At 42.2% G+C, this 283,532-nt stretch overlaps 3 protein-coding genes across 16 annotated transcripts; 2 read left to right on the top strand and 1 right to left on the bottom strand.

Annotated features, from left to right (window-relative positions):
• The first annotated feature begins 806 nt into the window (after window positions 1-806).
• On the top strand, window positions 807-11,165 carry ncapg (non-SMC condensin I complex, subunit G). 3 transcript variants are annotated; one of them, XM_048995745.1, is made up of 23 exons: window positions 807-943; window positions 1,329-1,501; window positions 1,891-2,109; window positions 2,218-2,446; window positions 2,670-2,815; window positions 2,906-2,990; window positions 3,525-3,717; window positions 4,249-4,398; window positions 4,592-4,732; window positions 5,344-5,467; window positions 5,555-5,644; window positions 5,916-6,095; window positions 6,683-6,757; window positions 6,868-6,978; window positions 7,203-7,322; window positions 7,434-7,676; window positions 8,495-8,676; window positions 8,771-8,942; window positions 9,116-9,286; window positions 9,411-9,543; window positions 9,757-9,807; window positions 10,177-10,240; window positions 10,674-11,165. In XM_048995745.1, exons 2-23 carry the CDS (start codon window positions 1,394-1,396, stop codon window positions 10,792-10,794), a joined length of 3,108 nt encoding a protein of 1,035 aa, XP_048851702.1. In that variant the 5' UTR covers window positions 807-943; window positions 1,329-1,393; the 3' UTR covers window positions 10,795-11,165. The 3 variants fall into 3 exon arrangements, with proteins under 3 accessions (XP_048851702.1, XP_048851704.1, XP_048851703.1); XM_048995746.1 differs by having other exon boundaries at window positions 865-930; XM_048995747.1 differs by lacking the exon at window positions 6,683-6,757.
• A 607-nt stretch (window positions 11,166-11,772) lies between these two features.
• lcorl (ligand dependent nuclear receptor corepressor-like) lies at window positions 11,773-32,251 on the bottom strand. Of its 9 annotated transcripts, none has more exons than XM_048995729.1 (8): window positions 32,097-32,251; window positions 25,977-26,042; window positions 25,706-25,785; window positions 25,480-25,609; window positions 24,715-24,939; window positions 24,443-24,533; window positions 14,659-19,178; window positions 11,773-14,473 (listed from the first exon to the last, which is right to left on the bottom strand). In XM_048995729.1, the coding sequence occupies exons 1-7, from the start codon at window positions 32,191-32,193 to the stop codon at window positions 14,672-14,674; spliced, it is 5,196 nt and encodes a 1,731-aa protein (XP_048851686.1). In that variant the 5' UTR covers window positions 32,194-32,251; the 3' UTR covers window positions 11,773-14,473; window positions 14,659-14,671. The 9 variants fall into 9 exon arrangements, with proteins under 9 accessions (XP_048851686.1, XP_048851690.1, XP_048851691.1 ...); XM_048995733.1 differs by having other exon boundaries at window positions 24,443-24,530; XM_048995734.1 differs by having other exon boundaries at window positions 32,101-32,241.
• A 125,485-nt stretch (window positions 32,252-157,736) lies between these two features.
• On the top strand, window positions 157,737-278,328 carry slit2 (slit homolog 2 (Drosophila)). Of its 4 annotated transcripts, XM_048995741.1 has the most exons (38): window positions 157,737-157,990; window positions 158,320-159,256; window positions 159,953-160,024; window positions 160,745-160,816; window positions 164,181-164,252; window positions 225,465-225,536; window positions 229,795-229,866; window positions 231,406-231,477; window positions 232,705-232,868; window positions 233,534-233,666; window positions 237,678-237,749; window positions 238,673-238,744; window positions 240,005-240,076; window positions 242,273-242,416; window positions 243,451-243,614; window positions 243,964-243,987; window positions 246,385-246,535; window positions 247,313-247,387; window positions 250,103-250,246; window positions 250,874-251,017; window positions 254,056-254,222; window positions 254,504-254,636; window positions 255,841-255,909; window positions 256,482-256,553; window positions 256,745-256,816; window positions 257,191-257,262; window positions 258,282-258,445; window positions 258,970-259,094; window positions 259,179-259,276; window positions 262,064-262,203; window positions 266,422-266,515; window positions 266,925-267,062; window positions 267,737-267,977; window positions 268,827-268,957; window positions 269,893-270,047; window positions 272,305-272,593; window positions 273,167-273,378; window positions 276,376-278,328. In XM_048995741.1, the coding sequence occupies exons 2-38, from the start codon at window positions 159,084-159,086 to the stop codon at window positions 276,615-276,617; spliced, it is 4,578 nt and encodes a 1,525-aa protein (XP_048851698.1). In that variant the 5' UTR covers window positions 157,737-157,990; window positions 158,320-159,083; the 3' UTR covers window positions 276,618-278,328. The 4 variants fall into 4 exon arrangements, with proteins under 4 accessions (XP_048851698.1, XP_048851697.1, XP_048851701.1 ...); XM_048995740.1 differs by having other exon boundaries at window positions 157,737-159,256; XM_048995744.1 differs by lacking the exon at window positions 256,482-256,553 and having other exon boundaries at window positions 157,737-159,256.
• The last annotated feature ends 5,204 nt before the right edge of the window (window positions 278,329-283,532 follow it).

The raw sequence follows: 283,532 nt of genomic DNA, 5'->3' as shown, positions 1-283,532 counted from the left end.
TTGTGTTAAATCCATCTAAAGATCGAAATTTGTACTGCAAATATAGGGGCCTTTAACGTTTAAACTAATGGTATTGCCGTATTGCTAATAATCTAGTGGTGTTGCTATATCGCTAATGTATAAACCAACAATAGTTGGTTTAGTAAATATAATAAAAGGGGGTTCAAAAAAAGTGAGCTGTTAATAGCATAATACCAGCCCTCACTAAAGTGCCATGTTGCTAAAATACAGGCGTCTCCTTCAGTACATAATGAAATTGGAGTTAAAATTGGAATTGAAATTGTATTATATGAAACTAATTATTTTAATCTCATTTGCCACATTTGATAGTCAATAATAATCCTCCTAGCAGCCCAGTATATGGGGACATGCTTCAGTCAAATGGGAAATGGCAATTGCATTAATGTTTATTTATTTTTATATCAATGTGTTCATTCATTACACTTTCTTAGAAACATTAACAGCTTAGAATTTCCCACTGCACCCACTGAAGCAATTCCATGTTCTATGAAACCTGCCCAACTATGTACCCTTCTTAATAAGGGAATAGCAGCTACGCCACCACTAGGGCTGAATTTCATTCATAAGTTTATTCGTCGTTATCGGTATTTACTTCAGTTAGTTATCATTACTAGCAAATTTACTATGTTGCAATGCAGTTATGCGCGTGGTACACTTTATTTGTTGCAAATAACAAAGATGACAATTTAGTTTGCACCAATAAGGAATGCGTAATTAATAATTCGACAGACATACTTCCTAGTTACAGCCTACACGCTGTCCTTTATTTCATGCATGGAAAGAAAACGAGCGAGAGAAAGCGAGAGCGAGGGGAACTATCGCGAGAGATCTCGCGAGAATACATTTCAAAACTGGCGCCGTTAGTCAAAACACTTTGGGAATACAGACCGTTTGCTTAGTCAACCAGAAGTAAGACTTCTCGGTAAATATTGCACGTTTTTCATCATTCCATCATTAATATTCGGGTTGTAACGTATTGTGGATTTGTAGTATACTTTTATGTTGCATTTTTTTGTTCTAAATTTCATGAAGACGTTGGCCGTTACTTATATACTTGCTGGCTGTGGAGTTGGGTAACCATTCACTAGTACAGTTCATCGTAATATGAATTTCAGTATTTCAGAGTAATACGTTTGGCGTTAAGTTAATTTCGCGTGTACGCATTTAAACATGCAGGTTTACTACTTGATTAACACTGTCCTGTTAACTTAAACCGCTTTTTTTGGCTGTGTCTGTAGTTGTTTCCTCTGATCATATTTGTGACGATGATACGATTTTAATGCGTTGCTCTTTGGTCGTTTAACCAGGCACGGAAACTTTGACAGCATTATCTGTTCGCGACGCGATCCTAACTCCCAGGACGGAGGGGAAGATGACGGCCGATGCGGAACTGGAGATTAAGGAGGCGTTTCTGAGGGCGCAGAAAAGCCACAGTAATAAAGCCAAACTCGTGGTCGCTTTGAAAAACAGATACAACAAGGTGAACCGATCCACTCTGTCATCCAATATATAATAAGGAGGGCTGCCAACTCTCATGCATCTGGTGTGATACGCAAGAAATCTCACGGCAAATCTATATTATTCCATTATACGCCTAAAACTTGCATATATTGCATGTGCGTGAATTGTCTGAAATTAAAAATCTCACGCCAGGCAGCTGACAACGTGACCGACCCTGAATATGGCTACTGGAATTTTACATTGATTATGCTAATATTACTTCTGTCCATCAATTTTCTATACCCGCGTGTTCAATGCATGATCTCAGGGGTCTGGACTTTGTTACGTGTTATTCTCAATCGTCAATTTTCATAAAACGGCGGTTGGGTTTACCCTGACAAAAATGTTAAGCTTTTATTTCCCTTTCAGCTTGAGGACAAAACCCTCTTCCACGAGCAGTTTATTCATTACCTGAAGTATGCCATGATTGTCTACAAAAGAGAACCTGCCGTTGAGAATGTTATTGAATTTGTGGCCAAGTTTGCTACAAGTTTTGAGGTTCCTGTGGACAATGAGGCTGCGGAAGATGATGATGAAGAGGAGGAAGAAAATATTTTTTTAAATTATCTCTTTAATTTTCTGCTGAAGGTATTGAAAGATCTTTATAATGTAAACTTCGCATATTAGATGTAACATTTTATATGCATTTTTAGTACTTTCTTTATAGCTGACAAGGACCTCATACTTGCCTTTCAGTCTCACAGTGCCAGCAGCCATGCAGTGCGCTTTCGTGTTTGTCATCTCATTAACAAACTGCTGGGGAGCATGGCTGAGAATGCCCAGATTGACGACGACCTCTTCGATCGCATACACGAGGCGATGTTGATCCGAGTAACTGACAAATTCCCCAATGTCAGGATCCAGGCTGCTCTGGCCATGGCAAGATTGCAGGAGCCTCAGAATGACGAATGTCCCACTATAAAAGGTAGCTCTGAGCTATTTTAGCTTGCGGCCAGGTGACTGTGCAGTGCAACAATAACAGTCTGATAAACGCACTAAAAGAAGCACCTGTTTGCCCTGTTAGTTGAATCATTGCAATTTGACGCATTTTATAAAGAGCATGTGATTGCTGCAAATGGGAGACGTGTGCCTTTATTTTCGTAGTTTCGATGTGCTGCCTCATCTAAGTGTTTTTTCATTTTTCAAAGCCTACATCATGATTCTTGACAATGACACTAACTCTGAAGTGAGACGGGCGGTGCTGTCTTGCATAGCTCCATGTGCTCAGACCCTTCCCAAAATTATGCGGCGAACCAGAGATGTGAAGGAGGCCGTGAGAAAGCTGGCGTACCAGGTAGTTCTTCCAGATGGCGATCACATGGAGAGATCCCTTTAAAAACCATATGAATGACTGCATCATTATTTCGAAATACCTTTGCCGCAGGTCCTTGCCGAGAAGGTGCACGTAAGAGCACTGTCCATCGCGCAGCGAGTCAATCTCCTGCGACAGGGGCTTAACGATGTCTCAGGTAGAGTTAAAAAATAGTTTTTTTCATTTAGGTTGTGCAAAATACGCTGTATACTTCAAGCATTTTCTTATCTCTCAGTATATCATACGTTAAGCTAGATTGGAATAATTTGCAACAAGGCTGGGTGATATTTCACAATGAAATATTTTTGTGATATTATGAACATTCATATTGTCATCAATATGAGTATAGTGATATATAGCTAGTACATTTGTTTTTTTGCATAATTAAATTATAATGCACTATTTAAAAATGAATTCCATCAAACTATGAGTGTTGGCTTAATTTATCATTATACACACTTTGTGTTTTTATTAACTCCCCCCCCCCCCCTCCAAAAAAAAAAAAAAACGTTTTGACCCAAACCGCAGCTCAAAACTCAAGGTCTGAACCGAGCTGTGGATTTGGAGAATCATTGTACCCCTAGTGGTCACAGAATTTTCACTAGGTGGAATCTGACCCATCATCCTCAGTGGGACGTGGAGAATCGGATGTGACCTGGCTGTGTGTTGTGCTGGTGGTTCCTGTTTGCAGAGGCGGTGAAGGAGGTCGTGCAGAAGATGCTGCTGCCGGCCTGGCTCCGGCTTCTGCAGGGCGACGTGCTGGAGCTGCTGCACAGGCTGGACGTGGAGGACTGCTCCGAGGTGGCTATTTCAGCCCTCAACTGCATCTTCAGTCTGTCGTCACCTGGAGACCTGCTGCAGGACCGCATCAACCTTGACAGCAGGTATTGAGTTAGGTCTACAGCAGTGTTTCCAAATCCAGTCCTCGGGGACTGCCAGACAGTCCACGTTTTTGCTCTCTCCCTGCTCCCGAGCCAAAATGTGGACTGTTTAGCAGGGAGATGGGAGGGAGTAAAAACGTGGAGCGGTTCTGTGGCCTCCAAGGACCGGATTGGGAAACACTGGTCTGCAGTAACTGTTCTTCTGTTTTCTGTAGCTCTTGCTTTGCATTATGAAGATGCCTTCCCGGATCTTGAATGGCTAAGAAATTTGACACTTATTAGTATTTGTTTAAACAAATAATTTATCATTTTTTAATATAATGCATTAATATAAAATATTTTACATGACAATGATTTTTTTTTTCTCCCCAGTCCTTCATTTACAAAGGGTTTGTGTCTAATTGTAGTTTGAGTAGGATATAAATATGTAATAGTTATAATATAAATGCAGGCACGAATTTGGTAAGTTATGCTAATATTCACGCAAGCCTAATTAATTTCTAGTTTTTTGGTTAATTAAACATAATGTTTCAGGAAACTGATGCCAGTGGAAACGCTCACGTGTGAGAATGTTCTGTACTGGAGGGCGCTGTGTGAATTCACCAAGTCTAAAGGAGACGAGGGGGAGGAGATGCTGGAGCAGCTTCTCCCCGAGGCTGCCATCTTCGCAGAATACCTCTATGGGTAAACACTTTCATGTCATCTGCATTTAGTTTATTGAAAAATAGCTAGTAAGCAGCAGTAATATGAGGCACTGGCATCCTTTTTGGAAGTTTTCCAAGCAGGGATCCAAAATGTGGCATGTCTTGTAAATTGACAGTTTCTTGCAGATAGATTTGCTCATGCATGTTAAATTGATAAATCAACATTGTTTCAGGTACTTGAAGAGCATCCCAATGCTAAGTGAAGAAAACAGGGCGGATTTTTCTCAGGTGGAGGTGGTCATGACAAAGGAGTTCATAGGTCAGCAGCTGATCCTCTTAGTGGGCTGCCTGGATACAGCTGAAGAAGGTGGAAGGTGAGATTGTGTGCCCCCCCCCCCCCCGATTTTTGTTTTGGGTATTGAAACAATAATTTTCAGCACTTTATTGTAGAAGTGCATGATTTTATGATATTAACGATTATATCATCTCTGCGATCTGCTTTGAAGGAGAGATCGTTAGTATTGTGCTGCTGTGCACATTCTATCAGTTGCATTATGGCTTATACACATATCTAAAGTTGTTTTGCCAGCCAAATGTGTTTCGACACACCAATAAACTGGTAATGGCAAACAGCAGGTAGTACCTTGGATTTTTTTCCTCTCTCCCTCCTGCGCCCTCATACCCAACATGCAGTGTTGACAAAGTAGCGGGATGGAAGACATGCAGGAATTGATCTCTAAAAAGAGCTGGACGTCAGTAATATGGAACTTGGTTGGATTTTCCCAAATCAGCATGATTACTGTTCAGTAACTTGCAAAATAGTCTTAAAAACCAACATGAAAGAATTGTGATGATGTCGTGAATCGTGATTCCTCCTGAAAATAGTGATATGAAATTTTTGCCATATTGCCCACTAACTTAGGTATATAGTGAAAGTGTAATATAATACTATATAATGACTGCATGACTTGTGATCATGTTCCAGGAAGAGGGTGCTAGCTGTGTTGCAGGAGATGCTTGTCCTACCCAACACCCCCACCTCTCTTGTGTCTTTGCTGGTGGAAAAGCTGGTCACTGTCCTTAACGATGATGAGAAAAGGATACAAGTTGTAAGTTAAATTTTATTTAATCTGGTGACATTTCTTCTAATGGCGAATAAGCTGATTTTTTTTTTTTGTGTGTTTACAAAAAAATAGGTTGCAGAAATAATCTCTGATGTTCGTGAACCAATTATGCCAGTCTGTAGTGCTGTTGATGAAAACGAAATCAGGAGAAGGCAAGTTAGGGTGAGTATCTTGAGTTGCTTGCATTTGATTGCTTCTGGCAATAAGAATATAAAGTAAAACATCCTGCTGTAATTGGTGATGAAAGCATTTTCCTTCAGGATTAATAAATAATTCTGAATTATTATTTTTTTTTAATGATGGTTCTGGTTATAACCATTATTTCATCAGTATCATCGCATGTAGCGAAGTTACAAAATGAACTGTCGCTCACAAACAATGAATGTAAGGCTGAATACATGATTAGTGTGTTTCCCCCCCCCACATCAATTAGCTTGCAGAGGTCAAGGTTAAGATTTTTGAAGCCAAACAGGCACTTGAGGAATGCATTGCTTCTCAAGAATTCAGCCGTGCTTCAGAACTGAAGGATTCAATCACTGAGTTGGAAAACCTGAAGAATCAGCTAATGAAAGAAGCAGAGATGCCCGAGGTGAAAGAAGTTCGCGTAGAGAAGGTAAACCTAACAACACACGGCCTATTTCTGTTCTGTCACTTTAAATTGCTGAGACCATTTATGTATTTCCTGGTGTGTTCCTGCAGGATTCTGAAGTATTCTTGAATACTAATTAAAATTTTAGCCCTCATTAATGCTACAAGAGGAGATCAAAATTCTCAAAAAGACTGGCATGTAACCACAAACCACTTTAACTGATATTTTTAGAATAAGCTTATTCTTTTGGATGCGATTAATTTGAAGTTTATTCTCTCGGATGAGATTAATTTCAGAAGTCTTATGAAAATGTTAGCAGCTAGTTGGAGAAAAAATGTTGTGCCACAGTTTTGTGGTGCAGTCATTCAGCAGCCTTTTAAAATCTCAGTGCACTTTGGAGAATGTGCACAAATGCAGTGCTTTCAGATGAATTGCCGGAGAATTAATCACCTATCGTACACTATTGTTGGAAGGAAATGCTGGCAGTGGCTGTAGCTTTCCTGGTAATGTGCCGTGCTTGGTGTTAAATGAAGGCATTTCCACAACTGCATGGATTTGACACATAAAGCTCAGTCACCTCGTCCCATCTTCAGTGACCTTTTTGCTTGTAGCTTCCGCTTTCAGAACATGAAGTGTGTTCCTCTTTGGCTTTGAGATATGAGCAAGAATCCGAAAGAGATATGAAGGTTACAGTCTTGGAGTTTCTTTAAACGCTACAGATGTTAAAACTGTCTACAGTAGTACACAGCTGAAATGGAAGTCTGGAAATTAACAGTATTATTTTGTCCCTTTTAAGAATGACCCAGAGACCTTGTTGAAATGCCTGACAATGTGTGCTGAGCTGCTGAAGCAGATGTCAATTAAGAAAGGCATTGGACCCACAATGAATGGCATCCTTGAAACCTTGGTATGTCTCTTGCTTTGAGGGATCTCTGTACGTATTCAGACAGCTAAGAATAAAAGATGAAAATCATATATACTGGTTATGTATTTTGAATATATCATAATATTAATGGTGTATTTCAAGTTTTCACTGGTAATGTGCATTTGTCAATAAGTCTGTCTCCCTCGATCCCTTATGAATGGTTGGGCTTAAGCACAAAAAAATGGATCTTAATTTTGCTGTTCTAGATCTTGCCAGGCATTGCCTGTGCCTTTCCTGCAGTGCGCAACATGGCTGTTATCTGCCTGGGCACTTGTGCTCTCCACAGCAAGGATCTTGCAAATCGGCATCTGGTACTTCTGCTGCAGGTATAGCAAAGATATACACACGTGTAAATGAAGAAGGTTTCATGAGATTGGATTTTTTTTTCCCCAGCACTCAGATTGATTTAAAAGAAACATTTGTGATTCATCCCCCAGATCGCGCAGCTGGATGAGCCAAAGATCAGAATAAGTGCCCTGGGAGCTGTAATCGACCAACTGCTGCTCAGTGGCCTGGAGGTAGTCAAGCAAAAGTCCATTTCTACCCCAGCAGATCATTCTGGTTCTGAAGACGGTGATGCCGAAAAAGGAGAAACAGGGGATGATGTGAAAGAACGCGATGACGAGCAAGACACGATCCAGAGCATTCTGCTGATGTTCTCCGAGTTTCTTGACAGCGAGGTATTTCACGTTTCTATGAATTGCCTTTAAGGGTGTAACGGCGACACAAACGTTCACAATTTGGTCCAGCTGCTCCCCCTCCCCCAATCGGGTGTAGCTGGTTCAGCTCTCATTATCTCTAATGTTAACTAAATTCAAATCACTTTATTTATCCCCATGGGATGACTAGAGAAATCGTATTTTATTTCTCAATTGACACTAACACATGTAAATCACAAAATTTATTATTCTATTTATAATTAGGGCAAGCTGTATATTTTGTGAATATTATTACTTGGACTGCAATTGTCTCATACCACTTCGTACATCATTTTCTGTTCGGTATGCAATGAAACGAAGTGAAAAGTATTCAATAAGCAGAATTTATTCACAAGTAGATGCAGATGTTCAAAATGGAAAATATGCTGATTTATGGTGCAGTCGTAATCACCTTTTTTTGGTTTCACAATAAAGTACACTAATGCTGAAGAGTGTAGTTAATAGACCAATACTGTCGACTATTGTACCGTCTCCACAAATATGCAGTCACACTAGATGGGATTTAGACAGGATTTAGTTCATTATGATTATGCCGAGACCCTAAATAGGACAAGCAGGTATGGGAAATGGATGGATAGATCGACGTTTATTTTTCGATTTATTTTACATAGGTTATTTGCAAACTGTAAATATAAATAGGCCTAACAGATGCTTTTATTTAGCACCAAACTGTGAATCCAAACCCACAGTGCATACCGAACTGAATTTTGTGTAATTACTCCCCAACTTTATGTCCCACAGACATGTTGATTTATGTTTATTATTATTATTTAATTAAGATACCAGAGCTGAGAACAGAGGCTGCAGAGGGTCTGGCCAAACTGATGTATTGTGGAAGGCTTTCCAGCACTAAGCTTCTCTCCCGGCTCATTCTCCTGTGGTACAACCCTGTCACCGAGGATGACACCCGTCTTCGCCACTGCCTGGGGGTCTTTTTCCAGCTGTACTCCCGTGAAAGCAGGTAGAGGCTGATCTCTGCACATGAGCTGAATATGCTTGGAAAAGTAATATTAGGTGTGCTGAACTTTAAACGGCTTTTTTTTATTATTCATTAGAGCGCATCAAGAGTGCCTTGAGGAAAGTTTCCTGCCAACTTTGCAGACTCTGTTAAACGCACCTGCCACATCACCCCTAGCTGAAGTGGACATCTCAAATGTAGCCGAACTTTTCATTGAACTGACGAGACCCAGTGCCTTAATTAATCCCAATAGAAGCTCTAATTTTCAAGTGAGTCCCTAGACAGTCTTATTAATGATTTAATAGTGTTCATTTTGACATGCCAAAATGTCTGAGATGTAGATGAATGCTGTTCATTTAAATTATGTGCTGTAGCCGTAGGGACTGAGGTATTGTCAGATTGCTTTGTCTTCATCCCAAGCTGCCCTCCCCTCCCCCTCAAGGATATCTCGGTCCATGACTGCTTGGCAGTTCGTCTCTGCAATGAAATTTTGAAGGACCCCACCGCACCTGAGGGGCGGTTATACGCGAAGTGTCTTACCACTCTGGAACTCGGCACCGAAGACTGCACATCAAAGAAGGACCTGCAACTGCTCCTGGATGAAGTCTGCCAGGTTATTTCTCCGCATTAATGATCTCATTAAAATGTACTTAATGTAGTTTCGACAGGTCAGTTCCATCTGAATTCGGCGTATTTATGCGTTTGATTTACAACTTGTTTCCCATTCCTCTGTATAGAACGTAAAGGACAAAGTATGTCTGAGGGCAATTGAAAAAGTTATATGCCAACTTAATGGAGGATCTAAGGGCAAGACATCAGTGACTCGGGATGAGCTGTCTGCAGTTCACACACCAGATGAAACCAATCAAGGTTATGTCTCATTTCAGTTGTGTGTGTGTGTGTGTGTGTGTGTGTTACTGTCGTGGCAAACTTATTTAGCTAAAAAAAATCTTTTAATTCACCTACTGAGCAAGTCATAATGTCAAAGTATTTTCTCTAGTGTATGTGGAAAGGAAAAAAGTAGCAGTATTTTTCCTTTTGTAAGCTAAGCAAAGGTTTAAACGCTTCATTTGGTCCTTGCAGAGGCTGAAAATTGTGAAGAGGAAACAAAGTCCACTAAACGACCAAAAAGAGGTGTGCATTTTATCGTAGATGTGAGATTTATTTTTTTTTTCTCCCTTGAGCCATTTAGGCTTTGTAGAGGAAAAGGGACAGATTTAAAACTCCAAAAAGTCTCAGACTAAAAAACTGATCCATTCCATGTTCTGCAAAAAGATTTGATACGTTTGTTGAAAGATGATTGTCCTTTTATTTACAGAGCTCTTGTTAGGTTTTATGTGTATTTCATCCACCTTTTGCCAGTTGTAAATAATATTAACCTAATGAAGTTAAGCATAGTACACTTAAACATTTCATATAACAGCTGCTAGAATCCTGTAACCCTGGGTGAAAAGCCATGAGTGTTTACTTTGTAAACAGTGTTTAAAGTTATGTACATTTTAGGACAACGGACGACCACTGCCAAAACGGCAAAGAAAGGAAGTAAAGCAAAGGAGACGTCGGACAGGTTTGGCTGTTCTGCATTTAGTCTTTCTAGTCAAATATTCAGGCTACAATTTAAAAACGTAATGAACGACTGATTGCCCAGCTATAATCAAACTTTAATTTCACCTGATTTTTGGCTTCCAACTTCACCATCATCACGAAATCAAAACGATAGTGATGCTTCCATTTGTCGTTATAAATCCAGTGCAACCTTTTCATTTGCTTCTCACTTGAATTATATTTCAAGTTTAAGTAAATCCACTGTTAGACAAGTTCAATAAATGCATATTTCCAGATTAATCAAGTTAATCTTGATCTCAGTATTGACCAAAATAATCTTAATTCTGATTTTTGCCATAACACTTTGCAGCAGGGCTGCTTGATTATCAGGTGCTGTTTGTGAAGTTATGCTTGCGAAACAGAATAGCTTATTCTTGTGTGCTCTACATTTCCAGTGATGGGGAGAAGACACCAGAGGCAGCTCCTGCCCCCCGGGCATCTCGTCGGGCAAAGATGGCAGCAATGGAAAAAACCAAAATGGACCTAAGCGTTCTGATGAACAGAGAAGCAAATTGATATCTAGAGTGAAAGATGTCATTGTTTTATTCATCCTTCAAGTTTAATAAAGACAATGCTCATTTTAACAGTTCAGTAATGATTTTTGAAAAGCTTATTTTACTAGTTTTGTTTTTATTTACAAGTTTCTATTAAAGGTGTGCATAAGTCATTGAGAATTACATGTGGTAAATTAAATCTGCATTAAAAATATATATATACACATACATATCTCCCCATAAGGTTGCATTAGAATTGGAGAATGAGCACAGCAGCCCAGTTCTGGATTTGAAGGATCGACTCTATATTCAATAACAATGTTCTGTGGAATTATTGCATTGAACCTGTAATCTCATCTTTCCATATATTAAACTGTCCTTGAAATAAACTAATTTCAGTAGTGGCTTGGAATGACTCATTTTAATGTGCAGTATATGGTAATACCAATTTTGTGAAACTTTCCAGACTAATCCTGTGTACAACCGTAGAAAGTTGCATATTTAGACCTAATTTTGTCTTAGTTGAATACAGTAATTTTTTAAAGTCTTGTGTTTTCTTGTTTTCACATTCAAGATCAGACTTCACTGGGTTATGTTTAAGGCAGTGTCTTGGATGCTGTCTATCAACCTAACCTTCACTGGAAGCGGTTGATGAATTTGACATTTAAGTAAAACCCAATGCACATTGAGAATGCAGAGTTTTATTTATACATGTCATGTGTGTTCATTGGACACCATTAAATTTAAAAGGATTCAGGAAACTAGAGGCATAGAACTGTGGTCTCAAATTCAGGATTCTGAATTTAATCAGCATTCTGTGGTAATTCTCTGTCAAACGGCTATAATGTGTGGGAGTACCTTGTGATGGACTGGCATCCCATGAAGTGTAATGTCCTCTGCCTCAAATGTTCTGCACGATATCCCTACATCAGAAAAACCTTGGATCAAAAATAACAATCCAATATTTAGCATTTCAGAATGAACTAGCACTCGACGTGCATTATTGTTAACCATTCAGTCCTTATTTTATTGCACAAGAACTCAGTTCAAAACAGAAGTGTCATGGGACCTTGCCCAGTACATGTTCAGATTATTTAAATCAGATTGCTGTCATTTAGACCACTTAAGGCATAAAGTGATCATGAAACCCTGATGTTCATGTAGCAAAATCAGCAGCTATAAATTCACTTTTCTAATAGCTGTGACCTTACTCTGACAAACTACATTTACCATCTAATTACAAGTTACGTTCAAGATTACGATATAAGTAATAAAACAAAATTAAACTAAAATTTTAAGTCTGATTGTCAATATCTGATAAGATCTACACAAAAATTCACTTGACCTAGAACAGAACCGTTGTGATACACTATTATCTCATCCAGGCTGTTTCCTGCCTTGTGCTCCTCCTCTCATGATTCAAATGGTTGAAATATGAATGGATCGAACAGAACCAGCATGTACCTCGAAGCTGATATCACTTCACCATAAGTGGCAGAATGAAGTTTCTGAAGAATGAAAACATCTTAAACTACTATCACGTTAACATATAAACATACACAGTGCAGTTATTCAAATGCAGTAACATAATTCACTAAGGTTTGACAATGTATGGTTTCACAAGTCGGAATGTTTCATGAAGGTTTATTAAAAAGTGAGAAATGACTTCTGTACCCACTACAATTCAACAGATTAACATCCGATTTATTAAAACTGCAGTTGTGTGTATGCTTCGGTTGGCTACCACAAACAGCAACAGATGTACGTTTGACATTCAGAAAAAGGTAAAAGCAAAAACAGCATCCCTGAGGACAGTTCTCTTGGCATTTGATTCTTTTTAATGTTAATCCAATATAATTTCATTTTAAACTAATTCTTGGAAGTGTTACTGTTGCATGGGCTACGTTTTTACATTAAAGTAATAAAGAACTAGAGCTTAAGTTTTCAAGTCAGTTTGGATGAATATTTTCATTGAACTTATAACAGCCCATGAAAAAACAAAACAAGTCACTGATAAATTGGTGTCCATTAAAATTGTCATTGGATGATTGGATTATATTTAATTGGTGTTACTAAATTCAGAGGCAATCTATTAAACTGATTATGTACAGGGACATAGCAATACCTTGAAAATAACACTGGCAACTGTCCTCCAAGATGAAAATGGGCTGTTCGACCAGAAGCACAACACATATGAATGACAATGTAAAAATTAAGAAAGATATGTAAAATTGTGAAGTCTAAATATAAAGCGAGTTTGAATGAGTTATAGCTGCTTATATTATACCAATAAAGCAATAAAAGTAACTGATTTAAAGATATATTAAATTATTTTCCCTTAATTCCCAGTGCTCTTTCACATCTGGTTCAGTTTTCTTAAAAAAAAAAAATACATTTACAATGAAACATAAAACTTGTGTAGTGTAAAGACAATGACCATTGATTTAAATCGTTTCACACTTTTTTGCTGATTGGCTTGGAAATTTTCATAGCTGCATACAGTATGGATGATCACTTAAAAGTAGTGAACCCATAGGCATACTATGCACAAATGTGGCTTCTGCGAAAGTGTAGCTATTTTTGTCTGAGGTTTTCAGGATGCCTGTGTAATAGAGGTAGGCTTATTATTGAGACGCAGACAACAAATGAAATTACTCTAAACCATAAAGTTATAACACAAAATGAATAACTAACATTTAGAAAAGTTATTGGCATCAAAAAAATATTAAAAGCTTTTAATAAAAATGATACACCATCTGGCTTAAAAAGGTAAACATATTGCACCTATAGAATATCTTGAGACATTAGAAAGGTGGTAGTGAAAGCTATGGTTTCTACTGAAGGATTTGATATAGTGCAACAAAGGTTTTGTTTGTGTCACTTACATTAGTACATTAATGCTCGGAGGCTGGGGAGCTTTGACAGTATTCAAGCAAATTCTTCAAAAACAAAACACGAAAAAACAACACCCCCCCCCCCCCCCCCCCCCAAAAATACCCTCCTCCCCATATAGATGCATATGACAATCATTTACTTAGATGAACCGTTCAATGGTACTGCCAATTTTTTTTTGGGGGAAAACTGCATACCTCAAATAATTTGCAACAACAGAACATATCATGCATATTTCTTTTGGCAGAAGTTAATGCACATTTTAAAAAGGGTTGCCCTAAAATGAATCCTCGATTGGCGTACATAGCATATTACCTAGACAGACTACATTAAAACCTGCAATGTCCAAAAGCAATAGTCAGATCTGTACATTGAATTTTCGGGTAATGATATGTTTGAGACCTCAAATATTTCTAAAGATCAACCTGAGGTATGCCTTATGGCCATTCCTGTAACGCCTATTAAAGTCCTTCATGAATTATGGCCATTCCTTAAAACATTACTAATTTAATTCTCTTTTATGATGGGAATACCTTTTTAATAATACTTTAAAAGTACTATCCAAAGAAAAAAAGTGACAAGCTACTCTAAAAGCATAGAAACATAATTACATGAAATAAAAACAACACAATACAAAATAGTGCAACCTTAATGTATCCTTAATTTAAATTTATGCTACATAATGCTTACTGAGATATTATTGTCAGATTTCTCAACCAGCAGACAATTTGAAGGCACCTTGTACTGAAACAAGTTTTATCTTGTTGAATGCATCTCACCAAGATGGTTTTCTGATTATTTGGAGGTTTCTGCAGAGAAAAAAGCTTACATTAGGAAAAACACACACACTCTTTTATAAATATCCCCCAAAAGTCACTTCCAATAGCAAGCAATTATACATCTGCACATTACTACAGTCTCAATATTACACACAACTTTTTACAATTTTTCTGCATGACACATGCACATAAAGACTTGTCTGAAACAAACATACCCCTTCTTCCCTTCTAGCTGCTGGTCAAAGATTGTCTTGCCATTTTCAGAGGTTGTGATCCACTTGTGCCATAGTTTTTTCTTTTTTGTTTCTTTCGATTTCTGAACTGAATCCGGTCGTCTTCAGCACAATACGAAGACAGAATTCTAGCGGAACGCCTGCTTTCAGTTCTAGCTACATGTGCTATCTCCTTTCTGACATGTCTCTCTGCACATTCTGTTCTTGGAGGCAAACAGTACCCGGACGATGATACATCATCTAGTTTAATTGTGCAAAAATTACATTCTTCAGCTGCAGATTTTGTTTCCGGAGAGTTGATTTTCTTGAGGAATACTCTGCATTCCTTCAGTCGTTCTGGGCTCCAGGTTCTTGAGCAGATTCTCTCTTCCTGGGAAACATCAATCAAGGTCTCTTCAGGTTGTTGGACCCCGAGTTCTTTTCCTTCCATGTTCAAAGAACTATTTTCTGTCTCAAAGGCAGATGCATTGGCAAATGCCTGCCGAAACGCCTTCGATGGTAAATCACGGCAAAGAGCATCAGATGCCCTTTTAAGCATTGGCCGGATTCGATCGTGACACGATTTCTTTCTAGTCATGAACTTTGATTTCACTCTTAAGAGAAGAAATCCGTATTTTCCTAGCATTTTGTGTCTAGACAGAAGACGTCGTTGGCCAAAGCCCCTAGCAATTGTACTTGTTCTTAGAAGAACAAGTCTTCTCTTGACTTTTAGCTGACTAGCGTTAAACATCCTCTTTTGTGCTTTTAGCTGCATTGCTGGACTCTTAGGAACTATTTTGGCAAACTTTTTTACGTGCTTTCTCAGGCGTTCTGCTTGAGGACTAGGGCAAACATTGGTTCTGCTCGTGGCTCTGATTGGATTGTACTGGACAATTTCATAGGGATTACGGACACTGGCCTTCTTTACAATTGCAAGAGACTGAGTCTCTGTGGTTTGCATAAACCAAGCACAAAGTTTATCCATTTTCCAGTGTGTCTGAAAGAGCATTTTTACAGGAGAAAAACAATTCTTTGGAGTCTCATTTTCGGTTTGACGCATTCTCGTTTTGAGGTTAAGTTCCTTCTCTGTGGATAAAGAGTCGCTTGATTCTGCAGACTCTCTGACCCATGTGTCTGACATTCGTTGAACTCTGCTGGCAAACTCGTCATTCAATGTCTCAGCTGAGATAGAAGTATGCCACCATTTGAAAGGTTCATTTGATGTAAAAATTGAATCTACTGAAATTCCAGACAAAAAGCTTAGGTCCTGCCCACAAGGATTTCTTGAAAACAATTCTGAATTTGTAGTACCTGACGTTTCTACAAAAGGTTTTTCAAAACTTTTGAACTGGTTTGACTCACCACTGGTTTTGTTCATAAGCAATTTTCGAGACCTCCGTAACAGTGCATTACTGTGCGTGAATGTCCTGGAGGTAGCCACAGAGTGCAACAAATGAATTGATGGTTTCCTTATTCTCACAGAATGTCTCAGTGGTACCAGAATCTTCTGGCTCATAGTTCCACCTTGTACATTCTCAGTTCTTTTTCCAACAACAGCATCAGACTGCAAACTGATTGTCGTTTGCTCTTTGGGACGGTTTGAGACAAATGGTTTTTCCTTTTGTGGCATCTCATTATTCAATTCTGTCATATCCTTGTCTATACTAATATTTCGTTTTTTTGGAGAAACTGTTGTTACAGTCACAGAGATGCCCGATATCTTAACCTTTGGTGGCCTCCCTGGTTTTCGCATTGCGACTGAACACTTCTGCTCTGTACATTTGATGTTTCTGCTTGAATGTGATCGTTTGTTTTTTACAGGTATGACCAAATCAAAATGTTCAGTTGGTCCACCCAGCAGTTTGTCAGATGACTCAAGATTTGCACTTGACCTTGCAGAATTCTCATTCAGATCATTTTCTGTTTTACAGCCATATGCACTTTGCAATCCTTTCATTTGTTGGTCTGTACCAAAATGTCCACTACTTTCAGATACAAGCCTCCTTATTCTCCTTGATCTTCCATAAACTACAGTGATTTTGAGGTTTTTATTTCTTCTCCCACCATCCTCATCTCGTGAATGACATGCAGTGTTTTTAATAGTATTAGGGCTGCCCTTACTTGAAACACATTTTGAAATTTCACCCTTATGTTTAGGTGGTCTACCAATTGGTCTCTTTGCTGGCTTTTCAATTTGTGGGCCAAGTTTTTTGGGGCGACCAGGCTTCCTTTTTGGGGGAGACATTGATAGTCCATGAACGAGGAGACATGCCTCTCTTTGAATGTTAAGCTCTTCACTTGAACTAGATGCATCAGTAGTGACCGGCCTTTTATGCGGACTATTTTCTTCTCCTCTAGCAACTCTGGGCTCAACCTCTACTGATTTTTCTTCAGTCTTTGCCAGTCCACACCATGATGATTCCACACAAGGATCAAACGTCTCTGGTTGACTTACAGAGCCCGAACTAGCTGACTTGAGAGAATACTTTATTCCCTCCTCACTAATAACTGGAGATACAAACATGAGTCTTATTGGACTTGAATATGGAGTAAGAGAACATTCATTGGTACTCAAAGCATCTTTCATGGTGTTAATGCCTTCTGACAAATTGTTCTCCATAATTTCATTGTTCAGGTGGTTCTGATCATTGGTGAGAGATCTCAATTTAACCAAGGAAGCAACTGTTCTTCGTTTTGACCGTCTCTGAAAACCTTTGACTTCACCATCATCAGATGTGGCGTTTTCCAACAGAGGTGGAGTCATTTTTGCTGATCTAGTTCTGGGTATATCTGATAGATTGAAGTCTGTTAATTTCAGATCATTACATATGTTTTCTCCAGATCTCCCTGCATGCCTCACAGTCTGAGATAATTCATTCTGCAGGTCTAACTTAGTTGTGGATTCATTTAAATCTAAGTCTGATGGGGATATTTCAGCACAAACAGCTGTTGGATCTTTCTGGCCTCTTTTATTAAAAATGCTTTCAGAAAAACAGGCAGCAAAGTACATCTTTCTTGGCTCAGTGACATATGCAGAAAATCTCTGTGGCGGAACAATGTTCCTCCTAGATCTACTTGCATCAGTGACAGGCTGAAGAGACAAACTTAGTTTTTTTATATCTGTGTTCCCATTCCTACAGTTTCTGTCTTTCAGAACTTTTCCCTTGCGTTCCGGTGATTTTCCCTTGTTTTCTAATCTGCTACAGAACAGTTCAGTGTGGTGTGGAGAGATCCGATTGTTCCATGTGTCTGTCGTTTCACTCTTTTCACTTTCTGAAAGCTTATCCTTCTCCGGGCTTGTCAGCAATACGTCTACACAAGATTGTGTTTTAAAGTAATCTCTTGCAATAATTGTTCCCTGCGTTTCCAGTTCCAGCTTTCTCCTGCAGGGTAATGAACCTAGACTAACAATGTCTCTTCTGATTTGCACACACTGATGCCAAGAAGGGGCCAGGTCAGGAGATCTTACTGCATTTAAGGTTTCTTGCTTCCTATGAAAATGCTCCTTAAGGTTGCAATCATCGTCGGTTTCCTTGTGTAAAATCGTAGTTAAAATTTCCTCCAAGTGAACGCCATTGCTGCATGCCAAGCTTTGCTTGGCAGAAGGTCCTGAATTTTGTTCTTTTTCCAGTGGTTCAATGGGTTTCAATTGCTTGAAACACTCCATTAGATTTTGTAACACATTCCCACTTTGATTTTGTTCAAAGTTTCTTTCTGTTTGCGCACAACAGTCAGTGCAGTCTTCACAGGGAGTATGCTTTTCAGTCTCTTCAGTGCTAGCATTGTCTTTATCAAACTCATGAAAGAGGGGATCGTCTTCCCCTTCATGCGAAAAGAGAGATGCCGACTGGTTACTGAAACAGTTGCTTTCTGCAAAAGGGCAGATAATGCTTTTATCGCTATTCTTAGCACCAACATCCAAAGGAATGGGGGACAGAGGTGGAGGAGAGGGGCTACAAGCCCTGATACAGGGGCTAAATGAATCACAGACTTTATGAAGCATAAAAGGAGAGCTCACTACACTTCTGACTGGAGTGATGTATGTGCTCTTGCTGAGGCTCTGATAAGTGCATGTACATCGCTGAGGATGAGAATAGCTGCCACACGAACTAGGACCACAGACTTCGTTAATGCAACCGATATCCATCCTTTGACATGAGAAGTAATGCAAGTTCTTCAGACAGATGCACACGGGAGTCATAGAGCAAGAATTCAGCCTACAAGAGTGCACACAGCATCCATCTGACGTTCGGTAATCTGTAAAAGCAAAAATGTCTTTATCAGAGTTCTTCCCCAAACGACAGGACAAGGAATCTGCCTGTGAAAAATGTCTGCAGCCGTCTGCGTAGGGAGTGACAGAAATGACGTAATCTTCATGCATGTACTTTAAGATATGATAAAGCAGCATCCTATGGCATGGGCAGAATGATGAAAGGACCATCTGCAGCACGGTACACTTGATTTGTAACTTTTCTGCTTCTGCATCCAAGTGGACTTTCTCACCACCAGCCAGGGCCACGGAGCTATATGAAAAATGCAGGAATAGAGATTGTTACGTACAAGTTTCAACAGACTTATGAAAATGTGTTTGTATATATTTAGTCTAAACTTGTAGTCAAAAAACAACTTCCAGATTCACTAACAGAAGCTAAACAAAGTTATAGCATTAACATTCATATCTAAAAATCTGACTGTAGTTTACTTGGAGACTTAGTCACAAAACAGTTCTAAATATGCCCGTCCAAAGCTGGATGTTACATAAAGTAATGTAAATGAAATGATGAATCACACATTAGGATGTCATCTGTCCTATGAACTGGGTGAAAATAAGCACCACTTATTTAGTCTTATGATATAATCTGTTTATGCCCTGGAGACTGCATTTCCTAATATCAGACAACCTTGGACAAAACAATTTAGGACATTAATCCTCTTTACAAAAGTTCACATCTGTACATCACAACTAAGTGTATAGAACAATAGCTTCAAGAAACACGCAAACATTTCTGGTGTTCAGACAGCACTGTGCCTTACGCCAATCTTTGAAAAGACCTGAAGACATTACTCTGAATCTATAGAACCATGAATTCCAGTTAAGTCATAAAACTTACATTTTACTGGACGGGCAATTTTTAAATTATGGGAGCTCTGCAATAACGTGCTTCAGGTCTCTGTATATCAAACATATTCAATATGCTATTGTTTACATGCTATACAGTTCCATACAAAAACTGAGAAATGGCAATAATACAAACCCACATTTGGACTCACGCAATATATGGCAATAGTTTCATTATAAACCACATCTTAGAAATTCTGGAAAATATCAGTCAATGCAAGCGACTGAGAATAAAAAGTTGATATTAACTGAAGAAGGTGCTCTTGATAAATGTCCATTAACCTACATTTCAGTTTCAGGAGATAGCACACTGGACAGTATTAAGCACTCCACAGAATAAAGTATTAATAAAGGAGCTGGAATACAAAACATCCATAATTTAAGTACTGCTGAATTGTGTGTATTACCCAAGCAAATGCTAGTTTGTAGCAACAACAAAAAAAGCACATTAATAACCCGCCCGTCTGATTTGGGAGTCTGAAGTGTCACATTCATAACATAAGATTGAGGTCAACACAGGGTTTCAGGTTACTCTTAACATAATTTTATTGACAAGTTGCAGAAGGCAAAGGATACCGATTGTTGCAACGCTCAAAACTATAAGAAAATGGTTATACATCCAGTTTCTACTTTAACAAAAGTAATCTTTCACAACACAAATTATAACTTCAATACACTGACAAGACCAAAATGAATTTCGCAAGCAATGCGTCAAATTTCAAAAAAGTAAATGTCTACATTAAACATTAAAATGCGAGAAATATTCTAAGGAATTAACAGAGGCCAGGTATATTGGTTGAAATGAATTTAGCAAATTTTTCCAGAAAATTGTGACCAATGAGGAGTACTAGGAGCCTGGTCAATTAGGCCTATTAAGTCTCCTATGAATCAGTTGGAGCCTGTGTTAAAGTAACCAAAATGTAAAAATTCTGCTTTTAAAATATGGACAACAGGAAAGATACTTTTTCAAATTATATTTTGCAAGAAGAGAAATGCACTTTATTAAGGAACAAGAATATTTGTGGGCACCCAGATAAAGATACTGGTTTCAAATAACCGTTATACTCATTATATAAAAGAATGTCATTCTATCACACTATGTAAAAATCCTGTAGGGATTATTTCAAAACTGAAAATGTAAAATTTCTAGATAGTCATTCTCACTTATGGCTTTAAAAGCTCCTTTTACCTCTTTTCAAAAATGTACATCATTCATTAGCATTTTAGGTCTTTAAAGGGACACCAGAGTTTTGTATTAAAAGTAGAGAACACTTAATCACATATGCATGCAATTGCAGTAAAACACATTTCACATTTCATGTGCAAAAGCATCAAAGTGCTTTAATACAAACTAAACACAACCAAAGTATTAAATTCACATAATCAGACAATCACGAGGGGGGAGACTACAACACAGAACATTTACATAAACTAACAAACTTAATCATAGTGCAATTTATTTATGCATAAATAACATTACATTTGCTTGACCGCAAAATGAAATAGGGAAAACAAAAAAAAAAAGAAGGCTGTCACAAGTATTTTGAGGATTGTGACAAATACTGCAGTTTAAACTCAGACAAAAATTAAATATTCATTTCCATATAAAAACTGTCAATAGCTACCAAACTGTTTAAACAACCATTCTGAGCAGTAGTTCTAAAAAACAGAGGCACTGAGTTTTTATGAAAAGCTTATTAAAACATTCAAAGTAGCTATAAGTTAGAATACCATTGAAGCAGGATTTTTAGGGTGATTAAAGAATACCTCTGTCTTTCGTATCAAACTAGTGCCCTTTTATAAAGTTACATGTAAACAAAATACAAAAAAACTGAGATACAGGGACTAATCCATTCACATAAAAGTCAGAAAGGTATGGAATTTTGAATTTGATTTCAGACTGAAAAAACTTCCGAGATCCATCCACTAATTTTTAATACAGAGGGTGAAAATTTGTTCTGCCCACCTAACTTAACAATTATGAACTGTATAAAACAATATTTCAAGCAGCTTGTTTGTGGAGAGAAATATAAACCTGAATTGTAATTTTGGTATAAGCAGGATAGAGTTAACGATGCATTTGACATTTGGAAAAACTATTGAAATATACATTTTCACAAAAGAAATGTAAATCACAGCAGCAGAGTTAAGTGAGGTTTACAGTAGTATTTTGTGGAAAAACCTTCATAAATACATATATACTTTATAAACATCACACATTCATTAACTTACCATTCTCAAGTTTATGTGCACACTTTCAACATGCTTTATCGCATTCCGACTTACCCACTGTTTTCTTTTGCTAAACCCATTTGAAATTTGATAAACTCTTCTCTTTAAATAGTTTGTCAAGTTAATAAAAAATGCAACTCATGGTGCACAAAGCCACCACCGAGTTTTTAAAATACTTCTCCTACTTTTCTTCCTATTAGTACTACAAACTGAGAACATGCCAATAGGAATTTGTGCTACTGTTGGCATTTGGTGTCCCGATCAACAGCAGACATTAGTACCATGATTTGATAACACACACTCAAAGACTTGAGTGAGGCAAACTGATCATGTTCCAGAATTAGTGCGAGTGGCTTTTAAACTGGATGACCTACCCAGAATGAAAGCTGCACATAACAATCATTAATGCTCAAGACAAATTAAACCTGAATATTCCAGAAAAATGCAAGTTTATATACACCCCAAGACAGTGTTTTACAACATCAATATTTATAATATATCCACAGTGAAAACCCTGAATAGCTCTGTTTAAAAGGCATGTGTTGTGTCTGAACTGTTTACTGAAAAATATCCTGTCAAAGCTTGAGAATTCAAGTGCTATGGGTAGACTTGAAATGAGGTCTAGAACCTGGAGTTGTTTGTCCCTGAATCGGTCACAGATTCTGACAATCTGGGCTTCTTTTTCGGTGGGGTCTTCAGTGTTCCAGAACGCTCCTTCACTTTGTACTCTAAAGTGCTGTGAGGTACTCTGTATATTCCTTGTGCTTTAGAGACACTCATCTTGCCACTCATGACCATTGCAATGGCTTCTTCAAGAATATCGTGATCATACTGCCGGTATCTGCCACGCTTTTTCCTGGGCTGTTTTTCTCTCCGGTCCAGATCTTCAGCATCTTCAATGGAACCGTTATTCAAGTTAAGACACAGCGGAGAAAGATCTGCTTGCATGAGACAGGATTCAATACCAGAGTTTAGAGGTACAGAACATTCCATTTTGTTTTGTTTGGGGAGTATGGTTTTGAGTTTTTGAAGAGATAAGCCATCTGGCACTGGTGCACCTTTTGACACTTGATACATTACATCTACGAAACTGGAGATGTCAGCTTGGGATTTGGGCACAGCACTGGCTCGTACCTGAGGGATTTTTAAATGTACTGCAGGACCATTCAAATTCTGAAAGCAAAGGCTTTCATTTTTCTCTTTTAGCTGAGAAAACATTTTCTGCAGAGTCAGGTGATGGAGGTAAGAGGAAGCTGCAGGCAACTTCAGCTCAGAGTTTTCGGTCATGCCAAATTTACCCTGCTGCTGCGAGAGCTCCACTTCAGCTCGGGCCCAACTGGCCACTTTGCGCAGGACAAGGCGAGTCTCTCTGCTTCTTGAGACAAAAAGGTCAGTCCCGTTATCCTGGCTGAAGTTTTCCAACACTGACAGTTTTCCTTCAGATAAGGCGTCTAGCTGGAGTAGCAATGTTTTCTGAGGTATGCCGTATAGTATGGCCGCTTTGTGAATATCCAACGATCCTGACTGAATGTCTTTCAAAGCTTTTGAAAGCAAACCTTCCGAAAATTCAGAGCTTCTTTCCACAAAGTCATCTTTCTGCGGTCTCCTAAGATGGATGGAATGAAACGATGGTAAGCTGACGCATGACAGACTGGTAAACAGCTACGGAATGGAAGGGTCCACTCCTTTATTCCTTGCTTTGGTAACATCACTGCTTCTCACATTGCCTTATGTCTCTGAGCTGTGGCGTAAATTGCTTTAAGTTGCAAACGATAGTCCTGGAAGGACAGCCTGTCAATCGTGCGGTAACAATGTTTATGGTGGCACTTCCAGTATTTTGTTTTTTGCAATTCAGCAGAATTTGTATTTCAAAGAGTCCAATAACTTCATGGCTTAGAGTAGAGAAAAAAAAAACAAACCAGAAGTTGTACATTATTGCTGATATTGTCCTGAACTGCTCATGACTGTGACGTTACCGCTGAACAAGTAATAAAAGAGTCAAACCCTTGGTATTACAAAACAGAAACCAAAATAAAACCTTCAAGAATAAAAAGGTTGCATTGCCAATGAAGACATAAAACAAATCAAGAGCACATGCAAATCTTGGTAGGGAAAAAAAACCAACAACTTACAAAAGTAAGTTTATCAATGAGACTGGCATTGAAAACCTCATCCTTCGAAATGGCAAAGGAGTTTCAAGCAAGTGACCACATTCAGTACAATTTAAGCTGTCAAAGATGGTCTGTGGTATTTTCAATATACAATGTAGGTATTTAATGTGATATTTCAGCACTCCCAATACAGAAATAATTCCCAACACATGTATGTTATCCCATCAGTGAAGCCAGTCTCAAAACAGACTGACAAATCAGAGTGCCTAATACTGCCCTTTAACAATGACGTGTAATTAAGAACATTAAAATAAACAGTACTCACCCTGAAGTGTTCTGATTAGTGGATGCATCTGCACATGTTGACAATGTGGAGCCGGAACGATTCTTCTGTGAGAGGTCAAGCACCCCACCTGCTAAATAAACATAAAAAATTAGATATTGCATCTAAATACCTTAATCTGTGCTCTTAAACATTTAAACGAAGACAAGCAAGCACATCAACTAAACATTAATGCACTAAATCTGCATCCTATTGGTCAGCATGTGAAAACATATTCAATAAACCAAATTATTGGTTTACACACAGTTGTTTACCTTGTTCAACATTCAGATGGTTTCGATTCACAGTAAGGTCCAGTGGTTTGTCTTGATCTGAGGGATGCTGACTGTCACAAATTAAATTCGTATCCAGCGACGACCCATTTTTTCCTCCTTGAATTTGACTTTTTGAAGCATATTCGATGGCAAATTGACGGATCATCCTTTTCATTAATTCCTGAGCAACTAAGGGAATGTTCGGGTCACAGCTCTGAGGGAGGTCTGGCAAGAGAGAGAGACTTCTTAAATAAGGGTAAAAAAATATATTTTTCTAAAAGAAAAAAGTGAAAGGTAAGAAAGCACAAACACCAGTATCATATGTTCAGGGAGACACCCAACGCAATTCAAGGTTAAAAATGTTAAATTCTTCCAAAGTCTCAGGCTGCTGTATAAGAAAGTCAATGGGATGCAATTGCTATTATTTACCAAGAAAAAAAGGCAAGGTAACTACATAATTATACTTTCAAGTGAAGGTCTACAGCAGCAGGAAGTTGACAAGAAATGCAAACAGAAGCCAAGTATTGCATAGACACTGAGGGTGTACACATCCTTTGTGAAGCAGAGATGCAGCACTGTCTGTCTAACCACACATTTTTTGGCGGAAACAAAGTGTGACCTTGTTTGGTTTAGTGTTCTTTAAAACCTACAGCCTAGTTCAGTCTTTTGCGTAGATGCATTAATGTTTGCTTCAGAAGAATCTCAGTAGATAACATGAAATCATTCATAAATTAAAACTTGCACGTTAAAACATTTTCTACGTACCTTTCTTCCGAAAGATTGCATGAAGAAACTTGTCGGCTTGATATTCGATTTTCTCAGTGTTCGACTCGCCCTGAGGAGAAGTTCCTTCTGTTGGAGTTGACTGTAGTGAACAGACAGCTGGAATATGGTCCTGTTTTAAATCAGAATAAACACAGATTAACAAAATACTTAAGTGTTAACTGAGTGTAAGGAGTTACATTTTAAAAGAAATCATGGTAAACATTACCCCAATTTTTTCTAACTGTAGACTGCAGAAAGAACAGCTGGCATCCACGGACCAATCATTAACCACATCTGGTTCACAGTCTATGAAGACACATTTATTACAGTTTTTACCCCGTCTTGCTTCAAACATGCTTGAACACCTGACAAAATGTATTAAATAAATAGCAATAAAAGTGATAGTCATAATGCTTAAAAACTAGCATTAAAAATGAAGCATAAGAAACGCAATTCAGCATTCAATGATTCAGTGAAGTGCTGTGCTTACACCTTACCATCAAATATACTAAGATCTCTGAGAAGCCTCGTTCCATAGATTCCTTCTAATATACTTTCAAACCCTGCAAAAAGAAAAACAAAAAATTAGAAGCATTACCTATGGCAGCTTTCTTCACCACTGCTAAGATTACAAGCCAGATCCCCAACCAACAAGGCACCAGAGGTGCATGGTACCTGAGCAAGGTACCGCCTACAAGCACTGCTCCCTGGGCGCTGAATTAGCTGCGCCCTGCTATGTTACGACGTCATATATGGGTTAAATGCAGAGAACATATTTCGTTGCTGTGTACTGTGGTGTCAATGACCACTGATTACTTGATTCTAAATCAGATGGAGAAAAAAAGAAAAACCTATCACTCCATTTAGCAATAAAACGGTAAAGCCAAATTGTTTATTAATAATGTTCGATGAAATGTTTAAAATTAAAACTTCTCTAAATCAACACCTTACTGCAGCCTGAGAGGAAGTTTTATGGAATGTGGTTAGGGCAGCAGTATATATTTCGATTATGGCACGTGAGCAATTATCACCAGGGCTTTAGATAACAGGCATAACACTCGTCCGGACCCTGGCTTTTCAGTAATATACAAGCATTCACTTATGTCCACAATTTGGTAAGAAGATTAGCAGTATGCTTAAAATATCAATGAGAGGCACATTATGATGCCCAAAAGTTAGCAAACTGTATACATTCAGTGTATCCTTGTCTAATAAATGTGTTGGAATTTAAACTGCAAAAACCACCACACTACCAATGTCTTTTTTACGTTATCCACAATATCTCGTCTTTTCAAAAGATGTTGCGGCTGCTGAACAGCCCCTTACCCTCCCCGCCCCTTCAGTACTTATCGCTTCCACGATTTACCAAAGCAGTATGTGGCATGCTTCTTCAACTAAATTTAAAACATAATAGGGATGGGCCAATCAACATTTCTTCAGTTCCAATCCAATTCTGCATTTTGAGTCTGATTTGAATATCTTACCAAAGCACGTAGCGAATGCTTAAAATGCCCCACAATTTTTTCCCCCACTGGCAACAATGTCACTTACACTTTGCTGCGAAAGCAGCCCTCGTCTTTTACAAGCTGCAGTGAGTACGCAAAACAGCCCAAGCTAGTGACTCCCAAATCATCCATTGTATTTTTACATTACTCACGTTGTCTCGCACAATTGCGTATGCTTTGTTAGTGTTTAGGGGAAAATCCCTCTATTTCCACCTCACAAATCTTTGTTTTTAAAGATTGCAAATCACTGTGCTACTAGTTGTTGTAAAACCATAAAATACTTCCAGATAGTTTCCCTCTTATTTGATCTTCTTATGCTCCTAGTACTGCAAGGGGTATGCACATGACATCACAGCATGCGAAAGTCACTGCGCTCACACCCACTGATAGGCAGATAAACTGAGTGTCAGCGTCACCATTCAACTCGAATGCCTAAAAAACATATATACAACAGGAAAGAACTGTCATGTGATTGAACAAATAGATTTAAAATGAAATAGGAGCGGTCTTTTTAGATACTGTCAAAAAAAAAAAAGTATAGAATGTGGATCAGTCATGTACGGCTGATACCCGATCCATCAAATAGGTCAGGAAGAGCGCAGATACCGAACCGAATAATAGACTGGTGCATCTCTAAAACATAAGGATATGCCAAAATTACACAGATTACTACTTCTGGGCTTCATAATATGGCTCTTAATATTTTAGGCGTACTACTAATCCACTTCCCAAATTGAAGGTGTAAGTAAATATCCATATAGTTCAGAAAAGTTAGCATCCGGAGAGATGTTTGCAATGGTCATCTAAAACCCAGGGGCTAGTTGCACAAAACACCATTAAGTCCAAGTTAAAGTTTCCTTGAAATAAAATAGGTAGTACAAAATACCTTTAAGTCTATTCCTTAAGGTGTCCTTGAAATATCCATGCAAGTTTTTTTTTCCCTTTAACTTGATCTTTAAATATAAGAACCCCTTAAAAGTTCCCTTAACACCTGCACAAGGAAAGCATATTAAAATACCGCTCTTAACCACAGCACAGCTGAGTTTATGGCAAAAGAAAAACGCATCCCGAGAAGAGTTCCACAACAGAGAACACAATGGATACGATTGATGATGATCAGCTGATATAGCAGTACAGATTTGACCGGCAGCTGATTTATGATTTTATTTATACGACCCAGAATGTTTATATTTCGTTATTAAATCTGGCTAGCAGATTGGCCTTTAATTTTCCACAGAATGAAACGTAATTCCACTAATAAGTGCTGGCAAGTTTCAAAAAGACAGAGACAGAAGTATCAGTTATCAATCGGATTTCCGGAAACAAATATGAAGATGCATGCAAAAAAGGTGTTCATTAATGCATTTACAAAAACAATTCCATCTGCTCACTACCTCCTTTCCCTGCACTTCCGCCTATCTTCCAAGTTAGAATCGGGGCTTGTAATCAGCCAGTCAGTAAAGCTTAAATCACCATATGCCCCACTCAGTAGTTGTTCTTCCAGCAAGAAGTACCTACTCATAGTGAACACAATACACCAGGGGAAACAGTCTAGATTTTTATCAGGTAAGGATGCAGTGATAACAAAATCCAGCTTTTATTCAGACGAATAGTAAGTTTAATTTCATCATTGTCAGTGCACATTTTCACGTTTGTGTTTTAGTTCTTTTCGTCACGCAAAAAAACCCTTCATTAGGCCATATTTTCATCAAAGAAATTAAAACTGGAGGTGATAACAGGTATAACAAACAGGTATAAGTGCATGCAAACAAAAGGTCTCCATGGAAACTGTACAATTTTACTGCTGTACAATCTTTCAGTGCAATAAATCCCTTAAGGATTTCTCCTGAACTAAGGAAACCTTTTAAGAGATTCTGTGGAACACCCTTAAATAAATCCCTCAGCTAAGGAGAAGTTAAACCTAAAGTGTCATGCTTAAGGGGAAAACTTGAGGCACTTTGTGCAAACAGTTCATAGTGATTAACGCGCATGCAGCAAATATTCAAGGTTATATATCTCAATGTGATATGGTGCAGCCCTAGATGGGGCATTTAGACAACCAGATGCAAGTCTTCACATGAACCATGCGAAAAATGTTGACAAATGTCCATGCACTTGATAAGTATATAGCAAATAATTTACAGTGAGCCAGCTAGATTTCATTCTCAACATATATGGCTAGTAACTCATTTTCAATTAATGACCAAATATATGTATTTCGGTGGTCATTTTGTTGCAATAATTTATGAAGCCGAAGGGTCTTGTATTCCAAAAACGCGCATGCATTTACTACAATGTGGCAGCAAGTTCACCTTATACAGTGCATGCGAAAATATTTGTTGTTGATCCAAGATCACTTTATTGGAAACTGGATACAATAGTTTTCAACAGTAAACTGAGTTCACATTTTATCCCCCCCCCCCCCAAAAAAAAACTTGACACCCCTAATTTACCACAATCACCTATAATTCACTACCTTCCCACCTATTTCTGATTTCTTTTGTTCACAAAAATTCACTTTCATAACCTTTTTGAATTCTTATAGGTGATTTATGACAAATGTGAATCACATTCAACTTTTATAGACAGAACATTTTAGGTTTCAGAAAAATGCAAGCATAATTATTTAAGGGACTCTCTCATGAGGTAATACCTTACAGTTAAATACAAAGAAGATGCCGGTGTTGATTCAGGTATATGCAACCTCCGGACTAAATTTCTGAATAGGGGAGATTAGAAATGTCTAATTTAAAAAGTTTCTTTAAAAACACATTTGAATATAGTCACTTTAAAGATTATTTCTATACACTTGCCACACCATAAATCTTCACCAATATATGAAATCTCAGATGCCATTATGTTTAATTCAATTTCAGTTTGCACTAATCGAGCCAAGCTTCAGTCTGCTCATATTCTATTTATGACACCCAGAAGATGGCTGTCCATTTTCACTGCAGATAGAGTTTGACCAGTCAGTAAGAGTGCTACTTAAAAGGCAGGGTAGCTGCCACAAGCTATTAACATTACATTAAGTTATTCAGTTTTTGGTTGCACATCTCTTGAATACTTGCAGGTTGACAGCAAAAAAAATCAATACAAGTCCCTTGCTCACAAACAGTTTAGGTAGTTATTTGATTACACAATTAAACAGAATATAAGCTTCTACTTTGCAAGGGAACTGCAGATATTTCGCATCACAAAACCACAAATATTCCAAAAGCAAGTTAGTCATTTTGCACATGAAAAACATATTTATACTAACATGCACATTTTCAGCAGCTGAATCCTCAACTGTCCTTTTACACCCTCACCACCTTACTTTTAGCATCACAGTCTTAATGTAACCACAATTGTAATATAGTTCTAAAACATCCCAGTGCACCATAACTGTTTGTTATTTACTGCATTGCAGTGTTTCTAAAACATTACAGTATAGCAACATACATCACCCCATGTTTATCCTTACTTGAAATCTAAAAAAAAATAATTAAGGTTTGCAACATTGTAATAGATAAAGGCATACAGCATAACTGCAACCAAGAGATGCATGTGTACCTCAACAGTATGTACTGTTGTACAGTAATCGGATCCAATGAAAGAAAGCTATTCATGCAAAAGGTCGCAGTCTTATACTGTTGAAACAAAATGCCATGTGTTCATTTGAACCTAATTTTTTTTAACCAGCTTAAAATCTTCTAAACACTATTTCACAAATTTCGTTTCGGGTGACAAAATACACAATGAAATCTTCAAAGCGTGACAAGACAGATGCAGTAAAGCAAAAACAGGAAAGCTCGTTCAGATGTGATACTCCCAGTCGCATTGTCATACAGCGTTCAAATACAAACGGCATTGTAAATCAGACAAATTCATAAATGCTGTTCATACCGATTCCGAAAAATAAAGTAAATTTTGGTTACAGTGAATAGTACTGTTTTTTACAAGTTCGCAATAGAAGCTTAACTGTACTTAAGCAAAACTTCAGTGTTAATATATAAAATATATGAAATGTCAGTTAAAATGCTGTAATCGTAAGGAACGAACGTGTCCTAGAGGAGAAAAATGAAACAAAACAGCCATTCACCGACAATGGCCGGAACCGCATAACAACCAGCGTGCCAGAATTCAACATTTTCTTAGAATCTCAACTTACAATTAAGTCGGTAGCAATATGAATATATCCAAGTAAAATGCAAATATTTATGAAGGCGTTTAATTCAGACAAACACTGAACAGAGATGCAAAGCTGGCGAGTACAGCTACTTAAAAACTAACTTCATTTGAAGTTGGTAACACTCACCGATTAGACACACATGAAATAATTATGAGAACAGTTGCTTTTAAGCAAAACCTATACTCCTTGTTATATCAAGTAATACTGTATTATTCAGACTGTCTAGTCACTATCGTTAAAGTTGCCCGAGCGAGCTGAAGTCAACCGGCTTCACGACCGTGACACCCATACCAAGAAACAAGCTCCCAACCGAGGCATCAAACGCGTTATTAGGGATACAAGCACCTCGCTCAAAATGCCAGGTAGCTAAAGAAGAGGCAGTTTCTCGTTCATTGTACGACCTGCAGGCGCGCGAGCTGGAGAAGAAGCCCGGTAAGCGAGAGCGGGGTCGCGTTTATAAAACAACACGGTCACGTGAAGCCGACAAAGGACAGCCGTTAAGATTTCGGCGAGTATGGGGGAAAACTGTCAAATAAAAGCAAAAAGGCCCCGGTTCGGTCCGCAACTTCCTCACAAGGGCAGAATTTTTTCAAAAAGAGCCGCGTCAAACTACTTGGCGCGATGAGTAGTTTTTGTTTTTTCCTCTTTTACATTTTTTCATGCACACTTCATAACTCATTTTAGATAGAAATTCTCAGGGGAGGGGGGAGGGGGGATACGGGACGTTAACCGGAACACCGAAGAGTCAAGACAAAAGAAAATGGAGACAGAAATGGTAGCTAGCCTGCCAACTACCTCTTCAGTTCAATATAGCTCAAAAGCTAGTTAGCAGATTAGCCGGATTGTGTAGTAAAGCAAACACAAAGCAGCACTAACCGCAGTCGCACCAAAAACATACACACGACATACAAATCAGAAAATGGACCACCTATTCTTACCTACACAATGGATCAATTTGTGTCGCCAGGAGTCGAGTTCCCGCCGGAATCCTTTTCTCTCTGCCGTACATTTCGAGCTACGGCACTGGGTAGCCATTCTGTCTGTTCTTCTCTACCTCTGCGCGTGACGTCACTCCCTGACTCTACATCTTACGCTCGGTTGATTGACACGTGTCACACGGGCACGCTGAGGAGGAGCTTATCAAATTAACATGAGATGCTGTTAGTCAAAGGTGACCCAAGCTACAGGCTAATTATTCTTCTTGCACTGTAAGAAACAATAGATGTGATCACACTACTGTGCAACACTCTATATTTTATGCTTAGTTTTTTTTATTTTATGTCCGCTGTTCAAGTTGTTTTTTTGAAGGCTAATATGAATATGAAACTATTGAATATATGTCCATGCATCTTATTAACGAAAATTATTGCACAGTTTTGGCATATTTTCGTTCTTTGTGTTTATCACTTAGTAACATCTTTCTCCAAACAGTACATTTGTGATTCAAGTTCATAATACATATGCATGAATATGAGTACAGTTACAGAAAATTCTGTAACAGAAGAAACTGTTAGATGTTACATCAGGGCTTGAGTTGCATGTGGATGTTATCACTCTCGTGGGGAAAAAAATGACAAAAACCATACCCTTTGAAAATATACCACCCCCGCTCACCACTCCCCTTAAATTATCCTCTGTAATTTCACTTACATAAAGATAAATCTATATAAGGGATCCTGAACTGGCAGACTCCAGTCTGTATCCAGACCAAAATACAATTGCCCCCCCCCCCACACACATGCACACACACACATTTTATAGTTGAGGACTGGCGTGGCAAATTTTTTTGTAAATGCAAAATTACAAAAAAGCAATTGTGACCAGCTAAGCATAAAATAAATGATCATTAAATTCCAGTAAATGCAGATAGAGTTATATGGTGAGATTGCCTACGATCACTCACAACAGGCTGCCTAGATGGTAAGGTGATATTAAACTATAGCCTTTCCATAGTACAGCCTACAGATAATCCCAAATTCGCCTGAGATTAAAGAGTTGTCTTTGCTGTTTTTCTGTACATCCAACAATTCAGGCACTGCTATATTTAGCACTATATTATTTTTGGTGTCTGCTGCAATGCTACACATAATCACTATACCAAATTAGGATATTTTTTTTTTCTATATTGTTACTGTAAATATAGTAACATGGGGCTCTGCGGGTTAGAAGTTAATGCCTTTGTCCTGAAGATTGCTGGTTCAGATTCTGTAGCCTGCAGAAGAATTATATCTCTGTTGGGATCTTGAGCAAGACCCTGAACCAATTCCTCTAGGGACACTGGCGTAATGGCTGGTGCCCATGTACTGTCTCCAAGGATAAGTCTCCCTTTATATGTCTGTGTGAGTGTATTTGTGTCTCGTATTAGAGCAAGATGTGCTATGCTGAAAGTTGAACTTTCCTTGTGTTTGCTACCGGCACAGTTACAATAAAGGCATTTTATGTAGCATGAGCCGGTGTTTGTATTACTGTACTATCAGTAGTACTATCAAGTACTATCAGTACTATTTGTGTAGTTCAGCAGAATATATACCGTTAACAATGCCCTTTGCAATGGAATAACTGCTAGGCAGATCCACTTGTGACCTGCTATTTCTTCAGATAGGGGCACCCACCATGTGCTGTTTAAGCACTGTTTTACATAATGAGGAGTAAGACACAAACACAACGATTCACTTAGACATGTTAAACAGTATTTTATGCTTTAAAATACAAGGAATCAATACAATTCACTGACAGCAAAACAACGCTCATTTGCATAGTGTGCCACCATTGGCCCTTAGCCTTACAAGTGTCACTGGCAGAACATAATCACTAAATGACAGGCAAATGCAGATTATTTACAGTGGCATTTACATATATTTATTATGACTTTAACACTGCCTGCTGCTACGATATTAAATAGGTCTGACAGTTGTCCAGATGAATTATTGCTTATTTTTAATGTGCAGAATATAGATGACAACCAATTATCATTTACCAGTCGATGGCTAGAAAATGTCACAAAGAGCAGAACAAAGAAAACAGGTGTATAGAAGGTCCTTAGCACATTGTTTTAGTCGACTAGGCTTGAATTATGAGTTTGTATAAGTTAAAAAGGCACATGGTTGATTGGGGCCTTGTTTGCTACTCGGTAGGATGTCAGAATATTTTATTCCGGATGTTGAAAAGATCCTCAAATGTCAGAATAATTATGGCCCAGCAGGCAATTAAAATACCATCAATGCATTTCTGTCATATTTAGAAAACTGTTTAATGAGTCACAGCCACAAGTATCCGATGTAAATAAATAATTCACATATAATAAGATTAAAAAAAAAACACATGTTTTTGAAGGATAAAATTCCAATATTACATTAGGGCTCCAATAGGGGCATTATTTTCTGAAAATAACATATAAGGGATGAAAAAAGGAATGTTGCTTTTTTTCTCTCTTTTTCCTTTCTTATTGATCTAACTTAAAAAAGATTCTATCAGCTGAGTAGAGAAACACAGACATTTAAAAATAACAATCGGGGCAAGTATGAGTGTGGCGTACGTGTATATTTACAATTCATAGCATAGTTAGTTAATATACCAAAATAACAAAGGATTGAACAGTCCAACACCAGCATCACTGAAATGAATAGGATATATATTTTTGTTACAAAATTCCAGAAACAGAATAATTGACCAAGCATTATCTTCACTTTAATCAAGATTTAATTATAATCAATACAGAAATGCTGAAATCATTTTTGATTACTTTGAGTGTACTTTAGCTGCATTGCCGCAACTTAAATCTATAATTATATAAAGTTAACAAATATTTACTTTATGACCCTAAATGGCAGACAAAAGTGTAAATATAATAAACATGTTTGTAGGCAAACACAGTAAATATTGTAGTTTACATGCACAATGGTCAGTTTCTTAAGCATGTCAGCTTGCTAATGCATGCAGTCGACTCCTCCAAACAGCCAATCATGTAGCTGTAACTGAATACACACAGCATGACAGGGTCAGGAGGTTCACTGTTATTCAAATAAGTATTAAAATATCTAAGATGCCTGATCTAAGCAATTTTGAATGTGGTTGGCGCCGCATGATAGTTCCAGCGTCTGAGATACAGCTGTCCTCCTAGATACTTCACCCATTATAGTGTGAGTTTACAGTGAATAGTGTGATGAACAAGACACATCCAGTCAATGATATAACAGAAGGGGAATGGTCATAATTGTTAAGACTATTGAGAAGGTCAGAAGCACAAAATGACAGGTCAGTACAGTAGTGCTGTGTAGAACGGCTTCTCTAAATATACAACATGCTTCGTATAAACTTCCGGTGCAACCTTCAAAAAGGTTCTGCAGGAAATAATGGGTTCTACCCAGTACAAGCTAGGTGTATCTAATAAAGTAATCACTGAGTCTAAATACATTTTTCACAAAATAAGTTTATTTGTTTAAACTGGTATTGGATTAGATATTGTGTCTATTTGCATCATTCACCTTAGGGAGCTCTGGTACCATGCGGAGTCATGACCAGCCTCGTGCTCAAACATGGTTAGGTTTTATTATGGGCTTGCGAAAAAAGTCGCAAGCAACGATCAAAAAACAACGATTCAACACTCGGGTTTAGATCTGGCAGGTCATTCCTCCTAATCAGCCGCTCCTGGGAATTCCATCATTCCTCATCTGTGTTGCTCCTGTCCAGTCACTATGGGCATCGTCAAGCAATTGGGAACATCAAGGTGGGCATTAGTGGCTTGATAGTTAGGGAAGTACGCTTGTAGTTGTAAGATCACAGGTTCGAATCCCTGACCACTGAGGTACCCTGAGCAAGGTACTGCCCACTGTTATGTCACGGTGTCATGTTTGTGTTAAATGCAGAAGACACCTTTCGTTGTTGTGTGCTGTGGTGTGTCAACAATGACAATTATTCGCTAAATTCAAAGTCCATAGAAGGCACCTTTTCCAGCAACTTCCTCTCAGAAGACAGGGCATTCCTAACTGCAGTTCAGTTTCACTTTCTACAAGTCACACATGCATGGAGATAACTCTCTTTCTATGCCTCCCCAGGAGAAACTCCAACTGCACAACCCACAGACTGGGACTTCTACCCATCCCCACACCTGGTCACTCAAAATAGGGGAATCCCAAAGACAACGTTTTTTATTTGTCACATGCACCGGCGAGTGTGATATATTTTTAGTGTTGTGTTTTAGCACTCTCTAGTTTTGGCACTGGTGTGACACCATACTTTTCCACTGCGATACAGGAACGGAGCCGTACCGCGAAGACGAAGTAGCTCCAATACGGTTCGCTTAGGTTTTCCACTGCAGAAGGGTCGGCTTGGCAAAAGCGTTGCCGCACTGGCAGAGCGACAGTGACGTAAAACAAAGAGACGCTTATTTACCGTTCACACGGTGTACATCCTGATTTACTATGTGCTAATTTCCTAATTCTCCAGCACATCTGTGAGAATCTCCGTGTTATGCAAGCATGAAACGCTAGTGGAATTAGCATTCCTTCGCATAAATTTGCATTACGAATCCATTCCATTTGTTCTATAGTACTGTTTTACGTTGGAGGTTGGAAATTTTCAAGTTCCGAGTTATCGGAAATACACCAATAGATCGTGATGTGCGGTACTACTATTAATGAGTAATATATAGAATATGCCGTTTTCCTTCAGACAATCCATGTTCAGAACATTGGTATTTCTGTGCATTTTGACCAATCAGATGGTGGCGACGTAACCAGCTCAGTTTGGCCCTGCTGGGCCTTGTCAGCAGGGTTATGGCTCCTGGCCGCATACTTTACAATGGAAAACTGCCAGTTCTCCGTAACCGGCTCGGTTCTTGGTAGCACTAGAAAATCGTTTGTAAGTCAGGCTCCTTCCCCACCTAAACAGCAACATTCCTAAGCAAGTGTCCATTGGCAAGTTCTATTTTAGACATTGTACTTTTTATGGGGAAGTCTCCATTCAATTCACATAAAGGTATTATTGCTGCTTCTGTATAATTATGGTTAGAGACGGCACATTATTTTGACATATATTACCATCAACCTGATATGAACTTATCTGCACAGATAAATCAGTACATTGTGGTGCTATTTTCCTTGACAGATTCTTTCAGCTGCCGCACCCAAGGTTGGAGTTTTTTAATAACCTTGAGAGTAATTAATTTGGTTTGCAGCTTTAAAAAAATTTATTCCAATTTCCTTGACAGATTTTCTTGATAGATACACTGCCCTCAGAATAACCCTGAATTATAGTGATGCGAAAAAAAAAAGGTTTTGAGGCGATACTGACATCTACAAAAGAACAAATTATGATAAATTAAATGAAATTGATTACATTCAATTAAATAATATCATTTCAGCTGTTTTTTTCTCTTAATTTGCTATAATTGCATGATGGAAAAATGTATTTTAGAGTTTCGCCTGGGCAGCTTTTAATTGTGCTATAAACAAACAGATTAATGATACTCTTCTAACCACAGATTAGTGTTGATGGGTATTATTCGGCATTACGAGGGGCTTCTCAGTATCTGCCACCTCCCGAACTATGGTAATCTTGTAAATGTGCCTTATGATGAACTCTGCATATAGGTTTTCCACCATTTTTTTCTTCCTGCCATGTGGGTTTGTATCACAGTTTTGCAGTATGAATTCATCCAACTGGCCAGTGAAAATGATTTGAATAATATCCATTTTGATGAGCTGCATGTATTCCATCTGACACCAGGACACCAGCCCAAATCATATCAATGAGAATTTAGCAAAATAAAGTAAATGTTTTATTAACTGGCATCCTGGCCAGGATGTACCCCAACCCTGTGCTGGCAGACCCCAACCCCCCCCCCCCCCCCCGCCTTGAAGAAGGATGGATTGATACATGTTTTATTAGCAATTAGCAATAACTATATCACTAAAATCTTGGTTGAGACATTGCTAAATCTGTAAAAATAGTTTTGATAGACAACAGAACCTTGATTCCTAATATTAGCATGATCAGCAAAAAAAGTCTGCAAGGAGAAAGAGAACCAAAAAGGATAATGTGTTGCATGTTTTCAAGCCATAAAACTGCAGAACAATGACCACCCAGATCTTTTTTCATCTTTGCCGTGGAAGCAGTTTCACTACCTTCCATGCAAACTTCATTAGCAATGAAACGTCACAAAAATACTACTTGAAAAGTAGAAGAACACTGAAAAAGAGGGGATTGGTATTTTTTATATATATATATATATATATATAATCCTTTGATGAAAGGAAATGCATCAGCAAACAGCAAATAAAGTTTCTGTAGAGCACAAATAGCCCAGCCAAGAAAAACTTATTTGGCAGGAGTTCCCCAAAGCTGCACACAACATTTCATTATCAAAGCATATTTTGTACTATTCCTCTGAGCATTAACTGATTATATCTTCAACCTTATTTAAAAAATATCTAGTGTAGAAGCCATGCTTCAGAAAGCATGTATTAATTCTGAGTAAGAGAGGAAAATCTAATCTTTTTTTCTTTTAACATTACTGTGCCTCCTATATAAGCTTGTCTTTTGAAGATAAAATGCAATTACCTTGTATGTCCAATATTATCAGACAATAATACATACTTTAGAGAGAAAGGCGTCATTTCACAGCAGTGGCCGAGCAAATCTTTGGTATTTTTGGTTCTGTGGTCTTCTTTTGTACGTTAATTAGGATCTTCCCGGTGAGGACAGACATGGGAGCTGGGTGGAGCGAGTGGTCTGATCGGGGAGTCTTCTTCACAGGGAGCGCGGGGAGTCTGAGCAGATGGTGCTTGTGAGTGTCTGTGCCCCCCAACCCTACAGCACCATCTCTCCCAGAACGCAGCCAGCTTTCCCAGCGCCAGGCCCCTGCACAATGGCGATCTGCTTCTTGTGGGGAAAAATATCATCACGGGCCACTTTCCAGGGATGCAACACTAGTAATCCATGCCCCCGCAACCCCTAAAAAAAAAAAAAAGCTTGTGGTTTGTGATTGTCTTTTAATTGTTTAATACATAACACCCAGTAATCAAAACAGATTAACTTGGAACTGCTTTAAATCCACCCACAGTACAGAGATATATACAATTAAAAAAAAATCACATTGACTGTCGTCGTGTATTATTTTCTTAAGCTCAAGTGGAAGCAAGCTTTGCTTATATATGAATATGAACAATAACAACGGTAACAATAGTTAAACTTCAGTTATGGTATAATGCAAGACCACAGTCATGGAGTCAACACTGGGGGAGGGACCAAGGCCATAATTATAATATATATCGGGTGGACATTGTGAGCACATCTGACTATTGAGGGGGGTCTGTGCCGCCCCCAATATATATTATAATTATGGCCTTTGTATAATGGTTTGTTGTATTCCAGCAGTAGACAGACCTACTCTTTATGTTTTTTAGGTATGCACAATTATCTCTGTACATTTCAAATATTAGCATTTTTTCGCTTTTTGCTTTAACATTTCCTAATATTATAATGTTGACAAATCTATCTATCTATCTATCTATCTATCTATCTATCTATCTATCTATCTATCTATCTATCTATCTATCTATCTATCTATCTATCTATCTATCTATCTATCTATCTATCTATCTATCTATCTATCTATCTATCTATCTATCTATCTATCTATCTATCTATTATCCAGTCACTGGAAATTATATGTTCAGCAAACAGATGGGGGAGAAGTAGTTTTAGCCTCACTGACCTAGAATTATAATCATCTTATTACACAATGTCAGACCATGCTGTTCGCCACTAATTCGCCTCGAGCTTCCTGCTCTCCTTCAGACAAGCAGAGTAACGAGCTTCAATGTTAACTCTGAGGGATAGAGCAGGGTACTGGGGATCTTGAAAGTATAAATACATTTGATTTTGGTTGATTTCATTATGGCTTGAGTGTCATCGTCGCAAATACTTCACCGTTTCCACTATCACGTAGCGAAGATGACGGAGCAGCTTCTCTATGTAAAACGTTACAGCCGAATACAACAATGTCTTTCTTAACGCCTCTCATGTTTCACGTTGTTTTGTCACCAGGGACAATGACATTCCACACTGACAGCCATGTGCAGTCTGCATGTACCTAAAAAAAGGATGGCAGTTGTGCTGGGACAATTACACAAACCTCTCATTACACAACAGATCTTGTACGTGACAGTGCAATTAATGACGATGTAATGCATCTCAGTTTTCTATTGTACTGATATGCTAAAAATAACTAAATCATCTTTACAGTAACGCTCATAGCAGATTACATTTTTTATATTGCAAGAGTGTATTTACTTGCAACATAAATGCAGATTTTAGTTTTTATGATTGTCAAACATACTTTTAAGAGGCATCCTGAGATATATGTTCTGATAGGAGTGTGAATTGTAACCTGTTGAGTTACTAATGGCTAAATTCAGTTCCTCTACAACTGCCAGATGTTTCCTGTTGACATAAACGAATAACTGTCTACCCCCTCCGTTTGGTGTTCTTTATTGTTTTTCATTAAATCGCTGGACAGCGTATATACAAAACAGTAATATGAACGGTACACAAACAGACACTGTATGCACTAATAAGACCAGACTGCTCAGCATTGCAAATGGCTATAGTTTATGAAAACAGAAATACAATATTGCACAATAATCCCCAACAATTGACTGTCTTCAAGTCAACCTTGTCTTCAAGGTTGCATATGAATTTGGTCTTACACTGGGGAAGCAGTACATTATACAGACCAATGTAAAAAAAAATACACAGAGATCTCAAACTTATGCTAATTATTCTGGGTATACTGTAAGCCCATATAAATATTCATGCGCTTACATGTGCCATTGACTGATGGGCATACATATTCACATTTAAAATAAACACCGACCAGATATTGCGAAGTCTTCCAAAAACAAATCAATCAAAACCAGGAAAAAGAGACGCGCAAATAATTATATTTAAATGGATGTAAATAAAAGTAAGAGTGCCATAGAAAAGAAAAAAACCCGTCAGATATTCCCTGTTGTCTGGGCAATGGGTTAATTTGAGTGATGGAAATGTATTTTACTTATACAATTTAAACCAGTCAGTTGTGATCTGTGCCAGGCGCAAAACTTGAGGGCAATTATAGAATACTGCCATATTCAAATGCTGTTATTTTAATTATGCCCACATAATAATCATCTTATCAAAACCGTCAAAAAAACCTAATGAGGTTTTCTTTTAAAAACAAGGGATCACAGCTAATGAATTTCAACATTTTCTTTCTCCCAAGAACTACCCTCTAACTTAATACTGCCATCATTAATTGGTTTTCTTTCTCTTTCTTTTTCTTTCTTTCTTTCTTTCTTTCTTTCTTTCTTTATTTCTTTCTCTACAATTTTTTACACAAAATATTAAGCCTTTCTTCTGATGTGTGTGTGTGTGTGTGTGTGTGTGTGTGTGGGGGGGGGGGTCGTTTATTCTGCAGGAAAATGGTGACAATCCACAGGCAATCTTTCCTTCAATAATAAGGGCACGCCTGTTAGCTCCCCATCGCACATTTCTGTCGAGGTAATTTGATAAATGCATCGGCACCGCGTGCTCCACGAATGTAAGAAGATCATTTCCATTTCTTTCTTTTCTGATCTGGAGACGTACGTATAAAACTGGGCAAAAGCCTCAAACAAACAATCTGATTCATTATCTTCTCAAACCACAACAATCAATATCAAAATGCAAAGAGTATCATTTATGTAAGCCATTCAATGAATTATGAAATTATATTGCATTGTTATTTTGTTAAAAACAGTAATAAAAGACGACACGTTACATACAGAATAAAGCATGTTATCTGTACTAACAGAGGTTACGCGTTTTTTTTTTTTTTTTTACATTTTTAGATCGTTGAGGTTCTGTAGCACTTAGAGATTTTCTCAGAAAATGTAAAGTGCGTTATAAATCAAAAGTATTATTATTTCCACATGCAACAAGCTCCCTACAACGATAGCAAAACAGCAGTCTGAAATTCGACCATAAAACCTGAAATAACCTAACAAAATAAAGGCATTAAACTGCAGAAGCCATTCGAAGAAGCTTTTCCTTAGCTGTCCAAGGCAGGCAGACTTTAATAAAAAACAGCCCTACTTGGGAAGATTTTCTGGGGAAAGATAAAATAGTACTGTAACATAATATTATCCAACAGCTGCATATTTAGCCGCGTTTTTTTGTTTGCTTGCGTGGAAGCGGCTGCCGCGAGTTCTAAGCTATTTAGAAATTTGGCAAAATTAACCGTGCTCTTCATTACTCAGTGAAAGAGCAGATTATATATTTAGAAGGGGTTTAAATTCATAGTTATTTCCAAAGTTCAGTTCACTTTATTTTTTATTCATTACGTAACTTTAATGAAAAAAAGAGAGTAGCATAGATGGTTCAAACACAGTGATAATTAGCTACCATTAAATATAACTGTACACTTAAGAACTTAGAACATGCTCTTTATTTATCAAGGTTAATATCGCAAATATAACAAAAGACACCTGGAACAGAAACAGCGCTGTTTTGTGCCATTTCTAGTACGGTTTCAGAACTGATGAGCACTTTACATTTTTAGTCCCATTTCAAACTCTTGCCCTAGTGAACTTTGCACAAAGGGTCAAAGCCATAAATGATGTGTGATCAGAGTTGTGAAACGTTGCAGAGGGCAGGGCTAGCGAAGTGAGATTTAGAAAAAATAACATTAATTATATTTGTGGACCCCAGCCTTGACATTTCATACTGCATTCCTGCAATGGTATCCTTCGGAATTCAGGTATGTTAGTCTATCTGTCTGTCTGTCTGTGAGCGAACTCTTCATCAACAGCTAAATGAACGCCAACAATTATTTCTGTCATTAATGACGCGTTTCCAGACTGTTTTGCCGGATTAAAAAAAAGCTTGATTTCAGCTCAGTAGAGGTCTTTCGCACAGCTGTGCTAGTGTGCCTTACTTTGGCATCTTATACCGTGTGAATTTCTCTTCAAGGAATATTATGCTGGTGGTTAAATAGAAAAAAAAACGCCAGTAGTTAAAAAAGGGTCTGTTTTTTTTCTGTTACACCTGCAGTTGGACTAGAGCAGAGCACACCTGAGGCAGCAGTGGAGTGAAAGGCGAGATGCGGACGGCTCTCCGTCATGGAGAATAAAGAGCACAGCCTCCTCACTGAGAGTACAAGGATGGGGAGCAATTTCACTTCCCCCAGATGCAAAGCTGATTGCTTCAGGTGCTCTTCTCTATGTATGTACAATGCTGCTCTGTTATGAGCAATACTCTGCTGAGTGGACAATTAATGTACATATGATATAATATTTGCACACCTGCAATTTTGCGCTAAAAATGTACAGTACCATGGGGGGGGGGTACATTCTTTTGCACAGTCCACTTATAGATTCTTTAAATGTATTACATTTATTTCATCACTGCCTTTCCTTTACATATTTATTACCTGTTTTTACTCATGTTTACCTGTTGTTGTATTTATTTCGTATCCTTTGCAACTTCATCTTCCTGTGAATGAACAATGAAATTTCCCCAACCAGGGATCAGTGAAGTTCTATCTTAATCTTAACCGTAAAAATGTTCAAAGTATTGCAGCGATGAATCATAAACAATGATTATACAGCGAAGGATACGGATGGTGAAAGAAGGACGCTTTCTGATGTAACTGCATGCTAAGTTGTTCTTGGAACATCGGGATGATTTTTCTCACTCTACAGCGTTTCATGAAAATGCCACATTAGACCTTAATTCGATAATACTCTTCTCACTGAGAAAATAATTGAAAGACAGGTCAGGTGGCTGCATTGCTATGTAACAGTAATTATTCATGGTATAATATCAAATGCAGGGAGAAATTTGTTACATTCTTTGCGATACCTTGGTTCATGTAGTGCTGTATTTAACTTTACTGAATAGGTTTTTTTTTCCCCAAGGTTTTTGATGCAGGGCAGGCTCCCGGAGTTAGCACAGTAACACTCGGGGGAGGGGATGTTTGCTGCAGTCCATTGAGACATGCACTAATGGTGGAGCTGTTCCACGCTTAGATTAGCACATGCTTTTACATTTGCTCTCTGTTGCCATGCATACTTTTTTTTTTTTTCTTCCTATTTCCATACCTGCATTCTGCTTCTGCCTCAGCATGCTTTACAAATCTATTGCAGGATCAATGGTTGACTGTGCTGCATGTGTGTATATTCTCAGTGTAACAAATGGTCTGTTGATTGTCAGAAAATAGTAACAGGCGTTAGGCTTAAGAAACATAAATATGTGGTGATGTGCAGCTTGATGGCTTAAGGGTCTGTGTCTGTACCCAGAAGGCCATGGGTTCAAATCCTGGGAATAGCAAAGAAATTGTGTCGTATTGTGTAGACTTTGAGTAAATCCCCTAACTAAAACTACTGACTGATGTATCTGTCTTGTCCCTCAATTGCATGTTGCTTTGTACAGAAATAAAAGTTTCATTTTTACATTGTTTACGAATGAAAGCAATGACCCAACATGCAATTCTCTTTGTATTGTAAAACCAACAGGTTAGAGATTTAATTCTTCTTAAGGTATGAAATTGTATCGCTCATGCAGTCATTAACAAAATACTATGATGCCACTCTACTGATATTAGAATAACTAAGAAGGTCAAGCAGCTTCAAACTTTGAATCAATACACACGCCTTGTCTTTGGACAGTTAAAAACACACTCTGCTGTCTGTGACCTGTTCTTCGCCAACGTGCAGAATGCTTTATTATATTTCAAAGCTTCCAAAATTAGGGCGACCAGATATTTCATGTCAGGGAGGAATCTTTGAGCTACTTCAGGATCTGTGAACTTCAATTTCAATTAAAATGACCTGGATTTCACTTCATGCACAGATTTTTTTTTTCTGTGTGCTGATTGGTCGGTCTCCTATAATCATGCGTGTGTCACTAATGTTAATGTGAAACAGCTGGATGAGTCTTTCAATCAAGGAAACAAACCAGTCAAAGTACAAGAAGAGCTGAACTGTTTAGCCAAACACTGGAGCCTCTCAGTTTTAAAGCAGTTTTAAAGCTGACATAGCTCACAGTGTCGCTCCTTGACATGGATTTGGTGGTAACCCTACCCAAAATGTGCGATGTTGCTTCAAACATAAACTACAAAGATATGATCACAAACCGACAGAATCCCAAATATGTATCACGGATAGAAATGGCGCAACGGAGACGTGAAGAAAAAATAGGAATGAAGCAACAATTTGAGGAATTCACCTATACGAACATGACCTAGGAGGGAAACTAGCCAGCTGCGAGAGAATAGAGGAAGGAATTTTCGCCATAGAAACCAGAAAACATCATAAACAAAGGAGGCAAATAGCTCTTTACATTCCCAGTGCACTGGTCTTGCACATCTTTCATCTGGGTGTGCAGAAAACAATACTAAAATCTTATTGGCTGCTGTTTTTTTATATAGGACACAAAGCAGAGCTTATATGGAAGATTGAAAAGACGTGGGTGCAGCTGTTTACATAGCCGTCCTGCGTGTGGATGGAGCTGCAAACCCATGGCCAAAAGCAGCCGCCATATCATTAGCGGTATTTATTATTGCTGGAGGTGATTTTTAAGAGGAACCGTATATTATGTAATTACTTATATATACAGTATACAGTGCCCTGCAATAGTCCTAGGCAGGCAAAGAAAATAATTTTTAAATGACCTTCATGTCCGTGTAAAACTATGAAAACAGTTTGTCAAAATGCGTCAGCTAAGCCATTTCAAAACCTTTTCTAAAGGCAAACCAATATTAGCTGTGTACACCAATATATATATATATATATGTGTGCGTGTGTGTGTGTGTGTATGTGTTTTACTGCTATCCCACCTCACTTTATTTGACTGTAATGAAATTAATTAATTATGGTGAAATGTAACAAATACATGGAACGCTGCGGCACCCCTGAGGAGATGTTTGAGAGCTGAAGCGCTGTTCAGGTTCTAGCCGTCCAGCAAGATATTAGTGACTTTTTGGAGAACTGAAGAATGCTCTTATTTATTTTGTATTTTGTAACTTTTACATATGCTCTAATGTTAAATTGTGTTTTTTTTTTTCTGGGGAAGTTATATATGGTGATATATGGTTTAAAATACCCCTCCCACACGCTTTAAAAGTGATAGGTGAAAATCTGTGATACAGAAAGATGATATAAATAAAGTTTTTTTTATAGTAAAAGCCTTAAAATACCCCTCCCACACGCTTTAAAAGCGATAGGTGAAAGTCTGCGATATAGGGGGGGGCGCGATAGCTGAACCGCGATATAGCGGGGATCACTGTACACATGCACAAGCACACGCACACACACACACACACACACACACACACCGAGTTAAATAGCTTTAAACAATTTCCTGGACTAAGACTTTTACTGCATATCTGCAAACTCCACACTCTTCTATGAAAATCTCAAGATGGCAGCTGTTCCTGAACCAGCACGTCTGGCATGCTAATCGCTCAGATCACGCATACCGCCCATTCTAAAGCTCCGTCGAACAGTAACCAAACCTCTTGATCCCATCTGCGTACTCCGTGTATCGAGGTGCAGCCACATGATTTTGGGGCAGCTGTGTCTAACAAAGTGACCAGCGAGTGTGTCCAGTACGTTAAATCCTTCACCTACACCTAGTCAACTCCTTGACAGCTTATATATGTTTGTGATGTGCTATTTGCCTCACAGGTACATTGCATTGGACAAAATAAAAAAATAAACGTAATGTAAATATCCTAATGTATCCTGGGAAACAAATATGGAACAGGAAGATGAAAAGAAAATTCCAAAATTATCCATATCCCAGAAAGAAAGACCCTTGATGGATGAAGCTTGTTTGAACTGAGCTACACTAGATGCATGATTGAAAACCTTCAGTAAATAACTGTATCATGTGCTTAGTGTATGAAAGGGGTGCGTGTAAATCGTCCATTTGGGTCTCACAAATCATGTTTGAAAAACCGTCCGAATGCGTTTTATCCTGAAGCATTTAAGTTCCAGTAGCTTTGATTATAAATGTATAGCATTCCCCGCTCGAGTGACTCTTGCCACTTACTCTCTAAAATGTAACTGCATTGGAGAGTCAATAGAACCCGAGATCATCAAAAGCAAATGAGAATGGTCTTTGTCCAGGGCGTTCGCCTGGGGTGTGCTGCCAAAGTAGGGCTTGATTGAGGAAACCTTGAGCATGTTTAGAAGAAGAATGTGCAGGGACTGCAAGGCCGCCGGTCGCTTGACAAGCAGACACAAAGACAGAACGTGCTGTTTATCGCCATTCAGCACAAGTTTCCTGTGGTGCCAGTAGAATGCAGCAGATAAAGGACATAGTTACAAAGCGACGATAAAAACAGACCTTTGAGTTTTAAAATGAAACCTTCCAGGATGTTCTTGAAAGATGCAGCGGATATTTTCAAACTTCCTATAACTTAGCCAAATAACATCCATCTGCCTGGTTTTTATAGTTCCTTGTCCAGTGTTCCTTGTGAAGCCCGAAGCATATCTTAGGAATCACAGGACATGGGGCGGGTGGTGGTGGGGGGGGGGGGGGGGGGGGGGGGGGGCAGAGACACCGGTTTGTCACAGATTCACACACTATGCCTAATTTAGCGACACAAGTTATACCTAATTGCACACTCTCAGACTGCAGTGAGCACCGGTACACAACCCACACAGACACAGGTAAATATTACAAACCACACAGACACAGGTAAACATTACAAACCACACACACACACACACACACACACACACACACACACATTTACGTTCATATCTTTATGCGGGTGGGGACCGCCCATTGATTTCTATGGGTGATATGTATATCACTCCCTGTCAGATAATACTATACAAACAAATACTATGCAAATAAATGGTCTACAGTACAATGCAAAAAAAAGTTGCAGGTGAACTCTGTGAACCCATTTTAGCACCCAGAAACATACCATAGATATTGTTTGCTTGGCTAGAGAAGCTGGATCCACCGTGTGCAGACAGGGATTCTACTGCGTTTTATTATGATTTAACAGGTCTATGGACACAGCTCAGAGAACCAGTACTTTATGCTGTGTAAGTGATGTGGAAATAGAAAAACATAAGAAATGTCTATGTACAGTATTTCATTAAATAAATTCAAACCTGGACTCCATACAGTGCAGTGACTCCAAATCTATGACTCAAACGTTTCCAGGGTATTGTTACAGCTCCACCACGATAAATGATAATGTCAGTTCACCTCCCTTATACCCAACTATCTGTTGATAGTTTAAGTGTGAAAGGCACTCATTTGCATTTGGTCTATCGTTTCTGTTTTATGTTCAGCGTTATCTGATTTCCTGCAGACATTCATTTCAGTTCAGGTCTGATTTCTCTCCCTTTTTCCTCTTCGGCAAACTTCCGTTTATGGGTTTTAACAAAGATCTTCACTGGAAACCAGGCAATTAAGCCTCACGCATCTGTTATTCTCTATTACTTTCCGATATTTCTCCAGGATATTGCGGTCTGTAAAATAGCCAGGAGCAGGTCTTGAGTTATGTAAATTGTGTATTTATTCCTCTTCCTGCAATGTCTCAAATGAGAGAAAACTCAGTGCAATATTACACTTGTGACACTTCTATACTGCTATTCTCTGGACTTGTCAAAAAAGCTATGCAGACCCCAAGGTGAGAAAACACTGGCTCTCTATAACCTACCGAATGTAAATACCATAAAGAGCATCATCTGATTAGATGCTACTTTTCACACTTATTTCTGGACCGCATTCCGCTTTTCATCGCCTACTTTTCCAGGACATTCTACAGAATGTAAATGTTTAATTATGGACTGTTATATTTACATTTCTTATGTCAGTGGATGGTGAGGGTACTTTGTATTATACATTCCTCAGGAAGCAAAAAACCCAATATTGAAGAATGTTTGCATAATCAGATAGGCACCTTTTCACATAGCACGGCATATAAAAAAAAAATCCATTTTAAAACGTAATTTTAAATATAAGGCTCTTCATCACGAAATGCAACTCAGTAGTTCAAAATGCTTTCAATTAAATGCTACTTTGAAACCATTCATTCATTAAGTTCTACACCTTTAAAGACAATCTGTTCACAACTGGTTGTCTCAGTAATATAGTGTGAAGGCAGGTTTATTGTTGTCTTTGGGGCAAAAGGTGGATTATTTGCCAGAGTTACCATGGAAACCATAATTAAATTGTTGAATGTTGACATGACCCACATGTGTTTGTGACTAGAATTGCCAATGTTCTGTAAAACGGCACAAGATTCAGACTTCAAACCTCTATGCAGATTATAAGCATGTCTGCTCCAATTTATTGGGCTAATGATATATCTTAATGATTCTACTAACTTTATCCCAGAGCGAATCTAAGGAAATCTTTTCATTTGTGCTGCCTAACTGCTGCCAACCACTTGTGTTGTATTCTTTGCGTGTTACCAATAATTGTACAGGTTTTGCACTTTTTATTTTATTTTAAAATTGCACCATGTGAAATGAGATTTTACACAAAGAAGCAAAAATGGTATTAAAACCAACATAAGAAAATTAAGCAAATAATATCATTAATGTGTCAACAATGGGGAATGCATTACAAAATAATATCAATAATGTATATAAATGAGTTATCCGCCAAATGTAAATGCATTTAGCCCATTGTTTTTAAACAGTTAAAAAGGCAATTTCTTACAGCTTATAACAAATAATTTATTAATGTCTTTAACTAGAGCAGAGAGTATTACAATATCTCTATATCCTCAGGGATCACAAGAACTGCACTTTCAGCCCTACAGCAAACTCCTAGGCTTCTCACTTGAGAATATAACCTCATTGGACTGGTTCCCTCGTCAATCCATTAAGTCCAGAGAGCTCTGCAATATTTTAAGTATAATGGACGGAGCTGGCAAATATATGATCTTGGATACTGAATGTTTTTTTTTGGCTGTAATTTTTTTTTCATTTTTTTTTTTACCTCTAACATTTCACTGCTAGGATCATGTAATGCTAAATAAGTGCTGCCTTCAGGTCTAAGAAGATCTCATCACAGTCCTTCTGGCAGTCAGCTGGTGCAGGGAAGCAGTGATGATCACAAAACCTCTGACAAAGCACCGGAAAATGGTAACCAGTCTCAAGAAACAGGAAACTCCACAGCTCATGGACTGACTGGGGGGAGGGGAGAGGCATGTAAACCAGTTCAGAACTACAGCTACCTTCTCTAGGTCCATCACTACCTCACTCCGGTCAATGACATGTCCCAGGAACATAACTCGTAGCTGGAGTAGATGATATTTGGAGAGGTTCAGCTTCACACTAGCCTACTGTATTGCAGCAAAAACCTCCCATATTTTGTCCAGCATCTGGTTGAAGCCCAGAATGTGTATCAGCAAATCATCCAGGTACACGGAACACCGGACCCCAGCCAACACCCATTCTATTTAGGCACTCCAAGGTGACTGGGGCATTGCATAATCCAAAGGGCATCATGCTGAAGTTCCACAGTCGCTGCTCCATTGTGAAAGCCATCTTCTCAGCTTCCAGGGCCATTTGCGGGCAGCATGTAATCAGCAGGTCACTGGTTCAAACCCAATCTCAGCACGTCTGCAGGTCCTTGAGCGAGGCCCTTAACCCCCAGCTCCCTGGGCCCCGCTGCAGTTTGGCTGCCCTTTGCGGACAGCTTACTCTAGAAAGAGCAAGTTGAGGGCGGCGTAAAGACAATTTCCTGACGGGGATGATGAAGGTGTCAATTAATTGCCGGTATCTGCAGCAGAGATCCAATGAGCTAGACCAGTCGGGCATTAAGGGCATTGTTGATCTCTGGCGAGGGGTAAGAGTCTGCCCAGGTGATGGCATTTGAGCCACAGAAGTCCACACAGAACCACTAGGTATCATTTTTCTTCCACATCAAGATGGAAGGAAGTTTGGTGGCTTGGGCATCAAGCGGCTTCCTTCTCTCCTGGTTTGTGTTTGCCAGGAGTTTGTGCTGCTGTATTAAGTGTAGCCCAACCCACCACTAGCGGGCTCATTGCTGGGCCAGTGGATGGTGGCGCTCCCTGGGACACACATTGATGAGTGCTCTGCCCAGGTCTACCACTGTGGTATCTTCTGATCATTTAACAATTTTACAATGGCCCTGCTCATTGTACTCAGACAGCACACAGCCAAGATCGGTGAAGGGGTAGCTGATTGGCTACTTTCTTAGATGAGCAGGCCAGGGCTGCGGCGACTATAGTGTGTGTCTGGGGCAGCTGCCTGGTCTCTTCCAATCTGGGAGCTCCAGACCTCTGAAGTTAGTCCACTGGCTCGCCTTGTTTCACCTCCTGCTGGCTCCCATCCGCTCCCGCCGCTGCGGCCTTTGCCAGCTCTCTCTACTCGCCACTCTCTGCATAGTTCCGGCTCCACCTTTCCCACGCCACTGGCCAGCTCCCTTCTGTTGGTCTTCCGGTCACATTTTCTTCAAGCTGGCCCGGTCGTGCCATCCCTGATATTACTTCTTGGAGCTGAGTAATCAAATACTCCGGATCCTTTATGGATTGCAAGTCTTAGGTTCTGCTTCTGACAACAATGTTGCATTGCAGCTGAGTAGGAGAGACTGACAGTGGAATAGATGGCGACAGTGACCTGGTGTGGAGGGAAATAGTGCTCTTTTATCTCTATATAAAATTATTTCTGCCTTTTAACCTGGCTCAGCCAGAGCATCAGCTCACATTCAGTCTTGTTCATAATTGGACCAATTCACATGGTGGATGGGAGAGCAGGTTGATGGCTGAGACATGTCCAACAAACGAGACGGATCCAGAACGACTCCAAGGTCGTAAACTATAAGTGAGAGAAGAAGTACTGTGCCATCAGTGCAGAGTGAAATCAAATTAGCTTTATTAAGGAGGGATTTGGGGTCATTGACCATAAATTCATTCGCTATTGTGCTTAACATTAAGTTGTAGATCATCCAGGTCTTTGCTGCAGATGAACAGGCTTCTGCATGGGACAGAGGTGGTGAGGGTATCGATTTAGAGGTGATCTGGGTGTCTTCAACATAACAGCTGAAGATGAGAATCGTGTAATAATTCAGCGAAGGGGAGCCAGGTATACAACGAAGAGCTGTGGCCTATGATCGGGATGAGAAGATCTTGAGATCTATATGAACGGTTTCCTGTTTGTCAGATAGAACAAATCCAGACCAAGGTGGTGCCATTAATTGATGGGTCACAAAGTCTTGAGAGGAGGATGGTGTGGGTACTGCGTAATATGGCACTTTTCCAGTGCCACCAAGAACCGAGCCTAACTGCCAACTGGCGGTTTTCCATTGTGAAGTATGCAAGCTGTGTCGAGTCGTAACCACGCGACATGCTGCTAGTGTGACCAAAGCGAGCTGGTTGCATCACCACCATCTGATTGGTCAAAATGCACGGAGATATCAGTGTTCTGTGCATGGATTATCAGAAGGAAAAAGGGCACGTTCTCTAAATTGTTCATTATTAGTAGTATCGCACATTGTGATGTATTGATACATTCCCGATAACTCGGAACTTGAAAATCGCCAACCTCCTGCTTAAAAAAGTACCATAAGACAGCGGAGCGAAATGGATTCGTAATGAAAATTTACGCAAGAAAATGCTAATTCCACTAGCGTTCGGTGCTTGCGTAATATGGTGATTTTCACAGACATGCTAACGAAAATGAGCACACAGTAAAAAAAATAAAAAAATTGCACATCATCAGTCAATCATGAAATACACTGTGAGCGGTAAATATGTGTCTCTTCAGTGCTTTTACCGAGCCGACCCTTCTGCACTGGAAAACCGAAGCGAGCTGGAACTGCACTGTAGCTAGTCTGTCTTCACGCCAGATTGAAAAGGATCAAGCAGCTTATTGTGTCAGAAATATAGAAATATAGATGTCTAGCACAGACACTGTTGAGCAAAAAGGAAGGTTGTTCGACTTATTGATAGGCCCTAACTCAGTTTGGATGTAATTCGGCCCATTTTTTATATGCAAAAGCAATCATAGATATAGTACACTGTATAATAAAATGATGTCATCTTTAAGTACTATTTTTTGGTGTTTTTTAACCTTTTTATCACAAGGAAAGTGTTCCTTGTAGGCCTCACCGTAGACTGTGACGCGGACTTGGTCTTTTTAAAGGGTCCTCCAGTTAAAGAATGCAGAATCAATCCAGTCAGTTCTTTAATCCAAAGCTGACCTAAGCGCAAAAACAGCTCTGAGGGGGGGGGGGGGGGGTGCAAAAAGATTCAGGAAGGTAAAACTGCATGTTAGACGGGGTTCCAAAAAAGGTGGAGAGCAGAGGTACGTCACAGGGTCGGGTGGCAGGCAGGACAAGCAAGGCCGAGAAAATAAACCGTAAAATCTGGCAAAACAAAAAGAAGCCAAAAAGCAATCAAAATGGGCTAATTAGGTTAGCAGGTTAAATAACATAAAAACGGGAACGTAACGTAGAACAAAGAGAGGGAACGACGCCAGGGGAATGGGTCTGGAGACGCGGCGCACTCACGCAGCGGGATGCCAGAAGTGCTCGCCCCGTAGCGATGTACAGGGTAGCTAACGCGACTTCAGTCAAGCTGGAGCACGTGTCAAATACAATTACCAGGCTCCCCGTGGACTCTTAAAGTCTTAAAACATCTTAAAATAGATTTTCAAAATCTAAGGTCATAAAATGTCCCAAAATCCCAAATTAACATTTTTTACTATTACCTATTAAATTCTGAGATATTCCTAAAGACAGATTGAGTAATCTATACGAGATGAATGCAACTTATTAATTATGCAGTTTTATCATTTATAGTTTGTGATTTCCCAATTGCTTATGTTCCTTGTCTTTTTACGTACAATGTTCCCCAGAATTATTGGCATCCGTAGTAAATAAAAGTATATAAAACAAACTGTGAAAACAGTCTAGTGCTTATATTCTTGATTTTTCATTCAAAATATCTTTGATCCTACCATTAATTGAAGTCAAATAATTGACGGGTAAAATAAATTTTCATTAAACAAATATTTTTCTGAATTAAATTGCCAGTCATATTTATGTTTTGAGTTCATCTGTGTGACTAGGAACACTTGTGTGGTCAGCCATGACTTTGTGTTTCACTGGGGTACAAATATGAGGTGACACAGACACCAAATTCCCTTAGTCATCCATCACAATGGGAACGAGTTGAGGACACAGTAATTTGCTGTAGAAATCAGGAGATGGCTACAAAACATAGCAAACAGTTAAAATCGCCAAATCCACTATTGGAGAAATTATTAATAAGTTTTAAGTAACTGGAGATTGGTGTGTATCTCACAACAAAACCTCATTTCAGATTCAATTCGCAAATCACCTTTAAAGTTTCAGTTTAAAAGTTCTACTTCAGTCTTCGACGTGTATTTAAATAATGGAATGTCAGCTGTAAGACATGGAGACATTTGTTACTGAATTCAAAAGTAAAATAGTTCAGGTCGTATTCATATTTAATGGAGCCCCCTCATAAATGAATACTTTCCTGTAATGTAGGACATAATTTTATTTCGTCTCCAGCATAAACTGTAGAAAGGTCTATGGCAGGGGTGGCCAATTTTATCCGCAAAGGGCCAGTGTGAGTGCAGCTTTTTTGGGTTAACCTTTAGCTCAGCTGTTCAAACCCAGGTGCGAGGACTCTATAGCCAATCAGTTCTCTAATTAGTAATCTAATTAGGGAGCTGCAGCAAAGACCAGCATGCACACCGGCCACCTACGGTCTATGGTAACAAAGACTCACTACCTCCAGGCCGCAAACAGTATTTCAGCTGATAATTGGTTGCTTTGTATGATTTTTCATCAATACATTTCCACTCCAAACCATCATACATACATCCATTCATCTTCTAACCTCTTACTCTAGTCAGTGATTCTGCATTTATACCCAGACTTAACAATTTTCAGCATATAAATCAGACTTCGTTCATTTCACGTCCTCTGCTGGTGCAAGGTATGTAGAGCTACTGATTGCTTGGGTCAGATGTTCTGTGAACTGGGATAAAATAAATCTGTGGATCTGTCCAGTGTGCTCTGAGGAATGGTTTGGGGAAACGCTGTGATAGAGAGTTTTTGCTTGTCATTGTCGCCTCTGGTTTGCTCTCTGTGGGCACTGGGGTGGGATAACGTAAAGCGCTTAGAGACAATGCAACGTTGTGAAAATGCGCTGTACAAATAAAATTCTATTTAACTGAACTGAAATACTTTGATTGAGGTTGCGGCGGGGTTTAGGGCAAATCCAGGCAGCAAACGGCACATGGCAAGAGTACCCCCTGGATGGAATGCCAGACAATCGCAGAGTTCATACATTCGCACGCACAGTCATACACTCTGGGTGATTCAGACACACCAGTTAGCCTAACTGCACACCATTGGACTGTAGCTGAAAATCAGGGTACCTACTGTAGTGATCTCTAAAGCAGAGATGCAAATAGATTTTTGAAATCATTTGTTAACGCCAAATCTCTTCTAGATCAGTATTTCTAAACCCAGTGCTCCGGGACCCTGATCGAACAATAATGTGGACTGTCTGGCTGGGAGCTGGGAGGGAGCAAAAACGTGGACTGTCCAGGGGTCTCCGAGGACTGAGCTGGGAAATTCTAGGGTTCTGAATTTCAATTCAGATTGGCAAACTACTATTTTAGCATTGTTTTCCATTAAGTATGCAGACGGTGCTGTTGTACATGCTGCTCTGAATGTATGTCTCTGTACACGTCTGTTGCCTCGGTATCAGCATTAAACTATTATGCATCATTCCGCTTCATCCTTGTGTACATTTTGGAGAGATTATACTTCAACCAACCAGTTGAGTATGAAGAGTCACAATCTCAGATTACTCAATCTCAGATTACTCAATCTCAGATTACCTCATTGGTAAAAACAAAATCTTGCTCTGGAGTTTTACACTCTGGACCTGAACTACCCCTCTAATCAAATCTCATATTCATAGCCGCTTAAATTAACAAAAAATTGAGCTTGCATGTAATTATACGAACACACAAATGCTCAATGCTGATTTATTGCACAAACATATGCGGTAAATTACTCAGATGACACTCTTCAATTCATTTTCTGTAACTGCTTGTCCTATTCAGGGTCAAAGGGCATCCAGAGCTTATCACAAAGGCTACAGGGGCAAGGCTGGGGATAACCCAGGATGGGTAGCCCGCCCATTGCAGGGCACATGCACCCACACCTATGGGCAACTTCCATTAACCTCAACATGGTTTTGGACTGTGGTGGGGGACCAGAGTACCCAGGGGAAACCCCACGACGACATGGGTAGAACATACAAGCTCCACACACATGGACCCACAGCAGAGACTTGAACCCCAGTGTGAGGTAATAGTGCCAACCATTGTGCCACTGTGTCACCCCCAGATAACCCTCTTATGTAATATAATAAAAAAATTAAATTACCCGTATGTACAGTTGGTTGTTTTTCTAAGGGAAAATTAGCCTGTTGCTCAACCGCTGCACTGCAAGATCAAGACACATCGAGGTTCACATCTTTGTGCTGGAACGGCAGGCACATACCTGAAAAGCCTGGCGGTATTGCCACTGCATCTCATTCACAGTGCGTCTGCACTGTAAAATCCAAGTATTTGAAATAGCTAACACTGGAATTTGGGTCTCATTGCCCTTCGGAACAATGTGCCAAAGTAATAGCTTCAATAATTCTGAGCGTCTACCTAAATGAAGATACGGGTGGGAGACAGTTTTTATTATTTAATATGCCAGTGCGGAATCCTCGCACACGGCAGTGATTAATCAGTAACTGCAGAGCTCCCTGTATGGTGTTACCCAAACCGATGAAAATGACCCAGAGGAAATCAAGGTGACCTTCAATGGCTGCCCATTCAAAGACTGAATAGTTTTTTATTCCTTTTTACTTCTGTCAGCTTCTTCTCCCCTCTCCCCTAGATCACCAGAGCACATACTTTAGCTATGGCCTTGTGATACCGTCGTCAATGAAGAAACAGACATTTGCTCGCAAAGGCTTTTCTTCATTTCGCCATATCTTTCAGTATCTTATTGAACGGCTGACAAATTTATTAAGCCAACATTGGCTGTTTCATATTGGCTGTTCGGCGTATCATTGTAGATTTGAACGCGGTATTACTATATAGGCATGTACACTCTGTGATATTGACAATTGCAGTTTTTAAAGACTTTTTATGATGGTTTCACACAGCCTTTCGCAATGCAATGAAAGCAACATTAGCAACACATATATCTTCCTTTTTTTTCATATAACCACAGCCACACCCCCCTCTTTTGAAGCCAACTTGATTTTTAATTTACAGTAAGAATTCAGTACATGACACGGTAACATATTTCACGCGGGGGGTGGCACGGTGGTGCTGTCCGTTGGGGGCTCCATGACTATTGTGTGGAAGCTTGCATCAAGCTTTCCAAACGCCTCCATCCAGTGGCCTTCTGATAGGCAAACTGGTGTCTGTACATTGCATGTAGTGTGTGTGGGGCCTACAATGGACTGCCATCATTTCCAGCAAGTAGCCCTGCCTTGTGTCCTGTGGGGTTGATCCCAGTCTACCAGGCCACGTACTGATACGTTTTGGATATCAGATTGATATTTCACATGAATTTGCTGCCGGCTAAAATGTAAAATCTTTTCAAGCAGTTGATGCAGTTTTTTAACAAAAAACATAAAGATGTAGAAGATACAATGGAAAGTCATTCTTTAACGTAAATACCTGTTTGTTGGTGTTATATTACGTTTCCATCCATCCATCCATCCATTTTGTTCTGCTTATCCTGGTAAATGTTGTGGCTGAGTGACTGTAGCCTGGTTCAGGCAGAATAGGCCCTAAGGCTAGGGTACACCCTGGATGGGATGTACTAAGCATTTAAATATTGAACTTTTCAACTCACAGTGCCACCTTGTGTCCATCTTGCATTATCGCTGTACTGACTCCCTATGTAACTGTCCTTCGTTGTTCTCCATAATACTGCAGTACAAAAGTCTTTGCAGAAGCACAATATTCAGAAACATCAAACGATACGGCCCTGTTACGATCCTGGAACAGAGTTGTACGTCACAGCTGAAGTGTGGAGCGAGAATCTCAGGAGCCGATTGGCACAAAACAGCAAGCAAAACGCCCGCAAATCAGCAAGTGGTTAGCGCCTTACCCCAGAGGAATGAAAATGAGACGCCCAATGAAATCTCCCAGACAGGCCGTAAAAACAATGCCAAACATTTTGATAAATTCTGGGTAAATCCGAATGCTTAGGGAGGGCTGTGGTTAGCACTGTGGTCCCACAGCTCTGGGCCCTGGGTTCCACGTGTCTTGAGTTTGCATGCTCTCCCTCTATCATTGTGGGATTACCTGGTCTGGGTCTCCCGTCCCTAGTCCAAACATGTAGAGGTGGATCATGTTTATTTTACACTGGGGGGACCAAATGTTCTCCACAATATAATGAAAACCTGTTATTTTAACGTTGTGGGGACCATTTATCAGATCCCCACAAAGATCAGTGAATGCAATCAAAGGACGATAAATGCCAAAAGTCTCGTTTTTTGTTTGGTTACATATGGTTAGGATTAGGACTTTATAGGGGTTAAGGTCGTCATGTTGGGATTAGAGTTTTCCCCACAGAGTTCCCACAAAATGTGTGCATTATTTATTTATTTTTTATTTGTTAAACATTTAGCTTGAATACATGGGGTCTGGTTATAATTTAGCTTAATTAAGGTTTTTTGTGTGTTCTTGAACGTGCCAAGCACTAGAGGGCAGCAGAGTCATGCGCATTTGTTGAAGACCGGACAAAATCAGAAACTAAACTTGAGTAACTCGTTACTTGTCCTGTCACGGCGGTTCATAGACAGTAAAGGATGGCTCGTATCTGGATTGGCCATCAGTACAGTTATCAACAACGCAGAACGTGCTTGACAGAATATGTAATGAGAACATAATTTATTAAAACTGTTAAAAAGGAAGCATTTTGAAATGACAGCTGAAGATTGTGAATGCCAAGTCCCCGTTGACTAGTTAAGTTGCCATTATTTTTTCTCGCAGTATTTCAGAAACTCTCTCCAGATTTTCGAATATTTCATGTGCAGTGAAGTGGAAAATGTCTCTGACAGCAATCTTACTGATACCATCATTGGCTGCATTTAAAGAACAGCCCAAGAGTTTGAAGACGCCATCTATCCTTTGTGAAAGAAGCTGGTCTTCAGATACGACGCATGAAGCAAAAATATTTACGTTAACTTGTTACCTGCATTGACGCTGCACCCTTTGAGGCAGCAGTAAAAAAAAAAAACACTCCAAAAATTTGGGCAATGATTTGCACATTTAAACAAGGGTCTCCATGAACAGAATTAAGATAGATTTCTTTTACCTAAATGGTAACTCCCTGGAAGTAGCACAAATAATGTACTTAGCAGATTGGACATCTGTTATTCTTGTTAGTCTTGTTTAATGAAGAGTGAACCTCTATTTACATCTACTGTTAGCAACCTCTTTATGTAAATCTATGACACGGACAAAAAACACACATTATCATCTTATCTGTGTTTAGTAAGTTTTGGTTTAGTTGCCATCTACCATATTATGTAGATTTTCAATGGCTAGGCCTCCGTATTTCTGCTAAAACTAGGCCTACTACTATCAAACGTGTACTTCCAGACAAAACGTGAGACTTAAGTAGGATGCCAGCCCAAGTTTAAAATAGTTTCCAAATATCGCAGCCCCAATCATTGTGAGCACGATCTCCCATGATAAAGCTCTGCCTGTATTAATTACGATCTACAACAGGCTTTTCATTTATGATTGACAAAGTCGTATTGTAACCTCTAACCTAATGAAAGTACACGTCTTTTATCGATCTCATATGCTGTCTGTGATATGGAGATTAAAAACCATAATTCACTGATTACACCTCCCTGGTTCCAAATTCTTCTAAAAACTTAACTTTTTTGATCAATGTATATATTTTTTTCCTGTTATGCTCAGAATCTGGTATTTTTTTATATTTGTAAGACCAAGCCTGACAGTTCTCTCCTCTTGAAATAGAGTGACATCTGCTTTGTTCCCATTGTGCACCGGTATGGTCGGGGGTCTGGGGGGGGGGGGGGGTGCTACAGCACAGCGATCCTCGTAAGCTGCCGATGTGCTTTTAATGAAGAGGTGAAGCCTTAAAACTGGCACCTTCCGTCCCGGGGGGGGGGGGGGGGGGGGGGTGGAGGAGGCATGGAGGGCAAGGTCAGCCAGGTGCACCGCGACCGCCGCAATTAGTTCTGCGCTAAAACGCCGTGGCAGATGTGGAAGCTACGCTGCGGGACACGTACACCCTGAGTGGGTGACCTTCTCAAGAAATCGCAGGAGTAGCAGATGTCTGACTGATAGATATGCTAACTTTTGTATTGATATAGAATATTAACGATGATCTAGGCTTCTGTTAATGATCCCATTTAAAAAGCACAGTATAAAAATAAAAAAATAATAATAATTATGATTTGTGAATGAAGCACAAAACAATTGGCTGTAGTGTGCGTGTGGGTCCGACAATTAACTGGCATTACATCCAGCAAGTAGCGCTGCCTTGTGTCCTACGCGGTTACATGACTGTTTTATAGTTACTTCCACCGACAATCATACCATGTAAAAATTAAGCTTGAATTTTAACTAACTGTTAATCAGCTTGTGTCAATATAATTGCACACGGTCCCTGTTGTACCATCCTATGAATAATTCATAACACGGCTCGTTATAATTCATGGTTCCGATAACATTTCTGTTAGGAATTGTATTATTTTGCCATGGAGGAGGCTTCATTTCTTATGTCAAAGTGTCCCATCGGAGGGCAACGGCTATGTCGATGTGACTTTTCCAACTCGGCTCGGTAGCAGGTGGCAGGGGAACGGGGCGATTTGGCACGGGTCGACTCTCGAGGCTGGGGGCGGGTTGTCTGGGGTGCCGGCGCCCGACCCGCAGGAACTCCGGTCCGCGGTGGCTGTGAGGAGCCGCAGAAAACGAGCGTGACTCGACGGCCGATGCCAACTCTTTGTCAGGCGGTGCACAAAGCTCGACTGATTCCCATAGAGCGGGGCTCGCCTGAAGAGGAGGGTGGGGAAGCGAGGTGTTTATGAGCAAGGTTAAAGAGGCATGTGCTTGGCGAGATTATTTCACACCAAATGCTTCCCTAAGGAAGCAAGCTTGTAGAATATGCAGTAAGTGCTCACAAGCTGTAAGGATCTGCTACTGTACTATTTATAAGTATGAATGTTACACACACACACACACACACACACACACACTGCGCTCCAGATATTCCTCCTTTGACTAAATAGATAGTCAAAAATCCTACTGAAAAATTAAAGCTACTTTTGAAAAGGACAATCGTAAAAAAAACAACTAAAACAATAAAAGACCTGTAACAATGTATTACACTCACCGGTAATTTATTGGGTACACCAAGCTAGTACAGGGAAGACCCTGTGTTTCCATCCACAACAGCTTCAAGGGTGGGTGGTATGTTCGGAGAAGCCTTTCTGTACTCTGCTGTTCGGGCAAGCCGTTAATTTTGCATTTGCGGCCTACTGGTTAGTTTAAATGCCTACGGAAGCATCCCGGACTCAATATTTATTTATTTTTTTGTTTATTACATCGTCCTCTGTAAATTCTAGAAACTGTAGTGTGTGAAAAATCTCAACAAGGTGCTACATCCACCAAATCCAGCACCTAGAATCACACCATGTTATAAACAGCTTAGATCACACACCTTGACTGTCCCGCTCCTAAGCTAACCAGTAACTAAACCTCTTGACCCCGTGTGTGTTGTGCAGTTGCACGGATCACCGTTTTGCGATCAGTAGCAGGTGTACCTTATAAACTGGCCATTGACTGTAGTTCTGGAACATAAACAGAAGCATTGTGTGATTGTAGGACAAAGTAAGACATACAGTTGGCCTCCCTGGTGCGCTTCAAGAAAATTAACGGAATTTCCGCCTTTAATGACCTGAACAGATGCGCCGGGTCAGTGTCCCACTGGATGGTCTCAAAGCATCATTAGAACACCTACAGACTGAGCCATACGTTATTCCTTTAAATGCAGACCCAAAGTTCTTGTCTGTTCGACTTTATGTGAAAAGGAGAGGAACACCTGGAGTTTATTATGAACCGTGCAGACTGGAAAGTAATACGGTAGCGATTTCAGATAAACTCCCCTTAATTTCCCAACCATTTTGTTTTAAGTAAAATAAACCTGTACCGAGGTAGATGTCCTTGGATGCACGGGTTGTAGTGAAAAGCTCACCCCCCCCCCTCCAAAGTGTTTTTTACTTTGCCTTCACTCAAATCTCCATGAACTAATACAGTTTACCTTCGGGTATCTGATGTCAGACAAACACAGAACGAAGGCTGGAGAGCATTATGCCAAATGCAACACAAACGTTGTACCAGCGATGGGTGATAAGTTCGGTTACTTTGGCCGGCATGGTGGAAACTTCCGATTAAAGTTTTGCTCGGACTAGCAGATAAAAGGGACGGTCTGCAGCGATATCGCAGACCTCGTCTGGACGCGGTCCTGGCCCTTCACACAAAGGTTCAGAAGTTCAGGTAATTTTGAGTTAGAGAACAATATGAAGGATTTAGGCCGCCGGTTATATGTTGCAACCTGTAATGGTGGCCAATGCACTTGCAAATTGGGGTTGAATTTTCAGATTACTGTTATTCATGGAAAGGTATGGACTTCCCCGACGCGATCCTGCAGGGAGGTCTGTCTCTGCTGAAGAGCCAGAACTAACACGGATCTCCCCGTGGTACAGCATAAGGGTCCGCTTCTTCAGCCACGTTGGCAAGTCCCCCATTTAGACTCAACCAAGACATCGTCATTATTTTAACCTAGCATGCAACTATTTAGTGTTTAATGCTTTTATTTAAAAACGCTAATAGCTTCTTTATGACTAATTACCTCAAAAGGGAGGCTCGGTAATCTCATACCCCGAGGGCTGGGAATTTGAATCTCGCCTAAGCTCCGAATCCGTGAAGTTCGCATGTTCTCCCGATATCGCGTGTGTTTCTGCTGCGTTCTCCGGTTTCCAGAGACATGCAGTTAGGCATTTCCCAGTTGCCTTCAGGGCTTGCTTGTGTCTGTGTGTGCATGTTCCCTGTGATGGACTGGTATCCTGTGCAGGGGGTACCCCTGCCGCCTACTTGATGTTCTTTGGCATTAGGCCTCCGGCTTCTCCACAGCCATACTCAGGATAAGCGACTGGAGGCAGAGTCTTGTTCCGTATGATTGATGTTACATTTTACTTTGCAATATATTGTTTTTATTTATTTAATGGGAGCCAAAGTAAAAGCCAATGTGTGTAACATTAATCTAAAGGGATTGAAGTTAGTAAATATATGCCAGACTGTGGAAGTTCTGGCGTATTCCATGTGTGTCGTGCAAACATCACAGGGATAACTTTTCTTCTGCATCCAGGAGTTTAGTTTGAGATAGGATGGAACAGTTTTTCTTTTCAGCAATGCATGACGTTAAGTTCATGATTACAGGATCCTTGAAGCAATAAAGCTGTGAAGATGATGCGATCTGGCAGCCGCTTGCTTGTAGAGTGAACAGAGCTGCACACGGCCCGTGTGATTGCAGTCAAACGAGCGGTTTTAATGACCTGCGGCATGAGATCGTATATAGTAAAACCTGTCTGCCATGCTTTTACCTTGAGAAATCAGGGTTATACCCTTAAGTATCTAGAATCTGGATTCTCTAGCCTATGCATTTCTTAATATCTGCAGTTTGTTTGACTTTGTATTACTCAAGTTGCCAAACATTAATCCGTCACTATTTTAATTTTGCTGTAATGCGTTGTAATTAATAAAACTATGAAACGCGCAGCTGTTTTTAATAACCTCGTCTGGCAGCATGGCACCTCTAACCATATAACAAAATAAGAAGCTATTTTCGGAAGTGTTTGGTTTGGATATAGACTCCTTTGTCACATATCTAGAATCTGATAGAGGCAAGGTGTATGGTACGGCAAAAGTTAATTAGAAGGAACATTTGTGACTTCTTTATTAGGGAAAATTGTTTGAGTGTAATTTACTAAAATTAAACATGGAAAGGCTGCACATTTTGTATTAATAGTGTGTGAAATCAGCCTCACTAGCCTCTACGTGCCCAGTACTGTTTTTAGAAGAAAGAAAAACTACTTCAATTCAAACATCGATGTTTAGATAAAAGCATTATTAAGACTCCTAGAAGCCTGTCCAATTCAAATGAGTGCAAGACTTCTTCAAACACAGGGAAAAAATGTACTTTTACATTAATACACACACTTATATACACAACTAGGACTGAAACGTCTGTGATTTCAGTGCTTTGGTTTTGATAACGTAACTATTAGCACATAAACCAAAGATACCCTATTTTAGTTTAGCTTTAGAAAAATCATACAGCGTAATTACTCTCTAGTCCACCTGAGGGCAATAGTACATAAACAAGCACATAAACAACTCATTAAAAATATATTATATAGATTAAATTTTAAATGCTAGATCAATGCAAATTGACGGAAATAATGGATAGCTCTATATAAATTCAACATATAAACAGAATTCGAATATAGGATATAAAAATATAATTACATTGGTCCGGAATATAATGTCTGATGGATGACATTGTAAACTAATGAAACTTGCTGTGTCCTGGGTACTGCACATGTGTAATTATGACACATTTTTACGGTGTTTAAGCTTAGATACTAAACTAACAATGTTGTATTACTGCTCTACTGTGTTCATTCGGGCAACTTCGTGAAGTGCCACAACTATTAGGTATATTTTGATTGCTCTAATTTTACTGTGTATTATTTTTCCAAAGAGCTGCTAGCAGACTGTAGAATCTGTAATTACTAAAAAAAATAACCAAAATCTTCTATTGCTATGTTTATAATAGCTACTATGAAACGATATGCTTGAACATTCGTCTTTATTTGTAAGATGAGCACCTTAGAGATGTAGTCATTTTCGAAAAATTGTAAAAATTATAAACTATCACATCCTGCTCTCCTTCACAACATTTGTGAAATGAAACAGCTGTTTCCAAAAGTGAAAGAAATAAATATGCATTTTATTTATAGCTCAAACAAATTACCTCGTTGCTCAAGACTGTTTAGTATTAAATTATTGAGGCGTGAATATGGATTCCATTATTGCAAAATAACAGTTTGCTGAAGGGTATACTTCATTCTTACATGTTCTGTCAGGTTGGGAAAAATCCAAAATTGTTAATCAAGACATTTGTATTTCTTGAAAAATGAGTCGGATTTTCCTTTCATTTCAAATAGACTAAAAACTGGCATCGTATCAATAATTATTTGTGGTAAAGACAAAATAAAGAGATCTAGTCACGGCGATAACTTGACTGAGTTGTGGGTAACCACAGACTCATTGTTCTTCAAGGGAAACCATTAGGGAGCAAAATATTATTTGAGAAAATGGTGAAATTTTCTGCACACTTGGTTTTACTGTACTTAACAAACCGTTCGCGAGACACCACAGTCAATAAATGTCTGTCTTTCATTACTCTTAATTGTCTTTCTGAAATCTAATCAGCGTGAGGGATTTCACGTTCCCAGAGAAAAGTACAGGTTATTACTCCTGACGATAAAGCAGTTTTGGCTAGTTTTAAGGGGGAACTGGAGAAGCAGTGGGGTTTAAATAATACTGCTGCAAACCCACATTTAAATAATATCTCTGCAAACCCATGGCTCACTGCAGCTGTTTAAATTTATGCCGTATTTCCGACTCTTTGGCTCCGAGGTGTTCACCCCCCCAGAGGCCTACTCGTGTGACCTCAAAGAGGGTTAAGACTGGGGATATAGAGGCCTGGAAGTTGCCCCCAAGCCAACAGACCAAGGGGCAGGTGGGGGAATGCACGGCGCTCGGCTAACACGCCTCTTCTTTCAGAAAGTACGCACGATGACAAATTGATCATGGCATCCCAGTCTTTGTGGCCAGACCTAGATTTCTTCATTCCACCCTGAACTAGACGTTAGAATTGCGGTTTCTCCGGTGTATCGTTACAGGGCTTGTACTTGTAATTTCGAACGAGGCGCTTGCTGATAAATACCACATGGACCTTTGGGTTGTTAATGTGAGTGAATCCAAAAGGTACCATTGCTGTAATCGGTGTCTATAACTTCACCGGCGTGTAACTGTTAAGGCTTGCTTAACCCCTTGGCAATGCAGATGCATTCCTATTAGATTCTGAGTCATGAACCACATTAGTCTGTACAAACCAATTTGAAATAAGCGATGTCTTTGACTGCAGATAAAATGGCAGTTATGCTTTCAAGCAAGGTGTTTTCTTACTGGTGAAGGAAAACGATAAATATGTCCGCTTACCTTAGGTGAAAAATCTAACATTTACAGAAAATAAAATGCACTTAATAAATACAAGGCAAGGCCGCAAAGAAATGATTTTTGTGACAAGTTTTACACATAACTTTTATTAAATTAATGCCCATGTTTCACTGAAAAAATGGCAATTAAAACTGACCAATGAAAATTTTCTGATGAAAGTCACATGACGGACAAATAGACCATGTGACTCAATGCGAACCGGTGATGTGGAGAAGGTCTTACACAACGGAGGACATTTAACACTAATCCTGCAAAACCTCTCAAGCCTACTTTGACCAACTGTACAAACACAGAAAATATGCGATAGTGTGTTTGCTCCTGAAAAGCGAAGCCAAGTGACAGAGGAGATCTGAGGGTGCTAGAAATACTGACAAAAATGTAAGACTTAAGGGGATTACGGCGCACGTAAAAACACTGGGATAACTGGAAGAGGCAGTCTGGGAGGGGAAACAGCCTAAAAATTGGCCCTCGTGTTGTGTGAGATCAGCGTAGTTCTGAGTCGGTGGGAAAAACCTAATGCATCCAATTTGAGCAGACGGGACCACCAAGGGCTGGGGCCCATTTACCTCCTCCCCACCTGTGTCTCACTTCCAGTTTTCAATCGGCCTCGTACCGCACCGCTAGAAGTCATCTCAGCAATGCCAAGTCATTTACCCCGTATTTCCAGGGGAGCCAAAGTACACAAACAACATTCTCAGTGTATCCAAGGACACACGCTATTCCTGAAACGTAATAAAACCAAATATGCATTATTTACAGCGCGACAAAGAAGGCCAGGACACAGTAATGCGAAATGAAACCGCCGAAAATTACAAGACGAAAAATTTTATTTCTCAGCAAACAAAAAGAAAGTAACAGCCGCATTCCGCTGAATACTCTGTAATATTATACTATTTTTTCCGGTGTATGGATAAAATAAAAGGACTTTCCGCAGTTTAAAGAAAGAAACGACCGCTCTCTCAAAGAGGACACTGCCGTGTGGAGTAAATAACAACAGAAGATTTGTTATGTTTAACGAGTAAAAATGTAGGATAAAGAATGGGGTAGCATGGGTGGTAGGCGGCTACGTGACAGTGCTTGATGTATGAGTTTAACATAAATGTTGAACAAGAGCAGTGAAAAGTCATTACAGTAATTAACGACTGTACTCATTGTTAGTATTACCAGAAATCAATTACCATCTAGTCTCCTTTGTTTAAGAATCCGGACATTTCCGTACCGTGCGAGCATTTTGTCAGCTCGTGGCGTTTAATCATCAGCGAAACCACGTAAAGTGTGGATCTCAGCTGCCCTTCTTCCCATATTGTTTAAGCACACAAAAAAAAATCTGTACATTTACATTAATATTTTGAGGAACAAGACTATGCCATGCAAGCATATTTTATAGTCACGTGACTTAAAGAAGATGTACTTTCTACATCTTCACAAGCCTCTAGTGAACAAGCAGTTTTTTTTATTCAACTGCCATGGTTCTATAGCCAGATTTCAAGGCAGTAATTAGACCATCTAATATTGTCCTAAATTATCTCTCATTTAACTTTGGATGGAGCAAAATGCTTTGGATATGCAGATACAAGAACATCCATAAACCAGCTGTGCAATATATAGATACTACCTCAATACGAACGTAAAGTACGTCGGCTGTCTAGTAAACAACTAAAGAATAGGTTATGCTGTGTGCATCTGACAAGTAATGTATGCATTTTTAATTAATGTGCTTCTTATGTAGCTCTTCCATTACAGAATCCTCAAAAGGATTAGCTAAAATGCAAGTCGTCATTTTTAAATCAGCCCCATGGAGACACGTTGGGCCTGTAGCTTCAGGAGGGGCCGCTGCAGAGCTTGCTGTCGCATAGCCCAAAGGCTACGGGGCGAAATTAACCATGCCGCTCGCTGCGTTTGATTTACGTCCCCCTGCGCCTCGGCATCATGGCTGTCGACGAGACCATTAGCCAAGCACTTGAATTTATTTGCAGTTTAGATGCACGACAAGGGGCATGTCTCAAAGTGTCCGGGGATAATTGTCCGAGCGACAGTTTCATTTATAATCCGAGCGCGATCGTGCGCCTTCCAATATGGCTGACTGATGAGGCACCGTCGATGCCATTGTAGCTTTCTGCTTATCGGCTCGTGGTGACAACCCTGGGGTGCCGCGTTGACTGATATAGACGACAGGTGCGCCTTCGTCAACGGTCCGGGCTCCGTTATTAATTAGAGTTCCAAGTATGTCATTGAAATCGGGAACAAGTGCTCTTAGGTATAAGCGAAGTCACAGGTGTGCATGGCAAGGCGAGCACAGAGTGAATTGGGGGGGGGTTGAAATAGTACCCCCTCCCAAACCCCACTGCAAGTGGGCCTACGTACTGTACTGGACGATGAAACGCTGCATTCCACTTTGTTCTGCATTCAGAAGAGGATCCTATTTTTCATTAGAGAGCAAGGTCACATTAAACCTGCTTTGTATTAATCCGCCTACGTGCTTCATGTTGGCACGCGGGGAAGTTTGAGTTAGATATGGATTGTCATGAAGGGTTATGATGCACCGGACTGAGTGATGTTATGCAACCAAAGAAAAGTGTAATGATAGCTTCTAAATCCAGAATCAGCCGGCCTCGGAAAATCGGCCTGCTTATGGAAAAAGGCAGGCATGTCCGACTTTTGAAGCGTGCCTAAGGGCGCCCCCTCAGGTGAATGACGGTCAGTGCATGACTGTGACCTGTTTGCAGGAATCGTGTCTCCGCTCTGATCTCAGATGCTCCCCTGAGTGATTTTGTTTTTGGGCCTTGCACTGAAGACGAGAAACATGAGGAAGTTCTGCTTTGTTTAAGTCCAATTAGCAGTTCTCTAGTAAATGAATTTATTTTGTTACAGTCTTCCCAAGGAGCGGTACCCAGTCCAGCATGGTGTTTTGAATTGAACTGGGAGAGAAGCGCATTTATTAAGCAGCGGATGCTTGGGACCTCGAAGTCTTGCTTCACCCTGAAGAGAATTTGGTCGAGATGAAATTTCACATCAGCGCTTCCGGAACCGTAAATCCCGAGCTGAACGGCATGGGATAAATTACCGGGCCATACTTTCGAAATATTACTTTTTAACAAGCTCTCGTTAATGTCGTTTTCCTTCTTTGTTGAGTAACTCGAAGGTGGGATTCTTTCGTCTTCATTCATTTGCTAGTTTAACTGCCCTTTCGCTTCACTTTGATTCTGTTCTGAAATAATACAACTATACAGATCAAAGAAGAGACTACAAACACGTAAACTGCACATGACAAATAAACCGAACAGAGATTCTGTAGGGAAGATTACAGATGCACCTACAGGTAGTATCTTATGCGCTTTGCTTTCGTTAGCGATGAATGTTTTGCTGTGGATGTTATCACTTTCTCATTTGTATGTAATACTTGAAAGGGACTTCAGTTAGGTTTAGCCAGTAATCCTACACACACCTGTGGGGGTGGGCGTGCATTTAATGGGGGTGCCGTCTTCCTGCTATCATTCGTGTCCAACAGCAGGACATACCAGTAAAGTGAGGCCCTCAGATATCTGAGGTTAATATGGCTTCTTCCGTCGTTGTTTGTTTTACTGTGTCATCTGCAGACAGGGCAGGTTAACGCACATGGAAACACAGGCAGCCGCCTAGGGTCCCCTGTCTGAGGGGGCGGAGACTTAGCAACGCCAATTTCATCGTCTCTGTCTACATGGGCTTCGATCGGCGCTCTCTGCAGGCCAAGTAATCAAGATTACGCTTTTTTTTTTATCACCCACGCTAAATCTTTTTGGTTGTTTGATGTTTATCTAATCTTTATGACCAGAAAGAGCCTTGGGAATTTGATATTTTGGAGCTGTCCGACTTTCACTGGAAGCCATATATTAGCGGGGCCTCTTGCGCATTTCGAAAATCATCCGCCAAGTATTTGCACGAGGACTGTCTTAAAGGGATAAAAATCTGTGAGGATAATGGCGGTGAAGAGAGATGGCTGCATTCTGTTCGGTCTGTGTCTGTGCTGTGTGTACAATATACCATATGGATGCATTTAGTGAAATTGTCTCCGTTCTGTTCATTTTGCCTCTCAGAATATTTCCTCAATCACATGTTTGTTAATTAAATGTCTGGTATATATTGTTACAAATCACGGTTTTTCTAATCTGGAGTCTCTCCATCTTCTAACCATTTGTCTTGGTCAGGGTGGTGGTGGTGGGGGGGGGGGGCTGCAGCCTAATGCAGGCAGCACAGGGCACAAGGCTGGGGGGCACCCTGGATGGGATGACAGTCTCTCTGAGGAACCGAACTGTGGGAAGAAGCTGAAGTGCACTGAAATCCCACGTGACATCGCACACACACACACTCTCACACACACACACACACGCACACACACACACACGCACACACACACACACACATCATTATTATTGTTGTTCTTCTTCTTAATAATAATTCTTCATTCATTCTATGAGGAAAATCCTTATTCCAACTATTAACCCCTATCCAGCCCTGACCTTAACCATAAGTTGCAAACAAAATGCAAGACTTCCGACGCCTGTCAGAAGGTGTTCGTACTTTTTTGATTGCTGTCAGAGGTTTTTGTAAAATTGAGTTTCAAACGAAGAAAAACGTCCCCGTGAGGTCAGAGTACCAGGCTTTCATCACATTTGGTCCAGACAATGTATTATGTACATGCCCCCCTTACACCCTAAACACACACACACACACACACACAGAGCAGAGATGTGTGAGGTAACAGCACTATTCACTAATTCACAGCGCCACCCTTGTTAAATATGAACAACACCATTGTAATTATGGATGAAATGTCTTTGGACCAGAAGAGGGCAACATGAAGCTCATAATATAGTTATTGATATGATTTGATATGTGTCATGGTATTCCGAAAAGAGTTTTAAACTGCTGCTGACGGAAACCACAATATGTCAGGCTTCTACAAAGTAATTGTGTGCTTGCTTCAATGTTTTAAGAGCTGACAAATATTATTATATGAAATAAGGGATGCTGTAGTGAAAAACAACTTTTGATTAACATAATATGGTGGCCATTGCAACAGATTCTGAAAGGAATGTGGTGGTATAGGCAAGAAACAATATTAAATAAACCTCATGTCATCTTGTATCATTGCAAAAGGATACTGCAACTTTCACTGGCTGCTGATTTAAATGCAGAACTGCCAAACTGACGTACGAAAAGAGAAACGTACTTTATAAAGTTGCAATAATGGGCCTTTTCAGAAAGCTGCTGCAATGCGTTTTGCCCATTGTTATTGATACATAATTTCTTAGGTTTACTGTTATTATTGCATTGAATTATGTAGCTTTTCATTGCGATATGAACGCAGTGACCGAAAACACGCATCGCAAACATCACATGTGCAGCGCAATGCGCCATTAAGATTTCAGCTTTAGAGTTTTATCTCCAATGTAAAAAGTACAAAGTGAACATCTAAACGTCTTTAAGAAAATTGTCAATTGCATTCAGCTTGCTTGATGTTATGACATTAAACGCTTTCTAAGACAGAAAATCATAATAGAAGTCAAAATATAAATGAACGTTTTCATGTTTCACGTGCTAGTTTAATATTTGAACATTTGAATTTGATTTGGGTAAATAAAAGCAAGAATTCTGTCGTATTAATGTTTCAAATTGTGTATATATAAATGGGAAGATTGATATGGAACATTTATTTATTATACGGAGAAACTGATCTTCGCCATAAACAAAATATAATCAGACTGTTTATAGTCAGAAATCCTTATATTCTGATACAGTGTCAACATGTCATTCATGATACTCATTCTTCTGTTGTATATAATTAGCATCACGCTAAAATTTTTTAGCTGTCCAGGCCAGTAAAAGCTGGCAAATTAGAATAGAAAAAAAAAATAAAATCATAACTGATATCATCGTTTTCTGGATACATCAGACAATCCTGCAGGATCACTGATTCGGGTGGAACTACCAAAAAACGTGAGGCATGATGTGTGGGTGTAATTTGCACGCAGTTGGACGCGTTATGGATGTGTAATACATTTATCAATGTCAGATGTAGTATAATGTTTTCCAAAATCTCCACTAACGGGATGTCGCTGACCCATTTACAATGTAAATTGGAAAATAAAACCATGTAACACTGCAATGTATTCTCTCTTACCTTATCACCGGGAACTTTACGGATCGGCATAGTGAAATATCTCTGTAATTATTGTGAGCGACGTAAAAAATGTAAACTTTTGCTTGCAGATGTCAGAATTGCTCTGATCGGGGTGGTGAGCGGAGCCATGTGACCTGTGTACTTGCCAGTTAACAGGACTTTGATTTGTGAGATTTTCCCTTCTCGGAGGAACACGGCCGGCGAGGCACTGACAGGGCCAGGCACAAGACAGAAGTAAACAGAAAATCAGGAAAGCAGTTCTGCATGCAAAAAAAACACTCAATAAAAAAACCAGCATCTTGAATCTTGCTGGGCACCTTGGGGTGACTCTCTGTTCTGAAAGGTTCTATATAAAATCAAATTGAATCTTTGGTAACACTTTACTTGAAGCTGTCAATTATAATGCAATATAGATACCTTAATAATGCATTATAATGGTCAGTATAAGAATTAATAAAGCGTTACAGCATCTATTGACAGTTGTAAGACATTACTGTATGGTGGTGATTATAATACTTCATAAGCTTCAATGAAGCTCTCATCTATAATGCACTATAGATACCTTCATAGTGCATTATAATGATCGGTATAAAAACTAAGGATACTTTGTATTGCATTATGAATGTATCTATAATAGATGAGCTTCATAAATGCATAATACACATGGCTATAATGTGTTATGCCTTTTTCTAAATATTTATAGCCATGTTTATAATGCTTTATGAATGCTTTATAATGTGTGATGAATGTGTTCATTGATATTTATAGACATGGCATTCATAGAAAGTGTCACTGAATCTTTTCCCTGGTGATGAAAGAAAACTAAAATCTTAAGGTTCAGTTATTGGTGTGTTAACTGTGTTCATGGGGCATTTTCTTTGTCTGCCTGAGACTTATGCATAGTACCTGTATCTATCCTATGTAACTATCCTGTACATCAGTCATGGTACATCTTGTGTAACATTTACGATGACTTTTTAAGAATAAAGTTTGTTTCATTTAGTGTTTTTTTAGGTTGAGGATGGAGACTGATGAACCAGCAAAATGCCCAAGGAGCTGTTGTCAGGGTTACTGGAGGCTGGATGCATAAAAATTCATAAGTGTTAGAAGCACTTAAGGTCGGCATATTCTAAGAATAACCTGGAGAATCCCCTTGATTTAAAAATCTGTCGTCAAGTGATTTATAAACATTTCATGACTTAAGAGTACTCTTAAAAAAAGCAAAGAGCCCAGAATACTCGTGAAGATTCCTGGCCACCTAAGAATCCCTTAAAAGCTTTCCGTTTGAAGTGCTGAACTCGCTTTGTTTAAGGTGGTGCATTTATCACCCAGATCACGACAGGAAGTTAAACGTGAATCTAAATTTACCTTCCGAGTTGTGTAAATGCTTTTCTTATTGCAATGTTTTGATGGGAATACCTGCTATATAAATGGAACACACACACATATATGAAGAATAAACAAATATAAAAATAAAAATATATAGATGTAAAAATATAAATGCACATTCTCTCCATGTCGTCGTGGGGTTTCCTCCTGGTTCTCCGTTTTACCCCCACAGTCCGAAAACATGCTGAGGTTAATTGCCATATTGTCCATAGGTATGAATGTGTGTGTGAGTGTGTGTGTGAGTATACCATGCGATGGGTTGGCGTCCCATCCTTGCACTGTGCCCATAGCTTCTGGGATAGGCTTCGGATCCCCGTTGACCCTGAATTGGACAAGCAGGTATGGATTGATGGATGGATGGATATAAATAAGAAATATATATGTAAAGAAGGAAAAAAGATAAGGTTAAGAGGCCTAAACATTGGTATCAGACGTGAGAACTATCTTTTAAAACCCAAGCGCCTAATTAAAGTTCAAATTTTCCAAATAATGTTGTTGCATTAAGGCCTTAACATATGACCGATATACCTTGTATAAGTTAAAAATTGGTTTAATCGGTTGGCAGTTATCTCCACGGAGATAGGGATGGACGTATAGGGTATCGTCACTTGAGTTGCAGACATAACATGTCAGATTTTTTTAAAAAAAAAAAAACAACTTCCTTGGCACTTAACGTCAGCACTTGTAAAAGTAGTACAGGTGTCAGGAAGCAATATGACATAGCAGATGCCGGCGATGCAAAGTCATTGCACTGCAGAGAGCTAGAATAGCCAAGGACGACACGTGTTAGTGTGTGTGCTAGCATGACAGGCATGCTTTCGAATTCTCTGGGCGCTAGTCGATTCGTTGTCATTGTGGAGCCTTCTTTTGTGATATTGCAAGTCGAACTGCGATAGAGCGCCCCATCTTAATAACTGTGATTTATCGAGGTGGGTCCAAAACAGTGATCTTTTAGCGTGTGCAAAAAAAATTCCAATCGACCGGAACAAATTTAATTCCTCCACTCAAAACAGATCAATGGGCCGCCATTACATTTCTCTTTTTTCATTTGCCAGCTTCGCTCCGTGCTTCTTGATTTAAAGGATCGCAGTGGTAGCGATTGTGACAGATGGAAGAGCAAGGAAGGAAAAACTGAGACCACCCTCTATAGTGCCAGTCGAAGCTCAAGTAGCGTCCTAGGCAGTCGTTGCCTTTGGCGCCCCCTGTCTGAGACATAGTGAAATTGCTCCTGCTAAGTCTGCGGCAACATTGCCTAATGATTTGACTGAGCCTGCCTTTGCTCTTATAACCCATTGTTCTTTTAGAGGTCTTTGCAGAAGGCAGGGTGAACTAGACGACCCAGGCTAGCTTAATGCGCCTAAGTAATGCAATGATGCGGAAAGCCATGCATGGACTTCGAACCATTGGCCGGCCCGCCACGTTGAAACCGCGGCGTCAGAGCTGCGCGTAAGCCTGCCACCGTCTCTGTGGCCCTGAGAGACCAAAAAAAAATCTTCTTCATGCTTTGTTATTTTTAAACAGGTAAAATTAATTGCAATTAAAGTAAATCTGAGCCGCCGAAATAAAGATAGATGGGGGTATGGGCGACCTGTTTAATATATTGTCTGTCAGGAGAGATGTGAGTTTCCCCAGCTGCAGTAATTCATCACTCCTGTCGGATGAGCGGAGAGCAATAAATTGTAATCTGCAGCATGGTGCTCTCACTCTTGGATTGTACACTAAATACCTTTAATGTTTTGAGCTCTGTGGCATTGGCATTGACCTTAAATAAGACGACACAATATCCACTTCAGTGACATAATTATCATTCTTTGGTTACAATGCACCTAATTCGTTTTCCAAAGGCATAGAATATTGCTTTACACTGCATTGCCTTTTTAAAATGAAATATATCTGTAAATGTTGAACGTTGCTCAGTTTGCCCATTTATACAGCTGGGTTAATGAAGAATTTCTTGGGTGAGTTCCTGGTTGAAGGACAAGAAGGCCCCTATTGTATATATAACTATATATTACTAATATTTTCCATATAAATAGCAAAATATGTACACATGTTGCAAATAAACTGCAGGCTGTCCAAACATATCAACCATAAAACGATTGTCTTTCACTTGTCATTGTACAGCAGAAGATTTACTTGAACTTCTCATTATATAACATCCTTGATCTGATTGTCTCCTTAAAGTAGTTCGTCATACTTTGGCCATAGCTACTTATTCATGAAGAACAATAACTGCAACAATACTTTATTGTTTCAAGCCATTGTACTTTTACAAGTTCTAATGATGGTTACAAAGACCCGACGGAGGTTCATAATCGGCATCTAAATTATCTGTGTTTTTAAAAACCACAAAACTCCAAGTGTCAAAGTAATGAAAACCTAATAAAAGAACTGTGACACTGATGGCAGCGTTGGTGTGATGGATTAATGTTTGCGTTTATGACCGTCAAGTGAATATGCATGTGTATATGTGTCATGTGGGGAAAACCTTCCAGTACTTCCAGTAGAGTAGAAAATTACTTTGTTTTCGTTATTGCCGGCTTTTTCCTATTGCTCCTTCTTAGCAGCATTTTTAGCTGAGCTGGATCATCAGCACATCCGTAGCTCTGGAAACGGCATTAAAAGCACAATGTACTAATGCAACTGCTTGCTGAGAGATTTATCCATGACCACGTCAACCCACGTAATTAGGAGAGTCGAGGTTCTGCTCGTAAGTCTCTGCTTCTCCTGCCTGATAGGGTGAACCATGTGTTCTATGTGTACCAGACGTTACTTGAAGCGGTGGATGAAAACTGCTTTAAAAACAAATGAGCGGTTCACTGTCCTTTGGATGGCATGCTGGGTCAGCATAAAGCACAATCGTTTTTTTTTGCGCCGGTGATATTACAACACTGCGGTCACAACAGTGAGTCAGCCCGTTATTCTGCTAATGTGCGCCAAAAACTGCCTCTGGTAGAGATCTTCGCTCTTCCAAACCATGCACTGAACAGGGAGGAGGAAGAGGAACTAATGTGAAGTCATCATCGTAAGAAATATATTTCTTAATGTGCTGTGAATCCACATCGTGAGCCATACATAATAATTTTCGCCTTGAGCGAGATGCTTGTCAACGACACGAGTAAAATAAAAATAGTGCCATGATATTATCCAGGCGATACATACAGATGGTTTTACCTCCGAAATGCTATGTAAATACATTATGGTTACGCAGAGCACGTCAATTATTTTATTGTGAAATATTTGCTGAGATTATGTTTTGTTCCATTAGGGCTTCCTTGCATGAGAAACATTGGGTGTAATAATCTCAGAAGTCAAAATGCAGTTGCCTGTAATGTTTGGGAATGAAAAAATACAGAGGAACTCCTTCAAACAATAGCAGAACCGTCTTTCTTAAATCCAAATGTGTGTCATTATTTACTCTAGCCCGCCTAGTGGTCCCACCAGATTTGCTCTCTTAAAAACAAGTTTTCGATTTCCACATCCCGGTCCAAAATCACGCCGCTCTGCTTCCTGTGCGCTGTGAGAATGGGGCACTTCCCTGGCTTGGGGGGGGGGGGGAGGGGGGGGTTAGCGAGACACCCATCATCTGACATCATTCAAACTGGCTCGTTTTGGTAATGGAATACATATTTATGAGGGCCGTGAGCTTCATTATCGCTTCAGATGTGAGCCCCTCGCTTGTAGAAAACTCACAAGAAAACAGAGAATGAATCAGGCTCTATTGCTAAGAACGTGTAGCCATCGCTTTGTACTGGAAACAGATTTTATGTGCTACCTCTGCTGGATGTTTTTTTATTTTTTTTTTCGGACCACACAGTGCGTCCACGGAGATTTAGGGAGTGTCTTATTGCTATAATATCTGGCATTTGCTGCAAAACTTCTGACTGGGTGGTTCTGCAGTTTTTTTGAGCAAGGTTCTGCCCTCAGTACCAGCGTGACAGAAAGTCCCCTTTTGCGGAAAACGTAAACCCACTGTGACAACATCAGGCATCCTGCTCGAGGATGTTATGGCGCTGCTATCTCGAGAGGGCTTTCTCCAGACTCGGCAAGGGGAAGAGGAAATGATCTCTGCGGTCCCAGTCAAAAATACTTCCTTCCCACCCACTGTACCTCAGCTGGCAGATTTATCACCTGCCGTGCTGCTCTCGGCGCCCCCATCAGGCGGGAGATGTGGTCTGCGGCAGCTGGGCGTCGCCACGGGAACCTGCGAATACCACACAAACGACATCGACGGCCGCACCGTCGCGCGGAATTTCCCCGTCTTCGCGTTTCGATGCCGCTAACACGTTACTGACACTCAGCTGTGAGTTTTTACGCCTCTGATAGCAGAGAAGAATGGCTGATCCTGTAGTTATTGTCCTACCAATGTAACATATGGAAAACATCTAATTACCATCCACATACTGCTGAAAGAACAAAGCATTGGTCTCACAATGGAAAAACTTGCTTATTTATCTTCCTATTCTGATGTCTTTCCAAACCCCATTTGTTTGTTTTGGAATTCCACTCTGAAATTTGAAATACTATTTCCTGAGTAATGTCGAATTTAGGGGCTGTCGAGGCCCAGCTTTGAGACTCCTTCGAAGTGGATCTTCATGCTTCCATGAGCCTGAACGCAGTCCCCGCCGTGTTACAGTGTTTTACGTTTTACTAGCACTCTCTTGAATAACAAGAGCTATGACGTTTTTCTGGAAGCCGAGGATGAGTGAGAAATGGAAACGCATGTTAAAGAATGTCTAGTGTTCACCCTCACTTGGGGAAACCATGGTGCTACTTGACCTTCTGCTAATTGACCCCAGGGCAGCCACTGTGCTCAACAGGAGCAGTGTAGACTTGTCCTCCGAGGTCCTTCGACACTATACGGGCGTCTAATGAGCGCCTGTTCCAAGAGTACGCTCTCCTGCAAGGGTCAAGACATTTAAATTGAGTTTAAGCTAGAAACCGTTTCAGTTCAATGTAAAGGTGCTAAACAGCTCAAGGATAATTGGCTGACATGTCACTTTAGTTCATCCTTACAAATCCCTACAGTTTTTAATGGGCTTTTGTACGACGCCTCATCTAGGCTTCATTAGCTTGACGTAACAATGCAGCAATCCTTTGAAATGCTACGTTAATAATTCTCTCTGGTGTCAATTGATCATTATTACGCAAGCTGTTCAATAAAGAAAACATATTGCATTTTTTTTTTGCTAATACAATATTCCATGTATACAGCTCATGCATTCAACAGTACTTGCATTCGAGATTAGCTTAATACTACATCACAATGCATCGGAAAGCCTGTTTGCCAGATTATGTATGTCTAATATGGAATATCCTTATTTGAAAGTATTACGTAACTGCATTGGCTACAAATCCTCATCATTAAAATGTGTTCCTGTTATATACAGTGCCTTCTCAGTTTGCAGATTATTTGGGCAACAAAAGCTGGAAAATGAAGTGAAAAATACAAAAGTGGCTCCATTTGATGGTCTGAAACTGATGCATTATGTCAAGAAAGGCAGCGAAAAACTGAATCTGACATGTATTGCTTTTCTTGCCAAGTCTGCTTCTATATAAAGGGCAATCTGACAAAAAAAAGATCTTTAACTTTCGGTTCCCTCACTGTATAAGCAACCCCCAATTAACCCACATCAGTCAGTGTGAATTTATTTTTCTAGCTTATAACTAATAATTTTGGGAGAGATAAAACAAGCAAAAAAATTTGCATCTGAAATTTAACAGCGTTCTGTGATTTGCAGTCACATGCCTAGCGTGTGTGACGAAAGAAACCATCTATGTATTTAAAAAATATGGAACTTATTTTATTATTATTTTATTTTTTATTAAAAGAATCTTATAGTTTTGGCTTCTTATGGAGGATATCATAAGGTCTTCTTAAAACCTGACCTTACGACCTTCAGAAAGTGAGAGACTATGCTCCGAACCATCGTGCAAATAAGTATTGACAAACCGCGCAATATTTCTTGACCGTAACCATCCAGCAATTCAATAACAAACAGTATGCCTGAGCGCACATTAAATCCTGCTGCTTTTCTGTCTGCAAGCAACTGTAGGGGAACTTGTTTAGTCATTTCATTTGCTAGCCATACCACTGCACGGCAAAGGGTCATTTCAATTTATGGGCTGTGCACGAAGTTTTCAATCTTAATGGGTTGTGTGGTGCTTAATTCATTCATATTGGGGAAAAACAAATGCCTCTCTGACCAAATACCGAACCTTTTAAATATTGTATGAACTTTCTCTATAATCATTGTGGTTTGTCAGGGCTGCCAGTGAGGTTATTTTGTAAATATTATTCAAACAAAAAAAAAAATTAGAGTCAATTTCTCTAATATTGTTATGTGTGTATTGTTGTGCCTGAAAATGACTCAATATTAACCTTCCAAAGTAAATGAATTGTCTTTGTCCTGCTAAAATTGTTGCATTTCAAAATGCCCTTTATCAGGCAGGGAAAAATAAACCAATTCAATTTAAACCTTTGAATGTATTAAGTCAAGTAATTCTAAATTTCACCAATAGAAATAATTATCATGACCCCCTCAGACTATTGAAAATAATTAAGCAAATGTCAGCGGGGTTGGTAACAGTATCACAATAATAAAAATATCGACAGCTACTTCAGCTGTAAGTTAGTAACTATGTACATCATCCACCATTATAATGACTGTTTCTCATTTGCTTTTCAGCACAACAATCATCCTTGCAAAACACCCAGTTGTACACTAGTCACCAAAACTGTTGAAACACCTACCATTTTTGGCGTTACACTTTAAAAATTGCTACATGAACGTTGGAAGTAATGTTTATAAACATCCAAAGAATGTTAGAAATACATTGGATGATTAAATAAGTAACTGAAGCGACAGTTGAAGTGCTGCAATTGTTAAAAATTGAAAGTGTTTGGCCACTAGCGTATAATGGGCTAAAAAATTATGTCAGTAACAAAATGCACCTGGAATTTAAGTCTGAAAATGCAGTGTGGTCTGGGGAAAGCATGTTGTCTAATTGCAGTGCCTTTGACTTTCTGTGACGTTTCTATGACGTCACTGTGAAAATGGGAATGCAGTGAAATTGTTGGCCATTTGGGTTGCTTATAGCTCAGCAGGTTATAGTGCTGCGGCTGTTATCAGAAGGTTGTTGGTTCAGATCCCTGGGTCGGCTGTGTGATGTCACCATCGATCCCTTGAGCAAGACCCTTAACCCCCTCCCCCCCAAAATGCTCCAGGGACCGGTTGACCCTGCTCTCTGAAAAACTGTATGTCGCTTTAGATAAAAGAATCTGCTAAATGCATTAGACTTTAATGCAAATCACCTCTGCAAACCCATGTTCCTGAGCCCTTGCCATCATTGGGCACTGTCTCCCTCTCCAGCTGGACTCCACGGACAGAGGCACTAATGGTCCCCATGGTGACCGTATTTTCCATGCGAGTAGGTTTCTCCAGTCTCCAGGCAGGTGGCCAGCGCAGTCCGGACAGTCGTCACGATCCTCTGTCTTTGATCTCCGTGGAAATGGAGCAGGCCTGCGACATTCCGTGACCCTTGCGGATATCGGAGCCATAGAACTCATTGTAGCTGCCTCTTCAGTAAATTCAAATTAACAGGTCTCCATTTTTTTTTTTTTAATGTGAACACCGTTCCACAAAATGTCTGTAGCTTATACATGATTTTTATACTGGTCCGCGACGGCTCTTAAAAACTTCATCTCCTTAAAAATACTTGTCAGAGTCGATGTATCCCGCAGAACTGAAGAAAACTAGAATATGCAGTTCTGATTGAGTAGGATTTCATTGCCCTTATCTTTAGCATAAATCAGTTTCGGTAAAAGGGTTGTTACAAAAACAAGATACAAATACACACGCGTCAGTATACTGTGAGGTAAGAAGAATGATACTTATAATCATAAACACTTTGGTGATTATTAGAGGTTATTAAAGGAAGGATGAAGAAATAAATTATAAATGCAAAAAAGATTCACGGCTTTGCTCACTTGAGGAAGAAAGAAAAGTCTTTTGGTTGCTTTTAGCGATTTTGGTTACTGTGAAGCTATTTTGTTAGCTGTATTTCCGGGGTCATGCTTGGCAAGTTTTGTCTGCCACTCAAATCTAATGACCTTTTCTGCCTAACAACGATGGACGTTGAAGCTACATACAGGTATTTGATACTTCCCACCCAGTGTTCAATATTTGCACAAAACACTTTAAAACAGAAAAAGTATCAAGTGCGATATTTGTAATGCTCTCCATGTGTAATACTTTCTAAATAGAAATGTTGACATTTCCCTTGTAGGGAACGAATCTATCATCTCTTTCAGATTTTTAAGAAGTTGCAGGGCTGTTGCCTTGAAAAGCTTCTCTTGGCCGAAAAAATCCGAGCCACTTGCCACTGCTCCTTCGGTGGCGGATTCTCCACATGCTTTGACTTGCAATTTCCGCCGCACTGATTGATGAGGAAACTTGAAAAGTTACGGTGAGAGAGCAGTCGGGACCTTTTGGCGAGGTCATGTTTTCTTGCTCTTAGTAATCCTATTTCCTCCCCAAAGAGAAAACTACGGTCCGAAGGGCTCTCAGTTCGAAACTTGATTAGGCTGTTCCTCGCTAACACTGCATGTGATGAGATGCAGTGTCCCTAAGCGGAGGTCCGCAAGGTGGTGCTTTCTGGCCCAAAATCTCAATGTCCTTCCATCCTACTGTGCAGGTGTTTTCAACTTAATTAAACCCATGCAGTTCACCTTCGCTTTGCCCAATGTCACGTCAATTTATTATTAAAACATCTATTTTAATTTCATGCTTTTTTTTTTTTTTTAAAGCACATAAATCTCGTAATCTCGAGTTCGATCGTGTTTCTCGTCTTGTTAAAACAAACCCCGGAGTTTGGAAGCGCTAAGTCATTTTTTGTTAACTTGCATCCCCAAAAACAGTAACCTGAAACCCTTCCTCGCCCTCAGGGTCTGCTTGGAGAATTCAGTCCCTCCTTATCGACCTCATCTGCAGGTGGTTTAAAAGGGGGGGTAAATATCTAAGAAGCACAGGGGCGTGTCTGTGAAAAGTCCTCACCTCTTAGCGGAATTCCTTCGTTTTTCATGTTTAATAAAAACGTCTCAGGCCTCTGTGTTCCTGGTGCAGCATGCAGGGATACGACAGGCTATTGCTCATTTATCTGATTGGTTTACATCAGTGTGTTGAAACATGGAAGTTCTTTTCCTCTCCCACCGTAAAGCGACGAGCGTCGATCCCGCGGTGCAGACACACTCTAGCGTCACGGAAATCATCATACTGGATAAATTGTGCTAATTTATGCATAGCTTGTCAAATCGTCAATTGACTTGAATTCTTAGAGCTTTGAGGTTAAAAACCTGAATATTTATTATTGGAGTCAATCTGAATTTTAAATAGTGAAGATGTCTAAGATCATAACATGTTCTCCGGCAATTGATATGATATTTGACATTTAATTTGCAAAACTCGACCCAGGGGGTTAATAGTGTTCCTCAAACCAATGGGGAAAAATATATATTCTGAAATTTTCATTACGCAACTTTATTTTCAGTCTAGTAAATAATGTGTAATTCAAAACTCATATAATTGAATCAGATGCAATTGCTTTGCCTCATTTTCTTGCTTTATTTTCTATTTTTAATTTGAGTGGGAAATACATATCCTTGTTACAAATAAGGTAAAGACCAATCAATCTTGCTGTGCATATTTATGAATTTGCCGTGCAAAATGCAGACATACACCAATGACCATTTATATTTTGTGCTGGTGAGGTGCAGCGTTTTCGGTTTACGGCCTTCATTAGTGTGCAGGGTCAGCAGTCCTTGTAGGTGAGTGTTTTTTTTTTCGCATTATGGTGTCACACCAGAACAGTGGCACAAAAATCCTGTTAAAAATAATAAGACGTTTGAAAGCGGCAGGATCCGGAAGCTCGTTCGCTTAATGGTGACTCTTGGCCCTCTGTGTGTCAAGCCTCAACACCGAGAAAGACAATACGATGAAGACAAAGAGAAATACTACGGTTAAGCTGTGATATACTGTTTTCTCGTGGTTTTCCAGCTAGTGTTCTGATAATTACAATATAAAAATTCCGTGGTGGAATCTGGGGTCGACTGCAGTGAAGAATGAAGGACCTATTTGTAATTGAAATATTGTTACTGATCTTATAAAACAACATCTACTGTATGTAACAGACAATGACCCCATCAATGGGAATGTTTGAACAACTGTATCAAAACAAATTAGAAATTGCTAATGTATAGGGAAGTATAAATGAGGGATGCATAAATGAGGGATGCATAAATGAGGGATGCATAAATGAGGGATGCATAAATGAGAAACAGCTGGAATGAATAAATGTGCACAAGAGCTAATTCACCCCCCCCCCCCCCCCCCCCCTCTGATTTAAAAATCACCTGCCAGGGGTGTCATAGTAATTTTTATATCGCTACTTGTCCTGTCATACGCTTGCTGGTCAGGAAGCTGCCGGGTATAATTTGTTTTTCATTTACAGGATACTGGTTAAAAGCCGTGAAGAAAACAATGCGGTTTTGTATTGACTACTATAATGTACATGCAATTTGACAATAAATAGGTTGTTACCCATCAACAAATGATGCGTAAGGTAAATATCATTAGCTGTCATTGGTCATGTGATGCAGTGAAAGATCAAAACTGAATATATTATAACTGAGAAGTTAAAACTCCGCATTGAAACGGAGAACGTATATCAAATAATAATAAAACAGGTAGTTGCCATGGTTTCAGGGAATGTACCCATGGTCAAATTTGACATTTAAATAGATATAAAAATATCATTGTCTCACACAAGATAATATTGATGTTTAATTTTGATATTTTCACTCCCATCTTGACTAAAGTCAATCATATATTTTGGGTAGTTTCTGTACGTTCATAGTCTAACCATTGTATATTTATTACTGAATTATTCCGTAGCTCTTGAGATTAAATTTAATCATTAGAATCTCTGTTAAACAGTATGCACCTTGTTTAATATTAATATTTTTCATTAATAGGTTCCCATGTGAAAATTAGTATGAATGTGTCTTTCCTTGGTTAATATTAATCATTAATACTCTTCCAAGCACCATTGTCTAAGCAAATCTCATTTGTATAGTTAATTTTGTAATTACATGGTTTATTAACCAAGATATGTTATGTATTTGAGTGGCAAAAATACTTTTCCACTGAATAGACAAAAAAATTTCAATAACACTGCATCCATCAAAATACCTTCTATGTATTTAATATGGCAGCTTAAGTCCCGTCAAAGATGAACTTTGCTGTGTGTTACTGGAATCTAAAAGCCTGGGGTCACTGACAACAAGAATTAGCTACCAACTTTGCGTCGTCTCCAGCAAGATTTCATTTCCACTGTCACTCCAGACTGCAGAAAACAGTGACAGATGACAAAAGAATTCTTCGCACTGGACTATGAAAGTGTGACATTGGAATTTTCACTTAACATCCCAGCCATATACAGTAACCATTATGTTGGAATAAATAGAGATATTCATCTTGAACAACATTTGTCTTTGTAGTAATATAGGTTACAGTTGTAGCAAGTGCTAGCTGAATGTCTGATTGAGTAATTCACTCTTGATTTAGCTAGCTCAGTCCTGTTTACGTTATATGATTACATTGTACCTCTGTACCAATGAAGCGCTGAAGCAAATTTCTTCTGTCTCCCATTACTACAACAAAATTTAAAAGATTGGTTTTTGGTTCCGATAATTATTTCCATACATGCATTTCTGAAAAGACCACACATGTATAGAGAACATTCTATTTATTTAATAACACATATGGCTGATATCAAAAATGTGTTCTCATTACATGTTTCTAGCTATGTTTAAGAAATACATGCAATGTTTCAGAAGGATTTACAGCAATAACTATGAAATATGTTGATACGTTGTATTATTTCGTGACAAGGCTGCAAATCAAAGTTTTTTTAATCTACAAATGTACAATAAGTTCATAATATTGTTACAATATTGATACAGTTATATACAATAATATTGATATAATATTGATACAATTATAAACAATAATATTGATACAATAACTTTCTTGACATTGTACAGCAGATGGATTAGTTATTAACAACAATGAGTTACAGATTTATTCATAAGCCATACAGATGTTTCCTGGCAACTACTTCATATTTATCTTCAATTTAATAAAACAACACTTCACAGAGTGCAATCTTCCTCACAACATATCTGTCTGACTTTCTCACCTTTACCTGAGGTTGCCATTTAATGACTGCCACACCCCTCCCACACACATTATTACAAACATACAGCAATGTTGTCAGCGTAAATATTATGCTGCCATAGTAATTATAACTTAGCAATCATTTGGCTTTGTGAATATCTGAGAAATCTTCACCCATGAGTCTGCACCGTTGGAGAGAGCGCAGCTAATTTTACTCACAAATCTGTTCCGAAGCATAAATCTCGAAACACTTTAACATTTCTGCGAGGGGGGACCGGATTTGCTTTCGTGTCAGTTTAACTTTAGTATTTGGCTTCAGTCACGTTACAACAATGTAGCTGCATTGTCTCGGCATAGCACAGTTCTGATCTAGATCCAAGTCTAGCTGTTTGGTATACGGCTACATCTTGACGGAAATGCACGCTGTAATTTAGGCTGAAAGCCAACATGGTTATGCACGTGACGTGACTTATCGGCCTTGATTCAGAGTGGACTTGCTGGGCTGGGAGGAGTCTCTGAGGAGGAGCTTTTGGGAAGAGATCTTCAAGGCCTCGCTGTAGAGGTTTCCTAATTCTTATCACTAAGACCCCCTAAACAGACTGGCTAGGATGTATGACTGTATGGTAAACTAGCACAAGAAGAGAGCTGCATCTGTAAACCTTAACGGAATAATCCCCAGGCGAGGAGTCCTGGCAGACCTACATTTCTTCATTTAGCTAAAGTGTTTCAGCTAATTGTTTCCTTACAAGTCGCCAGCTGCAGTCCTGAATGTCGGTGCTGCTTACAAAGGTGTGAGGATTCAGCGTGTTTTGTGTTCCGTGCTGTAAGAAAGAGTTTTATTCAAGGTAGAGTGGTGTAGCGTCTCAGTCAAGGGAACAGTAGCTTATCAGCCCCGTGCTCGGAGGCTGCCTTTGTGTGTAATTCCAATTAGAAAAGCCTTAAATCAAAATTGTTGACATCAACAAACGTAATCCTAACCATAATACTGATCGAATCAAGTTTGCAAAAAAATAGGCTCATTATTTCATTTTTGTTCGTGGCAGTAGCTTGCGATGTGGGTACTGGCGCGGAATCGACTAACTGGGTAACCTGCAGAGGCACCTGTGGGGACCATTTAGAGCTTTCAAGAGCCTCTGGATCGATCCTGACCTGTAAAGATGTCCATTAAACACTAGCTTGCACGTCATACATGATTACTCAGATCTGCAACGCTCGTCATTGTCATTGTTGCACAGTTACATCACGGCCCTTATTTGGGGCCCAGGGTGACCCCACTATGTGCATAATTAATGAGCAGTTTTGAAACGCCAGTTGGTAAGCTCACATTCAACGTAGCCATTGTGCTGAGTGTTTCTCAGCAGCCGAGTGATTATGGCAACATAAGATCTTTTGATGTTTTAATTAGAGTCATAAGGACAGCTGCTGATCACTCGGCTCACTCACTGCAATGCGCAGGCAGATATTACATGACAAGTAGCTAATATTTACGATATGTTATTAGCAGCAGCTTCTTTGGTCTTAATTGCACGTTTGAGACGGCAAATGTCTAAAACCACAAGATGAAGCAAAACCCGATAAGGCTTCATTTTGCAATGACGCGGCACTACTTATGATCTGCGGTTTGTCATGTTATGGCTCCTCGGGCCTCACGACCACCAGAACCCTTGAATGTCCATGGGGAAGGCCAGTTGGCTGTATTGGGAAGATGAAACCGTTGGTCTTGCAACAGGCCTTACATTACCGCGTGCAGCGTGCCAACTTTCTAATAGCAAGAATGGATAAATATGTGAGAGGGAGACAGAACGTAGGATGAGCGATTCCAAGCACTATAGCAGATCCACTTTTGCGGCTTTTCCAAGTGGAAAATATGGAAATGCAAGCCGTAACGGGCGTAGTATTAATTCCAATTAGTCTGCGGGATTTATCCTGCAGATGTTCTGTTCCAGAACAGCCCTCGTTCCATATCTGCAGCGCTATGTCTTGGAATTGATTTATTCGATCTTTTTTTTTTAAAGCGTAATATTGATATTTTTTTTTTTATGAATAACATGTAAAGCAGTATTTTATTTTACAGCTCATTGATGGTATTTATGAGAGTTTCTTGCCAAGAGTTCCCTCCCTTGTCCCCTGGATGGACTGTTAATGTCAATGGGGAAATCGTAAGTGGGGGGGTTAGGGTTAGGGGTTTGATGGACCCCTTTTTGGTCTTAACCCCCCCCCCTTGATTTTTAGATGATCCTTTATCTGCTATCCTTGATTCCCCTGAAACATTACCAGGATTATTTCTAGTGTAGGCCTCTATGTTACAGGCAGAGTTGGGTAATTCAGGTCCAGAGAGTAAAAGTCCAGACCAAGATTTTGTTTCAACCAACCAGTTGAGCATAAACAGTCACAGTCACAGAGAACTCAACTGGTTGAAACAAAATCCCGGTCTGGACTTTTACTCTCTGGACCTGAATGACCCAACTCTGGTTACAGAAAAGTGTTCTTCATCCATATAGCTTTGCATTATGATGTGCCCCATTACTCGTTGTGTTACACCAGCTTGCTCTTTCGGCTGGTCGCTGTCAAAAGTAGTCTGGCTTTCTTCAGCTGGATGTCAGATTCATTGCAGCATGTCAGCCGGATCTTTACCATTTTTCAGCTGAGCAGAAAGAGACACACCCACAGTCACCTTAAATATTTAGCCTGTTGAAGAGTTCTTTTTATGTTTTGATGTATTTACGTCCTACTCACGGCTACATTTGCAGCTTCTTGGGGGCCTGCATCGTAGCAATAGGAAGGACTAAAAGCTCTCTTCTGATTGGCTGGTACCTGGGCAACAGTTGGCATAGTGATGAAGATCTACATACATATTACCAGGTCTGTAGAATTCTGGCCTACTCTTGTGGCTTTATACACAGCACAGAACCTTCATTGACTCAGTAAATCACAGTATAAAGTGAATAATAAATACAAAAAGTGTAGTTAACGAGCAAGGGCCGCATGGTGGATCAGAGGCTACCGCCGTCAAACGTGTGTGTGAAACTTAGACTCCCAGCACGAGTTTGTCCGCGCCTAGGACCAAATGATTAATTGATGACTAATTAACGCTTGCCTTGAAAAGATATATTCCGTCAAAGCTCCCGTTCCATTTAAAGGAGCGATTTGTTAGACCGCGGCAAATTGAATTGCCGTGGGTTGAAAGTTTGCCTCCTGCTCGTGTGACTGAGAAGCGCGACTGCTAGGCTCTTGACTCGCTCTGGGGGCCTCGCCTGCACACAAGGCCACTTGGACAGCAGAGTCCCGTCACTCCTCCTTACCGCGGCCCGTCTGTCTGCGCTGCCCCTGCTCAGGAGAGGGGGACAAAGGGCTACTTAATTGCATCTCCTGCCCTTCGCTGATGGAAGGATACGTCAGTCACCAGGAGAGCAGACTGCTGGCCCTTTGGATGCCCCCAGCCCTCGCACTCAGCTGTGGACAAAAAAAAAGCAGAATGAAGAGAAATGTGAAAGGGGATGGGCTCTTGAATTGTGGCTCGGTGGGTTAGGATGCTGTGTCAATGATCCGAAGGTCGCTGGATTGAATCCCAGGGTCATCCGAGTGGTTTTGCAGTCGGGCCCTTGAGGCGGGCCCCTAACCCCACTTGCGTCAGAGGACTGGTTGGCTGTACATTGTCAAAAATGTATGCTGTTCTTCGTGAACACGACTGCTAAATAAATAAAATAGGAATGTCTGTGCCCATGAAAGAACAAAGTTACTAAAGAATGGGCTAAGAATTATACATAATAAAATGTAATGTATTTTTGTCTTTTGAATAATAAAACCATAACAACTAAAAGTAAAATCTAGGTCCAAACCGGCCCTTATTGTTCCATCTGGATGTCTGTGCCTACAGCGATTGTATTTTGGTGTATATATCACCTTTGTGTCATCTTTGGAATGTCTATATTCTGAGCAAGGCGTTTATGACTATATTAAGATATTCAGGTACGTGAGAATATGACATTAAGATCTCGCACATGTCGAAAGAATCGGCTGAGGACGAAGGCGGAACTTTAATGATTTCATAGCCTTAATGAAAACATTGCAGACAAATGGTGACCTTGTATTTCGAATACACGGCTTTGTAGTTCACTTTTACGGGACGTGTACAAGGGGCCTGGATGGTGTCAGAGAAACAGGTCAGAAAATACCTTAGATCAGCACAGGTCAAATTACCCTCTATTACATGAAGGATTGAATAGTGTCATAGTCTTGCCCGTCTTGTTTGCTTGACAAATGTCCGTTTGTCAGCAGCGGTGTATAGTGTCGTACATCACAATCCTATCCCTTCGCAGTTAGGTTGAAATTTTCTTTGCCCTGTATAATATTCCCGTCCACAATAAAGTTAATCCAACTTACCTTCCAAGCTATACAGCATTAGGAGTGAAAAAAAAAATCAATAACCCTTTTCTGTAGCTAACATTCTCATTTTAGCGATAGCACGTACACAGGGTCCTGTTAAACACCGCCATACGGGAGTGAGGCGGCCAGACTCACTTAATAGCATTTCTTTATTAGTCTGCGCTCAAGATAGGCTGTTGTCACCTCCGTTTCATTGATGGTCTCATTGCTCTGTTATGGGAAATTGACCCAAGGCATTCTACCCTTCTAAATGGTTTTATAAGTACAATAAAATATCTGCATTTAGACAGAGTCTTAAACGGGTTACACCTGATGGAAAGTCGACAAACTATAAATAAGAGGCCTTTGTCTCCGGAGCGGCCTTTACGATATTTATATTTCCATTCGGAGCGTCAGGGACAGCTCATAGCGTCAGCATTTTCCATTGCTAAATCCTGCGTCCGTTCCAGATCTCCGCATATAATATTTGCGTGGAGCTATTTACCCGGATTAATGATGTCACACTGCAGGGCTTTTTGATAATAATAGGTTTTTCATTATGTACTCCAGGAGCACTGTGTGTGTTTTACGACACTGGCTTTAATTTTCAGTTTTTTTTCTCCTCCTTCTTTTCGTTTTGCACCCTGGAAATGAGAGTCGCCGCTGCCCCTTTGTTCATTAGACTCGCTGCCTTGCGTGTCTCAGGCTTTTAATTACCTCCCATTAGGGCCACTGGTATTTTTTTCATGCTGCTGGGAGGAATGCGTCTGCGTCGCGCCTTTTCACGCGCATTCCCGGCATTCTGTGGGCTGTCGCCATGGCACCCCCGATTAGCTGATCGCGCACCCGACCTATCCATCAATATTGGCGTCCGCCGTCGCCCGCATGGGTCCCGGACTTCAATCAGCGCTGCCCCTGCAAATCGCTCTCTGAATGAATGCTGTACACATCAGAACACAGACACCGGACCGGACCGACATCCCAGCAACTAGTCATGGCAGGTTTATTTCCTTGGAAAACTGTTTTGTTTTGATTCACCCACCATTTGCATTCGATTTAACGCACCTCTGTTACAATCGCCAGGAGGGCTATAATTAAGTAATATTTGCTGAATATATAAAGTGTTTTGCATTTAGTACCTTGCTTCAGGGCCACCCTTAGCTTCCAGCACATATTGCTGTATGTAATTCACACCATTTCTGGGCAGTTCGCCGCTGGATTCGCTAAAACCTTTAATGTACAATAAAGAAATGTAAAATGAAGTCATTCACAGGAATATTTTTCTGTACAATCTTGACTCTTTTTTTCTTGGACAAAACTTATCAGGCCTGTGTGTCTGTGTGTTTTTTTCCAAACATGTATTACACTACTGTGTCTTTTGATTTGCTGTGCTGCAGATTCCTTTAATTATTGCAATATGCCACCGAAAGACGAAGGTTTCTAATAAAGAAAAACACTTTTCAGTCTTCAGCAGAGATTGGATATTTTTACTGGATGGGCTGAACATTATGAAAGTCAAACCCATTATATACACATTTCCATGTATTTATCCGATGTTTTATTCCAAAGTGGTGTATGTTATGTCAGAAAATACATCGCGAGCATGGCTGATAGTTGCCTACTGAGGTATAAGCATAACCGGGCTGGTTATTTAGCAAGAATACATTACATGCCTCTACACTAACCTATCATATCCAAATACTATGTGGAATAAGCACCTACCACACAGTTACAACTATATGAGCATGTAGTGTTACCAAGAGAAGGGCGTAGGTTTGGTTTCAACATTGGCAGGGACCAAACCACCCCATGAACCCCCGGCTCCCATAAACGCACACAGTACTCCCACAGTATTGCCAGTGACATTTGGCTACCATCCATACTCAAATCTACGCCCGTGATCAAAAAGAAGCGATGTCCAATGGTGAGCAGGTATTTTGTCAGGTTGGCAGGTCAGTTGGCAGGTCAGTGCTCAGCTGAGCTAGCTGAGGTACCAGTTAAACTGTTCATTTAGATTTATAAGTTATATTTTAATTTGTATTTCATTGCACTGTATAGACCTGAGCTCAAAAACGCGTTGGTGTTTGTAGGTGTAAACCCTCTGCACATTTGTGTTAAATCTACCGTAAGTTATTAATGAAGAAATGCCATGTCAGAGTGTGAATTCCTTTGTTTCTCCCCCGAGCGTCAAACGCACGCAGACAAATGTCATTCATCGCGGGATAGCTCGGTCTGATTGACTTGCGGTGGTAATTTATGCGCCATTGTTGCCGCTTGCCACAGCGGACTCCATCTGCTCGCCGTCACCTGAGGACAGGTGATCTGCGGTCATTGTAACTCAACACGCTGCCCTGCGACAATTATGTAAAATTGCGCTCATTAGCATGTGTCCATTGACATTACATTGGATTTCAACATACAAAGCCTTTGATGATTAATTAATAGGAAAATAAGTCTCGCAACAGAAAAAACAGGTTTTTTTTATATGCCTGTGTGTGTGTGTGTATGTGTGTGTACAGTACATAACTTGCCTACCATATGCTGTATAAATATGCTTGTGTGTGTGTGTGTGTGTGTACAACTACATTTGTATATGTACATATTCTGAACATTTCTGTTATAGCAGATTGTTGTTTTCTCAAATAGCATAAAGATGTAAAGATATATTTAGAAACATATATTTTTTGCTTCACAATACTGTGGATTTCATAGGACTGTATGATTCATTATATAACCAAACCGTGCGTTAGCCTTCTCACTTGGTTTAATATGATTAATGCTAATTACTGCTGGCTTGGGATTTCCGCATCATATGAACAAGCTGATCGTTTCCTTCCCATTTTCATACAGGCATCTCATACAGACGCCTGCGAAAATGTCTCCCCGTTCCTTTCTCGGGTCTCAGTCTAGCGCTGCTTGTCATGCAGCCTCCGTCTCACTGCTGTCTGGCTCAATTAACCCGCCGCACCTTGAAGCGGATATCCAGGAATTTATGGACTGTACTCATCAGAACAGCGCTGCTCCCAGCATGCCGTGAGGCAGAGCACCATCGCTTGATGAGAACCCAGCCAATTCTGTATAAGTCTTATTTTCTGGGGGACTTTTCAAGGATATATTCTGTGTATGTGTGTGAGTGTATTATGTTCATGTCACATTGTGGAGACCAACTGTACCCCACAATGTCATAGAAATCTTTTTACCATTTTTTAGGTCCCCACAAAGATCGGTGATGCAATCAAATCTCGACAAATCTCATATTTTGTTTGGTCACTTATGGTTGTGCGTGTGTGTGTGTGTGTCCTCTCGCGTTGATACTTTTGTATTGATTCTTGTAGTAATAAAACCTAAATACAGTATTAAAAACCAATGAAAGATATTGTAAAACTCTGATTTACAAAGTTAACAAGTCCTTAGAAATCTGAAAAAAGTAAAACAAAAAAATAAAAATCATGAAAGATAAACAAACAACAGTCACTTTGGTGCTGTAGGTTATATGAGTGACCAACGGTCTTTGCAAACATTTTGGAGACACAAACATTTATTATAATCAAATGTTGCCATCGCCTTACTGAAAATGGTCGAGTCTTGTATGAATTTACACCCAAATCATACAACTTTTCACACCATATACAAGCCTGCCACAGTCAGCAGCAGCTTTTGGGTCTTTGCCCACGTGCGCACTGCAAGGGATTCTCAAAGGGCCGTTCAGAGCCCTCATTGAAGTGCACTGATGTGGTCGCAGTTAATACGGAACAATGATCCTCGAACCGAAGGCCCTCTTCAACGACTGACATTCCTGAAGCAAAAGGGAAAGCTTAACAATTAACAGATTTTTGGTGATAATGAGTGGCAATAATTAAATTATATTTTTATGGCAACCATCTGTTTTAAAAAAATGCTGTTTCAAGTAGGATGAAAGGGTACCTTGGTGGTGCGACGCCAGTGTCGCTTTTGCGTCATGTTAAACACGAGCACTTAAAAGCCTACACTTGATTGATAACGGCGTACTGCTGGCTCTAACTTTTTTTTCCTTCCCCTCTGAACTTGCGTGTACTTTAAAGTAAAAATGCAAAAAAGAAAAAATTGACGCCTGTATGTTCTGTCACCCGGCTAGACCCCATTTAATAAGCGGAGCGGCTTCTTAACATCATGGGTGTTCCTAATAACCTCTAAATAGAAATAATCTTTGGCACCCTGCCCTCGCTTTAATGTAAGTCCTAAAGGCTTGACTCTGCGTGTGTTAAAGTTGATTAAATCGCGGTGAATTAATCCTATCTGGGCGCCCGTGTTAAGGAGCGTGCATTGCGATTAGATTTCGGGTCTTGCACTTGAGGACAGTTGCGGTTTGTGCCCCTGATTGCAAGATGTGTGTGTGCGCGTCAGCTTGTGTGCGCAGTGTCTGCCATTAAATACACTTTACAAGACAGGAGAAAGAAAAAAAAAACGGAAAGTGAACGTAAATCATTCAATTCGGTAATCGCGTGTAAACACGTGATATCCATTCTCCACACATTCTTGGATCTTAAAAAGGCAGCTGGCATCATCCGCTTCATCTCACTTACTGTAACAGTGATAATGCATTCGGGCTTGAATTCGGGGGGTGGGAACCTCCTTTGATTCGAATGCCACTTTTATGCTGGATGCAGTCTCGTCTGGACCCTTTGAAGGAACGCAGTTGCCATGTGGAATTAGCGGGACGAGGTCAGGCTTTCGGTGGCGGCTAGTACCTAGCTGAGGGGCGTCCAGTGTCGCTTCTTAGTTTATCACATGCACGGTTATGTCAGATGAAATATATCAGCAAAACCGGAGTACAAAGAGGGACAGAGGATGCCCAGTGGTAATGGTTAACAAAAAAAAAATAATAATAATTAAAAAATTTCAGAATGCACGTGGAGAATGTCTAATGTGAACGTCTCTTCTTCTGAGAAAGGCTGGTTCTGTTACTGGAGAATTTTAGAGCATCTAAAATTTCCCTGTAATGATCATTTGTACCCCTGAGGTTGTCCGAATATTAATCAATTTGGAGGTATCCTGGCACTCAGGCTTAATAGCAGGTGATTCAAAACAACTTTGAAGGCTGATGTTTGTCTGTAAAGCCAGACAGAAAAACACAACACTGCTCTGAGGGCATATTGTTCCGGTCAGTGCACAGTGCGGCCGGTTATTGTTCACGGTGTACGTCGGAAAACAAATGGCCGCCGCGGTTCTTCATTCCGCTGTGAGTATTGTGAAGGGGCTGCCTTACAACAGACGTGACCTTTGACCCATCACTGCCGTGGGTACGTGGCCCTGTAGGGGGCAGCGCAGTGTGTGTGGAGCGTCACAGCCAGTGCCAGTGCCAGTGACTATATGCTAGCCAGAGATGCCATTTTTAATATTTTTTTCCCAGGGTGTCTGCCAACTCTTGTGCCCAAAGGATGAAAACTCAGCGCTGGGGTGAGTCATTGCACCTCTGTGAAATGCCTTTCGCAGCTCTGGGACACAGTTCCTGACCTGACAGCTTGGGCCAGCATGGAGGTGCTTGCAAAGACCTCAGAAAATGAGGATCACTGGCTTACAATGAGCTTCTACTGAGGTTTCTTATTTAACTGCTATTTAAAACTGTAGCGATCATTTGAAAAAGGAAACTTTGAGCAGTTTTGCGGGTGGTTCGCTACTCAAATGTGTAATGACATCGAATCCAGTGAATTCCAGGTCCCTTTCACCCACCTGCCTCCGCAAAACTCATGACCTTGTCCTGCGATTACGATAGTGGCTACCCCCATCTATACAAATTGCTGGTTTAGCATTATGCTCTTAGAGGTGGGGTAGAGGTCAGAGTCGAAAGACAAAATTTGCACAAGTAGAAGCCCAAGATCAATAAAAAATAACATTTTACGAGGGATTCCAGACTCGAGTAGAAGTTTTGGCAAATATGAGCTCTTTGATTTAGGATATTGCTTTGCTTGGCTGCAACTACACAAACCAAACAATTGTAATAACCCATAACCGGACTGCCTGGTGTATCGGTGGTGGTCAACAAAGCAGTATCAACTCATTTATAAATATTTATGGAGTTCTCTCAGTTTACGGTCCACTTTAAAGTACTCTGAAATAGAACTACCTACTCTTTTGTTTATACAAACCAGCGTCAGCATTTCGACCTTATTTTAATCTGAATAATTATCAATGCATTTCACTGACTTACTGAGGGGAATTTAAAAATACATATATTAAATACATGAATAATTTTAAATGACTTTAATTACTCACTCATTAGAATTTTAAGAATATGTTTCTCTGTTTATTAAAAATGCCTTTCCCAGATCTGTGATATTTACTATAATCCCCTTACTAAACATACTACTCCACATCAGCCTCAAAATGTATGAAAAGACAAGTGTTTTGGGATCGTAACTCATAATAACAAAAACAGGAGAAGCGTAGCTGTTCGCTTTGACTGCTGAAGCTGAATTTCCTCTGTGCTGTTCAGTGGTTTTCACTGGAAGCTCACATGCGGCGTGGCTGTTAATTTCACCCTAACCTGTTATGGTATTCTCCTGGAATATGTTTTTATCATTTATCAACATCTCATGAAATAAAACTGGCCTTTGTAAATGAAAGACGCTGGGGCACCCTCCCCAGACGGCCTTTTTGTCGAACGTTAGGAATGTTTTTTTCCTGTAATCACAGGGTGAACAAGGCTCAGTCCTCCCTGAAAATTAATGTTTAAAAAGCTTGAGGAATTTACTAACGGAACTGCAAGCATATGAGTAGATATGGATCAGCATATATTGACTTCAAAGTAGAGCCTTACTGGTATATATTGTTATGAAACAATGCAGCGTAACAATTACAAAACATTTCCTGGGAGTTAAGGTAATATCTTCTGAATTACTGGCAATGCGATACATCTCAAACACCTCAAAGAACACGGAATGACTTCAGTATAAGGATCGCTGTTGAAATCGAGTAGGAAATGACCAACAGTGACCTGAGATTATAAAAAAAGTATAAGAATGATGATTTTGGTCTCCTTCGTAATGTGTAACAGAAAAAGGATATCATCCATGGAGAAATGACTTTAAATAAAAATGACTGCATTTTTCAAAGGTTTGGTAAATGTCTTCTGCAATCACGTTATCAAAATATATAGAGAATACAAAATATCTATTTAGATTATAGTTTTTTTTTCCTGAAAAGAAAATATCTCACACAGTTAAAACTGCTGGGAAACAATTTATACGGTACATGATGCTGTGCAGCAGATGAAATCACACCGGCGTAGCGTCTGACAAAGCAGTTTAGCGCTGAGTAATTAGCGAGTGTGTAAACAGTGCCGATGATCCACACGCCAGCCAAATTAACCCTTTGGGTCATTCCGGGGAGTCAGAGCTGGGAATCTGTGAAGCGTGGCGCACAGGATGTGCTCCGTGTCGCGGAAACAGGGTAACACGCCGCGACAGGTGACACCGCCGGAGGTGAAGTGGTAAGAAGCACAGTCAGTTAGGATTTGTCTTAAGTATAACCCCAAGCTACCTCTGTCCAGTGCTTGACGATCGCAGTGATCCCTGAAGAAATGTCAATATGTTACTGGGAAAAACCATTGAGTCAACTGGAAAGGGGGGGGGGGGGGGGACAAGAAAAAAATAAAGGACACTTAGAAAGGACTGTCAAGGCCGCTTGGATATTGTAATACATAAAGCTATCATCTACAATGCAGATGCCTTCATAATGCATTATAATGGTCAGTATAATAATAAATAGCGCATTACAGCATGTTCTGCTGATAGTCATAAAGCATTATAGCACTGATCATAATACTTCATAAGCTCCAATGAAGCTCTCATCTATAATGCCCTATAGATACCTTCATAATGCATTATAATGGTCAGTATAATAATAAATAAAGCGTTACAGCATGTTCTGCTGATAGTCATAAAGCATTATAGCACTGATCATAATACTTCATAAGCTCCAATGAAGCTCTCATCTATAATGCCCTATAGCTACGTTCATAATGCATTATGCAGGATGCTTTGTACTGCATTATAAAGGTATCTATAGTGCTTTATAGATGAGAGCTTCATAAAGCATTTTTAATACATAACGCATAATACACATGGCTATAATGTGTGATGCTTTTAAAAAATATTTACAACCATGTTTATAATGCTTTATGAATGCATTATAATGTGCTAGTGATGTGTTCATAGATTCTTATAGACCTGGCATACATAGAAAGCGTTACCATTATAATGTATTGTCTCTTCATATAATACAAAAGTAAAAAATGTAAGTGTATCTATTGCAGCCGTGCCCAACTAAGAATGTGACCTTGTGGTAAGGCCCTACAGAAAGGAACTCACACAGAGTTAGTGGCTGATCATTTGTATCTGTGACAGCCTTTAGTCAATGCCTGGCTGCCTTTTCATTCTATTTCCTTCAGACAAGTTACACCGTATCTTTTATATTTAGTGTCTGATGTACAATTCAAGTGCATCTCCCTGGTATTCGTGGAATGGAACGTCTTGCTTTTCTAGACAGTTTTATGCGCACTTCAATTTGTCTTGCACAGTGAACTAAAGTCTAAAATAAAGTTGAATTCATTTAAATCTGTGCTGGACAGTTTAACAAAACAAGTCTGTTTCAGACTTAGCATGAACTTTGTAACTGCGCATATGAAGAAGCAAATGAAATCATATGGTTTGCATCCATTTAGACCCTCAGGTCACATGCAAAGTTTGCCAAACAATTAATGACCTCATAAAAGTGTACCTTCAAGCAGCACCATTTTTCACTCTCATAATTCAAACTTTAAACTGCACTTACCGCAACTTTTCTGATCTCTGTGGGTTTATAATATCCAGGAGTGATTCCACAATGTCTGTGGACATGACAGTGCTGTTTACAGTACTAGGGTGCTACGCGAAATCATTCCCTTCACCTTTTGTCTTAATCAAGGCTTGTTCGGCTTTGTTTTCTTAACCGCTGAAGTCCATATTTTCATGTTAATCTTAATCACTGGCATGATCTATGGAAAATATGAACTTAAATTGGCCACTGGGTAACCTGAAACAAGACTTCAGACCTCATCATTACTTTTTTTGAGGCAATTTCAGATTAACATTGTTGGCAGTCGTGAAAGGATTTTGAATAATATTTTTATCGGTTATACATTTTGTATGCATTAGGAAACAGGAAGGTCTACAGCATAGCCTAGCTCCCATGCACTATCACTATAAACTCAAGCATCTTGATGGCAAACAGAATGAAAGTATCTTGAACTCAGGCCTTGCTGACCGGATCAGCAGCGGACCTTCGCTTGGTTGAATCAGCATCACGGAATCCTTTCTCTAGATTCTGTTTAGCATTTTTTTATGGGATATTGCAAACAGGTCCTCTAATTCCACGGATTTTTACATCTCTAAGCGCACATTAAGTACCAGCCCAGGCCTGTCTTGAGGTCAGAATCCCAGACTATAGTTTTCATCCACTCAGCTTCCAAGACCACAAATATTTTTGTATCTGTCAGTCTCAGCGAGGGGAAACATGCAAAAAAAAAATAGCCTTATTATTATCATTAGCTTGTGCGTACTGTCCGCAGTGACCTACGAGCCAACCTTGAACAAATCGCCTCCAGCTACGGGGAGAATTCCTTACACGCGGCGGTCAGCGCTAACTGCGAGAGATCGCCAGTGAGGAATGTGAGAAACCGGCGTGATTAGTGGCCCCGGCGCTGAACATTTTCATGGTTCTTCACGACCTCCTTGATATATGGCTCTCATCTGCAGCTCCTTAAGAAACTTCGACGGCCGAGACACGGGATGAATTGTTGTGGAGGAGCAGTTCATCATAAGGAGTTTGAGTTCATTCAGCTCCATGTGGCCATTCAATCCTGATGCTTTTGCACTGCGAAGGCAGTGACGGTGTCTCGCATTTAGAATACTTTGTTGTAAGCTGAATTAGACGGCTCTCAGGTTCGGAATTTCAAAAGCTTTATTTCTGTTCATTGATTTGTTGCAGAGTCATTTTCCTAAAAGAATAGTGTTCAAAAAATCAGTCTTTGCACTGGCTGTTAAGAAAGAAATCTCTCAGAATAGTGTGGTTTTCTTTTTTCGTTTACCCTTCAGAATGTCCTCAGATTGCAATCTTTCCTTTTTGGGTAGCGCATGTCTATTTTTCATTTCTGAGAGATAAGTAAGACAAATGAATGGTTCCTTTCTGAAACATTCTTGTCCAGTTATAATCTACCCACATCTGTGACGGAACGTAGGAATACTGCTTTGATGAAACACCTGAATCGTTCACCCCCCCCCCACTCCCCTTTTAAATAATACATTTCAGACAAGTGAATTATACAGACAGGCTTGTTTCTGTCATTTTAAGAAATGTCATTTAAAACGAATCAGAATCTGAATCAACTGTATTTGCCAAGTACATTGCCATGGAGAATATGTCATAGTCCATTTGGTTAACTGGTAACATGGCATTTTCTCAGTTGCCAATATATACTTAAATTACAGTAATAAACGTGGTTAAAGGCAAGAAGATAAAATAGAACCGGACTCAATCTGAATATGAATCTGAATTATAGGCTGAGTCTCGGGAAGATTCAGATTGGGGAGATATCCAAGATTTCCCGGGGAAACGATATATTTATTTAATATAAATGTTATGTACCTTAAAAGGCTTTTTGGCTAGTAACACAAAAGTCACAAAAAGAGATATCTTTTAAATATGAGTATTTTTATATTATATTTCTAATGTAAGTGTCCATACACTAAGCAGCTCAGATCACAACGTCAGCAGTTTCATATTTTTGGAAGATGTTCGTGGATTTAACTCTTTATTCTCGATGTCGAGCGAATTCGTGAGAACTGTCTACAGACAATAATTGTCCTGTTATTAATTACCTTCGTCGTCCCTCCCCCGCCGTGACACCGCGTCCTCCTCCAGTGACTTGTTTTACTTTGCAGCACCTGATTAAACACTTTCATCATGGGAAAAGCAAAGCTGCGATCTCACGTGTTTAGGACGATGTATATCAGCCCCGGGAGCCGCAGCGTTTCACGGTGACACCGCTTTCACAGCTAACCGCGCTCATTTCTTCACTTTAATGATTATAAACTCCTGTGCGGTGAGTTTGGCCGCCAGCGGCTCTCCCCCTTTTCCCGTGCCTGACTCATTCCCCAGCAGTAGGACAAACTCGTCTATTTCATCCCCTGCACCTGGCAGGCGTTGTTAGCCTTTCCTCCGTCTCATTGCACGCAAGAAGCCGCACATAACTCCTTAATTGCCGAGTGATATTTCCATATGCATAGATGTGCGGCACTAACATGTCAGTTAGCGGTTCAATAAAATCAGGGCGCCTGGTTTCGCAAACTTTTGACTTGAAGCCTCATATAATCCTTATAAGCCAATGGAGAAAGTCTATAAGTACTATTATAGCACAAGTATAAGAAATGGACCTGGACAACTACCAGGGACATCGTTAGGCCAAAAATGTTACCCCCCCCCCCCCCCCCAAATAAATGTGTATTTATTGGCTGAAGTCATTAATACCTTTTTATATTATATGTTTGCCACCCCCTCCCCCAGTAAAGTCTCAGCCCCCTATCCATTCATCTCTACTGGCAACTACAGAAAATGCTTATTTGGTCGTAATGTATGTGATTATCTCTGCTTCAAAATCGATATTACTATGGCTAGTGTACTTGTTTATCATTCCAGAGAGCGATACTGCAGTAAATAACATCGCTTCTTGCTGTATTGCTTTGCGAAACCACTGTATACTAGTATACAACAGTTGGTGTTCAGGCTGCAATTATGTCACTCTGGAATATGTGACATTTTTCGGTACAATACACCGGATCAAAGCTGTTGACATTCAGGAAATTAATCTGTTTTTTTTTTGCTCCAGCAATTTGTGGAAGGATGTTTGTTTCCTTTGACAGCAGTTTTTTGCATCTATCAAGACTCAGTGACAATAATGTCCCAGTGGATTTTCTATCCAATTTAACAAAACTTCACCTGCAGATTCATTCTTTTAGGATTCGAGTAAAATTATAAAATGTCTAATTTGTAAGCCATTTTTATTAAATGAACTGTGTTCATTCCATCCATCCATCCATCCATCCATACACCTTCCAGTCTCTTATCCTCATCAGGGTCATGTGATGTCATTATATTTATTTGAAAATACAAAAACCAATAGGTGTTATTCTTATATAGTCCTATGTTGCCTATTCCTGAGTCTGGGAGTCTCTTTGCTTACCCATCCTTGCAAATCATTAAAAGTACACAGATCTCTGAAGTTCAAGCTAAAAAAAAAACAGGAATTTATTGAGACAAATGTTTTTAAAATAAGTCACATGGTTTTTATTAGCTTGTTGTATAAACCATCCCCCTGCTGTTGACTTGACTGCTGTTTTCTTTATTCCCCACTATTAAATGCATTTAAATACGTGTCAGATTATTTGCCAGTATTGCCCAAACTAAAATTGCTGTATCATTACATGTAATCAGGTCCATATGGGCAATACATATATATTCGGTAAGTAAACATAATGATTTCACTGTGAAGAACACAACAGACAGGAAGACAGCGATTGCTTATGAAAGGCTGGGAGCGATCTGAAAAGTCACCAGTGAGAAAATTGTCAGCGAAAGTGATTGGTGCATTGTTTATTCTCTACTGAAATCCCAGCTCAATGTGTAAAGGGATTTCGAGTCCCCAAGCTGTGTGGTTTTTCAGTGACTGAAACCCTGCAGGGTAGCTGGCTGTTCTTACTGTGGTAGAAAGTTTGTTCCATCATTGAGGATCTTGAAATAAAAAATAACTGCAGATGCTGCCCAGGCAACTGGGTTAAGAAGACAGGGAGGGCAATGTGTGCAGTGCCAGATAGGTCACAGAGGCTTTTAGCTGTAAAGGGCTACCATTATTAGTACAGTGGTGGGCTAGCACTAATATTTTAGCTTAATTTGTGCTGTGAATGCAGGGCTGTGACTTGCAATCAGTTGGAGGAGGAGCAGAATGATGAGTATGGAGAAAATCTAAGGAGGACTTGGAGAGGTCAGAAATACTAAGCTTACAGAAGTGCTGGTAATGTAGGCCGGTGAGATGGTTATCCGGAAGCTTCCGAGGAAAAGTTGGGAGGGGTCGGTGGCATCTGCGGGTAGTAAGAGTTAAGTACAAAGGCGGGGATGGTTGGAAGGCGGGGCGGAGAATCTGGCAGAGGATGAAGGACAGAAAGTAAGTGCTAAAGGACAGCCAGTTTGCCGGAGAGGTTGTTCAAAGAGGACAATAAGGAGAGAACAGCTAGACATGCATGAGCCCTGTAGAATTCAAGGAACATGCACTTATGGAAGGGAGTCAAGATGTAATAGTATCAGGAAATGGCTCGCGGTAATTCTGGCTTTACAGGAGTGGGATTCCTTACAAAAAAGCCTTACATACATACTGTAATCTAAGATGGTTTTTGGTTTTTTTTTAGTGTAAGGAAAGTTGGTTGACCAAATTAAGGTGTCTAACTGGCCGTCCATGCATTCTCGTCTCTCGTTAGTATAAAAACTGCCTGGTTTTTTAAGCTAGACCAACATAAAAGTGTATAGAAATACAGCAGAATTAAAAATATTTTCTAATGCCCTTTAAGGATTTACAGGGTGATCAAAGCAGTCAGTTAATCCATCCATCTTCTGAAACCACTTATCCTCTTCAGGGTTGCAAGGAGATCCAGAGCCTATGGGCAGAAGGCAGGGAACGACCCGGAATGGGGCATTAACCCAACGCAGGGCACAATCACACACACCTATAGGCAATTCGGTAATTCCAGTTAACCTCAGCATGTCTTTAGACAGTGGGGGGGGAACCAGAATACCTAGAGGAAACCGCACAATGACACGAGGAGAACATGCAAACCCCACACATGGAACCCAGGTGGAAACCCAAGCCCAGGTCCCAGAGGTGTGATGCGACACTGTTAACCACTGCAACACCATGCTGCCCCCACGCTCGGTTAAAATTTTGCTATATATTTCTTAAAATAAAACATGAAGCAGCATACTGAATTATGGTTAGGATAATGCATCGTCTACAGTAATAACATAGTGAGAGTACAAATAATATCACACACATATGACAGGCAGACAGTTGCAGAGCTTCAGGAACATTGATGATATCTCCCAAGTGTCTGTTCCACCTGCGTTCACTACAGCAAGAAGTACTTTTGTTGAAGAACAGAGGCGACGCAATTTAAATTTAGCTGCAATGTGTCCAAGTTAAATGTACCACGCTAGGGCATATCTACCAACTCTTCTTCAGCATGTCTTTGATATTTTCATTTTTCAAGTATTATGCCTGGGGGTTGGCAGGTTTGACTTTTCTGGCAAAGTCTTTCAGACTCTAAGGTCTCTCAAATATAACCTGGCAAAGCTACTGAAGTCTAAAAATTGCTGTTTTTTTTTATTATTATTTCGTTTTCTCCTGAAAATCAGTGCCCATTATAGTTGGATGGGCGCTGTGCCTCCATCGACAGCTGTTGACAAGTTAATTCGATAAAGTCTGCGATTTTCTTCTGCCGTATCGACGCGCCATTGTACTGCAGTGCATGGACTATGTCTGGAAGGAATTTGAGTCATGAGTGTCCAAGTCCTTGGATCTGATTGACTGCAGCAATGGCTTCCAACTTTGATTCGGAATTCATAAAGTAAAATATAAGAATATGAGTTGAAATACATATAAGTACAAAATAAGGACGTTATGAACAGAGTACCTTAACTGCCTCATGATGCCTTTCCTGGCAATTCACCTCACTCCTAAACATCTTCTATACCCATTGGCCCTATGTAGGGTCATGGCGTTCTGAGCCTATCCCAGAGGGTATGGGCACAAGGCTCGGGACGCCAACCAATCGCAGGGCACACACACGTACACCCAACTTACCAAGACCAATTGGATCGCAGGGGGAAAACTGGAGTACCCGGTATGACAGGGAGGACATGCGAACTGCACACGTGTAATCAGGAGGGAAACCCGAATCCCGTTCCCAGAGGTGTGAGGTAACAGCGCTAACCACCGCACCCCACTCCAAAGCTTCACCTCCTATGAATTCAGATTCATCTGTTAGCTGTTAGTACGCTGCCGCCTTTATTCGCCCTAGTTTTCAGAAAACTCAGAGCTGCTGGGATCTCGGATCTTCTCCTGATAATACCAGAGGGTACAAATGAGTGTCTGTTTTGAGAGAACGTACACAAAAACAATTTCACAGTTACAAATAATAGTGGTTGTTCTTATTTAAGCGAGTGATATTCGACTTTGTCAAAAGCAAGAAAAAAATGGAAGGTTATTTACAAGTTATAGTCTTAAAATGTGGAAGCTGAATCAGCTTTTTAGCCATAATACTTTTTTCAGATAAAAAAAAACGTCACAACACAGTTGTGTAATCAATCCTGGCCTTCAGTTACAGCTAATATACATTTGCTATAAGTGAAATAATTCTGCTGTCTGATGTTGTAAAAATGGCTATTCAGAATTCCGTTGCTTGTTCGCAAATGTCAATCCATTTAAGTCATGTCTAGTAAAATACGTTGAGTAATGAGGCAAGACAGACTATGTAGGGTGACTGTAGCATGCCATTAATTATAAAGACAGATTATTTATGAAGGCAATTTGAGGAAAAGAGAGAGTTACGAAAGGAAAATATGGTAACCTTGCAAACACAATGTATGTCACAAGATAAACGCACATACTTTATGTGACTAACTGTACCAAAATTTTAAGGTAATGCATTTTAATAGATCTATATAAACATGGCAAGAAGTATGCCCTGTGAAGGTTCTGCCTTTTGTGTAATATATTTGTGTAGTTATGGTCCTTCTTTTGTTATGGTTATTTGTTTAAATACATTGAGAGCCCAGTACACTCATTAAAGAACAGATACAATTGTGTTAATGCTATTTCCCATCACTGTTTCATATTGATGCGGTACACGGGGCTGAGCGATCAAAGAACCGAATCGATGCAAATTTATTTAAAAAGTGCATTTGCATTAATTGAATACAGCGCCAGCGATGTGTCGTAACCTGTCGGCGTGATTGGGCAGGGTGGCGCGCGGCCGTGCTCGCCACCAACGTCACGAGGTCCTGGAGGTTGGCGAGTGACATTTGTGAGTCTGAAACCTCAGCCTCTTAAATGTCAGGAGCTGTGCACTATTAACGAGAAGCAGTGTAACGAGAAGAATAAAGGATTACCCGCTGGCAAAGGACAAAGTAACATGCGAGGACATGAAAGGGTAGCTTGTCTTAGATTTCAATCGCGCGCTGATCAGCTCAGCCTTTAAAAGCGCAAATGTGTCTCTCAAAGAGACGGAAGGTAAGCTTGAAGCTCAAAAACATGCAGATAGGCTACCTGGTTTCTCAAAATCGCCCCTAGAGTATGATTGAGTATGTGAACTGGCATCCTGTCCAGGGGGTCCTCCTGTCTTTTGCCTGATGCTTCAAGTACCCTTATGGGTCAGAAGATGGATGGATGGATGGATGGATGGACGGATGGTCACACAGAAGCAAAACGTTTCCACAGGAAGCATGACCTACAGAGGACGACATTTATGGTGACTTCAAATATCGGAGCTTCTATTAAAACATATCCCAGAAGAGGAATGAATATATTCCACATTCACATAAGTCCTGTTAAATTTCATCGAGAAACCGTGAGTAAAGCAAGAAAGCGTTTTTTTTTTAATTATTGTTAAAAGCTGTCCACCTTGGATGTCGTAAAAACCAATGGAAAGACATCTATCACGTTGTCAATGGTCACCATAGAAATAATGCCGGTGAACGTGCTTCTGTGTAAGAGCAAATGGGGAGGGTGGGGGGAGATGATTGTTTTTCCTGCACAGTCCATTGACATTAAATTGGGGAGCCAGAGTAGCATGTACCATTCTGTTCTGGGTATAGGTTCTCTTGCCCAGCAGGTCTAGTCTTCATTCAAGGATGTGATTGCATACTCTCCTCTCCCTCCTAGCCTAAGAGGTTCTTTAAATATACACTTACTTACCCGATGCTTTTATCCAAAGCAATGTACAACTGAGAACGGAGGGGCAACCAGTTCCTGGAGCAACTGGGGTTAAGGGCCTTGTTGATGGGCCCAACGGTAAAACTAGTCTGACAATCCTAGGATCTGAACCAGCAACCTTCTGATTACAGGCCCGGCCTCCAAATTTGCTAGGTCAAACACCACCAGAAAAGGTTGTGGCAGAGAGGAAGATCTTCATATCTCTGCAGGGAGTCATAAAAATCCATCAGTTTGATACATGCAATATGCTTTTACTGTTAAAAACTGTTTTCTTCGCCGAAAGACAGCCGATTATCTGAAATTTATGTCCTGCTCCATTATTTTGTGACACTGTGGGTTTAAGTAATCCTGCCACTGTCACTGTTGACCTAACTTTACTCCAAGGAGTAACTGAATATATGTTACATTTATTCATTAATGATTAGCTTTTCCAGCACTTAAAGAGGTGCGTCTTGTTTAAATGATTCATGAGCAGTAGTTGAAATATATCGGACGCCTTTGGCTTCACAGTATTTTACCAAATAGTTGAATCCCGATGTACTTTATGATGTATTTCATTGTTGAATCATCACTAACAGATTCATCATACAACCCAAACTCTCCGTTAATGAATAACATATTAACGTTAGATGTGTTATTGGCCAGAAAGTTCAGGAGTCTGGGAGAAATCAGTGCTGCCTGAGCTCATCTTCACATCTGACCAGGAGAACAGAATTAAAAGTCAATTTTTAATTGCGTATTAGGGTTTCGTACATGTTTCGTTTTGAAAGAATGTTTTTTTCCCCCTCCATTACAGCATAGAACACAATGGCCCAGAAAGACAGTTGAGTGAGGTCGTGCAATTTTACGGAAATTTTGCGGTGAAAAAAACATGAAATAAGATATTGCTTGAATTAAGAGCATGTCTTGCCCAGCTAGATGGTAACCACCAGCCTCCCCGCTAACACTGCAGAACCATGCTATCGAAATTGGCCGAGCAAAACTGCAACCACATAAACTTTCTTGGAAGGAGAATATCAGATGTGAGGGGACTGCAGCTTTTCCAGTAGCTTGCATACTTCATGTGGATGTTTCAGTGGTAAATTCCATGGCATCAAAGATTAAGACCAGATCCTGGGGGTCTCTCAGACTCGGATGAACGGTAATATTGCAGCTGTATCTCCAGACTCGCGTTGGAGGAGCAGCATTCATTGGCTGCAAATGATGGATGTCGTCACCAGCTTTGTGCTAAATCACCTTGTCTGGGAAATGGCACGTTTCTCTCTCCAGAACGACCTCCCACACTTAGCTGCTCTCCATTCCCCTGCGATCTGCCATTCGCACTTTTCATGCCCTTGTCCTCATTTTCTGACATTTCTTTAAAAATGTTCTCCGCACATTTGTAATTAAAACCTTTTCAGTTCCCAGTTCTACAGCCAATCCCCAGCCATAGCACATCAGGAAGCGTCCCATCATTGAAACAGCAAAACCTGCTGCTGTCTGTTTTGTACCATATACCATCCACTGATTTGATTTATTTTGTCCAGATTCTATTTGTGTCTGGTGTGCTTTTTAATTTGCCTGCACTGCATTCATTTGTTTGCACCCTCTGCAGTGTCTTTGCACTTTGGCTGTTTTGCACTACACTGCATGCACACTGCTTGCAGTGGCTCCTATTGGTTCCTCCTGGTACCAGTGACGTTTTTACATTTGCATGCTTGCTGTATCTGTTAATTACTGTCGGCGTAAATGTGCAATTAAATTTAGTATCTTATTGTGTTACTCTATGTAGCAGGGACACTGGGAACTTGAATGGGAAGAGAAGAGGGTCATTCTCACAGATGAGTGATTTTCACACCCACTGGTTTGTTTTTCCAGTTGCAAATTGTCATATAACCATACAGCAGACTATGGCTCTGAGTATATGATGTGAAGGTGCTGGAAGAGACATGAATGTGTGTCTTCAAGCGGCTTCTCAATAGACCCCTTAGGGGTGGCGTTTGGGTTGCGACTCTGTGTATGTACTCAGAAGGTTGTTGGTTCATATCCTGTGGTCAGGATATGTGGTTAAGGCCCTTAATTCCAGTAACTCCAGAAGCCCCTGACATTCAAAGCATCGTTTTCACATTAAAATAATTTACCACGCAGTTATTCTCTTTGCTGTTTGATTGGTGACGCCGTTAGATTATAGGTATTTTCTGTACTGGGTGAAAATCAGCATGCGAGTCACAAGATTGTTCTTCGTTTGTTGTGGCCACTTATCTCTGAAATGCTTCTTGAAGTTAATATTCATGTACTGTACCACACACAGAGTACTGAATGAGCGCGCACACACACACGCACACACACACACACACACACACACACACACACACACACACACAGAGCTTTATAATTATATCTTTGTGGGGACACTCCATTCATTTCTGTGGAGAAAACTCTAATCCCAACATAACAACCTTAACCCCCCCACCCAGCCCTAACCTTAACCATGAGTAACCAAACAAAATATGAGATTTTTGGCATTTTTAGTTTTTTGATAGTATTCACAGATCTTTGTGGGAACCTCAAAAATGGTCCCCACAACATCAAACAGCAGGTTTTTATTATATTGTGGGGGACATTTGGTCCCCACAATATAATACAAACATAATCCACACACACACACACACACACACATACACACAGAGACCATTCGCTATGCTATGGCAACAGTTCCCATAACATTTTTTTCCACATTAATTAGCCCATTATTCAGAGCCATTGTGTTTGTTGATGTAAGGAGGGTGAAGAGAATTGATGCTTTTTTTCCCACCAGTCCTTTCCAGTATTTATTTTACTTTGATTTGATTTCTTCAGAGGATGGCTTGCTTTTTATATTCATTTCCCATAGATCTAGCATTTCACATGGTCGGTAATGAGTGGGAGCTTGAGGGAAGTTAGGAATCACCAATACGATCCTTCCATTTTTTCACCTTACAAACAGGAAGCAGCGGTCATGCCTTTATAAATCAAAGGGGCCGACCTGGTGAGAGTCACTATGGCCTTTCGGTGCATGTCATACCCCCCCCCCCCCCCCCCCCCCCCGCACAGGTACTTTGTGTTAAGTTGTTTTATTATGGCGTGGACACACAGCCATGTAGGAAAATTACAGGTTAGAACCCCCGCCACCAGAAATTTGTTCACTCCTGACCATGCGGGATGGTAGGTAGTAAAATTACAGAGTGAAACCTCCTCCCCCCCTCCCTCCCCAGACACGAAATTTGCTTCCTTTCCTTCAGTCAACAAAATAACATTTTTGTGCGGCAAAATCCATCAAGCAGGACCAGTAGGGTAACTGGACCCACCGACATTTACTTCTGGCTTCAGGCCTGTAACGGAGGGTTATTGCGGCGCTGATAGTAACGGTAACAATGACAGAGAGCTCATTCCATGTTGCTGTAATATATGCTGTCTCTTTAAATGAAATGAAATGATGCTTTTCACATATCCCATCATGCTTTCCTTCGAGACACGCACACACATATATATATATATACAGCTGAGAGGGAAGCTTGAGGTCTGACTGCAGGGTCAGACCATTTAATGAATTTTAGGGGGTTAAAGGCCTTGTTCAAAGATCCAATACAGGTGTGACTAACTTTACTATTATACCGTACATTATGTATTGTCTGCAGTGGGTTGCTGCCCCATCCTGGGTTGTAGCCTTTTGAATAGGCTCTGGACACCCCCCCCTACCCCCACGGCCCTGAATAAGACAAATGATTTCAGAAAATGGATGGATGGATGGATGGATGGATGGATGGATGGATGGATGATGTATTGTTTCTGCTTAGGTTGTGGTTAGTGGGACTGTGCATTGTCTATTTTTGTCTGTTATTGTTTATTTTTGTCTGTTATTGCCTATTTTTGTCTGTTATTGTTTATTTTTGTCTGTTATTGCCTATTTTTGTCTGTTATTGTTTATTTTTGTCTGTTATTGCCTATTTTTGCCTTTGTGCGGTTGTGTACCGTATAGTCTGTAATCACGAACAGTTTCCCCAGGGACAATAAAAGTTGATTCTGATTCTACTTCTGGCCTGGATGCTGCCTTTCTGATCTATGTCACTCATCCCTTTCATACCGAAGAGTGACATTTGAAATCAAATTGCGAAACAATAATCATGTTTTTAATGCTCCGGCAAACACGACGTTAAGTGCAGCATCACATGCAGCTCAGCCAATGCAGTATTCATGACACAGGCCCAAGTCGCTGACATGTAATACTATTTCGGGGAGACACCTAGGTGGGAGAAGTGGCACATTGCCAACCAATGATAATGGCCAGTGAGGATGCAGCCACAGCAACCAAAACACGCCCTGTTCCGTCTTACATGTGTTGTTTTGCAAAAAAAAAAGAAACATTGTAACAATTAAAAAAATTATGGGAGTAATACTAAACGAAATGTTTTGTAAGCAGTGCTCCCTCGGACATAGGATAAGTTTAAATTTGAATCAGATTTATGAAAAAAAAAAAACAAAACACGTTTGCTATTTGTTTTTCACTGAAAGATTTTATTTTTATGGCTTATAGTTATAATTTGTATTTGTGTTTTCGGAAAAAGTGGTCTTACAATATATCTGTGCATGTACAGTTAATGAGTGGTACAGCATTCTAATAAGGCATACACCTTGTCAGAAAATGCTTCTTGCACCAACCAAAATAAATGAACGATTAAAAAGGAAGGATATTTCAGCATGTAAGTACGTCTTTTTTTATGTGAGCTGCGCAATATATTACATCTGTCAGGTACTCTTATGACGCCTGACGCTGATACGGCTTCTGTCTTTCATGCTGAAATGTATAGTCATGAAATTAAATTAATAAAGAAACTGAATGTCAGAAGTGACATGGTATAACGAGGCACTCCTAATCTCATTATCAAAGGACTTGATGCTTTAATAACAGACGATAGCATCATTTAAACCCAAGACAACATGATCCTTCATGAATCTTTCTGCACTGCAAAGCAAACTTTTTGATCTGCAGCCCAAACGTAATGTATATGCAATAAGCTCTCCCGGTGTTGAATTTTTTCCAACCGCGTGTTAATAGAGGCTGAATATTAATGTTCTTTCATAGGTAATAAATGAAAAAAAATCATCACATGTCCTCACAAACCAATGCACCTTATTTGCGTGAGAAACCAATCTCTATTATTACTTTAGTTTTCAAAACAGAAAGAGTATTTTTATGAAGGAATATTCTCCCTCATGTTAATTTATATGCTGGAAAAAAGGTAACTACTTGAGGCGAACACAAATAATGTAGTAGTACACTCTTTACTTAGTATTATACTTAGTAATACTTACTTAGTGTATTAATTAACCAGGATCAAAGTGTTAGTTACATCCCATGTTCATTAATCATTAATCTATCATAACGGTTCATGTATTTCATGCAGTTACTGTATCCGTTCATGATTTGTACTTGAGTAGTAACTGAGTTACTAAGTTACTTGTGCAGGAACTCGACGGCTAAAATGTAGCACAAACGGTTCAAAGGCTGCAAGGGAAACGGTGAAGCTGAAACCAGTGAACAAACCTGTCTCAGGCGTCTATCCCACGAAAGATTTGCATCCAATTTGATGAAAGGGTTTAGCAAAATGTCCAATTTAATCATGATACACTGGGAGTAAAGTCCTGGGGAAGAACGGGAACGGGCTGGAATCTCCGCGCCCCAATCTGCAGCCCACCTGAAAGATCGATTGAAATGTAAATATGGAGGGAATTTCTTCATCCTGTTTTTCCTGAATGCCCCCCCCCCGAATTTCAGCGAAGAAAGCCACGAGAATGACACAGCTAATAAAACCGGCCAAATAATCTCTTGTTAATCCTTGTAAAATAACATTACAGGAGAGTCAAAGCTTGCATGTGCCGCTCTCATTAAACTTTTAAACTTTCAAAGTATTTAATCTCAGCTCATGTTGCCATGGTTTCGCACAAAGAATCTAGCTCAGAAGAAAAAAATACATAAAGACAGAACTTAAAACATATGGTTCACAATGGGCAGTTGTTCATTAAAATCTTCTTTGGAAGCAAATTATAGTATCTGCCTTAAAAGCAAAGAACAATGTTACTTAAAGGAATGTATTGTATCCTGAGTTAGTTCACCTAATTATTACATTTTAGCAATAAACATACGAGGGGCTTATTCATGAAAATCACAGGCCTTGGTTAATATAGTAAATAAACAATGACATTCTCCTTTAAGGACCGTATGACTGCCCACAATAACAATGTTTAATCATCTTTAAAAGTATCTTTGATTAAAACTGTAAGTAAACCATGCATCTTTAATACCCCCTGTGCATTACAGACCTACGATATGCCTGGAGTCAAACCCTGGACACACAGGGGACAAGACAGAGGATGCTGCAGACAGGATGCAAGCCTATTATTGACATTTAAATTATAATTAAAATGTTATTTTGATTTAGGTGTCCCAGTGACATTGAGAAGGGAGTAGATGCATTTTTAATATGTGGAAATGCAAATGTCAATAAAGACAGTGCCAGTCAACCCAGTAGGCGGCATAGGCGTCTGCCTAGGAGGCCATCTTCTGGGGGGGGGGGGCGCAGCGACCACCCCTATCCAAATGCAAGTGAGACCGGGCGCCAGTGGTGATGTTTCTATAGGACATCTCTGTGGTTCTTGCCGGTACTGATTGCAGATATTCTTTACAGCGGTTGTCCTTGTTATATCATTATTATGCTATATATACTTCAGTGGTACATTTCTGTACTATTATTGCTTTATCACCTTGATAATATATTTTTAAAAGCTAATGAGGAATGTGGTGTACAGAGGTGGTGCAGTGGTTACTGGTCACACCTCTGGAACCAGGGCTCAAGCCTTTGCCATAGTGCTACGTTTGTGTGTTCTCCCTATGTTGTCGTGAAGTTTCCTCTGGGTACTCTGGTGCCCCCCAGTGAAAAGCATGCCGAGGTTGATTGCCATTACTAAAATGTGCCGTGTGATGTGTTTCCCTATCCTGGGGTTGAACTCCCCCTGCCTTGTCCCTAACTGCTGGGATAGGCTCTAGATCCCCCCCCCCCCCCCCCCCCCCGTGACCCTGAATGGGACAAGTGGTTCCAGAAAACCTTCTGTTCCTCATGCCTGCTCTTCCTTCGATTACATACAGCTGCCCTGTTTGTTTCCCCTAACTAAGGCGTCCTGCTGTATGTGAAGGTGTGAAGATCTGAGGTCCACACGAAGGTGACAGCAGATTGACCGCGTTGGGGTTTCCTTTTGCAAAAGGATTGTTGTGGCTGAAGGCCTCCGCCCTACTGTTAGTTTTAAATCGCTTCCAATTATTATTCAAAAAGGAAGTTGCTTATTAGGCTTAGTGGGCTCAGAATACGAGCAGAATAAATTTATGCGTCAAGCATAAATTGAGTTTTTGCTGCACACGATCTAAGATTCCAATCTTGTAAAATGCCTGAGAGTTAGGCTGTTGGGACACTCCATGATTAAAAACAAAAACTCGCAACCAGGATTACTAATAGCACCGTGACTAGGCATGTTTGAAAATGTTACTATGTCAGCACATGCGCTGATATTGGTCTGAATTGCCTTGTCGACTTTATAACCTAATAAGGATCACGGCTACTGGTAAATGACCCAACGAAATACCTCAGCATCACCGCAGCCTGACAAGCGGCTCAGCAAATCCCATAAGTCTGTTGGTGACCCGCCCGTTAAATGAGGCACGCTAACGAACCATTTGTCATAATCGCTCTCACCGATCAGCAATCAGAGAAACAGTCCCAGTACTAGTTTTCCTATGCAAAATAGTCAGACCATGTATGACTTTGTCAAAAAGAGTTTTTTTTTTTTGCAGAGGATAAAAAGACTGATGAAAAAGGACGATATGAGAATGAAGAATGTAGACAAATCCTTTCTTTGTTCTTTGTACATTGTACATGTACTTATTTTGTTATATACAACAGGCACCTTTGCCTTTTGCTGAACGCATGAAAGTAGCTAACTATTGAGGTTGTAATTACCAGCAAAATTACCAGCTAAATTTGCAGAGGGACCCAATTCCTCCCCCCCGCCAAGGTCAACCTGCCTCTGAAAAAAAAGTCTGTGTGTGTGGAAAGTACCAGTGCAAAAACTACAAATCCAGACCAAGGTTTTGTTTCAACCAACCAGTTGAGTATAAAGAGTCACAGTCACTGCACTGCAGTGCTCAGCTGGTTGGTTGCAATTAAATCATGGTCTGGATTTTTATTTTCTGAACCAGAACTTTGCAACTAACATATTAAATTGCTACATCAAGGCGCCTTGACAATTAAATTTACAACAAAACATACGAAATTTATGACATGTAGACTTAAACATACATTGTCTGTGTTCACTTTGCCAAGTGCGGTGGCCAACAAAACCGGCCCTGCATGCGACATAAGGAGATAAACGTCTTGGAAAGCGTGTGGCTCTCGCTCATATGTGGCAAACCGTTACAAAGTCATATCTGAATCTCTTAATCAGGCAGTAAAAAAAATAATCCTTGGACAAGCCGTCCTGTGAAAAGCAGGAAATGGTTAGACAAATTACCCATTTTAGATGATGGTAATTAAACATAAAACTGTTTTATTGGCCACATATTTCAAGATCACAGAATCTGGTTCTGTCACATGACAGATGAGCCTTACACATTTAATTATTCTTTCATTATTATATTTCATAGTTTGCGTACATTTTTTGTTGGAGTTTACTCGCAAGGATCTAGCTTTTCCTTTAACTTTTAAAGGTTTAATTATTAGTTCAGTCCACTTAAATCTTTAAAATAATCATATTTACAGAGGCCATTGTCTTGTGTTGACGGTTCTCCCATGTTGCTTTTCAGGTGACAGTTTAATAATGATGTTTATTAAACTGTTGTCTCATGTTGAGGCAGCAATCCATTTGGATAGATGCTTTCAGCTTCATATCAAAATTGCATAAATGGTTTCGAATGTCACGTAATGAATAATTAAACTGGCGGTTATGAAAAACAGATTTGGCAGGGATGCTAATTGGCTCAGTTTAATAAGTAACCCATAGCTTCAGGCCACCTTCTTTTCCCTTTTGTCGTTTTTCCCCAATGAAAATAATTCGCCATAATTGTTCTCCGCGAGACTTGGACCAAACGAGTGTGAGGAATTCTTGTGTTACAATGATGCATAAAGTAATGGACCCTAAAAATATTATGCGAGCTTTCCGTTGCTAACAAGCCAGCGTGCTTTCCTCGTTAGATAAATGGCCTTTAGTGCTGTTTAGTTTTTTTTTTCAGCTCCACAGTATTATAGGATTTAGATTTTCCTCATTTATATTTCATTTTAAGCTTTTTATATCTATCCATCCATCCATCCATCTATCCATTTTTCACACTGCTTATTCAGAAGTGACATATCATATATCATAAGCCTTTACATTTATATTATGGAAGAAAATGTAATTTTTTTTAAATAACTTGGGATTCTGAGTCTCATCCTTTAAAATGACTGATGGATATTGAAGAGTAACTTGCCTTCTTTAACATTACATTTAGAAAGCTACACTCAGTCAGTGTACTTACGAACTCAATATCTTCCAAGCATTTGCTTAACATTTGAAGGCATAATCAAATTCAAACAGTATCACCTGTTTGTCGACTCTTTCGTGGTTAATTACCGATTATAACCAGCTGTGAGTTTTGCTAGAGTATTGAAAGTTACGTGTCTTGCTCAAAATTACAATAAAACAGCAAGATACCTCCAGGAACCTTGTAAGTCATCTAGTCCTTAATCACGAAGGTGCCTGCTGCTCTCACACAGCAAACAACCATAGTCTGTCCATCCATCCATCCATTCATTTTCCAAACTGCTTATCCTACTGGGTCGCAGGGGGTCCGGAGCCTATCCTGGAAGCAATGGGCACGAGGCAGGGAACAACCCAGGATGGGGGGCCAGCCCATCACAGGGCACACTCACACATTCACTCTTACACGCACTCCTACTGGCAATTTAGCAACTCCAATTAGCCTCAGCATGTCTTTGGACTGTGGGGGGGAAACCGGAGTACCCGGAGGAAACCCCACGACGACACGGGGAGAACATGCAAACTCCACACACATGTGACCCAGGCGGAGACTCGAACCTGGGTCCCAGAGGTGTGAGGCAACAGTGCTAACCACTGCACCACCATGCCGCCCCTACCCCATGTCCAATTAATGCTTTAATTAACGCTAAGCATTGGCAAAACTTGTTTTGATTACAGACTCTTGCTTCCCATTCTTTCGAAATTCTCATGAAATTTAGCGGTAAAGCAGCCAGGGCATAATTGCCGATATCCAAACACCGGCTTGATGGATGACAATTTTTATTCATTAGGCCCTTGACTTTATAAAGCTAAACTGTTCTGCGAAAATTCCCTTTGAAAACATCAGAACTAGGTGTTATATATTTATATCTCATTGAAAAATACATTTCATTGCAATTTTAATGCTCCCTTTGGACACGTGAAGATCTGGAAATGATTGTTGCCCATCTGTTTATTACGCGAAGGCTGAAATGTTTGGCAGTGACCTCACCTAAATATTTTATTTAAGTGTTTTCTTGGGAGGGGGGGCTAGTGGGGAGCAGATTATTCCTAGTTTCCAGTGGTCACATTTATGCCACCCATAGCTTACACATGTGTTCTACAGTGTTTTACACGCAATGTACAAGTGTCTCAGTGTATTTATGGATGAAGTCAATCTGCACGGTGTGTCAATTTCGCCTCAGCTGAGTCCCTACAGTGAAGAACAAAGTTCTCGTATGGCTGATTGTTGCTCCCTGGGGTAAGGTGGAAGTGTAGTTTTTGATGTGGTAGATAAACTCTACTGTTGGGGTACAAGCCAGGAGCAAGGAAAGTGTGCAGTTGTGGTAACATCCAACAATTACTGGGTCTACTCTTCAGAATATTGCCACTCGCTTCGTATTGATTAAGAGCAGTTTTTGTAAAATTGCTTTCCTAGAGCAACATCAATTTCAGTTTCCACAAATAATAACATAATTTCATTACAGCAAGTCAATAGCAGTATACATTCTATGGCATCTAGTATATAATGTACCTTCATAATCTTTCTGATTTACCAATTCATAATATCCATGCATCCATCACCGTAACTATTCAATCCCAACTGGGGTCGTGGGGGCGGGGCGGAGCCTGTCCCAGGAACAAGGGGCGCAGGTGGGAACCAACCCTGGGCAGTCGCCATCACACGGCAGGGTGCCAGTCCATAATATATATCATTTAATCACAGTTAATATTATCTGTCATAACCTTTTAGAATTTTGTGTCGTCTTTTATCTATCTATCTATCTATCTATCTATCTATCTATCTATCTATCTATCTATCTATCTATATATATATATATATATATATATATATATATATATATATATATATATATATATATATATATGGATGATTGGCAGAAAGTAGCTATAAGAGTACATGTTTAAATATGGCATTCCAAAAAATCTCTAAAAAACTGATAGCATTGCCGACAGTTCTGTTTTTCGTCCTCCTTGAGTGTTCTCCATCAACGTTTCGGCAGAAACACTCCAGAGTTCCACTCCTGAACAGATAAAATGATCTGGAGGTGTCAGGTTGTGGGTTAGTAATTAGAAAGTAATTGGGATGGCCTTTCGAAACGCAACGTATGACACAATGAAATTAGTATGGCACTTTGCAGAAAACTCCTCCATCCATCTTCCAATCGTTTAGACGGGACTGGGTCACAGGCCGTCTCAGGCAGCGTAGGTCTTAAGGCTGGGGTAGTCTGAGCCCCCCCACCCCAAAAAAACAAACTTCCTTCCAGTATACACACAGAGAGGCAAATGTGTGAGTGTTCGCTGGGTGTTGTCATGTGATAAAACCTCTGGAAAAATACACAAGTGCATTTCTAGCAGGTGTGATTCAATTTGCTGGTTTAATTATATAAGTAAGCTTAATTTAATCTTAATTAGAGTCATCAATATTTGCCAGAGACTGTAGGATATACAATCGTGCAGATGACTGTTACACAGTGTGCAGTGTTTGCAGATTACAGCCTTCTGTTACTCACAGAAGTAGTCCGTGTAAAAACCTAAAACACCGTTTCTCAAACCAGTCCACAGGGTCCTCCAGACGGTCCACATTTTTGATTCCTCCCAACTCCCAGGGAATTGGGAGGGAGCAAAAACGTGGATCATCTGGGGGGTCCCCGAGGACTGGATTGAGAAACACTGCCCTAAGATATAACTGAAATCGGCTAAGGCGGGGGAAGGCAACTCTGATCCTGCAGTGTCAGTATCCAGCAGGATTTCTATCCTGCCTGATCCTACCAGTCTGAGTTCATCAATGACCTGGAAGGATGGAAAACCTGCTAGGTACCGACACTCCAGGATCAGGGCTGCCTACGCCTGAGCTGCGGTGTAACTACACCCACATATGGCACTTAGATTATATGTTGTCAGCAGATGTTGATCATGGTGCTGCTCCTGGTTGCAGGCATTGAGATGAGCTTTGTACTATGTACCTCCATAAGACCTCTTCTGAACATCAGTAAGAACTTAAATTAGCAGATAACAGCCTTCTGAAATGCTTTGCTCCCTTTACTCCCAGAGCCCTGTGATTCTGCATAGGACCAGTAGGTACAGAAGATGGATGGATGGATGGATGGATGGATGGATGGATGGATGGATGGATGGATGGATGGATGGATGGATGACAGCACTATTGGGGGAAATTACGTAATGAGACCGTAAAGATCTTGTATAAAGTATTATGATAACAGGATGGGTCACCAAACTCCAGAAGCCAAAACTGAAAAACATAGTGAACACTTTATAAAGAGCGATGGGATATTTATAGGGCTGAAGTCCAGACTCTTCTCAGTTACGCTTCTCTTTTAGCAGAAAGATTAGCATTGCACATGTTTAGTTTATACGTCTAGCGCTAAGGAAAGTAACGAGGTCTGAAATAATTTGTTTTGATTTGGACTCATCACTGCATTACTGGCTTGTTGACATAACTCCGATTATAGCACAGACCCCTAATGAATGATTGTAATTAGTTTTGCAGTTCGCCGAATGTCCCTGTTGAAAGTTTTACGGTGCTGAATGCGGAGCGAGGGATTTGCAAACGTCTCCGCCTCTCCAAGTCTTGTCCTCCGGGTCTGCGTGAGGCACTTCCTTCCCTGCTGACTTTGGCAGATACTCTAGTCACGAGATACTTTTATGCACCTGAAACTTGATTTATTTATTTTTTTTATAATCCTTTATTGAATATCGTTGAATGTCAATACCAGCTCATCTTCAGTCTTGACAATCAGATGTTACATGACTTTTTAGTAGTGCTGCAACATAGTATTTAAATATTGCTTAAAATGTATTTATGTTAACAATGTTTTAGCTTTATGAACTACCTTAAAAACATTTTTTTATCAGTCAGAGTAAATTTGATTTACATATATGGATGTGTCTGTCTTTCTGTTACAATGGTGTTGATGACATTTCTTATAGGTAAAATCATTTTATTTTTATGGATCTTTCATAGATAGATAGATAGATAGATAGATAGATAGAACTGCTGCAGTCGTCCATTGAGCTTTCATGCAGCTCATCGGCTCAACAGACACAGCTAAATTCCAGGGTTAATCACCTTATATTCTCATTTAGGAGCATTTTGTGTATTACAGCGTCTATACAGATGTAGTCATTTCTAATACTACTGTATCAGCTGTCTATAATGCCCCCAAGCTCTATGTAACATTTCTAGATCTGCTAACACGGTGGCCTGTTGGGATATGCGTCTTTATAACTAGTGCAAAGAACCCATAGTGTTTCATCGACACTTTATTCCCAGTCATAATTGGCAGGTTACGTGGCTTAACTGCTGAAACCTTAGCAGTTTGCAAGTCTAATAAAAATCATTTGGGTTTCTATTTTGTCATCCATAATTCATGATAAATGAGGCTGAGAGGCAGGTCAAAAATACATAAATAAGTAATCGGTGTTTCTATTAATAACGTAATTTTCCCAATTTTTAGGGCACTTACGTTATGTTTCTTAGATTCAGGTACATTGTGGCTGAGATTTAATGAGGCCTGTGGCTGATTTGTAACCTTATGTACTCATTTTGATAATGGAACAATTTCTTTTACAACCGTCAAGTGGACAAATCAAAAACAATACATCGAGGAGGAACAATGTGTTCCATCTGACCTTATAAATGTCAGGTCTACAGTCAATGCCCCTGTCCAATTGTCCAGGATAGGAAGATTATAAAGCAGGACCAAAGACGAACTGGCAATGGATATATTCAGATTTATGACATTTTTGGTGCTTGCTGTCCTTTTTGGGGAAGTTTACAAAGTTAACCAGATGTCTCGCTGACCTCGGCCCTCGGTAACGCTCACAGTTGTGGAGAAACACACATTTTAGCTCTAATAAATACGATTTAGTCACACGAATCACAGCGACATTATAGTTGGGGGCATATCCATGTTTTTCCCACACATGTGTTTTGTTTAGTGTCATTTCAACTCAATTCAATTCAATTTAGTTCAGATCAATTCAATTCAACTTTATTGTCATTATTGTAGAGATACACTTATAACAAGAAGTATCAATAACAAAATCGTTGTTTTTCTTTTCCCTCAAATCTTAGTATGGAGCTTTTCTGCACTCCGCTTATTAGTGTATTCATCAGATGGGTGAGGCTGCAGTCTTACATGTGTGCCCAAAGCAGGCAGATTAAAAATTAAGACTGTCAGATTATCATTTGAAGATTTCACTGCTTGGCCTCTGAGCAATGCTCTAAACCCCAAATGCTCCAGGAACCGGCTGGTCCCGCCTTCTGAAATGTATGTTGCTTTGGCCAGAAGAGCCTGCCGAATAAATAAACGTAAATGTAAAGCACAATCTGCATTCATATTTACAGCCCAGAGGCCTAGATCCTTCTTGATTTTCAGTGCTCAAGTCCATTTGCAGTTGTTCTGCGTTCATAAATTCTCCAAATGTTGCACTTAGCTAAATGAAATAAATCCAAATCAACAAAAACAGCGCCAACGAACATCTCTACAGATGAAAATTCTGGAAACGGTGCCGATACATATATTTTTGTTCGAAGTATTGTTTGTCCGAAGCTAATGTTTTGCTTGCCGCCCTTTTCAGTAACACATGTGGTGTGAAAATATTTCTTTTTGCGAGCTGTGTCCCGTTTGCCAACTCCTGTATGACTTCTAAGGACTTTTTTGCTTGAGTGCTGTCTTGTCCCAAGCCAAACATTGGAATAACTTCAAGTCAAGCCATGTGAAAGCAGAGTATAAAGTGTGAAATTATACTGACAAAGGGCTGAGCATGTGCAATTAGCTCTGCTGGAGTCTGCCCAGAATATGCCGAGTCAATTGAATTGTCAGACTCATCGATGTCATTTCTACAGCCGAGGCTACAGGACTCCCCAAGTCCGACACCATCTTGCTCGTAATCATGTACTTACAAAAAGTACGGAACTTCTCCAGAAAACATGACTCTGTTTTCCAGCTACATGGCTGCAGTTTCAAAAAATATTACTAATACTGAAAATTAATTCCTTACAATTTAAGGATTTATCATCGTCAAAGTCCAGGACAGCTTTTGTAAATTTTTTTTTTTTTCTTCGTATTTTTATGGTTGACTAATAAAAATTTCATTAGCATCTGAAACAGTTTTCATTTGTGAAATTAAGTCCTGTATAAGTTCCTTAATTTATAATAGAGGTGGATAGTTCCAGAAAATAAAAATCAAGACCGGTCAGATCAAGATTTTCTGAGTACTGTGTGACTGTGACTCTTTATACTGTATACGTATATCTATATACGTGCTGCTTAACTAGTGCAGTCGCGCATTTATCATCCTGTGCATTATATATGCAAACGCAAGCCAAAACATACTGCAGCTTCTATAGCTGATCAAGTGCAGCATTGCACTAATTACATAAAGGTCATGGGCTCAAAACCCAGGGAGTGTGCAGAAATTATAACCCCTCCCTTTGCTCTGAGATTCTTCAGATAAAGGCATCGTGCAAAATATCAGTCTTATATAGCTACTATAAACCCCAAATGCTCTGGGACCCGGCTAGTTCTGCTTTCCTAAATGTATGTTGCTTTGGCCAGAAGAGTCAGTCTGACATGGAACTGAGAAAAAAATTGTTTCCTTCATTTTCATGGGCTTCCCTCGAACACATGACTGTATATTTCTAGAATCTTTTAATGTGTCTTTGCTTTTATGTATTCGACAGTACAGGTACAATATGGAAACACTTTTCCCTAACAGACAGCTTTCTATGGTTTTTCAGCCCTCCACCATACAGCTATTTAAACTGGTTTTGTAGCACATGACGAACATTCGCGGTATTTACATAAATCATATTTACAGACTAAACTGAATGCATAAAATCAGCAGATCGCTGCATCCTTTGCATGAAGTGGAATCTCGGGATGTGTTCAGGACCACAAGCTGTCAGTGTGTGGTTCTGGAGAGCCGATATATGTGTCCAGAGGTCTGCTGAAGGCCTGTTGGATGACACACCACATCTGATCTGCAATACTTGACAGCACTATAAAATCTGAGTCTGGCAAAATACCCTCAATTACTTTTATTTTTTTAATATCCAGAAATATATCTGGTCCCTGCGTTAAATTTAGGTAAACCTTTGATCTGTAAATGATGTAATAATGTCACTAAGGGTAAAAAAGTGCTTTTTTTCTTACATTGTCAAAGCCAGTTCACCTCACCGTACAGCTTTTTTTGCTTCACAATGCCTGTTGACATTTAGCTAATGCTGTCAATGACGTAACACTAAATATTCAGTCTAAAAATAGCGTTGATTGGTAGAGTTCAAATCACAACACTCAGCGAGTAACCAATATCATTGACCTCTTCTGCATTTCTATCTTAAAAAACATGGATATAATTCAGGTCTTCATTAAAAAATGTTATTGGTTTGCATTCAATCGTTAGTAGGTTTTTGTTTTTTTCGTGATTGTCCATCGGCGCTTTCTCAATGATGCTCCAGAAGTTATCTAGGCGTAGGCTTAGGCAAAGGCCCCGGTTCTGCAATCCATGAATGTCATCCTTTATTAGGCTGAGCACACGGTAACAGCTGCCAGGAGCAGACATTAACAGACATCGCTTCCTGTTCTACGGAAGCCAATCCAATTGAAGGAAATTTCTCTGTACCATCCCAGTTCAATAGTGACCGAGCAGGTGAAAATCATTACGTCTCAAATGTCTGTCGGTACAGTATAGGCCAGTGCTGTTAGGACAGTTTTAATGCTTAGTCCATAATGTTTAATACATTAGGACAAGCGATCTTCGGTTTGGCACCGGGAACGTCATCCAGTTGGAGAAATGAATGGCTCTTGTCACAGGAAAAAAAAGTAAACTGAAATGTGTGCTATAGTGAATTTCGAAGGCAGAAAACTTTCCGGTTTAATCAGCGCAGTGTGTGAGTTTCATTTGTTGATGATCATTCGTATTTAAGTTAGCAGACTTAGGAACAAAAAGCATTTATGCTACATGTCCATTATTACTGTTATTAACATTAGAGCTGATGAGAGTTTGTCATATATTTTAAGTTTGGCTGTATAAGTAATTAGGTCCCCATATTTGCTTTAGCAGTAAATTATATACAGTATGTACAATTATAGTAAAGTATTACAGCCTGACAATGCATATTTAGTGCTAAAATCAATAACAATAAATTAAAATCTGGATTCATATTAAATTCAGGAGAAGTATTGTCGGATTTGATTACTCACATTAATATTTTTTAACAAATTTTGAAATATAATATAGTCTAATTATGTTCAAAGTAAACATTTGATAGGTTTTGCAAATTACACTTCCTGGCTTGAAAATGATAAAAAAAAAAAAAAAAACGTCAGTTACTTTCTTTGCTAGAATATTCCATTGCTGTCTTTTGGTTTACCTGCCCTATCTATTGTTCCACAGCGTAACACAGTAAAACAGACTTTTAGGAAAAGATGGGAATAGTGTTTGTGCTCATAATCAGCTGCAGCTGTTGGCTTCATGCCCTCTCAACATAATCTCGAGGTGACTGTAAACCAAATAATTACTCTTACGTTTTGACATTAAGGTGCAGGCTTCCTAATGACCCAAAGAATTAAACTTAATCTTGCAAGAGAAAAGAATTCACTTTCTTTTCGTTTGCATTTTACTTGTCTTTTATTTAGCACAGCTGGGGGACGAAGCCGTTTTTTTTTTCAAAGATCAATGGAATTTGATTGGAGACTGCGCGCTTAATTGCTTCCAGAGTGTTTGTCTGAAAACTAGCTAGACTGTGTATCACACGAACTGGGAGCCACTGCCTAAGACTCTTCGATGTAATATTTGGCTTTGACATTTCTTCTGCTTATTTAGGCGCTCCCTATAAGTAATTTGTTTCTAGTACCAACAAGCATCTAAATAATTATTCGTTATCTGGAGCTGAAAACAGTGGCCCCACAATTGACAAAACGGCACCATCGAAGGATGCGGAAATGTAAGATTTAGGAGTTCTGCATGCATTTTAGTTGTGAAATAATTCTTATGCTTTTCTCAGGGCAGGCTTCAAATGCTGCTCATTTTATCACATCTGCTCAGCTTCAACAAGGTCATGCTTCACTGATACATTTATGTCCAGTTTATACTGAGGTATGCGCATTTATACTGAATAAACAGCACTAAGTATAGTATTTTCAGAAATAAACCACACATCTGATGTCAGCGGCATGATTCTAAAGTCTCAGACAACTGGGCTACGTCTGGCAGGAGGTATACGGTTTATTTTTTCTTCGTACTATATGTTTTAAGTCATTCCTCTGGTTTCACCACACACCGTGTGGCGATTTTAAAACAGAAACTCTGAATCACTTGTTTTGCACGATGTTTTTATTTTCCATGGCGATGTTTTTGGCTGCAAACGCGACTCATTAGGCCAGCGGGGAAAAGGTGTTAAACCACAGGTGAGACCTGAGCATTAGTTAGCCTGAGACATGCTCCTTTTTATCGCTAACAAACGGCACTGTCAACAACGCGCGGCTTTGCACACGATATTACGCATAACGCTCAAATGCCGCACGTGATGGATGGCGGAGGTTTTATGGATGTTTTCTTAGCCCAGACGTTCATTCAGGGTCTCAGAGAAGCAGTTGTGAGAAGCAGACGCTGTCAGGTGCCGGCCTTTATTGGACGCCGCCTCAGTCCATCACAGGACCCCCCCCACATGCGATCGCTCACATGCTAAAGGTAATTTAATTCACTTCACATGGGCTGCGTGTTATCAGATTATGGAGGGGGGGGGGGCTCACAAAAAGCACGCTTGGACTCTGCACACAGAAAGTATCGACTGGATTTTTAAAGAGACAGCTACGTGCATATTCATTAAATCAATTTTTTTGAATTAATATTTTAAGGCTGTGTTTATGCAATTATGAGCTTTACATTTCCAGCTTTATTGAAGGTATGCGTAATTAAAAAAAAGAGATCACAACTTGGTTAAACTCTTTAATTTAAAAATATGTTTAATATATCCTTTCATATCGCGTAATGTAGTGAAGGACAAGTTATCCTGAAAAGCAAATTTCGAATTAGGTTCAACTGATTATTGAAATATAAAACATGGAATAAATAGTAAACAAAATTCAAGCAATTTACTATTGAATTAATTGCAAAGCATATTTACTGTGTAGAATGAAAACAACAAAAAATAAAATGTAAACAGAAGACGGTTCTTACTACATGCTTGGCAACTTACCAGAAATGAAATTCGGACCGGGTGGTATTTTGTTATCACCAATGCTGAAGTATGTTTCTCAGAAACACAATTTTCTCACAATGTTGGAATGCAGCGCTTGCTCGCATTTAACTGCACTCTGACATTGTGAAAACACACGTTTGGTGGATCCGTGCCACGTTACCACAACATGGCAAAGCGGGACCATGGCGAGACTTAATCAAAGCTCCCTGTGTAGCGGTGTCACAACACTCTGGAAAAGGTCGCATTCAAAAACGGTGAGTGAGCATTGGCTGAAGCTCTTTTCCATGGTTACAGTACTAGGGGTTGGTTTGGGATGACGATGTTCAGGACTTTGCCAGAAATCAGGTTGGGATTCTTGGTGTAAAATTTAAATGTCCCTTTACCAAGGATCAGAAAACGGGATTCATTAGTTTTTGTAGATGCCTCTAAATAGCCCATAGTGTGCGATTGATTGCCCATTGTTGGGGAAGTTGCTCACAGAATAATCTGTTAAAGACCGAAGTGGAAAATTCAGGTTCAGAAAGTACAAATCCATACCAATGTTTTGTTTCAACCAACCAGTTGATTATCACAGTGTCACAGTCACAGAGCACTCGACTGGTTGGTTGAAACAAAATCTTGGTCTGGATTTTTATTTTCAGGACCTGAACTTTTCACCTCTGTGTTTAAGGGATTATTTTTGTGAGTGACTTCCCCAACACTGTGTATGCCCTGGGAAGGTCTGACCTCCCATCTAGGCGGTCCCACGCCCTGCCTTGTGACCTGCCTTCCAAGGACAGGCTCCATCCTCACCACAACCCTGTAATGGATGGACAGATAGATATTTCTGTAAATGTCGGTCTTCAGAAATTAATGTTCGCTATAACTAGTCTCAAATGAATACCACAGCATTCAAGTATCACTGGTTAGATTCCACACAATATTGTTCGGAATGCTGTACTCTAAATGACTCAAAAGGATCCCCGGCAATGAGGCAAACATATCTTTGCAGAGAAATCCCCCAAAGTTCCCCGACATGAAAAAGCGACCACTTCATGGTTTAAACAGTAAGTCAGTAACATAATCACAGGGTTGTATAATCACAAGATTAACTCAGTAAAAGATTACAATTGTTCAGTTTGCTGTTTGTTTTGAATAGGCCTCAGCATAAGGTATCGAATTAAAGTCTTCAAACACCAAATGTGTACATAGCAATAAAAGAAATAACGTATTCCCACTGAGGTGTATAGTAGTATAATCTGCGAATCTGGCTACATTTGGTTGCAATATGCCCTTTTTCTTTCGTTGTTGATTTCTTAAGTTTTAAAGATTTAACTTTAACTTATAGAGGAGACTCATGTATACAGAAGTTCCCTGGGCTACAATGTGGTTACCTTCCGAAAAACCCATCGAAAGGCTACAATTTCACTACGTGTTGTATGTGTACAACTGTGTACGTGACGAAAAACCTCTTGAATCTGAATCTTGAAAATATCGTAAGGCAAAAGTGCATTTTAATAGAGTACACCTAACCAAACAAACGTCATAGCCTAGCCTAGCCTACCTTAAACATGCTTAGAAGTGCAAAATCACTAATGCAAAGCCTATCTTATAATAAAGTGCTGAATCTCTCATGAATCTTAGTGAATAGTGTACTGAAAGTGAAAAATATTTACCTAATATCGTTACACAGTCCATCATAACCAGGGGATCTTCTGTAATTTGAATGTAGCACAAAGGTTGTAGATGTTACATGTTAAAAGACCCTGTACACTGATTCAGAGAAGTTTCTAAACATTGAATGCATCAGCTGGTAAAAACCTAGGCTTCTCTTTTCTGTGGGCTTATATTTGGCAGTGTTGCATTTAAAGAGATCTAACATGGGTCTTGTGCTTAAACATGGTTACCCTTTTTAAGAACATGTGGTAGGATTTTATCTCAATTTCTACTTTGTGTCTGGTGCCGAAGTCTTTCTTCATAACTGTCAGACAATGGAGTATGAATATAGGCCACCCTGGATTTCATATGAAACAGAAAAGTGAAATTTTGCACTCACTTTTGCTTAAACCCGAATATAGTCACAAGCTGGACAAAACGATTGTATTTGTTAATTTAAATCTATCATCCATCCATCCATTTTCCAAACTGCTTATCTTATTGGGTCACGGGGGGTCTGGAGCCTATCCCGGAAGCAATGGGCACGAGGCAGGGAACAACCCAGGATGGGGGGCCAGCCCATCGCAGGGCACACTCACACACAATTCACTCACACATGCACTCCTATGGGCAATTTAGCAACTCCAATTAGCCTCAGCATGTTTTTGGACTGTGGGGGGAAACCGGAGTATCCGGAGAAAACCCCACGACGACATTGGGAGAACATGCAAACTCCACATGTGACCCAGGCGGAGACTCGAACCCGGGTCCCAGAAGTATGAGGCAACAGTGCTAACCACTGCACCACCATGCTGCCCCTAAATCTATCATTTTAGGTATTATTTTATATTGTCAAATAATAATCTATTACACAAATCCACAAAATCTAGGTTATTCGTTGAAAACAGGCTTCAATCTTAAACTCTGTTTTGAAATGTAAAATATTATCTTGTGCTATTTTTGAAATGTTTTACAAAGGAATTTGATTACTGGGAACACAAGTGCTGCTTATTAATGTGATTGAACAAGCACGGTCTGATTTCCCAGATAGACAGATCCACACAATCCTGTCCAGATTGTCTCCCAACCTTGTGTCCTATGCTGCCGTGGAATCCAGGATTCGCCAAACACTGGTCAGGATAAGCGGTAAGAAACAGATGAATGGACACACCCCAGTACTGTTCTATATTTACTCTAATATTTGGCTGGATATTACCTACATTGTACCGCTTCACTTATTGTTTAAAATTTTTCCTGTCATTCCACAGAAATATTGAAAATGTCAAATAATTGCGTCAGCCAGTGATGTTATGCATACCATAAATTGAAAACAGTTGTGTGTTCATAGAGAAATAAGAAAAAATATCATATACCTTTTCATAAAACAATTCTGGCATTCATGTTTTCTATACTGAAGTATTTTGTGAAATTTGCAGTGTGAAATTTTGAGTCATATTAGTCAAACCTTTAATAAAAACATCTCACATTTCTGCAGTATTGATTTGGCTTTTTTTTTATCACGTTGAGATCTAATGAAGAAATTAGACCCCTTCGTTTGTTCTTTGGATTGTTTTAGCCGGGAAATTTAATTGCTTAATCATCTTCTTCCCAGCCTTTTCAGCACCCCTGTTCATCATCTGGTTTCAATCACAGACTGAAGCGGTTCTTCTTTACCCTTAGCTAGCTAATGAAAATACACAGGCAGGACTGTTCGAAGCTTTATGGTATGTTAATGACAGCTTTGGTTAACCAAAATGAGAACAGGACCCTATCTGTGGATTAAGTACCTTCTATTTTATCGAAACCATACACAACACCCGTTGTACTGCCACGAGTATGGTTTTCACACTTGAACCTTCACAGGCCCGCTATCAAAAACTTTCTCAACATTTTGCCTCGAAAGTAATTACCGACAAACCACAAATGGGTCTTTTCTTGTATGTTGCAATAGTTTGCTCTGTTTATCTGTTCACTCCGGCTAAGCCAAGGCCCCACTATTCCAACGGTGAATATACACGTAAAATCACGCCGGAAGAAGCCACATCAGGTACGTAAATATTAGCCCATTTCCTGAAAGGCTGCCATGGGACATAAATTGTTCCACTGTGCAGCTAGAGTAATATTTCTGTGTCTCATTTGCTGTTCGGATTATTTCTGCTTTCAGTTTGTTCCTTGCAAATAAACATTGAATTTGTTCTGCTTGTTAAAAAAAAAAACTGTCAACCGCGACCCAGAAGGATAAGCGGTTTGGAAAATGGATGGATGGATGTATGTTCAGTGGGAGCATTTTGGGTTTGTCATGACCTGTACAGTATGGGGTGCTAACATTCCTAAAGGGTGCAAGTTCGGATGACTGAACTGATGCTTCGTGTTACATCAACGTTGACAAGGCTACATGATTTCATTACTGCATGGACCCTGTCTTGGATCCACAATTTTAGCGCTACTGTGACTCTTGATACATTTAGCTAAAAAAAGAAGAGACAGTTTTTATATTTAATCTTAAAAAAACACAGACTTTTCGACAAGAGTGTCTCCACGGTGTTGGCGGTTTGATGCAGGAGAGCCTAAGTTACTAATGGGACCTTTTGGAGAACAAGGATCTTCCATCAGTAGACAAATCTTGAGGGGGCCGGCAGGGATGTATGTGGGACTAATGGAGGAATCATTTGATCGCTGGGTAAGGTCTAGAACGAAGCGCTGTTGCTTTTGACCTACGTCATTGACTTATAGACTTGCAATTTTGGTAGAGCGAGGGTTTGAATTCCCAGTTGTGTGTCAGCTTTGGCATTATCTAGCCTGAAGATCTGTCTTCCTTGCTCTTCAGCTTCAAATGTCCTTCTAATGGAACACATTTGTGGACATCCCCTGACCTCTTTCTACTGCTTATTCTGCATACAGCCCCTCCTTTCCATACAGCTGTTAAAATAAGACGCACGTTTCCAAAAGAAAAAAAAGACCCTGGATTCTTATTGACAGTCTGTCAGAAGGAATCCTTTGCGAGGCGAGCCGATTGTTTACCTGCGAATGTATGTCTGACATATGCGTGATGCATTTTCGGTTAAACCCACATGATTCCTGGCTTTAATTAGGAAATACTCATTTAGTAAGAAAATCTGCAACGTTAATCCGAGCAAGATCAGGCGGCTGTCGAGAAATAAATTATTCAAAATGAAATGATTCACTGCAGCGTCTGAGAAATTAGGCAGGATTGCCTAGTGGTTAAAGCTGACTCAAGTCCAAAAGAATGAAGGTTTTAAAATATGAGCTAAGTCTCCGACTCTGCGCGTACCCCTGTGGTAATACCCACCTTTCTGTGCTGAAGTCTCACCCAAGCTGCCAGGCTGGTATGAGAATTCTTGGCTCCCAAATGCACTGAAGCATGCCGGGTTGGTCGGGATAAGTAGTACTGCATGAGTGTGACTTCATAGAAAGTTCTGGTCTAAATCACGCAGCTGGGATTATGAGGTGTTCAGATAAATGCAACCTAATTTCGACCCGACTCACAAACGACGCAGCCAGACGCAGGGCTTTTGTGGGCCAGCAGGCATGCCAGGTCGTCGCATGTGAAGGTGCATGAAGGGGACGAGATAATCCGTGCGACCCGCGAACCGGGGCTTCTGGGATGTGAGGAGAATTTGGAATATCTGGTGAGAGGAGAATTCATCCTACTGCAGGAAAACCATGCAAATCTCACACGCAGGGGGCCGAGGCAGATGCAGGGACCCACCCAGGTGCAGTCAGAGAATTAGCCACAGCGCCACCATCTGGCTGAAAGTGTGGCTTTTTTTTGTGCTTTTTTGTGAATGAATTGACGCGGTGACGACGATATTCCGATCCCATGGGTTTTCTCAGCCCTGAGCATTTTAAGCACATCTGTTCCCAGCACTTGCGATAATTCCAGCCCCAAAACCTAATGGCGGCAGCTAAAATAAGATAAATCTTTTGCAGCCAGTTCAATTTATCATAGCGAAATCAAAAACATCATTTTGTTACTAGCCACCCCGCTCCCCTCCGCAAAGACCACATATTTTTAAGAAGTTAAGTGAAGGCAGACTGTCACAAGTACATCAGCAGAAACCAAAACTGTGTCATGTGTTCAGACGTTTGGGTCTGCGAAATACCACCCATGTATTTTGTCTACGCTAAATGGCCTTATGTCGCCCCCCCCGCCCCCCATTTTTAAAGCACATGGTGCAGTCCGTGTGTGTGTTTGTGTGTGCGTGTGCACGTGAAGTTTTCTCACTTATTTTTCAATTATTATCATAAAAAAATGGATTAGTATGTGATCCATTTTAGAAAAACACACACGCACCCACACATACACACAGCTTCAATTTCACGTCAGTTAGAAATGCAATCTTTTTTTACCGAGATGAGAGAAGCAGACAGGTGAGGTCTGGTCCTGTTCCAGATACGCCGTAATCCCGTCGATGGGGTTTGCCCCTGGTGGAGAGGCGTGTCAACCGTCACGACAGCTGATGGACGGTGATTTATTTGACCGTCAGTCTTGCTGAGAAAGCTAGTCGGGGCCACATCCTGCAATTAATTTGTCAGGTTAAAGACTCTTCCTAGCTGACAGTGGGGGGAAGTACAGTAATGAACAAGAAAGTTGTGACAAAGCCTTCTCCCCCCAATAAATAGCCAAATGCGCAAATAAAATGCTGCACAGCTTGAACTGAGATTATGCTCTCCATGTGCTGAATGTGTTTTTCTTCTCAGCGACCGTGTCGTCAGAGAAATATCTTATTTGCACGGCTGTACTTACTGTAGCACCATCTGCAAAAGAGTGTATGATGTTCAAATTAGAAAAATGAAAACCTAAACGATTATATAAGTTTAGCCGAACGTGAACACAAACCTGGTTCTGTGTAAATTCCTTAAACTGTCTGCAAAGCCTTTCTTTGACTGTATAAGATTTGAGGAGAAATATCGTGTATCTGAAGGGAAACTGTAAAAATAGGTGGGTCTCAGAGTCACGTGTTAGTACAATATTGTTTATTTTTCTCATTTTAAGCCTGATTACAAAATTATTGATTGTATTGTACACCAGACATGAAAACCCACTTATTAGAACTGATGGTGAATTTTCCACCAATTGATCTTTGACAGATTTTTGGCTTGCATGCAATGTGCTGTCGTGTGATTCTCAAACCTGTGGGGCTTCATGTGGTCGACGATGTGCGGCTAGTTAATCAATATGCGGCTGAGCAGGTCATGCACCCGGACATGAGAGATATATGTATCATGGGATAAGAACGTTCATTTAGTTGGCCTGAAAAGTGCTGGATTAACTTCTCAGGGAGTTCCTAGCCTGACCTGCTTCATGGCAACGGGTTGGTCCTGATGCTGCCGGTAAGATTTACCGACTGTGGAAGGGAGGTGATGGCTGATCAGGAATGGTATCGCGCTCGTGGCACAAGGAAAAATTATTGGTTCTGAAAGATAACCAATCACATTGTAGAGGAGGTGGGTCCAAGCAGCTATAGGAGGTGGGGCCAAGACATGATTGGTTGGTCCTGCCTACTCTGGTCACTTGGATCCACCTCCTCTACAATCTGATTGGTTCTGAGAGAGAACCAATCATCAGCCTGTTCATTATTCCACCCCTGCACCTGAGCCTTATTCCCCATCATTGCATATCACTTAGGTGCTTTTTTATTTTCCCTCACACCTAATAAACACGCCCAGACTCTGCTGCCTGGTCCAGCTCTCAGCTGTAGCCCTTCCGTGACTAAACACCCATTTTGTATTTTTGTTTTTATTCTGCCCCCCCCACACTCACCCCTCCCCTCCCCGGTTCCCTTACCTCCTCCCATCCCTGTGTTACACAGCTCCGCTCGCCTCCCCCATCCAGAGCAAGTCCTCTGCGCGGTTCTGCTGACTACAAAGCGCTACAGAAGTCGCTCTGCTGGTTCCCCTGAGTGGCTCTTTCAGGGAGAGCATCTGCCGCGTATGAGGGGCCGCCGCGAAACGTGGGCCGCACTGCCGGTGGCCCTGCTTGGCGAGCCGTTGGCAGGGCGCCCCGTTGGGCCGTGCTCTGTGGGAGCTGCATTCATCTGCAGAAAAGCGGCTTTTGCCCCAGAACATGCGAGACAAGTGGCAGACACTCAGACCATGCATTTGCGTGAGGCCCCCCAGGTTTAGGCCCCCCTGTAAACCACATACTGTCACTACACTCGGTGTTGTGCGTTGTGAAAACTATTGAATTATGCGCTGCGGTCCTGGGGGAAAATGCCACTGTATATCTGTGTATAGCTGGTATAAAAACCCATTTGACATGACTTGACTATTAAATAAACACGTTCCTTATATAGGGGCAGTGTTCTGCTAACCAGCTAGCTTAGTGGTATTCTTACGCCCACTGCTAGCTACTGTACAAGCAGTCCACAGGTTAGGAACGAGATCTGTCCCCTATGTCTGCCTTTTAGTCGACTTTGCAGGTTAGCCAGAAAATAATACCATATATGATAGCAGTAATTATACAGTAATACTAAAAGTAACTACGAATCGTACTGCACTGTACCTCGAGCCAACGAACCACTGAAATCGCGCAGTGATTTCAGGAGCATCATAAAATAACGCATTCATTTGTTATCACGAACCAGGGCTTTTAGGATAAGTATGAGTCGGATGTTTTTAAGCTGGATACCGCCTGTATTTCTATAGCTACATATACAGAGGTGAGAGTGAAGCTCAGGGTCCGATTGGGCTCCGAGGGCCCTGGAGCAGGACATTGTTCGAGGGCCCACCAAAGATGTGACTGCGGTCTGATCCGGTCTGAAGGCCGTTTCTCCGCATCGTTCCAGCTTCTGGTGCAACATTTCATCAGATGGGGGAGACTTTGATGGGACAGCGGACTCCTCGTCTTCGGGGCCCTTAGATGCCCACAGAGGGGCCCGTCATGGAAGCTGAATCGCACATGGATCCCTTAAGACAAAACACGGCCGCCTGCAAAACCACTTCCATTAATGAATCTCAGACATCTTTCTCAAATCTCTTATTAATGTCACCCATGGAAACAAAAAGACAGCAGTCAGCCTTAAAATGTGAAATAAGAATGGTCGCACACCTTCTGGGTAAACACCTAATCTATCCACCGCAATATGGTGAGACAATTTCCGTTCCCCGGAGCTTCTCCACCAAAGGACGTGAAAGGTGAAAGCAGTCTTTGATGTGTGTGCTTCCTGCTTCCAGTATAATCAATACTCAGCCAGGGCAATGGGCCTTTTACACTCGTGTGTTTTCCATTATAAATACTTGAGGAGGAAATGAATACATTGAATAAAACTGGATTCTGTGGGGGAAGAAAATGAAAGTATCTCCTCTGTCACATTCGGCATTAAACCACTTAAATTCTCATTAGCAGCTGAAATTGTACAGTTTTTTTTTTGTGCGTGCGTGTCCCATAGAAATTCACAGAACACCTTCCCTTGTTTCTGCAAAATCCATTGTCAGCGATGCTGATGAGCTTGGTTCCTGATAGTCTTACGCAGAAATGAGTGAGTTCCATTCTGGTGACAGCAGGCAATTCGCAGCGCAGTTGTGTCCGTCGTACGCCGTCAGCTTCCTCGTTAAAATTCCCGAGGAGGGAATGAATACTGTAATTGTTGAATTGTACTGTTTATTTTTTTTTTACCTGTTTTGCTGTCAAATCATAAACTTTTTTCGTAGTTTATATATGGCGATGGCTGCAGGCATTTGTCAGTTGCACCAAAACCTGCCGTGTACATTTTACATAATCCGTTAGAGGCAGTGTCCAAGATGGAAAAGATCAAAAGTGGGAATAAAACCGCGCAGACCGTTAAATGTCGGACTTTAGAAGTAATTGCATTTGAAATTTTCTTTCAACAAAAGCCAAAATTAAATCAGCAATTATCAAAGACATTTCTTTAGCAATCAACACGCACACGGTGCATAATTTTTCTGGTGCACATGTTCAATAATGGTCCTATATCATTGGTCGCTTGCCAGACCATGAAAAAAACTGGTACCTCTATTTAAAGGACTTCAGTTGATGAACCTTCTTTTGAAGACTGACACGTGAAAATCTGCATATAATGCATTGTTATACTGAATTACAAGCCGCTTTGGGGCTTTTGCAATGACTTTGCTACATTCTTATTGTTTCAGGTACTGTAAGTTAGGTATGTTTTAGTTTGCATCTTGTTTTTTTCTCCGTCAAATCCCATTTTATCTCTCCACCCATCTCTAATTTGGAATAGAGTTTGATGCACGAGACTGGGCTTGATTGCGATTATTCTTCCAAAGCTCAGCATACTATAATCTCGTTGTTAAACGTGCGAGTTTGATGCATTCATTTCAAGAAAAGCTAAAAGTGTTTCATTCCAAGATCCACACACATGACTTGCGATAAATGCTTTGCCAGAAATATATTCTGCAGCGACATTTACCATAATCAGCCTGCAACGTATGTCTCCGTCTCAACACCAGAACAAAGTAAATATGAAAAAAAAACCTCATTCTCCCAATGATAATTCCCCTTCTGTTCTTTAACAACAGTTTCTGATTTTGCCTGTTCCTGCCAGTGATATCCCCGAGCATGGAAACGCCAACAGCAGCTGTGGAGGTGAGTAATTGACTTTCCTTACTAGAAGTCCCAAAAGGGTCAGATTATTAATGAAGATCGATTATTCTTGGAAAAACCATTTCCTGAACTGCAGCTTTGATTAGGCACCGTTACCGGCAAAGCGATCTCATTTAACTACGAAAAGCCGGTGCGTAAAAGCACTGGATTAAAAAAAAAAAAAGGCGTTGAATCGTCTCACTGCAACACGGGTGGGCTTCACTGTCCCACGGTGTCACAAACTGCTGGATGAGTCAAAAAGGTGGAATGCAGCAGTGCATATAACTCTGGGTCTGAATTTGAAAAATGACTGCAGTCTGCAGTGAGAATTTCGTTCTCAAAGGAATGAATTTGGTAGCGTGTTTTGGCTGCAGCCCCAGGGAATACGAAGTGTAACAGGGTACTCTCTGGCAGCTTAAATACTGCAGCTCAGCCAGGGCCCAAACTGCTCATCTATCATACTGCGCAGAAACAGTGATAGTTGCTTCAGGTGACAACTTTCAGAGGTGGCCGAGAAAGCAATGATATTATCAAAAGAAGCATGGAGTAAGCAGAACTTCACTAGCCATTAATTCCAGGAAGGATGTAAAGGAAAGATACACGGATAACATTGAAATCAAGTCTAGTAAAAACATCTGAAATGCTTGTAGCGCTCACGCGTTTTTAGTGATGTCGGTCCCAGTGCAAAATCTGATAATTCTACATGTAGTTGATGGACTGCAGTGTGTGATTGCTTGTGTGTGTGTGTGTGTGTGTGGTGGGGGGGGTCATATTTATATATTTCACATAGTGGGAACCAAATGTCCCCAGTGTCCCCATAAGGTGATAAAAATCTCTTATTTTTGATGTTGTGGGGACCACTGCTTCCACAAGAAACTCAGTTTTATACAAACCTGTGACTGCTATCAAAAAACTAAAAATGCCAGAAGTCTTTTGTTTAGTTGCTTATGGTTACAGTTAGGGCTGGTTCGGGGTTATGCCCATACAAACGAATGGACGGTTCCCAGAAGAATATGTGCACAGGTCTGTGTGTGTGTGTGTGTGTGTGTGTGTGTGTGTGTGCTCTGCTGTTAAGTGGAATTCCATCCTGGGCATCCCCTACTTCGTGACCAGTGTTTACTGAGATACAGTCCAGGGTGGCCATTACCCTGTACTGGATAAGCAGTTATGGAAGATGGATGGATCTTTGATTAACTCAAGCTATCATCCAAAGCGAGTGCAGATTAAGTACCTTGCTTTACGGCGGGAAAAGCCCTTTGGGGAATCCAACCAACCACCGTCATTACAGTATCGTTATACGCTGGAAAATTAGCATTGTGTAAAACGTTACAAAACGGACACATTTTTGCAGAATGGTGTAGATAAGCGCCGCTGTGGGAGTTTAAGGTCCATTCTGTTGCCACGCTTCTTGTGTTATTAGCGCAAAATAGGAAAGTCAAGGCTACGGATGCGTTTTATTTGAAGATAAAACAATATAACTACGAAATGAGACATAGGCGATACACCATGATACAGCCCTGCCAAGTCCATTGTCATTCACCAAAGTGAGTTACGCATCATTTGCACTGGAAACAGGGCAGCCAGTCCACACTTAACTGTTTTTTGCGTTATTTTGCATTTTCGTCATATGTAACACTGGTCATAACACACTTTAAAACCTTGATTCTAATCACTGTGTAAGCGCAAGTTATCACAGCCATTGTAATTGAAATATATGGATGCTTTGGAGTATTGGCTTATATTACAAGTAGTAATTTGCTCTTTCTTTCTACGGGCACAAAGCTTCTTTGTTCGAAATCTTCGGACCATGGCATAATCATCATTTATATGCATCTATGCATATATAATGTAGTATATATTATATTACACATACAAATATTGGATTACAAGCACACATGCATAGGAGGAGGTTAGTCTGGTGACTGCAAATGTTTGAATAATGTTCTTCCACCTGGTCTTTGTTTTCCATGTATGTGTGTGTGTGTGTGTGTTTGAGTGTGTGTATGTGTGTCTGGGTTAAGTTTATATTACATTGCAGAGACCAAATATTCCCCACAATAATAATAAAACCTGTTATTTTCCAGGTCCCCACAAAGATCAGTGAATGCAATCAAAAAACTAAAAATGCCATAAGTCTCGTATTTTGTGTGGTTACTTATGGTTAAGGTTAGGGCTGGGTGGGGGTTAAGGGTGTCATAGTTGGGATTAGGGTTCTCACCATAGAAATGACTGGAGAGTCCCCACAAAGATATAATTACAAACCTGTGTTTGTGTGTGTGTGTGTGTGTGTGTGTGTGGTCCATGTATACCTTACATTGTGGGGACCATTTTTTCCAGTAGCCATAAGGATAACCTCAAGTTTGCAAAAATCTGTGACTGTAATCAAAAACTAAAAATGCCTTGACGACTTGTATTTTGTGTGGTTACTTATGGTTAAGGTTAGGGCTGGGTAGGGATTAAGGGTGTCATAATTGGGATTAGGGTTATGCCCGTAGAAATTAATCTACTTTCCGCACAGATATACATACTTAATCTGTGTGTTTGTGGGTCTGACTGTCTTACTTTTTCTTGCTCCATAAGCCAGGACCTACAAGAAGCTTCACAGTTCTGATCACGCCTACAGCAAATAGTTTTATTTCAGTTCCTGCCAAAACCGCATCTTTTTGGTATGTGCATTTGTTATGTAGAACACCTTTAGAAAAAAGTCTGTAATAAAGACCAAATTCCCCGTTTCACAAGACTCTGTTTCTGAGTCGTATTCCGATAAAAGATCATTATACTCTTCGTCGGACTCGTGTAGAGACCCCCCCAGCCCAATAATCTGCCACGGGAAGAGATTAACTTTGAATCAGGTTTGTCACATGCAACGTGATCCTACAACAGATTTCGATCGGAAATTTGGATTATCGACAGGAGAAAAAGTCAGTTTTGGCAATCTTAAGGTGATCGATGTGTGGAAATCAAAGAAAGATGCATGCTGGGATGTCTTGTCACAGACGTTGTCGAACGGAAACTCTGATTTCCCTAAGGTCGCCATTGATGTCTGTATTTCAGGCGTATTTATAACACCGCGTGATCGCAGGGACAGCCTGCGAAAATGAACCTGATCTTTGTGTGTCATCGCCCAGGCCACATTCCTCCAACTACGCGCTTAATTAAACATTCTGGCAGGCGAACAATCATGGCGCAATATGATATTAGCGGCCCAAGTTTGTAGGCCGCTAATTAAAGTGAAGTGAATTATTCATTTGACAATATTATGTTGGATGTGGCACTGAAATTCAAGTATATTCATCACTGTAACCATTTGACTATTGATCAAATTTCATGCGCGTGCTGATCAGAAGTTTCATGTAGTGAACATCACAATAAGTGATATTCACCAGCTTCCCATGGTGGGGCCCCCCCTTGCCTTGGCCCCTGTGCTTCCTGGGATTGGCCCCTGGCGCATTGTGACCAGGTACTGGGTAAATGGTTGGAAGATGACTTGATGGATGGATATTATTCATCCATTTAGCCTAATACACGTTTAATACATAAATACATTAAAGCTGACCTATAATCTGGTACATATAGCTATTATAAGCTTAGCCATACAGTAATCCTTGGCATGATTTAATTTATCTTTAAATGCTAGTAAAATTTCAGCAGTGAGTTTCTCAGTGGATTCTTTACTGAGAAATAGAATTTTGTCCTTTTCAGTATTTCCATGTGAAAAAATATTAGGTATGATCATTAATTCATCCAAACAGTGAAGAGCAGGTTCCATCCCAAAATGACACCATTGATTTAAGTTCAGTTTGAAGTCAGTGACCGGCCGCCTCTTTTATTTTGTTGACCTTTATAAACCAACAATACCGCCTGACTTTCTCTCCCACTTATATGACGCTTGACAGACAGTCAAGGAGCATGTGGCGATATTTCAGCATGCATCCTGTCACCGAGATAAACAATAATATTTCGCGCATTCGTTCATGTGGATGGTGGACCTCTTTTCAGTGAGTGCTTCTTAACTTCGAGTTATTGCTCATTTTAATAATTGCACACGCAGGATTCCAAACGGTCATTGAATAAAAACAGGACTATTGATCTTTGTTATGGGACATATAGAAGGCCCATGCATCAATGCGGAAGTCTCCTGCTTAAGATTCTGCTCACAGCTCTTCTGGAAAGACCAGCGACGCTTCCGCTTAGGAGAACCATGTCCGGCACCCTTGGGATACGGACTCTGACATTATTGATTATCTGTAGGGTTCATCATAATTGGTTTCCGTGTTTGAGGAATGAAAAAAAAGCTTTGTCATATTTAGTTTTATCTGTCGTGTTTAAATGCCTTTCATATTTGCATGCTATTTAAACGGCGTTTTTGCACTTTGCTCACCGAGATCGTAATTCCATCTCAGTGTATATATGATCTATGACTCGTACAGCTGAAGACGGCAATAAACATACTTTGTCTTGTCTCATTTACTGAATCAGTGATTTGAACTAATGCTGCTGCAAGATGAGCACCACAGGCGTAAAGGAACGTAGGATCAGTGACGAATGGAAAAAAAAAAACTAATGAGGGTTTTAGGACTTCGAGATTGTTAAAGTAAAATCCGCACAGAGGCGCGAGCTGTTTGGCCGTTAAGGGATTAAGGAAGAAGGTTGATTCTACGATGCTGTAAATGCAAAGATCTACGTAAAATTTTGCACAGGGGGGATGCGAGTTGAGCACCGGAACATAAACGACATTTGCGCAAGGAGAATGAAATGAGTTTTTTAAATTAATTCCTGCTGGATGCTAAGAAAATGTATGCGGTATTTTCCCTAAATTGTCAGTACTTCTCTTGAAGCCTGTTCTTCTGCGGATGAATAACAGGATAATTATGGTCCATGGTTTTTTCATTCTGACACCAGACAAAACAAGAACCTTCACGTAACCTTGCTCAGAAATTACCTCTCAAGGCCTTTTTTCGGCTCCCTGCTGTTTCTCCCACTGACTTGGAGAGGCGATGGATGATTGCGTATTAACATTCTAGTAGCACGGGGCATTTCAAAGGGACGAAGTTGCATGCGAGGCCTCCGCACGCTGCTATTACTGCAAGTTTCGCTGCAATCCAGCCACACCTACTGGCATAAAAATTAATAAATAAACGGTCTGAGAGAAATGAACTGGATAATTGGTAACATGAATCTAAGGGTTTCATCCAGCAGGTCACAGCAGGTAGAAGCTGGAGGTTGGAATTCTAATTATATCTATGTTGGTATGTGCCTCATTGCTACTGCTTGTACACTTGTACATTCTTCATACAAATATCAACCGAAGCATATTCTCCAAGGCAACACTTAATTAAAACTGCCGCTGCCACACTCTCATTAGTCTGTTGTGATTCTGAACCAGGCTGTTACATTGTAATCAATTCAATCTGTATTTGAATTTGGATTTGAAAAAAAATCCTGATTGATTTTAGTCATAACTCATCCCTAACCCACACTTTCGTTATTAAGGGGCAGACAATTACTGCAGAAGGACAATTACTGTAGATATTGTCAAAACACCGGACGCCGCTGCCTCCAGGAGGGCCGTTTTTCATTAACGCTTTGCATTTTCAATGCGGACCAGAAAATTGCAATAGGTTTTAAATCATTTTCCGGCTGTCCAGTGTGTCATCACGTGCATTTTTGGAGCCCCCTGGTATTTAACACACTTTTGGCACAAAATATTGGGACAAAATAGGCAATCAATCAGTAGCGGTAATTTGCAAAGGAACAGCCATATCACAAAGCAGGGAGCGGTGTTGCTTCGCACCGTCTGAGTTGAGGGTTTGAATCTCACCTCCACTCTTTGTGAGGGATTTGCATGCCCCCCCCCCCTTTGATTAATGAGTTTTCTCCAAGTCCAAAGACATGTAGTTTGCTCATTGGAGTTGTACTCACCCAAAAATGTCCTGAGGGCAGAAGTAAAAATGATGGGTTCAGAAAGATAGCCAATCAGATTGTAGAGGAGGTAGGTCCAAGCAACTAGAGGAGGCGGGACCAAGACATCTGATTGGTTGGTCCTGCTTCCTTTGGTTGCTTGGATCCACCTCCTCTACAATCTGATTGATGATCTCTCAGAACCAATCATTTTTCCTTCTGCCCTCAGAAACATTTTTGTGTAAATAAAACTCCCATGAACATGCAGTTTGGGTCTTTTGTATCTCTAAATTGCCGTACGGGTTTGTGTATGTGCCCTCTGCTGAACTAGCCTACGATCTAGGCTGTGCCCTTTGGTGCCAGCAATTGGTTGATGAGAATAGGTGTTTAGACCATGGGTGGGACATCAGATCCTAAATCTTATAGCACAGAAACCCTTCATCCTTGTCAAGATGACATTATGATTTAAGTTGTGACATGTATTTAAAGAAGTATAATAATTTATCGAGTCTTACATCACAAACACTGAGTGCAGCCCCAAAAAAAGAGTAAAACCAAACTGTCGCCTCAAGCAGCTGTTAGTGTCCTATTTTTATAACTCCGAAATGTTCAATCTTTCCTCCGCAGAACGAAATAAATGATGGATGTGACAGTTAAATCCGCCAACCGATCCATCTGTGGGAGGAGAGTCTGTCAGTCAGCTTGAGAAGCCAGGAACAGAATCTGTTTTACCAAACAAGGGTGTGAGAAACAGTCCTGGCGGTATTAAAAATTTGATGTCCTGCATTATACTGCGGCGATGCTCAGCAAGTTCTCAGACACTTCAAAGAGGCAAGAAGGAAACGGTAAACAATTCATGAGCAAAAGATGATTAGGAAAAAGTTTGTTTTCACTGTAATGCTCCAATGCGATTTAATCAAACTCTTCCATTATTTTGTTAAATGCATGTGCCAACCTAAAGCATGAGCAGCAGGCTGCCTCAGTGGGATGTGTTATCGGCTCAGCAGTGATGGTTTAGGGGCTTAAATATCCTTGTTGTGCATGGAGTCTGCATGCCCTCATATTTTTGTGCAGGTTTCCTGCTGTAGGCTGGAAGCGTACAGCCATGCAATTTGCTGTCATTAAGTTGCTTGTTGTATGTGTGTGTGTGTGTGTGGGTTATATGTATACATTGCATTGTGGGAATCAAGTGTCCCCACAACGTAGTTAAAAACCTGCTATTTTGACCTTGTGGGGACATTTTTTTTGGTCCTCACAAGGACAAACTCAATTTTATAAAAATCAGTGACCACAATCGAAAACTAAAAATGCAGAGAAGCTTGTATGTTGTTTAGTTCCTTATGTTTAAGGTTAGGCCTGGGTAGAAGTAGGGGTGCCATTGCTGGGTTTAGAGTTTTTCCCATAGAAATTAATGGATGGTCCTCACAAAGAATCAAATAGAAATATGTGTGTGTGTGTGTCCTGTAGTATCCTGTAGTATCCTGTAGTATACTAGCATCCCATTCAGGGTGGGGCATATTCTGGTGCAAGTTTCAGGCACTTATCTTGTAGATAAGAGGAGGGAAGAACATGATAAAGTGTTTTTGTGAGATCGTGCATATTATGGTTGAACTCCCACATGCTGATTGCTCTGCTGATGTAAGATATTTTACATTAACAGGTGCTTAGAAACAGATTAAATAGAGCCAGTGTATGAGTGTGAAGCAGCAGCTGCGTGTAGATGATACATAACAGCGTGTTGGGAGTCACCCCGGACGTGCTCGGTTAGACGAGCCGGAGCCAATCGAAAAGCCTTGTGATGACCCACGACAGTTGACCTCGATGTCTGATACTAGCATTTTAATAGTTACATTGTCTCATTCAGTCCTGATTACTGCTTACAAGCATCTGCTGATCCTATGCTAACGTCCAAAGACAGCATGAGACGTCTCTGTTGCATTTCTACCGGATTCAAAAATCCGTCACACTCCAGGACAGTGCCGTGTGACTCGTACACTCAAAAACACAAAAGGCAGGCTTCCCGGCCGTCGTATCGTCAGAGATATGTGGTTTTGACGGGTCCTGAGCAATCCCAAATTCTTCTTATCAAATGTGCAGGTACTTCAGATAAAATTTCAGTAACACTTTACTTGAGGGGTGCAAGTAAATTAAAAACTCAATTACTACTTAAGTACAAATCATGAACAGATACAGTAATTGCTTGATATACGTGAACGGTTATGATTGATTAATGATGAATGAGCAAAGGATCAAGTAGGAAAACTAGTTAACAAGCTTAATGCTATTTCCTGTAATCTTTTTGCCTTACGCCAGTCTCTGTAAACAGGAACTCCTATTGGTGGGGTCAGTAAGCAGTGTTCTCTTATTGGCCGCGCACAGCCCAGCTGACAGTAACGAATATGTGCCATGCCAGTTGTCGATCGTGACCAGTGGCAGAATATACAGCCCCCACGCTGTGTGGAAAGGGGTGGTTACATAATTATATATATGCGTAAAAGAACAAGGGTCATCATTATCCCGAATTTTGATTGACATTTTTTTTTTGTCATGGGTATTTCCCTCTATTTCCAAACATAGCTTATGCAGATCTATTTCTAAAACTAGCACGTTTTCCTTTGCCACAGACATGTCTGTCCATGTACGGACAGGTCGGCAATCGCTGGAAAAGAAGTTACATGTCAGAATGTCTTGGCTTCCTCTTTCCTCGAAGATTCATTTGGCTAGAAAGAGAAAACTGGCAATTTAGGAAATTCTGTGACGCTGCAATTCGCTGAAGTAGTAATTTCATCTGCATGAAATATATGATGATGTATAATTCGGAAAACAGCATAAGTCATGGGAGGGAAGTTCTACCGAATAAGAATTTCTGTCTTTGTGTTAGCAGATATCTCTCGTAATTAACGGAAAATGTAACGAGACGTGTTAAATCATGTGACCTCTGTGTTATGAAGATCCCACCGAACAGCTGTGTCCTGTGCAAAATGCAGAAGCTGCATTGTGTAAAAAGGCGATTCTCATAAATATTAACGGCGGGGCATTCTTGCGCATCTCACCACATCGCACGCAAAATGCAAAGCACTAGGAAAAGTTGAATTTTATGGAGATTTTTTTTGTTTCTCTGTGTTTTTCCTCCGGGACGATCGATTGGAGGTGAGAAGGTCGGAGGTCAAGGTCGCGGAGATGCCTTAATACTGTTTATCTTTAATTTGACTAATTATGCATAGCTTTTGGGTTACATCTGACGCAAACGTTAGGGTCAGAAAGCCCTTTAGCTAACTCAGACATTTCCAGTTTGCCTTCCACCGTCTGCACGTGTCCATCGTGTGATTTCGCTGCTCAAAAGATTACCACGGCACACACTGCCTAAAGGGAAAGTACTCTCTGATGGGAACAAGGCGTTTATTCACTGTAACATTTGGCCCAGGGTTTAACAGCAAAGGCAAATGCTCTGACCAATGGCAACAAGCCAAAAGAATTCAGTTGCTTGTTGTTATAAAAAAAAGTTTCCATGTGGATATTATGTTACAGGTTCTAGAATATGCAGCGGTTTAAGAACTATTTTTATGAAGCCATCTACCTTTTATGTAACATGTGATGACCTTTTGTAATGCCTTTTTGAAGTACATTAGCTAATGTATTTGCTGTCTATATTCTTCATTTATAAGGTAAAAAATACAGATTCCCATCTATATTTTCCTTAGTTGTGCAAACTTCTGATGCATTGATACATCAAATGAGACATTTCCTTTCAATGTGAAACATATCATATATATCAGAAAATGTAAATAAATTTTGACATTATGACACTGACAAATCAAATTGTATCAGTTCTCACAAAAAATATCCATTTCATAACATAGAATTCAAAATATAACACCATATTCTTGGCAGCAGTAGGAAAAGTGGATGGAGGCTGCATAAACTTTACACAGTCATTTTACTTACTGTAAAGGGGTGAAATTTGTAGGTACTTTGACTTTAATAACATTGAACCCTTTTATGGCTGCAGTGGAACAGAAGTACAGTGATGTGCAGCGTTTGCTCGAAATCACCAAGCAGGTCTGTACAAACCTGGCTGATACTGCAGCGATCAGAGACTGCCAGAATAAGACACACTCGCTTAACGGACAAATGCTTTCCTTGGCAAAGCAAACGCTTACTCAGGTCCAAAATGGTCTCTGCGAAGCAATCCAGGTCTGCACGGACATTGTAGTATTTAACTGTACTGTTGGGAAAAAGCGTTTCACTCTGGGATGACAAGACAGATGGATACAGTAAACCTGGGTCAGACTGTCATAGTAATTACATTTCGGGGGGGGGGGGTTTAGAGGTTGACAAGAGAAAATATCAAATTCCCACCAAAAAAGATATACATATATCGAATTTTTACGGCCTTTTCATTGCCTGCTGCTTAAATATCTCGTGAAATATGACTTAATTGATATTTAAATGTGAGACCATGCAGTGCACTTTTCGGATCACTGGATTCGTTATTATTTCTGCACTGGCTCGATGTTACAAACGATGCGGTACCTTTCGCGTGCGACTGCCAGCTAAGGTCAGCGTAGTCGTGCCTTCTGCAAGGCTGGGTGTCGGCACTCGGGGTGCCAGCAGAGAGCTTCTGGCCGGGCCGGAGATCCACGCGTACTGGAGTCCAGGACGTGCCATCTGCTCTTCAGCTGCAGAACACGCTCTATCAACATGCCAGAGCTGCTCGCAGAGCCGTGCTCACCGCGCAGCTGAAGCACTGCAGCCCGTCAGCCGTTGGTGTAGCGTGAACAGCGGCCTTCCAGTTATTCGCATTTTCGTCTCACTTATTTTCTAGGATGGATTATAACAGACACGCTGGTTCAGGAACTATTTTTATTAAGACATCTACCAGTAACATTTTACAATAAGGCTCCCTTTTGCCACTTATAAATGGTAGTAACTCATTAATAAAAAGAAACTCTGTTATAACTTGTTTATAATTGCCTATTAAGGATTTGTAAAATGTTACAACCTAATTAAAAATTTACTTATAAACCGTTCATAAAGCTTTATAATGGTAGTCCTATTGTAAAGCATGATGTAACATGTGATTCTGATTTTTGTTTTGCTTGTTTTGATTTATTTATTCGTTGGTTTGTTTGGTTGTTAATTTTATTTTATTTTGTGTCTTTTGAGTAAGTGCTTTTATCCAAAGTGACGTACATTTTAAGAAAACTGGTCCGGCCAGTGCCTGGAGAAACTGGCGATTAAAATTGAAATGTGGAAATGTAATATAGTTGAAGTGCACTAATGCTCTGGAGAGCGGTATATTCAACTGCGTGTCGGTAAGTTAATGCAAAGAAGAAAAAAAAATGCCGTAGCACTTTCGTAAGTTTTTAATAAATATAAATGCTCACACTTGGAATGTAGTGGTCAAAACCAACAAATTTTTGGATCCATTAAACACTGTGTCTGTGTTTTTACCAGCTTAATTTATTATAAATTACAGCACATGAGAGACATTTCTGAAGTGGTGGAGAAAAAGTCATTGGGTTTAATTGTTGCTTGGTCCCCAAGCTGGATGTTGAAGATTTCCAGAACAACCCCAGCATACGCCGCAGAAATATGTAATGTTATTACTCTTATTCTCGTTTTTAGCCAGATCAATCTGTGTTTTTCAGAGATTTTAATTTACAAACCAATTAATCCAAAAGGCAAGTTCCCTTGGTAGCTACCCTTGGTAACAAAAATCTCACTCTTATTTATCTTTATAAAAAACAGTGAGGAAAATCCAACATTCTGAACGTGGTGTATTTCCTGGGGACATCTCAAGCTTTTTTTTCGGAACACAACGTGATTCTTGAACTCTAGCGTCAGCGTGCGATGTATAATTCAGTTTAGACTTTGCACCAGCGGCTGTAGTGTAAGATTTCCGCAAGACATTTTCCTTTTATGCTGGGAAAAGAGCATAATCACATACAGGGAAGACATTTAGATTGCAAAATTAGGGGGTTAAATGACAAACGCATGTTCCTAAAAATGCCAGGCCAATCTGAGAATTCAGACTCAAGAGCGGAGCACTTTAAATATAATACCCATTCAGAGTTCACACTCAGGAACGCCGGCTGAATAGAGAACAAGTATGTGCCCAGAATGCACGTTAACACTGCAGGTTTTTCTTATGGGAACAGGGCTAACCTGAGAGCCTAGCATCTTCCAGAGGACTCACATGTGCTGGGCACGCTTTGTTCCTGACCCTTCCGTAGATATAAGGGACACCGGGCAACATTGTTGATATGAAGCCGGTATCTATTTACTCATTAATCTGCATACTTTTAGTATGACATTTTTCATAAGCACCAGGGTTGTTGCTAGGTGCATTAAACTAGCATTAGTAGAGACACATTTAGCTAGTGTTCGTTGCTGAAGTGTCTTAAAAGTATGTTCACCAACTGTTCCAGGCCTCGCTTATATATCATTTATTAAATTTGCATTTGGGATGTACTGATTGCATGTACTTCTTAATTTCTAGGAAAATATGGCCTGAAGAAGAATTCCTATTCAACGGGATGTGCTCCCTGTAAGCGCCAATCTCAAGCAGCAGACCTGTGCCACCAAATGCATTTCAAATTAAAAGTCCCCTCTTTATTTGTTCTCCCACAATGCGACTATATCACTCACAGCCTTGTTTAAGCTAGTGTCATGTTCTTCCGTCGTCTTCTGAACAGGGACATCAGGAAAAGCCTTTAATGCGATTTGCTTTGCAAATATTACATTTGTGAAAATAAAAGTAACAGTTTAAAGCCTTTTTGATGACAGTCTACAGCCATTGTTCATGTTGGCCCAAATAAGTTTAATATTATCGTGAACGTGCGAATTCTCCTCTTTTATTTGCTATTTGAAGATACGCCTTCTTCAGATAATATAATAACATGAATTTGGCATTTCTAGCGTTTGAAAAATGATTCATAAGCCAATAGACGTTCTCATCCCTATAATCAGAAGTATCTTTGCCTCTGATAATGGTTTCCACGCCTGACTGGCAAGGTCACATTGTGAGGTGACCGGCACCAATAACGCAACCTCAATTAACCCACTGGCATCAGACAACGACAACGAAGAGCACACTGGTCATTCACTCGGGGGGAGAGACAGGGGGCTGAAGCAGATGCACAGCATCCCTCCCCAGCGTTGAAAATAACATGGCCCTCGTCCTGGTCCCAGTTCCCCGTTTTCTTTCATTTACTGTACAGCACCACTCAAAAGCACAGGGATAGATGTGGAATTCCAGGGAAAGCTATTTGTAGGGGGGGGGGGGCAAAGCCTCCTTTTGAAGTAAAAGGCACTAGTGGAAGTTTATTACTCAGTTAGCTGCGGGCCTCGCAAACAATTAAGCAAACCATTCATGTCTTTTCATACATCCGACTGGACAAAACCTCCTCTTTAATAAAAAAAAATACCTTATTAGTGCAACATCTACTCAGGGAAAAGCCGCTTTTAAAATCAGAAGCACGTTCTGAAGAAACGGAAAGTTTTCCTCTTGCCCGAGTAATGCCTCGGGCCAATTTAATTGGACCGGTGCTTTCCTGTGAACTGCTTGGGCTGATTAAATTGAGAGATTTGGTTCCCGCGATGCTGGGAGACATTCACGCTGAATGAGGCGGGGATGTACGTATTAGCGAGCTGCATTGAGCGGGCGGCACGGAAGGCTAGGCCGCCCGGGATCCGACGCCGCCGGGAAGCGGAGTGCCGTGGCGATTAGCCGAATTTGTACGAGCATAAACACTTATAACGAAAAGCCGCTTTCGTTAAGGGAACTTGACGGAAGAGATCAAGAGTTCGAGGGAAGGCAGCAGCGTCTTGTCAGTTTCCTAAAAAATGTTTCTTTAAAAAAGCTTAATTTCCTTAGATGGCAACCCAATGGAAGTTGTAATTAAATTTGTTCACTAAATAAACTGAGTGAATAAATAAGTAACATATGTAACATAAAGTGTGCAAGCCCACTTACACATGTATATTTACATATGCAGCGTGGCTTTATATGCTATACTATATATATATATATACATACATATATATATATACACACACATGTATATATAGTGTGTGTGTATATATATATATATATATATAGAAGTATAAATATATGAAACACTTTTATACTATAAAATTTTTTAAAAAAAAACAAATAAAATCTGCCAATATAGGAAACAGCAAAAGGTTACAGTCATGCAACAATAATAGTCTATGTTATATTTCTGCAATTTTTTTCTAGGAGTTACAGCACAAATGTTTTGGACAGATTGTTTTGCACCGTCTGATGATGCTTGTCAGTCACATTTATAGCTAGGTAAATATTTGGTAAATTAAAAACAAATATTTTCCCACTTTTTTTTTTTACATCCATAAGAGTTGTAACTGGGACTGTTGATTCTTGGCGAATTTGAGCAAATTGAATTTAAAGTTAATGTAAATACTTCTGCGAGGAGCAAATAGCCAGCGCATAAACCATTACGCCACACCCAGACTGTTCGCGGCTTTCAGGCGCTCATCGCCTTAATGCATTTTATTGTATTATGTTACTAGTAGTTGCATTTCCTGACCTAAAACTGAATACTGCAATATGCGGGCATATTTCTCACTTAATGCTTACGCATTAATATAGCTGATCAGTGCGACCGTGTGACTTAAATAAAGACGATAAAAATGTGACGTCAGTAAAGAGAAGTATATTAGGAGTTTAGAATGTACCGAAAGCAGATTCATGCCCACTAGTATGAAACCGAAGAGATACCGAATCACCTGAAGCCACGGTGATGAATGGGCCAATGGCATTTCAGCTATGGTGTCTGAGACATGAAAGGTGATGCGGGGGGGTGCTGGCCGGACAGGGCGTCAGCCAGAAGCCACTGATTGTCTGTTTGGTGGACAGGGGAGCGTCTAGAGTACTATTGATTTTTCCCACAATGCTGTGTTTAGTGCAGACGCCCCAGCCCACACTGCGCAAACCACCACCTTCCAATACCAGACAAACCACAGACACCCCCTTCCCCAGGCTCTCCTGCTTGCTCTTTATATTTAACATGCGACCGTGCATATCTAATACGTCAAGACGCTTTCAGATTGTCCACGGCACGTTTACCGAAGCTGCCTCGGCTACAGCCGCACCATTATTCAGAAATGATTCCGGAACTATTCTGAAATTCACATTCGTGGAAAAGACTTTTTAAACTCTTATATTACTTCTGCATTACACTTCAGTACACATAGCGTGACATTACATTCAATATAATCGTTATCTATATTATTATCGTACAATTTTTGGTTGTGAAGATATGTGTTTATGTAAAACGGCTCTTTAAAAATGTAGTCGTGGAGTTTGTGTTCAAATCCATGATAAACAAATAATAATAATTAAAAAAATCTATCAGAATTATTGCCTTAAAAACGAAGTGGTATAAAAATCAATGAAGGGTCTATCGTCATAATGTGCATACAAGTAAGAATAACCTATGTGTAAATGGCCTTATCACTTCTGTTGCATACTGGAGGACTGTTTGTAAGCGCTAACAGCCCTTCTATGCCCTACATAGCTCAAAAACTACCACATTTCCTAGGCAGGCGTAAGGAAAACGTGGTTTGGATTTTGGGATCTTCCTGTTTCACCTGAGCCTGGAGAAGCTTGAATTGATATAAGGCTGTATAAATAACTGGAAAAGTCAAACATTTACATTGTCTAAATAAAAATTCAAGCCTACCTAATTTGGTAGTGAGTTCTTGTACATTTTGTAGCTGTTCTGTATTACTGTAAATGTTTTGTTCGCACTCCTATGTTTCTGTCCCAGGCCTCTCAGTGTCTCAGGCCTCATATCTCAGACTTGTTTCGTTTGCTTGGTCCTCTAAAAGCACAGCGTGGCCAGTAAACGTGAGAGGGCAGCCGGACGCTGGTGTAGCACAAGCCCAACACACAAACTAAGCGAACGGCAAATTCCACCCTCTTTTATGCTTCACCCTGATAACAGAGCGCAGCCCTGGTGGAGGTCACCGTCATTAAGAAATGATTATTATCTCAACGGGATTACAAAGGCTAATTACATGTCATGCCCATTCTCCTCACAAGTCTTTCCTCTAAAGATTTGACCTTCTGCAACTAATATACTGTTTCTTAATATCTAAACGGTTTCTTAATATTTAAAATTCACGGTACCGTATTCAGCGGAACAAACAGCTTCCTCCTTACGTTCTGTGAGTTTACAAAAAAAAAAATATATATATATATATATATATATATATATATATATATATATATATATATATATATATATATATATGTGTGTGTATATGTGTATATATATATATATATATATATATATATATATATATATATATATATATATATATATATATATATTGACCTTTAGAAGTTTTGGTTCATCTCTGTTTCTTTGATCATCTCTTTTCATCTCAGTTCATCTCTGACAAGAGGCTCTGGCAGCTTGAAAGGTTTTGTAATGCATGGATGCCTTATAATAAAATATTATTAAAATAATATATAATAAAATAAAAGACCCCCGTTTAAAAGTTGACACAATTAGGGTCAGTACGATAGTCAGGCTGAGCATCAAAATGAACGGCACATGAAATTCTGGCTGAAAACAAACCGTAAACCAAATTGTAAAGGATAAAACGGGCAGTATAGTTGAATAGTTGCGATTTGGTCATAGTGCACATTTCACTGTGTCAACACGCCCATATATGGTGCAATATTGGTGCAATCAGGGCTCATTAAGTTGTCCCCAGCTGTGATAATTCTCATTAGGTTTATCCCATTGAATTTTACATTATTTCCTCCCATATTCCGGTTCTTTGGGGTCATGTAAGCCACAATTACGCAGACATTACCGCCGACATGCATTTCCCAGCTAACGGGCGAATAGGTAAATCTGACATTCGATTAAGACAAAGAAAAATTGCACGTTTAGAAAATACCTTAAGGCATTTAAGTTGTTGCGCTCGCCAGCATTTTTAAGTTAAACACCTACAAAATAAGCGTAACTTTTTCCAAGGAATTAAACAATCATAAAAAGTATAGTGTATAAAATGTTATATAACAAAAGTACAATATATATAATGTTCTGCAAAAAATTAAAAAAACTGCTTGACCTTTACATGAAAACGGCAATATCTGATGGTGTTAGATTGTTGGTACATATCGCATTGCTTATGGTAGAATGGGGAGTTTTCTGTCTTGACAACGGAAACCTAACTGTAAGCTGAAACCTGCATTTCTATCTGAAAGAATGCAGTAAAAAGATACACTCATTAAACACTCATTAAAGCCTCGTTCCACTATCACGGCAGATGTCACATTTTATGTCTCTGGGAAAAGATTTCTAATTATGTACAAATCATACGAAATGTGTATATCATGTATTTATCATGTAACAGGTATGAAGATTTAAGAATTTACACAGTATAGGTATTACAGTCAACAGTGGTGCAGAAATGGTAACAGGTTAGGGAGGGTTACACCTACTGTAATGTGTTGCTGTCAGTGTTGTTCTACAAGAGGGATAATCCGATAGTGTAAGGTTTCGTAGGTTACCATTTTCCATTTACATCAAACAAAAACAGACATTCTGGAATGTCCCGTTGCACTCTATGGTACACACCCCCGAGAAACCAAACAGGGCTTATCCTCTTGCAAATCCATAATGCTTGCAAAACAATCTCGCAGGAACCACTCAGTCCTTCAGTCACTTGCACAGCCTGACATGCGTATTCTCAGCACTTATACAGACATAGAGAGGAAATAAAGTGGGTTACAAACAGCTAACTTTGGCATTTGTTACCTCGTTCGAAATGGCTAATAAAATGTAAACACAAAGTATATGGTAACTGAATTGAATTGAATATCTTTATTTTCATGGTACACATGCAACAAAACTGAATGCCAACCAATCAGTACAAAACACAGAGTTAAGTGCACAATACTAAGCATTATACATTTTTATTATACTTTAATTTGTATTTATTCTTTATCGTCACATTAGAATGATAGTAGCAGAACATAGCTGATAATGTGAGTTATGCAATAATGAACTGCTGAACTGAAACGGAATAAACACATGAAATCACAATAACGTCTACGATAACATACATGTTGTGACACCAAGAGAAACTAACCCGTCAATTTGATAATTCTAATTAATTTGATGTTCCTCTGCTACATTGTAGCTACCCACTTGGTGTGTTCATTAGTATTCTCAGTGGCAGCCCAGATGACAGTGTACCCCATCCTTACCATTATTCTCCTAAATCATCCGTCACTGCAGAAAGAGCAGAAGTCATGATGGAACAGCATCTCCAGATGATTTACAAGCCCAGGACGTGTTTATCTAAGGGGATACTCTGCATACACTCTGAAACATTCACCTTAGATAAGGATGCAAGCAATACTTAATTCAGCTAGGGAAAAATACTGCTCTTCCAGAACAATGAAGTTAACCAAGCAAAAATTCTGATCATCGTTTTTTTAACCTGCAAAGAAAAATGTGCAGTTAAGTTAAAATAGGCCTGCTATGAGAAAAATCCCATGACATTGATAAAAATCACGTAGTTATTTTGTATTAACAGTAGTAGAAACATAACAGGAAACACCAAGCTGGATAAAGAATATATACAACTGTAAAAAAGGATGAAATATTGTTTGGTTCATACGGTTCATACTCTAGGACATATACTCGAGGAAAGAGGAGTAGGGAAATTAGAGAAGCAGTCCGTACTGTGCTGAACTGGAAGTTCAGTTTTCCGAGGTGCAACACAAGCCACATCAAGTGAGATAGCACTCTGAGAAGGTTAGGCAGAAATCGCCCTTCCCCCCGCTTCCCCAGCATGCCTCACTCCGCAGGTGGGTATTAGCTCTAGCAAACCCAGTTGAACAGGATCAAAGATTAAAGGCAGGCCATCGCAATTCGGTAATCCACTTGAGCAAGAAATTGCTTTGCTTTCTATTTGGCTTTCACGCAGAAATATGAGCTTTGTGCTTTGAAATATATAAAAAAATAAGCCTATGTTTGACTTTGACTGCATAACAAATGTTCTAACTAAATGGATATTTTGGGAATTTCTGGACCGCCCCCCTCCCCCACAGGCAACTTGATTTTGCTTTACCCTGGGGGGTAAGGCATGGGGTAAATTTGACATCTCACAGTATTCCCGCTTTTTTATTGGGTGGAGGTCATTAGTGCAAGAGGTGCTTCTGCCCTTGGGACATTTACTCTCTTTGTGATGATCTATAAACAAAGAATTGGCGCTTTGACAAAAGAACCACATTAAAATGCAGGGCAGACTGAGCTGAAATGTCTGCAACAAACACCAACTGCTTATAATATGTGAGCTGGTGTTAATGCGCTATTCATAAACATGATCCCAATTAAAAATGTCCCGACAGAACAGGCGGTATTTAAATAATTCTGTCACTGCCTTATTAGCTTATTTTCAAAGATCCCATTTACTAATTTCTTTAAAACTCAAAACATGTTCTGCACCAAGGAATTAAACGTTGTGGAGAACTCATTACAGTACCTTGTGCAAGATAATTTGAAATTATTTTATATCTTAAGCCTAAATGTGTATACAAACGGGGGTGTCCTTTGTTAATTAATGCATAGTCATTTTTTAAACTGCACTATATTTGCGTGCATTGCTTGATTATTAAAAACAGGGGATTAATTCCATAATAATAATAATATGAACCCTTATCCCTAAATTCACTGGTACGCATTCACACGTTTAAGTCAGCATGACTTTCTCAGCTGTGAAATTTTATTTTTAGTGGACTGGGAACGTCAATCCGAGTCGGTCTTCCGCAGATTTCAAAACATGCAGCCCAACTTGTCGGTGCCCCCCCCCTCTCGTCCCCTCCCTCGGCTAGTAACGTCAAAGGGCCCCTACTCCCAGTGCAGATCCAAAGAAGGCAGAAGGCACGGCTGTGAGCCGGGATTTTTGGGTGGGATTTTGGGCGGGGTTACGCTCCCTGGTATAAAGCAGAAAACCATGTAGGTTCGGGGAGCTGCTTGGCTTCGGGAGGCGCCGAATCGTGTCGTTTATCTTCGCCGCGACGGCCGCTTAAATCAAAGCACGTGAGGAAAAAAGGGGGGGAAATACGTCGGTCGCATTATAAGCAGGACACCCCTATCACTGGAGAATCTAATCCATGAACTTAAAAGCAAACGTTATTACAACAGCACGGCGTTTAAAGAAGAGGATTTACAAAGCTATAAATAGCGGTATATTCATACGTATCTGTTTTAAATATTAAGTGGGTTTTTTTTTTGCATACCTGGTATGGTGTGTTCGCCCTTTTTGTATTTTTTTCTGTATCTTCATCCAGCCACTCTCACCACATTGGAAAGACGAGGCTTTGGTTTCGTCAATGTACTTTATTTACTAAACCACTTCTGGGATTTATTGCCATTGTTATGATCCATAGTTACACATTCATATTTCGATACGAGCCCGAGTAGTTCGTCCGGACAAGGTGGGCAATTATAATAAAGGTGGAGCTACAGCTTTTTAATATTTTTTTTTTGTTTAATCCCTTCCTACTTGCCATCAGGTGTCTTTTGGAGAAGTCTTCGGAAGCGGAGAGCAGTAATTCTCCATCTGCCTGCGAGGAAAAGCTGGAGGGGGGGACTCGTTAGAGAGAAGTGTGACGGCGGATCGCTTGGATGTTGCAGACCTGCCCTTTCTTAGCCTTTCATAGACTTTTTGGTTTGGGGTTTTAAACAGTCTGGTCGCCTGACTTTCAGTGACGAGATGACGGATGTGTGAAGGGAAAATCGATACCGTGTTTCCTTGACGTCCTACGCGTGAAGGTTTCGGATGTGTGTGCTGTGCGGTGCAAGACAGAGAAATAGTTAGTCGGATTTAGGCACCTGGGATACCCAGACTTTGTAGAAGAATCAGCGCTTTAATTTTTCTACTGTATATATATCTATAAATATACACGTTTGTACATGTATCGGTAAATGCGTGTGTCTGTTTTAACTTTATGTGACTCAACTGCTGCAGTGTCAGTCAGTCAATCAGCGTGCGGCACTGAAGAATTGACTATCTGAAGCTCATGATCGGAGCCCTGAATCACGACAGTGCACCTCTTATTAGGCTATTAGCAAGGAAATGTAATTAATTTATTCTGAAATTAATCCATTCCATTTGGAGGAGTAATTTGAGCGATCTAAAAATCCACGATCTTGCTTTTTTTATTCTTGTCTGGTGTTAAGTATCAGCAGTGAATTTCTGGTTTGATTTTTTTTTTTTGTTAATTTTTTAATCGATCGTCAGGAGTATCGTGATATAGAGTCCAGATTTACCGCTGAAATGCGCACGTTTGGAAGAGCGATGCTGTCTTTCGGACTGTTACTGGCCGTGCTGAGCGCGGTGGAGCCCCAGCCGTGCCCGGCACCGTGCTCCTGCTCCGGAACCACGGTGGATTGTCACGGGCAAGGATTGCGCAACGTGCCGCGGAATATCCCGAGGAATACGGAGCGATTGTGAGTACATAATTAAAGCACGCTGTTCTTCCGCTCATTAGGCTGAAGTGCTACGACAAGTGAACATTATGGCATTGTTGCGGCTCCCTCTGTTTAACGAATGGTGGGGGGCGTGGGGGGATATAGCTGTTGCGTACCATTGTTTTTTATGGCTTTCTATACTGGCAACGAAAAGCCGCATCAGTGCGGTATTTAAAAGTACCTGCAGAACACTCATTCATTTAGGAAAAGATACCTTATTACGACTCTTTTAGTTTCGAGTATTAATAACAAGGACTTTACTATCAATCCTTAATTACGTACACGACATGGCATTATAGCGATACAAATAAGACCAACATTTCAGTAGTATTTCACTTATGAAATAAATATATAAACAATCCTACATTATCCACGAATAGGTTTTTAAATTGCATTTAGAATTGTTCATATGCAGCCCAAGATTAGTTACAAAGGGCACCTACACTTCTGGGCGATTTAGGTCCTTCGTGTCCAAGCAAGGGTTGCTTTTCAAAATTATAATATAATGGCAAGAAACACAGCTTGATAAGCCATCGGAGATACATATTAATAAATATTCTGGAATGCAGTGAACGCTTTATTAGAGTCTCTGTTTTATTTATTTTTAAGAAAGCACTATTAAAATGAATATTTTTTCAGGTTATTAATATGTATTCTTTTTCTTTTCGTCACTAGGGATTTGAACTCAAATAACCTCACGAGAATTACAAAGTCTGATTTTGCAGGACTGAGACATCTTAGAGTATTGTAAGTATTACAAGCAGTTTATTTTATGCTCACAAACGCGTGTGTACGGGGTGCACATGGAGCTCTCTGCTGATAGTTAAATGAACTTGAAATTTTGTAATACAGCCAGCAATTTCAGATGTCACAAGTGTATGACATTGTTTATCAATTAATTAAAATGTTTTATATCAGTGTAACAAATCATAAGAATGTGCCTGTGATCACATGAGTCCTGTAGTATTGTTGCTGAATAGTGCTTTTACTTCACGAGGGGAATTAGTCAGTAGTAAACTGGTGAATTTTCATCAGGTCGTGCTAAGTACTGCAGTTATGATGTTAATGTGCACGAACCCACTGGGAAATAATTAGCTTATTTACGGCGAAATAGCACATGTGTTTGTGATTGTGAGGCACAAGGTTAATTTCTTGCATGGACTGTGCTCATGAGGGTTCTTGATAAATTAGGGAGCAGGCTGCTTGTGGGAACAGATTTCGGCCTGGATGAATTTCCTGGGCCGGACGGCAGCTTTCCCGATTCCGATTTGCACATGTGTCCGCGTGCGGGTCGGCTGGCAGCCGCTCCCGCTGCGGCGGCGAGCTGGAGGTGCAGCCCGTGTGTGGGATAGTCCCTTTGAGTTTGGTCGGGAGGGCCGTCCGGGCACCTGAGATCTCCAGGGCACCCATCCGAAACATCGAGTGGAAATTCACAGTCGCTCCGCTGAACTTCTGCTGCCCTCCCAGGCAACTCATGGAGAACAAGATCAGCACTATAGAGCGGGGAGCCTTCCAGGACCTGATGGAACTGGAGAGATTGTGAGTACTGCCGTTACTCATACTTCAATGTGCCTTTTTCTGTGGTTTATTTTTTCCCTTTGTGTGTCTGGAATTTATCCCTGACCTTCTTCTCTGAAGGTCAAGCGCCGTATACTTAAAAATGAGTTTATATATAACTTATCTACAATTTATATATAACTCAGCAGCTCTTGTGATGTGCTGTTTACCCAAAGGGAGTGATTGTTTTAATGTTACAGAGTGGCAGATCTATGAATTGATGATGTCAGATTGAATTTATTTGACATATATAGACAGTATTCAGTTTGAGAAACGTAGTCCTGTAAAAATCCCAGCTGCGTCTTGGCCGTCTTCTCCTTTCAAATCATCTAATATATGATTGAATACGAAAAGTTGCATTTGCAAAATCAGGAGTATTTTTTTTTTATAAATGTCAGTTGGAGGCCTTTTGCAAATATGTCATAATTCTTACAAAGAGTCCTTGCGATGAATAGCCTTTTTGTCTGCGATTGTGAGGTCTGTGTGATGTAGATACATTTCTTTCTGACAGTGAGTATATCCCCAGGGAACTATCGTCAAAGAATTTCTCAAGTTTGAGAACTCTCCCTTGCCCTCACATTTTTTTTTTCAAAATTTGGATGCGACTAAATAAGAGCTCCACAATCAGCATTAAAGCAAAATAATTCTGTCGTCGCCGGCGAAGACTCGGATCTTTCCTGTTTGTTGTGTATTACTTAAGAGACAGATTGTTATTGACCTCTAAGTTCCGCCCGTTCACTAAGTTGCCTGCAATTTCTCCACAGTTTCATAATGCGCCAGCAACACAATACCTTGTAATTTCCATCTGGTGATTGGAAGGTTATAATACGTTTAATAGAAAGTGATAGATTTTATTATGAACAACGTTAGTTTATTAACTTGAATATAACCTCAAATATCATGGTTACTGCAGAACAACAAAAGAGCCTTTTGCTTTATAATCATCCGAAACTTCTGTGAGCATGTTAACAGCAGGCTTGTGAAGCTGACGAACGAGCCAGCCAGAAAATATTCCATTGTGTCCTAACAATCGCTAGATTAAATGTAAAGGAACGTGCACCAGGCGTTTTAGGGCTACTCTTATTAGAAGTGCTATATCTTTTATAATCGTCTTCCGTAATAGAAAGGCCAAAATCCCAGATGAAGGATTTATAGTGATGGATCCACACTGAGGAATAAAATGGTTTCCTTTAGAGACGGTCACACTGGTGAAGGCGTGACCGATTCTGTCAGGTATAGGCAGTGCTATGGATCAGCCATGCTTATCTCCTTTAATCTAAGCCGTGGCCAACAGCCACATCCAGATTTGCTCAGTGTTTTGTCGTCTTTTGGCTCTAAGCACAGTGGGAGAAAATAAACTGGGAGAGAGTAGGGATGGTAATGTGCAAGAGTTGGAGATTTGCACAATGTGCATTATGCTTCATTGTATTATTTTTAAATTCTAGAACTTTTGTGCATCAGAGCTCGCTTTTGCTTCTGACGCAAGTCCCATGTGTGTTGTGCTTTTTCCGGTATAAATTGCCGTTTGACCAACATTTTCATCATCTTTACGGTGTGGGCAGACTGTGGTAGCGACATTCATTTAGAAAAGCCCCAAGAAGTTTAATGTGGTCTGTAATTTTGGAAGCTGGGAAAATTGTGTTTACTGGTATGCCGTTATATGGTAGGTTTTATATGATTTAGTTCGGTGGATGGACAGGCTGTGGGCAAATTTAATGCAGATTAGATTATTTAGATTCATAGCGTTTTGAGCCTTATGATGTCTCCCTCGGTTTCCGGTAATGCTTAGTGGTGTCAGCTTTGGAGCCTGAAGTTTGGTCCTTGCATGTACGTTTCGACTTCAGTATGTTATCATAAGAGTCTAGGGCTTGGTTCAAGTGCTTGTTATTAGTTGACCATTAATGACAGGGATAACCTTAGAATAACTTCGTAATAGGTACGCCGTCAGTATGTGGCTCCACCTTGGCTTGTGGTTTGGTGATGCGCTGGCAAAAAAAGCCATGGAGAATCTTAGAATCCATTGCGTAGTTTTTCCGAAAACGTTTGCGTGAAAGTTAAACTACGAAAACTCTTCGGTTGTCGGTGCTCGAGTACGGTCGCATAACGGGCCGAGGATATTTTTGAAGGTATGATCTTATTCCCAGTAATCGCCTGTCTTTCCCAAACCATTTCGTCAGTCCCATGGGAGGTTGCGCCTACTCTTCGAGAAACATGGCGGAAGCGAGTCCTCGGCCCACGGGACTTTTAGCGACTTCTGGGGCACCACTTTGCCACTGCCGGCTCCTTAATTATTTAATTGGTTGTTTCTTGGCGAGATTAAAAATTCAGGGCCTATGATGTAATCAGGACCCTGCAGGGGAACGGAGCAGGCAAAGGGGCCTTCGTAGATTTTCGAATCAGCTTTTGCCTGTGGGTGGCTTGAGTAGCCCTGAGATTGTTGGACGCAGATTTTTTTAAACGCTGGAGCCGAAGATGAATGTCAGGCAAGGCAGAGGGGGCCGAGCAGGTGTCATATTTTCAGTTTATAGCTTATTTTGTCTGGAAATGTAATTTGAAATCCACATGTTAAAATCCACATGTTAACTAAACGTGTCTTTGATTTGTGCACTGTTCACATTTCAGTGTTCACGCTTGTAATTGTATGTTTATACAAAAAAAGGAAAAACAGACCAGAAAACCAGATACTATAATGTAGAACGATGACAAAGTAATATAGGAAATGAGTGAAATATAACTGTCGAAAATGATAGCTGATAATCAGCTGAGCTTTTATTTTTTATTTTTTGCAAAGTTGCTGTAAGCACTCGGATAAAATATTTGTTTGAATACTGCGTATATTTGTAAAGTTAAAAACGGATAGCGGATGTGTTTTTAATGACTTTCCAAAGTCGTGTGTGACTGAAGGCTTATTTGCACAGCGGAGGGCCCTTTTTTCGAATTCCGTAGCGGAGTAGCTGTTTGTTTTTCCCACATCTGCTTTTTTCCCCGGCCCATTGTGACCGTGTTTGCTAGATGCTGGCTTCTCACTTTTCGCTTAACAAGTTTGTTTTGCACCAGCGTTTCTCAGTGTTAAAGTTACAGTAGCTGACTCACACCACGCATGCCTGAGATTACACAATATTTTACGGATATACTTTTGTGTATATAATCTACTGCTGCCCTGTATTTGAGGCTACAAAATATTTTACTTATATACTTTTATATATGATTTGTGGTTTTTTTATATAAATAAATAAACAAGACAAACATGGCTTGTGATTTATTAATAACAAACGTCACACAGGTATTTGAAATTATTTATAGTTTGGGCTGTAATTATATTGAAATATATTTCTTTTGTTTCCAGGCGGCTGAATCGGAATAACCTGCAGGTCTTTCCAGAACTGCTGTTCCTTGGGACGACGAAGCTCTACAGACTGTAAGTTCCCGGTTACTGTACATTCGTTTTGGTTTCGTTTCGCCCTGCTCTTGGAAAGGTGATGCACGACTGCGTGGGGGTGTGAGGATAATATTCGTTTTTAGAATCCTTCCAATTAACCCATACCCTGGCCTAGTATTTCCCATACGAATACGTTTGGCAGCCGGAGCTTGGGATTTGGGGGGGGGGAGGAATAGTATACAGTTGTAATTTGTTCTGTACCTTCTGTCCAGACTAAAAAAAAAATGAGTAGAAGCAGTAATTGCTTTTTGAGAGGACCTGGGTCACTGGGATGTCGTGGGCTACATCCTGAATGAGGGAAAAGCGGATTTTCAGCTAAACAGCTGCTACCAGCTTCCTGGATAGTAAACGTCTGGCTGGGAAGAAAATTCTGCCTGGATTGTTCTGTAAGAACGCTGGACTCTCACGTTCCTCTGCTGTGTTTCATTATAATGAAGAATGAGCGTCAGTGCATCTATCGATAAGTTGGGGGGGTGGGGGGCAAGTACTGATGCTAATCCTGGTCGCTCTAGTGCCATTTATCTAATTTGTGGCTAGTGTGACGAGAGATCGCGAGGAGGCTTTTTGGGTAAACGCTCGCTTTGACAGTCACATTTCTGTTGCTGGGTCTGGGAGGAATGGAGAAGGTGTCACACGCTGACTGTGTAAATGTTTCGCTCCTACAGGCCGTTGATTGACTGTGTTTCGCGAGGATCACGGTGTTTTGCCCAGCTGATTGTGCTTTTTTGATTTCCCGACTATTGCTACATCATCACACCCAAATTTAGCTGCCATAAATAGATGCTCGCAGCCACCTAGGATACTTAAAAACCGGCTTCTGGCTTCCTTCAAAAAACACTTTGACAAAACAAACGTGTTTTTTTTTTCTTTCCGTTATTCTGTTGGTGATTTTTACCGTCGTGTCCATTTCTTTCTTTGTATTTCGCAGGCGAAACGTTTGATTTGGTAAAATGCGTAATACTGCAATCTGCATCTCGTTTGACATAATGTGTTTTGCAGTAGTACTTGTATGGCCTGCAGTTTTTCTTTAGACTTCTGTTTTTATTACGGTCCATTCTAGAATTTATTTATAAAGTACTCTGTTTATACTCATGAGCTAAATATTTATTTTCTTCTGATCCTTTTTTGTATTTATGTGACACTTATAAGACACGTCTTCCTGGAAGCCTAGCAATGCTGCCACTTAAAAAAAAAAGGGCAAAAGATGTTTTGTGTTTATTTGATAAACGAACGTGAAAACCGCCGTCTAAAAAAAAAACGTCAAAAAGCGTTAAAGCTGACGTCCTCGCTCTCCTCATCTGGACACACGTTTCTGGAAACCTCACGGGCCTGCCTTTGTCGTGTAGCGTGAGAGGAACATGGCAGCACTTTAGATAACTGAACGTGGACGGCTATTTTTAGGAGATGAGAAAGAGTATGGCTTTTCACTCATGGCCTGAACAAATGCCCGAATCTGTAGGTACTGATATGCATCCATTAGGCAGACCTGAACTGGTCATAACAGATGTGCAGCCTTTGTAATATGAACATGATTTGACCTTGATAAGGGCTCTCACTCCTCCCTACTGTTTTTTTTTTTAACTCAATTTAGTCCTGTTGGCATCAGGTGCTGCTCCTTGTAGGGTTCACTGGCGTTTTAGCGGAATAGCGGTAATGGGCAAATTTCATTGGGATAATAACATTAAGTCCGCCTGAATGATTTTTATGAAATAATTTCTTCACACCTAAGGGCTGTTGTTTATTAAGTTACTGGATCCAGCGTCGGAACTGCACACGTGCACAGTTTTGCCCGAAAACCATGCATTTATGTACTAGCTTATTTCGCCATGGCCGATGGTTGTCGCAGTGCTTGACCTTTTACTAATATTGACGGGATAGTTTGTCGTGAATTTAAGTTCTTGAAACCGAAAACGTTTTCGTTGCAGGGATTAACGTTTAGCGCGGCTTAATTTTTTGTAATTGTTTTTTCTGTGGTAGGGATTTGTTGCGCTCCATATCCAGCATGACCTTTGACCCCCGAACCTTTCAATCAGATGCCAGCTAAAGGGCCCCATACGCTGGTTTTGTGGCTCGTTTGCTGGGTGAGAGCGGAGCAGGCGCTGACTGTATATGAATTATGATTATACGCGGGGGGCCACTGCCTCAGTAGCAGCCAAGTATGCCTCCCTTTTGTGTCCCCCCCCCCCCCCCCCCCCCTTCTCCCAGGACACGCCAACAGACCGACACGCGGCTCTTTCTCGAGAGCAGTATTCTGGTTACAGCCGACCGGAGCCAGAGACGGAGTTTAAATAGATCCGCTCCTCTGCCAGTATGTTAGCAGAACTCTGTGAAAACTACCAGGTTTAAATGGAAGGATTATGCAAGGAAGCCACAGCTACTTGTTGCACTTGGAAAGCGGGGCAGCTACCAACAGCGTATGAACAAGCGAAACGTTCGTCTCTCCCCCTCCCTGTTCCTTAATTCGTAGTGTCTTTGCGGGAATCTGAATGCGGTATTGAGAAGATTGTTTGACCACTTAAAAAAAAATAAACAGGTCTGTGCGTGGACATATCCTGTGTGCGTTTTTTAAAAACATTTTTTGCAGAATGAAAACACCGTCAGCTGTGTTGAGTGTTGTACGTAGAGGTTGTATCGGCAGTGACCCGGTCGCTCATTTTCGATGACCTTCTGTAGGATTTCTGGAGGGGGGAAAACAAAGTGCGCATTTCACAGCATGCTGAGTGGTCATCTGAAGGAAATGGATTTTGACTGCTTAATTTGGCCTGTTGGATCACAGTTCATTGATTTCTCCTGTCGGCTACCCTGCTATGCCTTCGCTGATCAAGTGGTCCGCCATCCTATCAGAAAGGTTCCTCACATGTGATGCCTGGAAAAAAAATCTTAGCAGGAAGTCCAGGACAGCGGACCAAAGTTTTGGAGGGAAAGATGTTTTTCTATTGTATTTTATTTGTATATATAATTTATTATGTCAGTTATCTTGATTGATCTTGCTTGTTTTGTACGTCACCCCAAACTGAATTCCGCATATTTAAAAGTACGTGGCAATAAATAAACGGAATCTAATTCTTCTGATTTATACAGCGAAAAAACCAGGGTCCGGCCTATGATGAAAAGAGTTCTATGATATAACATAGTTTATTTTCAAAGATCATGTGGTAGATCTGGCCTAAAATTCCCTTTAAGGCTTGGTGGGTGCAGTGCGACTCTTAATGGCCCGAGGAAAAACTGTATAACCCGACGAGGACTTGGGCAGTCCGAGTACGGATTCCTCTAGCGTTAATTTCAGCCGGCCATGACGAAAGTGCCGGGTATCGCCGCGTGTCAGATAGCGTCGCTCCTCATCTTACTCTCTGCCCCCCCGGCACCCCCAGCCGCATTAAAACCGACAATGGCCACACGGGAATCGCAGGTTACAGTTGCTACGGTTACTGTTGTCTCGTCACATCAGGATCATTACTCATCCGGTAAGTTGCCGTGATAGCTGCCACTGCATCAGCAGGGTTGGGGAGATGCTGGGAGATTTTTTGATTTTTATTTGTTAATTTATTTTCCTTTCTGATAGAGGCGCATTACAGAAGCCGGTAAGCGGCTGTCGCATGCAGTATGCGGGGGGCCAGCAACAGTCTGCGATATTTCAGATCGATGGCAGCCACCAGCCAGAGAAATTAAACCAATCAGTCTGAAAAAAAAATGGTTTTTGAGCCGATGCCCCCCCACGGCCAACCACCACCTCTTTGACATTTACTGCCCCTCTAAATTTCACCATTCCCCTGACTTTCAGATAATGGTCCGAGGTTTGGGGCAGCATAAGTAAAGCTTAATGTCCTCGGTAAATTACATCTGCTTAACCACTGTTTATTCTGGAGAAAGTGATTATGGTAACTAAAGTGGAGGGTTCTCATGAGACTTGTTGGGTTGCGGAGATATCACAAGTACATTAGAAGAGGATGAAAACTCCAAAGATCTGCCTTCTCTAGATTCGCCACATTATATTTTAAGTGCTCTGGGTCAATTACATTGTCAGCAGCCCAGTTCATGGATGTATCAGCTTGTATTTTAATTAACCAGATGTTCCCAAATGAAGTCATACTCCAGTTGAGTATGTTTTGCTTATATATATTCTTCATATATACTCTGTCGTATACCAGGTCGTCATCCAGAAAATCACATCAACAGGTCATCGTGACTTTCTGATCGACTGGTCAAAAGTAGATTTGTTCCTAAGTTGGCCCTTTATTTTATATGCAAAAGTATATAGTATGCTGTATAATAAAATTCTGTCATATTTAACTCATATTGTTTGGTGTTTTTGAACCGTTTTAGCGGCATTTTCTTAGTTCATTACTGCCAGCAGTTGGGGCGGAAACTGTCCCGCAATCCTGGCTGCATATTTACGGTCTCAGAACCGTCGTAAAGTCTATCGTACACTGAACAAAAATATAAACGCAACACTTTTGTTTTTGCTCCCATTTTTCATGAGATGGACTTAAAGATCTACAATTCATTCCAGATACACAATATTACCATTTCTCTCAAACATTTCTCACAAATCAGTCTAAATGTGTGATAGTGAGCACTTCTGCTTTGCTGAGATAATCCATCCCACCTCACAGGTGTGCCACATCAAGATGCTGATCTGACATCATGGGTAGTGCACAGGTGTACCTTATACTGCCCACAATAAAAGGCCACCCTGGAATGTGCAGTTTTGTCTCACAGCAAAATGCCACAGATGCCACAAGCATTGAGGGAGCGTGCAATTGGCATGCGGACAGCAGGAATGTCAACCAGATCTGTTGCTCGTGCATTGAATGTTCATTTCTCAACCATAAGCCGTCTCCAAAGGCGTTTCAGAGAATATGGCAGTACATCCAACCGGCCTCACAACCGCAGACCACGTGTAACCACACCAGCCCAGGACCTCCACATCCAGCAGGTTCACCTCCAAGATCGTCTGAGACCAGCCACTCAGACAGATAATGCACGGCCCCATGTTGCAAGGATCTGTACACAGTTCTTGGAAGCTGAAAATGTCCCAGTTCTTGCATGGCCAGCATACTCACCGGACATGTCACCCGTTGACCATGTTTGGGATGTGCTTGACCGGCGTATACGACAGCGTGTACCAGTTCCCACTAATATCCAACAACTTCGCACAGCCATTGAAGAGGAGTGGACCAACATTCCACAGGCCACAATTGACAATCTGATAAACTCTATGCGAAGAAGATGTGTTGCATTGCATGAGGCAAATGGTGGTCACACCAGATACTGACCGGTTCTGAGTCCCCAGACCCCCAATAAAGCAAAAAACTGCACATTCCAGGGTGGCCTTTTATTGTGGGCAGTATAAGGTACACCTGTGCACTACCCATGATGTCAGATCAGCATCTTGATGTGGCACACCTGTGAGGTGGGATGGATTATCTCAGCAAAGCAGAAGTGCTCACTATCACACATTTAGACTGATTTGTGAGAAATGTTTGAGAGAAATGGTAATATTGTGTATCTGGAATGAATTGTAGGTCTTTAAGTCCATCTCATGAAAAATGGGAGCAGAAACAAGAGTGTTGCGTTTATATTTTTGTTCAGTATATTTGTCGTTCGTCGCCTAGGTCGTAAGTCGACAACAAGCTGTATATTATATTGTCTCAGTAAATAAATATATCGCCATCTGTATTCAGACTGCTTGTCCTGACAAGGTTGCAGATGGGCCTGAATCCGCAGCACACGATCACGATGCGGCAACATGCAGACGCTAGTCAGACTGACTGCATGAGTTCGGACTGCAGCAGGTAAATGAGGTATCCAAAGGAAGCTCACGAAACATGGATAGAGCGTGTAAACTCCGCACGCACGGAGACGGAGGCACGACTGAAGCCCTCGAGCATGGAGGCGTGAGTCTGCGGCGCTACCTTCCGAGCCGCTGTGCCGCGCTTGTTTATTCTAGTAATAAGCTACTTCTGTGGTTTCGCAGAAATAATTACGATCGCGGCTCGCGAGGTGTCAGTCCTCGGTGACCCCAGGGCTCCCCGCACTCCTGATTCTGTCGGGTTTTTCTTCAAACAGTCCGTGAACGGGGTCAGTCGTGGCAGAGTTGTGGATGTGTGTGTGAGTGGGGGGGGGGGGGGGGCGTCGGCTGCTCGGCTTGGAGGAACCCATGAGCGACAGCAGGGCTTGTGGAGGCGGAGGCAGCGGGGCTGGGGGGGGGGTTTGGGGGGAGGAGGACTCACACAGGTGGCTCATATTAAGGTTTTACGTTTCTAAAGGCACAAAGACGGAAAAAAGTAAAGGGGGGTTGGGGGGTAACGGTGATCGTTCTCCGAGTGTCTGAAGAAATTAGAGTTAAATGGCTATAATTTCAGAAGCACAACAGGAGTGTCTCCTGTCAGTGTCAGAGTTATTTTTCTTTGTATCCCTCAATGGGATGTTAATGACATGTGAACAATGAAACTTTTATTTATTCATTTTTTTCTTCAGCTGCCTGAATGGGGTTTTTTTTTTTTTTAAATGTGTCCTTTTGCTTAGTTGAATACATGCCTTGTGATTTGCCATAAATACACTTCGCCCAACTGGTTTTCTGACACCAAGGGCTTTAGTGAGATTGAGGTACGAGGTATTAAAAAAAAGGGAGATACAAAAGTGTTTTGTCGAACACAAAGTCTTTTAATTATCTTTTGTCTGCTCACCGCTAACCCAGATAGGAGTTGGCTTATAGTTTCCTTGAACTTCCAGTCCCGCTGTGAGAAAGCTACTTCTTCTTTTCATGCGACGCATTATGCACGTTGATGGGACGGATAATCTTTATTTCCTCTCCCATAATCTGTTCTTGAAAGAAGCTCCGTATCCGCTGAGAAAAAGATACGTGGAAGAAAATGCTGGATGTGTAAAAGTAGGCAAACGCGCGCACATTTTACACATCTATCAACAGTATTGTTTGTGAAAGGTCTAACTGGCCTTCAGTTCAGGACTCTGAATCGCCCTGTGGCTTTAAATCGACCTGGTGCGTGTTTATTCTCCCCGTTAAGATAATTTGGAACAGAGGGCATGTCTAATATCAGCTCTCTGGATCTCTCCTTTCCGTCGTTCCTGAGGTCATCTAGAAAAGAAGGTTTCTGGAGGTAGTTTGCTGGATGATCGATAGGATTTTACTTGCCGGCTGTTTTTCAGCATCTCCAGACAGGCTTTTGAAATCAACAGTTGGATTAACCTGCGTCTTGTTCCTGGCTATCTTCAGAATTAGCGGCTGAACTTTCGTTTCCTCTTAATTGCTTCTTTTCCCTTCTTGTATTTCGAGTGGGATTTTTCAAGGATGACAGTTCTTTTACGGTATTCTGCGCGCCAGCAACATTCGGCACAAGGACAATCTTAATGGTTTTTCTGTTCAACCAGTGAAGGATTTCTCCCCGAAGAGGCCTCAAGTCCTGTCGCTTGTAGGGGCGTCTGAGAGAATAAGGATATAAGGACATTAGGTCGGATAGATGGTGGTTAATTCTGTCCTCGTGTGAGTCAGTGACCTAGGGGAGTCAGGGTATGATTGTAACGTTTTTTTTGTAAAATATTTATAACCCTTCCCCCCTGAGGTTTTGTCCTTCCTACCATTATATTTTAATGAAAACTACACATGAAAATTTACCTTTTTTCCAATTGAAACAGAGCAAGAAAATAAATAGCTAAACAGGAATAGATAGACAGATAGACAGACAGACAGACAGACAGATAGATAGACAGACAGACAGACAGACAGACAGACAGACAGACAGACAGACAGACAGACAGACAGATAGATAGACAGACAGATAGATAGATAGACAGACAGATAGACAGACAGACAGATAGATAGATAGATAGACAGACAGACAGACAGACGGATGGATAGACAGACAGACAGACAGATGGATAGACAGACAGACAGATGATAGACAGATAGATAGATAGATAGATAGATAGACAGACAGATGATAGACAGATAGATAGATAGATAGACAGACAGATAGATAGATAGATAGATAGATAGATAGATAGAAAGATGATAGATATATAGATTTTGTCTGTCTGTCTGTTTATCTATCTATAATTTTTTAAGCCTCATTCTGAGTGCATTGTTCTCGTCCCCAAACCTTTAACCTTGCACCGTTGTGAATAGTGGCAGAAGCTGCCCGTGAGGCTTGATTGCTTTCCCCTCCTTGGCCCCAATTGATTGAGGGTAGAGAAAAAGAAGCCTTAATTCAAGTTCTGTTTGTTCTCAGTCTTAAACCATCCAGACCCTCCAGGGGGAAGCTGAGGGCTAAGGAAGCAGTGCAGGGCGGCGATTGTTCCTAATCCTCACAAAATGCTGCAGAAATGAAGTTTGCTGTTTATCGGCTCTGGGTGTTACCCAGGTCACAGAGCGATGGGAAAGGCGGCCGAGCCGAGGAGTGGAGAAGCTCTGATCTTTGTTTTGTGTCTGGGTGCTTAACCTCGCCTCGTGACGGGCCGCCTCGCGGAATGTTGTGGGAACGCTTTTCGGAAACGTGCCGAGTGCAGGCTGACCCGCTTCCCGGCCGGTCACAACGCTCACTATTGACAATATAATTACCGGCTCGGGAGAACTTTTAATTTTCTTGGAAATAAAAGGGCATTTGATTAACAGTGTGAAGTAGAGGGCATTATCAGGACGGCGGCAGAGGTTGCCTAGATATTCAGCATCTGCACACTCACTTGCCTTTATAGATCACTTAAGTGTGAACAGGCATGTAATTTAAGAACATAATTACTTAGTAGATCATTTATGAATGTGACTTTAGGTGAGAACTTGCATTAGTGCCCCATGTGTATTTTAAAAAATGTTCAGCTACTGCAGTCTAACGTTACCGTTATGAAATGTCTTAATGGAACGAAAAACTGTAGTATTTGCCATACATAAAAATGATTGTACCGCATTTATGTTTTCGGGTCTACGTTTTTCCTTCTTGTCACTTACATTTTTAACGTAAAAACCATCATTTATTTTTATAAACGTGGAATAATCCCCCACGACATGCATTTTTGAAATTCAAACCATTTTTATTAAACCACTTTTCCGGCACGAGATCATGGTGCATTTTCAAAGTATATTTTAAAATTATCATCAGATCATCTTTTTCACTTTGTTTTGCCTATTATTTTCCTAAACGTGATGCGCAAAAGTGAATGTGAGTGTTGCGCTGTTGAGAAAATTAAGTGTAATTGACTTTGTTTTCTCATCACCGTCTCCACTTGCCAAAACACTCACCGTATAAAGTGGCATCATAATTGATGAGCCGAACTGCCGATTCCTGCATTAACCACAGTGTCAATATGGGCTGCATTATAAAACCGGTTTGCGAGCCGAGCGGTGATTGAACTTTAATGGCAATTTATGTGCTTCTTCAGTCCGGCATAATGACAGTAATCATGCCAAACAGAAGTAAGTGGGAATGAGGAATATCTGGGACAGTCAGCCTCGGTGGCCTCCCAATTCTGCAGCACGATTGCCGATTGGTTTGTCGGGGTCGGTAATGCCCCGCCTCTATCTCCCACGCCCACTTGTTCTGACTGGAGGCCTTTTCAGGGGAGGAGTTTGGCTCGCTAGCTGGGGAACAGACCTCCTGGGAGGGTGCTAAAATAAACCAGCCTCTGCCACCCGCTGCCTCCCCCATGGGGGCCCGCTTACCGTTGGTGCAAAGCAGTAGGAGACTGGGGGTGGGGGGCGGGGGGGTCCCTGCTGTGCTACCCCAGTCTACCCAGCATGACGCAGTGGGAACTTAGCATCTTTGATGTCACCTAGGCGAATGTTCTCATAGATGCATGCGTCTGTTCGTCATAGCAAAATATTACAATTTAAAAACTGCAAGGAGTGCATCTTTAAGGCTAAAATGAAAGTTTATACCTAGTGGCGATAACTGTCTTTTAGGTAACTGGAGACTTTTTCGACTTATTATTGTTGCAAAGTGGTAACTTTTAAACGGAATCTGTGAGTATTGAATGAACGCTTACATCATTTCGTGTAGCACGGGGAGGCACAGAATAATATAGAGCCCTTTTGAAGGGTTATTAATCTCTTTCGTCTGGTTATTTCATTCTGTTTTTTTGTGTCTTCTTCCTGGATCTGACCCATTTTTTTTTCTGCGAATGTCACCCGCGACCCTTTTGAATAAACATAAAAATTCAATAAAAGGGAATAATTGAAAAGGCCCCATTCTAGGTGCTGAAATCTGTAATCGCCAAGGGATAAGGGTCAGCACATCGACAAAAGAGCTGTTTGTGTAGTGCTGTGTGCTGTGGCGTCTGATTGACACGGCAAACAGCTCTGCACTGTTCCAATATCCCATGTTGAGGGGAAACAAAGTGTCTGGATATCATGTAAACGTCAGGAAGTGGCCCCGATCCATTTTTTATTGGAACGTCTTTCAGGTCAACACTTCAAGGCTGAGTTTTTGTAATTGCTGATTGAAAAGTGCCACCGTCTGCTGCCTCTCGCCTCCGTCATACCCCCCCCCCCCCCCCCCCCCGCGCTTCCTGCGTCCGTTCAGGCCGTGTTGATTTAGACCCCACTTTAGAGGAAATCCAGCTAAGTGTTCCTCTTATCCCGAAAGAAGAATTTAGGATTTAGGATGTTTCCGGCTTTCGCTTTCCTGAAGGGAACACGTGAGTTTTTTTTCTTTTCTTGAGATTTACAGGTACAAAATCCTGGTTCTGGGTCTCGGGCCTAGAGGCCGACTTTGAGGAAGTCAGCACTATTAAAACCTGAAGTCCAAGCACAGACGTCAGGCAGGAGGGAAAATAAAAGAAAATGTTTGCTCAACAAATCTGGAAACATTTTGGCGAGCAGAGTCAACTCGGCCCTGAAGCGTGCGACCTTACGCCTCTCTGCAAGAGATCAGTGTAATCATAGACTCTTTCGAAACGATATCTTTTACTTCTTTGCTCTTTCCATAGGTGATCGCTCTGAAAGTCACGTGACCATTTGTTTTTTTTTTTGGGGGGGGGGGGGGGGGCTTATTTGCATCTGAATGCATATGCGCATCAGGAGAGGATTGCGTTTGACGTTGCGGGGCTTGCGTGCTTGTGTGTGCATGCCTGCATTTTGCAGGATATTAGGATATTTTTAAGCACAGAGACCGGAGAAACCTTGATTCCGTCGGCCTGCTGTTCATAAAACTGATTCCACTCCCTCAGCTCTATCTTGGGTCTCCAAGTTTTCTATATGGGGCAAAAAAACAATTATAGTTTTATTTAGTTGCTAATGTGATGTTCTCCAGACAAGTCAGTAATACGATCCAGAGTGAGCCTCTGTTAAAAATGAAAAATTGCATTAAAATAAATAGCATTTACATTCGACTGTTATTGGTTCTTATGATTGTTTTGTAAGATTTCTTTCCATGGATTTCTGCCGGATCTGAACTTTGATGGAGAATTGGAGACGACCTTTAGCCCCCGCGTCAGTGTGGGAAGTTCACGCGGACAGCAAAGGATGATGGGTCATCTCTGTTTGGTTTGGGCCTGTTCTGCTCCAGTAGGTCCCGATGCGAGGTCAGGGCAGCGGTGTCACGGAGCAGCGGAGGCTGGATAATAAAAATGTCAGGAGTAAGTGGGGCTGAATAAAGCCCCCCCCCCTACTCCCTGATGACAGAAACATGTTGCTTTTGATGGGTATTGTGTGGCGCTCAAAAGCCCGAGAAGAGGAGGAGGCTACGCATTAAACCATCACTACGGGTTTCTGTGTCTGGCTTAAAGCTCTGGATGGTAAATTAATTTGATTTAAGCCGACTTAAAAAAAAAAATGATGTAAAAAAATGAGACTACGCCATGGCGGAATGATCTAGAACGTCGAGTCAGAAACATGGCATGAGCAGCCCGGACATGGTACCTGATGTGACTCTGCAGAAGGCTTGGGTCTGATAGATTGGGGGGGGGGGGGGGATTCCCTATCGTCTGGGACTCCACGTTCCTGAGAAATTCCCCCCCCGCCACAGTAAACATATCATTACGCTGCGTTACTTAGTTGCTCCGGGAGACGTCTCCGCGCCTGTAGCCGCTCTAACAGTTTAATAACCCTTATCTTCCAACCAGGTATCTTAAATCAGTGTTTGGTGAAGCCTTTCAGGTTAAGCTGTTGGATTAAGAACACTACAGACCATGCTTGCCCCCCCGTATGTGCATAACCCCCCCACCACTACCATCCCCCCACCTCTTTAGTGTCCTACAGATCGCAAGTTGAATGTGGGAGACCGCAAGATGTACTTTGTTATAAAACCAGCTGGGCCATAATTTGTCATAACTATGTGTGCTTGTGCTCAAGGAACACTGCGTCTGGGGGGGGAGTAGAGAGGCGTTCCGGTGCTTTGTTATTTTGTAGCATAGCTATCTTAATGTCAGCCGAATGTCAGTTTGGATTATCCTCGTCGTGTTTAGCGAAGCCCTAGGGATTGGCAAGACCGAACCCATCGTTCAAGATGAGCCCGTCGCAGTACGCCATCGGAAAAATTAGCCGTCCCCCCCCCCTTGGGCTCGCAACAGATGGCACTGCGCCTTCACTCGGAGACAGACTGTCTGTAAGAGGCGCCTGCAGTGGATACCTCAGGTGATTCAAAATAAGTTTCTTTGGCAGGGGCCTGTGTGCGATTATGAACGAGTGAAACGTAAACCGGGGAAGGCCCCGGCGTCTGAGTTTAATGTGCATGATGCACGCTCGCTAGGAGTTCGGCCCGAAGAATCCGGCATCTTCCAGCGAGCGTTTTTGATTTTCCCTGTTCAGCCGTTAAGAGCTGTCTGACCCTGGGGCTGTTGTCTCGCCTCAATCGGGAGCTGGAAATATGAGCTGACAGAAGGCCTGCTCTCTGAAAAGATTTCATATTGCTTCAAAAAAAAGGGAAACGCTCAGGCAGGTGTAATATAAGAAATTGCCTAGAGAGTCTTCAGCTTACTCTACAAATCGCAGGCCTTTGATATGAAAATGGTTGCTGAGAATATACACCATGATGCTGCCTATTAATGGATTTGGGGGTCACGTGCTTGGAACATTACTAGACGGCAAGGAAGAGGGGTCATAATTCATACAGAGGGGCCAGCCTTGTCATTAGTCAATGACGTGTTTTGAATCGCTGAGTGACAGGGGAGGAGCGCTTTGGAGGCCAATCAGCTTTCAGTTAGGCCAAATGCCTCTGTGGCCCCGCCCCTGCATATGCCTCTATTACGAGGGGAACTTTGGCGCACGTCGGAGAAGGATAGCGGTGCTCATTTGTAATAAAGAAGTTAAATAAGATATCAGATCAATCCTGGGTGAAGCCTTTGACCAGATGACGACGGATAAACTGGTTGCTCTGTATATCGATGCTGTTCAGCGTTCTTTGGGAGTATTTTGAGGAGAATGGATATTATTGAATTGATTACTGCTTACAGAGAATACCACTGGATTTATAGGTCTATTCTTCTTCTCTAGTTTGTGATACATGTAAAGAATTTTACGTGTTTGTGATGTTTCCACATATTCTGTGTGTTGTATATCTTTATGGAAAGTATTAGTAGGAAAGATATTTTTAAGTGGAATGTTCAAGAATGGGACTGTTGTTGAATAAGTACATGGATATTTTGTATTTATTTATTTGACTTATATCCAGATGTCCATCTTCTAACTGCATATCTGGGACAGGGTCACCAAGAACCTCTCAGGCAGCATGAGGTTCACGGCAAAGGGAAAATGCTGGATGGGATGTCAGTCAATTCCAGGGCATGCACACACACACACACGCACACACACACACACGCACACACACACACACACACACATACACGCACACGCACACACACATACACGTTTGTGTGTGTGTTGTTGTGACCGTCCATTCATTTTTATGTACATGAACCCTAATCCCAACATTACACCCTTAACCCCTACCCAGCTCTAACCTTAACCATAAGTAACCAAACAAAATGTTGGCACTTTTAGGTTTTTGCTTGTATTCACGGGTCTTTGTGGAGACCTGAAAAATAGTCCCCACGATGTCAAAATAACATTGTGGGGACATTTGGTCATTGTAGCTTATTTCCCTTCTGATGGATGCATTTGGTCTCATCTTTATCCTTCAGGATGAACTCAATAAAATCGCCTGGATTATGTTGTGATGGTTGTTTGAAGAGACAGAGATGGTTGGCTGCAGGTACTGAGGCATGGCGATTTTTCCGCAGCACCTATCGAGACTTGGCCGGTATCCTAGCAACGGGGCCACCGCCACTCTGTCCGCCGGAGTTTCACCTTCATGCACCCACAAAGCAGGAAGCACGAGGCGATCGTATCAATTACAGAGCTCCCCCTTCTGTCGTCGTGCGGGAGAATCCTACAGCGGCATCGATCGGTTCTTTCTGAGAATCACGTAGGCCTAATTGCGTGAGCCGTTTACAGTAGAGACATTTGATGTGAATTCTTTGTTTTGAGAATAGTTTTTTTTTCCGCCAATGGATTGTCAACTATGAATTTTAATATCATTCCTTAGGCTGTAATGCTGTAGCAGAATCAGCTACTTAGTTTCACAATATTTTCCTCTCCTGATGACATTGTGAGGAAACAAACCCCACAATTCTGAGAGCAAGCATCTGTTTCGGAGTATTAATTTAGACTTTAATTGGCTTTAAAACGGTCAGCTGTGGTGTTGCGCTGCGGTGAACATGCCTTTATTTTTCCTTCCAATACCCCCGGGCACATATTCAATGCTTACCACGTGTGGAGTACCTACCTTTACCGAATACTTCTGAACAGGCCCTGCTTTGAGGTAGCCGAAAGCGTGTTTGTTTAACCAGAGCGGATTCTGTCATGGAGAGGCCTGCACTATATTTACACGCATGACAAAAGCCAAGAGCCTGCTCAGACGACCTTATATGTCCAGACGCTTTCAGTAATATATCGTAGCCAGGCGGATGGACGTACTTGCTGGGAAATAACATTTTATTGGTTGAAGAACATGGTTGCTACGTTATAAGAAGTTAAGCATCCAGAATTTTAAGTAGTTACTAATCCTTAACTGGATGAACAGTGAAGGTTAACCATGTGGTCTGAGTAAGATCTTTTATTTTGTTATGGAATTATTTTTAAAGTATGAGCAAAGCAGAGTGAAACCTGGTTTTGGATTCTGGGTTCTATGGTTACATCTACTGTAACAATGAACGAGAGCGACAGATGGGTTCTGTCGACTTGGGCGTGTTGGTGGACTTCGTCGGGCATCTTCTGAGCCACTGACTCTGAACCTTGTTCCTTCCATTCTCCCGTTAATTACGGAAGCGGCACTTCACAAAGTGCAGACCAGGAACTGAGGCCTTGGAGATGTAAACAGATGTCTGCACTTCAGCATCAGCGAGGGTCTTTTCTCTGGAGCTCCAGCAGCCGCTGTGAAGGGCTTGTGTCATGTGGTCACTTTGTACGTGTTTCAAAATAGTAAATAAGGTATCTGAGAAAGCAGATCTGATGAAGGACATTATAGCAAAGCCCTGTCCCACCCCGAATTTGGTGTCGCTGCTGCTGAAATCTCCTTGAATGAGCTGACTGACCCCAGAAGATGCCATCGATGACGGGCAAACACAGAAAAACATGCTCTGGAAGTAAACAAGAGCAGATGTCTGGCTGCCGGAGCGAGACGGTACGTCCCCTACAGTTTTGTGTTGCAGGTGTTTCTATCTGAATTATCATAATATGGAAGGAAAAGTCATAATCCCTCCTGCTGGTTACTGGTGTCCACACCAACGCCTCCTCCCCCTTATGAGGAGACAGTAATAGAGTTTTCTACCCATCTAACATGAGATATGGATAATCGATGCAAGGTAGGGTACAGGGGTGGGGTCACTGGTCCTATTTTAAAGCTGATTGGCCCCTGGAGAATCCCCTACTCCATCACTTACAAATTCAAAACATATCATTGGTTAATAATTTTGGCCCCTCTGTATGGATTATGCCCCCACTTATGCCCCTTAAAAAAATCCTAGAATTGCCCCTGACGCAAAGCACTAAGATGGGGTCTTTGCTTCCTGTAGCTGTAACACCTTCGCGTTTGGGTCGCAGTGAGGACTAATGGCTGTTAGCTACCCAAACATCACTGTTTATTCCAATGGTATGCAAAAGAGAGAGACTTGCGTTGAGTGTGTTGGCGTTGACTTCACTTGGAAGTAGCGGGTTTAGAATGATAGGATGATTATCATCGGCTTCAGAAGTGAACCATATTATTTTTTCATTACAGTATCCCATCTCTCCCTCGCAAATATAACGTTTGCTTATTGCCGTATGGTTTCTGTACAAATCACGTTTCCCGGCTGTAAATCTCGGCTTTGGAATGCGGCTGCGTCATGGCGATGTCAGATAAAATGGCCGATTAACCAAAAAGTCTACCGGCGTGTGATCGTTTTTTTAAGAGGGTGAGACAGCATTTGAAGACGTAGGCCCAAACACCACAGAACGGAGTAAACGTGCAGTGTGGTGTTGTACAATGCCAGAGGGTGCTCACCCCGAAATTCCTCCTTCAGAATAATTTGCTTGAGTATCTTTGACAGCCTGTGTTTAGTCTGTTCGTTCTGTCTTTTCAGATGTATTATCGTATATTTCCGCGAATGTCGTATCGTATAACACCAAACCTCGTAAAACCGATCGGATTTGTCGTTTACGCACGCATCGTGAAGTCAGCCATTAGAAGCATTACCCATTAGCTGCAGTCAGTCCAAATGAAATCAGACGTCACGTAGGACGTAGGGTTTGGCAAAGGTGCCGCTAAGGATTGGCCCAGTTAACCGGCCAATGAAAATATTCTTTCAGCTTGTGCGGGGTGAAGTGCTTGGTAAATGGGCAGTGGGCGGGATCTTTCAGAATGGTCTTAAGTCTCCCGTTCTTGGCGTAGCTGAGAGAAAGAAAGAACGTACCATTGAGAAATATCCCCAAAAACAAGGCTAACCTGAAGTCCTCCTCTTTCTTTGCTGTCTCTCTGCTCTGCATGCTGATTCCGGGAATTCCGTGATGAGCTCTTAGGGAAGAAAGCCCCCCCCCCCCCCCCCACTTTTGTGGCTGCACAAATTGCAGTCTGTATGAAAAGCATGCAGTCTTTGCCTTGTTCTCACAATCAGAAGAATTTTTCTTCTTTTGTCTGTTTCGTTCCTTTTTCTAAGGGCTTAAAATGAACTCTTTGTTTCTGCCTCGAAAGCCTCAGTGTCGACTTATACTGTTGATCCTCTCAGTTGATGCAATGTAATCCGCTTTGGCGATGTGAATTTTTAAACAATAATTGGTGCATGCCTTTAACCCTTCTTTGCCGAATGTGAACACACTAAACATAATCTCTCTCTTTTGATGGCGAAACAAGTCCTGTGTTTTTTCTAGGATAATCACGAGTCGTTACGTCCAATTAACTGGGAAAGCCGCCTCGTTAAGGTCCGGCTACTAGTGTTCATGTGGGCGGGAGGCTCTGATTAGTGGTATCTACAGGTGGGGGTCTGAAACTCCTCTCTCGCTCCCACCCGGTTTTTAAACGAGACAGTGTGGGCTACCGGCGAGGCTTAATTGCATTGCTTCACCAAAGCAGGAAGGCAGACGTGCTTCTTGTTGTGACTTTGTCCCAAACCTACAGACTGCTTGCCTTGAGCCAGATAAACGATTCTTCGATTCATTGTTGTAGCTGTTCGCGTTGTTCGATGATGTCACTGGGCCTCCAACTTCCGAGAACATAGAGGAAATGTGTGCATCAACACCTGGAGATTGGTGATATTCATTACTCATTATTTATTGGTGATATTCATTACTCTTTACCTAATGGTGATATTTCTGACTCATTGCTTATTTATATTCATTACTCAATATTTATTGTGAGATTTTGTGAACGGCCTGGCTGTCGATGAGCTCAGATGTTGGATTCATCATGAGAAATAAACACATTAGAATTGGAATCCACAGCTTTGTTAGAAATGCAGACTCAAATATTTAGGAAGCCGACCTGCCATTTCACCTCCATTAAGCTGGCAGAGGTTCTAGACTGTAATATGCATGACTGTAATATTTAACATGGTTACGTCTTGTGTATGTACTCATAAGGTACGTATACTTTATTGGCCCTAGGGGAAATGTCAGGCACATATAGCAGTGCGGTACGTAAAGTGGAGAGACGCATAAACAAAAAATAAGGTGCAAACACATTATATATTCTATATAAATTGAATAAACGGCTGATTCATTTGTTAAATCTTCAGTTTTCAGTGTCTTCAGTCTTTAATGTGCTGTTTGTGTGACTTGAACATCGCTTTGGACAAAAGCATCTGCGAAATAAAAATAAACATAAACATGATTTTCGTTTTGCCTTTTGTTTGTAGGCGGTGCACCTTGTACCCCAGCTTAGCTATGAATAAAACGCACTGCGTGAAACACCAGTACTGTAATGTCCCACGTCACCTTTTCCAAATGCACTTTGCTTGTCTTCTCCACAACAGGATACGTTCAAGAAATGTACGTGACGGTACCACCACTTCCCTCTGAAATACCTCTCATGTTTCCTTGGTGAAAGAGACTCTTTCACAGGCTGAGTATGGACATTGTGATAGGGGGGTGGCAAGGGGACCAAACTCTGTGTGGAACAGTCCACACTAAATCAGCGTGGTTACTGAAGGAACAGAATTGCACCCTCGAAGAATGTCAAGACGAGAGAGGGCAGTATGGGGGATTTCTCGCAATCGCGTCAGTGGGAGACGGGGGAAAACGTGCGCGCGGCGAATGCCAAATGAAATTATTATGTGATGCCGACCTGCCAGAAGCGCATGGTTAAGAGACTTGTTAGCCGAGTATGAATTATACCAAACTCCACGATTGGTATGTACATATTGAAAACACCGAACTGAGGCTCCAGCAATAAATCATCGCAGGATTTACACAACGTTCTTCCCGCAGATACACATATTGGATCGGAATCGTACTTTTTTCCCATCTGCTTTTTTTCATCGTTCTTTTTTTTTTCTCCCTATAACAAATATGCTAAAAGCATAGAGCGGGGAAGGTGTTTAAACCCACCCCCCTACCCTCCCCACACCACTTTCCCTTGAAATGGAAACTTGCCACTGGAAGACATTTGTCAAATGTCGCATGTCAAATGAAGGCTTGCAGTGGGGTTGTGGGGGAGGGCGGGGGGCAGGGGGGGGGCAGGGGGGGGGCAGGGGTTGAGGCGAGCTTCAGGCCAAAGGAATGACAGGTCAACACTAATGGCTTAACACAGCACCTGGACTACTGGATAACTGTCATTTCAAGCCACATCTACAATTAACCCATCTCCACTGCAGGCTGCTTTCACAGCTCAATGTGTGGACCCCCCCCACCTCCCCCCGCCTCTCTTTTATGGCAAAACAGGGCCTGGCCTTGATAGCTCTTCCCCGGGGTCTGGGGACTCCTTCCGTGTTTGATTTATCACTTGCCACAGTGGGAGGCCTGATTATCCATAATTAAACCCTTCATTTCTGGATGTGCAGGCTCGGCAATCCGCAGCCCGCCTTAACGGCCGCTTAACAGTCGCAAGGTCACACGCCGGGAAGCAGCGAACGGGCGAGGCGAGCGGTTTATCCGTGACGCTCGCGGTTGTTGCACAGACAGGCTTGCTAAAAGTATAGACCAAAAAGAACAATGACATCATGGTTGTTTTATAAGGGAAGTAAAACAATCCCTCCAAGCTATTCTGTAACCTTGGTGCTTGGGAACTAATTACAAGGCGACCATTCCGGAATATTCCGTAACGCGCGAGGTGGCCGCTACCTGTTGAGAGTATCTGTGAAGATAGTCGTGCTTCTCCTGTGGCAGTTGCTGAGACTACAGAGCAGCTGGCCTGGGGATAATTGTTGGACGCTATGGATGCGAAGTTTTATTTAAAGCTATGTTAATAATATGTTCCGCTGCCAGGAAATGGTGTCGGGGGGGGCCGGTCGCCGAATTTAACCTGTCGGGGTTGCATTACCTGTCTAGTGGCCTGGACAGTTCACTTTCCTTGTCTCAAATGGCATGTGCTCCTGGTAGTGCCGAGGCGAGCGATGGTGGCCACCCCCCCCCGGGCCTATTTGGGCTGGGGCGACAGGAATTTGGGGTATTTTGGTAGTCAGCACCTGGTGATCTGGGAAGACTTGCTGCCACAGAGCACTCACCCTTCTGGCTGCTTGCTTGTCGAAACGGAACAGTAAGGCAGTGTGCGAGAGTGCGTGCGCGTGCGTGTGAACGGTTCAAAAGTTCACCCATGTGACGGGATTCGGTCGAGGTTGTTGGCCTTAAAATTGACTACTGAAACTATGGTTTCTTTTTTTCTTTGCCTTTCAATGACTTGTCCATCAGTCTGTCTGACGTCGACGTCCCCCCTGCCGTCGCTCCACTGTTAGGACGACATTAGGTGACAAGATATTCTGAAGGGCATCCTGGCAACGGCAAAAAATGCGCTTACTGGCTTGGTTTCTGGTTGTATTGGCTTCACTGCACTCAAGGAATGTGAAAGTGAGACGAAGCAGCCTTTATTTATATAGTTATACACATATATAATATTTTCCTTTGTATTACTGCAGCTGCAGGGTTATTCTCCTCTGGTGAAATGGAGTATAGAAAAGCAGCACCTGCCCCGAATGTCGAGGTCAATAAATCCAAAGCCAGCCGTCCGTCCCCCCGGCACAGGACAGGAGCTTTATTTGTTCGACATACCAATCGAGATAGACGCAATTACTCGAGTGAGGTCTGCCCCCACCCTGAATGGGGTTAATAAACTTCTGTGAGTGGCAACAGCAGTCACAAGAGCATAAGGTTTAAGGTCTGAGGTCATTTGCATGAGGAGATGAAAGGAAGGGTGGGATGGAAGATAGTGTTTGACCGCCTTCCTTTTACGACCATCCAAGCCCGGCCATTTAGAATTAGTGATGTCGTCTAGGACCATTCAGGCCACTGTTGCCCCTAATTGTGTAACAACGGCTTGGCTGGTTATTAACTCTGTACTGGCGGCTAGCTCGCTGTAGGAGTCACAAAACCAGGCTCGTAAATTTCGAAGGAGAACCGGGTCCTTGCCTCCTCTCTCCCGGTGCCAATTGGCAGATTTTCTCCAGAGTTACGCTTGGAGAAATGCATGCCAGAGGTGTACTGCGTGACATTTACGGAGTCGGGGCATGCAGGGAGCCAGTTACTGTACACACTCGCGAAAAAAAAAAAATGTGCGGAGAATAAACACGAAATAGAAATGTCTGAAGAGCTCAGATCTCCTACTATGTCAACAGTTCCTTCCAGCAACAAGGATTCCTGATTCTATCCGTGATTTGCAGTCCCACGGTTGGTGGTCGATCCGTCGGGTTGGCGCCAAAGAGGCCCCGGACAGTCTGCCGTATGGAGGCTGGTGTTTTTGGTGAAGCGGTATCTGCCACCGGCATCTTAGAGTGCTTGGCACCCCTGTGGATTTGGCTTTTGGGCTGTGTGAATGGGGGGCAGGCCAGACCACCTTATTCATTCACAGATTTAAAGAGACCTGCCTCAAGGTATGGATTCTCTGCCGTAAACGGGCAAACGGCCTGTTATTGTTATGCGTAGCTTAAACCGCTTGGGTGGCTGCGATGCCAGCCGCAGTGGGGGCAGGCCCGTGGCAACACTGCAGTAGGAAGAAAGACCCAGGACTGTTTATCTTTTTAGCATAGCTTAGCATAGCCGCCGAGTCCCAAAGGAAACTTCCCCTCTTTCATACACTCGGCTTGCAGCCGAACTCAAACTCCCAAAAATCAAGGCCGGATTTCTCCCGGCACTACAGAAGCTCACTCGCTAGTTTCAACCGCCTGATTATTTGTGGCCGTACCTTCGCCTGCCAGTTAATACACTGATGCAAAGTGCTGCGTCTGATCTTAACATCTGTGTCATCATGTTTGCAGTCTGTTCCTCTCTCCCGGAAAAATTACTTAAATGTACCCTGACACCAGTAATCCTGATCCTCCCTAATTATATATCTGAAGATACGGCAAAGTCAGATGCCGGCGAAGTGGTTATTTGAGAATTAAAAAAATAATGTTAGGGTGCAATGATCACAGTAATTTAGTTTATGTGAATGCGGGGCTGGGGGGGGGGGGGGGGGGAGAGCAGTGCGGGTCGCTGTATGAAGGACAACAACAGTGCACAGAGGAGGCAAACATTCAAATCCAGGCCATGGCTACGAGGTGATAGTGATCTAAACTTGTGAGTAACATGCTTTTGATACATTTGAGGGACATATTTAAATAGCTAGCTGTAAAAATCTGCATGTACTTCGTTTGCTACTCAGGTTTTACCACAATACCTAATACCAGTCAAGCTCTGCGTCAAAGTTTTCGCTGCCAGTGCCCCCCTGTCCGAGGAACGTGAAACTGTCTTGCTAAGTTGGCGCCCCTTTAGAAGTTAGCACCCTAGATGGGCCACCTATGTAGTCTATCAGGTTGACCAGGCGGCTGCTCTATTTATTACTGTACATCTTGTCTTGTATTTATTGTACCGTATTTATTTGGCGCTGTTGTCTGAGAGCAAGGAGCAGTTTTGTTGTGCCATCTACACCTGACAATATAAACGGTGAATGATGAAGGGACCTACGAACTTGCTAGAGAAGCAGCTTTGCTAACAGGATCCACGAGGCAGCTTGATAACTAACGGTCGCAGTTAACGAAATCGACATCGATCGGCTAATAACTTTTAAATTAAAACCTCAGTCAGTTTAGGAGGCCTGTAAATCTCTGTCGGGGGTGATATTTTCGTTGCCGTCGCACTTAGGAACTCTCGGCCCAGACTGACCTGTTTGGCCAAATTAAGACATGGGTCATTGTGGGTTTTACCCGAACGCTCCCATCTATTAACGTCGGCTGGACGCAGACCCCTCCCTGACATCCGAATGCTGCGTACGAGCGCAGATAATGGTGGAGAACAGCTGCCGTTTAGGGCGAGGGGCCTAGTTTTCATTCATCTGCCTTCCCTGTGCCTGGGCAATGCTGCCATCTGTGCGAAGCCAGGTGTCACCTTATGAACACAGCAGACCGGACCCTTTCGCGCCTTGTCACCAGATCGATGTTCCAGTATTAATCCCAATTAAAGCCACATCAGTACAACCCCCGAGCTGTTTTCAATGGCACCCATTTCCACAATCACTCACATTGTTCAAGGTTAATAATTCAGATCCTCTTGCGCAGAGCACTGCAGAAATCCGACGGGTGTTAAATATATTTATCTATGCTCTGATGTTGTAGCGTCCCATAACATTCCATGACAGTCATGGGAAATTACTAGACTGCTTCCTAATTAACACAGAATCTGTTTATTTATTTACTTAATGTCAGTTTACAGTTTCCCTCAGATATGGATGTCTGAGAGCAGAGGACTAGCGTCCAAAATGGCTAATGTCAGCGCTAGATATAAAAGGACAACCTGTAGTGAGTTTAGACTAAGCTAGCACCAGTGCAATATGGCAGGTGTTTGTCACTGAGAAAATTCTCCACGGCCTCTGGTTAAACCCCTCAGCGAGTTTGGTGAGGCTGAGATTGCGGCTGGGTCCATAAATCTAACACTTTACGGGCCAGTCGCTCACAGCCACCCGTTCAACTAGCTATTTTTCAACAAGTACACGCCCAAGCAATAGAAGCCCATTGATACTGATCTTATTTTCTTTTCTTTTTTTAACGAATAGGTGCTTTTTGGTCTTTCGGAAACTCCACCAAACGGTGTCGGAATCTCACTAGAACAAATGGAATTGAACGGGAAAGCATGTTGCCACCAGATCTGTTAACAGACATCCGCTTGCCTATAAAAACAGAATGTAAGTCTGTGTGCGAGTCAGAGCTTTTCGTAGCATAGCACAAGATCAGTTTTCGTAATTGGTTTTTTGTTTTAATGCAGATCGAACTGCCTGGCATTCAGAGCAGGCGACGCTTATCTGTGTGTGAATCCAGAGTGAATATACGTTTGTTGAACGTTCAGCGCTCGCTAATCGCCGGGTGTCGCTAACGCTAAAGCAGAACTAGTGTATAAAGTACAGGTGTTGTAACTGATTTTTAAGTTATTTGCTTATTCTCCAGCCCACCCCCATTCGGCAGTCACAAATACTGAGTACACCCTGTTCTTTTCACAGTAACGTACGTGGAGAATTGACCTTCAATTCCCTCTGGTTGTCACCGAACCTTTGGGGTTTGGGGACTGCCAGTAGCAGGTGTTAAGATTATTTCTTTCTTTCCCTCCAGCTTCTTAAGCCTCTGGCCGAAGGGTTTCGGTTTTGTGCTCAGCTGTTCGGTGCGTTTTATTTGGATTCTTTGAAGGCTGCTTGTGTAAATTCTTGCTTTCTGAGGTCACCAAAAAAAACCTCTTAACAGTCAATGGTATTTGTCTCCCGTGACAACAGAAGTAACAGAATAATGATATTTTATGTCATAACATTAGCTGTTTCTTCGACTTCCCTTTGCGGTGCCGGGTTAACCGGAACAAATCGGTATGGTAAACATCAGGACTAATGAGGGCAATAATAGGGGTGGAGAGCGACGGACATTTTCTCCCAGAATGCCCCATCGGGTAGCGGCTTTGAGAATGATCTCTTAATCCCCGCAGATATGGAAATATCCACGTCGTTGAGCCCGTTGTTGCAATTAGTATTCCCAGACAGAGGGCTGTTTCGCCAGGCTTTTGAAGTCGAGGTGTTTATCCGAAGCCGTTAATTCACTCGCCGCGAGAAGCCAACAGGTGCCTTGAGTAGTGAATGTTAGGAGGAGAAGCTCTCCCTCTGTCTGGCATGAGGCACGAGGACATGAGATTTATATTCTCAGAAGCAAAAAAAAAGAGAAAAAAAACTCCCTTTTTACAGAATCTAAATACCACAGACGGGAATCGGATGGCTTGTCCAAGCTTTGTGGGAAGCGAATGGGCTTCCATTTAACATTTCCTACACCCGTCAGAGAGCTCCTCCCCTGCCTGTTGAACCAAATGTTGTCAAACAGTGAAAGTCAGCGATTGCTGCAGCGATTCGTTTCCTCTGCCTTGCTCTTTGTATAAATCTGTTTAACTGAATTTGGCGCCAAATCCGGCCGAAGAAATTCTGTTTCGAGAGGATTTATTACGAGCTGTATCATTCAAACTTTCGCATTTAAACTCTATAACTTTATAGACTCAGCTCTATAACTTTATAGACTCAGCTCTATAACATAAAAAAAAAATAATGAAAAATAAAAAAACGTAAAATCTGCATAGAAAGTGAATAAAACTGTTTTCAGAAATTTCTGTCGGTAAATAACGGGGGAAAAAATGGCTGTTGCCAGACGCTAGCTTATGGCGTCTGTTTTCAACTTTGAAATGTATGCTCCAGAAATAAAACGGAGCACGCTGGAAGCCCACTGTACCCCCTTGGCAGTCTTTCAGATTTAACAGGAGTATGACCAATGATGCTTGTTCCTCTCATTGGGCCGTTGTTGTTATATTTCTCGGATTTGGAATGAAAAATGTCTGCGCCCCATTTCTCCATGCAGTGATTTGTGGGAATGGATCGTCTGCACCGGCGTGGACAGAGCTGATGAATCTGGGCTGTGTAATTTTAGATACCCCTGTGTCTTTCAGTTACTTGGGGGTCAGAACTGTTTTTTTTTTCCAGTTCTCATTTTTTTTGCTCATGTCCGTTTGAGCCTGTTGTTTTACTTCTGCAGAATATGAAAGATTACTTTGCCTCATCACGATACATTTTTAAATATGTACTTCAGCTTGAACACATGTCAGGTTAGGTGGGTATCAGATGCTAACGGCCGTCCTTGGATGAATTTAAGCGCGGGCGGTTTTGACTGACGGCTTTGAAATTGTCTAATCTTTGCCAGGCTTCTGGGAGGGTCTTAGCAGACTAAACAGTAATTACTCTGGCTTTATTTTGAGATAAGCATTGAAGCAAGCAATTGAATTGATTAAGCCTGCCGGAGCTGAATGAGAGAAAAATAATTTAGGAGTCGACGGAAAAATGAACCAGTGTGTTTCTTGGCCACGTCTGACATTTTTCGACCCCGACTGAAGAGCAAGTGCAGGTGCAAAGGAACCCAGGTCAAAAAATTATGTCTGGGTTTTTCTCTACCTTGCTCACATAGCTTCTGGGATAGACTTAGGCCCTCCTCACAACCCTGCATTGGACCATAATGTTTTAGTGGGTATGGAAGATGGATAGATGGATGGAAGGATGGATCTTATATATATGATGCTGCATAAATATTATGGTCACTTTGATTGTCCTGACTCACTATGACACTTCATTTCACTGTTCAGTTTGAGCAGACTAAACCTAGTTTATCTTATTTATCGTTTTTCTCTACCGTAATTTTTTCTGTATACTGCTCCGTTGTGACCACCTTGTCTTGTCGTTTCGCAGTCTGCATGGAGGATGTGCAAGGAAGGATTTCATTGTACTTAGTATATTATACTGTGTCCCCATGACAATATAGCTTTGAATCTCGAATCGATACGGAGCTGACTTGTGGAAAGTCTTGCACATCAAGGGAACTGAAGTTTGGATTGTGGAGTAAGAATCTGAATACGAATGTGAATAGTAAAAAAAATATATATATCCGAAAGCAGGAATGTTGTTAAAGTCTAGGGCATAAAGCACCTGAAGATCAAAAAAAAAACATTCTGCAAAGGAGAACTGAAAAGATAAAAGTTGGGGATGAGATTCTGAGGAAGCCGGTTGACGATGATCTCTGTGGACGGCAAGAACTTGGGAACGAATTATATATTTAAGATGAATAGCTTTGCTGCCGTAGTGGTTAGCAAAACCAAGGGGGTTTGAAGGGGAACAGTTTAGAGGAGAGAGCGTGGGGGAAACGACATGGAGAGGGGCAGGAAGTAGGGAAAGACAGGAAGGCGGTGGGGGTAGAAAGTAGGGAAGCCAGAGATGACAGCTACTAAAGTTGAGGCAAGCGGTGACTGAACTCTGGAATAAAAGTTACGGCTAGGTCATTGTGAAGGGATAAAAAAAAACAGTATGACTTAGCGAAAGACGGGCGGGCGAGGCCTTAAGGTCGACCCCCGGGCTTGCGGCCTCGTAGGGAGAGGAGCGAATGACAGACAAAGCCTCCTCAGTATCGGTTAAGCGTTTCATAAACCAGCGATGATGGACAACAAGCAGAAATCTCCGAACGTCTGGGCCTGAGCTTGTCCTCGCCGACGGACGTGGTTTTGATGGGCGTCTGGCATGAAGAAACACATTTAAAAAATGGAAAACAAGTTATATCATTGTAAAACCGCCAAACCGGGAGGGGGCGATTATAGCTTTTGTTGTTTCCAAATGTAAAAAAAAAATATGGCGTGCTTTATATCTGCCTATTGTCTAGCAGGTCGCCCACTAGCGACGCCGAGCCGTTCCATGGGGCCGGGAGGACAGACCCACATCCATCAGGATGATGGACAATCCAGTGCAGAGCTAACGCCAGTCCCCCCACCCCCCCACCCCAGCTCTGACATAGAGGGCCAGAGGACTGCAGGCTGCCCCAGTTCCGCCGCAGCCTGACACTTTTATATGTTTATTTTCCATTGTTTCACTTGCGGCAAAAATCGGCTTGTTTCCTCATATGACTGATATTAAAAATAAATGTTTTATGCCTTTAGAAAACACAATATATGCAACTGATATTAGCGAAGTCTTGTGTTGGTTTATCTTTCATTAAATGAAACTCGCCTTTCGGGACATAAATTTTAAAATGTAATATATATTACAATATATATGACCAATATATATTATACTTAACATTTCTTTGGAATATATATATATATATATATATATATATATATATATATACTGATTGTACATATACATATACTGTGTATACATGTTATATATATGTGTGTGTGTGTATGCATGTTTTATATATATATATGTGTGTGTGTGTGTACACGTACTACATTTAGCTTTATATTAGCTTTGCATCTCATCGCTGCTGAGTTTAGAAACTTTGACAGTTTTTCTATTTCCATGGAAACTGCGTGACGGGAATAGCGGGAAGTAATGTCCGGAATCTGGGCCCTTTTGACAAGCGCGGAACACCATCCTCCATCCTCATACCTCTAGGCTTTTGGAATTCGTAATTCCCGTTCCTGTGGTTGCCTGGCCTGGATCGGCGGGAGGGGCCTGATCTCGAAGGGTAGCCCGGCGGGAGAAGCTCCTCTCTCACGTGTCAGAAGGCCGGCCCACCGCGTTCTTTGGCCACCAACGGTAGGGTTGGGTGGGGTTACCGAAATATCAGCTATTAATAATGCGTGTCGACAAGCTAACGCACTGAAATTGATCGGTGTGTTATGAGAGTGATGCGCTGTGGATACACAGGCATGAGGGCATGTCACAATAAGCTCCGCCCTAAAAATTCCTTATGTTACCCCCTCGCAACAGTCGGCAGACCAGGAAAGCTATTGGAAGTTCCTTAACCAGTCTGTGTACCTAAGCCTCGCCCTGATACTTAAGGCACAGCAATGGCGGTTACATAAAAGAGGGAGACTGCATAAATATTTGTTGTCTGCACACTGCCTTGTCCTCACTTCGCCTTTCGGTCGTCTGCGGTCGGTGGGACTCGCCGGGAAAATGTATCCCTCTCCCTGGGAACGCTGGTGACTGCGGGCGGGCCGGGACTGCGGGGGTTGGAACTGTCCACGGAGCAGCCACTGGAAGGTCACTGCATGCTTGGGAGCTGCCGTCGGCGACCTCAGCACACGGTTCAGTAGCTGTAAAAACACCCCCCCCCCCAATAGACACAGAAGTCCCTCCTATTGCATCTTTCCCTTCCACAAATGACGGGTTTCGCTTCGGTCGCCGGTTTATTCGCTGCTCTGCGACCTGACAAATTAAGCGATTCCAGTCACTCCCAGATGCCGTTTATATTTTCATACATGGAAAATTGCTAAACTCTTTCCGTTAACCTCTTGTAGGAGAGATGCAACAGGTGCTAAAATCCCTTGTTACGATCTATCGCTAATCAAAGTGACGACATGAGCACAAGAAAGAGTCTTGCGCGCTGCACCGTTCATTTACCCCGACTGTGGAAATGCTAATGTGTTCTCCATTCAGGGGGCTAGTGACCTTTTCAGCTCGGATTGTCACAGCATGTTCCCAATGGCGCAACCGGCAGCGATATAAACGCATGTGCAAACAATGCTAGTGATTTAATTAAGGAAGCATGTGTTTCAGTTAACTGTTTTAAAGTGACGGCATTGGGTCTAAAAAGGAGTTTATAGGGGATTGCGTGAGCAAAAGTCGCAGCTACATTTCAATTTTTTTTCTTTCAAGTTTAACTTGAAGATATGTAAAATATTGGCTAAATGCATTTTGGGAAATTTGAGCAGTTGTATACTCCGGTTTGGATTGCACTGGAACAAAGAGGCAGCCATTTGCAGCAAGGCCTCTTGTAATCCCCCTCTGCTGAGTGAGCGCTTATTAAATCTTGCCTCTTAGCACCTTTCCTGATTTCCCAAGGACAATGGACGCCGCGTCCATGTTGTAAAATGATACGCAACTGGCTGACTGCCTCAGCTGTCGACATGGCAATTCCAGGCAATCTGCGGACTCCTTTGTGCTCTCGTCGTTTACCTGCGCCTGACGCTCACTCGCCACCGCCTCCAGCCTCCTGGTTACCCTTCCTCCTTTGTCCTCAAATACATTCCTTCCATCGCCGGTATTTCTTTAACACCCTCCGGGGGGTGGGAGGTTAATTGAGGTACTGAATAGGGTTGAGGAGTTAAGCAAACCTTTCATTGCTTCACGAAGCCCCCTATCGCACACGTTGGGTGTGGTGGTTGTTGGGTGTGTGTCCCTTAAAAAAAATTATGAAATCAGCTCCCATAGGGACTGCAGGCATAAGCTTTTGCTGCCTGTTCCACTGACTCACGAATCTGCCCTGGATTCACATGTTTCCAATGTTTTCCAGGAGCTGCTCCTTTTCATTTGTCTTTTTTTTTTTCATGTGTTTTTCTTACGAAGGACGGCTCGGGTTCGACTTAATGCGACAAAAAGAGAGCAGCTACGTCGGAGGCCCAGGGGGCAAGTGTATGTGCGCTCGTGTGTGTATGGGATGCGCGAGTTTCGGGAAATAAAGGCCCCCTGCCCGGAAGCTGTGGAATCGCGAGATGCGTAATGTGAAGTTTTTGTGCGGGCCGGCGAGTGAGTTTGCCCCCGCCTCATCGTTTCGGCTTGGACTAAAAAGCCTTGGTCGCTCCATGACTTGGGGCGGGTTTTCCAGTGGATGGCCTCGCTTCCCGGAGAGCCCGGTTGGCCTGTACCCGTCACGTAGCGTTACCTTCGGATTGCTCATTTGTTTCTGCCCGGTCGGGCTCAGCAAGGCAGATTAAATAATCTGTTTCTCCCCAAAACAAAAAGTCAATGGATGTTACACTGAGTACAGCCTGGAAGCTTATAGTCAGGGTCCCTGTCAGATGTTATGAAATTGTTCTCAGCCATCCGGACAGATTCTAAAAGCGTGTCCCAGGGTTGCGGGGCTTTTATAATCAATGACTTACGCGGCGGTGGTGGGTGCCGGAGGATACAGGTGTGAGAATTGAGCGCGCGGCTTTTTAACGTCCATTAAAAGCCAGGGCATTGTCGTCACGCTATGGAAGGCTGACATGAGAATGTAAGCGGTGTCTCGTCGGGATGGTGTGTGTCAGGCGTAGTTTATATAGCCGGAGTTGCTTGTTTAGGAAGCTCGGTGGGAGGCAGTGGATCAGGGAAAGCCCCCGCCAGAACTGCAGCCTCAAACACCCCCCTCCGCCCGACCCGTGCACCCTGACTGCTTCCTGTTTTCACAGCATAGCGCAAGCCAACATTGTCACCCTAGACGGCTGGCAGGTGTGATTAGCCTTGGCTTCTGTGCGAGTGTTTTGGGGAGGGTGGGGGGTGCTGCGATGGGAAGCCATAGAGGCTGTGCTGGGGGTGGGGTCACCAGCCAACTTCCTGGTATTAGCTCGTAAAAAATTGCTACGCATCTGTAAGCCCCCTTAGCCAGGGGTGTATAAATGGGTGTGGCTACAGGCCCGGCTGAAAGCTGATTGGGCTTGGGGTTCCCCCTCCCCTGTCACTCACCGGTCAAAATGCGTCATTGGCCTCTCTGTTTGAATTATGGGGCCCACCTTAAACATTCCTAGACTCATTCCTGCCCGTAGCCAACCAAATGGCAAGTTACGAGGGTGTGGAATGCCGGTGGGCGGGTCGTCATAGTGACGTCACTGACGTGGCCCTGCACCTGTGGTCTGTGCATGTGTTTGTTTGTCTAAAGACAACTGCTGTGAGGAATCACCAGCGAACGGCTGATAGATCAACAGTGTTGGAGGGGGGCGCTCGCCTGCTCTGACTTTGGGCTCCCTTTGTGCTTCAGCCACATGCATCATTTTGTAATCCAAGCCGTCCCTTTCATTTACATCCACCCCCAAGCCCCCTCCATTTTTTCTCATCCTTGGCAACTCGGACTGGAATGGCCAGTGTCGTGTCTCGCTGGGTTGGAAATCAAGTTGTGCTCTTTTGAAGGGATCTTGGGCAGGAGCTCAATGGGGCTGCGGTCTCCACGGTGCCACTTTTCAGCGCCACACAATTGACATGAGGCTGGAGGTCGGTCACCGGAGGAACTCCGCATTTCCCTGCAAATCGCTCCGGCACTGCGCCTGCCCCCCCACCCCCCCGCCCCCACTGCCCGGGTGCTGTGTATGATGCAGTGTTTCCCATACATCGTGCTTTTCCCGATGACTCTAATCCCCAGCGACTGGGCGATATGCTGTTTCAATACACACCCCACCTACCAACGGTATCTTACGAAAGTCATCAAGTGAAACATGAAATGAAAGCTATGAATGAAGTCCCTCACAGGTGACATCTGCATTTCTGTCATATAAACTCTAGGATACTGTCTTGCAGCAATTCATCTATGTTTGGAATCAGAATCAGAACGGCGGTCTTTTCTTTATTGCCAAGTACTTTTACGTATGAGGAGTTTTCCTTTGGGTCATGCAAAGCAAGCAAGGTCAATCAAATTTTAAATTTACTAGAAAAATAAATGTTACTTTTGCTCACTGGTACTCCTTATAAGTTGGATAATTTTCCAGACTTGAGGGAGTACTGGTGAATGATTAGGGAAGTGTGTTTTTTGACAAGTACACAGTTCATATTGATTTTGTGTCAGAAGAGAAACAATCCACCGGCAGTACGACAGGAAGGCTGTCAAATCTGAAGAGAAAACACTGTAACATTCGGTACTGGGAGAGGGGTGTATCGAATGAAAGTAACTGGTATTTCTCCAGTGCCGCACTGTTGTCCTGTTTCCATTCACAGATCATCCCTAAAATTTACAGTTTGCAATATTAAGTAGATGATTCATCTCAGTCTGACATTTCACATCGTGAGACAATATTAAGTCGTTGTTGGTGAGCACGTCATAAGCTGATACCCACAGCTCGAGAGGATCTGCTAAAAGCAGATTCACACAAATGTAAAAAAGTCAAAAGTGAGTCACAGTGAGATCAGTGGACATTTGCGATAAAAAGTTGCCCCCTGGACACATTTCCCCTAATGCTTTCAAGAATCAAATAATTCAAATATCGAATTAAATCATTTAAAAATGATGGTACAAAATGTCTGTTGATGTTTTTTTTGTAAAGACACAGCACTCAAGCCTTTTTAAGAATTCATGATATTATTCGCAGAAATAGATTTTGCACTCGTCGATAATATTTCTGCTAGTTCTAATTTCCTTGTGACAAATGTCAGAGAAACTTCTGAGTCCCTGCTTGATAACTTGACATTTTTCTCCCATTCCTTTGGTGCTGTTTTGAGATGGGCCAAACATTCTAGGAACTAGCAAACGAGGCAGCTTGAATCTGTAGGTTTTTTGCATCCTCTTATCCAATGCAGGGCTATTCTCAGTCTGGGGTCAATCCCAGCCAGCGTAGGGCACAAGGTGGCGGCCACCTTGAAGGAGATGCCAGTCAATTAGACAATATGGACAGGGGCGTCTACGGGACCACGGGGGGGGGCACTAGACTCAGCTGAAATCTGATTGGTCCCCAGAATCGCACTTCCTCTGTCACTCACCGATTCAAAACATATCATTGGCTAATCATTGTTGCTATTTTGGCCCCCACTTTAAAATAATCCAAGCACCCCCCCCCTGACTCTGGGCAATTCTCCTGAAGGCTTATCTTTGGTCTGCAAGAGGAAACAGAGGCACCAAAAAAAATCGGGGAAAGCTCCGCATACCGAGATGAAGGTGAGCTTCAAAGGCCCATCCTCGAAGGCCCGCTGTGGCACCCTGCTGCCCCCTAGATTTGTGCAGTAGGAGAGGAGCATCTCTGCGTCTCCCTAAGCTGTGCTGTCAGGCGGGTGAGGTATGGATGTCTGACCTGTGAGGTCAGCGGGGACAGTAGAATGTTCAGGAGCACCGGCGTTTGACTGTATTTGGGCAGATTTGATCCTGGCGTCTTCGGCTGGGTGAAGGGAAGCGAGTCGGCATGCAGATGAGGGACGAGGGACGAGCCGACGCTGGCTAAGGCAGCCTGAGCTGGCGTGTATCTGGTTGCAGCAGTGAGAGGGTGGCACTTAGCGCTTAGCACGTAGCAAGGAGGGCCCGGAGACATCCGTCAGCTCACCAGCAGGATATTACACTATTCGACGCTGTGCTTTTAATAGACTAATTAAAATAGATATGAATTTCCATCAGCTGGGTATATACTCGTGGGAACCTGTCCCAGAGTGGGCGGTGAATTCTGAAATGCGTCGTTTAGCGATAGCATGTTTGCTAATCACTTAGTTTTGCCAGTGAAAGGTCGGCGGTAGGTCGTCCTGTCTTCAGCGTGATCCTATGAACGACACATTTCAAGCAATAAACACTTTTAAAACCGTTTAATAATTTATGTTTATATTTAACGTATGTGGCACTTTAGTGCAAAGTAAGGTACATGTGAGGCAAGTAGCATGCTACAGATATATGGCTGTTGAGGCATGAATGCCGCCATGCCAAGCTTCCAGTGAAGACACAGGTGTGTACAGTTTTAGGAGCAGGAGCTACACAACAACTTCTATCAACGCAAGAACATAGTACGACTAATAATATCATAACTTCTTTCTCCGTTAAACTAACTAAATCTTTATGGTTCTTGTTTATTTATTTATTTATTTTTTTTAGAAAAATCTCTCTCTATTACTACTAGTTCCATGACTTCTTGTCATATGAAGAAAGCATTTCTTGGGGCTGCAGGTTCTTCCCAGTCAACGAGCGCCATCAGTTTGGTCCAGAGGTCAGTAGTTATCATGAGTGTATGCAGTGATCGATGCCCATGGATCTCCCTTCACTCTCACAGGAACAGGTGCTGTTGGGGGAGGAGGGGGATTGCAGGGGTGATTTCAGGCCGTAAGCACACAACACACACGCCCATATCTGCTTGCTAATCAAGTCCGAGTTTATGGGCAAGCGATCTGGCGCGAACTAGGGGCCGGTGTGCCTGTGATTATCATCATGCATAATTAATTAAGTTGCTATTAATTTTGTGTAGATTTATAAAGCCTACAGAAATGTCAGGGAGGGGGGCTTCTTTGAAAGATTATGCTGTTTTCCCCATGTGTCTTACATCTGAATGAAGAGCACAAAGGCAGGCTGTGACTGCTGTACGGTTCAGAGGAAGGGGGCACTGGGACACATTCTGGCAGGGGCTAATTCCTTCTGCGTGCCTTCATCAGAATTACCCCTCACGGGGTTGAGGCGAGCCCCCTCCCCCCGAAACACCTGGGTTAAATCCGGAAGGGGGGTTGGGGATACTAACCAAACAGCTCATGTGTGGCCCTGTCTTTCTGTCCTCACAAAACCAACCACCCCCCCCCCACTACCACAGCTGGTTTTCACCCCGAAACGGGAACACCCATACGGAAACGGAGGCGCGGGGTCCAGACCTGTCCCTCTCTTATCCTTTCATCTCGCTCGAATTGCAGATCACGATGTGAGCCGATAATTAGCAGCTTGTAATCGTCAAAGCACGTGAGGGACAGAAACGTGAGCGATCGTTGTGAATCCCGTGCCCGTAACCACCCTCCCCACCAGGCCCTTTCCCCGGCACCGCATTCCCCCCCGGGTGGGTAACCTGCACCACCGCTCCAGTGAAACCCTCTAATTTTGCCCTGCACGTGTTCAGTTCCGCACTGCGATGTTAGCGCCTCGGCGGCCTGTGTGATGTCACAGGATGGAATGCGCGTTTTATTATCGGGGTGTAATTTTGCCCCGTACGTTTTCCGTTCTGCGGGGTGATGTTGCAGCCTCTGTGATGTCACAGGATGGAATGCGTGTTTTAATACTGGGGTGTAAATCAGGGCTGTGAGGCGATGCTCTTGGCTCGTACCTCTGTTCTCCTTTCCAGCTACACTATTGCAATTAAGTGACTCATCCACGCCGCCCTGTCAGTGCCGTCAGCCGAGAGGAGCAGAGTAGAACAATGGCCACAGTGTTTAACATGAAGATGCCCTCAGACTAAAATAAGCACCATATCGAGACCACCAAGGCAATACTCACTCCCGTTTTCAAAAAAACAAAAATGAAAAGCACGCAAAAATTATGGCAGTTCTGTCATGTGTTACTCCTCTGACCTGCAAATCCAGACATAACTAAACGTGCTGTCACTCCGGCCGGTCAAAGAAACTATTAATAATGCAGAGCTGTCCTACCGTCGAGGGAGATCGATAAAAACTGCTGAAATGTCTCTCTTGCTACCTGAGGGGTAGCTGCTGGAGGCTTGGAGGCACTCGGCAAAGCAGTGGTTTATGGGAGGCTTTCATCTGCTATATACATCTATTATGTTATATGTCAGGCATCACTACAAAGCATTCTCTTCTGCGTCCAATTATAACCCTGGATATTAAAGCTGCCCAAATTGTAGCACCCCATCCGTGTGACAGACTTACGACTTGTGTGGTTAAGACGCGGAGGTGGAGAGTCAGATTTAAAGAGCAGTCAAAGCATTGTTCGAGTTCGTCCTAAGTTCTTATCTCCATTTTCGCTCTCTTTTAAAAGACGTCTGTCTATTTTGGAGCAATTTTTAATGGTGGACGAAGAGCGATTCCAGTGTTTCTAGCTACAAAAGCAGCGTTTGGAAGTACGCCTCCACCATTAGTGGTCCCATATGTGATTTACGTTGAAAATTCTTCGGAATAATTGTTCCGGTGACTGAAGGATCTGTCGTTGATTTCTACAGTGGGATTTGTCCCCGACCACAGAATATCGGATTATTGTATTTCCTTGCCCTCAAAAGCGCAATAATGCACTTGTCAAATACAAACCAAATTCACAAAAGAAGCGCAGACGGAAAAGAGCACTTGCTCCGGAAAGCGACGCAGACGAATCCGAGATGGTTCTCATTAATCCGCCGTGATGCAATGCGCAGATGTTTCACCGCCGTCGATCTGCGATCCTACATCCTACGGGGAGGAACCAAGGTTTTTGGGTCAGTGATTTTAATGGAGTCCCATGAAGAACCAGGCTCAATTAACAGAAAAATGAAATGGAATTACTAAGGTCACATACTGTCGCATACTTGTGTTGTGAGGATGAAAGGCCGCAAACGACAGTAAATGACACTACACTTACAGTTCGGTCACATTGCAAAGCTCTTGTCCAGAGACATGAACTCATAAGAACGATGATAATTTTTCTTGGGTGCTGTGTGTCGTCTGATCAAATCTGAATTAGCTTTACTTTTTGGATATTCTGTTGTCCTCTCTTACCGGTTAAAACTGGTTACATGAAAGTGTTTTTGGTCTTGAATGCAGACTTCGCAGCAACATATCTGCCAGAACGGATTCCGGGGAAAAGTCATCCATTTCAGCATATGTAACCGTAGGGCGCATATCGGCCGGAAAATGTTCCCAGTGTCCCGTCGGTAGTGTGGGCCGCGTATAGCCCGAGTTAGGGGGTCACGGAGTGACACGTCACCCCGGTTATCTCACCTCCTCGGGGAAGCACCCTATTCGAATGTCAGAAAAATATTAAGACGTTAGCAACCGTGGAATTCTTGCATTGAATGCAGAGTATCTCGCTGCATTCGGGCCTTTCTGCAGATAGCCTGTGCCGTTCCTGGGGGTGCGAGGGGCTGAATCGTAGAGCGGCTGAATTGGCAGGGGGTATGTACAGCACCACTGATTGTATCGCCTTCCTTTCAAAGCCTACTTGAGATGCTGCACTGGGCCTTTCTATTACCTCTCTGTAAATTGAGCCTGTTTGTAATTTTATTTTTTCTCCCATGAAGGATTATATCTATAAGCCGCTCACCGTCACAGTAAAATAACTACATTCCACGTCGGACGCGGTTTGTTGCAGGAAGAATACAGAGAGGAAGACGTTTAATAGACGTTGATATTTAATCACATCAGACTTTAGGCTCTTTGTACTGTTCGCGTGCATATGTGTCTCTGCACTCTCGCCCGCCACTGGCACGCATTTATTAATCAACAGTGAAAAATGCAGCTCAGAAACAGCTGTTGTGTACAGTCATCGTAAAAAAAGAGCAGAAAAAGCGATCAGCGTTTCTGTTAGAAGGCAAATGGAGTCCTTCTGTTTTAACCCACTGACTGTCTGCTTTCATACCGAGCCTGACGACAACCTAAAAACACATGACTTACAGTGAAAACACCATCACAGACATTTTTTTAATGGTTGCATAATATTTGGTAACATGGTGTCTAGTTGAAAACTAAAATGCTGCATGAACTCGAGGGCTTAAATGATATTTGCTGGGCATGTTTTGCTTTTGGTGTATTTGCTGGGCATGTTTTGCTTTTGGTGTATTTGCTAGGTATGTTTTGCTTTTTTTGTGTATTTGCTGGGCATGTTTTGCTTTTGGTGTATTTGCTGGGTATGTTTTGCTTTTGGTGGATATATACTGGTAAACACCACCAACCTAATGTAATAATGCTGAATTATTACTTGACTATGTTGCCGGCTGAGGTGGTTGGCTTCCAGGTAAGCATCCAGGCACCCCACGTTCCTGATTTAAAATGACCTTTCAAGTCCAGTCCCGACCATGAATAATTCACCAGAGGCCTAAGGTCGCCGGCGTCAGTCGTGTGAAAAAGGTCGAGCAGTGTTTGCCTCTACTGAACGCTTCTTTTAGGCCACCGGCCGCCGCTTGGAAAGCCATCGCGTCGTCACAGCGTCAAGCGCCTGTCGCACGCATTGAGGGATGCCGTGTTTCCGAATGGTGTGTCCTCACTATTATTCCGCAAAAGAACAAGTTGTGCGGCACCGATTATCATCTTTAGAGTAATGGCTGCACGTAGATTACAGATGACAGAAGGTAGTAAAGGTGAAAGTTTATGGTAAGTTCAAACCTTTCACTGCTGTTATTTGAAGCTTTTCTTAACATCTGTGAGATCTGGAAAAATCAAATTCTGTCGAGCTCTGCTATAATCTGATTGGATCTTCTTGGTCGTCAGCTTCTGACTTTGTAGGATGTAGCGTCTCTACAACCCTTTGAAGACATTTCTTTCCCCCGCATCCATGTAGTGCGATCAGAACAAGTTCCTAACCAGTAAAGAGAGGAAACTTTGTCGACGGGAAACTCGAGGGGCTTGTAATTAAGCCTTTGGTTTCTGACAAAGGAGGGGAGAAAGCAGGCTTTCGGAATCTCTGCTGGGCCGTGCAGTCAGCTACAACGATTTTTTTGTGCGTCCGTCTGAGGCGTGTTTTAATACAGGAATCCTATCAGCTGTAATGGCACCAACAAGCAGCGCCTTGTCAACCTGTCACCGGTACAATGACGCGGCGGGGCCTGACCTAGCTGGGGACAGGTGGCGCTTTCACGGCACTGCTCAGTGCGGTCGCCACGTCGGAACGCGCCCCCCCCCTTTCATAAGCCCCACTGGTTCAGTGGCTCTGCAAGACTCTGCTTGTCCCCCCCCCCCACACACCCACCCACCTGCCCCCACCAGGCAGGACCCAGGGCTGAAAGGACTCACTGGCTGTTCTGGAGACTCGTTCGGGCCATTGGACGGGCCTCCATCTGGCTGCGCTCGTACTCACTGCCCTCCACCACCCGCTGTCCCGCAGCATCAAGGTTCAGAAATTGAATCTCATAATAATCTCAAATAATCTAGGATTATCTAAGACAGACTCCCTAAAATACCTGAAAAGCTAACCCGGGGATTTGAAACGCTACTTCCCAGCGATGGATTATCGGAGTTGCTTAGGATGCGTGGAATCGCGGGACGGTTCTGTGATTCGTGCCATGATTGTCCCTGAAGTGGTCACATGACCCTTTATGACAGATTCTCAGAACTCATTTATTCTAATGAGAAAAACATTTCTGGGGCATAAATATTTCTCCGCTAAATAAAGGGCCACAGATAACAAACGAGTTAGATATTTAGATCACAATATAAACTTTTATTGATAGAAAATATTGCTCATAAACGCTCAACATGACTTCATCTTTTTTTTAGAAACAAACCAATGAGTGGTTTGCTTTTCAGTGATCATGTTCTTAAGAACGACACTGATGTCATTTGATGTTTTTTTTTCGTTTTTCATTCTGTGGCTGATGGTTATCGCGATTTGTGGCTACAATATGGAAATAAATGTTCTATGAATCACAGTCTGATATGTTATTAAATGTTCTTTTGCTTGTTACTGCAGTTTTCCCTCTATATTTATGTTCTTTAAAATACAAATTTTATGCACGTTTCATTGCAAGCATTACATTTGCAAAAGCAGACTCAGGAACTTAATAAATTTTTTTTTTTAAAAACATGATTTATTCCCAATATGGAGTAGAGTTTTAGTAACAGATAAGTCTTCAGACAAGTGGTCTCCGTAACACTGTTATTTACAAAGCTAATCATGTAAATTCGTGCTTTAAAATAAAGTTCTGGAAGCAAGGCCATTATTTTTATTGGGTTCATAGTACTGGGAATCGTAAAAAGCTCACTTGCATTTGTACGCAGTGTAGCATTCGGTACAGCAGTGTAGCAGCTCAGTAGTAAAAGCGGAAGTCGGCCAATAACTAAAGCTCTGGTATTGTCTTCTGTAATGGAACGTGGACGGTCATGCGGTATGTAGCTGTTTGCACAATCCTTTAACCAGAAGCCACTCGCCTTCCCTCTAGGGCCCGGAATTAGCTACAATTATTATGCATTTTTGACAATTCATTGAGGCCACCGTGAATCTCGTTCAGCGCTAATGAAGATCTGGCCATTTCTAGAGCTTTGCAAAAATTAGTTTTATCTAAATTGCCTATCTGTTTCTTATTTTAAAATATGTAAAATTAGTTATAATTATGGGGATAAAATTAGACATTTCAGATTGATACTGAATTTTAGTTGCTATGATTTCCAGGTTTTCAGAAAATTTCATTCTGTTGGAAAGCAGACTGGGGTAAATATTCATTTGTGCTTTTTATGGAGACGAATTAATTTTCTGTCTAAAGTTCTCGGCTTCGCGGTATGATGAGAGACGGCACGGACGTTAAAAGCTGTGTTCATGCTTTGCATCGCTCCCGGCCGTTAACAGATGTAGGTCTGCTCTGTTGCAGAGAAGGTCCCAGAAGGCTAGGCTCCACCCCTCACACACACAGCTCCGCCGAGTGCAGCAGTGCCATAGGGTGTGATATGCCTCAATCATCGCCGCATTAATGCGCTCACCCAGAGCACTCATTACACTCTCCTTCAGTCAGTTCCCTAGTTAGTTCTGGTCTGCCCCAATTCCTCGTCCCCCCCCTCCGCTGTTAGGCATCCGAGTCAGTGCTTCTCTGAACGCAGCCCCCCACCTTGCATTGGATCAGCCTATTTGCCGGATCGCCTTTGGCCCCGTCGTCCTGCTCCAGGTTGCCAGCAGGGCGGCGCTCTGCTTTTCCGCCTCATACAGACATTCCACTTCATCGTCTCCTCGTCAATCAACCCCGTTCTTGGGTCACGGCCACCACAGGATTCTGGGAAGGGTTTTCTTGCGTACCTGCCGCGGGCTTTTGGCTTAACGGCCCAGCTGCGCGAGTCGTCAGGGCAGGCCCGGCCTTGCCGTCCACCCAAACCGAGCATGACACCTTCTCTTCCTCCTTTGATCTCCCTGACCTCCGAATCGTTTTCACAGAATGATTGATAGAGATTGCGGTTCAGGATGTGACAGGTCAAGCCCAAACCTTTACTTGTAGCTCCCCCAGGTAGGAATAAAATCAATTTAAAAACTTTTATTGAATGCTGTTTTGCCTTTCAGCAGTCTTCTTAAATTCATTTTAAGAAAAACTGCAGCTATTTCGTTAGCTGGAGTACTGCGGTAGCTAGAATAAAGCTGTTAAAATTGACAGAGCGCTAAAAAACATAACTTTTTTTCCGTATTCTTATTTGATTCAATACATATAAAAAGAAAAACTGCAATTGTTTAGCTGGCTGGGAGTACTGCAGTAGCTAGAGTATTATTTAATTCAGTATTATTTAATTCAGCTTAAATAGAAAGAAAAACTGCACTTATTTAGCTAGCTGGGGTACTTGTAAATCTGGATATAGGTAGTTTGAATGTCATTTGAATGGTGTGTGAGGATTGGGTTTGCTAACAAGCATTCGTTAGCTTCCCTCCTCGCCATTCGCAGTGCAGTTCAAAGCTTCGTTCACTGTGGCTGTAATTAAAAACGGATATAAACGCCAAGAACTCCTGGCTGCAGTGGAACTGGGATTGTTTTTTACGGCAAATTGTTTACATCCAAAATGGAAACTAATCCTGTCTTCAGAGCACTGGGCAGCCAGTTAATGGTCACATAATTTTTGCCTGCGTTATTTGATCAGCGTCGTGTTTCTCTTTTTTCACTTTCTCTTACGACCGTAGGCAAGATTGTTAAACAGAAAGAGTTAAAAGAGCTATTAGTTTTTGAGCGGAAAGTAAAATACACTGGATTTATAGTGAAAACATTACAAACATTTTATTACGGCTGCATAAAATATAGCAACATAATGTCAAGGTTCTAAGTAAAAATAAAACACTCTATGAACTCTCTGCCATGGTCTGACTGAAAAACCGAAACATTTATCAAGAAATTATCCAACCTATGACTTAAACAATGTAACGTTTATTATTTATAGGGCTTTTTAAGAACGCCATTCATCAGCGAAGAATGCTGTGAAAACCGCTACTGTGTACATTCCGCTTGGCCGGAGGCCAACAAACTTTTGTAGCGCAACACTGTATGCTTTCATGATATTAGCTTCCAGTTCAGCGGATCTAGGGAAGCATGAGCTCTTGTTTCAAATTTTAATTTTCCTTTCTTCCTGTGCACTTTTCACTGGCCCATTAAATAAACCTTTTTTTTTTTTTGAAGGATAGTGTTTGGCCATTTTTATTTGGAAATGGAAAGGAGAGGAATGACGATGCAAAAGCACAAGTAAAATACAACTAAGCGAAACGAACCACGCTTCTGTTTTGTTGTGTTTTTTTTCTCAGTATGACCTACGGTATCGACACAATGGGGAGCAGGCAGGGCGGGGGGGGGGGGGGGGGTGGTTGATTTAGTAGAGTGGCAGGTGCCCCCTCCCACCATGTTAGCTCCAAAGGAAAAAGCCCCAGGAATAATGAACAATTGAATAAGAAGGACGACAGACCAGGGTGACATGGACCATCACAGTTAGTGAATCAGCGTTTGAGATGAGACAGTAAGCTCCATCACCATGCCTGGTTTACTGAGACGTCCTTGGAGATACTCCTGACATTGAGTCCTCATTCAGAGAAACCTCCATTCTGTGGGAGACGGAATTTATTTTGTGAAAGCTGGTGTTTAAAAACTAAAATCAGGAATAAATGTTTTGCCATCTTTGCTTCAACACTTAAACTGAATGGTGGTATTGTAGTGTTACACAAACACACACACACACACACACACACACAAAAACAATCTGGTCAGCCTGTCTTTGAATAGAATGGACAGATGGCGCGAGACAGCTGGAAGGTTCACAAGTGTACGTGACTCGTGTCTTAGCAATCGTGAAAGAAAACATTCACGAGCGTTAAACTATTTGAACAGGAATATTTAAGTTTGCCTCCGAGCCGCCAGAAGGAATTTGAAGTTGGCAAACAGTGAGGAGGGGAGGTTTTAAACATCTTGAAGAGATTTCGGCAGACGGGAGACATTGCTGTCCTCCCTGTATATTCACTCCTTTGTTTCACCCGCTCCATATGTGACACTTTCAATATGCCTTCGGAAATGCTTGCGCGGCCTGCGCTGAAAATGTCGTAACCTAGCGCTGAGTCTATGTTAAGCCATTGTAATAACAAAGCTATTTTCGGAGGTTAAATGATGGTTTGGAAATGCTGTTTCTGTCCCCCCTAATGATTTTGTTCTGCCATTTCCAGCATTTGTTTAGGCCGAGTTCTTTGTTTATAAAGTTATTTTGACTTAGCGCTGTTTCGACCGACGCACTATGTAAAAATACATACGGCAGTTCCAGGGTTTCTTCGAAAACCGGACCTCAGTCGGCTGCTGAAGATGCATTTTGGGCCAGAAAGTTTATTTGGTCATTCACCTTTCTGAACATCATTTCCTTGAGTAAAGGAAATGATATATATATATATATATATATATATTTCTGTGTTATTAAATACTTATATTTTGACAGCATATTTTGGTTTTTTTTTATGTTTAAAGTAGGCTAGATTACTGTGTGTGTTCAGTACAACAAGCTGGCAGTTAGTTGAATGCAACCTCCGATTGAACATTTAATCAAAATGGTATTACCTTGCCTACAGGGAAGAAGCAAATTAAAATTTTATTAATAACTTCATGCACCTTCTGAGTTGGAACACTGAATGAAAGAAGTGTACGATAAACACAGGCGATGGATATTTAAGTTTAGATTGATTGCACGAACTTTAGCAAAACATAGCTATTATTCACTCGCATTCAAATGTTTGTTTTCGCTTGCCTGTTTATTTTGCTTGCTGCCTCTTGGCCGTTTATTTTATTTTTTTGCATCTCGGCAGCTGACACACAGATGAAAAGTTAGCCGAGTGCAAGATCACAGGCTGCTGTATAAATTTGATTTCCAGAAACGACAGGTGGTCACTGAAACCGAACCTGTGCACATTTCAAATGCAATTGACCTCAGATCTCTCCAATTTGTTTATGGGATTGCTGTGGCCAACCAGGGGACCGGAAAAAGGGAAAGTGTGCAGTCGCTGTTTTTACGGCACGCTCTCGTGCTAAAATCTGCATCACTATTCTGCGTTATATGCTTATTCCGCAAGATCCTACACACAGGACTATAGAAAGCTGACTTTAACATGAGTATTTACGTGATGTCCACACCCCCCCTAGATGGCCCCCTGTTTGTGACATTCATATCCCCATTAATGGGGCTCTCTTCTCTTACATCTGGAGTGAGGGTCAGTCGACAATCAAGAAAGCTGAGACCCACTTTATTTACTTGTAAATTGTAGGGAGTAGCACATCTGTGTCCAGGCAAACACTGGGCCACCCCCCCCCCCATTCCTTTTCCAGAAGCATCTCTCACTATCCTTTTATCACACCGGTGACAAATTAGCCACCTTGTTAGATGTTTCACATTACTGGCTCGGCAGAGGGCCGAGGAGCACGTTGCTAATGAACGTCGCACGCCTTTGCCGTCGAGGACTTCCTGATGTTGGGGGAGGGGGGGTAGGGGTAGGGGTGGGGCCAGCTCGATGATTGGGAATTCGGACAGGCATGAGCTCATGCTCCAAAATAATTATTTAAAAGCTGCAGTAACACCTGTTCACCTAATGGTGGCTAGTTCAGTCTTTTTCCGCAGAGGTGGACGGCTCTTCCACGGGTCCAGAGCAACACCCAGCTGCCTTAACAACTTCTTGCATGATCTATTATTCATACTAATTATTTTTCCCCAGACATACTGAATTTTTCAGATTAATTTCAGTAATACTTTCTCTGAATGTCATATCTACAAGAATGAACACATTCATATCACATTATAAAGCAGTCATAAAGCATTATAAACATGGCTAAAATTATGTATAAATAGCCATGTGTATTATGCATTATGAATGCTTTATGAAGCTCTCATATATAATGCACTATAGATACCTTTATAATGCAGTACAAAGCATCTTAAATTCTACTGACTATTGCAATGCATTATCAGGGTATCTATAGTCTACTATAAATGAGAGCTTCATTGAGGCTTGTGAATTTTTATAATCAACACTATAATGCCTTGTGATTGCCAATAGAAGATGCCTTAATGCTTTATTCATTCTTAGACCGAGCATTATAATGCATTATGAAGGTATCTGTAACACATTATAGATGACAACTTTAAGTAAAGTGTTATCATAATTTCCCGTCTCTTCAACATGCTTATTGTGAAATTGACTTGTACGGAAACTGAGGTTTTCAGTATCTTATACCATTGTATTTTGGTTTGGGGGGGGGGGGGGGCTTTGTTTATGTATTCAACAGAGCCCCCGCCATCTTTCTTAGCTTTGTATTGTGTTACTGACCACTTAGATTCTGTCACTGGGGCCCGAAGACCGTCAACACAAGCTGAGATCCTTTCATATTTCGCTATCATGCTACATTGTCAAAATACAAAGGGGCTTTTTCCACCCCCGGGGGAGGAAATTAACAGCTTTCTCTTTGACAGCGTTGCAATGAGTGGAATGTGCAGATTGACAAGATAAGACCCGAGTCACATATTGGGCAGCATGTAAATCATACTGTGATTTAAAGCAAGCCTGTCTCCTTGATAACCTCTGTTACTGGCGAACGTTGTGTAAAAATGCGATGGATAAGTAGGTAAGGCATCTAGGTGTAATGTAAGCTTACTCTGGGTCAGCAGTCTATAAGATGAAAGGGAAGATTCTACCCAAAAAATGCTGTAATGACATCAGTGCCTCATCCCTTCCCTGCTTCGCTTCTCACTTGCAAGGCTGTGCGTCTCACAGCAAAGAAGGTAAATGTTCCGCATCAGTTCATAACCATCCCATGTTTTCCTCTCTTGATGAAATGAACCTTCAATTTAGCAATTTCTTTTAGTACTTTAAATTTCGTACATTCTTTTCTCTTCTTCAGAAGTGCACGTACCGCAGAGAGCGAAGTCTGGCGTCCGAGCCACAGGTCAGGTCATTTTCCCAGTGCTCCAGGAGCATTTTTCAGGGGGGTGGGAGTTAAGGGCCTTGTTCAAGGGCCCGATGGCAATGTGACTGTTCCATCAAGCATGGGATTCAAGCCAATCACAGGCACACAGGCTGCGGGGCAGCTCACAGGAAATCAGATTTCCCTCGGGGTCTTGCCTGCCCTCCGTGAACCAAGCCATGAAATTCTCTGGCCTACCATCTTCATCATCATCATCATCAGCAGCAGCAGCCTCTCTACATTACGGGATGTAATGACCTCATTGCCACTAGCTTACGGTGACGTTGGTCCGCTGCATAATAATGGTCGCTAAAACGGCAGCGGACTGCATGCGAACTCGCCAGCAGTTAGTGGCTTCGTGGAGTGGTTTGGCGTGAGGATTGAAGTTGAGGTCATGATTGGTTGTCAGCATATAGGATATGCCTAGACTGTGGTCACAGTTCTTGACAGGAAGGCAGATATTTTTTTCTCTTATGTCTTGACATACTGTGTTATTAGAATGATATCAGCCAGTCTGTCTTAAAAGATGCATGTAAAATGTCGTGTATACAAGTTGGCCTACTAAAACTATCCATGGGGTTTTTTTTTTCTGAGAGCTTTCTGAATCAATGTGATTTGAATATACAGTCCACACAGGAGTTCCAGCTGCAGGAGAGGAAAACAATGTTTATTCCATTGATGCTTAACACTTGAAACGTTTGAAAAGTAATGATTTCTCTGCCTGGATAGATATGCCTGGCAGCATGTTGCGGGAGAACAGAGGATAGGCGGAAATCGAGAGACAAATCAAACAGAGTTGTCAGAAATATGCGTAATCTGAATTCTGCGTGTCCCTGTTGTCCCGCATCCACTCTTGTTTGTGTCGGTCACAGACCGCGTCTCCCCCCTGATGAAACGCAGTCGCTCATTATCGAGACAGGCCTCTCCATAGCATTGTTTACCTACCGGTGAGATTAGAAACCAATCCTGCGAGGCCTGATGTGTCGATTCCATCAGCCTCCCTGATGTGTGTCATCCAGAAGCGATATGCCACACATTCAGGCTGGGCTGGGGGATGAATTTAAACCATATTTCACATAGGAAGAAAGGAAGAATTGTTATCTAAGTTTTTATGCTTTTCTTGGGAGATTCAATAGCGAGGGATTTTTCACATTAGTATGACATAAGCTATGGATTCCCACAAGATTACTGTGCGCGGAATGGTTTCTTGAAATGACAGAGGGTGACAAGCAAAGACGAAAACTATCTGTCCTCTATTCCAGAACATTCTTAGAGTCTGGGGAAGCTTTGAAAATGTCTGGCTTTCAGATGTTGTGAATGAAAATTTACCTTGCGACACAGCATTGATTTGCTATTCGTCATTATCCATAAAAATGTTTTTTCATTGTATTAAGTTTTCTACTTTTAAAGGAAATTACATTTCTGTGAGTAATTTCACCGCGTCTTTAGCTTGCATAGTTTGCATCAGCCATCTGAAAATTTAAAACTCATAAAAACATAGAAAATGAGTCATTTCTTTGTTCATCTGCATAATCACTTCGGCTGATTGTCTCATATTTTTAAAATATCAAAGGAAACAATTACTGATCTCAGTTGTTGTAAAAAAAATTTATATTGCTCAGATCTTGTCTTGATGCTATAAACTATAGCATCCTTAACTGGTCAGTCAATATTAAAAACACATTCATTAAAAAATAAAGTGAATTTCAACAAAACCTTACGATAAAATAATATTGTATATAGCACCGCTGAAATTTGCAAAGTGAGAAGATTTGGTAATGTTTGGAGTAAGAGAAGAAGAAATATATTTATAATGCGGGATAATATGGTGATTTTGTACACGCTTTCTGGTCACACAGAGAGCCGATGTTCAAAGTACAACGAGTTCTTTTTAGCGTGTGGAATAAATTGAAATATTGAGGCCTGATTTTACATGAAAGGAAACCCAGCACCGGTCAAATGACTATAATTGAGGTTGATACTTGTGCACTTTTTTGAATTGTGCTGCCAGTTCCCTGTATTATTATTTTAATAGGCTGAATTTCCTGGGTTAGCAAAGGATATATAACTGCGCTCGTCTTGAACACGCTGGCCGCCCCGTCCTGTGATCCCCGGCAGAAAGCAGATTACAGCCCATCAGATTTTACTGCTGAGACTGACTCCTATTTGTACTGACATCGTTTTTCAAATTTACTGATACATTTGACTTGGATTCACGTGAAAGAATGTACTGCCAGTTCTGAAAGGACTTTTCTTAAAATATGTTATGGATTTCAAAATAAAAGCATGTGTTGGAAACAGAAAATCCCTATTTTTTTTACTTTAGTGCATCGTTTGTGACCAGTGTAATTTAGGCTGAAACCTGGATGTTTTTCATTGAAGATTCAAGAGTTTAATATCGTATGCATGGTAAACAGTCACATACATTATGCAACGGCAGTCTCACTCTGCATATCCTTTCTGCCTACGGTAAACACAAACACAGTTACGTACTGAAGTATAAATGAAGTACATACAAATGCATAATTAATTTCATGCAAATACACACTTAAATATAAATTAAATATAGCGTAAAGGGGGCAGAGCTGTGTCGTTAAATTCAGGAAGCGGCGCTTTCCATCAAAGAAATCTAACGATGAATAAAAGGTTGCTAACGCTTCGGGAAGAAGCGTGTTGGAGGATTTGCCTCCTGGATAGCCATCACCGTGACGCCCGTTGCCGTGACGCCCGTCGCCGTGACGCCACTGCTGTACCTGTAGCATCTGTCTGCACGCCATTGAGGATCCCTCTCTTTTAAAGCACTTGACTGCCCCTAGGTGGACAGATAGGAGAGCATTGTTTCCATGCACACGTCTGCATCCGGCACTTCGGTCTCCCTGCCGTCTCAAGCAGCCCCTCCTCCTCCCGGGTCCATCGACCGTCAGCATGACCAGAAAGCAATCACAGCTCAGCACCTGAAGGGGGTTCTGGGTATTTTAGCCCAAGGGATTTACAAATGGAGACATTTTCTTTCGCCGCAGCTCAAAACTGTCTGTCAGGATCCTGTTCTGTTTGCGTCCGTCGTCACCGTGAGCCAGATCGTTGTGTCAGGTCTTAATGGATGGGATTTCTCTGAGATTTGAAGAGTAAAGCAGGGCAGAGTTGGGGGGTGGGGGGTCTTGGTTGAGTTCACTTTGTTGTAATTGTGTTCAGTTTGGCCTCTAGATGACTACAAAGGTACAGTCACTCTTATAAATAAGCCGAGCTGTTTTGTACCGAGGACTTTTCTGCAAATACCCAGCAGTCGTATCTACTTGTCAGATTTTATCGACCAGATGAATCCAAGGCTTGCAAAGGCCAGAATAAGATCATTTAAAATCGGCGTCACGTCGTATCAGTCTTGTATACCTCTGTGTGCCATTTTGTCGTTTTACTGTTCGTTCGGCTTGAAATATAATATAAATATGGCAACTTGTATGAGAAAGGGCCGGTTTGAAGAGAACCTGCCCATTGTCTACCAGGACTTTGAGGGAATTAGTATCCATGGAAACCAATTAGGTGGCATTTAAATTGTAGACGGAGGGTAACCACACTGCAGAGAGAAAGGCACTCACTCGTAAAATACCGAGCATTAACATTGAAGTCAGGTCTATGTCCCCCCCCCCACCCAACCCCAATTCCCCCCCCCCCTTCTCCTCCGCTTGGGCAGGCCTGCCAGTGAGGCCTAGATTTAAAGCCAGTGGCTTTGGGAATGACTATACTACACAAAGGAGATGGGGAGGGGAGCAAACGCATGCAGATACCCCCAGGAAGCCGCAGGCATGCAAGGCTGGGGGTAAATATTTGTTTTTGGTCGGCAGGAGCGGGAAGGCGAGGGCGGAGCTCATCTTTTATGGAAGCCAGGCGGATTTTTCATGGTCCTCACCGTCCGCTGCACTGGCCAGCCACCCCCCCCACCCCAGCACGCCTGACCCCCCCCCCCCCCCTTTGCTGGTGTGACCGGAATGGAAAATCTGATTAAAGTTCACTCGGCACCGAACAGCAGGAGGCCGCCGGGCTGAGGAGCTGCCAGGGATCCGGGGCATCCTGCTCTCGGCACGTGGCTCCGTAAGCCCGCTCACAAGCTCTCTGGAATAAAAACAGAGCCAGAGGTCCCTCAAAAATAATAATAATAGTATTACTAATAATAATAATCAGGGGGGCTTGAATTGTTTAATGCTTTTTATCTGCAATTTCACTACTGTGTCACCGATCCCCACAAGCAGGCCGTCGAAGTCCCCCATTAGAAACCCGCGGAGAACCTGCGGAGGAAATAACCGCGTTTTTGAAGAACCATCCTCAAAGGGTTCCTTCTGCGCTCTCCAAAAAACTTCCCCCGAACTCCCTGGCATCTCTCGACTTTTCGAGAGCGCCCACAGAAAACGGTCACTAAGATACCCCGTAGTGTCTCCCCCATTGGACTGGGGGGGGGGCGTGATTCCTTTTCATCCTAATTGCACAAAGACGTGTAAGCCTGGGTGTCCGCTCTCATCCATTGGCCGATGAATTAACTAACTTAAGGGACCTCCCTCTAGATCGGGCCGGTCCACACTTTTCTGTGGCAAAGTTGCCATTTACACATTCTTATTAGTAATAGGATTAAGGGTGTCACAAAGGGATTTGAACAGGATAATTAGTTTACTTCTTGGCCCTCGATATATTGGGGAGAAATCTTTTCGGGGGGGGAAAAAAGATGGACAAAAGGGGTCGGAAAATGTGTGGGAAATGAGGCGAGCTCTTTCAGCCTGGGTCTCCGTCGACACCGAACCCGTGAAAAGCTCTTAGGCCATTAAGAAGCCCTCAGGACGTTGCCACAGTTCCTCTCGGTGGGGCGGCTTGACTCCCTCGTTCGGGCCACCGGAGGTGAGGAAATGGGGGGGCGGGGGGCACTCAGCGCAGGTCACGGGTACAGCTGCTGCCATTCACTCGAGTGGGCCGAGACTTTGTGGCATTCATTTAGAAGGATTAACACCCTGTTTCCGACCCGAAAAATGCGACATGTCAGCGCACTCTCTGCAAGACTTTCTCCCCTGCCGACATGCATGCTGAAAAGTAAACAGTACGTTTGCTTATATTGAAATTATCTAATTTTTTTTTTTTTTTATCTTTTTGCACGTTATTGGAATAATCTTTCAGCCTTTTCCAATGTAACATCAGAATCAGGATCTTTATTCACCGAGTACAAAAAGTACGAGGTATTCCTTATGCCGCGGCTAGTGGCATGACGAGAAAAGTACAAAAGGTATGTGTTTTCTCGAATGAGAACTTCTTTTTGAAACTGTGAAGGGGTTAAAAATGACTGCCTCGCCCCCTAGCCCTGCAGCATGCTTCCAGTTGGTGGATTTGTGGCTTTCTGACTGGTTCTGTCACCTGTCACAATGGTGATTGAAAGCCTTCAGCACCAATCAGAATGTTTGTTTCGCGGTCTGCTGCCTGTCCAAGTATCCCAGTGTCCAAATGCCTTTATGTCTCTTTGTGTGTCCTCACTTTCTCACTTCATTTTAAATATCAGTGTAGAGGCATTTTGGTTGTAATAGCAAACACACGAAACAGGACATGAACATGCACATGCGCACCTTACGTTTCTCCTGGTTTTCTTCAATGCAGGCCTGGCTGCTTGATTTATTTCTTGACATCACTTGTATAAATTTTTCCCATTTTTATGATGCCACTCTCTGGAGAAACACATACGCTAAAATGTTCATTACATACGCTGTTTATGTTTACATACAGCCTGTAAGTTTACACTGGGGCTGGGCAATTAATCCTATTTTAATTTCAATTACGATTTTAGCTTCCAAAGATTATGAAAACGAAACAATTGAGCGATTATCGTTCCGCATTTTGTTTTGCGGCGATGCTCCTGCGGCATCACAGGGCTTCTGGCTTTGGATTCGGTGTCCTTAAATCTGCATGCGTTAAACCTTAAATCTGCATGCGTTACTGTGTCAGTGGTTATTGCTACTCACTGTGGTTCCAGAAGGAAAAGGATCTTCACCACCAGACATGGGAAAAATTATGAATAATGGACAGACGTGATTTAGTCCTTTGTCTTAAAAAAAAACCTTTAATGCATGTGTCAGCAAGATGGAAAAAAAACTCCTTAGATTAATTTCTCAAATAGTAGTTTTTTTTCATGCAAAACATCTTTGCAGCAAACAGCTTACTTTCTGCCTGGCTTAAAGTTACGTCCTCAAAGTGTCCCAGGAAGGGTTATTGCTGTTGTACCCTTGAGCGAAGTTGTCTGAATCGCTGCACTGCGATGTGCAAGGGGGTGTTTTAAGTTGCTAAACTTGTTACTAAGCAACAGTGAGGCGTTATGATGTCATCAGAGTCGCCTGCATAGTTCACAGCTTTGCGAGTGGCGCGTTAAAAGCAGAGGAGCATGTGACTGCAGATAAAAGATGACTGTGACACAGAGCCTGCTTCTTGCTGCCTGTGTTAGACATGTGAGGTGCAGTCTCCATGAAACAGCGGGACACACTTCAGAGTTCCTGCCTGTGTTTTACGGTCCTTCCAAGGCTGGGGGGCCGGCGGCGTGATCAAAGCAGGCATTCTGGCCTCAAGCCGTTCGGGCGGGGGCAATGCTGTCCTCCGGGGCTAGGTGGAAGGCCCAGCGGGTGGGGGGGGAGGTGGGGGGGAGGCGGTGGGGCTAATTGAAGCTGCTGCTTGTCGGCCTCTTCATTTGGGTGAAAGGTGTGGGGTGGCACGGGAGGTCACGCCGCTGGGAGCTCCGAAAACACACTGGAATTTCAGGGAGGGGTGACTCAGGGGGGTTCCCAAGCTGCGGTGTGCACTGGCTCCATCAAAATTGCATCTCTGTTTCTCATCCTCAAAGAATACTTGATGGCGACGCCACATGACCACAGAGGCAATAATAGATGCGTATCTGTGGCATTGACATTGCCACAAAGTATGTCGAATACTAAGCTAATATGTAGCACATAAAAGAGGGGTGGGCAATCTTATCCGCAGAGGGCCAGTGCGTATGCAGGTTTTTGGGGTAACCCTTATGTCAGCTGCTCAAACCCAGGTGTGAGGACCCTTCAGCCAATCAGTCCTCTAATTAGTGATGTCATTCGGGAGTGGCAGCAAAAGGCTGCACACACACCGGCCCTTTCCTGATAAGATTGCCCATGTATTACCCAGAGGTTTGTACTAGCCCTTGTCACTGGCAGGGTAACACTTAAAGCTACTGCTTTTAGGTTTATTCATTCCGTTTGTATAGCGCACCTCAGAAATAAATTCCTTATATCAGAGTTTTGTTTCTCCCTTGAGCTCCGTGTTCCTTTGATGATGATACGTACTTCACAAGCTTAATGAAAATAAATGCTTTTCTGAATTCCACTTTTTTTTCATGACGGTTCATACTGTATTTGAAAGTCTGTACTGTGTATTCCTATTTCAATCAATCAATCAATCAATCAATCAATCAAAATACTTTATTAATCCCTAAGGAGAATATATGGTTACAGTTGCTCCAGGACAGTAAAAAAATTGTCAACAAGTTAAAATACCAGTACTAGATAATACAAGATATTACAAATTACAAATATTACAATATCTCTAATAATGCAATAACTCAATATATTGCATTCTAATTCTAATAATTATAATTCTAATATATTACAGAAATGAACTAAAGGTAAAATTGAATTGAGGTTGCCCTCTTATCATATTTATCATACATTTTCCAGATCCATATATGACAAGCACTCTGGTGTACTAGGGGTAGATATTAGTAGTTGAAATGAGGGAAGTCTAACTATATTTTAGGATCCTGAAAAAATCCATCCAAGAAAGTATGTGCAGAGTATTTAACGCTATTTTGTATTGAACGGGAAGGATGTGTACGATATTTGTAATTTACTAACTTAACGTTTAAAGCATGAAGTGACAGATTCTTTGTTTTGAAAGAGGAATGATTCTGTCCCATTAGTCAGATCGATTCTGTGCAACATTATGTAGGACATTGCTAGCTTAGCAAGGCTCTACTTAACCATTTCGGAGAATGCGTTTCCGTGCCTGCATGTACATGTTACGGTTATGACAGCAGTCACATCATTTCATCCGACTTCCAATTCCCTTTTGTTATTTCTCGCTGTTCCATCTCGCCAGCTGGATTGAAATGCTAACAAATGTCATTTTGGCTGCTGTTCTCTCAAGTGTATCCTGATTCCAGGAAGCGAATCGGTGCCGGACCTCTTCGGGGGCACAGAGCAGCATCTGCGTCAAAATAACAAACAAAAAAATCCTTCCGTAAGAGTATCGTTAGCGTGGCATGCTTTGGTTCCCCTTCTTCTATCCTCCTGCAGCTTTCTCCGTCCTTCCCACCGCTGTTCAGCGGCCTTGTGTAGCATTTCCTTGTCTCCGTCGGCTTTGTGGATTTCGCGTGTGCGCACACAGATCTGGTTAAAGTTAAATGACTCTCCCCTTATCAGGGCTCTGTACCATCAGGGCTTAAGAAGGATTCCTTAAGGCGTGTCAGTATAACCCTCAGGCTCTGAGCACCTGCATTCCCCTGCGCCATCACTTGGTGGCACCACACCAATCACGTTAATTCACACTAAAATCTCCAGGGGTACCTATTGGTTTAGCGTTATTCTCAAGTGATTGAGCGGGGGAGGTGTGAAGGTTTGTGGGTTCAACTCTGTGCCCTTGCCTGGAAGGTCGCTGGTTCAAATCCTATGGCCAGTAGAGTGATGTCACCATCGGGCCCATGAGCCAGGCCTTCAGCTGCCCCCAGGGGACTAGCTGAGCTCTGGGCAACAACTTCTGCCAGATGAGTTCATGTAAAGTGATTGCTAACAGGAGTCTGTTGTGTCAGAATTAAAACGTCATTTCCGTAACATCTTTGCCGTTTCTCATTTTGAACGAAAATTCCAGTCATATCCCATACAAGATTTCTTCCTTGTCTAGAATTAGGTGGATACTGGTGGTCCATTTCCCGATACTTATCAAATTTCCACGACGACTGACAGCCATTAAAGCAGATTATTACTGTAGCTTGTGACCCTTTCACTATACAATTAGGCTTGAAATGGATCATTTAAAATTTATCAAAGAAAGGCACATTTCTACATTCAGCAGTAATTCCGAGAGGAAATGTCCTTGATGTCGTCTGTCTCTTTTTTTCCCCCGTTTCAAAGTCATCTCTAGATAAGATGTCAGGGGAGCTCCTGTGAGATTGAGAGCAGGCAGATGCTGTTATCTAAGGTTCACGTGGAAAGCTTGTTCCTCTCTCTCTCCATTGACATCGTATAGCCTGGAGCTGCAGAAGGCCGGTCTACATTAATACACATCAGCGGTTGTGACAGCTTTTTCAGATGGGGAACGCGCCAGTAAAAATTAAGGCCACTGAGTTAGCACGTTCTTACTGTGATTGGCGCAATCAAATGTCAGTAAAAATGCGCAAGGAAAGCAACAGACTTCGTGCAACCCTCGAAGGAATCGCGCATTTCCTTCCGTTTACCTCATTGACGCGTTAGGGCTGTTAGAGACCCAACCTGTAGCGGTCACTGAAACGGTACGAATTTAGCACTTAAAATGAATCCCTCACCAGCCTTGCGCAGGTCTCCAGACCGCAAAGTTTCATTTCAAATTAGGCTGTAAGAATTTATTCCGGAATACCTTCCACTTCGATTTCCGCAGCTGAGTGAGAAGCTGCCAATTTTGGCAGTTTGGTGCCGAAATTAGAAACAGCTAACGCGGCTGGAAAGCCATAAAATGAAAGCTGTCTGCTGCACTTTCGTACGGAAAAGACATTATTTTTGCTAAGATTCCCGTCTTTTTTCTGTAATTTTACATGTTAAGATATTATAATAACAGTTGGTAGTGCTAAGGTTGGCCAAGAAGGATAGTTTTGTAGAAACACTGTGAAGGTTTCCATAAAATTACAAATTATTTTGTCCAGGCCACAGATTTGTCTTTCATGAGGTGCTGAAGTATTTAATTGCGTCAGCGTAGCATTATTATTACTATTATTATTATTATTATTATTATTATTATTATTATTATTATTATTATTGTTATCTGTTGTTTGTTGTTGCTGTCATGGACGTATAAGTAAATTATTAATCAATTAGTGAATTAGTTGATTAATCACACAATAAATTTTGCAATTAGCAATGTGATTCGTTTAAACAAAATTCACTGTAAATATTGTGCAGTGCGATCAAAAAACAAACTTACTCTGTTCATGCAGTACATCCTAAAACGCAAAACAACTACAGTAACCAAAAACAAATTCATTTTGACAAACCCTTCCAGTGCTAGAACATATATATGTATATGTATATATATATATACACACACACAAACTTGTATATATGTATATATTTCAGTCACCCTGCGATTCAACTAATACAATTTACTGAAGGAAAAAAAGTTTTTCACAAATAATATATCCATGTTACGACAACCGACAGCTTACGATAAAAAAGGAAAAGTGTCATTATTTCATGAAACAAAGCCCTGTCAAAACAGACAAAATATACGTCAAATTAAACAGAGAATTGAAATAAAACTCCAGTCAGTACAAATAAAATATGAATTACATGTTAACGATAACATATGTGGTATTATGTATGCAGCATAATAATCTGCGTTCATGCTGCATCTGGCTCTGGGCGACACCTGCAGCATGCAGTATATTCACTAGAAATTCAGACAGACTAGCATCCAATCAAGGGCCTTCATTTTCCTCTCTGAATTACTCTTAAATGGCATTAGCGACATTCGCAAGTAAGCATCTGGAATAGGGGTGCCTTGTTGGGCTTGCGGGGGCCAGCCCATTCTATTCCGCTGCGGTTGGGGGGGCGGGAGAATAGGGTAGGGAGTGCAGCTGTATCTCCCCCACCATCAAATCTCTCCTGCCCCGGCCGGGGGACTCAAGGAGACCTGCAGTTGATGCTGTTCTGTAATGTGCGCGATTGCATGAACGCCACCCAGCACACGGGGCAGTAAGCCCCCTGCCTTCCCCAGCTACCCCTTTCATTCCCCCACCCCTCCGGTTTCTTGGCTGCGGCCCATTCTTCTCTCCCCGTTTCTCGATGGTGGTCTCGTCTTTTCATGTCGGCTGAAATGAATAGAATCCAAAGTGGCCACTTCCTCGTCTGTAAATTCTGTGTGTGCGGAAGGCCTTCTTAGGGCATTAATTATTTAGGGCGACGTGGGCAAAAATACATGGGAAAAAGCACTTTAATGAGGACGACAACTCCGAGGCCGGAAAATGTTTGGCATTTGCGGTGTTTTTTTGGACGGAATGTAAATGTTAGGCCCCTTATTGCGTAAACATTTCGCGTTAGCTGTGACATATATGGATAGCTAATTAGAGGAGACTTCGCTTATAATATCAGCAGGCTTAACGTTTGTCGAGATTTACCATGAAAGATGGCTCACTGCTTGTTACATTAGCATCAGGGAAATGAACAATAATTATTGCTGTACATCATGTAGTTTCAAAAATGGATTCAGTCCCAATCCTGTAAGAAACACTGAATTCATCTCACGACATGAGCAACACTGTGCTCTCTTCTTAATTAAGGCATTGATTAATAATAACAAGTCTCATAAAATATATGCTTGAAGACATGTGCGGGTCATGTAATCAATCGCAAATTATGTGTGTTAATATACGTCAGACGATATTGTGAAGCAGACTCGCTTAAAAATCTGCTTTGATCAGCGTGGATTCGGGCCAGATTACTGCAGGGACTGGGAACATTTATACACTCAAAATGAGCGAAACTCTCACTTTAGATAACAAATTAGGAAGACATCTGCAAGCATCCTGCTTACTCAACAGATTCGGGCTCTCGGCCTATAAGTGCAGCTAAGATGTTTTGTTATAGATATTCAATTAACAGAATCACAAATTCAGTTGTTTTACATAATGCAATATTAGTCAACAGTGATTCATTCACATGGCTCTCCAGATTATAATATAACTTAGTTCCGCCGTTATACAGGTCCGCCAAGTTGTAAACAAGAACCATTCCGTAGGTCTGTCATTAAGTCAAATTTGCAGATAGGCCTAAGTCGGATAAGTTATAATACAATACATAACAATGATAATAATGAAAGTAACTATGTGCGGTACTGCATCGTACCTCGACCTGACAAACCGTTGAAGCCGCGCGATGTTTTCAAGAATATCACAAAGCAGAGCGTGCGTTTATTATTACGAACCATTGTACCCTGAATTTTTTATATAATAGGTTTTACAGCAGTCTGTGTTTACGGCGGTCTGTAATCCATTTTCTGGTGAGAGGGAGGTCTGGGCATCCTTGCTTGGACTGCAACCCAACTATAGATAAGCGGCAGACGATGGATGGATGGATGGATGGATGGATAGGCTGTATGGCTGTCCTTTCGTTAGAGTTGTCCGTAGGTTAGACATTCTTAGCCCAGCGACTGTCCATAGTTATGAGGCATGATATTTCTGATCAATAAACCTTAAACTGTGTGTTGCTTTTTAATTTTTTTTTCTTTTCCTATTTACGCTGCACGCACTAGAGAGCCCCCAACGACCCGTTGATTGGAAATAATACGCTTCCGTAATTAAAACAAAGTTGCCTTTGTCGCCCACTCCGTGTGCTTTTCGGACTGAATGGTGTGGTTTTTAAAGCCGTCTCTGTCTGGCTATGCTAAGTACAAACAGGCACGTTCTACTGACCACGCTCTGCGGGGGGAAATAGATGATACACGACAAGCCACTAGGGAGATGCTTTGACCAATTCAACATGCCACCCCCTAATTTAGCTATAGTAGGGTCCTCTGAAGAGGCCACTTTCAGAAACAAGGATTTGACTAAAATGTCAGTTGTTAGTCAATATTCTGTATCTATTCTGTATCATTTTACTTTAACGGTGGGTGTTACGGATGTCAATTTTTCTGTCAGCTATCATCCGTTTATCTTTGTTGTTATCAAATTAATTAGTTAGCTCAAAGAAGTGTTACAATAAACATGCTTATTTCCTAAAAATAAAAGCTTTGTATATCTGGATACAACGCAAAAATAAAGTGTTAGACACAAAGCTGTTTCTAAAGCTGAAACTATGTGAACATAATGTGGAAAGTTGTCGAGTGCCATTTGGAACCCTTTGCTATGATTATTATTGTGATTAATTAGCTTGCATTGTTGTGGGGATGATTATCTCAACTCCATTAATGTTTCCAAATTCGTTTGTGCCAGTTTTCAGTTTATTTAATCCTCTGCACGAATCAGGGTTACAGTGTTTTATTTCGCTTCACTGTCATCAAAGATTTGGTGCTTATGCTAGGTGCTGGTTTTATGGCAGTAAAGCGGCATTGATTCGGTCTTTGTCAGATGTTCCACTGGCCCAGGTGGAAGGTTAAAATGGCGTCTAGTGACTGCCAGTTCAAGGACAGTAATCATTGATCTTTTGCCCGTTCTCTGGAAAAAGCCAGAGCAAATTAAAATATCCCTCCGTTCCAGAACAATCAATCATATCATGCGTACTGTACTTCTGTACATTGTAGCCAATAAACCCTGTCCCTTGATATGAGACACAATTATTGAAGAAGACAAGGTTACAACTGTGCCGTCTTGCGAGAAATCTCGGGGGGGGGACATCAACATGAGAATTGCTTAGGCCAGCTGGTTTCGATCCAAACCTTGACTTTTCGCCTCTGTCTTTTCACCTCCGAGAGGAAATATCTCAGAAATCGGAAGATTGTGTCACTGTTAAATTGCAAGGTGTGTTAAAAACAAAAAAAAAGTTATTGTCTGATGCTGTTTCTTAGTGACAGCAGTGCAGAATTCTAATGGGGGGAGGAATCAGTTAAAACTTGCTCCTTTTATAGATTAGGGGTATTGCAGTTATCCTGGCACTGCCTGGAATGATTGTCCTTCATTGTTGCACCTTGAAAAGGAATTATACAGTATGTAGCCATATTCTCGTTTAATTTTTTTTCGAGAGAATTCCAGTGCCTAATTTACAAATGTTTCCTTCTTAGCGTATTCTAAACTTAAGTTGGGTTTATCGTGGGGTACAGCTTAGGCTCACCGGACGACAGGCACAATGAGGATTTGTCCCGGAATTCCGAGAACTCGCTCCCAAGCACTAGGAATTAACTGATTAGTAATTACCGGGTGAAAGGGCTTGAGTGATTGGTGTGGTCAGAATGCAGAATGGGAGAGTGGGTGGGGGCATTGACGCAGCCCGATAAAATCCCGTGGACAAAGATGAGATTATTAGGGCCTGCGGGGAGACAATGAGGCAGGTGCCCTTCCTGGAGACGTACCTCTAACCAGCAGCTTCTTCTCTCTCCACATTCCATTATCGCTTCACTGATTCTTTCATAATTTTGTCTTTATGCAGATTCCATCCATTTCGATCTATGAGGGTTGCACGTTTACAGAACTCGATGGGTATTCTACTCCATGTTGGTATAGGTTTTTTAAAACATCACACCTTATATATGCATAGCGGGTTATCCCTCTGTGCCTGGTATCGGAGGGTTGCTGGTTCAGATCTCACCATTGGTGGGGTAGTCACATCTTGAAAAGAAGAGCAAGTTTAGAAACCTGAAAAGATTCCAATCTATTTGTACAAATAGTGAATGAAGCTTCGTTTAATTTAACGTTGATGATATTACAGCCCCCATGACCCTACTTATGACCATCTACAAGATGACAGATGCATGTCAGCTTTATCAGTCCACTCATTATATGTTCTTCTTACAGGAACACGTTACACGTATCTTAGCGTCGCTTTTTACGTCTCTGGTTCTACCTGAAATTCGCACGCCTGTGCTCTCGCCTTAAATCAAGTTGCTATAACAGCAGGTGAAGGCTCCTATTTCATTCTGAAGTCGGGAGATTTATTGTGAAGTCCAGTGCAGTCATATTCTATTTGCCAGATTACTTAAAGTGCCTGTAAAATTAAATCATGGTAACCCCCCCCCCCCCCCCCCTACAAATTTATTGCCTGGGGCTCTGAGCGGCCATGTTTCCACAGTGTTGTCATGGAGCACCTGGATGGGAAAAGACCGGCGGGCCTTCGCGTGGAAATCGGACATGCCAACGCTTCTGTTTTAATCCTCTTCTCTTTTCGCAGGGATCTGAGCGAGAACCAGATTCAAGGCGTTCCCAGGAAGGCGTTCAGGGGTGCGGTGGAAATAAAGAACCTGTAAGTCTTCTCTCACCTTTATTCCTTTCTGTAAGCAGTGTGTTCCAGAAGGCTATACTCATACTTCCTTGCAAAAAGGCCCTTTTTGTGTTTAAGGGCAACATACTGACAGGCATTGAACTTTTTTACGGTCTCAATAAAATATTACGCATGTGACTGCCGATTACACGTTACCGTTGATTGTTGGAAAAAGATAAATAAATTACCCACACTGCCAGCCTTTCTCTACTTTTATTGTCGTGTCACATTCAAATAACAAAATGCAAACTGCTGTGTATATTTTCTTGGGCAGCTATTAGCAATGCCATGAGTACGGCCTCGTAATGCTAAAATAGAGTCTGAAATCACAATAGGTGAATAACACTGTAGCTAAATGACTGGGTACTTCAGGTTGTCTTGGAAAGCTTTCTGTCGCTCAGCATCCTCGTAGATGGCTCTGCAGATGTGTAGCGTTCATAGAGTAAATATTTTTGTGCGCATATGGGCCTTTTGCGGCTCTCAGATTGGCTCGCCTCGAATCTAGCAGAGAGCTGCCTTCCTTGCAGCGGCAGCCGTGTGCGTTTAATGGTCAGATCATGCCGCGTCTCTCCCCCCCCCCCGCTGATTTTCGGCGCTCATGCGCGGCGAGTGGCGCGTGGCGCCGTCGTCAAGGTGGACGGGCGGTTCGATTTCGGCAGGGAAGCAGGCAGCAGGGTCTTCGGCTCGTCTTATTGGAAATCCGCGGTGTATTGCATTGCCGCCGAATTTGGGAGACGGCCAATTTCCTGTCTGAGATACGCGAAAGTGTGGAGCCTCAGGTTTTCAATACACCTCAGTGTGTCACAGTGATTGGAAAGGGGATTAAAGGGGAAAAATGTATTTGCTTACAAAAGCCAGTCCTGTGACTCTAAGCCAGTTTTTTTTTCCCGCTTGGAGCCCAGAGAACGGTGTCTACAGGTGAGGAGGCAGATTCTCCCCTGTGGTTTAAATCCTACCGATTTGCCATGGGTTTATCTCCACGCAGAGACCTCTTGTGATACGCTCAGTTGAAAGCCAAGAAATAAAATAAAACAAATATTATGGTAAATAAGAATGACCAAAACACCACTTTTAAGTAGCTGTTATTTAAATAACCGCTAAAACAATAATATTTAAGCTCTGCAACTAACGATATATTCAAAGCCATCACGGAAATGTGGGCGAAAGTATACTATTGATTTTATGTAACATATCTGACAGGCTTCAGTGAGAACCATTATTTGGTTTTGGTTGCGGCAATGTAATGCATAATAAAGACATTGCAGGCTGTTTTAAAATTCTGCATTTTATTGTTTGAATGTGACGCATAATCATTTATGTATCACATCATTCTCCCCCCACAATTCCAATTTACTGATTCGGAAAGTGATTTCTTTGCAGAATATGCTGCTTTGAGTTTATGACTAGTATATATATTTATGTGTAACTGCTTCTCCAGTACCGGATATCAGCGATCCCAATAAGCACAGAGCTCGAGGCAGGGAACACCTTCAACTAGAAGCAAGTTCGTTGTTGGGCAATTTAGAGACCCCGATTGACCTCAACGCATGTTTTTGGACAGTGGGAGCAAAGCGGGAGTCCCCAGCGGATCCTGCTAGAAACGCAAACTTGCGAACTTAGAGGAAGAAATCTAGCCCCAAAGCTTGGGGACGTGAGGCTATAGGTCTCCCACTGAACCCTCCTTGAATCTCCTGCCTTATTATTAGTGCTAAGAGCTACAGGGTCCGTGTACATTTCCAGGGTCATACGAGCGTGTCGGTTATAACATAAGACACAGTAGTGAGACACGATCTTCGCTACGCCAATATGCTTCCCGAAACGGGCCACCGCTGCGATTCGTGTCAGGTAATCTTAGATTAGTCAGTTCTCCAAGGGGATTGGGTGTCCGGGAGCAGATTAAGGATGCAATTCCAAGGAGGGGGGGCGCCTTGTTCGGGATACCCCGTCCGGCTCTGGGACAGCTTATCGGGGCGGGAGAAGCGGCGCACGGACACAGGGAAGAAGATGCGAGCGGTGTAATCCTCTTAAACGTTTTCCAGCGCACAAAACACCTGAGATAAAAGGCGGTCTGTCTCTTTGTGTTGGAGAAATCTCCTGGAGAGAAGAGGAGGAGCTCGTCTCAGTGCCGCCGGATGGGAGATTCCTTATTTAATCTCGGACAGGGCGGCTAAAGATCCCTGAGAAGGCAGCTCCCTTAAATAAGGCTAGCAAGATGATTTAGGGTGCCGGAGATGGTAGTGATTTATACGTTGACAGCAGAGGGTAATGAGATATGGACAAAAGCGTTTAGTACTGCTTCTCTAAATTAAGCTGCAGACTGCATTAAGCAAATTAGGTGATATTAAAAGATTTCCCCCCCCCCCTTTTTCAATTTGACGTTAAACAATTTCTCTTTTGTGTTGTGTCAGGGGAACAGTTAGTGCTATTGTGGTACTTTGTGGCCCCCTGATGAATTGATCGGACGCTTAAGCGCAACCTAGAGTGGATGTAGTTTATGACAGGAAAATAAAGGGGCAATTATCTAAATTATTCTGGAAGTTAATCTTTTGAATTACACTTTTAAGCGCGGGACATTAGACACATTCTGCTGACTCGTGCTGCGGTGGCGGAATTTAGAAATCGTGAACCTCCAGCTGAAGGAGGCGATAAATTGAAAAAAGATACCATTTTCAGTGAAACTGAAGGTGTGTGAGAATTTCGGTATATTTCATTTAATTAGGAAAGACTGAATAGGTGTCTCCGTGTTTTCGTAGAAGTATATAATTGTACAATATCATTATTAGGGGTGTAGAAATGGGGGGGGGGGTCCATCCCCTCCCCAATAAATAGACCTTTTCCCTTTAAAAGATTGTGTTGCGACCCTGATACCAAACTCTCTTCTACGCCATTGATCACTATCATTGCCTTCAAAGCTACTTTAACTGAAAGTAGTGATATTTAAATGTGAAATACTTTAGTTCATTGTTCAAAATGCCTTTTTTTTCGACACTGAATTAAAAGCACCCTTTGACTCTTCATCTTAATTATTTATTGGCACTCAGTGTGATGTCATCATTCCAGTTGAGTAATAATTTCTCAGTCTTCCAGATTCTTTCAAAACCTTTGGATGAATTTACTTGATTATTTTCTTCTCGTTGATGCTTCCCATTATTTCATGTTTTTAGTATTATGTATTTAAATATATTCATCATATACATTTAATATGATGCTGATTTGGTATTTGGTGCATATGCTTCGTTTTGAAGAAAAACCTTAAACTAAAACTGCACAAAAAGGCTGTATTTTATTTCAAAGGTTGAGATAATCTGATTACATGTATTTGATTCAAGAGTGGACATGATTAATCATAATAAGGCATCTAAATATCAATAACACGGGCATTTCAAAGGTCAGTCTTTATCTTGTTTCCGCTTTGCCTTTTTATATTGCATTTTATTTGCTATCATTAATGTGATGTGGGAGTGCAGGCACGTTGAACTCTATCAAAAATAAGAATTGAGTTGCACAGTGAACGTGCCCAACGCTGTCATTAAGAACGATATTTCCTCCACGTCCAAAATTTCCATACCAAACTGTAGTAAATTTTCCTGCTTGCATTAGAGATGGTCTTCTTGTGATGCTGAAGTATGTGGGGAGAGAGATGCATCGTCCAGGAAGGCCGGCGCGCGAATCTGGCGGTCGATCCGCAGAATAATTACCGAGAACATCTCGGAAGGCTTTAAGGACCGGGGAAGGCAGCGCATGTCCTGCCGAGGACAGCAGAATTAACATGCGGCTGCTTGCCCCTGATAAATGGATTCTGCCAGGTCATTGAGGGGGATGCGTGTGACATTAAGTGATTTACAGTCCTTTAGCTTAATGAAATTGTTTCAGCGGGAGATGACGCCGAGAGCTTTAAATGGATCGCTTTCCTTGATGTAATGAACCGGCGTCCCGGGCAGCGTTTAATATAAGGTGAGGATATTATGGGCTGGAGATCTTTTTGGAGAGGAAGCGCGTTGGCTGGCCAGGGACACGGAGAGGATTCACCGGGGGGTGATTCACCGGGGCTGGGATAGCATGATCTGGGAGCTGGATCCAGTTTGTGTGGGCCGGCTTCTGGGACACCCCTCCCCCGCCACCCCTCCCTACTCCTCCCTGCCCCCCCGGAAGCTCCACCACGCTTGCTACACCCCCCCCCCCCCCCCCCCCCCCCCCAGCGCATCTCTACCCTCCCTTATGCTCCTAATCTCTTTAACAGGCAGCTGGATTACAACCAGATCGGCTGCATCGAGGATGGAGCGTTCCGGGCTCTCCGCGACCTGGAAGTGCTGTGAGTACCCCCCCGTCACCGCCGCTCGCAGCCTCCGCCCGCGATGCTGCCTCCCTGGTTACCGTGGCGCCGATGCTCGGGTACCACATGGAGTGCTTAGTTATCCAGAGATGTGCACGGGAGAGATGCTTACTCAGCACGTGTTGGTGCAGTTTTACCAGAATCTGTGCAGGCAGTTAAACTCGTTCCTGTTTTATTTCTGGTGACATGATTGATGTTACTTTGGCTGTTTTTCTCGGTTCTCCGATCTCCTTAGATTGTGCCTTCCGGGAAAATGCGTTACTCAGTTACCGAAAAAGTTATTTCCCCACCCCCCCCAACCAAAGTGTTCTGTACTGCTTTGGGGTTTAACTATACAAAAAAAGACCTTTAGGATTGATGTATAAAAATTAATTTATTTAATGTGTTGGTGGGACATATTCTTCAGATTTTTCTTTGTGCTGTAAGGCAAAATTGAGCTTTTCCCTTTCAAATACTGGATAACTCTTGTTATTTTTCCCTTTTTAAACGTTGTCTTGTTAGCTCATCCTTCTGTCCTTTATTTCCATTGATTCCGCATGTTTAAATGCGTCCGTGTCCGCCTGATGCTCCGTCACAGCCCGTCACACGAGACGGGTTTTATTTATTTATCTTTAACGTGCCGTGAAATCCTGACGAGGAAAGTTTAATGCTGCGACGGGGAGACGGCAGAAACGCGCCGCGGAGATGATCGCTTCGTTCCCTTAAGTGCATCATACAGTATTTATTTACCCTTCATAGTGCGTATCTACTCAGCAACCACAGGGAAGCGACTGTTTTAAATCCCAGTGCTGTGAGAGTAAGTGCTAATTCCTCGGCACCTTTCTGCTGGGACCAGACTTCTCCCTCTGTGAACGTTACGTTTCCCGGTAAATCCATCCTACTAGATAGTGTGGACGACAATATAGCAGCGTGCTAGGATGGGCCGTTATTTAAGACAAGGCTGCGACGGATGACTTTACGACAAAGCACTAATTACCCCCCGGGGCTTTAAGAGGACATAAAGGGTCTCTCTGCGGCACTGCAGCATTTACTGGAGGGATGACTGGTGGACTGCAAAGCTTCGGTATTCATGAGGACACAACAGGGTGGTGCTGTCACTGTACCTGGGAACCACATGTAGCACATCAGCAGAAATGCATCTGTTGCAAAATTGTTGTTCGGCTTTACCTGCTTGGGGGGGGGGGGGGGGGGTGTCCTGGATTACACACGAGTGCTGTCGCTCCCTGCATCCGTCTCTCCGTTTTGCCCCCATCAGCCCCGCGTTACGACAGTAACAACCCCACTGATCGCAAGAGCAGTTTCCATCACAGGCTTTTGCTCTAGGGGACCAGCCTCTGAATTCCAATGGAAAAAAAAATAAAATACGGAAAGCTACCGCGTAACGCATATTTGATTTTGCGCACAGCGGGCTGTATGTGTGTCGCGTGGCATTTCATTTCAGGGAGGGACATTTGCAGAACAAGCTCTGGCTGACGTCTCTGCTCTAATGACATTGTTTTTTGCTTTATGATTTCACAGCACACTTAACAACAACAACATTACCCGCCTGTCTGTGGCCAGTTTCAACCACATGCCCAAACTCAGGACCTTGTAAGTCTAATGTAATGTTCTTATTTTGTCTTTATTTGCTTCTATACTCTTTCTTCTAGATGAAAATGGAATGGGGAGGGGGGGTGGGGGGATTGCACACCAGAACTCTCTTAGCCAACCTGTCCTCCGTAGGGAACCGACGTGACACCGGTTAATTATTCCCGAGAACACGCTATTCTCGTTTATCATATTTGCACTTAATAACATACTCGGATGAATATTCATGGTCTTGTGTACCATGCATTCGCATTGTCTGCCATGTATATGTACTCATCTGTAAGGGTGGGTTTGTATAATTAGACATTACCTTTTCAGGGCTCGACACTCCTTCATATCCCTAATGTGAAATTAGCATTCTGGACCAGATCCTCCCTTTCTGATGTCTGTTATGGTGATTTGGTCAGGACCGAGTTCATCAGTTGAAAGGGTTTAAAATGGCATTATCTCGCTACAGAGAAACACAGGGCAAGATTTTGATTTAAGTTATTGCGTTTCCTCTTTCGCTCCGTATAGGAGAAAAAAAGATGAAATACAGTAAAATTTAGTTAATAAGTTTCTGGGACCTTTTTTGTAATGAAAAAATCTTTTACTGCTCTCTGGATGGGAGGCTTTATGTTGTGATGGTTTCTGGTATGAGGGGGGGGGTGAAATACCTCACCAAAGTACCATTGTCTGAATTATTTTGGGGATTGGACTGGATATAGATTTCCATGGATATAAAGACCAAGCAATTTCCTGCGATTAGAAAGAGTCAAAGGAGATAAATAAAAAATAAAGCGAGGATTTGGTTTCACGTCTCACGCTTCCCCGGGATCAATTACACGCTACTCATTTAAAGGATTTATTAGCGTGTTTAAAACACCCGCAGTTTTTGGACGTCAGAATATGAATTTGGAGGAATGACCGAAACACAAGCTGACCGAGATGCTGACTGAGGGGCTTTTATTAGATTTTTTGCTTAATCTCTAAATTAGCAATATGGCTGGGATGGGGGCCGGGCGGGATTGATTTTTGTGACAAGCGCTCTGTGTTTTTTAATTAATTCCTAGCCGATGTTGCAGAGCCTTTCACCGAAACGAGCAGAGCTGTGAGGGACGGAGGTGAATTTATAGAAAAGATTAAAGCATCGATTCCTCATTACCGGATTGTGTCCCCTGCCCCTGGCTCCACCCCCAACCCACACATGATCATCCCCACGCGCTACCTGCTACCTTTATGTGTCCCCAGCCGCCTGCACTCCAACAACCTGAACTGCGACTGCACGGTTGCCTGGCTGTCCGACTGGCTGCGACAGCGCCCCCGTCTGGGCCTTTACACGCAGTGCATGGGCCCCTCGCACATGAGGGGCCACAATGTTGCCGAGGTGCAGAAGAAGGAGTTCGTGTGCACAGGTGAGCCCCCCCCCCCCCCCCCCCCGGGATGTATTCACAGCGGTTTTTCTGATGTGATTAACTTTTCGCTTTGATGCGGGAGGTCGTTAGCAGACATGTTGCTTATTTGGGCTGTGGAACTTTAGGAATTTAATTAGAGATTCACTTATGACAATGTGCGGTTTCCAATTAATTTTGGAATCCGTTAATTATGATAATCTCCATTAAAGGTGCATACTTTTGGAATATACCGTGTTATCAGACAGGAGCAAGATAAGATAAGATAATCTTTATTAATTCTGGGGGGTACATTAAGTGCACAAATACAGACCCGTAGCACAAAAGAAATAGCTGAACGCATAATTATGAATTTCTGGAAGCTGAGGAACTATCCGATCTTACTTCATAATTGACTTTTAACGACACAGAAGCAAGTTTTTTATGCAGGGGAACAGTTTAATAATTTAAATGCAGTTGTCTGTGTTTTGGGTGTGATAAATAAAGGTAGACTAAGTATTGGGGTGCACGTCTACCCCTTCTCCCCTGGTTTCTACACCCCTGTTGGGTGTCTGCTTTCCGATGCTGTGGTCCCCATCATATCTCTGTTAATTGTGGCCAGGGTGCAGGAGCAGAGTGGCGTGGAGACGCTGGAGGCATTGAGTCGTGTCCCCTCTCCTCTTTGCCAGGTCACCAGCTGTCCTCGTCCTGCAGCGTCCTGCAGTGTCCGGACTCCTGCATGTGCAGCAACAACATCGTGGACTGCAGAGGCAAGGGCCTGACGGAGATTCCCACCAACCTGCCGGAGACCATCACGGAAATGTATGCCCTAACCTCCCACCTCGTCTCCAGCCCGGTCGCGGCGTCTCGCTGCCGCCGGTGACGTGGGTACAAGCGTTTTACAGGAAATCTTCAAAAGCGGGGGATCTCCTATATGATCTGGCGTTGAGTTATGACAGCACTACATGAAAAGAGTTCAGTGAATTGCTTCCATTCGGTACGACTTTGGTATTTTATCATAATTCTACCGTGCAAATATATTTAGCTGGAACACTGAAAGATGTGTTATTAACGGAAAGGCCTTTTTTTTAACGATGTCCACATGCTTGTGTGTCAAACAGGCGGCCGTCTTTAAAGATATCCAGTGATTTAATGTCCGGTATGTTTACTGCAGTGCATTCTAGTGTATTTATTCCATTAGCAAGCTGGGGGGCTCTAGAAGGAAATGGAGAGAAGATCCTGCATTCTGCTTTTTCTTATAATACTCGCATTTTATGTAGCAGTTTGTGGCAATATTGGTTGGGTTAGGGTACCCAGCACTGGGGGGTTTACCAGTAGATTTTAGACAAAAGACTTTAATAGCTGTAGCCTTTGAAAGTGCTTGACGGTACAAATGATTGTTTTGCGACAAATATTGAGTGACGCCATTTGACGCCAGCGATTATCCTTGCAGTGATTATAATGTAGTTACCTCCTGAAAAATCACATTTGGCATTTGTAAATATAAAAACAAACAGAAACAACTTTAGCAGCACGTGAAATGAGATTCAACACCCAAAGTAATCATTTTGCTGATGTTTTGTACATGCTATGTTTTCCTTCTTGTTGAGCTTCACATCACAAAATAATATATTTTTTAAAAGGTTTAAAATATCTTTTTAAACCTGCTCCAAGTTGGCGTAACTTAAAATAGAAAGACGTTAGCTTTCTTTACTTAATTTCTGTGATTTTATTATTGCTTTAGTCCATAATCCTCACAGCTCAGAGATGTTATGGAAAAAATTTTAAAAATCAAAGTGGTTTCCAAATTATGTAATTTCAAGGACCATATTTAAAGATATTGTATTCATGACAGCTGTAAAAGTTGAACACTGTGAAATGAAAATGCCCAGTGATGCACATACTGGGATATGCAGAGATTTGCTTCAGAGGCGAAGGTTAATTTCAAAGATGGGACTTTTTTTTTTTTTCCTATGTGGAGAAATTGGATAGTGGAGGAGAAATTGAATAGCAGAGATGGAGCAGAATATTCCTTGATGTGTTATAAGCTGAGTAAAGTATTTTCTGCAGTGTTTGAAGTGTGTGCAGTGGATACAGGTTACAGGGCACGGAGAAATCTGGCAGGTTTAACAGTTAAAAGTTGACCGTTTAATGCATCTAGAGATTTTTTTTTCTTTGCGAGTCGCTATGAGCAGTTAAATGTTGACCTTTTAACGTGAAAAATTGTTTTCGTTCTACAGAGTGATGGGAAAATATAGCCCGCTTCCTATTGGTTACTTTATTAGGTTCCTGTTGAGTAGAGTCGGACTCTCAGTTCGCCCCACACACAGCTGCCCGTTTTAGACTCATTTCACCCATCACCGTTTCCTGGGTTTATGCAGTACATATGTCTGCAGTTTATTTTTACATCGCTTGCCCAAAATCGCATCCAAAAACCACTTATTTGTTTACTCTTTGATATCGCATGATGCATGCAGTGCTGGCAAATCCCCGTCGGATCCATTTATTGGATGTGTGGATGAATTTGTACGCTGCAGGGTTTTTAACCTCTGCAAATTTGTATGCTAGCCCGCAGCCTAGTTTGTATGCTAGCGGATATGCTCCATCAGATCTGCTTGTTAATCATGTCCTGATGTCGAGCGCCCAGACCTGTTATTGATGTGTTCATTATTAATGCTTTCCGTCGATAGTGTGGAAGTCTGACATACTTTATGAATGGTGCTTTTGACTTCAGAGGCAGGAGGCTGATACCAAAGCTGAAAGCTCGGGGGAGATTCTCACTCATACGTGTGGTCATCGGCACTTAGGCATGTAGTAAAATGACGTGTTTGAACACTTGCCCTCCCCACCAAAATTTGTTTCAATTTGTTTGCTAACCTGGTGGGAAAATGAGGGCATTGAAACCCCCCAGCAAAATCCCCCCAGGGGGACCACCATACCCCTTGGTCGGCCATCTACCGCAAGGGGCCTATTGGTATGGTTGGTGGGCTGTTCCTCCCCCCCCCCCCCAAATGTATTTCTGGCTACAGGCCTGCATTAAGTCATATGGTTCGACAACAAATGAATAGGGTTTTTTCATTGTAAAGCACATTTACATGCCCTGTCATCTTGAAATTGGTTTGTCAGCTGAAGCCAAGGATTTATGACCAAACTTGCCGAGAGACGATGTCAGCTGGGCTTTGCGAGCGGTGGTCTTCCAGCAGCTGTCCCGGGGCTTAGGGGGCATTGAAAGGCGGAGGCTAGGCCGTAGGGACCTGGGTGCTGCCTTGGGGGGGGGAGAGTACAGCCTGTGTGGAATTAGCTGGTGCTCTCACTAGCTGCCCCCCGTGTGCTGAGAGAGCATCTTTATTCATGACGGCCGCCCTGACTGCTGGCTCGATAAATGGCTTCCAAGTGGCGGGGGCCTCGTCGCCCGTCCCCTATTCCTGGGGGCATTTGGTCACCAGCGGTGCCGGTCACTGCCCGGCTGACATGCTCTTCTGCAACGGGAGCCTGAAACCTGAGAGAAGGATAAGCCGTCTGACAGGCACTGCAGTAGACGCCTAAACTAAACAGAGAGGTGACCAAGAATCATAGTTATCGTTTTAAAACCGATTTTCAGCCTTAATTTAGTTTATTTGCTCATTTTGTTTTTTTGTATTTTTAATAGGATGTTTAAATGAAACACCCTAAAGTTACATTCTGCGTTTTAAGGTATGGTATCTATTTTGTCTAAAATGTCACAACCCATGGGAAAAGATCTGCTGAAAATGTATTGACCCATTTTGAATGCTTCTATCATCCATTATCCACCATTGATATACTTTAACGAATATTTGTCCCCATAATGTAGTATTGATAGCTTAGCGATGATTTCTGTATGAACAAAGTACGATCCTGACTCTCGGAAAGCGCTTGAAAGACGCCGCGGCTTGTTGGAGGTCATGGATATTTCACGTAAGCGCTTTCTTTAGTTCAGTATTGTGGGTCCAGAGCAGGTTTAATTAGATCCTTCATGGAACAATACCCTGGAACCTGCAGTGAAAGACCAGGCCGATGTTGGTCAGATTAACCGCGGTATCAGACAGCAGGATATCAGGCGCTAAGCGCTAAGCATCTGTCTTTGAAAACACAACCTCGCCGAAACCCACAGCGCTCTTCAGAATCCCTCCTTCAAATTTTTTTTAAGGAACCACCCCCCCCACCCCAACCCGCCTATCCCTCTAAAAATCCCTTTCAGTCAGTGTCTAATTGCTCGCCTTTTCGGAAATTTGAAATGATCAGTCTCTTTTCGGAGGACTTTAATGTGACGGCCATTCTTAATGGGACACTCTCTAAATGGATGGCCTGCTGTAATTTATTACAGACACAATGTGAAAAACTCTAGCTTCTTTCAGGCTGACCTTGGCTTTCCCTTTATACGTACATTGCGTCTTTGAGTCAGGAGAGAAGATAATAGAAGAGAAACAGGCTATACAAATGGTTTTGTCATTTTTAAACGTGTGATTTTGGTCCAGAAAACGACCAACCCTGATGATGTGTATTGTAACATGAGTATTTGTATATAAACAAAGTTTCAAAGCATTTTGCCTCTGCGTAGCAATTTACTTCAACTTTCGTCCTTTAGTAAGGTTGTTTTCGCACGCGCGGTTCAGATTTACCTTGTTTCTGTTCGTTACTTTGGTCTCAGGAAGTCGCTGCCGATTATTTACGTAACTGTGGTGCTGAGGTCAGAGGCACATTCAAATTGAAGGTCGTATGTAACCCCAGACCGTGTGTCTGCCCAACACAACACGGCACAGAGCGTGTTACTTCAATCGGCTACATAAATCTGGGATTGTGTTTTTTTTTTAGCCGCTTGGAGCAGAATGCGATCAGGGTCATCCCGCCCGGAGCCTTCTCCCCGTACAAAAAGCTGCGACGAATGTAAGTTGGAAGAGCCTTTGTACTGAAATAAATAGCTTACATTGTAAATCGCAAACACACAGAAACATACTGCCATATTGTCAAAACGCAGTACAGGCAGCCCTCAGGTTATGGACGAGATCCATTCCCTATGTCTGTCTTTAAGTGGAATATGTAGGTAAGTTGGAACAGTAATAATTCTGTACATAATAATAATAATACAGTAATAATGAAAGTAACTGCATACTGTACTGTACCTGGAGCTGAAACCGTGCAAGGGGTTCAAATGTAGGGCCGGTATAGTAGGTACACTGATAGTGTGTATAGTATAGTAGGTATAAATGATAGTGTTTTCTTCAAAACTAAGTATAATTGAACTAGGATATTTTGTCACGAGATGAAACGAGAAACGAGATCGGAGTGACCCGATTTCGGGCAATTTCGATAAAATACGCAATTACATTGTTTCACCTTTGTACAGCAGCGTATATACAAGTCCTGACAATTTTTACAGTAACGGAAAACATCATGCTTCCAAGGATATCCCGACATGACAAGTTCTCCCAAAATTCCCGAAACCTGGAAGCACTTCTGTGTTTCGTCATTAGACGTTCCTCTGACGGGATTACCTCCTATAGCATTTGGAACTCTGTTTGGTTCTGGTTTTGGTGAGGAAGTCCCCCCCCCCCCCCCCCCCGCCGGCTCCCCACATATCTTCCTGACGTTCCTCGCCGGCAGGGAGCAATCCAGCGCAGTTACACAAGGAATGGGGATGGAAACCGGAAAGGGCCAAAAATACTGTGAAGACAGCAGCTAGTTATACCTCCGTATTGCCTCTGGTCTTTACATAAGGAATTTATAACTTCGGCTGGCTGGGGGTGGGGGGTGATTGGGCCTGGTGGTATTTGGATCGACTCCCAGTGAAACATCCTCTTTCCTTGCAGAGACCTGAGCAACAACCAGATTTCAGAATTGGCTCCTGACTCCTTCCAAGGCCTCCGCTCCCTCAACTCACTGTAAGTGTGTCTTAGTGCCAGGCTCGGCGGCCGTACGGGCTTCTGTGATTTGTGATGTAGCGGTGCCTCGGTGGGTGTGGGTTTGAATCCCCATGCCGACTTTTGTGTTTTCAGGAGTTTCTCATCGGGGCTACAGCAATACTGAACTACTGGCTCTAATTACAGAGCTCGTGCCTTGTAATGAACTGCCTTCCTGCTGGGGGTTCCTCCCCCCACCTCATGGCTTATACCTCGTGGTTCCCGGGATAGATTTCAAGCTCAGCCTTCGACCTGCATGGGGTGCAGGATCATGAGGGGTGGGTGCATGCAATCAAGTGCAATCGCAGAGTGTCCGATATCGCCTGCTGGTCACCGCAGATGTTGCGAAACTTCTCGCGTGAATATCGCCCCTCCTGGCTACTCTCTGCACGTAACAGGGTCCTGCCGCTCGGTTTATATTAACCACACATCTAAAACAATCATGTTCTTCCAGATTTCTTGAAGAGCACATTTTTTTTGTTGTCGTTGTCGCATGAATATAGTTCTGCATAGGATCTAGAATTAGCCCGTCGACCTGATTCTGATCATGCGAGCTGGTGGGGACCCCCCCCCCCCCCATACCATCCATGAGACCCTGTGACTCGCCAGATCACACTGGGGGGGGGCGACGGCTTCTGGAGTTCATCAAAAGCATCGCCTGGGGTTATCTCAACATCCAGACTCCGCCCCCCTCACCCGCCCTCGCTACATGCTCCACCCCCCAGCTCTGGTGATGGTTTGGGGGGGGGGGACACATATGGTTTTCATATTGGGCCCTGCCATGTTTACCGGCGGGGTACTGTGATTCAGCGACACTTTCTGGCGATCGCTGGCCAGTTGTTTTTTCAGCGGCTCCTCTGGAGGGAGGGGGTTAGATTTTTAATGACAGTGGCAGAATGACACGGCCCCCTTACAGCTATTTCCTCCTCTGGAATCTCCGCTGGATGCGGGACAAAATGAAAGCAAGCTTCGCTTCACAGGCATAGATGAATCATGGTGACTTTGAAATGTGCATTTGAAATATTTACCTAACACAAAGACGGCAAGACGTGACCGACGGAAAAAGAGATAAAAATGTTATTTTTCAGTAATCGAGTTTAAAATTGGGTGAATTCTACAGTGGCTCTTCTCTGTCCCACGATGATGGAGGTGACCTTCGCCAAATGCACTGGGCCTGCACATTCGCCTCCTCTCTTTTATGGAATAATTAATTCATTCTTTGCTTTTTTTGCTCTGTTTCAGAGTGCTGTATGGAAACAAAATCACAGAACTCCCCAAAAATCTCTTCGAGGGCCTGTTTGCTCTGCAGTTACTGTGAGTGTGGGACTGCACCGGCGCGTCTGTCTGGATAGAACACTGTATTTATATTTTACCAGCAGATAAAGTAAATTATGCTTATGCAAGCAAAAATTCATATATTTATGGGAAGCTGTAATGAAGAGGTATTTCTTGTCAACAGAAAAGACACTATACTTATAAAGTAAAAAAAAAAAATACCTGTCACATTCCCTGCACAAGCAACAGTAATATATCGGATAGGAAGAGAATTATACTTTTGTTCAAGGGACCGAGCTTGCAACAAATTTTATTTTTATTGAAATGTGTTTTACAGAGATATGGTCTTTTCTTACTCTCCACTAACTCCCCCACCAGCAGACTTTTGAATAGGGGCTCTCGATCCCCCCGCTTTTGCTAAATGCAATGCCAGGTTTAGCTATAGCACAGGGGCCCCGAGTTGCTGGGGGCCCCAGATGTTTTTTTTTTTTTTTTGGTTATTGTTTTTGCAATTGTTACAGCGGCATTCTATGATGTATTTAGGGCCCCGACTAGCTCACTGCCACCCCCCCCCCCCCTAAATTCGGCACTGTCTATATGGCCAGCCGGCTAGCCAGCAGTAGCTTATTCAGGCAGATCTTCTGGATGAGGCAGTCATGGCCGCAGAAGGAGCGCTTAACATGCGAATCGGCCAGCTGTTGCTGGGGTACGATGAAGCCGTCATATTTGCAGGCTTCTGGCCAGAATGACCCCCCCCCCCCCCCCCCCATCCATGTTTTACCGCCCTGGTGGGGGGGGGGGGCTGAATCAGGGCCTGTATGATATGTTTATCAGGCCACAATGGCGCACATGACTGAGGTATAACACACTGGTGATTACCTTTGAATCGCTGGCTTACCATTCCACCGGCCAGCAAGTATAGGAAGTAATTTAAAGGTTGAAAGTGGAAGGGAGGGTTGCGGGGGGGGAGGGGGGGGGGTGGCTGGGAGTAGAATGGAGTAGAAGGGTTATCTATGCGATTACAGACATTTAACAGTCAGTTTTATAGTGCTGGGATTTGGAGTGGTATCCCGCATTCCGGGGGTTGGGGCGAGCAGGGTGGGGGCAAAGTCAGCAGGACGTGCTTTAGTAGCTCTTCCAGGATGGTTCTGGCAGCACAGATCCATGGCAGAAGCAGAATACCATTCGTTAAAATATTAATGAGCTCTTTGTATGATGCCTCAGTGGGGTATTAAATCTTTCATCTGCAAATGTGACTAATGACAGGAAAGAGGCCCAGGGTCTAATCCCCGCATGCTGACAAACCGCGTACGGGTTTGCGCAGGTGTCCCGCCCCATATACTGGCCGATGGCTCAGCCTGCTCGGGGGAGCCCACCCAGAAAGGGTCGGGGGTGTGCAGGATGACGCACGTTTGTGTTTCAAAGGTCGTCAGTATCGTCGGGAAAGCAAGTACGGATAGAACACCTAAAAAGGGCTTTTCCCTTGGAGGTTTCTGTGCCGTTGTAATAAGATTTTCTCCCTTTTTTTTAGCTGGGGGTGGTTGAAGACGTCGGCAGCAGAATAGGGTGGTGATTTGGCATGTATGGAGAATGCGGCCGATGTCTGTCTTCGGGGGGAAAGGGGATCATTACGGGGACCGCAAGTGTTAGCCGCTGACGCTAATGCGGCATTCCTGAGGAAGTGTCTGCCCCATGACGTGCCTCCCCCGGTGCACATCCGCCCGCGGGGGCCCCCGCTCTCCCAGGGCGCATTGCGCCGTGCAGCCGGACCTGGCCGATGGTGAATCTTTAAGTCGATTCGGGCACGTGCGAGTTCATACGGATTCCTGAAATGTTAGTGTCGCTCCTCAGGGAAGGACGACGGAAAGCGATTTCGCATACTTGACGTGAAAGTTAGGGTTTCATATAGACCAGCGGTTCTCAAACTCTGGGTCGCCAAATAATTAGGACCCCCCACACCTCCCCCCCCTTGGCAAACTTTATCGTTTCGAAAGGCACCACAAGGTGTCGCGTGACTTGAGTTTTTTTTTGGGGATCTCCAAGAAAAAGGGTGAAAAAAAGGTGCTGGCATAAACCCCCGTGGTGTATCCAAGGGCAACGGTGTTTGACATGTAACGCATTGCAGTTAACAGTCTAATCAGTGCAGTCAAACAAAGGCAACCAGATGCTGCGAAATTCTTCCTGACGTGTGCGAACTGTAATGGTTTCATTTGTTTTCCTTTTGTACGACATCAGGCTCCTAAATGCCAACAAGATCAACTGCCTTCGCGTGGATGCCTTTCAAGACCTGCACAACCTGAACCTGCTCTCTCTGTATGACAACAAGCTACAGACCATAGCCAAAGGAACTTTTGCCTCGCTCCGGGCTATCCAAACACTGTACGTAATATTTGTCTTAGTCATTCCACTCGAGTGCTTCAAAGGGTAAAAATGTTTCGATGACTCTATGCGTTGTGGTTTGCAGAGTTTCTCCTAAATAACTGTAACGCCCAGATGACAGCTTAGTCAGTTCTGTGGGTTTGGATGATGCGAAAAATAGCACTTATTGAGGTTTAAAGTCAATAGTTCAGATTTTCCTTGAAGCTGAGAAGTTATCCTTTCTGGGAAGAACAGTTCATATGGGAGATGCCTGTATGTCCTCCTGAGATGCAGAGAATAATCTAGGGGTTTTTTTAACTTAAATTGAGCCTTGGGGTCTGTAATGGGTTAGCGCCCCACCCTGGATTGTTCCCTGCCTTGCGCCTATAGGTTCCGATATAGGCTCCGTACCCCCCGTGACACTGAATAGGATAAGTGGTTACAGAAAATGGATGGATGGATGGATGGATGGGATTAAGTGCTGGGGTGGTAAAGAGCACAACCCCACATATGTGATGTCATCTCAAAGCCCTAACTGTCCTCCATAAGGAACCGCAGGACTTAAAAGTGGAGCCTGTACAGTTGACCCGTCACGTCGCGGGGCTTGGGAGTGCCGACCCCCTGGAAAAATCATGTAAAATTTTTTGAGTCCCCCTGGTCCCGCTAACGAGCTAAGATATGAAAATTGTGAGATACGAAGATCACTGTGAGATGACGGCGGGCGAGATATCGAGCCAGACGCTGCCATAAACACTCCTGGCCTCCTCCCAACCTGCAGTCTACATATCATTTATGCATTGAGGATTGAGGATTGAGGATTGCTTTCTGTGTGCGGTCTGCAGGCCTTCACTGCTTTCACAGGATTTCTAAAAACTAGCGAAAAAATTCCCATTCAAATTCTTATGCTGACCCTGCTGGGATGCAGAAGGGTCGGCTGTATAGTGTAAGAGAGGAAGTTCTGGATCTCAGGAAGATATTGTAGTCATTTTACTTCCATTGTGCTTATGTACTCCTCCCATGGCTTGGTCATGTGAACTTCTTGCGTTCCCTTCAAGGCACCTGGCCCAGAACCCTTTCATCTGCGACTGCCACCTTAAGTGGCTGGCCGACTACCTCCAGGACAATCCCATCGAGACCAGCGGCGCGCGGTGCACCAGCCCACGCCGCCTGGCCAATAAGAGGATCGGCCAGATCAAGAGCAAGAAGTTCCGCTGCTCGGGTAAGTTGGACTATCCACCCCAATCTCACGTCCCCCAAGGAGATCCTCACACGCTTCAAATTACCCACCAACCCGATGGTTAACCTTATCGGATCTCCTCCGTGATGAGATGGCCAGCTTACCAACTGATTGAGAAGTTCTCCGCAAACGTTAAAAAACTCCCAACTGAAAACAAAATGCCATAGCAGTAAATTGTTCACGGAATGCGCTTCTTCACTTGAAGAGAGTTTTTTGGGTGTCTTGGGGGATTCTCTGAACACTGTTTACCGTTTATTGCAAGCGTGCGGCATTCCCTCTCCTCTGCTACGCAACCCTCAGCTTGTGTTTCTCTGCATCTCTTCCCCTTTAGCAAGAGAGCAATATTTCATTCCAGGTAGGTTCAGCTCTAAAACAGAGCTGCTTAAGCACCGAATGTCCCTGCCACTCGCCCCCTTATCCCTAAGCACACCTTCCCCTGTTTATCATGCTTGAAGTATTGGTTCACTGCATGATCCTCTGTTTTTCGGGTATACCAACATACGCCCCCAAGATGAGAGGGTGTGGCCTATTAGCCGACTAGCTGTTGACGGGCAGATCTTTAACCGCATGGAGCACTGGCCGCCGAGGTGGAAAGTTCAGGTCTAGAAAGTACAAATCCAGACCAAGGTTTTGTTTCAACCAACCAGTTGAATATAAAGAGTCACAGTCACAGAGGACTCAACTGTTTGGTTGAAACAGAACCTTGGTCTGGATTTGTAGCTTCTGGACCTGAACTTTCCACCTCTGTCTGGTCTTGTTGGACTTAAGCTGGTGGTTCCCTTGCGATCATCAGCTCCTTTCCGAAAGGAGAGATAGGCACCCCCAACCAGGTCCAGGTGATTTAACCGCGTACGGTGTGTTCCGTGCTGTTTCAACAGGACGTGCGTCATGCTGTTGGAGACAGAAGCTGAAAATATATGCATGTCGTGCTTAGTCGATTACCCCTGTAAATGTGAATGGTATTTCCCAGATGTTCCATCGAAATGTTTCACTCTCCGAGTGTCATTTAGGCAGTAGGTGCCTTGTCGTTGAAAGATTTGACGATCTGCTGGTTGCTGGGCTTTGGAAGCATTATACTTTTAATTAAATGATGGAACTGTGACTGATTATTATGGGATGAGGGTCTTCGGTTTTATTGAAGTAGGCGGAACCTCCCTGCCTGGTCCCCTCTCTCACAATTAGATGAATTAGCCTGCATTTTCAATGCGTTCGTGAGCAGCCCAGACGTGGTCTTCTGGGGAGGCTTTCTGTGTGCAGCCTGGACTAACGCACACGCATGTCTAATCTGCTGACAAGCACGTGTGTGTGGTAGCAGCAGGAATCTAACATTCTGTATGATTAAGCGAATGTGACAAATAATCAAACACAGAAATGAATAGATAAATAGATCGGCACAGTAAAATGTGAGGCACTTTCCCTCCCAGCAGGGCGCTGTCAACATCTATATAACCAACATTCTTTGCTATTTTGACATCTTCACTGCTGTTTTGAGGCAGGAAAAAAAAATGCATAGAAAACACTTGAACAATGCAGTATCTGAGCACTTTATTTTGACTGGGATTGACCCTTTGGGGGGGGGAGGGGGGTGGTGAGGAATAATTACTCGGATCTTATAAAAAAAATAAAACCCATTGTTTTTCTTCCATCTTTCACTCTTGGGAACTTTAAGGAGCTGGCCGTACTGGCTGTAAGTAAAACATTTCCGCAGACATAACAGTGCCTTTTTGACCTTTGATGTGGTTCATTTGACCCCTGACCCCCACCCAGTCTTCTCCATATGTGGTTCCCCCAAACCCCAGTACAGTGTCTTGAAAAGAATGAATTACAGTCTCAGTGTGTCTCTTTCCAGTTGAAATGTCATGTGGCATTCCGGTATATTTTTTAACAGCTTGGCGAGGTTCTTGCTCAGAAAGATACAGCCTGGTTTGTTTCGAGCGTCGACTGTCAGTCTTTCCTGATTACTGGCAACCTTTCCCCTGTATTGGCTTCGAAGCTGCGATAGTTTTCCTGCCGCTGCTGCGCCTAGCCGTCGTCCTTGCCAGCCCCTGTCCTCATCCTGTGCTCTCTCCTTCTCTCTCTCTCTCCATCTCTCCCTTTCTTACCTGGCGGAGGAAATTCCGCAGGATTTTCCGTTGTGCTTGATCTAACCATGTGGTTGCAAGGTATGAGTAAAACATGGTTCTGTCAAGCACCATGGAAGGTCCCGCAGCGTTCGACACCATTGCACACCGAACAAGACGGCCTGTTACTTACGTTCTTAAATGCATGGAGTCTGCGCACGCGTGCAGGAGTCTGCACACCGAAACACCAGCGGAAACTGGGAACGGAGCCGATCAGCAGAATAATGCGGGCTGCGTTGAATCGCTTCTACCAAGGATCTAAAAAATCTTGCCCTGCAGTTCCCTGCGTGCTGCTAATATTTTATTTGGACCTGTATTTTGTCTTATGAGCCTGTGCTCTGCTTTGCAGGCTTTCAAGACAAATTTTGCTGCCTGTTGTCATGGTGACAACTGAGTTTCCTCTGCTCTAGATTTCTGGGACCTGAATGCCCCCCCCCCCACCCACCCACCTACTGCGGCCCGTCTCACTTATGCCTGACTGTCGTCCTCCGCCCTCCTCTCAATCCTTGTCGTTTAAAGACCAGCTTATCTGTCAGCTCCCCCCTAGCCTGGCCCCCACGCTCCCCCCTCTTCTCCCCTCCCCACAAGGGACCCCCGCCGCTATAACGGTCCCCCCGCGCCCTCCCACGCAGGCACAGAGGACTACCGGTCCAAGCTGGGTGGCGACTGCTTCGCGGACCTGGCGTGTCCGGAAAAGTGCCGTTGTGAAGGGACCACGGTGGACTGCTCCAACCTTAAGCTGACTCGCATCCCAGAGCACATTCCCCAGTACACAGCCGAGCTGTGAGTACCCCCCCCCGCACACCATGCTGCCAGACTTCCCAGCTCCTCCCAGATTCACGCACCAGTATCCCTTCAGTCAGGTACTAGGATAAGAATGCCCCCCCCCACCCCTCTCTTAGAACCTCTGGGACAGAACAGTCATTAGAAACACATGCAGTTCTGGGATGGATATGTACCGACAACAGAACCCAAACAGAGCTTCAAATACACTGAAAAGAACATAGTTTTCTCTCTTCCCCTCAAGTGTTCCAGTCTGAAGAGCCATATAATGCATAAACACACCAGCACCCCCCCCTGGATCAGTAAAGTTCATCTGATCTTACCATTGAAATATTTTCCACAAGTTCTTAGATTGTAGCATGTTCTGATTTTCATTAAGATACTTTTATGCCAAAAATATCCTGGTAATTCAAAGAAATGAATATTTCACTGCTACAAATTAGGTCTACAACTGCAGTTGTAGGTAAATAAATGAGTAGACCATTATTTAAAAATTTGTCAATGTTAGATTTTACTTTTGGAATAATACCATTGGGACATTTATTTGTGGAACTTGTGGACACACAGTACACATTGTATTCAAGGCGTCAAGTGATGGCAAATTGATCTGACGCCCTACAACATAAATGCAAATGTCTTAGCAATTTCTGACAAATGTTTAATTCTCAGTGCAGTCTCGTGGTAAAAAAATGTTTTTGTTTTTAAGAAGCAGTCTTCTGAATCCACCATCTAAGACACAGATCTTTTGACTAATGGCTTCTGTCTTCGTTTATCGAGGCGTCTCAACAACAACGAATTCACAGTTCTGGAAGCGACTGGAATCTTCAAGAGACTCGCACAGCTCCGCAAAATGTGAGTCGCGTCCCTGAGGAACTGGATCGATGTTCTGTCACTGTGGCGTAACGTGCTGCCTTCCCTCTTATATTTTGAGCATGACGGGATCGTGGAGGGCAGTATGGTAACTCAGTGGGTGGTACAGTTGCTCCAGGGCTGTGGGTTCGATAGCTGCCCCCCCCCCGCCCGCTATGTTTATATATGTGTACTATGGTCTCTTCCTGCAGTCCAGTATCTGTAATTTACCGGTAGTCTGTGTGAATGTGTGTGGCCATTGACAGATTAGCGCCCCCTTCAGGTTGCTCCCTGCCTTCCTGGGCTCACTGCAGCCCTCCAGCTGGTAAGAGGTATAGAAAACAGGTAGATGGCATCAGGACCGAGGCGATAAGACAGTAAATAAATATAAAGAAATTTGTATGGTTTAGCAAATCAGCTTTGAATGGGTAATATCCAAGCTGTTTTTGCACTAAAGGCTAATAGTTGCATTTCAGCGACTAGCCGCTAAGCTACAAGCTAAAAAGGCCACAGCACACATACACCCAGACACACACATATACCCACACGTACATCCATATACCCGCCAGCACTGCGCCTCTCCTTTTCCCCTCTCGCCTTGTCATTTTTGCTGCTTTGTTAACTAAAAGGCGCCATTTAGCATAGCGTGTAATCGGCTCAGTGGACCAATGAAAGGCCTTGGCAGCAGGGGTGTATTTGGGGGCGGGGCCATAGTGGCAGTGACCCCAGCTGAAAGCTGATTGGCCCCCAGAGTGCACCCTCTCCTGTCACTCACTGATTCAAAACACGTCGTTGGCTGATAATAAGGTTGGCCCCTCTGTGTGAATCATGACCCCTCTCGTGCCCCCCACCATAAAAAATCCTAAAATTGGCCCCGCTTGGCAGTATCGCTCGGTAGAGGGGCCACATTTGAGCCCTTATGCTGTGATGCAACAACGGCAGTGTTCTGTCTTTGCCTAGAAGGAGTAGCTCCATTGTGCCGCTGCGTTGACAGGTGGGGGGTGGGGAGGAGGTGCAATCCGAAGGCAATTTCGGTAACATCTCGTCACTACGATCCCTGTTCTTGCTGCCCCCACGCCCACAATGCCTTTGACGTCTTGTTTCATTAAGTATTTATTAGAGAAATCGCAACGGGAAGATTAGAGACAGTGAGTTGGCTGCCCATGCCTATTAAAGCATTTTGGACGTGTAATATCCCAAAGGACACTGGGAGCCAAATGCAGGGGCATAGACGGTCAGGATTATTCCAGTATAATGGCAAACAAGTTCTCAATTAGCCAGGAGATAATTGGTATCCACACATCTTAATAATGTGTGACACTTACAAACTTTCCCATAAAGAGATGTTCTTCAGACTTGGGTGGGAGAACCCAAAATCGCGCTGGGGGGTTTATTAAATAAATAAACTCCGAAAACCACAAAGGTTTCACTGGCATTTCCTCCTTTGTCCACCAAAGTGTGCAGATGAAAAAAAAATGGACAAACCGATGAAATTTACGCAATTCTTCTGTCGTTGCTGCGTGATCTAGGCTGCAGATGTAGACAAATTGTTAAAAAGAACTCAGCCAACGACCGGAAAAAGGAAGAATGAGTAGTGATGTTACACCCACAACCAGTCATACCAATATTAATGGTTTTTAAGATGCACATCCGGCAGATGCAGATGATGGCACCTCAGAAATATCAGTAGCCTAGCGCCATCAGTAGCCTAGCACCATCAGTAGCCTAGCACCATTAGTAGCCTAGCGCCATCAGTAGCCTAGCGCCATCAGTAGCCTAGCGCCATCAGTAGCCTAGCACCAGCACAGCTACTGTAGCTTAGCCAAGACAGCCCAGACAGTGAAGTGGAAACAACACAAAAACTAAGGTTACCGCACTCAGTAGGAAAGGATTAACTAGACAAGGAGGCACCATCAAAGAGGCGCAAATATATCGAGAACAGTATTACAAAGGGGTTCACATTTATTGGTAGTGAAGAATTTTGCTAAACACGCTAATGTGCATTTTTAATTTAACATGTAGCATTGACTGCGCAATACTAAATGTATCATTCTGTGATGTGTCCGTAGTCTGTGTACTTGTGTATGTTGGTGTATGTATAGAGATTGCAGGGGTACATAGAGGCAGGTTGAATATGGTGGTGGTTTTGGTGGTACTATCCCTCCATCCATCCATCCATCCACCTACCCTCTTAAACATAGACATGGTCTGTCCATGTAGCACTTGTCTGTATTTTTTAAACCATACAGCACCTCACTGAGCAAATGGGTAATTGCATAATGATAGGCGCAGAATAGAGAACAGGGATGCACCGATAACGTAACTGGCAGCAGGTATTGGGCCGATACTGTGCTTATATACTCATATTTGTTCTCGAAAAACTTCCAGTTATACCAAGGACTGATACCACTTAATTGCAACATTACGTTAAAACTGAAAAGTACGGTGATTTGTCCTTTTTTGCTGCCCAGTCAGGATTTGGCATCTAATGAAAGATTTGTCAACCATATTGGTCTGGTTATGCCAGGTTAGGTCATTGTTATTTTCATTGGTATAAATACTGCCTCAAGTGCTCATATTGTTACTCCGTATTGGCAAGTACACAAATCTAAGTACTCATACGCGGTCTGAAAAAAATATCGGTGCAACCCTAGTGCAGATCTGTCAGGTAATAAGAGATTCCCAGTCCGCTGAATTATCTGATGCTTCTCCTTTAAGAAACCTGAGCAACAACAAGATCACAGACATCGAGGAGGGAACATTCGAAGGGGCATCGGGGGTCAATGAGCTAATTCTGACGAGCAACCGACTGGAAAATGTCCACTTCCGGATGCTGAAAGGACTTAATGGACTTCGAACCCTGTGAGTACCAAATTAAGCATCAGGCAAATAATCCACTGCCCCAAGTCACTGTTTATGCTAATTAATTAATAGATTCCGGTCTCTACAATATGTCTGTGTGCAGTAATGACATATTATTCATTATAAATTCATAACATTCTGATCGGTTAAAATACGATTTTTGTCTAGTTTTTATTAAAGATGTTCATAGTATTAGTTGATTAGTTTCATTGTCGCTTGTTCTGCCATGGTAATGCTACATGTTTTTTTTTTTAAAACGTGACAATGATGAGTAGGATTTAATAACCGTGAAGAAAGTATTATACAGCTGTTTCAAAGGGTCTTACCGCGTTAATCCTGAGCTCGAAGTTGGCCACGTATGCGAATATAGATTCTGAATTCTTCAGAAGCTTTACACGGAAGAGAGACTCGCTCTGCCTGCACTCGTTTAATAATGCCACGTAATCCCTACACTCGCCGGAGACGTGTTTATGGGAAAGATGATCTTAATGAATGCTCTGAAAACAAACAGGAGAGGACAATGACTCCTCCTGTCCTGTCAAGCCCCCCCCCCATAGATCCCCACTTACCACCCTCGCAGATCTCTGTCTCATTGTGCGCGTGTCATGACGGGCTTTCTGTTTGCAGGATGTTACGGAGCAATCGGATTAGCTGCGTGAGCAACAGCAGCTTCACCGGCCTCAGCTCCGTGCGACTATTATCCCTGTATGACAACCAGATCACCAGCATGACCCCAGGAGCCTTCGACACTCTCCACTCTCTGTCCACGCTGTAAGCCTCCTTCCCCAGTATGCTCATATCTGTCACAGTGAATGAATCCCCCCCCCTCCAACACACAGCACCAGCTGGAGGCAGAGGGGGTGGGTGGGGGGTAGCCTCTCGGTCTGTTTAGAAGATAGTGACCATAATTGGTAGTGATCCAGGCAGTGACACACCATAACTCAGGTAAATCATAATGATTCCCAGGAATCGAATTTTGCCCCCGCTTCTTTGTGGCGGAGAATGGGGCCGACGGCAATAGGTTAGTAATGACACTTGCGCGGCCTGGAAGAGGAGGAGCTGCGTCTCAATGACACGCCGGCAATGAGGAAATGACGGCCGCAGATCAAACCCTAATGTATAGTCGGCCACGGGAGAAGCGACACAGCAAGGATTCGCCAAACAGTTCATTGAAAAAAATGAGGAAATGTAGGCTTATGGTGTGTGTGTGAATGATGTCACCGGCGGGTCCTCACCTTTGGGGCACTCTCTGAGCCTGGGCTCCGATTCTCACCCTCCTGTCACTGTTAAGTGTAAGAGCGGCCTGTGTAACGAAGGTAACCAGCTGTGAATTCAGATGGGGGCGACAGCAAGAGCGCTGGGTCTCAAGAAGCGCTATCATGTCATGGAAGTGTGCAGGAGCAGCAGACCAGAGGAAAACGAGCTCACCTTAAATGTGCGCAACTCACTTTTAACACTTTTAGTAATGGACGGATAATGTAGTAGGATGTGATGGAGAAGTAGTCTTTGATACATGTACAAATAAACTACAGCATCTACAGATTTCGGTAGAACAGTTGTACCAAATATCCAATCAGACGTAATTTTAGCATTTGTCGCGCCTTCATTCCACCATTGACCTCATCTGATTCCTTAGCCGCGATTGACCTTGTGAAACATGGGGGGGCCTTTGGTTGACTTTCACCATGGAAACTGAAAACAGGGACTAGTTTCTAGGTATGGGGTCGACTGGGACAATACGGTCTACAAACAGCTGCATGGCCATCTAGTACATCCCCTTCGCAGTACACACACGCTTGAAGTGCGCTGTGTATTCGTCTTCTGGAACAGAATCAGCACATCCCTTTTTATTTTTCTGTTGCTCTGTCCTAAAGTGAGGTTGAAACTTTCACAACAGACCGAGGAAGCGGATTTCCCCACTGCCAAAATGTGTTCTTCTTGGTGGTTACGGCACGTATGAGTTCGGACAGTTTCCAAAAGGCAAGACAGGCCCCCAGCACAGGGAGGTATTGTGGGCCTTTTCGCCTTAAATTGGCTGCAGATCTATCTCTCATTCCAGTAGCTTTAGGTGCCTTTTCCGTCTGTCAGGGAATGAATTATTTCACGCTGTCCAATCATGCCTCATCCTTAAGAGTCTATATCTCCATCCTTGAGTATCCTGTTATCCCTAGCATTAGCCTAGCGGCGCAGCGCCTAGCTTTGTTAGATACATCCGAAGCTCATGACAGAGCCCGCTTTTGAATGACAGGCTCAACAATAAACAAGGTCTCCTTGCCACACGAAATGCAAAGCGTCCGTCATTTAAGCCCTTTATCTGTTTTTCTTCTTTCATTCCTGGCGGTTGCAGATAGGGCGTCGGTAAATAATGGAATTCTCCGGAAAGTTCGGCTGAGCTGCCACGCTGTCAGTTGGGGGAAAATCCGTTTTTTTTTTTTTTTTTTCCGTAAGTTGTCAGACCCTGGAGTCAGTGGCCCAACTGAAAGCTGCAGACTGACAAGCCAACAAAACAGTCATGTTTCAGTAAAAGTCAGTAAATAAATGCAGTGTGTGTCCAATCTGAGTATTAAATTGCTTGATAATGCTTGGTACGCTACAACCTGACAACATATCAGAATGTCTGCCTCCCTCAATTAGCTGCAAATTGCATATGCCTCAAATTTCATCGCTGCAAACTCAATTTCCTGCCTGGCGTTCTTGACCTGATCTCTCAGTCCATAACAGTTAGGGGTAATTCCGTTGTTTATAATTTAGCGGTAGAATCTCATCGCTACGAAAGCCTAACAAAACAGAAGCCATCAGAATATCCCATGCCGTTTTCTTGGTAGACGTTATCCTGTGCTGGAATGGAACATGCGGTCATCTACCAAGGTGCGTAAAACCTGGGTTCAGTGACCTCTGCGGGGAGTCGGCGGTGGGAGTGATAGATCTGAATGCAAACTGTCACATTTAGCGAAGAAATCTACAGGCGGGACACAAGGTTATGAATGAGATTCGTTCGGTCTTCAAGCCGAATTTGTGAATAAGTCTGAGAAATAATAATGCATTAATAATAAAAGTAACTACCTATTTTTTTTTCCCGAGCATCACAAAGTAATATGCGTGTTTGTTATTACAAACTATTTTATTTAACCCGAATTTTTTATATAAAAGGCTTTATGGCAGTCCGTTCATAAGTACATTCTTAGCTTGAGAACTGCCTGTACTAGTTAGGACATCATAACCTGCCTTTGTTTTTTGTGTGTGGACTTGCACAGGTTATTTTTGGGTAATCTGATTTCCTCTGCAGTACAAAGACATGCAGTCTAAGTTGATTTGGTTTATGAGTATTGTGTGTTTGTGTCTTGCAATGACCATGGTGCCCTCTGCTGCCTGGGATATGCTGTTTGCCTTTCGTGACCCTAAAAGGCAGCTACAAGATGTTGGGATGTTGGTTTCGTTAAATTTTTGTAGCCTTGTGTTTTTTTTTATTTATTATAAAAGGAATGTTTCAAACGAGCCCTACTGATGGTCCTTTGACCAACTTTTTTTGGAAACGTCCTGTGGTCATCCTGCTATGCACATCAAGTACAAAATCACATTGCTAATAATAAAAATATAAATGAGCACTGGGATGGTTGACAGCAGGTTAGTTTGTGAAGGTCAGTGCTGCAAAAACAGTAACATTCCTTTATCAATATGTCACGCATGTGCTTTAAAATGCTCCCTGGGTTAGCAGTGATCTACTACCTTGTGGTTCCAGAGGTTGTCATGGGATTTGAGTCCAGCAGAGCACCAGGAATAAAGTTTGATGCCCTTGATGTGCTTGCCAGGAACCTGCTGGCCAACCCCTTCAACTGCAACTGTCACCTTGCCTGGCTCGGGGACTGGCTGAGGAAGAAGAGGATCGTCACGGGTAACCCCCGCTGTCAGAGCCCCTACTTCCTCAAGGAGATTCCCATTCAAGACGTGGCCATTCAAGACTTCGCCTGTGATGATGGTAGGCGCTCGGTCAACAGAGGTCCGTTGTCCTTCATCGTTGATGGATGCCCTCACTGTTTCCCTGTCTTCTGCTGGTTCTTGCGCATATGGGCGAGGTGTGCATTGAAGGCTTGAAGGTTGAGCTAACACAAACATGAGGCGGTCTGGGGTGGAGCCCGGCACATCGTTATTGAGTCATGAGTCAGAACAGGCCAGACAGTATTAAGAATAATGGCCAGCTTTGCTTATAAACACTATTGTATGAGGTCTCTGAAGGTTTAGGTCTTCTTCCTTCACCAGGCAACGATGACAACAGCTGTTCCCCCCTGGCCCGCTGCCCTTCTGAGTGTACCTGTTTGGACACAGTTGTCCGCTGCAGCAATAAAGGTCTGAAGACTCTCCCGAAGGGTATCCCCAAGGAGGTGACAGAACTGTGAGTCACTCGGCCACCTCTGAGCCTCTGGCCACCCTAGGGCATCGCCAGCACTCAGGATGTAGTTCACACATTGCTTTTACCGATGCATCATTGCATAGTGTAGAATTATGATTAATTACGTTATTTCTGCAGGAAGTTGTGGTCATGGGTGGAGCAGAAGAATAATATCATTTGAGCCAAGTGTCAGAAAGGCTTCTGTTTTTTTTTTTATTACTGCTGTTGTGTAGGGTCACGTTACTTGATTGTGTGGCTAATTATGCCAGTAATTGATTTTTGGAATAGAGATCTGAAAGTTTGTCATTTAAAAGCCTATAGGAATTAGATCATGCAGCGCAAATATCTTGCGTCAACACTGCGATTTAAATTTTTTTTTTAAGAACGAGGGCAATTATAAAAAAAAAATAAAAAATCACAATCATCAGAAATGAGAATGAAAACTATCCTGGGGTTTTGTAACGTCTTGATCTTTTCCAGAAGCTTGTTCAGCACTTTTTGGCAAATTTTGACGTACCTCAAATTAAGCCTTTGAACACTAATCTCCAAACGGGAAATCGCGTTCGCCGAAGGTCATACGTTAGTCTCCGACAGCCGGTCGCATCACGCCACCTGCATTAAGGCGCTAAATCACTTCTGCCGATTTTAATTCCTCTCTCTTTCCCAGAGTATAGATTGCATCACTCGACTGTAGTTTTCAATTATTGTATATCATCCGACGAGCCACTTCCAAAGCCATCCTGACAGTATTATGAGAAGGATTTGTCGATTAAATATGCCATGAATATTTATTCTGTTTTTAGCTGGTGTTAATTATTTCGTGGTGGAGGCTGAGTGCTGGGTTGTGGATCTATTTAACTCTTTAAACACGGGCATGTTTGACCCGCCTCCCTGTCCAGCCATGATATAAAAAAATCTAATAAAGATGTTGTATTACAGAGCATTGACCATAAAGCATGCATTAGACTTCAGTCTGTATTTCACTGTAGTTTTCACAGGATGTATGTATATTTACATGTCAGTCTTTCACATTGGGGTCATATAAAAATACCCACACAGCTGGTAAAATAATATGCATTAATATGATGACTTTGACTTTTGGGGAACATGTGATATTATTTATTTTGGTTCTAGTATAAATATTCATCCGCAGCACTGGAAATTGCCTTAATGTGGAAATAACCCTGGCTTTCTGTTTTGCCGGTAGATATCTGGATGGGAACCAGTTCACCCAGGTTCCAAAGGAGCTGTCAAATTACAAACATTTAACACTCATGTAGGTGGCTTTCACGCTCGAGCGTTTCCCTGTCCCATCTCCTCTTCCGCGTGTGCGAGAGATCAACACGAATGGCACCTGTTGGCGGGCCGCCGTCATTAGCTGCTGTTGAGAAATACGCCGTTAATTGCCCTTTTGAAATCCGAGCAGAAGCGAATGTCACTCGTAAACCCGTGAAGGAAAAAAGGGTGAAATCCAGAATGAAAAATGTCTTCAAAATGGCATTAAGTAAAAAATATTCTTATGTAGAGATTATATTTGCTTATATTCTATTTCATGTATCTAAATGTGTGCATTTAGCAGTATTTTGAAATTAAATGAAATTACAGTTAATGATTCTTATTGACCATTGTACCAGTGCAGTTTCTTTATGATTCTTAATCCCATCAGCGTATTGTTATAGACAGTAAATTATTGAATAACCAAGAATGTGATTGCGAGAGAAAAGGCTTCCTGTGTATCGGCATGTTGTTCCTGTGGATCTGATTGTCAGCATGGTCAGCGAAGTACTAATTTCTCTAACCGTGATACGAATTTCTTGTCTCGTCTCTGTCACTGTCGTTTTCTTCCAGTGATTTAAGTAACAACCAGATCAGCACGTTGTCCACCGAGAGCTTCAGTAATATGTCTGAGCTGCTTACGCTGTGAGTCTGGCTACTTCACCGTACTGCTGCCGTACCTAAACGCACACTGTCCGACCCCTTTGCCGTTCCAGCGTTGATGCGTCTGTTTGTAAACGTTGCGTCGACGTGACAATGGAAGCCGGTGAAAGAATCGCTCAGAGCTGCTGTTTCTAACCTTCTGTTTCCGCCTCTCTTTTTCCCTCCCCCTGAAGAATCTTAAGCTACAACCGGCTGAGATGCATACCTGCGAAAGCCTTCGATGGCTTGAAGTCGCTTCGTCTTCTGTGAGTTTCCTCGCTGCTCCGGCGTATGTCCGCGTGCTGTAGCTTGACATCTGTTTTGGGCTCGATCATGGGCCTCGTTGTAATTTAGCCCTCAAGCCACACGATTTCCAAACCGGAGGTGATCAAGATGGACCTATCGAGGCCATCAGCAGTTTTGGCGCTTCTGATGAGGTTCAAAATGTTATTACGGCATATAAGAGGTGGCGTTTTTGGCCGCCAAAGACGGTGTGCGTGTGAAGCTTGCCACAGGGGATGCTAGCAGCATGATTTCAGACCGCCATTTGTGTTTACCTTTGTGTCAATGACAGCATTAGCGCTACCGGGAAGGTTCTGGAATCCACTGAGAGCCCTAACGCATTCCGTTCCACCCGCAGGTCTCTTCACGGCAATGACATTGCGGTGATCCCAGAGGGGGCTTTTCAAGACCTGTCCTCGTTGTCACATCTGTAAGCTCACCCTCTATCCACGCTTCAGAGCGAATGAGGCGCAGGGAATTTGGACAGCTGGATGCGTTTTGCAGAAAAACAAATTCTTATAGGGAGGGGGGGGGATTTCTCAGGGATGAGCTGAACAAAAAATTGCTGTCTAGGTAGTGGAATAAGGAGATGTTTCTGATTAATGCTGTTTGTGTTCCCGGATCAGTTTTCCAGTGGTGATTCAGATGTACTGTCCGTGGAGAGAGCGAGAGAGAGCAAAAAAAACACAAGGTTCTAGGCCATAAAAGGATGTGTCTGTGCTTGTGACTGCCTCTCTGTTAGCGGGAAACACAATCCGCGGAGTATTACACGTTTCCTTTGCCAGAGCAATTAGAAGCACTGAACTGAAGCAAACAGGTGCATAAAAAAGTGGATAAAGAGATTTTCTTTGTTGTAATGGGAGGAGAGAGGCTCCGGCGGAGGGGTGCCACGTTACACGCCTCTGCCCCCCCCCCCAGCAGCAATTTTAAGCCAGCCGGACATAATGATGCACATTTTGCACGGTTCTGGGGGGTGTGTCAATATATGTCAACAGGTAGCTTCCTCAGCACTTTGGGCCAATAAAATATTTGTGACTGAGGAACATTTTTAATGAGCATCTCGGTGCTGTGACATGAATGACAGTGTCCTTGGCTTGTAAGATGTTATTTTCTTGCTGCAATGAGTGCATAGTGCAAATAAAAAAAAAACACTCAATGAACTCAATGCACTCAGCGTATTTAATGTCTGTGAACTGATGCCAGGAGTGTGGGAAAGGCGTAGATAGCTCTAAACGTCTCCTGTGAATGTCCCGTTAATTAATTTACCCGGATTGAGCCGTTAAAATTCCAGTTATCTGAAGAAGTTCAATTAACCGTCCACCAGTTATCCTTTGCCAGGCGTGTTGGCTAATGACCCAGGCAACCAAAAATACATTGGAAAGTTGGGTCCTATGCTGAGGGTAAGCTTTGTTCATTGTGTCTTCTTTTGGCCCCTCCCACCTCGCACAGTGCCCTCGGTGCCAATCCGCTGTACTGTGACTGTAACATGCAGTGGCTCTCGGAGTGGGTCAAGTCTGGGTACAAGGAGCCTGGTATCGCCCGCTGTGCCGGCCCCAGGGACATGACAGACAAGCTGCTGCTCACCACACCTTCGAAGAAGTTCACCTGCCAAGGTACCCCCCCCTTTCTGTACCGCCGGTTCACCCTGAAACGTTAATGAGGATCCGCTGAGAGGTGATTTCGGGAGCGAGCTCGCCAGCATCAGCATTTTGAGCAATCTGACTTGAGCGTTGGTTCTGGGAGATGCTCCCTGCTTGACATCTCTCTTGCTTCATTTCTGGTTACGAATGCTTGACAACTGGTAGATGCCACTGGTCCGTGTGGGCTTATGGTGCCAGGTAAGACCACCAAGCAGCCTAGTCAAAGTCCTCCATGTCTGAGAACCTTCCTCTACCACAACCCTTGACCTCAAACGTAGGCAAGAGTGTCCTTACCTCTCCATGTCTTCTCTCGTCCTCCTCCACCAATAGATGCCCGTGGATGTACTGCTGATCCCCCAGTATTTGCTTGCTCTCTGCCCCTGAGATTGTCCTCGTGACTTGAATGGAACATCCCTCATGTGAAAGCGGCTCATTCGCCAAGCTCAGTCTTACCTACCAGGACCCATTCTCACACCAAGCTCATTTTCACCTTCCAGGACCCGTCGACGTCAACATCCTGGCCAAGTGCGACCCGTGCCTGTCGAACCCCTGCAAGAATGACGGCACATGCCACAACGACCCAGTGGATTTTTACAGGTGCACGTGCCCGTATGGATTTAAGGTACTGACCCGACCATCTAAAAATCCAGCAAAATGTCAAGAATCTCTTGTCAATCATCGTGCTAAAAGTGAATTTCACGGTCAGGGTCAGGACTGTGACGTGCCAATTCACGCGTGCATCACCAACCCTTGTAAGAATGGCGGGACGTGTCATCTGAAGGAGGGAGAGGTGAACAACTTTTGGTGAGACGTTTTTTTTTTTTTCTTGTGTAATAAAGATGCGTTAAAATAATGACGATCGGGTACAAATTCTGATGTTTGATTTATTAAAGCGCCAGCACAGGATCCACAAAAACGTTTCAATGCTATGTCTAACGTTTTTAGTAGTGCAACTCATTGTTTATAAAGACAAACCAATCATATTAAGATAATTAGCTAATAGATACCTGATGGGCCAATCAGTGCCATTCGTTAATTCATAGCCACACCTCCAAAGGTATTACCTTCACAGAAAAAAATCACCTTACGGGACCCCTGAAGCTTGCATGGGTCGCGACTGCAGCTGTGCTTCAATAAAAAATCGTACGCTAATTTTCAATAAGCGTTCGAAGTGAAATTTGCAAAAAAGGACGTGCTGCAATGAATGGATGCCATGCGAATATTATTTGCCATTTCTCATTCTGAGATTAAGATCCATGTCTCCTACTTCAATGAGTAAGTAGCTGTGGAAGAACTGGTTCTGTCATACTTACCTACTAAGTCGTAGATTCTGTTCCCTTTGCAATTTTGCGAATACTTTGTGAACTCGCCAAAAACCAGCTAAAGTGAAACTGAATATGGAAAATTTGAGGGCTTTCAAAAATCGAGTGTTTCCATTAACAGTTCTTCAATTCACATTTTTAAAATATGCAAGATCTGGGTCAACGGGAAGGCTGCTTCAGTTACTGCGAATGACCGAATTAGTGCTTTTTTTAATAGCCGAATGCTGGTCTGCATGATAACCAGCCGGTGCCCTTTGACAGCATCATGATGATGGGATAGATCTATGAGAGGACGGCTCCCTGTGGCAAAAAAAAACTCTAAATGGTACATTTAAATTGTTGCTCCATTTTCATCATGGTATTCTTTTCTGTTTATTTTTTAGATTTTTTTTGGACGGCAATCATCCATAATTTATTTTTCCATTAAGTGTTTATGATAAGCGGCCTTATTCTGCCGTACCCGTGAGCTTTGTTTGTTTGTGCACCCTAACAAATGCCCGCTCTGTTGCACGTTATGGAAAGAGTGTGGCCATGCCGCTCAGCGAGAAAGCGGCTTTCTGGTGGGACGCGCTGGCGTCGGCCCCTCTGTGACCGCAGATAAGCACCGGGGGCCAAGCTGATGAGGTGTCGAGTTGGCAGAGGCCTAGTCAGTAAAAACAGACTAGCGGGTTTTGGGGGCAGGTGTGTGTTTCAGCTTGAGTGTGTGTATTTTTGCGCACACTTTTGTGTGTGTGTGTGTGTGTGTGTGTGTGTGTGTGGTCCAGGTGTGCATTACATTGTGGGGACCAAATGTCTCCACAATGCGATAAAAACCTGTTATTTTGATGCTCTGGGAACCACTTTTCAATTTGGTAAAAATCTGTAAACTAAAAACGCCAGAAGACTTGTATTTTGTTTTGTTACTTATGGTTAAGGATAGGGCTGTGTAGGGGTTAAGGGTGTTGTGATTGGGATTAGGGTTTTTCCCATAGACATGAATGGACGGTCCCCACAAAGACATGAATACAAGCTTTGTCTTTGCATTTCTTAGTGCATGTGTCTGTATGTGTCTTTGTGTGTCTGTGTTTCATGAATCTGTCTGTATGGAGTTGTATTGTAGTCGCCCTCATCCCCAGATGACCTTGCTGATGTACAGCGTACCCATCGTGACCGTGTAGGACATGTCAGGGATTCATATTCGACATTCTGCGCTGCATCACGTCATTCCGAATTTCAAGACGGTGCAAATGGACGTGAAAATCCGAATGGCTCACCATGTCGCATGGGGGATCGACCTCCCCCCCGTGAAAGATAAAATGCGGCATCCTGAGAAAGCCTGTGGATAGTGAGGTCACCCTTCACCTCAGATACATTTCTTTAATGGCACTGCGTATCTCAGAGTAAAAAAACAGGAGAAATTCCCCACAGTCACACCATTCCTGTCTGCAAAGAGCAGGAAAGCGCCATGCAGGTCTTTATCGGAAATATTTTAATTGGAGGTGCCACTTGTTTTGGTTCCGTAGGACCTTGTGTTTACCTTTTTGTAATACCAAATCATTTCATGTTTTTCTGTGCCCACTTAGTACCTTTGTACGACTTTAATTTATGGTGTAAAAAGTGCCACACTGGGAACATTAATATTAACTCGTAGACACGTATTCTTCCGCGTGGATCGACTGGCGAAATTAATCGCGGTCGCCTCTCCCTGCGGGTGACGGTGAAACAATGCCTCCTTATTGACTTGCCGAATTAATGGCTTCTTGCCCGTGTGCCACTCCAACCCGCTGCGTGCCGCCTTAAGATGAAACGAGTTAATCAGCGAATGAAATGGCTGCGCTGTGGCCTGCATGAATAATGAAGCGCGGCTTCCATTAAATTAGCTTAATAATTCTGCCGCAGATTGGAGATCATCCTGTGAAGCTTATTAAGGTGGTGCAGCGGGATGGGAGCTAGCGCTCTTGTGCACTTCATTAAGCAATTACCCAGACTTCTTAGGAAAACTTTTTCGGCTAACAATTAATCAGGTGCACTCTCCAACCTGTAAGAAAAGGAATTAATTGGCTCCGCTAAGTAGCTAATGAGAAATTATGTACATCTGTCATCGTTTTTGCTGAGTACACTTTATTTGCGAGATTAGATGCCGTTGAGTTTAAATTAGGCGTCGGAAAGAGTAATTGGCTCAATGACAGCTGAGATAACAACGATCGGGACCCAAAGGACTCCGTGTAGATTATAGTCCCGCCCCCCCCAAGCTCCCAACTGAAACTGCGTGTGCTGGTGTCATACGCAGGTGTGTGTGCGCTGACGGGTTCGAGGGTGAGGCCTGCGAGACAAACATCGACGACTGCGAGGACAACGACTGCGAAAATAACTCCACCTGTATAGACGGCATTAACAATTACACCTGCCTCTGCGTCCCTGAATATACAGGTAAGGTCACACTGGACACAACAGCAGGAGGTCACTGGCACAGTTAAAATTTCATACATGTTTCAGAGTTTGTATATTAACAGCCCTTTCCCACTAACAAAAATGCTTTAGGATGTTTGCCATTCATTTTCCAATTAACGTGTGTATATACCTGGAAAGAATTAAGAGACCACAGTAATATTTTCAGTTTCACTAATTTCTCAATTTATGGGTGTGTCTCTGTGTGTAATACATATTTTTTTTTGCAAACTCCAACCTGGCTCTTCTCTGTTTGTCATTGATGAAGGGCTTCTTCCAAGCTTTATGGTACTTCAGTCCTGCTTCTATGAGCCTGATACACACTGTCCTAACAGTGCACTGCACACCTACACTTAATGTTTCCCATTCCTTTTGAAGGTCACTTGAGGTCATCCTCTGATTTATGAGACACTGCTGGATAAGCTGACGGTCATCTCTAGCATTTGGAAGTCGCTTCTGCCCTCTACCTGGCTGGTTTTTAGTTATTGCCAGTGTCTCCTGTTTCACATTGTTCTTGCATATTGCAGTCTTAGAAATTACAAGCCCTGGAAACAACCTGCCGCTCAGTGTAGCTTTCTGCCAGCAAAACCAGGATCAAACCAAGATTTAATGACGCACATTCTTAAAAAATATGGAGTGATCTCCAATTTTTTTTCCAGAGCTGTATGTTGCGTTTCTCTGAGGCTAGTTCACACTTAACTGCCATCGTCAATGTAGTGGAATGATTGTGAGTGTAACCGACTGAATTTTCCCAGAATGCATTGGCAGAACAACTGCTAAATACGTAATGCAACCCATATAACGAATGACTGGCTCTCTCGCTACATACTAGCTTTTCCCTCTTGCTCGGCCCAGACTAGGGCTGACAGCTTCACAACATGCTCGGGAGGGGGGGTGATGAATAAGCGGGTTTTGGATCCAAAGCTTTCTCTATGCCAAACACGATTATTTCTGTCATAGGAAAACGGCAGCAAATACTACCAATGCACCAAAAGGTATTATGGGGCTGGCAGAAATATGGGCTGAATTAAATAGCACCTCTCGGTTTGGACATGCCCTAAGCCTTTTATTTTAACACCTGAATTACTGTTTATTCAGAGTGTGCAGTTTACAGTCCAGAATTTTCCAATTTAAAGACGGTAATGAACAGTTGCCCAGTTCCAGGGAATTCCGAAGATGTAGCTAAACACGCAAATATAAAATAGTGATGCATTTAAAACAATTCCGATCCTCCGTGGATTTGCCCACAAGGCTGGAAAGGCAACTGCCTCTCATACAGCTCAAATTAGTCTAGTTGAAATCCCAGAGGTCGGCTCTGGCAGAGATTGCCAATCACCTACGGTCTGAAAATAGCTTTCTCCAGTTCTTCACCGCAGATAGATATATGTCTAAATTGGCCTTGGTCTGTATTTGTGTGGCCTGTCTTATGCCCCCCCCCCCCCCCCCCCCCCAAATCCCGGGACAAACCCTCGCAATCGCTGCTGATTTAATAAAATATACAGAAACAGTTGGGCGTAGATACTGTGTACTTTTAGCTTAGCGGCTATTGATGAATGAGAGTTTAACCAAAGCAATTCATACCATGAAAAGGCCCCGAGCCCCACTGAGACTCACGAGCAAGACTTGAAGGAAATGAAAAAGAAGGTCGCTGGGTGCATGTAGCTACATTTCACGACTTAAGGATCTGACCGTGGACTGTGAGAGCTTCCTCATCTAGCAGCTTCCTCCCTGTCCCACCGCCGCCCGACCGCCTGCCTCCTGCTTTTCCGTGTCACTGCTGTCGCTCTGTGCTGCTGCTAACTAGCGAAAACATGTCTGTCTCCTCTGTTCCCTGAAACCGCAAGCAGCTATTCTCAATGAGGTGGAGAAAGGTTAGTCAGTCATCCTCTGTCTTTATTCTTGGGTGTCTTTAGCTGTGCCCAGCCTCGCCCTAAGGACAGGGGTGGGCCACAGTACCCCTGCATTTAAGATAATGTCTGGGGAATTCCCACCCCTGCTTACAGCCATCGTAGTACTTTGGGGCTGAGCTCCGCTAAAGACCAGCATGCCGTCCCTGCCCCCTTCCGACTGCATTCTGTATTCATATAACTGTCCATTGCACGCTCTTTACCATACCTGCTGATTGGATGTGTGTGTGTGTCTGTGTAAATGGGTGGGTGGGCGAGGAGGGGGTGTAAAAATTCTGTGTCGTCAAGCGACGTTTATACCGAATCTTCTCTTTTCCCTCTGGCTGCATTCTGACGTTTCGCTTTTCACGATCGCCGACTGTTCCGCATGAGGCGTAGTGAGACGCCATTAAGGCAGGCAGTAAAACGCGCACTGGGTTTTATATAGGGGGGGTTTTGCTGGTTGATACAGGCCGTCAGGAAAGGCTTTTCACGCCATGCAGGAACGGAAACGTTACATTGCCGGTCAGCAATTTCCGTCCCTTGCTGAGATCAGACTTAGGACGCCCTCCGACTAATTCTGGTGGCATGTTTTTCCGACGAGGCAGAGCTTAAGTTCTTTGCTACATCTTCCTCCTTCGGGCGACGCAAGCTAATTACTCTCCGAGACACTGCAGCTCTCCACTGGAGGTTCTCCCGGAGTGATGCGTTCTTAACGTTTTCGGCAGAGTCGTTTCCGCTACACCTGCTCTGCCGTAATGACCTTGCAGGCCGCGCCGGTTTGTAACAGAGATCACCTGCTTTAATGTGCTGGCAATCAACCAGCTCTGCATTTGAGCAAAAGGAAAAGATAGGATGTAGACCGGAACTAAGCTAAAAAGGATGACTATTCAAAGTACCCTTCAAAAGAGATCCAGCACGGTTAAATAAGCATGTTAAAACTGTCAGCACCAACACCCCTGTCTACAGAGACATGAATTTACAGAGTACTGCATTTGTATATTTAAAAAGCATAACATCTCCTGGATTCGCATTCAACAAAAGTGTGATTCTAAACCCTAATCTGTCAACAGTGGCAGCAGTATCATAGTGTTTGATCAAACAATATAAAGAATACAGGGGTGATTCTAGAATTTTTTTAAGGGGTGGGGCATAACTGGGGCCAACCTTATTATCAGTCAATGATATGCTTTGAATTGATGAGTGACGGGGAAGGGGGCCACCCAGGGGGCCAATCAACTTTCAGTTGGGGCCAGGAGCCCCGCCCCTGTATACTGCACTGACTGAATGTTAAGATATTAAAGATAACCTGAGTGAATCCTTTACTCCAGATGAATCGCACATAATTAATAAGATGTCTAAGAGACACCCAGATCCGGCACCCTCGTTGGGCAAAAAATAAGGACACGACCGTGACATTATGACACTGCGATTCGGTTTTGTCAAACGGCGCATTAATCAAAAGTGAGGCGCAAGATCGATCTTTGCCCCGCAATTACATCGATTCCGGACAATTTTGTAATTATTCCACTCTGAGAATTGCTGAACTGCAATATTTTGTTATTTATTTATCTTGAATCCCTAAAGCCACTTAATCGATAGGGCTTTGCGAGGCATGGAGAGCGTCGCTTCTGCTGTAGTCAGACTAATTCATCACAGGCTTAGCGTGACGCTGTATGTTAGCCCGTGTCTTCCTGGTCTCAACACGGTTAGGCCATAAAAGTCATCCGGCACGACAACACCATTCTCCCCACTAAGGACCTCGGGGTTTGACTTGTATTAAAGATACATAATTTAGTGCCTGGCATGTAATTTCACAAAATGTTTTATTGATCGATGGCGTCAGTCAGAGATGCGATGTGTAAGCGATGAGATCTCTGGAGTTCATCTCTCGTTTTTTCCCCTCTTTTTCTTGCTTCTCCTGGCCATTCTCTCGCTGTTAGAGGAGAAAAGAGAAGACCTCCCCCCTATCTCACCCCCCTCCCCCCCCCCCGCAGTGCTGCCCGTCTGTTTGAAAAAGAGTTCACAGAGGGAAGGATGAAAAGATAAATTATTTAATACACCTGCACAGCAGGGAAGCGCGCCATCCGCATCATTCCGCTCAGGAATATAGATTGAAAACGCACACAATTTCTGTCGTGGCTTCTCCAGTGGCCCGTACGGAAGACCGGGCCCTGGATTTGGGAGCTGTGTATGAGCTCTACATGCAGGGGCCGAGCGGGGGGAGGGCCGTGGAGTGGGAGGGGGGCTCCACCACCCGTCGGGGTCCAGGAGACGAGGCTGTTGAGGGTTGCTGTGGCTGTTTGTCTTGCAGGTGAGCTGTGCGAGGAGAATCTGGATTTCTGTGCCCCGGAGCTAAACCTCTGTCAGCACGATGCCAAGTGCCTCCTGACTCCTACTGGGTACAAGTGAGTGTGAGCCTGAGAGACACCCCCCCCCGGCCCGTCTGGCTGCATAGTAATGGGAGCGGCAGTGTTTTTACTGGATCCCCTTCCGATCAGTCGGTTCTGTTTGCCTGCGTGCGGTTTCATGGCAACATGAACCGGATATTCATTTTCTGGGTTTTTAAATTACGGTTTTAAATTTCTGGAGAGACTTTACTTGGGGTCACGAGTTCCGTTTTAACCACAAGAGCCACGCCGGGACACGGTAAAATTAAGAGATGTATGATTCATCGCTGTGAACCTTGATTCTGAATCTTAATTCTTAATTGGAAGGCATCTTAGTCCTGTGTGAAGCCACCCGGTTAGGTCACATCCGCCCGGGCTGTTTACCAGGTTACGGGTTGCTTATCTGGTGTTGCCTGACTCGTTACAGGTGTGAGTGCACCCCAGGTTACGTGGGCGAGCAGTGCAGCATCGATTTCGACGACTGCCAGGAGAATAAGTGTAAAAATGGAGCTCAGTGCATCGATGCGGTGAATGGCTACACCTGCGTGTGTCTTGATGGTTACAGGTGAGTGCACATACTACTTGAGATTTGGGTGTTGGTCGGGAAACTTGCAGGTGAATTGGTATCTCCAAACTACCAGTAGTGTGTGAGTGTGAATGCTGTCATGGATTAGCATCATTCTCATTCAAATGTTACATTTTTTGTTTATTGAGCAGACCCTTTTATGGATTAAAATAAAAGCCAGGTCATATAATCCCTGCAATATGGGGTTTAGGGCCTTGCAAAGTGGTGCTGGGACTTGAACCAGCAACCTTCTGATCACAGGCACTAATAACATGCTGACACCGCTTCTGTGAAAGAGAAGTCATCTTTAGATTTGACAGCTGAACCTGCTGATTAAGGAGCCAGCACCTTACCCACTGCATACTCAGGGAGTTTTGCAGGACAGGCTCCAGGCCCACTGAGACTTGCAATAATGATTTATATGGTAAATGCTACCGCATTAAGTGAAAATGTAACTATGATGTTTGGCTTGGGCAGGGGGTGTGGGTTGGGTGACTGTATCTGTGATCAGAACCAACAGGTTGTTGGTTCAAATCCCGTTATCACCCGGTTTCCCCATTGGGCCTTTGAGCACCCTCAGTTACTCTATATACTAGTTGACCCTGGTTCTCAAAAAAAAAAAACGTCTGATAAATTTGTCGCTAAAATGGTCTGACTGCCATTTGCCTGAACAGCGGCTTGTTCTGCGAGTTCTCTCCACCGATGGTGCTGCCGCGCACGAGTCAGTGCGATAACCACGAGTGCCGCAACGGGGCCCAGTGCTTCATCAAAGGCAGTGACCCCACGTGCCAGTGCCTGCAAGGCTACCAAGGGGAGAGATGCGAGAAGCTCGTCAGCGTCAACTTTGTGGAGCATGAATCGTTCCTACAGATCCCTTCCACCCTCATCAACTCCCAGGCCAACATCTCGCTGCAGGTACGGCCCCAAAACCGCATTGGAAACTTCCAGAAGAGCTCACCGGAGGTGGCTGGTGGCCAAAACTATCCTTGCACTGAGAAATCTCTGACACTTATGAGAAGATGATGAAAAAGAGGCAATATGAGAAACAAGTACCCAGTTAATGTAGGTACCAGAAATTGGTCTCCATTTACATATTTTTCCCCTAAATGCACTTTGCTCTACAGAGCTCTGGTTGCCCGTGGAGATTCTGATGAGCGCCCGGCGTGTTCCAGTGTCTCCGGTGTCGGTCCTGGCTCCTAGACACCTGCAGTCGAGGGTTTTTCATTTTGGGAATTTGACTTCTCAGAGCTGCCCAGGGTGCTTGCTCAACTGGGGGAAATTATACCAAATCTCTGGACTGGATAGATTGTGCGTTGCGGGTCCATTACTGAAAGCATCTTTCCTCACGCCTACATATTAGAGGGCATTGTGTGTGCAGATTATCATAATCGTTTGTATTTTAATAAAAATAGCAGGCGTAATGCACAGCATGACTGAAATGAGGGGTGCATACAGGCAGGGCGGGTTAACGGCATTGTTGGGGCCCTTCAATATAAAATGCAGCTATTTTGACCTCCTTACAGTTCAGGACCAAGGGCTACAGCCTCGATTAGCCTGTGTGTAAGTCCAGTCTTGCCACTAGAAATTTTGGGCCCCAAGAAATTATACTATATTGGGCCCCTAACACAGACCATTCCATGTTATGTTATGTTATGTTTTTAGGGCCCCATCACTCATAGGCCCTTTGAATCATCCTAACTTTCCCTTCTTTTACGGCCTTGCATTCGGGATTTGGGGAGTGAACCGTCTGTCCTTGTCTTTCAGATCGCCACCGACAAAGACAATGGGATCCTACTGTACAAAGGCGACAGTGACCACATCGCCGTGGAGCTCTACAGGGGGCGTTTGCGAGTCAGCTACGACACCGGCACCTATCCGCCGTCAGCCATTTACAGGTGACGCACCCCCACCCGACCAAGGCCCCGGGATGAGGTTCACCTGAGGCCCGCCCTGGGGCACGGTCACAGTCCTGTTTTCGCCCTCGGAAACACGAGACCCCCTCTGAGGCCTCATCCTGGTTTTCCAGACGAAATCTGAGGCGCCAAACGCTTACGACATAAAAGTGAGATGTTTGCTTTGCCATAATAAGCATAACAGCCAGGAAAACGGCGGCGGTTAAACGCCCGGTTACGCGTGGCTGGAACGCATTTTATTTGTTTACATTTGAAAGGAAACATTTTAATATCCCCTCCAGGATCTCCATCTGTTTATGGGCTAAATTAGAAAAGCGACACTAGTGCTATCCCGGTTAAAATCAAGCCGTATTTTCTTCATGCAGCTTAAATGTGGCCTATTTTAAACGTTTAACACGTGGAAATCGCATTTAAATGGGTCACAGTGAATAATTCAGAATCGCCATAAAAGTTGTATATGTGGAGTGTTTTTTTCTTCTGTGCATATGCACATTCTCCATGGGCAGCAGGGGCTACCATTGGGTCCTTTATGTGGCCCATAACTTTGGGCATAGCTGATGTTTAGGAGGCCAGCCGTCTGCCAGCAGAAATAGTGGCAATTTTTTTGTCTTTTAGCTTTGTTTTGTTTTTTCTTTGGCTTATGTTTTTATGGTTGCCTTGGGGACAGTGAAAACCTGCTTCCCCGTGCCACAGTATCTGTATTATGGGAAAAAAAGACCAATTTCTTTGTTTGTCCTTTGCGGGCATTGTTACAGCCCTCCCTCTGACGTCCAGCTCCCGAGCTGACTTTTCAATTTCTTTTCAAAACGGATTTCTTTTACATTTCCGGAGCCAGTAAGGCTGAAACTGGAGGCTACGTACGTGCTAAGTGTCACATATAGCTATGGAGTTTTAAAGGGACGGCTCTGTGTTCGCAGTGTGGAGACCATCAATGACGGCAGCTTCCACATGGTGGAGCTGGTGGTCTTCGAGCAGACCCTCTCCCTGTCCATCGACGGAGGCAGCCCCAAGTCCATCAGCACCCTCTCCAAGCAGTCCACGCTCAGCATAGACTCACCGCTCTACGTAGGGGGTAAGCTGCCATCTCTAAGCTCTTCAAGGCTTATGACGTCATCCTCCCGATGTCTAGGAATATGTGGGAGTGGAGAGGCGGAGAAAGGTGGGATTGACACTGTGGGCGGAGTCTTTATTGAGTATGCTAATTAAACCACACCCCCTTGCTCTCAATATTGTGGGATTAACACTGTGGGTCTGCATAGTGTATGCTAATTAAATCACACCACTTATTTCCCATCCCACTGAAAGGCAGGACTTACACATATGCAGTTTCTAATTCCATTAGGCAGGATCTGCAAGCCTGAAAGAATCCCTCCCCCCTCCAAAATGCAATAAAATCAGGGGTCACCGTCCCCAAGTCTAGATGTCTCACTGAAAGAGAATGTAAGATTAAAAGGGGCTTGGTCTGCATTGAGTATGCTAATTAAACCACCACTCACCATTACTTGCCACTGATACCGTGGGGCAGAGTCTGTGTCAAGCATGCTAATTAAGACACGCCCCCAACATATTTAAACACTCTGGACAGTTTCCAGCTATTGGGCAGGAGCTGCAAGCCCCGCCCCAGAATGAGGGCAAGAACTCAAGCCCACTTGGGGCTCACATAGAAACAGTTCAAGATAATCGAATCTTCTTGTGGACTGGCTGGCTCTTACCTTCACCGTCAAAAGGCTTCTCCGGATGATGGGATCTGCTTGCCGCCGTCACCCTCCAACCTTCTTGAAGTGCTGTTGTTATTAAGACTAAGCGGTACAAGTTTGTGAGATGCTGCCCTCTACAGACCCATCTGCGGGTCTGCCATTCGACGGACATTACAGGCCTGTTCTGAACTGCCGGCATCAGAGGATCATAAACTCACGCTATTTGTTTGTCAGATGGACGTATTAGCATTGTGCTACTCCCTGCGTAATGTTTTGATGTTTTTAGCATGGCACTCATTTGACTCCCGTTCTACCCTAGTTCCTGCAGCTGGGGGGGGGGGGAGTCTGTGTCAGACAGATCCCATTGACTCCCTGTGACCGTGCTAAGATTAGCTATACAAAATGACATGGTTCACCTTGGTCTTTATGAATGGTGTCGTACACCAAGTACAGCGAAGCAAATTCCACGAGCCGCACAAAGCAAGATGTATGGATTGTTTTCCAAATAACCCCTGATGCCGGCTTGGATTTAAAGTGATGCCAAATTATATTGCTAACATCGTCCTCTGCACTCAGGACGGGGCCGCGGAGAACAGCATAGACGCCCAATTTAGGATTCCTTTGACAGTTGTACAAGTTAAATGGATGTTGTAAAGTAAAGTTAACCCCTCCATTAGTGGAATATATCATGTATCTGGGGAGATGGGCGACACAGAGGTTCTTTTGGTAACAGTGTAATCTCTCCTCCAGGATTGTAATGTGGAGAGTTTGCATGTTCTTGCACGTCCTCTGTCTGGAGGTGAATTGGAATCTGTGCACTTAGTGTATGATTGTGAGCGTGTGTCCTGCGATGGGCCGGCATCCCGTCCAGTTTGTCCCCTGCTCTATGTCCTGCGATGGACCGGCATCCCGTCCAGTTTGTCCCCTTGCCACGTGCCCTGTGCATCTTGGGATAGGCTCCAGACCCATAGTAACCCTCTGCTGGCTAAGCACTTATGGAAGATGGATGGGTGGATCTTTAGGAGGGATGATTAGGTAAATGGTGGCGATCCGCACTCTGGCAGCTGGGGCACTCGTCTCTGCTGCATTCAGCGCTTTTGTGCATGGACTCTGGCATCTGCTGGCGATGCCTGAGAGTTCAGCAGCGGCAGATGGCTGCCCTGTTGCGTGTGGCACGTCGGATGCGGGCTGCTCCTCCCGGCTGGGCGCTCTGTCAGCGACTGGCCGCCAGGTCAGCAGTAAGGGGTATCTGTTAACCCGTTTACCGTTGGCTCGCCTGCACCAAGCTGTCTGACCTGTAGTTTAGAAACAATTAATCACTGCAATGGGGCTCATGCAGAGAGCCAGGCTTCTGTGCCCAGGATTGGAAGATTGTCGGTTCAAATCCCATGGCTGGAGCAGTGATGTCACCATTGGGCCCTTGAGCCAGGTTCAACTCCAGTTGCTCCAGGGCTTGCACGGTCCTACTTCCTTTGGCGCGAAATTTTCTGCAAAATGTATTAATGTAAATGAAATTTTCCCGTTGAGGAACATTGTTACATTAGTATGTATTGAGATTGGTGTGGTGGGGTGCATTCTGGGGGGGTTCATGACGGCAGAGGCTAATGGGGACCCGGGAATTGACTCCCGCAGGGATGCCCGTGACAGCGAACGTGGCGGCGCTGCACCAGGGGCCCCAGCAGAACAGCTCCAGCTTCCAGGGCTGCATCCGCAACCTGTACATCGACAGCGAGCTGCAGGACCTGGCGCAGTTCCAGCTGCAGGACGGCATTCTGCCCGGCTGCGAGCCGTGCCAGAAGCCGCCGTGCCTCCGCGGTACCTGCCACGCCACGGGCCGCTCCAGCTTCACCTGCGAGTGCGAGACCGGCTGGACGGGGGCGCTGTGCGACCAACAGACCAACGACCCCTGCCAGGGCAACAAGTGAGTCCCACTCATTTTGCCGTGGGCAGTGGAAAGTTTAACCCCCGGCACCCACCCGCACCGGACAAAGTGAAATTTGCTTGCCAAGTCGGCACGCCTGGGTGATCACCTATGTCACCTGATAGGCTGACTGGCGTATAAATGTGGATTGCGAGAACGTCGGTGCCGTAGGTTCCAGGCAAAATAACGATGCCCCAAATGAAACATTTTTAAAGAACATCAACAGCATTACATCCGCAGCCTTTGTTAGTAAATAGAGACACATATGGCAGAAAATTGTACCTGCTGTTGCACTGCGACTTTATAAAGGGATTTTTAAGCTACAGACACAACTGGGGTCCACACATCCAGGGTGTGCCTAAGGCATAAGTGAACTAAGCAGCTGCTTAGGGCCCAACGGCCACCAGGGGGCCTCCTCCCATCTGATCTGCCTGTCATGGCGCCAGCTCTGCGCCCGCTGATGAGGGCCCCTCTGTGGTGTTGGCTCTGTGCCCATCCACGGCCCTTAGCAATCCGCAATGCATTCCCTCACCGCGGCTGGGCGCCTTACCGTGTCTCTTACGCCCCCTGCAGGTGCACCCACGGCACATGCCTGCCCATCAATGCCTTCTCCTACAGCTGCAAGTGTCAGCCCGGCTACAGCGGCGTGCTGTGCGATGAGGAGGAGGAGGTTTTCAACCCATGCCAGTCTATTAAATGCAAGCATGGGAAGTGCAGGCTGTCGGGCCTGGGAAAAGCCTACTGCGAGTGTAATAGCGGATATACGGGAGAGGGCTGTGACAGAGGTAAGGCGGAGCCACTCTCCATCGCAACCAATCGGAACGGCTCTGTGTACCAAGGGCTCTCTGCTTCCTGTTTATTCTGTCTTGTTTTTTTCTTGACTGAATCATATTAAACAAACTAACACATTAAGAAAACTAACTTTAGAAAAATAGAAGGTAGCACTTCTAGTAATTTATAAACACATACATAATGCATTATAAACATGGCTGTAAATATGTTTAAAAAGGCATAGAATATTATAGCCATGTTTATTATGCATTATGACAGAGTCATTAAGGTCTCCTCTATAATTCACTATATATACCTTTATAATCCCTTCCTTGCTTATACCGACCCTTATAATGCCATGCCGTGTATAGCCATGGATATTATTACATATGCTCTGTGAAGCTATCATCTATACTGCACTATATATACCTTTATAATGCATTATAATGGTCGGTATAAGCAATACGGATGCTTTATTACTGCATTATAAAGGTATCTATAGTGCATTATAGATGAGAGCTTCATACAACATAATACACATGGCTATAATATGTTATGCCTTTTGATAAATATTTATAGCCATGTTTATAATGCTTTATGAAGGCATTATTATTTGTTATGAATGTGTTTATAAATTATTAAAAACATGGTCGTAAGTAAAGTGTTACCAAATAAAGCCTACCGGTCAACAGTTCTAACATTCATGTTGGAACTGCATTTTTTCTTTTTTGGCAAAACATGAGTTTATGGGCCACTTATGTCTGTACTACGTTTAATTTATGGGTCATGATTAATTTTTCAGTGGTATAAATAAAATGTAGCACAGGAATTTTGAGCTATCGACATGGTGTTCTTTTCATTTAAAAAGAGTGAAAATAAATTTTATTAGGACGATGAAGTGTGTGCTTCGGAAAATTCATGATTAAATGACATTTGCTTACCAGCATTCTTTAGCATTTCAGATTAAAACAGCTCACATGTTTTAGAAACTATAACATTTTGGGAGATTGCTGGTCTTCAACCTTTTCAGGAGCGAAATATTATTTTCCTTAACAGTGCATCATGCAACGTCATTAGTGACCTTTTCAGAAATGTTCTGTTGCACTTTTCGATGCGGTCAGATGATTAATTGACCTTTCTTCTCTGGCTGCTTGTTTTTGTGTGTGTGTCCCCCCCCACCCCCCCACTATGAAATGCACCCCAGTGATTCTGATACTATTCTTATGCTATACTCTGCTTCTGACCTCCCAGCCTCCTCTGATTATTCCCTGAGCCCCCCCTCGCGGCTCAGACAGGTGAGACCCTCCGGGGGGGGGAATGCAGACTCAGGACCAGCCTCTCGTTCTTGGCTCCTCACTCTGTTCCTTTGGAAGTCATTCCGTGTCCATCGTATAAACCAGTGTTTCTCGACCCGATCCACGGGGACTCCCAGCCAGTCCATACTTTTGCTCCCTCCCAGCTCCCAGCCAATCAGGAGCACCGAGTTCCTGGTACAGGTATGCTGGTTGTTGGGCAGGAGCAAAACCACGGCCTGTCTGGGGGTTCCCAAGGACCGGGTTGAGAAACACTGACATGCATAAACTCTTTTTTTTTTTTTAGTTCATGAACATTCATCCAAAGCATACGTGTGCATGTATATTGCTGTGCACTTAAATCATGAGCTCTGTCGTCTTCAAATACGATCCAAGCCATACCGTGTCTTTTGCTTTTGACCCTGCGTTCCTCCTCAGTGTGTTGTAAACCATCATGCTGCTGTTTTCTTGTGTGGGTGTGTAAATATAATTGTTTTCTTACGAAAGACCAAGTAGGCTTAAATTATTTAAATTTTGAATATTTACAGTTCTTTACGTCAAATTAAGGGAGTTTTCATGCGATAGGCGTCAAGGTTGGCCGTTCCATTACTGTCGAGGGAGCGTTCTGCTCAGATTCTCTGTTTTTGAATCACTTAAAGTTCAGCCAGATTCAACTTTGACCTTTCCACCTCTGACCTCTCAGATCTTCACCAATGAGAGAATAGCTATTTGCGACGTGAGCCAGTGCAAACAGTGGTGGAAAAATTAGATTCCACACCAAGATATTATTCAAGTAAAAGCAAATGTCAACCAGTAAAATACTACTGAAGTGAAAGTAAAAAAAGAATAATAATACCTGGTTTTGAATGTACTTAACCAACAAAGGTAAAAAAAAATACTACGAATTCAAATCTATTGATCTTACAAAAAGCAGCCTGCCCTTTTAAATTCACTTGGCAGGTTTCAATACAGCATTTTAAGTCACAGTGCGTCACGATAAGGAAAACCGAGTCAAATGAGGATAAGCGGATATTTTCTTTGTATTCTGAAAAAACAGAGGCACTTGCCAGCACAGATTAGCGGGATGATGTTACATTGCTTATTCTGTGGAAAATGAAAAATCGATCTACAGTCCAGACTTAATAATGAATTATAAACACGTCACCAGTCGCTACTTTTAGGCGTCTTACTCATGGCCGTTTGCCGCTTGGCCTAGTGGCACTTCTGGGCAACTCCGCTCATGCACAAGGACTCAAGCTCAAGGCTTGCATGAAAATACCGAAGTCTTCTCCATTTAACTTATATGTGAGTCGGCGGGTTGGGAATTTGTGCCTGTATCCCGGAAGGTCACCGGGTCGAAGCCCATGGCTGGCAGAGCAATCATATTTCTCTTGGGCCCTTGAGCAAGGCCCTTAACCCCAAAAATTGCCCCAGGGGTACTGGATAAATAGCTGACCCTACACCTTGACCCATGATTTGCTCTCACTCGGCCGCGTGTCTCACAGAGCAAGATGGGATATGTAAAAAAAAAAAAAAAACACAAAGAATCCCTTGTACTTTTGGTTATACATAGTTGTATAGATAAATAAACTACGATCGTATAAAAAAATCTCTTCTCTGGGCAGTGGAAGATCTTCCACAGCGGAAAAACCTCAGTAAGACGAGAAAGAGTAACAAATAATGGTTCCATTCCCCCCCCCCCTCCCCCCTCTCCTGCAGAAATCGCTTGTCGAGGAGAACGGATCCGAGATAACTATCAGAAGCAGCAGGGGTACGCCGCGTGCCAAACGACCGAGAAGGTCTCGCGGCTAGAGTGTCGCGGCGGCTGTGCGGGCGGCCAGTGCTGCGGAGCACTGCGCAGCAAGCGGCGGAAATACACCTTTGAGTGCACCGACGGCTCGTCCTTTGTGGAGGAGGTAGAGAAGGTGGTGAAATGCGGCTGTACAAAGTGTCTCTCATAAATGTTCCCTCCTTTTTTTGTAACATGTCGCCTTTTTTTAAGGAAAACAACAGCAAAAAAGAAAAAAAAATTAAAAATCACACCTTTTGGCAGTGCTGGACTAATTAATGCTTCCATAGTGGAAATATTGAAATATATTGTAAAATAAAGAACAGACTTATTTTTTATTATGAATGGGGGAGAGAAACGAAGACGAAAACATAGATGGCTATTTCTTCATTTGCCGCCTGCCCAGGATGCGCAACGTTCGTTTCGTTCCCAGGAAGAACTGGCGGTTTTCTTTGTCGCAAGTGAGGAAACAGAATACAACCCTTAGCAGGTCACTGTTTGTCTGTTTTTTATTTTATTTTTAATACAGTTTTTTTTTTTTTTTTTTTTTTTTAACGTTAGACATTACGTGTCTTTCGGAGTAAAATGCGTGTGGAAGTGAGGAGTTTTGGAGGGAAGAACGAAAGTTACCGATCCTGCAGTAGCAAGCAACACCTGCACGTAGGAGATACGTAGGGAAGAAAAAAAGGGAATTTAAAAAAAAAAAAATCCGAAATGCGTCGTGCTCTCTGTGACATTACCACGAAGTCTTCTCCACGTTGCATTGTGACACCGGCCTAACCGCATCCCAAAGGAAGGCTACGCACAGGCAAATCGACTTACATATCTCACCTTTAGACTCATCTACTGAAGGCGATAAACTTGCAAATCCAAGATGAGGTCCGTGTGCATGTCAAGTGCATCATGAACCCTACCTGCACAAATCCAACACATGTACGATAGCAAAAAAAAATAAAATAATATTTAGTGAACCTTGTTTCCAGTATTAATGCATTGTAATTTAAATGTTATGGGGAGGAGGATGTAAGAAATATAGTTTAATGATATATGATTAGCAATTTGGTTAAACGATATGTCTTGTCTTTTTTTTTTTAATCATGCCTCTGACTGTTGGCGCAGTACTCACAATGTCACTGACTAGTATTTATTGTATCTAAAATATCTTTGCTTATTTGGTAGTTCATCCCCTTATATAATACAGTCTTTTAATATATATTAATTTATATTTGTCCTGATATTTTTGTATTAAAAAGACAGTCGATCTGTGGGATAGAACTAACACGGTTGTCCTATTTGGTTAATTTTCTTAGTTTTTTTTTTTGTTTGGTTTGGTTTGGTTTTCCTTTGACCACTGAGACTGTTGTATTTTCCAGAAACCTTAGTTACATTTTAATCTTAAAATGTGAAGTGAAACAAAGCATTGTATATTTTTGTCAAATCTCCTGAGAATTTGTACTGTGCCAGAAATAAAAGTCTTTATATTAGAGTATACATGTAGAAAGTTACTTTTTCCCAATGTATTTTACAGAGATTACATGGTGTTTAGAAAAGTTCCCTAGGAAGACTAGACCTTTTACAAAATCCTTACCTTTTTAACACATTTATGCTAAGAAAAACTGTGACTTTTTCTAAATAAAACTACTTTGTTATCCCTGTTTATCCATGTTTTCAATGTTAACATGTTGCTGCTAAATTTGTAATGTAGACTTTGGATGATGATTATGTATTCTAGTGGACCGTGCTCCTCCTCCATAAAAACGAGCACACTGTATAACAACCAAGGTTCTCCTCCTATGTACGTTGTGCTTCATCTTACCTGGACTAATATCAGTATCGTCACTGATGTTTGCATATTAAACACAATATTTACTTCGGTGCTGTTATCCGTTGTGTTCCTCTTTATTCTGGAAGATAAAGGCGAAGGAATATTCCAGCATCCTAAACCACTGAACTCAGCCTTGGCACCGGAGTTAAACCATCCTTGCTGGATACTCAACTCAGCCCCTAAATCTTGAGCTTTTGAGTAAATAAATTGGCCAACGATCAAATTGTGTGGAACAGTCCGTTACTTGCGGACATGATTTATTTATTTATTGTTTTTTTGTTACAGCATATTTGTATTGTTATTGCTCTTTAAAATAATTAGGATGACTATTTTGAATAATTATTACTCCCTTAATAGTTATAAGCCTTTGTACAATCAGCTCTCTAACAGATTTATTAAACTGCATTTTGTTCAATGATCAATTGTGGTTGAAGTGTCACAAGTGAGTCAGTGGACAACACAGTTTGTTTCCACAATGCATTGATGACTGTTCTCTGAAAGCAGCTGTTGCTGGGATTGAAATAAATGGGTATTTTTCTAAACCCAAACAAGCTTAATGAATAAAGGTTGGTTGGGTGTAACGTACTTTAATGGCTGGAAATTTATACATTTGATCGCTAAATTGGCATAACTCTTCACAAGCTGGTCGGAGGTAGTAGCTAAATTTGTTGGTGAATGTCACACTGCGACATACTTAAACTGGGCCTCCACTATGTTATAATAAGAAAGAATTTTGGCCAGCTACCATATTAGCAGAAGGTTTTGGGGCTGTTCGTTCTCAAAAGCTCATTGGTATTTCATGCCTTTCTGCAGCTTTGTGAGTCTGTCCAGCTTGTTTTAGAGACTACTGGAATTTTCTCGCCAGCGTTGCGCTTTTGAGGACCAGCGGGTTCAGTTATTCATTATTGAAGAGTACGTGCTCAGGTCAGACACCCAGCTGATGATTTTCCTCTAACTGTGTTCCATAACATTTTTTGCTGGATTATCTGATACGCTGCAATGCCTTATGAGCCACAGGTCTTACAACCAGAGAGAGATGTTACTAGAGATGCGTTTTGTAAATACTCATTTGAATTTATTGATATTGGAGTTCAGTGGTGTTTCTTGTGTGGATTTTCTGTTTTCACTGAGGCCAGCATTATACTGAATTTATTACAAATGCAAAATGTTGAAGAAGTATTTATGTATTTTTTTTTTAGTCGTTTGCCAGAGACTGAGCATTGCAAAAGCGCAGAATTCCAGTTGTTCGTATGGCATTTCCCGTTCCTTGACAATCCGCAGATAGGCCCACTGGGCGACAGCAAGACACTGAGAGCAATCAGGACCCGGAGGCCATGCTGTTTGAGGGATGGGAGCTGAACTGTGGGCCGTTAAAATGTCACACGCAATGCATGGATAATGCAGACCTGAGACTCTGACTTAATTGGGAAGACCTGCTGGAAATGGAGTCAGGAATCCGAATCGCAGTTATTAAAAAAAAATAAAAATAAGGCAGATAATTGCTCTGGCAGTTTTTTTTCCGATCAACCCCCTCCCCCCCCTGGAGAACTGTAGCGTAATAGATAACGTGCCGGACTGCAAAATGCTCACAGTCCCACGGTAGCAGTTTGTCAAAAGGAGCCTGAAGTTGGACCGTGGTTATTTAAATAGATGCTGCAGTGATTGATTACAACTCCCTGCTCTCACGTCTTGTTTTTGGGCTTAAGTACAATTTATTTTGTCACGGAACCAGTTCGATGTGCCAGATACACAGTCTCCCACATCCCCACGCCCACATACGATCGATGCAAACGTTTATTTAATCAAACAGGTTTAATTAGCCTGCAGAACAGAAAACAAATCTATATCTGTCGGACGTGTAATTTACATCACTGTTTGTCCCGTCTGTCATGGAGTGTTTTAACATGGAGGCAAAGCTTAACGCTAAATTATTTGTTTTCGGGAATTTTTCAGGCTTGTCGTTGCGATCTCCTTTCAACGAGGCTCTTCATTTCTGCCATCCAGAGAAGCCCGTGGCCTGAATCTTATTCAAAAGAAATTCGCAATATTGACACAGTATTATGTCATTAGAAAAATTTGCCATTCTAAGAGCTGAAGAATAAAATGATGAGATGTTTCATACACTTGTTGCATTTAGCATCTAGCATCTTAGAACGATTCCCTGAGTGACAGGGGCCCTCAGAAATGGATGGTCTGGGTTGGGGGCCCAAAATGACTGAACTTCTGGGTTTAGAGTTCCCTCAAAAAAGAGCACGCAAACACAGGAGGACAACTTGCAAACAGACCTGGGAATGAAACCCAGAATCCTAGAGGAGTGAGGCTACACCACGCACCACTGAGACATGACCATGAACCACGACAATAGACCGTAACCTAACATAGACCTTCGACTCAAAGGATCATATTTGTCTGACAGTCATAGTTTGGAAGCATTATGCTTGAAAAAAATCAGGTTTGTTCAGCAAGATTTACTTTGATTACAGACAGGTTTAAACAAAATATTATATGTACCTTGACAAAAGACCAACATTCCTATTGCAATAACTATTCTTATTCCAGATTTAGTTTCATACAGTGTCAGGACGAAATAGGTGTGGTTCATTTTCCCCTTAACTTATGTATGAACCACCAGACAAATATTCAGAGAGATACTCCAAATGATGTGGATTCGCGAAGGCCGTAGACACGAAGACACGAGCATTGCTCACTGCCGCCTGCTTTTGTTCGCCGCGAAATCCCTCTCATCTCTACGAGCAGCTACGTCCTTCCCACTGAAGCCTGTTGGGCGAGGCTACGTGGGAACTGAAAGCCTATTGTTTGGAAGGTTTTGAAATTGCCACGTGAATAACATTTGCATTACGAGCCAGGTTTGGATTTCAGAACATGTCTATGCGATTTCCATATTTTCCCTCCTTTTTTGTAGCCACAATCAAATTTTTGTCTTGCCTGTTTAAAGTGAATGAAATCATTATATTTCATAGATTATAGTAATAACAGCCATGGTCACTTGACATAGGATTAGTGCCATAACACTCGAAGCTTTTGCTAAGTGAAATTTGTTTGATTTAATAAAGTATGGTAATAGAAGCATAATGCCAACGCAAGTATTATATATCAATATTTCCTCTCAGAAATGTTTCAGTTCTTTTTACAGGTTTTTTTAATGGCTATATAAGATTGGACCTGCGCAGCCTGTCCCTTTTATAATTTCATTGTAGCTTGCGCCTTGGTTTACCATTATTCGCTTTAGATATTTAGTGTATGCCACATCTGGTTTACCCGTTTTCATTCTTGGTTCTTTTTTTAACAGCTACTTAAAGGACCTGAATTTCACGCGAGCCACGGAAATGCATTTCAATGCGCCAATGCAGGCGCTGCATAAGCTTTGCTAAACCTCTAATTATTTTTTGCAACCTAAAAAAAAAACAACGTAAATTGCTATTGACATGCTGCCATTCATTCTACATTGACGCCCCCCTCCCCCTCCTCATTTGGCTGTTATTAACACAGCGGTGGGTAAATGCTGAAATGTCACAACGTCTTCAAAACATTTTGCGTGGCCCTGTGAGAGGATTCTGGGGAGATAAATGTTAGGGGCCGGTTTGGTTAAAATGAATGGCACTAGATTACATGAGAGTACGGGGAGGGGGCAAATTTAAGGCCGCTAGAACTATGACAGACTTCATTAAAAAAAGAAACTTCAGACATAACGCAACGATAGCCAAAATGATAACAATATAACCGATAGCTCCATCTGATCTTAGAATTTCATTCAGGATCCACATAATAAAGTGTTAAGAAAGAAAAGATAATGTCATTGCGTAATAACGTTTGGGGAGTCAAATGGAGGATCAAATGTGAGGATGATGGATCTAACTGTCCCGTTCTGTCGCTAAACAGGAGAGGGAATATGTTCACCGCCAAGTGCAATGCAAAGATATACATGGGCGGTAATTAACATGCATATTTAGCAGGCAGAGACGCAAAATACCAAGCCGATCTTAAGTACAAAACACATCTATGGTAAAGGGTGGGGGGCGGGAGGGAGGTGCTGCCCCTCCTCCGCCCAGGTGCCGCAGTCTCTCAGAGTTTGCACCACCTTTCATCTGCGCCGCGACGGGGCTGATGGACCGACACGCTGAGCGGCTTCATGGTTAATTGATTAAAAGGACTTGAGCTGAGATACTAGATCAAAGGGCAGCCTAATTGTTTTATGTTACTCTGGAGGCCTGACCGCCGCTTTTTCTTTTACAAGTCCGGCCTCAGGCGGAACATTGGCGATACCACGTAGTCGAATGCAAATATACATATATATTCACAAATACTCTAGCATATTCAATAAACTATGCAAGTGAGCTAGGTCTCTTCAAAAAACATTCAGAATACCTATATTCCTATAAGAGAAAATTTAATTTTGAGGTCACATTTTGTTTTACTAACGAGCGTTTTGTATAGGACTACATAAATCTGACATTAATTAACAAACATTCATACAGACAAGTTGCATACCGGTACATCCAAATCTAAAGCTAGGAAACACTGACATCTAGTGGATAAGATCTGAATGTCATCTCCAGCATGACCAGAAAAAAAACCTGTTGAGTTGCACGAATTCATTGTATGGTAAAGTGGAAATCCTTCCACTGTTATTTTTAACGAGGAACATCATTAGCTGTCTCTACCGGAAAACATCAACAAAAATAATCTAAAAAAACTCAGGGAACAGAACTAGCCTACATTGAAAAGTACACGGAAAAGTAGTACAATAAAAGCTATCGGTTTTAACATTTAAAAATATATATTTTAATATCCACGTTCTGTAAGGTTTTATTAGCCGACTTGAAGTATGGGCAGCAGTCGCCCAGGCTCTTAAAATTAAGAAATGAGGATACAGTCCTCGGATGTCGGCACTGCCCGTTTGCCTGCTATTTACAGGGGTCCGCCCTGGCAAATATCGGTGCCCAGAAACCCCTTGATCCAAGACCATCCGGAAAGGAAAATATCTGAAGCCACGGAATGTGGAAAATCTATTATGGGTACCGATTATTCTTATGAGCCAAGGGGCTGGGCACCAGTTCACACGCAAACTTACTTTGATTTCAACGGTTTTCGTTTTTTATCAAGCGGGCGTTTGTCAAACGCACGTTAAATTTAACACATTGCGACGTTTTGTTGTTTCGTTGTTTCTCCCCCAGTCCTTGAGAACTTAACTCAACCATCACAGTCGTGTTAGAAGACATGTAACAACAATAATGGGAAACT

The sequence above is a fragment of the Brienomyrus brachyistius genome, chromosome 25 (assembly GCF_023856365.1).
Source record: "Brienomyrus brachyistius isolate T26 chromosome 25, BBRACH_0.4, whole genome shotgun sequence".
Taxonomy (NCBI): Eukaryota; Metazoa; Chordata; class Actinopteri; order Osteoglossiformes; family Mormyridae; genus Brienomyrus; species Brienomyrus brachyistius.
Note: the sequence above shows the minus strand (reverse complement) of the source record. Positions and strands in the feature narration are given on the sequence as shown.

Bases quoted from the DNA above. Each gene is read 5' to 3' on its own strand.
- lcorl (XM_048995729.1), bottom strand. From the start codon at position 32,193: ATGGCTACCCAGTGCCGTAGCTCGAAATGTACGGCAGAGAGAAAAGGA. The intron at 26,043-32,096 runs GTAAGAATAGGT...TTCTTTTTGCAG, and splicing joins CAAATTGATCCATTGTGTAG to GGTTTGAAAGTATATTAGAA. The intron at 25,610-25,705 runs GTAATGTTTACC...GATTTAAAACAG, and splicing joins TACAGTTAGAAAAAATTGGG to GACCATATTCCAGCTGTCTG.
- slit2 (XM_048995741.1), top strand. From the start codon at position 159,084: ATGCGCACGTTTGGAAGAGCGATGCTGTCTTTCGGACTGTTACTGGCC. The intron at 242,417-243,450 runs GTACGTAATATT...GTTCCCTTCAAG, and splicing joins CTCCGGGCTATCCAAACACT to GCACCTGGCCCAGAACCCTT. The intron at 250,247-250,873 runs GTGAGTACCAAA...TTCTGTTTGCAG, and splicing joins CTTAATGGACTTCGAACCCT to GATGTTACGGAGCAATCGGA.
- ncapg (XM_048995745.1), top strand. From the start codon at position 1,394: ATGACGGCCGATGCGGAACTGGAGATTAAGGAGGCGTTTCTGAGGGCG. The intron at 1,502-1,890 runs GTGAACCGATCC...TTTCCCTTTCAG, and splicing joins TGAAAAACAGATACAACAAG to CTTGAGGACAAAACCCTCTT. The intron at 7,677-8,494 runs GTATTTCACGTT...TATTTAATTAAG, and splicing joins CCGAGTTTCTTGACAGCGAG to ATACCAGAGCTGAGAACAGA.